Raw genomic sequence first — 288,358 nt, forward strand, 5'->3', positions numbered from 1 at the left:
GGTAGGAATGTAAAGTGGTACAGCCCCTGTGGAAAACACTTGATATTTCCTCAAAAAGTTGATAAAGTTACCATATAATCCAGCATTTCCACTTGTTGTAATTGCTACCAAGTACACCAAGACAATTGAAGACATATGTCCATACAAAACCCAGCATCATAAACTTTCACAGCCAGTGACAAACTGTGTCTGCTTCAAGTCTCCCTCCTCAACATTTTTCATGCTTCAATTTTCTTTCTCATTTGGGAGTAAAAGTTCTTTTTGTGGAATCACTTAGCTTTTTTATTGAATATATTTCATGTATTTTGGTCTAACAAAAATTCATTTATTTGTGTTTTGGTTTTGCCTTGCTGTATTGTAAATGATAACATTTATGGCCTGACATACAAACAATATGTGTTATTGCATAAAAGTCAACAGCTTGTTAACAAATATATTGATTTTTAGCAATAAAATGGAGATATTTTAAGCATTGTGCATCCTAACACTATCAACTGTTATATGTTTTATTACACTTTTCAGAAATTGGTTAGGGATTTTAGCTTGATAACCAAATGTTGATTAATTTTTTCATTGGGAAATGGGGCCCTGATTGGCATTTTCATACATTGCCTAATTTTAGGGAAAGGATTACTGATGTTACATGAAAAAGCAATGCCTTTATTTCACTGTGCCCAGAAAACAGAGCTTCAAGGTGCTGGCCTGTTGAAAAAAGATGTAGACAGGTTTTAGATCATAATGAATTGTATCTACCATGATAAAAAAAAAAAAAAATATATATATATATATATATATATATATATAGAAAGATGGCTTTCGAAAGTCTTTGAATGATCTTAGTGATATGGATTTGTTTGAACTTGGAAAGTTTGTTCTACTGTCAGTGTTGAGACAGGATGAAAGGGGTAATACTGGAGGTACTGGGAGTAGCTAAAAGACTATAGTGGTAATCTGTGCAAAAAATTCTGAGAAATTTTACAGAAGCAAAGAAAAGGAGGATAGGAAGTAGGTGACATATTTTAGAAGTGTTAAGGAAGTAGACTCAAGTGTACAGGAGGCCAAACAAAGGGTGAGCATAAAATATAAGTGTCCAAACTGGGATAATTTTCAAAGTTAAAGTGACCACTATTGTTAATTGCACTGTGTAAACATACATAGTCTGTGTGTTCTGAGGAAAACAGAGACCTATAGCTATCCTAATGATGTATCATGGAAAATAATAATAAGAGAAAACATTTCACAAGAGCATGTATGTGTCAGGCATCATGGTAAGTATATTCCATAGGTCCTATTACGTAATCCAAATACCTATCCCCTACTTATGCCCACTTTACAGATGATAAACACATCAGATAAGTTAAAAACTTTCCAAAAGTGACATCTGAACATCTGCTTTTCTGATTAGGAAGCATATTCCCTTAATTTTTGCATTATTGCCCTATTATTCTGAATTACTGATAAAGGAGTAACTCTTCCTCAAAATAACATGCCCAGACAAAATGAGCAATAATATCTTGACAGATGTAATTGGTCCTCATCATGAGGAGGAGGTAGGCTCTTGTTACATTTTGGGGTAAGGGAGAAATTCATTTGGCACCATATGATCCATATGAGCTCTTCTTGGCTTCCACTTGCTCAGTTTTGATGGGAAATGGACAAGTGTAGCAACCCCAATCGGAAAAGAGCATGGTGACAATGTGCTCAGATCCCTCATATCAGGCCACCAGGAAAATAACTGGAAGGCCCCTTCCCTAACACAGTCAATAGGAGAGACAAGTGAAGTGGACTTTCTCCATCTTACTCCAAAAGAAAACCCCTGGAGGAAACTTGGAAAAGTCAGTGGGACAAACAGCAGTGCCCACCACTGTAGCTGGTCTCTATTGAAGCCACAAATAACATTAATCATCTTCCTCCTGTATACCCAGTCCAGACTTCCCTCACCCTCAGCATCTCTTCTGGTCTTGAAACTGAGTGGGATCCTGTGGGGCTCCTGGGTACAAATCCTTTCCGTGTCCCCCATTTTTTGTTTTTGGCTGCACCATGCTGCACGAGGGATCTTAGTTCCCAAACCAGGGATCGAACCCGTGCCCCCTGCAGTGGGAGTGCGGAGGCTTAACCACTGGACCACCAAGGAAGTCTCTGGTGTCCCCCATTTCTTGTTTGTAGGAAATAGGCTTTATTCACCCTCTTTGACCTTTCCTAAGTTCCAAAGGGCAGATTCAAATAGTAGCTAATCAGGGAAGGGAGGGGATGCAGAAACTAGGGGGGAGCAATCAAGAAACAATAGTGCAGCCTTGGGGCAGTGTCCTGGTTCCTCCTCAAGGAATATACATAACAATATCTTTGAGTTCTTCAGCAGGAACTAAGGCCCTCACCCAGGTGGAGGATGGTAACTTCAGACTGAGCACAAGATTCCTGGAACACCACCATGTTACATCACCACCAACCGGTCAGAAGAAAGTCACACACCCTGCAGCCCTCACCCCAGATTTTGCGTTCCTTTTCTGGGCCCGGTGGTGACCATCCTGTTGGACCTCCTCTTTGGCTCTTGTCTGTTTCAACTGCTCACAAAGTTTATCTCGGACAGGCTCCAACATTTTCAGACTAAGTTGTTGTTACTACAAGGGTGGAAGCCGACTTCGGACATGAAATACCTCAGTTTAGATAAGGTAGAGAGAGACTTCTACTCTACTAGCCAGGATGGCACCCACTTCCAGGAGGAAGTAGTTACAGAAGAAAGAGACCTCCGCCCCAATTCCCAAGAAGTATCTTGAGTATGAAGTCTCTCGGTGGGGGGGAGTTGTTAGGGAACCATTGACTGAAAACACCTGCCCTGGCCAGCTTGCATGGATTATTTCACAACAGGAAGTCCCGATAAGGAACATGGAACTGACCAGCTGCAGCCAACCAGAAGAATTCGGGAGGGGCCAAAAGCAGGGAGGAGAAGCCAGCCCATATATGTCTGGCCAACCTCCCAGAAACCCTCTCGCTGAAAACCACCTTGACTGAGAGATGCGTGCGCTGCCTGGAAGGGCCTTGAATTGGACCACATATAGGCACAGGCAAGATGATTGGCCAGAGACAACACAAAAAGACTAACCCCACCTCCATAAAACCCTGAGACTGTGAGGCACTTGGCAGAGCAGTCGTCCTGGGTTCCGTTACCCTGCTACTCTCTGCTCCAGAGTTCTCTGCTTTGTCAGTATGTGTGTCTCCTCGGACAATTCATTTCCTAGTGTTAGATGAGAATCCACTCTCGGCCCTAGAAGTAGTCGCCCTTCCCGTAACAACTGCAGATATAAAACCTAGACAGAATGCCCAGAGCAACTGTTCGAGGATTTGAAAAGTAAAAAGTAGCAGGGGAAGAAAAACCAGAACTCAGAACCTGAGGTGAGTATACCTTTGTTTTTGTTTTACTTTGGTATGATCTAACCTGAGCTCAATGTAGCCTGAAGCAGAGACATGGCCACCAGAGCACAGACAGGAAGAGAGCCAAAAAAAAGCAAGCTAGTTTTGGCTCGAAGAGCATAGAAAACCCTCATTTTTCCATTCTTTCCTTTTCTCAATTCCCTCTCACCCTAGGCCCACAGCCATCCTGTGGTGGCAGTGGCAGCCCTGTCAGCAGGATTCCCGAGGAACCAAAATTCTTAAAGAGGGAATCTTCCTCTGATCAGTGGAACTGTAGCCCCAAGGGGTGGGGCAGGGGACGTGAAACCCTGTTAGTGTTTTTCTTCTCTGCTCTCCTGCTGCTTGATCCCAAATGCAAATGCAGCAATGGAAAAGCATGTCAGTGGGGTAGTAAGCTGCAGGTTTCTGACTAGAATAATGAAAAAGGGACCACTAGAAAACCAGAAAGTACTGGAGAGACTGTGGAGAGGGGGTGGTTCTGGGCAAGCAGACCCCATGAGCTGTGTATGAAGTCCTGCACTTACTCCTGTGCTGCACAGGCAGAGACCTGATCCTCATTAGAATATCAAAGACTGCAGAACTGGACTAAGAGACCATCTGCTGGCCAGTGGTAGAGCTCATGTGGGAGAGACCCAAATAGTCCATCAAAGCTTTTGAACACTGAGGTGACATCGGAACTACAGTCTACAGAAGGTGGTTGGAATTGTGACCAGAAGAGGCTTTGTATTTTAGAGGAAAGAGAAATTCTAGTTAGAAGATGAAATGGATACTCAAATCCGCAAAGCACTAGATTAGACACAAGCCTGCGATAAGTATACAATTTGTTCAAATGGCCAACTGGATTAGGTGCCTGTTGATACCAAGCAGGGCCCTGGGGGGCTCCTGGGCACAAAGCCTTTCTGTGTCTCCCATTTATTTGATTACAGGAAACAGCCTTCATTCAGCCTCCATGACCTTCCCGGAGTTCCAATGGTCAGATTCAAGTGGTTGCTAATTAGGGAACGGAAGGTATGCAAGACCAGGGAGAAACAAACAGTCAAGAGAAACAACAGTGTAGCCTTGGGGCAAGGTCCTATTTTCCCATACACAAAACAATATCTTTGAGCTGTTTTGCAGATACTGAAACCTCCTCCAGGTGGGAGAAGTTAACAATTAATGATGGTATGCTGCACACAAGCATGTAGACCCCAGACCAGTCGGAACCTGAAAGTTGATGATGCTGACTCCTGCTTATGTCACCACCAACCCATCAGAAGAATGACCATGAGCTGATCACGCCCTCTTTGAACCATTACTCTAAAACTTCTCACTATCCTCTGCAAGTGGGGACAAAGTTTTTTGAGACAGAAATCTTCTGTGTCCCCCTTTGCCTGGCAAAGTAATAAAGCTATCCTTTTCTATTTCACCTAAAACTCTGTCTCCAAGATTCGATTTGGCACTGGTGTACAGAGAAGCTGAGCTTTTGGCATCACTGTCTTTAAACAGAAAAAGAGATTTATACTTGCATCCACTGTCAAAAATAAGCCAGCAATTGTAGTGCTGTCAGAAAAGTGTTTAAAGGGAGTCCCCTGGTGGTCTAGTGGTTAGGACTTGGCACTTTCACTGCTGTGGGCCGGGTTCGATTCCTGGTTGGGAACTAACATCCTGAAATGAAAGCCTAGTGGCACAGCAAAAAAACAAAAAAAAAAGTGTTTTAAGCAGTAACATAAGAAACATAAAAACAAAAAACAAAACATCACATCTGATCTGTTAAGTTTTTCCAGATGTTTATAATACAATTTTATGAAATACATTTAATAATTGAAATCCTAGAACATCAATGCATTTTAAAATTACAGGTCAGATTAACTGTACTAAACTCTTAATCTTAGAGGTTTGTGTTGCCTACTTGCAAAGATTTAAAATGTTTTTAAAACATAAATATATATTTTTAAAACAAATCTTTCCTTGTGAGTTATATTTTGCTTTTTAAGTGCAAGTAAATAGTTACTAATTAATGGTGCTCAATTTTCTTTTTTTAATTTTTTCTAAGAAAATATTAGAGGAAACACTAGATATTAATTGCAGAACTGAATGATTTCCCAAGGAGAATAGTTATTTATTCATGAATGATAAAACACAAATTATTTCTGGCACACTAAAATAGGGCTTACATTTGAACTTTAGCTAAGAGACAAAGAATTTTCCCTTATGAATCTAATTATAAGTGTCATTTCAAAAACTACTTTTACTTCTGCTTTTGCTTAGTGATAATTTTAATTTCTAATAATTGGACTATATTTAAAGTTTCAAAAGGTAAACAAGATATAGGTTTATCTTTCTCATTTTATAAGTTAAGGATGCATTCTACTGATCCCTTTTCTCACACTCACCAAAGAGGAAAAGAGAACACAATATAATTGATACTTGGTGAGGAATTAAATAAAATTATCTTGTTCAGGTGCCTTATTTGTTGGGATATGTTTTAATACAGTTTCAGTTTCTTTAATGGCTTTAACCTATCCAGATTTACTATTTCTTCTTGTTTATATTATGATATTGTTTATTTTTGAAGAAAAACATCTCTTTATATATTTTAAGATGCTTAAATTTATACAATTGTTATATTTTAAATGTAACTATATCTGTACATAACATCTTTTTTATTACCAAAATTATTTCATAAACAAGTCTGTCCTCTTAGTCTGTCCTCTTTAGTTTTAAGTAGTTTGCCAATTTTAATTCATCTTTTCAAAATCTATGTTTATTCTTTGTTCAATTTAATGTGCAATTTTACCTTATTATTTGGTTCCTCACTATGTTTTAATGAATTATTTTCTCACTGTTACTTCTTGAATCCCACTTCTTCCTCCTGACTTCATTTTTCTTTTTGTTGAAGGGATAATTTGTGAGTCTAAATGTCTTAAAATGTCTTTATTTTGCATGTACTCTTAACAATAATTTTACAGTACGTATTGTGTCTACAGTTCTATTCTCTCAGTACCTTTCTCATGGCATCTACATTTATTTTCTGGTAATTTGGGGTATTTTCTTTAATTCTTCATGTTCACCAGTTTTTCAATGATATGTCTAGATACTAGCTGAAAAAAAACTATATTTTGTGGATTTTTCAACTCATGAAATTTTTCAACATATGGAATTTTTCTCTCATAGATTCTGGGAAAGGCACACCCACAACACACACACTGTCATTATCTCATCAAATATCACTTGTCTCTGCTTCTTTACTAGAATATGTTGAGACTTCTTGCTCATCTTCCATATTTCTTAGTGTCTCTTAATTATCATTCATTATTTAACTTTTCTATGCTGCATTCTTAGAGAGTTTCACCATTATAATGTAATCAATAAATTCTCTTTAACTATGTGCAGTTGTTAAATTATTTTAGTTATCAAGTTTTCTTATATATATATACACACACACACACATATATATGTATATATACATATATTTATGTTGGCATTTTTACTATATTTTTAATTTCCAAAGTTCCTATAAAAATCTACCTTGTTTTCAATTTCATAACTGCCCTTTAACATTTAATAAATTGTAGTTGTTTATAAACATTATTTCATTATTTATCTATGTAAGAATTATAGAGTTGCTCTATTATCTTCATTTTTTGACATTTTGTTCAGTCTATTGAAAGTCTTTCATGGAAGCAGATATTCTTTTGTGTTTGGCATTTCATGTTTAAGAGCTAATCTGCTGAGCAAGCCCCTTCCTGTTTTGTGATCGGGTTTTAGGCAAACCCTGGTCCTGTGGAATGTGTAGTTCTTTAGTTAGAAGCTTTGCTTGTGACTATGGGTGGTAGACTTTTAGGTTTTGGTCCCATATGTTCACAACTTGTACAGTCCATCAGAGCTCTTGAGTCATCTTTTATGTATGAAAAACACAATTCCAGCTTTAGACTTCATGAGTGGATGCCAATTATAATTTCCTGCCAAATGCAAGGTGTTTGTCTTCTGTCCTCAGCTGGCCTTAGAATTCTTATGCCATATGTCTCACTCACCATAGTGAGTTTCATTTTTATTTTTAATCAAGATATTTCCTTCTTATTTTTAAACATGGCAATGTGTTTTTTAACCTGACAATGCTTTTTGTACAAGTATAATTTGTGTACCATGAATGTACTCATTTTTTTTTTTGGCCATGCCATGAAGCTTGTGGCATCTTAGTTCCCTGACCAGGGATCAAGCCCGTGCCCCCTGCAGTGGGAGCATGGAGTCTTAACTACTGAACCACCAGGGAAGTCCCTGAATGTACTCATTTTAAATGTACAGTTCATTGAATTTTGACAAATGTATACACAATCAAGATATATAATAGTTCCATGACCACATAAATTTACCTCAAGTCTATTTTTATTTTTAATACAAGTTTAAAAATAATTTCAAACTGTATAGAAAAGTTGCAGGTATAATATAAATAACTTTCTTTCCTAAACCATTTGAAAATAAATTGCCAAACAATGCCCCATCACCCTGAATATATTGTGGGTAATTTCTTATGGAACCACAATACAACTATCAAAATCAGAAAGTTAACACAGAACCACAATACAGCTATCAAAATCAGAAAATTAACACTAATCAGTAATTACATTACTAAATCTAATCTTCAGACCCCACTCAAACTTTGCCAGTTATTACAATAATGTCCTTTACAGCAAGAGGATACAGTTGAGAATTATGCTATTTAGTTATCAGGTCTTTACAGACTCCTTCAGTCAGAAATTGTTCTTCAGTCTTACTTTGCCTTCTATGGCTTCAAAATTTGAAGGTACAGATCAGTTATTCTGTAGAATGTCCTTTGATTTGGTTTTGTCTCATATTTTCTCATAACTTGATTTAGATAAAGCTTCATTGACAAGAATACTAGATGAGTGATGTGTACTCTTCTCATTGCATTTTATCATTTATACACAGTTTCGGGTTATCTTAGTACTGTGCTGTTCACTTTGATCTTTTCATTAACAGTCATGTCTTATGGTTTCCTCCATTTGCAAACATTTTCTTTTGCCCTTTGTGATTTTTATGTATTTTGTGGAGAGATACTTTGGAATAACTCATTACTCATCCAACTCTCAATTTATTCATTTATTTGTTTCAGTGTGGACGTACGTACCCTCATTTATTCAATACATAATGATTTACTTTTAATTTTGATACTGATATTGTCTCAGAGTTGGCCAGTTAGAGAAAGCTCCTTTAAGCTGGCTGTTTTGTCCTCTTGGCATGTCTCCGTTTTATTTTAAGCAGTTGTTTGTTTTCTGGCACAATGAATGTTCCAGGCTCATCTTGTAATCTCCCTGTTGTACCCCTGGATTCAGCCATTTCTCCAAGGAGCCCTCATTTCATTTACTGGATAATGATATTTATAATCCAGCATGTGAGTACTCTGTGTGCTCATTGCTATGGGGGTTTCAGCTACACAAGCTCCTGTCCTTTAACCTAAAATACCTGTCTCCACACTGCCTCCAACTCGTGTCACTCCTTTATTTTTTTTAACATTTTATTGGAGTATAATTGCTTTACAATATTGTGTTAGTTTCTGCTGTATAACAAAGTGAATCAGCTATATGTATACTTATTCGTGTCACTCCATCTTTCTCCTTCATTTCACTTTTAGACATTTTTAAAGTCTATATTTTCTCTCTTCCTGCTTTAATCTCATCTTGCTTTTAATCTCATTATTCTACTTCACAGTTTAAATCAGCCTCCTACTTCGGTTTTCATGTTGTAGTCCTTAACACTACCATATTGTTCTTGAACAACGTATAAAAATGCAAAAATTATCACTGAGAAAATTACTATGGCTGCTAAAATTATGAGTTATTCTAGTCTACTTATAATATATGACATCCCAATATAGCAAAAGAAAATATTCCTAAAAATGCAAAAATATTGAGATATCAGAACTTTCAAATTAATTTATTTACTTCTGGGCTTAATAATACCTTTTAAAATTTAAATAATATAAATGGAAAAAAATGATAATTATTTTATATCACACATCATATAATGCTAATAAGATTGTGATACTAGTTGCTTCCAATCTACTCAACTTTTACAAATTTATGTTAGGAAAGAATTTTAACTTTGGTTAGGTAGAGTGCAAAATTTAACTTAAATTTTGATATCAATAACATTTTTTTACTTTCATACTACATTGTCAATGAAAAAATGGGTACTTTCTATTCATGGTAAAGGAAACCTCTTGTAGTGCCTTGAAAACCTTCAGGAAAAAGTCATTCATGGGATAGCTCAAGAAAAATATACAAAAGGTACAATGTACTACAAATTTACAAAAATATGAGTGCCAGAACAGATGATTTTAATAAGACTGACTTTATCTAGATGAATTTTGAAGCACCCAAATTTATAAATATTTGGTGAGAATACTCAAGCACATTTATATTTCCCTTGTTTAAAAGACCGATCACATCCTGGAAAGGGCTAATATTGTCTGGTTCACAGATTTAACATCCATATATTTGCCTGGAAGCAAGCTGTGTAAGCGTGCTTCATTATAACTGGTAATTGGATAGCTGGCAAAGGATAGATAACCTTGCAAGAAAAGGAAACACAAGAGAGATTTGAGGCTTGTTATCAACACACCCCAATCCCAAGATTCACATTCACGGTAAAATTTGGTGCTTTATAACTACACTAGCAAGTTAAAGATTAGTTATTTTACAAATACTTGTTGAGCACCTACTATGTCACTGTGCTAGTTGCTGGAAGGGCAAAATTGAATAAGATTGAATAACATACAGTTGCCCTCAAGGACTGATCTTATAATTTAGTAGGTTTAGTGCTTATAAATACACAAACAGCACATTTCATTATCAGTTTAGAAGCACTGTGATAAGGACATGTTTAGGATGTCTTCCCACTGATGAAGACAATACCCATCTTGAGGGGACCACACTTTCATACACAAGTCATTTTGTGTGAAGATGTCATCTTTTTGCCATAGATGCTCCTCATAGAGTGATTTATGCCTCTACATCTTAGATATAAATCTGCTCATGTGACCTGTCTATAAAATAGGTGGTTGAATTTAGACATCAGTACTCTGTATAAGATGTGGATATATGGTAGACTTTTAGTTGTAGCTATTTGTTTTAAAACGTTTTCTCACTCTTGAAACGTTGCAGTAGATCAATCATGAAAGCACCTGGTCAGTTTTGATGTGGCAGTTTACATAGCCATGCCTGCTTGACTGTTGCATTAAATCACAGCCTCACTCAACTGTCTGAGGTGGGGAATCCAAGAATCACTCTCCCTAGTATTCTGAGACAATTAGACATTGCAGCCTTCAGGTAGAACTGCTATCCATCTGGCCAAGAGAAGACAGTTTGGCTCCTTCTCAACCATCTGGATGCCATATATCTTGCTTGGAATAATGAACACCAGTGATTCTTTCCTCTCCTCTTTGACTAGGGACATTTCCCTTTCCTAATAAGGTCTCTGAAGGATTGGGAAGCAATCTTCTGTAAGCAAATTTAATATACATTTTGTTATTATTAATAGATTGGAAAAACGTTTTCAAAAGTATCTGTATTTTCTCTTTATTGCTTTATATGTCTGTTTCTCATTTTTATTGTTTGGAACTTCAGTAATTTTCTTATTATTTGTATAAAATTGAACATTTTTAAAACTTTATTGAAACATATTTTACCTGTCATATTATGCATACACATCAATGGCTTTTGAAATAAATTTACCAAATTGTACAAATATCACCAGAAATCAGTATTAGAATAGTTTCATCACCCCATTAAGATCCCTAATGCCTGTTAATTGTTCGTCCTCACCCTGCTGCTCATCACGCCCTACCCTAGACAACCACTAATCTATTTTCTGTCTATAGATTTGCCTTTTCTGGATATTTCATATAAATTGGAACCAAGAAATATGTGATGTCTTTTATCTGGCTTATTTCACTTAGCATGTATCAATAATTTATTCTTTTTTATTCACGTACTTATTATTTTTATTCTAAATTTTTGGTTGTTGATCTTTTTCTTTTTTTTTATTGAAGTATAGTTGATTTACAATATTGTGTTAGTTTCAGGTATACAGCATAGTGATTCAGTTTTATATATATATAAATAAAAATATATTTTCAGAATCATTTCCTTTATAGGTTATTACAAAATATTGAGTATAGTTCCCTGTGCTATACAGTAGGTCCTTGTTGGTTATCTATTTTATATACAGTAGTATGTATATGTTAATCCCAACCTCCTAATTTATCCTTCCCCCACTCTACTACTGAACAATATTCCATTGTAAGGGTATTCCATTGATTTGTCTATCATTTTACCAGTTGATGAACATTTAGGTTGCTTACAATATTTTACTTATAAACAATGCTGTTAAGAGCACTCATGTGCAGGGCTTCCTTGGTGGCACAGTGGTTGAGAATCCGCCTGCCAATTCAGGGGACACAGATTCAAGCCCTGGTCCAGGAGGATCTCACATGCTGCGGAGCAACTAGACCCATGCGCCACAACTACTGATCCTGCACTCTAGAGCTCGTGAGCCACAACTACTGAGCCTGCATGCACAACTACTGAAGCCTGCACACCTAGAGCCCACGCTCCACAACAAGAGAAGCCACCGCAATGAGAAGCCTGCGCACTGCAACGAAGAGTAGGCCCTGCTTGATTCAACTAGAGAAAGCCCGAGCACAGCAATGAAGACCCGACGCAGCCAAAAATAAATAAATTAAATAAATACATTTAAAAAAAAAGAACACTCATGTGCAAGTCTTTGTGTGGATATGTAAAATTTAACATTTTTTTGAAATGGTGTTGATGTCATCAATTTGATAACATTTGAATTCAAAATGCAATTCTTTTTTTAGGCCGTGCTGTGTGGAATGCTGGATCTTAGTTTCCTGACTGGGGATTGAACCCATGCCCCCTGCATTGGGAGGACAGAGTCTTAAGCACTGGACCACCAGGGAAGTCCCAACAAGTATGTTTGTTTATTGTTCATATGGTTATTGTGAGAATCAATGCAATATATAAAATGGAATTACTGTTTATTTTTGTTTTTGTTTTTTTACTTTTCAGTACTTGCCTCTGGGTTTAATTATAAATTGGAATTTACAATTTTTTAAAAATGTTTTCCTCATTTCTCATAATTTTGTGTTATTGTACACTTTCACTGCCTTCATGGAAAGTTTCTGTTTTCTATCACTGTTTATGCTTTTCATACCAAAAATCCTGTTGCTTACTGTTTTCAATGTCTCCAAGGTGAATTTTATAATTATTTATAATAATTTTGATATATTTAAAAAAATAATTCCACTTTCAGCTCATCCTGCCATCTCCTCATGAATCTGTTTCTATCATTTTCTACCTTATTTAGTCTACCAAATAGATACTGTCTCAGATTTTTATCTTTTTATATTATTTGAGCTTTCTGAGTTAAGAATCCAGGCCATCACTTATTCGACTACTCAGTGTCTCAACTTTTCTACCTGTAAAATGAGAAAATAATAATAATAATTACAGTAATAATGCCTACCACATTGATTCATAGTCAAGAATAATGACAAATTACTTTCCAGATAGAACAGGACATGGTACAAAATAAATGCTCAAAGGAGAATAATCTAGGCAAAATACTACAGTTTTGCCTTTGGGAATCATTCTTTACCTAAAGCTGGATGTACAATACCAAATAATAAAAGAATGATTTAACTTCAGCCAGAATTTCAGCTCTTGCTAGGAAAGAAATTAAGTTTTTTGAGTACCTGAGGTATCCCTGAGCTATATTAGGCTCTTTGGATATTTTAAATAATTGAATCTCATTTCACTGTAATGTAACTTACACAGCCTTTTCTCCCTCACTGAGGAAACTAATGTTCAGAAAGATCAAGAAACTTTCTGAAAGTCACACAGCTATGAGAATATATGTGTGAAACTGGATTTATAACTTAGATCTGTTAAAACATAAAACCCATGTTCTTTTCACTATATCACACTAACATTTATTATAATAGTTTAGATAAAGCTTATCTTTAGTCAATCACTTGACATAATCTTGTGGTTTTATTTTACAATTTTTTACATTTACTCTGGTTGAAAACAAACAGATATTGTGGATTTCATTATGCCCTAAAAATATATGGAAACATGGGGTGCCCACCTTATCCTGTCTCATGGATGCCAAGCCAAAGCCTTCCTATTGCCTCCTCCAGTGACCCATTCATTTCCCGAGAACTTTCTCTGGTGGATGTTCTTTTACAGGGGAGTTCTAAGGAGTTAGTTTCCCTGAGAGCAGTTTTTGAGCACTGAATTTCTTCCCCTTCTGATGTGAAAATGGTGAAGGGTACTCTATATAATCTCTTGAGCTCCCCAAGGCGCTTGAAACTAAAGTACAAAGTGAGAGTTTACTTATTAGTATTAATTAACATACTCTTTTATTACCTTTTTTCCTATCCTTGTTGCCCCACCGGTGCTTCCTGAAATCAGATCCTCTCCCAAATAAACTCTGTGTGCTCAAATCCATATCTCAGGGAATTCAAACTAAGACAAGTGGGTCCATCGTAAAAATATAAATTGTTTCAAAATTTATATAAATTCTTGGCTGATGCATAATGAATTAGTCAGACAATTGAATTATCTTTGATATTCAATCTTCTTTTTTTTTTTGGCCGCGCCACACTGCTTACGGGATCTTAGTTCCCTGACCACGCCCTCAGCAGTGAAAGAGTCCTAACCACTGGACCGCCAGGGAATTCCCTCAGTCTTTAATATTTGAATTAAGATAATTGATTTACTAGACAAAAAAATGAATCAATATTTCCTTGTCAGTCTTTTATGTTTTTTTTAACGGACCACATAAAGCCATATAAAACTAAAAATTCTGTGAACTAATTGGGCATTTAATTTCTAGTTATTAAACATATAAATAATTGGTACCATAGTTTTCAATATACTGAATATTTCATATTATATCAAAATATCTGTTATTATAAATACCTTGTGTATTAATATTAATTCCTTTTAACAAATACTGCTAGCAAACATTTGCAACAGACCATTATATTTAAGTATATTAATTTAATAGCTATTTTAGTATTGTTATTGTAACTTTATTGCTAGCTATTAAAAGTGTATATATATCTTTACACTAAGTATAGATTTTTCTGTAGTAAACATTCTGAATTTTTTCCTAATAATAAAAATCCCTTAGGTATTAGATACTATACATTCAGATATGTAAAAGATGTAATTTGACTCCAGGATTTGGAGTTAAACATCTGTCTAATTGTGTTTTTACATATTTTGGGAGGAAATCACTCTGATCATCCTAAAACTGTTAGAAATACAGAAATGATTAGTACACACCAGCCAAAAACTGAATAAACTAGGACTGCACTCTTTACTGTTTGTTCTTAGAAGTGTTTCATTTCTAGAGAAACATCCTGCTGCTGTGGTTGTCTTTTTCAGAGCTTCCTCAAATTCCCCAAGGACTTTTTTTGGATCACTTGCCACAAAGATTACATTCTCTTTGGAGTTCAGATACCATACGTCCAAACACTGGAGCTTTTGCAAGTTTTCTTTCAACAGGGGAAATATATCCCCTACAGACTAAAAGCAAAGCCAAAAGAGCAGTAAACAACTTCCTAACTCTCTTCTCCTAGTTTCCTTCATTAAAGAATATGACTATCCTGTTCCTTTCTTATAGTATGTTTCGTCATTAATACTAAATCAGTGAGATGAATATTGCAAATGTGGAATTACAGTAGACCAATTCTTACTGCTTGTTTGTTTGCTTTTTCTTGGTACATGGCTTGATTAAATATAAGCAAGAAATATAAACAGGAAACAATCTCAAGATTGTTTCTGAAACAAATATTTTCTAAATTTAATTATCGCATGTTTCCAAGTAGACTAAAAATGAACCTTTCTGGAATAATATAATGCAAGAGTACAAACAGAAGCAAATCACATCAATTTTTTTTTTTTTTATTTAGTTAATTGTGCTTGAGCTCCTTATGTTTTATTTTATCTGCTCCTGAAAATAGGAAACATCTGAGTTCTAAAATTGATTTATTACCATCCATATCATTATTACATCTATGCAATTTGGGAAAAGTTATGGTGATGATTCCCAATATAACTGTACTTTTAACAAGTTCATTCATTTCTAATTATGATTTTTTTGTTTTTTTAGCTGCTTTTTACTTTCTGTATATAGATTTATGACTCATATCTCCATCATAAGCCTGCCTTTTTATTACCCAATGTCATCTTTATCCTGTTTATTGTTTTTAATCTTTTAAGATTTTCCACCTTGTCTAATATTAGACAAAAGGCAACAGTTCTTACTTGCCTTTTGTTTGCATATCTATTTGTTCATCTCTTAATTTTAACTTTTATTTTTCACCATGCTTAGAGTATGTTTATTATAAATATCACCTAAGCTATTTTCTTTTAACTTCAATCTGATAATTTTTGTATTTTAATGGAAAGATTTAGTCTGTTAACACTGTATGTAATGATATTATTTATTTTATTTTCCTTCATGTGTATTACTTGTTTTATTTTATTGTTTCCTCATTTTCATTTCATCTGCTTTTTTGTTCAAGGTGTTCATTTCACTTTCTTTTCCTTGCTACTAAAGAATTTCTATTGTCTTTTTCCATCTATTAATTGTTACATTTCCTTTCCCTGATCTTGTAATCAAGCACTCTGAATCAAATATTTCTCAGTGTAAGATGCTCAAATTCCCTTCTATTTCCTTGAACACAAATAAGATAGATCTTTCCAATATTCTTATTTCCAGTCCTTTCATCTTTTCTCTTTTGATTTTACCACTCCTTTTCTGTTCTGTAGACATCACTGTAATTATTTTATTTCTCTCCCTCTCTTCACTTACCCTCAATATTTTGTTGTTATGGTGATTTTTTTTATTCACTAATTACTTTATTAACACTAAACTAAAAGTTTAAAACAACTAAGAATCTTAGAGGTTATATTCCAGTGGACTCACTATAAAACAGAGTTATAACTTCAACTGATTAACAAATAACTTTACAGTTTTCCAAAGTTTTATGTAAAAAAAATTGTTTTAAACATCTTTATTGGAGTACAATTGCTTTACAATGTTGCGTTAGTTTCTGCTGTATAACAAAGTGAATCAGCTGTATGTATACATATATCCCCATATCCCCTCCCTCTTGCAACTCCCTCCCACCCTCCCTATCCCACCCTTCTAGGTGGTCACAAAGCACCGAGCTGATCTCCCTGTGCTATGTGGCTGCTTCCCACCAGTTGTCTATTTTACACTGGGTAGTGTATATATGTCAATGCTACTCTCTCACTTCGTCCCAGCTTACCCTTCGCCCTCCCTGTGTCCTCAAGTCCATTCACTATGTCTGCATCTTTATTCCTGTCCTGCCCCTAGATTCATCAGAACCTTTTTTTTTTTAGATTCCATGTATATGTGTTAGCATACAGTATTTGTTTTTCTCTTTCTGACTTACTTCACTCTGTGTGACAGACTCTAAGTCCATCCACCTCACAACAAATAACTCAATTTCATTTCTTTTTATGGCTGAGTAACATTCCATTGTATATATATGCCACATCTTTATCCATTCATTTGTCAATAGACACTTAGGTTGCTTCCATGTGCTGGCTATTGTAAATAGTGCTGCAGTGAACATTGTGGTGCATGTCTCTTTTTGAATTATGGTTTTCTCAGGGTATATGCCCAGTAGTGGGATTGCTGGGTTATATAGTAGTTCTATTTTTAGTTTTTTAAGGAACCTCCATACTGTTCTCCATAGTGGCTGTTATTCTAATACTAACCAGAATTTTCCTTATAGTAACTTCCTTTTATTTCAAAAGTTCTTTTTTTAGCTTTTACATTCCCCATTTCTATGCTGTCTATCCTTATAAATAAGTATACCTCAAAATGTTCTTTGCTTACTTCTTTCCTTTCTTCTTCTTTTCTTAGCTTGAAATCTTTTCAATTTTTCGTCTTATGTTTGATTAGAATCTTTTTTCAAGTATTTTTCTCAACTTTGGAGTATGATTGTGAATTGCTTAGAATTTTCTCATGCCCTCAGATATCTCTCTATATTTTCTTTCTAGGTAAGCTTTTTTTTTCTTCTATCTAGAAGATTGTGATATTTCTCTTCAATCTAACACCTTTAATTAGGATTTGAGTTGTTGTGCATTTGAGTTGTGGAATTTAGGGAGCTCTTCCAGTCTATAAACTAATGTTTATTTGGTTGATAGTTTTACTTCTATCATTTGTTTAATTATTGCCTCACCTTTATTAATCTTTTTTTTTTTTTTCCACTTGTTCTTCTTCTGAAGCTCCTAAGTATTAGGTCTTCTGAATCTACCCTCATGTCTTTTTATTTTTGTCTTATGATTTTTGTACTGTGCTTTGAGATATTTGTTGCACTGCATCTTCTGAGCTACTAATCCATGTCTCACCAGTGACTATACTCTGTAAATTTATCTACTAAGATTTTAAGTGGAAAAATCATGGGTTCCTTAGTCATCAAATCTCTTGGTGTGTGTGTGTGTGTGTGTGTGTGTGTGTGTGTGTGTGTGTATTTCACGTGAATATCCTTAAACTCTCTTCTTTTCTTTTTTTTTTGAATTTTATTTTATTTATTTTTTATACAGCAGGTTCTTATCTGTTATCTATTTTGTACATATTAGTATATATATGTCAATCCCAATCTCCCAATTCATCCCACCACCACCAACCCCACTGCCACTTTCCCCCATTGGTGTCCATACATTTGTTCTCTACATATGTGTCTCTATTTCTGCCCTGCAAACCGGTTCATCTGTACCATTTTTCTAGGTTCCACATATATGTGTTAATACAAGATGTTTGCTTTTCTCTTTCTGGCTTATTTCACTGTGTATGACAGTCTCTAGATCCATTCACATCTCTACAAATGACCCAATTTCATTCCTTTTTATGGCTGAGTAATATTCCATTTTATATATGTACCACATCTTCTTTATCCATTTGTCTGTCAATGGGCATTTAGGTAAACTCTCTTATTTTCATAGCCAGGTTTTCAGCAGTTCTGTTTTGCTACTGTGTATTATAACAATAATAATGTGTGTTATTATTGTTGTTCTGCCAACTCTTCCTTGACCTGGCTGCTTGGGTCCCTTGAAAGAGCTGTTATTTTTGTTGTTGTTTTGACTTATTTGACTTGGGTCTAGTTATTGAAGTATTAAGACAAAAACAAAAAAAATTGAAGAAGGGTAAGGGGCTTCTATCCCAGGGAATCTATGTTGTATTATATAAACATGTAGGCTGTCAGTTACTGGATAAAGTACCTGAGCAAAATCTTCTTATGCCTTGACCCCCTGAACTCACCAAGCCTGACCTTTTGGTGAGAACAAGGCCATTCAAGTGAAGCTGATACTAAATTTTTTTTGGCAAGTCCTCTAATCTCTGCAAAGATCATCTGTAGTTCAAATATTTCAGGTTCTTACACCTTATTTTTGGACACTGTTTTCTGGGTCTTTTCCTCCAATACTTGGCCATTTTCTGAAGGAGGAAGTCCAATGCCAATTCTTTTGTTTTCTATGTTGGAACCTCAACAGAGTTCCTGGCCTTATTCAAAGAATATGTGTCTGAAGTCTCCAGAAGTTGGTTCCCTTCATCTGCAGCACAAGGCATTCTAAAGCTGTAAAATTTTTGCCTCAGAGCAGGTATACAAGAACTCTTGTATTTCATCAATAAAGTGACTTTTCATGTGAAATTTTAGCAATCATGTAGTTTCATATTTGTAGAAAAGGAGTTTCAAAGCCACTAATAGAAGATGAACAGAAAGTAGCCATTGTCAGGGCTGTCGCTGCATGTTGTCCTCTCTGTCACATGTTTTAGGAGCTGTTGCAGTCATAGATCTAGGAAGAACTGCTAAGTAAAGTCAATCAACAACAAAATAGGGATCTATAAAACTTCCAGTTTTCCATGAGTCTGTCTAAAATCTTGGTCCAAAGAGAACAAAATACACACTCATAAAGTTATGGTGAGCCCAGAGTACCTAGATGACCAATTTTAGAGCTTTTTTATCTATTTCCTTGTGGTTCCAAGATTATCACTGTCCTGTTTTTATTTATAATGTGGAAATAAAATATTTTATTTTAGAGTATATGATTTTCCAGGTTCTAGGGGCTTTATATGCATTATCTTATATAATGTAAGCTTTACGGTAAGCTAACTATGTAGCTCTATTTTATAGACGTGAAATGAAAGCTTGCAGAAGTTAAATGCTAGACCAGAGGTTACAAATAGCTAGTGGTAGGGCTAAGCATATCCACCGCAGAGAAAGAAAATTGACAATGGTAAAGGAGAGGCCTTATCAGAATGCTATTTGATTTCTGAAGGAAAGATGTTATGTAAGTCAAGAGTTACTAAAATTACATGTGCCTTTTCAACCTTACACAGATAAAAGCAACTTATATTACTTCAAATGTCAATCTGCTTCTGGAGACACGCTTTCTGGAAACAAAATTGTTTAATAAAGTACTTGGCTACTCCATTTGTGACAAGTGCATTTAAAAATGTCGTGAAATAGCCATAGATTATGAACCTCATCACACACATGGCTATTAATGCAATGAGACATGACAGAGCATGAAATGCGCAATATTCATTCACATTGAAGGCTAAGTGTCATCAGTGCATCTATCTGTGAATTAATATAGTATAACACACTCCTGGCTATGGAATGTCACACAGTGATGGTGATTGGGATTGTAAAATGCCTTAATCAAATATTATTTGGAAAGAACAAGTATATGCTGTCACATCAATGACAAGGTTTAAACGTGTTCAGCTAAATAAATTATGCTGCACTATAGTCACAGCCCATTAATCCCATCAATTGTGTAATTATTTTGGATTACCTTATTTGAACTACATTTCAATTCTGAAGTCTTATATGAATCACAGGACATTGAAAAGGTAAATTAAAGTCAGCAGTATAGCTTTTTAATTCCATGCTCAGAAATTTAAGCATATGTAAAATATAAATTGGATCATATTCACTGTTATATATCTGAGGACAGAGCCACGCTCCACTGTAATTTTGCTTTTCTCTCTCTCATATTTGAGATTTCTCTTTTTTTATTAGCTACTTCCCCACAGTCTATGTATAAGTGCTTCAGTAATTTTCATATTTAAAATTTACCTCCTTAGGTCAGACAGGGCCCATTTTTCTACTGTTAACAGGAAACCTTCTCAAGTATAATTCCCATTGACTATCATCACCACCTCACCTCCCACTCCATTGTCAACTGAAAACAGTCATCTGTCTACCTAATACCTCTCCTCCCATCTCAAACCCCAATCATTAAACTGAAATTGCTTTAACTAAAGTCAACAATAATTTCTCAATTAATTATTTATGAGGAATTACCTTCAATTCTGTGAGTCTTGTTTGACCCCTTTTGTGTTTGACAATATCCATCACTCCCTTCCTGAAAAATTTCTCCTCCTTGGTTTCCATTACACTACTTCTAGTAGGTCCCCTTTGGTATCCTTCTCGGCCTTCTCCTCTTCCTCTTCACATTCTTTAAATATTCCTGTTTTCTACAATTCTGTTCTCACCCTTCTTTGTTATCTCACTGCACTCACGCTGGGAAAGTTTCTTCATACACTGAGTTTTCAGTGGTCGTTATTCAAACATGAACACTAGCCTACAGCTCTCTGAGCTGTAGTCTCATATATTTGCTGCCTATTAGACACCTCCATCTATGGGATCTTTAAATTCAACATGGCCTAAATAATTATCCTTCCATTTATCACTTCATTTATTTTCCTGTAATCCCCATCTTGATGAATTGTTTCACCATTAACCCATTTATCTAAGCCTAATATTGAAGACTCATCTTGTTTCCCACTTTCTCTACCTCCTTCACCATAAAGGAGTCTCTATTGGCTACTTTCTCTAAGCAATGGAACATTAGTGGATTTGTGCTTGTACTCGTTAATCGATGATTTTTACTAGCTCTGGATGTCATGACTTGGCCTTTTACACAAGTAGAAATATTTTTGTGGTAGGTAATTTTTCTTTCAATGTTTTAGTGTATTTTTAAATTTTGGTTAGATTCAGTGCATTAGATAAATCTATTACTCAAAATTAGGTTTTACATACAGCATTCCTAAATTCCTTATAGTGTTTTTTTTATTGATTGGTTATACTTTATTAAGGATATATTTTCAAAGCTAACTCAATGTTTCTCAATATTTTGTATTCTACCCAGTTTGAAAATGTCATTTTGTTGTGTGTGTGTTTGTGTGCGTTTGGGTTTTATACAATTTTATTATATGTGTAGGTTCATACATCTACCAACACAGTCAAAATACAGAACAGTTACATCACCAAAAGGATCCTTCATATCACTCTTTTATTGTCACACTCATGTACCTTCTTCCCTTCTCTGTCTTCTTATTCCTAAGCCCTAGCAACTATTGATCAAATTTCCATTTCTATAATTTTATCATTTCAAGAATGTTGTATAAATTGAATCATACGGTATGTAAATTTTTTAACTCAGAATAATTCCCTTGAGATTCATCCAAGTTGTTTTATATACCAATAGTTTATTACCTTTTATTGTTGAGTAATCTTCCATGGTATAGATATATGCTATGTATTTTAATAATCAGGAGCTATAAGATATTATAATATTTGCTAAGTTTGTTGTTATTATCATGATGGCAAGTTGCATTATGGAAGAAAATCACCAAAACATAAAATAGAAAGAAATGTCAATCATATAAAATTAATTTTCACATTAAAAATAGTGCATTAATAAAGAAAAATGGAACTATTACAGTTAAAATACTAGTTTTCAATATAAAATTAACAATTCCCCCCCAAATCAGTATGAGTCAAATATAAACACAAAATAAGAAATCTCATTTAATTTTTTTCATAACAATTGTGAAATTTAGGTAAGAATACTGTATTGTTTTTCTAATGATGTGTAACAAATTACCAAAACTTAGCGATTTAAAACAACCCTCATTTATTATCACAGTTCTGTTGGTCAGAAGGTCAAGTGAGCTCACCTGGATTTTTTGTTGTAGGTGTTACAAGACCAAAATCAAAGTGTCCACTGGGCTGGGTTTTATCTGGAGATCCAGGTGGAGAATCCACTTCTAAGCTCACACAGGTTGTTGGCAGGATTCATTTCCTTGTGGTTGTAGATGTGATATCCCATTCTCTTGACAGCTATCAGCCAGGCTCCACCATCTCTCCTAAAGGTACCTCCATTTCATCTCATGTGGCCCCTTCCATCTTCAAAATAGCAATGGCTCATTAAGTCTTTCTCACTCTTCAAATCCCTCTGACTTCTGCTACCAGAGTGAGAAAACTTTGCTTTTAAAGGGACTTAAATTTAAGTTCCATTTAATGCCACTAACTGACAATGGGATTAACAGACACCTTATATTGGGTGGAGCTTCTAATAAATTTTGCTTTGCTCAGCCTTAGCCCTGAGAACATCTTCTGGTCCGGAAGGAGGGACTCACTTTTCTGAACTTGTAAAATAGATCTTAGATTCAGGACAATAAGCTACATCTGATATGAAAGGCAAGACAATCTTTAAAACTCCTCAGGAATTTGCTAGGGAAGGATGGAAGTAGATGGGATATCAGAAGAGAGTCTTAGAGTTCTGTGACAGATAGGGCTGCACAGGAGGGAGAATTGTGAGAGGCAGTCATATTGGCCATCACCCTCATGCTTTACCCTTCAGAATGTGTCCAGGTGTGTGTCAAGCACAAAATAGGTAAATCTACTGGGAAGGGAAGACAGGTCCTGGAAATGGAACAGTTAAACAGTAAAACTCCCAAGTGACTATAGCAAAGGTACATGTTTAATTATTTTACTTAAGAAATGGAATGTTAACCATGTTTTTTTGAATTGTGGGGAAAGAGTTTGAATTTCTGGACCAGTCCAAGATAGTCTTCTAATCAAAAATTAAGCAGGTAAGAGATCTGTTGTCACCACTGTGGGGAGAAAAATCAGACGCAGCTGCATGAGGAACATAGACATATGAATCTTCAGGGTCAAGCACATAGGGAGAAAAGTCATGTCTGGATAAAAAGAAATGGACAGTACATCTTCTAGAGGGTGAATGAATCTCTCTGAAAATACAAGTAATAAATAGTATGACTTTATTTTGAGCAAATGTTTAAATGGATCTAAGAATTTTTAGCTGAATGTAAGAACCATAAGGCAGCAGTCCTCGACCTTTTTGGCACCAGGGACCGGTTTCGTGGAAGACAATTTTTCCACGGTTGGGGCGGGAGTGGGAGGGGGATGGTTCAGGCAGTAATGTGAGCAATGGGGAGCATCTGACGAAGCTTCACTCACTCACCTGCCACTCACCTCCTGCTGTGCGGCCCAGTTCCTAACAGGCCTCTGACCAGTATCGGTCCGAGAACCAGTATCGGTCTGAGGACCAGTATCGGTCCGAGACCCAGGGATTGGGGACCCCTGCCATAATGTATAACATGCTTACCTCACTTTCCTAGTAGAGAACAATATTAAGCTGAAAAAAAAAGATCCAGAATATCTAGACAATATAAATGAGAAATTAAGACAGTAAATAGAGATATTGTTTAAGTTCACCTTGCTAAAAGTTTTAAGCAATTCCTAGGAGGAAAACATTGAAGATAGGAAAACACAATAATTCTAGGCTTTAAAAAAATTTTTTATTGGAGTATAGTTGATTTGCAATATTTTGTTAGTTTCTGCTGTACAGAAAAGAGAATCAGTTATACATATACAAATATCCACTCCTTTTTAGATTCTTTTCCCATATAGGACATTACAGAGTATTGAGAAGAGTTTCCTATGCTATACAGGAGGTCCTTATTAGTTACCTATTTTATATATAGTAGTGTGTATATGTCAATCCCAATCTCCCAATTTATCCCTCCTCCCTTTTAACCATAAGTTTGTTTTCTGCATCTGTGACTCTATTTCTGTTTGGTAAATACGTTCATTTGTACCATTGTTTTAGATTCCACATATAAGTGATATCATATGACATTTGTCTTGCTCTGACTTACTTCACTCAATATGACAATCTCTAGGTCCATCCATGTTGCTGCAAATGGCATTGTTTCATTCTTTTTATGGCTGAGTAATATTCTATTGTATATATATACCACATCTTCTTTATCCATTCCTATGTTGATGGACATTTAGGTTGCTTCCATGTCCTTGCTATTGTAAATAGTGCTGCGGTGAACATTGGCGTGCATGTATCATTTTGAATTATGGTTTAATCTACTGTTTTTGAAAACCTATTTGTTTAAAATATACAAATAATGACTATAGCATGAGTTAGTCATTCTCAACTACACTAAAGCACCCATGTACGTCTTAATATAAAACAAAGCTAATTGAGAGAGCCAAAGCTATCCTGGAATGGTCCCTGTGCCACATATATCCTATTCATTATCCAGTGTGGAAGGAAGCATTTGGGACCACTGAAATATGTACCCACACTTCCTAGATAGTTTCAGAAAAGACAATCAGGATAAGTCACAATTTGCTCCATATCCTTGTTTACTTCATTCACCAGAAGAGGAAGAACACCTGTGTCCACACCAGGGTCCAGAAAGGGGAAAGAAACTATACCAGTTATTTGAACAATGGGGATTCAATATAAATAATAGTTAACTAGATACAAAGTTGTTAATGAGATAACTGCAAGAGTAAAAAGAGAAAAGAAATGTAGCAACTACAGAAGCAGCTATCAACTTGAGAGCTGAGGGAACAAAGAGAAAGGTTTGGAATTACTCTTGGTAATTTAGAACAATTTCCTCTTTAAAACGAGGCTAATATTCTCTAAAATATGTGCTTTAGAATTCTGTGATTCCATAAATTATGCTCAATTAATCATTGTATGATAAAAAAAGCTAGGTTTATTAAAACCTGAAAAAATAGTTTAAAAAATATAAAGGCTTGTGTATTAGTATAATGCTATCTAATGCATGAAATAAACCCAAAATTATAATGGCCCAACCATTATTGAAGCATATTTCTTGCTCACTTGAAAGCTGTAAAAAGACATCTCTGGTTATTGAAGAGATACTCCTCTACTTACTGACTTAGGGACCCAGGTCCTCTCATCTATGGCTCCCCTATTCCACCAGTCAGTATGCTCATCTGCATCAAACTGGGAGGAGAAAGAATACCTAGGATTTATACATGGTTAATTTTTATGATCATGCTTTCAAGTGGTGCTCATTATTTCCACTCACATTCTATTAGTGAAAACTCAGTCACTGTCTAGCCTAACTGAAAGGAATGTAGGATAATTTAGTCTAGCTCTGTCCCCAGTAGGAAAAGAAACATGTTTGGTTATCCCCTAACAATCTCTGCTACAGCTAGCTTTATGAAAATGTCTAAAGAAATGATATTTTGAAGTCTAAAATGTCTTAGTTAAAAATGTATTGTGTTTTTTTTCCCAAAACATATCCAAATTATTTTATTTTTTAAAAATGTGATTATCCCTTTTAAAACTTTTCTTTAGAATTCAATGTTTTACTTAAAAATTAATCACTATACATCAACTAATTTTGTCTTACTTGTATTCAAAATGAAATGATTTTTAGTACCAAGTTATCACATTATATTGAAATATTCTATTTATATATTAATCTCTCCTACTGAAATTTAAGCCATTCTGTTCAGGGACTATATCTTTCTCATCTTATGTATCCTTAGCATCAACTAATGCCAAATAAAACCACTTAAACTGTAATAAATGACCTTAAGTGAAGTAAATGCTTTAAATCTTCTAATTTATACATTTATCAAACATATTCAAGACTATTAGTGCTATAAAATGTATTTTAAAAAAATGAGCACCATGAAATTAGGTACAGACTTGGAAACAATCATGGAATACAAACAGGATTGTCAATACATCCGCAGGAAATGTGTTCTTTCTTTCCCTAACCAAAATCTGGACCCAGAGCCAAAATTAATGATACCTTCCCTCAGTCTCATACTCCATTGTGACGGTTAATTTTATGTGTCAACTTGAAAATATCACTGGATGTCCTGGTTCTCCAGTTTGTAGATGCAAGATTATGGGACTTCTTGGCTTTCATGATCACATGAGCCAATTCCTACAATAAAATTTCTCTCTCTATATATATACATATATGTACATCAACATACTGAGGAATCAACATACCCAATAGGTTTGTTTCTCCCCAGATAAGGATCAAGAATAAACCTATTCACTATTCTTGAAACTTAACCTTTACCCTCATTGTCTAGGGTTAAAAAGGGAAATGGAGTTCCACTTCAGTGAAGGTGAATGAGTGAGCTGCCAGAAATGAGCAGCCAGTAGGCTCTGACTCTTGAAAGGAAAATGTAAAGTCTAGAGGCTTGAAGGATGGGTTTTATCTAAAAGCTTTGTGGATTTTGGCAAAAAAACTATCTTTGCCTCAGTTTCTTCGATTTGGACTAAATAATTTCTAAGGTACCTTTATTTCTAAATTCTAATAAATGTAGTAGTTAAGAACTTTTGTTCTAGAGAGAAAGGACCTGGATTTGAATATTGACTCTCACTCTGTAAGCATGGGTGAGTGATTTCATCTCTCTAAATCTTAATGTCCTCATTAACAAAATGGGGATTATAAGAGCACATTCCTTATAGGTTAGCATACTGAGCATACTGACTCACCTATAAAAATAGCTGAATAAAATTTAGTTATTAAAATTTCTATTACTGGATGTCGATCTCTCCACCTTCTCATAAAGTAACACTTTTTCAAATACCTCATTTATGTAAAATCTGAAAATCAATAAGATTGTTATGAGGGTTACAGGGGAGAAAACATATGAAATAATTCTATATAAAATAAAGTATATGCATTGCTATTAACTGCAGAGTATTTATCCTTCAAGAATATGGCTTTACTTGTAATTATAAATTTAGTCATCACTTTCTGCTCACCCCACATATATGTTATACATGATGGGGAGAGTTTTGTAAAGATCCAACCTAACAGTTTGACTCAAAATGATTAATTTTTTTCTTCACTAGGCTCAGAGACAAGAATTAATTGGGAGATACAAATGAATTATAGTCTTTCATTCACATAGGTGAATGTTTAGATGCTAAAATATATAGTCTTGAGAATAACACGAAACACTGCAAAATAGGTGGAAAATCTGAGTGGGCCTTTTGGGATAAGTAACACTTCCATAGCTATAAATGTTAACAATACTATAATAGAGTGGGGAGAGAGAAGGGAGTGGTGGCCGTGGAGAACATGCCGTGGCCACGAGAAAGCAAAGAATAAAAGGGCAAGACACACTGAAGAGAACTTCTGAAAGTAATTACAGTAATTTTCAGGCTGGAAATTTGTATTAAATGAAATCAAATCCCAACTTATGATTATGAAAAATAAGTGGAGTTTTAGGAAAAGCCTTTGTGGGGAAGATAAAAATGAGATTAGCAAACCAGTGCTGCTCAAATGAACAAGCAGGAAAAAAACAAGTATATACCAATGCTGTTTCTTACCTAGAAATTAATAGGTGTTTCAGTGAAGCTTTATCTCCACAATGCTAAATTCCTAACTTTTAGTTTTGCTATTGTCACATCACAATAAATATTCACCAAACAGGAAATTTAAAAGAAATGTTGTGTGAATTAAACTGTACTTTCAAATCCCGGTTTTTGATACCCAGATGTATCTAATTTTGTTGAAGGTACCAGGTACTCTGAAGTTAGATTTCACAGGAAGTTTGAGATTCTCCTTTCTTTCTTGAACTCAGTGAAATTCTTCAGCACTGTAAATCCCTTTGAAGTCAGGTCGATATGCCAATGTTGAATCAAATTTTGTGAACTTCAAAGCTTACTCTGTTGTAGAGGATATCTTGGTGAGGCTAGATATTGCAAAAAGAAATGAGAATACGACCTGAACATTTTAACTAACTCGGTTTCTAAAGTAGTCTGTTAGTTTCTTACTTGTTGAATATTCATCTTTTTTTATATACTTAAAATATCTAATACTGAAGTATTATTACTATCATATTCCAAAATCTTACTTTGTACTTATTTTATGCCATACAAGTCTGATGAACTTACTTTATATGGGAATTTTACCTTTTTCTTACATGAAAGGGTTTTGGAAGGAACATAGAATTTAGAATCTTAGAAGCTTCATGAAGACTTCAGCTATGCATTCTTGGGTAAATTCATTCAAAAATTAATAAAAACATATAATTACAAAAATTTTTATAAGAAAGAAATAACGTGTGTGTAAGTGTTTAGCATTCAATTATAATACATTTAAAGCATTTGACTAAAGTTAATTTCTTTCCTTTGTTTCCTCTCCAGGAAACACTGAAAATTTTCAGGGCCATGAATGTTCAGATTAGGTTACTTTGATTAACCACCCAAAGTGACAGATATTTGGGCAACATACTTCTCCCTTTTGTATTAGAATGAGATGCTATTATATTAAAATGCTATTGTAGGGCCATCATCAAACAAATCGAAAGCTATTATAAAAAATGACATTAAGCCTTATTATACCACTTGAGAGCAAACACTTGTTATTTAATTAAATGACCAGATCCATTCTTTATCATAGAAGTATTGAGAGTCAATTCTGTACTAGGCACTATTTTTGTCAAAAATAAGTGAAACAAACACCCCTGTTGTTGTGGAGCTTATATTTTAACTGTGATAAGAGGCAATAAAGAAAAGAAGAAGAAATAAATTCTATAAAGTAGGAAATACTATAGGAAAAAAATGCCCAGCAGAGTTAGGTGGATCAGCAGTGGAGGGTTTCCCTTGAATGTGGGTTGAATTTTGTATAAATTAGTAAGGTAAACATTACTAAGCCCGTAATGTTTGAGCCAAGACTTGAAGCTGAGAGAGCAGGGGCAAGCACTGTGAATACCTGGTGGGGGAGTCCATTTGAAGCAGAGGCAGTGACAGTGTGAAGGCCCTAAAGCAGGAAGGAGTATACTTCTAACGTTTGATGAGCATGGTTTGCTGGAAGCAAGAAGGAGAATAGTAGGAGGTGGGAAGGGGGGCTAATTATGTAGGATTAATAAATCTATTTTAAGAACTTTTAATTATACTGTAAGTGAATTAGCAAGAGCCGTGGGTGGGATTTGTGGAGAAAACAGAAATGCTTTGGTTTGTATTTTAAAAGGACAGCTCTGACTGCTGTGTTGAAATAAATAGTAGAAGGACAAGGATGGAAGCAGGGAGAGCTGTGAGGTGCTACTGCAGTCCTCAGAGGGAGGGATGAAAGTGGCTCCCAGGAGAGTGCTAGCAGCGCGGGAGGTGGGGAAGTAGTCGTAGTAGTCAGGTTCAGTACTACATTTCTGGGATCATAGAGTATTAATAAACCTACAAGGAAAGGCTTATATCTTCAGATAAAACTTGGCACAAAGTATGGTTTCTCATAGCTCATATTGAATGTAATTCTGTCAGGCAAATTCAAAATATTATCTCAGATTTTTTTTCTTTATTAATGTTAATAGTTGGTATTTAATTAGATGGATAGGTGTTAGAGAAAGAATTAAACGTGTTGAGAAAAAATGAATTACTTGCCATGAAAGTGAAGTTTTAGGTTATTTTAATATAATGTAAAGTGTCTTTTGGATGGTATTGTATAGAATAAGTGAAATAAAATATCAAAAACAATTACTAATTTTTAAAGTCAGTTAACGCTAAAGCCAGAATCTTACAGATTATCAAAAGCAATTCAGTTCATAGTGGGTGAAGTAGTGGTTAAAAACTGTTTTTTGAGCTAGAAATATTTTGGATAAAACTCAAATGTTGGATTATTTAGCTATTTTTAGCTTCCTTCTCTTAACAAATGAGATGATAATGATCACCTTTATAGGATTTGGTAAAATTATTTGGTATGCAAATAATTTTAATAAAATTGCTTGTAATTATGTGTAAGATACATATAAATTACTTGGCACAGTACATAATATCTAGAAAGTGGATACCCCACAACCAGCCTTCCTTTTCCTTATAAAATTAAATTCTGATTTTCTTTTGGAAGGAGAATCTGTTAGCTATTGAATAGAATCTGTTGAAACTATAGTCAGGAACTGTTTCAGTTAGGGCTGACTCAACTTCTATAAAAAAAATAAAACAAACACAAAAACATTAATAGCTCCAAATATAGTAGAAGTGTATTTGTCACTCACATATGAGTCAAGGGTAGGTGTTTCAGGATGTGAGAAGTTCTCCTCAAAATAGTGATTTGGAAATTCACAGTATTTCCCATTTTGCAATTCTACTACACCTTGAAGGTTGTTGGAAATCTGTATTCAGCCAGCAGAAGGGTAAATAGAACAGAAGGAATTATGTCTACTTCCTAAGAGACCAGAGCTTCCTGCTTATAGTCCATTGATAAAAGCTAGTCATATGGCCACACCCAAGAGTAAAGGGAAGCTGAAAAATAGAGCCCTCAGCTACTTTAGCTATTTCTCAGCTATAATTTTATATACTGTGGAAATGGTAAAAGAATTTTGGTGGATAGTTTGTCATTGCCAAAGTCATTGAACCATAGGTCAAATGTCAGCACTCGCACTAATGTTGGACAAGTGGATGCTATTCTCTTTCTAGCATATGTTTTTTTGGAGTTATTTTCTTACTGGTTGATCTGTGGATTACAGCATACATCTCAATTTATCCAAATCTACTTGAGATTTACACAAACAATTGCAGTGAGATATAGACAATTTGCTCACTACAGTTTTCTTCACTTCCCTGCCTTTGTGCTAGCATTGTCAAATATCTTATATCTATACATGTTATTAATCCAACAATACAGTGTTATAATCATTGCTTTATAAAATTTTAAGTTTCTTGAAGAAATTAAGAGAAGAGAGGAGAAAAATATATTTATGTTTCTTTTAAATTTACCTTTTTATTTACCATTTCTTGTACTCTTCACTTGTTCCTGTTGAATAGTGTTACTATCTGATGTCACTTCCTTACTTCACTGTAGCTTATACCCACCCCCCTCCTTTGTCCTGTTATTGTCAAAGAGGATATATCTCTATATGCTATAGGACCAAAAATTTCATTTTATAGATATTTCTTATCATATTATTTTTAAGATCAATTAAGACAAGAAAGGAGAAAAAATATGTAATTATACTGTCTTTTATAGCTACTATGTAATTCTATGTAATTATCTTTATTGGTAGTCTTTATATCAACTAGAATTACTATCTGGTGACACTTCCTTTTAGCACGAATAACTTCTTTTAGTATTTTTTTAAGGCACATCTACTAGCAACAAATTCTCTCAGTCTGTTTCATTGTACCTTCATTTTGAGATAGTGTTGCTGCATATAGGATTCTTGCTCTTTTCTTTAAGCACCTTGAATATGTCATCCTACTGCCTTTTGGCTTCTATAGTTTCTGATAAGAAAGCAATGATCAATCTTATTGGCATTCCCTTGTACATTGTATGTTGTTTTTCTCTTGCCGCTTTTAAGATTTTCTCTATTTCATTAGCTGTCAATATTTTGACTATGACATGTCTAGATACGGATCTTTTAAAATTTATCCTACTTGAGATTTGCTCAACTTCATAAATGTGAAGATTAATATTTTTATCATATTTGGGAAGTTTTCAGCCATTATTTCTTTTAATAATTTTTATGCCTCTTTCTCTTTCTCCTTTTCTTCTGGTACTTCCATTAGGCATATTTTGTTATTCTCAGTGGTGTCCTAAAGGTCTCTGAGGTTCTATTTATTTTCCTGCAACTTTTTTCTTTCAGTTCTTCACTGTATGTTCCGATAATCTGTCTTCAAATTTGCTTGTTCTTTGTCCTGCCAGCTCAAATCTGTCCTTTTAGTGAATTTTTCATTTCCGTTATTGTAATTTCAACTCCAGAATATCCATGTAGTTCATTTTAAAAAATAATTTTCACCTCTTTATTTATAATCTCTATTTGATAATTCACTGCCATAATATTTTCCTTTAATTCTTTAGATACAATTTCCTTTCGTTCTTTGAACGTATTTATAATATCTGCTTTGTAGTCTTTGTCTGCTTAGTCTAAAATCTGGCTCCCCCAAAGCAGTTTCTATTGCTTGCTTTTTCTTCCGTGTATAAGGTACACATAATCCTGTTTCTTTGTTTCATAATTTTTTTCTTGAAAACTGGACATTTTAGGTAGCATATTGTAGCAATGCTTCCCCTCCTTCCCCCAGGAGTTGTTAATGTGACTGTTTTATGTTAGTTTATTTGTTTAATGACTTAGACTAACTCTATAAAGTCTATTTTCTTTGTAATGTGAAGCTTTAGATGCCACTGCTTTCCCCCCCCCCCCCTAATTTTTATTTTTACGCTTGGCTGCCTAAGAGCCACCCTAGGTCAACATAGCTTAATGTTCACCCAGTGATTGATTGGTCAAAGGTTGTGATTATGTGTTACTTTTTGTTATGATTGATTTCATTGTGCTATTAGCCTTCTCTTAATTTCTCACAACTCAGATCTCTACTGTTTTTTTTTTTTTGACCATGCCTTAAGGTATGTATTCCTCCACACTCTGTTCCAAATAAAGTAATCCACCTCAGCAAAGTTGTAGAGCTGCCAGTTCTTCTGTCTAACCTCTTACCAAGGCAGAACCTCTGCACTATTGCACTGGAAGTGGGGGTCATGGCCGGTTCCTCCCTCTACCCTATGACCAGGAACCAAGAAGGGATGGTAGCCCCTGACTTCTCAGCTTGCCTCTCCCAGCATACAACCTATGCTCTACAAGTAGGTACTGGGGAATGTGGGCAATCAGGAACCCAGTATTCTTGGTCACCCTGCTTGGGGTAGAGACTCTGCCCTGTGAGTGGAAACTGGGTGGGGAAGGGCCTTAAACAATGGATATTTTCTATCACAAATCTGAATCCTTATAAAACTTGAAATTTCAGAATACTCCTTTGTTTACATTTATTCACCCAATTTTATTTGCAAAACATCATCTTCTTTTCTCTCCTTTTTTTTTCTTTAAAGAAAAAAAGTCTGAAAATATGCCAACATTTTAATGCCAAAGGAAAGAATTTTAAAAGATGGAAGTTATATCAACTGTTTAGGTGAACACTATATACAATTGCTACTTTTTTTTTTCTCCAGATGTCTCATTTCCTTTAAATGAAAAATACATAATTTGCATACATTTGTCTCTACATGTTGCATCTTTATAAACAAGTTCAATAAAATATAAACCTTTCTTTATTTTACTAGATTTTAAATCTGTGAAAGAATAACAAAGCTTTTCAATTCCATGGGATATCAATTAAGTGCCTGCTGAGATTCTGCCCTAGTAGCCAGCTGAAGCATCACTGCTCTGAAAATTAAATGGGGCCGTTCGCTCTGGTTGTAAATTATAACCCTATGCCAGATAAACCACAAGTGATTGGCTCTTAAGTTATACAAGGAAGGTTTTGCATATCTTTTGTGGGATTGATTTTCACAACTAGCTATTGAGAATAATATTATAAAGTGCCATTTACAATCTTTCTTAATATAATGTGGTAATTTACATTTCTATCCTCAGGGACCTGAAATTTGAAATTTATTGAGAAGTTTTTGTAATTAACAAAGGATTGTATTATTTGAGAAGAAAGAAGCCAGTCATGGTTTTCAGATTGCTGTGTGACTATGTAAAACATATTTTGGGAAGTGATAGGATGTATTTATTAACTAAAGAATGACAGCCTGCTTTTTAAATCCACAATTTTAGCTCTCATGTTAGTTAAAGCAGTATGCACAATTCAACCAACTGAATCATCTGTGGAAGCAGACAGCTACTGTCAGACACACAGTATGGAGCCCCAGGCCCTTTTCCTTGCCAGCAGACCTGTAACTCCTTAGGCATTAAGTGTGACGGGAACACCTGCTTCTTTCTTCATAATTGTCCTTTCCTTAATAATGACATTCATTTGCAATATCATACTATATAAAACTTTGCACCCAGTAAAACACAGAGTTGATTAAAAGAAATGGAGATGAAGTTTTGTGCTACTATAAACTGTTTAATAGAGTATGAAAGTGAGATGAATCTCCGTTCTGATTTTTATTATAAAGATTACATATCTCATGACATGATTTCAAAGGTTTAGAGCCAATAAACCTGACCTTGTCTTCAACGTGTCAAATAGAGAAGCAGCACATATTCATACTTACAGCCAAGGGCATAGGAGGCAAAGTCCCTACAACTCATTTCCATTTTCTGCTTACATAATTTTCTGTTGGCCAATTTAGATCATGCGTCAATAAAAGTGAACACAAAGACAATCCTTCAGTGTGTGTGAGGTTATTAGAGATGGGAAATTGAGAGTCAATAAAATTAGTACCTTTAGTTCTTTTGTATTCAAACAGAAACCTGAAGAACACAGGTATACGTGGAGTCCTTTCCATTTCACAAAGTCAGCCACAGTTGCGTCCTCACCATGCATTAGGCATTGTAAAAAGTGAAGAGATAGAGTTCATTCAATGAGCTATCCAGTTACCTATTTTTTAATTAATTAATTCAAGCCAGATACTGTTTGTTCTTTTTTTTTTTTGACAGACCATTTTTATTTTTAATTTTTATTTTTATTGGAGTATAGTTGCTTTACAATGTTGTGTTACTTTCTGCTATACAGCAAAGTGAGTCAGCTATACATAGACATATATCCCCTCTTTTTTGGACTTCCTTCCCATTTAGGTCACCACAGAGCACTGAGTAGAGTTCCCTGTGCTAGACAGTAGGTTCTCATTAGTTATCTATTTTATACATAGTAGTGTATATATGTCAATCCCAGTCTCCCAGTTCATCCCACATCCCCCCCCACACCCCCTTGGTGTCCATATGTTTGTTTTCTATGTCTGTGTATCTATTTCTGCTTTGCAAAATGGTTCATCTGTATCATTTTTCTAGATTCCACATATAAGGGATATTATATGATATTTATTTTTCTCTTTCTGACTTACTTCACTCTATATGACAGTCTCTAGTTCCATCCACGTCTCTGCAAATGGCACAATTCCATTCCTTTTCAGGGCTGGGTAATATTCCATTGCATATATGTACCACTTCTTCTTTATCCATTCCTCTGTTGATGGACATTTAGGTTGCTTCCATGTCCTGGCTATTGTAAATAGTGCTACAGTGAACATTGGGATGCATGTATCTTTTTGAATTATGGTTTTCTCTGGGTATATGCCCAGGAGTGCTAGATGATATGGTAGTTCCATTTTTAGTTTTTTAAGGAACCTCCATACTGTTCTTCATAGAGGCTGTATCAATTTACATTCCCACCAACAGTACAGAAGGGTTCCCTTTTCTCCACACCCACTCCAGCATTTATTGTTTGTAGATTTTTTGATGATGAAAATTCTGACCAGTGTGAGGTGATACCTCATTGTAGTTTTGATTTGCATTTCCCTAATAATTAGTGATGTTGAGAAGCTTTTCATGTGTTTGTTGGTCATCTGTATGTCTTCTTTGGAGAAATGTCTATTTAGGTCTTCTGCCCAAGTTTTGATTGGGCTGTTTTGTTTGATATTGAACTGCATGAGCTGTTTGTATATTTTGGAGATTAATCCCTTGTCAGTTGTTTCGTTTGCAAATATTTTCTCCTATTCTGAGGGTTGTCTTTTCATCTTGGTTTATGGTTTCCTTTGATGTGTAAAAGATTTTAAGTTTCATTAGGTCCTATTTGTTTATTTTTGTTTTTATTTTCATTACTCTAGGAGATGGGTCAAAAAAGATCTTGCTACGATTTATGTCAAAGGGTGTTCTGCCTGTGTTTTCCTCTAAGAGTTTTATAGTGTCTGACCTTACATTTAGATCTTTAATCCATTATGAGTTTACTTTTGTGTATGGTGTTAGGGAGTGTTCTAATTTCATTCTTTTACATGTAGTTGTCCAGTTTTACCAACACCACTTATTGAAAAGATTGTTTTTTTTCTCCATTGTATGTTCTTGCCTCCTTTGTCATAGATTAGGTGATCTTGGTGAGTGGGTTTATCTCTGGGCTTTCTATCCTGTTCCACTAATCTATATTTCTGTTTTTGTGCAAGTACCATACTGTCTTGATTACTGTAGCTTGGTATCATAGTCTGAAGTTAGGGACCCTGATTCCTCCAGCTCCGTTTTTCTTTCTCAAGATTGCTTTGGCTATTGGGGGTCTTTTGTGTTTCCATACAAATTGTAAAATTTTTGTTCTAGTTCTGTGAAAAATGCCATTGGTAATTTGATAAGGATTGCATTGAATCTGTAGGTTGCTTTGGGTAGTATAGTTATTTTCACAGTATTGATTCTTCCCATCTAAGAACATGGTATATCTCTCCATCTGCTTGTATCGTATTTGAATTCTTTCATCAGTATCTTTATAGTTTTCTGAATACAGGTTTTTGCCTCCTTAGGTAGGTTTATTCCTAGGTATTTTATTCTGTTTGTTGCAGTAGCAAATGGGATTGTTTTCTTAATTTCTCTTTCTGATTATCGTTTCTAGTGTATAGGAATGCAAGAGATTTCTGTGTATTAATTTTGTATCCTGCAACTTTACGAAATTCATTGATTAGCAATAGTAGTTTTGTGGTGGCATTTTTAGGATTCTCTATGCATAGTATCATGTCATCTGCAAACAGTAACAGTTTTATTTCTTGTTTTCCAATTTGTATTCTTTTTTTTTTTTTTCGTCTCTGATTGCCATGGCTAGGACTTCCAAAACTATTTTGAATAATAGTGGCGAGAGTGGACATCCTTGTCTTATCTTGTTCCTGATTTTAGAGGAAATGCTTTCAGTTTTTCACCACTGAGAATGATGTTTGCTGTGGGTTTGTAGTATATTGCCTTTATTATGTTGAGGTAGGTTCCCTCTGTGACCACTTTCTGGAGAGTTTTTTTTTATCATAAATGGTATTGAATTTTGTCCAAAGCTTTTTCTGCATCCACTGAGATGATCATATCGTTTTTATTCTTCAATTTGTCAATGTGGTGTATCACATTGATTGATTTGTGTATATTGAAGAATCCTTGCATCCCTGGGATAAATCCCACTTGATCATGGTGTATGATCCTTTTAATGTGTTGTTGGATTCTGTTTGCTAGTATTTTGTTGAGGATTTTTGCATCTATGTTCATCAGTGATATTGGCCTCTAATTTTCTTTTTTTGTGACATCTTTGTCTGGTTTTGGTGTCAGGGTGATGGTGGCCTTGTAGAATGAGGTTGGGAGTGTTCCTTGCTCTGCAATTCTTTGGAAGAATTTGAGAAGGATAGGTGTTAGCTCTTCTCTAAACGTTTGATAGAATTCGCCTATGAAGGCATCTGGCCCTTGACTTTTGTTTGCTGGAAGATTTTTAATCACTTTCAATTTCATTATGTGTGACTGATCTGTTCATATTTTACATTTCTTCCTGGTTCAGTCTTGGAAGGTTGTACCTTTCTATGAATTTGTCCATTTCTTCCAGGTTGTCCATTTTATTGGCATATAGTTTCTTATGATCCTTTGTATTTCTGTGGTGTCCATGGTAACTTCTCCTTTTTCATTTCTAATTTTATTGATTTGAGCCCTCTCCCTTTTTTTCTTGATGAGTCTGGCTAAAGGTTTATCAATTTTGTTTATCTTTTCAAAGAACCAGCTTTTAGTTTCATTGATCTTTGCTATTGTTTTCTTTGTTTCTATTTATTTCTGCTCTGATCTTTATGATTTCTTTCCTTCTAACTCTGGGTTTTGTTTGTTCTTCTTTCTCTGGTTGCTTTAGGTGTAAGCTTAGGTTGTTTATTTGAGATTTTTCTCGTTTTTTAAAGTAGGATTGTATTGCTATAAAATTCCCTCTTAGAACTGCTTTTGCTGCATCTTGTAGGTTTTAGGTCATCGTGTTTTCATTGTCATTTGTTTTTAGGTATTTTTTGATTTCCTCTTTGATTTTTTCAGTGATCCATTGGTTATTTAGTAGCATATTGTTTAGCCTCAATGTGTTTGTGTTTTTTACAGTTTTTTTTCCTGTAATTGATTTCTAATGTCATAGTGTTGTGCTCAGAAAAGATGCTTGATATAATATCAATTTTCTTAAATTTACTGAGACTTGATTTGTGACACAAGATGTGATCTATCCTGGAGAATGTTCTGTGTGCACTTCAGAAGAAAGTGTATTCTGCTGCTTTCAAGTGGAATGTCCTATAAATATCACTTAAGTCTATCTCATCTAATGTGTCATTTAAGGCTTGTATTTCCTTATTAATTATCCGTCTGGATGATCTGTCCATTGGTGTAAGTGGGATGTTAAAGTCCCCCACTATTATTGTGATACTGTCGATTTCCCCTTTTATGGCTGTTAACATTTGCCTTATGTATTTAGGTGCGCCTATGTTGGGTGCATAAATATTTACAATTGTTATATCTTCTTCTTGGATTGATCCCTTGATTATTATGTAGTGTCCTACCTTGTCTCTTGTAATAGTCTTTATTTTAAAGTCTCTTTTGTCTGGTATGAGTATTGCTACTCCAGCTTTCTTTTGATTTCCATTTGCATGGAATATCTTTTTCAATCCCCTCACTTTCAGTCTGTATGTGTCCCTAGGTCTGAAGTGGGTCTCTTGTAGACAGCATATATACAGGTCCTGTTTTTGTGTCCATTCAGCCAGTCTGGGTTTTTTGGTTGGAGCATTTAATCCATTCACATTTAAAGTAATTATTGATCTATATGTTCTTATTACCATTTTCTTAATTGTTTGGGGTTTGTTTTTGTGGGTGTTTTTCTTCTCTTGTGTTTCCTGCCTAGAGAATTTCCTTTAGCATTTGTTGTAAAGCTGGTTTGGTAGTGCTGAATTCTCTTAGCTGTTGCTTGTCTGTAAAGCTTCTGATTTCTCTGTCAAATCTGAATGGAATCCTCGCTGGACAGAGTAATCTTGGTTGTAGGTTTTTCCCTTTCATCGCTTTAAATATATCATGCCACTCCCTTCTGGTCTACAGAGTTTCTGGCTGAAAAAAATCAGCTGATAACCTTATGGAGATTCCCTTGTACATTATTTGTTGCTTTTCCCTTGCTGCTTTTAATATTTTTCTTTGTATTTAATTTTTGTTAGTTTGATTAATATGTGTCTCCACATGTTTCTCCTTGGGTTTATCCTGTATGGGACTCTTTGTGCTTCTTGGACTTGGGTGACTATTTCCTTTCCCATGTTAAGGAAGTTTTTATCTATAAACTCTTAAAATATTTTCTCACACCCTTTCTCTTTCTCTTCTTCTGGGACCCCTATAATTTGACTGTTGATGTGTTTAATGTTGTCCCGGAGGTCTTTGAAACTGTCCTCATTTCTTTTCATTCTTTTTTCTTTATTCTGTTCTGTGGCAGTGATTTCCACCATTCTGTCTTCCAGCTCACTTATTCATTTTTCTGCCTCAGTTATTCTGCTCTTGATTCCTTCTAGTGTATTTATCATTTCAGTTATTGTATTTTCATCACTGTTTGTTCTTTAGTTCTTCTAGGTCCTTGGTAAACATTTCTTGTATCTTCTCAGTCTGTGCCTCCATTCTATTTCCAATATCTTGGGTCATCTTTACTATCATTACTCTGAATTCTTTTTCAGGTAGATTGCCTATTTTGTCTTCATTTATTTGGTCTTTTGGGTTTTTACCTTGCTCCTTTGTCTGCAACATATTTCTTTGTCATTTCATTTTGTCTGGCTTACTGTGTGTGTGTGTGTGTATGTGTGTGTGTGTGTGTGTGATCTCCTTTCTGCCTGCTGCAGGGTTGTAGTTCCTCTTGCTTCTGGTGTCTGCCTCCTCGTGTGTAAGGTTTGTCCAGGGGCTTGTGTGTGCTTCCTGGTGGGAGTGACTGGTGCTTGTGCTCTGGTAGGTGGAGCTGAGTCTTGTCCCTTTGATGGGCAGGGCCGCTTTAGGAGGTGTGTTTTTTAGGGTGTCTGTGAGCTTAGTATGACTTTAGGCAGACTTTCTGCTGATAGGTGGGGCTGTGTTCCTGTCTTGCTGGTTGTTTGGCATGAGGTGTCCAGTACTGGAGCCTGCAGGCAGCTGGGTGGAGCCAGGTCTTGGTGATGAGATGGAGACCTTTGGGAGAGCTCCCGCCAATTAATATTCCCTGGGGCTGGGAATTCTCTGGTGGTCCAGCATCTTGGATTCAGCGCTCCCACCCTGGAGGCTCAGTCCCAACCCCTGGCTGGGGAACCAAAACTCTGAAAACTGAGCAGCAGGGCCAGAAAAAAAAAAAAAAAAAGGTAAAGAAAACAAACAGACAAACAAAACCCAAGACCAATAGCAAAAGCAAAAACAAACAGTAACAATAAAAGAAAACAAACAAACAAAACCTAGGACAAATGATAAAAGCAAAACCAAATTAAAAAAATAACAAAGAAAACAAAAAACAAGAGAATAACCAAACAAACAAAAGACCCCCAAAATGAAAACAAACAATAAAAACAAAACTAAGAAAAACGAAAAACAAAAACAGACAGCAAACTTAAAAAAAAAGCAAAGAAAACATGAAACAAACACACAAAAATGATCAAAAAAAGATTAAAAAAAACAAAACAAATAACAAAAACAAGAAAAAACACAAAACAACAGAGAAGTAAAATAAAAACAGAAAAATTAAAAATATATTAAAAATTTTTTATAAAAGAAAATAAAAAATAAATAAAACAACAACAGAACAAAATGGAACAAATAACAATAATATTTTCCTGCCTCCACTGTCAGTGTCCTTGCCCCCACAGTGAGCCACAGCTAACCCATGACTCCCCAGGAGGCCCTCCATACCTCTAGATAGGTCTCTGGATCCGCTGTTGGCACTGTGGCGACAGCTCAGACTCTAACCTGGCCCAGCTCCTGAGTGTACTTGCCCCCAAAGTCCACAGCTGCTAAAGGTAGACTGATCTCAGTTGTAGGAGCACTAGTCCATTCAGATATTCCACAGACACAGGGTTTACCAAGCCAATCATGGGGATTTAATACATGGATTTTGCAGCTGCACAGAGAGATTTCTGTTGTTCTTCCTTAGTCATACAGCACTTGGGGCTCAGCTTTGGTTTTGGCTCCACCCCTATGTGTGGGCCACAGTCAGCAGTCTATTCCCAGGCAAGAGGGGGTGAAAGCAGTAGCTGATTGGGGTACACTTACTCACTCAGGCCATGGAGGGATAAGGCAGCCACAGGTGGGCATGTGTGAAGTGCCTGTGGTGGCAGAGACCAGCAGGAAGTTGCAACAGACTGGGGCACCCTCACTCTGGTGGGAGTCCCTCCCAGAGCCCCTGGAGGCAGGGACTGGCATGTGGGGAGATAGTCTGCAGTGGCAGCTCCATGGCTTGTACACCACTCAGCAATGGTGTCTCATTTCCAAAGCAGACCACTCTTCCTCTAGGAGCATTCCCAGCTGTGGAGTCCCTCACTCATGTCCCCTCAGGTTGTCTCTATGCAGCCAACAGTGGTCCTCTCCCCGGATCTGCTCTCCTAACCCCATGCTTTAGCATTCAGCCCCTGCCAGCATTGGCGGATTCCCATCTCTGGCTGTGGCACCCAGGGCTGATTCCCGAGGAGGCTTTGGCATGGGCAGTGCATGCAAGCCCACCGGGGTCTATACAGCCAAAGGAGGCTTTGGCAGTGGCAGTACTCAGGACCCCAGGGCCAGCGTGGGTGGAGGAGGCCTTGGCTTCAGGGATGGACGAGCCTGCTCAGATGGGTGCCCCCTCAGTGCCCACAAAGGCAGGGGCCGGTGGGTGGGGAGGGGGGGTTGCAATGTCGGCCCCACCCCTTGTGCACCACTCAACAATGGCACCTTGCTTCTGTGGTGGCCTGGGCTTCTTCCACAAACTTTCCCAGTTGTGGAGCTCCTTAATCCTGTCCCTTCAGGCTGTCTCTTCACAGCCAACAGCTGTCCCCTCCCTGGGTCTGCTCTCCAAACCCTGCTTTCCAGCACCCAGCCTCTCTCTGCACCAAGAGACACATGACTCAGGCTCAGGTGTGCAGGCCTGTGGCAAGGACCGTGCACGCAGTTCTTACTTTGTCCTGTCTTCCACAGACTAGTTGCTGCATTCCCCTCTGATCTCCCAAAGGTCCTTTTCTGACCCAGTTGATTTCCCTGCTTTTCTGAGTGCAGGAACCTCTCCTCACCTTCAGCTCCCCACCAGGGCTGCTGGTCCCTCCCTTATCATTTCCTCTTTTCTTTTTTCCTTTCTTTCATCCTACCTGGTTGTGTGGAGATTTTTCTTGCCCTTTTAGGTGTCCGAGGTCTTCTGCTAGTGTTCAGCAGGTGCTCTGGGAGAAGTGTTCCATCTGTATATGTATTCTTGACGTACTTGAGAGGAGAGGAGAATTCCATGTCCTTCTAATCCACCATCTTGACTCCTCCCTGTACACAGAATTTTTTTTTTTCCTTTTCCTTTGTGTTCAGTCTTTCACTTGCTCATAGGATGCTGCATCCAGAAGCCTTGCACCCAGCACTTCAGACAGAGTTCCTGGTGAGAAATGGCTGTGCTGACACTTTCACTCGGAGGACACATGTGCAGAAGCACTGTGCAGGACACCTCGGTTCAATATGGCGGCCATGTGCGGGGACACTGGGCCTGGCACTGGGATCTGGAGCCTGAGCAGCACAGCTGCACCCAACCTGCAAGAACCTGTTTGATGGTCTTAAAATACCATCCTGAACAAGCAGAAAAATCCCTGCTCTCAAGCTGCTTGTAAGATTAAGTAGAGGGTGAACTGAAGGATAACAAGGAGCCAGATTTTTTAAAAGACATGACATGCTGAATTAAAGAGATTAGATTTTATCAAGTAGATGATGAATAGTCATTGTCTTGCTTTTAAGCAAGAAGTAACATAATTAGATTTTCCTTAGAGAAAGATAAAATCTGATACCTATCTTGTAGATGATGAACAGTCATCAGAGTATTTAAAACAAGAGAATAACATAATCAGATTTGTATTGCAATAAAATAATTTACTCAGGAGTGATTTGGAGATTGAATGGAAGGAAGGCAAAACTGGAAGATGTAGGGGGAAGGATTATATTCATAGTGTTAGAGTAATCCTGGAGGTGGGGGACTTCGTTGACTATGGGGGTTTGAGAGAAATTACTTTATTTGCATTATATTAAAGAGATAGAAACAACAGGGTTTAGTAACTGATAGGATCTATAAAGTGGTGAGAAGATAGGTGAGGACAAAATAATGGGGGTGGGAGAATCTTGGGAATTAATACGACAAGATTGTTTTATGCATGTTTTCTCTCTTACATTGCAAACAAACAAAATTCTAAACACCAATTCTTTAAACAGCTACCACTTTTTCACTGTTCCCTTTTGCAGCAAAATTCCTGAAAAGAATTATCTATGCCTTCTGTCTCCAATTCTTCTTTCCCATTGTACCTTAAGCAATCTAATCAAACTTTCATGACAACACTGTGGAAACTATGCTCAGTGATGTAATTGTTATGCAAGTTTCTACATTAAATGGTCAAGTCTCAATCTTCATTTTGCTTGGCCAATCAGCAGCATTTGACATAGCTGATTATTTCTTCAGTTTCAATAATATTTCTTCATTTGGATTCCAGGAACTCATGTTTTCTTCATTTTCTCCTACCTCACTGATTACTGTTTCTTTCTTTATTGGTTTCTTTCTCCTTTATTGGTTTCTTCTCTTTTCTACTTCCTAATGCTAGTGTTACCCAAGTTTCTCCTATTTGTTCTTTTCTCAATTTATATTCACATTCCTGATTACTTCCTCCAGGCTCATAGCTTTAAGTCTCATTTATATGCTGTTTATTACCAATTAGTATCTCCAATCCAAACTTCTTCTCTGAACTCTAGACACATATTCAACTGCCTCCTCAATATCTCCACATGGATTTTTAATAGCTGTTTTTAATTCAAAATGGAATTTCTAATCTATCCCTTCCCCTAGCCACCCACTACCACATAAATCTACTTTATTTACAGTCCTCTGCATCTCAGTTGATGTCAATTTCTCAGTGGCTCAGATCAAAAAAGCTGAGGTCATTATTAAGTCTCTATGGCTCCTATACCTCACATTCAAGTCCTCAGGAAATCTTGTGAGTTCTACATTCAAAATATTTCTATAATCCTGTTATTTCTCATTTTTATCCACTGCTACATTTGTGGTAGAAAGATCTTCATCTCTCATCTGCATTGTTGCATTGCATCCCAAATAGAATCCTTGTTTTACTTTGCCCTTGTAAAATCTCTTCTTAAAAAAAAAGCCAAAATGAACCTTAAAAAAAGTAAGTCAGTCATGTAACTCTCCTGATTAAAACTCTTCAATGGTTTCCTATTTCACTGAGAGTAAATCACCTTACATAGCAAACAAGACTCTATGTAATATGGTGACCCTAGAATCTCTCTGCCTGCATCTTCTACAATCCTTCCCTGCTTTCACTCAATTTCAGCAATACTTACATCTTTGCTCTCCTTTGAAAATACAGATATACTCCTATATTAGAGACTTTGCTCTAATTGTTTCTAATTCCTGGATTGTTTTCCCTATAAATACCTTTTTAGCTAACATCCTTACCTTGTTGATGGCTTTGCTCAAATTTTAACTCCTCAGTGAGGCCCATCTTGACAACCATATAGCAACCTGCCTAAGATGAAGCAGTTAGGGGAAAAGAAATAAAACCAAGAGTGTGAGATGCCAGAAAACCTTTACCAAGAGATCAATTTTTTAAATTGAAGTATAGCTGATTTACAATGTTGTTTGTTTCAGGTGTGATTCAGCTATATATATATATATTCTTTTTCAGATTTTTTTCCATTATAGGTTATTGCAAGATATTAAATAGAGTTTCCTGTGATATACAGTAGGTTCTTGTTGGTTATCTATTTTACATATAGTAGTGTATATCTGTTAATCCCAAACTCCTAATTTATCCCTCCCCACCTCCTTTCCCTTTTGGTAAGCATAAGTTTGTTTTCCATGTCTGTGAATCCGTTTCTATTTTATAAATAAGTTCATTTCAGTCATTTTTCTTAGATTCCACATGTAAGTGATATGATATTTGTCTTTCTTTGTCTGACTTGCTTCACATAGCATGATAATCCCTAGATCCATCCATGTTGCTGCAAATAGCATTATTTCATTCTTTTTTTAAGCCTCAGTAATATTCCATTGAATATATGTACCTCATCTTCTTTATTCATTCTAAAGAGATCATTTTAAAAATTCGTAAGGAATTGAAAGTGAAGAAAATACCAGACTATGTAAGATGAGGATTAAATGGATCAGTCTGGTTTAGTAGTAGAAGAGCTTATCTGTGATCTTGGCAAGAATAGTTGATTTGAATTGGTAGGTGAGAAATCCAGAGTGCATAGAATCCTTGTTTCTATGCTATGGTATATATACAATCAGTAAATATAAGACAATCTGAAATATCCAGAAATTCAAAGGCCATCTTGTCACCACCTGCCTCACTCTCATTCTTTTTTGTTCAGGAAAGGACACTGAAATCCTTTTCCCTCATTCATAAAATGGGAATTTTATGAATACCTGGTTGATAATTGTAGAATCTTGTCTGGAATCTTAATTTGAAGGCCACTGCTCTTCCTCCACACTGTTGTATTATTACTTATCTTTTGTAAGGGAAAAGCTGAGACTCTGGAACAAATAAAATAATTAAAAATAAAATAAACCTGCTATCCTTTGGAAAGTATTTACTTAAATTTATATTCCTTTGTGACAATAAAATAGTCTCTTTGAGGCCAAATTTCTAATAAACTCCATATGGATCACTTTATAGATTGATACACCAACAGAATATATTCAAAAGTGCCATTGTTTGTGGCATTACTTCACATGTTCAAAATATGGATGATCTTACCCTGTGTGAGTGACAGTTATTTCAAAAAGGTACAAAAAGTCAATAGCTGTAGCCAGCAGCCCTGCCTTCCCTTTTAGCCTTGGGTTCAGCCTGTTGTTTCTTCAAAATGAGAGACCATCTCCATTTGCTATAACTTTGTGGCTTTCTATTGCTTCTTCTCTACTGATAATGTTATGTTTATTTGTTGAAATAGTGCTTCAGAGTGCTCTTGAAGGATTACTCTATGTATATTATGGGAAAGACACATAGGGAAAATAAAACACACATTGGGAAAGTAACCTTCGAGGGTTTACATTGCAGCATCCATACTTCATATCACAATAACCTCCCTTTTTATGTAATAACCTTGAAATTTTCATTCCTAGATTTACCTATCCATTTCACATTTAAATTTTTTTCCTAATTCCTGTACCAGAGAATGTATCAAATAAAAATGTTTTGCTGAGATATTTAGTAATCAATATTTACTATTTCTTAATAAATTTGGGTTTTGAAAGGTCAGCGATATGGCTTAAGATTTGAGGGCTTGGACTAAGCTGCTTTAATTATACCGAAGTATCAGAAATCCAACCATTTAAATACTTACTTTTCATTAAAGTACACCCTTAATTAAAATAATAGCATGAAGTACTTAACTGCCCACTCAATACTGAGTAAAACAAAAAAGGGACTGACTATAGAACACTTTTAAAGAAATATGACCATCTGAGTACAATTAACAACCTCCAACATATCAGCCATCTGACTGCAACATCTGTTGCCTGTTGATTGCCAGGGTTCATTTTCAAGGTCTGGATTACTAGGTGGGGTAAAGAATTTTTCTCAATTGAAGAGAAACTTGTTCTTTGAACAAGAGTATACATTAACAGTGTCTCTCTTTATTTGAAGCTCATAATTTATTGCTACATTTAATTATTTTCTGTTTGGAGTAATAATCTGATCTGTCTTGCTCTTTTTGTCCCATCTTGGTGATGACAGATTAAAATTATAATGGAGTAATCATAGTTCAGGCATACAAAATGGAGTTAGGCGGCCTTTGAGGATCTGGTTTCAGGCATGTTTCTGCACCACTGAGAACCTGAACTTTCTGAACTGTATCTAACCACAACCTCCTCAGAACACCAACAGTCATTTTTTTAGAACAACATCTTCTAGCTGCAGCCTTGTGGCCTCAAGTTTTCCCCCTTGCAACCATGTAACAATTTCGAACCCCAACCAATTCTTGCTTAACAAGCACCCTTAATTCTTACCAGCTCCAATCATAATTCTTGATAAACAACTTACATAACTTACTTGTAGTTTTTGACTTTATAAGTTTTCTCCATTTTGTAGTCTAGAGAAACAATTCAAGCGCTTCTCGAATCTGTGTTTCCTGGGCTACAGTCTTAACAACCCCAAATAAACACCTCTTTATCTCAATCATATCTTCATTTCTGAAAATTTTGGTTAACATTGGATTAGAGACCTGCTTAAGCCTGCCCACAGGTGAATTGATATACAATTACTGAATTGCTTATCAATAAATAGCTTTTAAGCACTGCCCTTGTATCCACTGCTGTGAAAGAAGACACGAATATGTAGAAATGAACAAGACAGAGTCACTTCCTTCTGTTAAGGGTATAGACAATAATCTACAGTGCAAGGTGGATTGTGGAAGTGAGCTGGGCCAGATCATTGTTGTGATTTGAAGACTAAACTGTCTATAACTATAAAACATGTGATATGTTTTAGTTATAGACAGTAAAGTTTACTAAAAGCATTTTAATAGAAGAGTGATATGAAATGATGCAGTTATAGAGTTTAAAATATTAATGGAGAGTCAAGATGTAGGGAAAGAAGCAAAAACCTACTGTAACCATCCAAGATAAATCAGTTCCTGTCATCCTGGAATTTGGATGTTGGATTCTTAGTCTCTATCTTTGCCCTTTCTCAGCAGTTTCTCAGTCAAATAATGACTTCTTTATCTCAGCATGGTTACCTAATGCTCCAGGTTTGCACATTGTCCCACTTTATTCTGCTTCAGGTCGGGGAAACTACTTTCTAGGGCTTCTACTAGGTTTCGTTTTATTTTATTTTTTAAACACTGGTTGTCAATGTTAGATTCAGTTCTTCACTCTCCCCCATCACTAAAATCTTCTTTGTTAGAACCACTGATGTTCCTTACCTAAATACTCAGTCCTAAATAAATTCCCTGCACTTGACCTAGTTTCATTCAGCCCTATTTACAGTGGTTGGTGTCTATTCCTCCTACCCTCTGTCCCAGAAAAATTCTTCCTGCCACAGCCTACTTGGCTTTCAATTTGAACTGTTGCCTAGAATATTCAAGTGCTTATCTTTTCTCTGCTTATCAAGTGGATCCCTGGATGCACAGATTTTAGAATAAAATACTTAGAGATTTTAGAATCATATCTGACATGTGGCATGAGACTGTCTGATCCCCATGTCTGGTTCCTTCTTTATATGCTGGTGAACTGTCCCAGATTTTACTCCACACTAAGAAATGTGTTATTGCCCATGTCCCTACCATGAAAATGCTTTGTATATGATCCTATAAAAGCAATTTTTCATTAAGAAAAAAACCTTTAAATTATAACTTAGCCATTGTAGTGAACAGCTTTCCTTAGGCATGCTTTTATTTTCCTCTTACCCCCAAGATTAGGTCCTGTATAGCTGTTCCATAAAGCTCCATTTAAGTGCCAAACATATTTAATTGAATGATTTTGCTCTTTCAAGGATAATAGATTCACATGACTTGAGAAAGGTTATATACTTACGTGAAGCCCCAATACATAAAGTAGGTGAATAAAGGTATATCTCTTCTATATATTCAAATACAACAACTGCAACAAAACAGCTTCCAGCAATGGCAGAGTAATTTCTGTCAACCAGATCTTCCACTGAGAACAACCAGGAAAAATATTTTTCAAAATCTGTTTGAAAGCCTTGTCAAACTCAGAGAGAGCAAGAAGCCATGGGTCTAAAACTCTGAGAGTAGAAAAGCACAGGATCTGAGCCTGATATTTGACACCATTTTTCACCTGTGGAATTCACCATTTGATATTGCAGATAAAAAGCTGAAAAGTGGAAAAGGACTTTAACAGTTTCACTGGGCTCAGTGTACAAAAGTTGGAATTTAGGAGCTGACAAGGAGGAAAGGCCCTGATTAAAATTCCAGGCCTTTGGATAGGACTCTGAAAGCAACATCCTAAGAGTAAGCAGGCAACACTTTGAATCTGATCAGTCCCTGATTGAATTAATGTTTCCAGTCCCAGACTATTTGTCTTACCAGAAGAAAAGATAAACACTTTTGGAGGAAGTAACATTATCTAGAGAAACAAATTTTCTCTATGTTATTTTAACTATAATGTTGATCATTTAATTAAAAAAATAGTAATGAGGCACACAAGAGAGTGAGGACTGACCATGTATTAAGAGAAAGAAAAAGAAAACAATGAAAACAGACCTACAATAGATTTAGATATTAGAATAATCAGATAACGACCTCTAAAATGTGATTAATGAAAAGAAGAAAAAAATTCAGACAACTAGAAAATATGAAAAGAGAATTATATATGCAAATAATAAGGTTAAGAAATACAATAACTGAAACTAAGAATTAAAGGGTTTAACAGAAGATGAGAGATACCTAAAGGAAAAATTGTTCAACTGTAATATGTCAGAAGAAAACTTCATGATTGAAGCAGATAGATAAAATGATGGAAAATTACAAAAGAATAAGATGTATTAGGAACATACCATAAAGAAAAAAAAATCCATAATTGGAGTTGAAGAGAAAAGATTAAGTAGAGATGAACCAATATTTGAAGTGATAATGGCTGAGATATTTTTAAAACTAATAATATTCAGCCACAGGTTTAAGAAACTCTATGAGCCTCAAGCAGAACAAATACAAAACAAACAAGCAATAAAAAACAAAAACAAACAAATTTATTCATACAATACTAAAAGTCTGAAAACAAAAGACAAAGAGAAAATCTTAAATGTGTGTATAAATTAAGGCATATTGGATTCAAAGATTGACAACTGACTTCTTAACACAGTCAATAGAAGACAAAGGTAGTGATTACTTACATGTGTTTATCTTAAAATATTAAAACTACATTTATGAAACCTGAGATAATCTGGCTCTAAAGAACATGTTCTTTTTACCATGATATTATTGCATTAAAATTCATTCATCTATAGTCTTTCTCTGGCAAAAATTTTCTTTAAACCTGAAATTGAAATCTCGTTTTTGACGCTATAGGTCTTAAAGAAATATTTTTAAGTTCCTGTGTTAACTTCCTTACTAGACAATAAAAAGGAATAGTCACATTGGGAGAATGCACTTACATTTATTGTATGTCTGTGGTGAAACTTATAATGTATTAAGATTTTTTAATATCAATATGAACTAATAGAACTTAAGTTTTAGAGCTGAGTAAGTAGAAAATTGACACCCTCTAGGTCTTTGTCTAATTGGGTAACTCTGGGTATTCCAATTATTTTTTTATTTAGGAGTTTTTGTTTCCTTATTTTAAAAAGGAAATTTCTTAGAAGATAAAATATATGTATAATTTAAATGTGTTTTATTTTCTCTATGAAATGTTAAGAAAAATTCCATCATATAAACAGTACTTTGTTTATAAAATTTTATTTCTTACTTACCTAAATTTGAGAACTGAAATTGTTTTATGTTTATTATTTTTTCCTTTTGTTTATAAAGCAATGCATTTTATTGTAAAATGTGCACAATACATAAAGAAGAAAATAAAGAAAATTCATAATTCTACCACAAACACACACATGCACACTGTTTTTATTTTAAATATGTTCGTATATACTAATATACATGTATAGACATATATGTGTACACCTGTATATATATATTTATGTATGTATTTAACCCTTGTCTGATCTAATAAAATGTATCTTTTTGTTAAATTTTCCATCTCTTGATTTCTGCTACAATTATTTTATATTAGGTGAATACTGGGAGGACTGATTTTAAATCTGTACACACAGGTCTATTCTCAGTGCCAATATCTGAACTGTGCCAGTACTAAAATATTTATTATTTTCAGATTTATGCAACCATAAAATACTGAATTTTAATAGTCTATGCAAAACTAGCCTATAATCCATACAAAATTTACTAACCATTCTCAACCTTAATTTCTTCATCTATAAAATTGGGATCAGTAATACCTTATCTTTCTGTTGTTGGGTGGATTAGAAATATCTTATGTAAATCACTAAAGTCTTGTTGGGGGACGTCATAGAGGATGTGACTGCTGGTTGACCGGCAAGCTGATCCTGGGCAATCAGAGGCTCCTTACCCCCTCCCCTCCCCTTACACCCCCATACAATCTGTGTATGTTCTGCCCACTGTTCCACACTAGAAGCCATTGCAAGGATGCAGCCTTGAGAAAGTAAAGTGTAAGCAAAAAATAAAAAAGATGCAATTATTAAAATCTAGAATAAAAGACAGGGTTATTAGCAACCGTACAGAAATATTTTTAAAATTAAGGGAATACTATGATGGATTGTATGTCAACATATCAAATAATCTAGGTGAAATGGATAAATTCCTAGGAAGGCAAAGGCTAAAATTAACCCAGGAAGAAAAATAGGAAAATATGAGTAGACTTAAAAGAAGTGAAATTTTTGAGTTAAAGTAATCAAAACATTATACTTACACACACACACACACACACACACAACAGCCAGAAGCAGATGAATTCACCCGTGAGTTCTATCAAACATTTAAAGAAGAATTAGCATAGATCCTTGACAAAATTTTTCATTAAATAGAAAAGGGGAGAACACATTTCCTAACTCATTTTATGAGCTCTGATGTCAAAGACATCCCAAGAAAAGAAAACTTCAAACCAATATCCCTTATGATTATAGATGCAAAAATCTTCAACTAAATACTACCACACCAAAACCAGCTGCATATTTTAAAAGATTATATACCTATCCAAATGGTATTTTTTCCAGGAATGTTAGGCTGGTTCAACTTATAAAAATCAATCAGTGTAATATACCATATTAATAGAATAAAGGAGAGAAAAAACACACATCTATCTCAATAGATCCAGAAAAATCATTTGACAAAACCCAGTATCCTTTTATGATAAAAGCACTCTACAAATTAGGAAACTAGGAATAAAAAGAAACTCTCTCAACCTGTTAGAAGGCATGTTGGAAAACCCCACAGCTAACCTCATACTTAATGATGAAATACTGTGAGTTTTCCCCATAAGATAAAGACAAGACAAGGATGTTTGTTCTTATCACTTTTATGCAACATTTTATTTAATGTTCTAGTCAGAGGCATTAGTGAAGAAAATGAAAAAAAAAAGATACAGAGATTGGAGAGAAAGAAGTAAACTGTTTCTATTTGCAGATGACATGATCTTATATAGAGAAAATACTGAGAATACACACACACATACACACACATACACAGATTATTAGAGCTAGTAAAGTAGTTCAACCCAGCTGTAGGATACAAGATCCATACATAAATATCAGTTGCATTTCTATACACTAGAAACATATAATCCAAAAATGAAATGAAGAAAATAATTTCTATTATAGTAGGATCAAAAAACATTTAGAAATAAATTTAACCAAAGAAGTACTAGACATATATACTACTGAAACTATAAAATAGTATTCTAAAATTTTATATTAGAAAAGAAAGACATCCATGTTAATGGATGGGAAGACTTAGTCTTGTTAGGATGACAGTAATCTCCTTCTTGGTCTATAGATTCAGTGTAATCCCTACCAAAATCCCACCTTCCTTGCTTGCAGAGATGGACAAACTGATCCTAAAATTTACATGGAAATTCAAATGAATCAGAATAACCAAAACAATCTTGAAAAAAATAAAATGAAGTTGGAAGAATCACACTTACCAATTCCAAAACTTACTACAAATCTACGAGAGTGTGATACTGGCACAAAGAGATATATAAATCACTGGAGTACAACTGAGAGTCCATAAATAAACCCAATCCATGGTTAATTAATTTTTGGCAAGAGTTCCAAGACCATTCAATGGGGAAAAATAGTCTTTTCAATAAATAACGCTGGTGCAAGTGGATATCCCAGTTATACTCTCAAAACAATGAATTTGCAAACTTACCTCATGCCGTTACACAAAAATTAACTCAAAGTGGACCAAAGACCTAAATGTAGAGCTAAGACTATAAAACTCATAGAAGAAAATGTAGGTGTAAGTGAAGATAAATTGAAATTCATTAAATTAAAACATTTTTGTGTCAACAGACACTGTAAAAATTGTGAAAAGATACCAGATAAAATGTTTATAAAATTTTCTCTGATTCTGTGTGTTATGTTCTCACATTTTTATAGTGTACATGGTTTTTATGGCATGTGAATTATGTAGCATTTAAAAAATAAGAGAGGGAGGGAAAGATAAGGCTGAAAAATAGGAGATTGTCAAATCATGAAATCTTTTGGGCCATACTAAGGAGTGAGAATTTATTCTGTTGGTTGAGGTATTTATTTTTAAATTTATTTTAAATTAAGTATAGTTTATTTACAATGTTGTGTTAATTTCTGCTGCACAGCACAGTGATTCAGTTTTGTATATATATATATATATATATATACACATATATACATTCTTTTTTTATATTCTTTTCCATTATGATTGATCACAGAATACTGAATATAGTTCCCTGTGCTATACAGTAGGACTGTGTTGTTTATCGTTTCTATATATAATAGTTTGCGTCTGCTAACCCCAGATTCCCAATCCATCCCTCCTCCAGCCCCCTCCCCCCTTGGCAACAAGTTGTTCTCTATGTCTGCGAGTCTGCTTCTGTTTCATAGATAGGCTCATTTGTGTCATAGTTTAGATTCCACATATAAGTGATATCATATGGTATTTATCTTTCTCTGTCTGACTTCCTTCACTTAGTATGATAATCTCTAAGTCCATCCATGTTGCTGCAAATGTCATTATTTAAATTTTTTTTATGGCTGAATAGTATTCCATTGTATATATGTACATCTTCTTTATCCATTCATCTGTTGATGGACATTTAGGTTGTTTCCATGTTTTGGCTATTGTGAATAGTGCTGCTATGAACATAGTGGTGCATGTATCTTTTTCAACTTTAGTTTTGTCTGGACATATGTCCAGGAGTGAGATTGCTGTATCATATGGCAACTCTATTTTTAGTTTTTTGAGGAACATGCATACTGTTTTCCATAGTAGCTGCACAAACTTACATTTCCACCAACAGTGTAGGAGGGTTCCCTTTTCTACACACCTTCTCCAGCATTTGTTATTTGTAGACTTTTTAATGATGGCCACCGTGACCAGCATGAGGTGGTACCTCACTGTAGTTTTGATTTGCATTTCTCTAATAATTAGCAATGTTGAACATCTTTTCATGTGCTTGTTGCCCATCTGTATGTCTTCTTTGGAGAAATGTCTATTTAGGTCTTCTACTCATTTTTTGATTGGGTTGTTTGTATTTTGATATTGAGCTGCATGAGCTGTTTGTGTATTTTGGAAACTAAGCCCTTGTTGATTGCATCATTTGCAAATATTTTCTCCCAGTCCATAGGTTTTCTTTTTGTTTTGGTTTCCTTTGCTGTGCAAAAGCTTGTAAGTTTGATTAGGTCCCATTTGTTTATTTTTGTTTTTATTTCTTTTGCCTTGGGAGACTGACCTAAGAAAACATTGCTACGATTTATGTCAGAGAATGTTTTGCCTATGTTCTCTTCTAGGAATTTTATGGTGTCATGTCTTATATGTAAGTCTTTAAGCCATTTTGAGTTTATTTTTGTATATGGTGTGAGGGTGTGTTCTAACTTCATTGATTTATATTCAGCTGTCCAACTTTCCCAATACCACTCACTGAAGAGACTTTTCCCATTGCATATTCTTGCCTCCCTTGTCGAAGATCAATTGACTGTAGGTGTGTGGGTTTATTTCTGGGCTCTCTATCTTGTTCCATTGATCCATATGTCTGTTTTTGTGACAACACCATGCTGTTGTGCTTACTGTAGCTTTTTAGTATTGTCTGAAATCTGGGAGGGTTATGCCTCCTGCTTTGTCCTTTTTCCTCAGGATTGCTTGGGCAATTCTGGGTCTTTTATGGTTCCATATAGATTTTAGGATTATTTGTTCTAGTTCTGTGAAAAATGTCATGGGTAATTTAATAGAGATCACATTAAATCTGAAGATTGCTTTGGGTAGTATTTTAACAATATTAGTTCTCCCAATCCAAGAGCACTGGCTATCTTTCCATTTCTTTAAATCATCTTCAATTTCCTTTATTGTTGCTTTATAGTTCTCAGCATATAAAGTCTTTCACCTCCTTGGTCAGGTTTATATTCCTAAGTATTTTATTTTTTGGATGCAATTTTAAAATGGATTGTTGTTTTACATTCCATTTCTTATACTTCATTGTTAGTGTAAAGAAATGCAAATGATTTATGTATGTTAATATTATATTCTGCTACGTTGCTGAATTTGTTTAACAGTTCTAGTAGTTTTTGTGTGTAGTCTTTAGGGTTTTCTGTATATAGTGTCATGTCATCTGTATATAACAACAATTTTATGCTGGTATTAGATATTCATTAAAGCATTTAAAGCAGGAAAGTAACAAAGTTTCATATTTAGTTAGAGGGCAGTACCTAGGAGATCTGGAACAAGATGTACAGGTAATCAGGATAAAGAACAAATCAGGAAACAGCAGGGACACATATAGAAAACAGAGCTAGATGGATTAGGAAATAAGAAGATTGATCTGAGAAAAAAATGGGTAAGTCAAGGTTTATAAACCAAATATGTTAGTAGATGATATAAGTCATTAATTCATAAAATGATTAAAATTATCCAGTATTTTGAATTATGTGGAGTAATTAATTCATATTTGAAAAAATTAACAGATGCCAAATTGTCAAATTAAAAAAAATATATGTTTTAACAGGTAGTGATCAAGTGAAACACAATAAATGATCAATTTGTATCTATCATAGATCATTATTAGAACATATTTTCTTCAATATTAACAAACAAACATCACACTTTGAAGAATTACAGAGGAGTCATTATATGTTTTAAATTAATTTTCATAAATATTTAAGTGATACCTAACTATGAATCCTTTGAGGGAAGGAACAACGTATGTTTGGTTTAGACTGTAGTTCTAGTGCTCAGTCATGAGCCTGGTGTCTCAAAGGTGTTTTATTTAATGTATTGTTCATTTTAAGAAATGTATAATAAATGCTAAGTTTGAGTTAATAATTCAATAACTCTCTGTGTCCTGGGTATTGTGATAAGGACACTGAGAGCATTGTCTTATTTATTTCCTTCAAAATTACCATGAAGTTTGAGGAAAATATTACTAATATTTACTTTACAATGACATAACTGAAACCTCAAGAAATTTAGTGACTTGCTCAATGTCACACTTACTAGTGGGTGGGGAATCCTAGAAAAAGACTCAGGGCCAGGGCTGGGATAAGGGGTAACATGTGAGGCAGGGTTTTTCAATTCCAGGGCAAGTTCCTGCCCTTATTTAAGTTTGATATTTTGTTCATTGTGGGCATGTGGCATTCATTTCTATTTTTTGAAATATTATAGTAAACGGTATTATTTTGATTATGAGGTTTTTGGGCACCTCCTTAAATTTTGTGCCTGAGTTAAGTGCTTCACTCCCCTTACCCTTGTCCCAGCTCTGCCCAGGTCTGTAATATTTAGACATTCTCAATGAGTAACTATTACAAAAATGCAGCAATTAGCTAGCATCTTAGAGAGATCCTGGAGATCTTTTAGAAAACCAGGAGAGTTCAGCTGATTGGAAAATTGAGGTTCTTAGGAGGATTTGTATGGGGAGAGAGGCAGGAGCAAAGCACTCAGATAAAGTAATCACATCTCGCCCCCACCTCTATCACCAAACCTGCACTCAATGAAAGCACACTTTAGTTTGTAAGATATTTTCTCTTAGCATAAGTGTGTTTGCTAGATTATGATATTTTTCTTTAAGGTAAAACATTTATAAATACAAATAACTGCCACCGTTATATTCCAAAACTTGTTTTCTATTTTGCTTCTTGTAATGTAAAAATCAATTTTCCATAACCGTTTACATTGATTTTGTTTAGCCTTAGGTTTATAGAAGATTTATTTTCACTAATAGACCTTCCCAAATGACTTAAAAGTAAATATATTATTTTGTAATTTAAAATAAAATTTGCAAATTTTCAAAGATGTGAACATGCCCCTGTATGCCAGCTGTTCTACTGTACTTTTCAAGGTACTGTACTGTAAGATTGAAAATATTTTCTTTACTTTTTGTTTGTTTTTTATGTATTATTTGTGTGAAAAGTATTATAAACCTATTACAGTACAGTACTATATAGCCGATTGTGTTAGTTGGGTACCTAGGCTAACTTTGTTGCACTTAACGAATGCGCTCTTGGAACAGAACTCGTTTGTATATAGGGGACTTACTGTAGTATAAATATATATTTTCTTATAATAGCAGATTCCTAAAATGCTCAGAATGTGGTAGGAAGACTTGATCTCCAGTTTAGCTGGCATGCATCTTTCCTTCTTAGACTGCAAGGTGGGTGATTATCTGCCCTTTGATTAGGAGAGCTTTTGTTTAATAATAAAGATAAGAGCAGAAAAATTGTGTACATGTAAGCAAATTGTATTAAAATTGTGTTTGTAGTGACCTAATTACTACTTTGGATGAATGTAGCAATTGATAAATTATTACAATCACAACTCTCATTTATCTTTAACAAAATGGTAACATTGCCAAGCTCAGTTTCACTTAGTATATTTATTTGATCCATTATTTTGGCTTCTAGAAAGTAAATCATATGAGAATCAATGCTTATTTTGGGCTGTATCCACATAAATAAATCAGGCTGATAAAGTCATTTGAAATTAAGGTTTGAAATCAAGAGACCAAATACAAATGTGTGTGTGTGTCTGTGTGTCTCTGTGTGTGTGGGTGTGTGACACAATGAAGTACTCTGACATCTTTGTCCCTTTTGTTCCTGCTCACCCTCACTGCTGGTAGGAAGGAGGTCTTTCATAATAACTTATTATGGTCTTCCATTAAAAGGTATGTATCATAAATATTCTACTCTAAATATAAGAAACTACCACATTCCTTTAAAGACAGAGCCAAGAACAGCTGTTTCTCACCTAAGTTGTAAAGGGTGATGGGTCTTCTTAATCAGAAGGTCTGATGCTATGAGAGAGGTATAGGGTTAGAAAAAATATGAGGGAGGGATACAGACTATTCAATCACAGTGCGCCACTTTTTTGCCACAGTAATTGTCTCCAGGATAGGGACATAATCCACATTACCTCATTATAAGCTTCACAAAATGCTAATGTGAGGATGGTAGGACACAGCGTTTCTTTTCCTTTAGGATAATGGTTATATATGGGGTATACATACGTTCCAGATTTCCAAGGAATGTCTCACCTGGTTTATACCTCCTTTCTTAGCCTAATTTTAATATGACTCTTTTCACTCTGAAAGGTGTCTTGGTTTGGATAATAATTAATGTAGCTATTCTGGCTCAAAGGATCAGGTAATCTTGGTGCTGCTAATGTCCATTTCTCCTGATAAAGTAAACTCAACTATGTACAGATTAAAATCAGTCTCTGAAGTGTTACCAGGCAGTGAGATATGGAGATACAGACCCCTGAGATGACCAGAGCTTCTAAATGGATTTATGTTTCAGGCCATAGCAACCTGTTTTGAGCCAATTATTTGAATCAATAAATTTCCTTTTTTTTTTCTTAAACTTGCCACTTACAACCAGAAAGGTAATATATCAATTCTCCCATTTTTGACCTGGGTCAAGCTACCTTTATCTAGTCTTCCATATTGTGTAACTCCTGTGTTAAATTTAATATTATACTTTATTGCCATCATCTGTTTACTTATCTGATTCCCCTACTAGTCTGTGAGCTCCTTTAAACAGACCATGTCATATTTGTCTCTTTATTTTCAGCTCCTAAAAAAGAATAGTTAGTATTGAGTAGGTGCCCAGTAAATATTATTGAATAAATATAAGAATCAATGAATAAGTGAGTGAATGAACGCATGGTTGATGTGTTCAAAAGGTGATGAACAAAATACAACACCCAACTGCTTTCCTGTAATATTAGTCCAATGATGAAAAATAAACATATGCATAAGATCCTTGTTTGTCTAGATCCTAAAAGTTTTAAGACTAAATTTGAGCAGTAATAATCTCTCTTTGTTACTGAGTCCAAGCTCATACTACTCACCATAGAACAGGCCAATAAATCAAGGAATGAGCTGTTGGGGCAAGGAATACTGACCTAGGAGATGGTGGACTAGTGTCCCAAAGAACCATCTAACCTGAGTTAGAATTCAGGCTTTTTTTAATATTTAAAGGGGAGGGAGTGTGGCCAGCTGTTGCTAAATACACCCTCAGTTCTACATTGTTCCTGCTTTTCTCTTACTATGTCATATGCTTCCTACATCCCTTCCCTTCTGCATCTATTGTATGCTGTTTCTAAAGTAGTTTTAACCTGCCCTATGATCTTTTTCTCAAAGATCCTCTCTGACTCCCATTCTTCCCTCTATTCATATAATCCTATTATCTCTACTACATATCCCATACTCTCTTTCTTTTCTGTATATTGTAATCTGCCTGCTTCTTCTATTTCCTATAAGTGTCAACCCACTAGTATTTACTTCTTGAAACTTCCTCTTGAAACTACTCATTCTTGTACTTGCTTTGCCTTTAATTTTTACAACTCATTATCCATGTTTAATAATTAGCTATTATCAAAATAAGTGCTGTGTAACCAACCAGCCCCAAACTCAGCAGCTTACAACAACCAGTATTTATTTTTCTCACTTATGATCTGCATATTCGTTGGAGTACCTCTGCTTCAGCTTGTAGGTTGAGCTCAGGTCTGCTCCCCTTGTTTCTACATTGTTCATGGATCAGTGGAATAAATAGAGGAAAATCTTCTCATCATGGATCTAAGGAACAAAAGAGGACAAGTCAAAATCTGTGGTTACAATGTATCTACTCACATTCCATTGACCAAAGTGATCTATAGTTTACCCCCAAGGGAGGGGAGTATCATTAAACAATAATCCAAACCATTACACTATCCTTCCTCTTTACTGTATTGCTCATTATAGTCTATCTTGTCCAGTTGATTCTTTAGCATCAGTGTAAATCCAGTGCTATTTTTTCAGCTCTCAGATGCATCCAGGGTCCTCCAGTCCCACTACATTTTGCTTTGTGAAAAAGCTCTTTGTTGTGAGTAACTGGCCTCTATGTAACTAATTTGACAAAGGGAAACTTATAAGCTCATGTAATCCATAGAATAGTTTACAACCAAACCATGTGAAGGAAAAGGCACAGCTGATCCTCGGGAACAATGGGATTCAGCAACTCAGTTGCTGAGAGAAGTTTACCTGTTTCTCATCTTTGCTTCTCTTTGTCTGTGGGTTTCATTCTTTCCTATAGCTTACTGGCTTAGTTAACATGGTTGGAAACACAGGGAATTATCAAATTTCACATCTTGTGTTTTTCAGCCCCAAAGAGGATCTGCATATTTTCCTCTCCAATGAGTTTAAGCAAATCAGAAGGCCTGTTTGGGACAGGTGGGCATCCCTAAACCTAGCAACCATGTCCTATATGTAAGGATAAGACAGTGTCAATGTGGGTAAATGGAGAATTTCACAGAAGAAAAGGAGGGTGTGTGAGTGTGGATCTCTTAATGTCTTTCAAATCCTTCTTAGTATTTTTCTCCCCATTTTATCTCATTTGTAAGTATAGCACCAGATCTTATTCTAGCACAGCTGTTCTTGGCTTGGTAATGAACGTTGCTTATCATGGTGGATGCTGCTATAGATAGCATACTTGGGTTAACAGTAATCCATCATCAGTACATAGTTTCTGTATATAAATAAGCTTATCTATATGATATAAAACAAATCATTACTAATTCACTTTGTTTTAGGATGATACTATAGAATAGTACATCAAAACATAATACTATTTCTTAAGAGAATATAAAATTTTATATGAGGTCTGAGATGTCATCCAAGTCTCCTTGACAAGAGAACTGCTCTATTCAATAAAAGCTGAATAATGTTTCTTCTGTAAATATAGATATCACACTTCAGGGAGAATATATAAATCACACCATCAACTTTAAAACAGCATGACCCTCAAACTGTGAGTCCATCTCATTTGTTGTATTACACACGTGAGAATTATATATTAATCTGACTGCTATTACCAGTGATAACCTCAATAATAGGTGCCTGAAAAGGGGGAATGCCAAGTACTTTGAGTGAGCTACAGAAAGCCTGTTAAGTGGTGAAGTATGCCTGAAATACACCAAGGGAAAAATATAACCCTCAAAAAAAAAAACAGAGGTGTTCCTTACAGGCAGTAAAATAAAATCCTCTGTGGCCATTTCTGCTTTATGTTATAACCTGAATGTTATGAATAAATGTTTAACACCGAGTTGAAATAATTTCCCATCTGGTAGCTGACCATACTGTCTTTTCCTTTTGTTGTTAGCATAGCTGATGACTATTTTGAAACACAAATGAAGGATTTGTCAGGTGGGCTGCAAAGGAGAGTCCTACTTATCAAACTTGGAAGAGCTATTCTAAATATACCCACAGTTCTACATTGTCCCAACAACTCAAAAACTCAAATACAAATGAAAATTAGACATCGTTAGAGCTATTATCTGTATGTGTTTGTGTTTCTACTCAGAATTATATTTCCTAGCTTACATATTTGATTATATTGGGAAAATGTTAATGGTCACGCAGTAATAGTGCCTTAAAGAATCCGCAAATGATAAACATACCACACCCACATATACGCACACAAAAATAAATTAATTTCCACGGTTAAATATATCATTGATTGATGTCCAGGTGCTGTTATGTATATTTACTTAACGCAATTCAACATTTATTTAATAAACACTATTATTTACACAGTGCTGCACAATGACTTAAAAGCAGTTCAATTCCTAGCTCAAAAGTCTGCATTTTTCATTTGAAGATTAGATAACCATCAGGTATTTGTAATAAAAGGCAGAGTTTACGCTATGTTAAAATAAAGCTTTATCCAAAGACCATAAGAATTATGAGCAACTAAAGATCACAACTAACTGGGAACATCACCTTCTTGGAGGTGGTATTTAAAATGAAAATTCAAGAATTTCTAGTACTTTGATAAGTAGATATGATAACAAAATAATTACTGTACAAGAAATTCATCTGACATATAATCAGTACTTAATAACTGCTAATTAAGTCTGAATTCACGGTTCCAGACAGCATAAGTTAAAAAATGGAGTTAGTAAAGAAAAAACATATTTGAGGAGTGTACAAATTTCTCGAACCACAGGCTTCATGTAAGATAAGTCTTAGGCAGTAGATTGGAGATGATAGGTGAGAAGCCACAGTGTGGGAGGCCTCAAATACGCTCTGAGAATCTTGTATTTTATTAAAAATAAAGGAGGGAAACTTGGAGTTTTCTGCGAATGAACAAAATAGCCATAGTCATACTTTAAGTAGATTAATCTGATCATAGATTAGAATGGATTCTGGAGGAGAAATCTGGAGTCACAAAGATCAATTAGGAGGCTTTTGCAATGGTCCTTTTGACAGACAGGTTGTTCACAAATATGCTTGCTCTCTTTCCTTTTGAGTAAATGGTAAGATTCCATTTCCTTGTCCAGTTGAAGTTAGAGTAGGCATGTGACTTGCTCCCCAGCTGCCCCCCTCACCTCTTACAGTATATATATATATATATATAAAATTTTAGAATTAGGACATGTTTTGTGGCTTCTCATTACCACTGCCATTTTACAAAGTGGCTTCCCCATTAGTATTGATTGATGGAGTAAGGATGACATTCATGCAAAGCAGTGCCCTCATCTAGTTGGCACTTCACCTTTAGCATGGGTGAGAAAAAGTCTTAAAAAAAAATAAGCCACTGAGATTTGAGGGTTGTTTTTTTATTGCTTCATAACCAGGCCTATACTGACTGAACCTAGTGAAAGGTATTGGATTGGCCAGAAAGTTCCTTTGGGTTTTTCCATAACATCTTACAGGAAAACTCGAACAAATTTTTGGCCAACCCAATAATTAGAACTTGGACTAGCATCAAGTTAGGGAAATAGAAATGTAAAAATAGATATGAAGTTGTTATTTTATGGACAGAATATTGTTTTGATGCCATCCTCTGGGGTTCTGGTTATCCTCTAGTATTACAACTTCTGGCTCTTAGCTCCTTCTAGGTTTCCCTGAGATATCTAATATCATTTTGGATGAAACCACATGACAGTGGGAAGCTTAAAATCATGAAACATTTAGAGAAGACATAAGCAAACAGGAAATTACAGCCCATAATAATCAAAGAAAACTTAGAAAAAATTGAGAAGCATGATTGTTAAGTTACATTCTTCTTAAAATTTTTCTGACCCTCTGTTGTTTTCTAACAGGTGAAGTTAGGGTACCAACTTCCTCAGAGTCAGCTGGAGTCTTGATAGAAATGCAAATTTATGAGCCTTAATGCAGCTGCAAGTATTATGATCTCTGACGGTGGAGGCCAGGAATCTGTACTCTACATTAAAATTTCAGAAACCTTCAATGCCACACTAAATTTTAAGAACCGCCACTAGTGTTAATATGCCCTCCCTTCTCTAAATTCCTAAGACATTTTTTTCTTTCTGCAGTTATTACAACCTTGAACATGATCTACCTAATTGCTAGGAATTTATATGTCTTACAGTTTTAGCTGTGTGTGTGCTCCCAGGAGCCCTCAACATGTTTACATCTTTATTCTCCATAGTGTGTGGCACAGTTGTCTCAAAGTAGAAATTAAAACAACCTATATTCCACGTACAGTTCGTTGACCTTAGTCACAAAAAAAGAGAAGAGAGAAGAGCTGTTAAATGACATTGAACATCTCATGGAAACTTTGTGAGAAACCCTACAGAAATCCTAGAGGTGGAAAGCTAGCAACAATATCCAATCATGACCTCAAAGTCCCTCTAAGGAAATACTATCATCTTTGGCACTGCAATAGCTCTTGACATTTTATAGCTGGGGTTCTACAACCTCGACCCCTGAAAAACTGGTACTTTGAACAGTATATTTGACAGACAGTAAATTCTGGGAAACATGACTAACTCCTTGCCTTGCTCACTTTAACATTCAAGTCTTTCATGAATATCTATGGATAGAAGAACCTAAGTCATATGCCTGTATCCATGCAAAGGAGACATATGCTTTGGTCATGCAGAACTCATAATGTGAGAAATTTCCAAAATAAAGAGAGTTCTCAAATAACTGTAGCACAAATGGAAAATGTCAACTCTGTGGTTGAATATAACATTCTTTTCTACCTAAGACGGTGATTTTATAGGTGCTCTAGTTTATGAGAACATACAGGGACAGCCTTTTTAGCTCTCTACTAGGAGGTAACTGCCAGACAATAAACACCACTGAACTGAGATCTAGGTTATGAATGTTCTCTATCCAGTACAAATTCCTTAAATTCTTTTCAGACTCTGGTGTTTTTCCCTGTAAACTGAAGATCTTAAACTATACTGTCTGGAAGATCTCTTTTTGCTTCACAAATTCTGCCATTATTTAATAAATATTTATACAATAGAGAAGTGAATGTGGTTTCAATGACAAAAAGATTCTTGTACACATACATGTTTGGGACCACTAGGCATTAATTAATATTCACTCCAGTTCAGCCCATGTATTCTATTATAAATGTAATACATAAAAATATACAGGTCATATATAGGCAATGAAAATGGGACAAGAAACAAGTCACTGAGGATTTTTCCCTAGGAAAATGAATTTTGGTTATTTAATCTGATCACGGACTCCCAGAAGTATCACAAGCCTGGAGTGTGATTGTTATTTTTAATGCAACGTTTCTCTTTTACTCCTTGTGATATCCCATCTATTCAAATTTCTGTCTCCTTCTCTACCTTTTCCACAGCAGTGGGAAGCCCTTTGTCTAGGTCATCTATAAATGTGTTATGTAGCACAAGATTTGTGACCATAGAGTTCAATAGTTTTTTCCTGTTGCTTATTGGTTGTAGGTTTACCTTTTGACCTTATGTAATATTCCATGTGATGCCAAATCAGCCATTTGCGGAGAGGGTTAGTGACCTCACTGACAATATAAAATGGCCAAACATGTTCCCTGTAACCTCCAATAAGTAAGATAAAGAGGGGGCAAATACTTAAAATGGAAATATGAGCAACTATTCTTTTCAAGAAAAAGAAAAGCTGTGGACATTAATAAAAACATTTTGTAGCATTATGGTTCATGTATTTCTATTTTAATATATATTTTTGTATAGCATTAGTTGCTAGAATAATTGTGTGCTTTGTAGTCACCAAAATGGGGGGGGGAGTATAGATCCTAGATGACGTTTTCTGTGATAAGATATATTAATAAGATATATTAAATAATTGATAATTCAATATTGGTGGAATGAAATATCAGAGAAGGAGATGACAGTCTCTAATGAAATAATGATACCTAATGAGACTTCTGACTACTCATCTTCACTTTCTAGATGAAATACATTTTTTAAAATCATTACTACCACAATTTTACAGCTGCTGGTTCTTCATTATATCTATGGCTATTTTCTCCCACTTAACCTGAGTAAGTGACTATTAGAGTTCAGATCAATTTCACAATAACTTCCATCCAGCACCTGCACGTCTTGTACACCTCCCTCCCCCTCAACATCATATCATACACCAACTAACTTTACCTTGTATGGACCCAGCTCCCATGAACTTATGACCCCTCTTTTATCCCAGTTTGTTCTTCATATAACTATATAATATAAAGATGTTTAGGTTTATTTTATGTCCCCATCTCATCTCTTTCTCAACATTTAAATTCTTGAAGAGAAACTTCAAGCTTATTTTTTATTATTTCTCTTCAATTCTTGTTCCGTAGGTAAAATATGGTGTAAATATGTGACTGAATAGGCAAGTATTCAGCCCTTTCCCCTCAGCCTTTTACTGATATCTGAAATTTTATTCTCAACAAAATTTTAGTTATATTTTAAACATTAACTTCTCTGGCTGGACTTCTCTCAAAATAGTTTCCTATATTGGAGTGAAAAACACATGAATTCAAAATTACCTTATTAAGAATGAGTATCATCAGCACCTTTATCGAGTTCAAAAGCCTGACTGCTGAGCACAGGACACTGCACTGAGGGCAAGTAGCTCAGAATGTGAGGGCGACTAAAGCTCCCACGTGGAGACAGGGGACACCTTTCTATATAAGAGGTGTTTAGAGATTAGGTTCAAAGGAGACATATAGGACTTGTCTTGAAGCTGCATTTATTTTTAATTGGATTTGTTGTTTATATAAGATGGTTTGGGGAGAGATCTGTTGAGACTTTAAGGTGCTATAGTTCCTTCCAAGCCACACTTTGGTACAGCTGCTGTAAATGCAAGTGCTGAGGGGTTAGGGAATAGCTCTGGTCCCTCCAGCTTATTCATTTAGTCAACAAATATGTTATTGGTGTCAAGAATTGGTTTAGGCATTAACAGAACCATCGAAAACAAAATAGTTTATTTCTAAGCAATCCATGGAACTGAATTCCAGCTCTTTTGTCTTGGTTATCATATCCCCTTCAAAGCCCTGTGGAATGTTTCTTTCCTCACAATGTTTCTGAAAATTAAAATAACCATTCCAACCCCTTTTCCATGAGAGGTTTATCAGATAATAGCACAATATTGAAACAATAAATCTGCTCAGTAAAAATCAAGCACAGGAGCTACTCCATCACAATGAGTTGCTCTTCTTCTCATCAGAATTACTGCCCTTAGGAGAGAGAAGGAAATAAGCCTATATTTCCTGGGGTCCTAGATGTGTCTTTCTGGGGATGAGGTTCACAGGTAAATGGTGAGAAGTGGATTTAAAGCACACGAACAGAATTAGTAAGGGAATGTCATAAGCAGGAAGAAATACCAAAAATACAGAAAAGGCTGATTATGGGTTATCTTCATATAAAGAAGTGTCATGAAATACTTTTAACACATCTTAGACTCATCTCTATCTTGTGGGCAGCCCAGACTTCCATGCCCAAAGGAGTACAAAGAATTTTTTTCTAAGAAGCACATGAGTCTTTTTCTTTTTTTTAAACAAAGTACTGATTTAAAAACAAACAAACAAACAAAAACCCCCAAGAACACAAAAACCAAATACTCCTCAAAGACAAATCTGTGTCTTTATTAGACCAAATCTTTACCAAGAGGATAAACTCTGCATGACCGGTAAAGAAATACTCTGATTTTACTTCAGAGAAAAGAAGTCTATTATATTGTGAACATTAAAAAAAAACAAAAAACTTTTTAAAATTTCAAAATATAGTATCATACAAACAGTTTTTGTGTAATATTTTAAATAGCAAATAATTATAAAAGAAAAATGAAATGCTTACCACTAGTGTCATAGTTCACAACAACTCATACTGTCTTACAGTTTCTGTGAAACAGTAGTCTGGGCACAACTTACCTGAGTCCTCTGCATCAGGACCTTTGCTTCAGGTCTCACAAGCCTGCAAACTAAGTGTCAGCCAGGGCTGCAGTCTCATCTCAAGGCTCAGCTGAGGAAGTATCCACTTCCAAGCACATGTGATTGTTGGTAGAATTCAGTTCCTGTGGTTTAAATGACTGAGTGTTTCACTTTTCTGCTGGGTGTTAGGTAGAGGCTTCCCTTATTTCCATGCCATGTGGGTCTCTCCATATGACAGCTTAAAACACAGCAGCTTGTTTCATCAAATCCAGCAAGAGAGAAAGAGTCTACTAGCAAGGTTGATTATAATTTTATGCAATGTAATCACAGAAGTGTTATCCCATTACCTTTGCGGTATTCAATCTATTAGAAGCAAGTCATAAGTTCTGCCCACACTCCAGGAGAGGGGATTACACAGGTGTGATAGAGAAAGTATAAGTGAGGATCATCCTAGAGCCTGGCCACTATAGTCCACCCTCTTATCCCTTCCATCTGAACAATACATTCACCTCCTTCCAACGTCTCCAAGTGTCTCATCCCATGACAGCATCTGCCCAAATGCCATCATCTAAATCAGGTATAAATGTGGATGAGGCTTTTTGGGTGTACTTTCTCTTGATCCATGGACATGTAAAACTAGAGAGACAAGTTATCTTCCCTCCACATTCAAAATACAATGGTGGGACAGGCATAAGGAAACATTTATAGAGGTTCCTGTTCAAAAATGGGGACATGAGCGATACAAAGGAGTCATCAGTCCATAGCAATTCTGAAATACAGCTGGGCAAAACTGGATCTTCTTAGATTAGGTTTTAAAGGCCTGGGGATAGTTCACTGTGACTCCTGGTTCCATCCTGAGTCATCCTTCTGTTTTTATGAATAGTAGCATGCATAGTCAGCCAAGTGGCTTTATCAGTCTGCTTGCTGATGGTAGAATTTTAAGGATCCAACAACTCCTTTTCATTCTGCACTCTCACTATCCCTCTCAGTTCAAGTTTTCAGTGTTGTGTTTTATGTGTTTCTTTTTCTTTTTTGGCTAAAATAACTTTCTCAAAAACTTGTGGATCTTCTGTGAATTCCACTTGCGTTCCCTCCATTAGACAACAGCCGCACCCACTGAGCTCTTTGAGACCAGCACTTTCCTACCTTGAGCTCCTGCTGAGAAGGCTGAGACACAACATGATTATTTTTCCTAGAGGCCCCATTGTTAGAGAGGCTCTAGAAGGCACACCTTTATCTCTTTAATGGGTCCTCTGATTGAATACTCTGACCTTTTGATCTTTGTAAGATTGTCACAAGACATATAGTCACTTCCTCAGCTTTTTCCCTAGACTATGGCTTATCTCAATTCCACTTTCTCCTAATAATGTTTAGAAGCTATTTCTCAACTTCAGCATCTTATGCTATGTGGAAAAGCTGAGAATTTTCAAAATAGTTGAGTTCTGGTTCCTTCATGTTTAACAGTTCTTCCCTCAGTTTATACCTCTCCTCTCATATTTTCCTATAAGGAGGAAGAAACCAGGTAACATTTTACTTGGAAATCTCCTTAGCTGGATAACCAAGTTTATCACTTCCATGTTCTGATTTCCACATAATTGAAGGATAGAATTTCGTTATGCTTTCTGCTACTGTATAACAAGGATCTCTCCTTCCTCTAGTTTCAATAACAAGTTCCTCACTTTTCAGCCCTCACTAACAACATCCTTGAAGTGCAGATCTTTACTAACAGCTTATTGAAGGCACGTTAGGCTTTCTCTATGATTGGTGCAATTGTAATTGGAAACATGGAGGTCTGGGAGTCCTGCTAATGCAGCTTACGTGTGCTCTCTGTTCCTACTTAGGTTTTCTCCCAGATGTGCCATTTCTGTCTTATAATGGATTGTTTCTGAACCCATCCTGCCTTATGTCTTGGTGTATCCAACAGAGGCAGTTCATTGAAGACAGTTCTACACACATTCTCACATGGTGCTCCATGATCAAGCATTCTGTACCTACAAGAGCCACATAACACAAAATATATGTTTATTAAAAAGTCCATAATTCTTTTTTTAAAAATTTTTAAATATTTATTTATTTATTTTGGCTGCACCAGGTCTTAGTTGCGGCATGTGGACTCTTAGTTGTAGCGTGGGAAGTCCCAAAAAGTACATCATTCTTTAATGAGGAAACCTAGGAGTCTGTATTGTGATTTTCCCACTGGAGCATGTTTTCATTTTTCACCTGCATCTTTTGCTACCACTGACACATCTAATGTCATGGAGTCTGGCTGATTGTATGGCCCATGTGGCAGGAATACTTGCACTGAATGTGGACCTGCCGCAGAAACCTTTCCTGATCTAGGCCCCACTTAGTGTCAGCATTCTTCCATCAGCCATCTAATATATCAGTCAGATTCATTCTTCCTAAACATAACCCAAAGATGCCTAGCAGGTGCTGTGCTTCCTTCTTTGTAGTAGGGAATGAAATCTGCAGCAATTTGTCTTTGACTTCGAAGGAAATGTGCTGGCATACCCTTTATTACTAGATACCTAAAAACTGAAGTGATGTCATAGGTCCCTGAATTTTCATAGAATTTGCCTCCTACACTCGGGAGCACATGTGTCTTCCCAAGGCTTCTAGCATAGTAGTCACCTCTAGTTTGTCCCGTCTAATTGATGGTGTCACCTATTAGTATGTAATGGATTAGTATAATATTTAGTGAGATGCCCAGGACATTAAGATCTGTTCAGACTGCATCAAGGCAAAGGGTGGTAGACTTAACATGTCCCTGAAGCAAAACTATAAATGAATGTTTTCCATAGCATGTAAATGCAAACTTTCTGATTCTCTTTTCTAACTGGAATCTAAAAGAACATATTTGCCAACTCAAGTATTGTGTGACATCTTTGTACAATTTATTAATTTGCTTTAGCAATGATAACACATCTGTCAGTCTAGCTGCAACTGAGGGAGTCTGTGATATCCTACAGTCATTCTTCAAGTCACTGTACTTTCTGCAGGGACTAAACTGGAGATGTAAATGCTAGAGATATGAATGGAACCACCACCCCTACACCCTTTAGGTCTTTAATGGTAGTACTAATCTCCACCATCCCTTTGGGAGTGCAATATTGTTTTTAGCTTGCTATCTTATCTAGGGCTTGAAGCAGTTTTAGAGGTTTCTACTTGGCCTTCCTCATCCATGGTAGTCCTTACCTGATACATCAAGGACTCAATATGGACATTCTTCCAACTGCCATGTATATCAAATCCAATTATACTTTGGGACTGGAGACACTACCAATGGGTGTGTCTATGGACCTAATGAGCCCTTTGTGAATTAAGTTTTAGCAAGAAGTCCATTTAATACTTTTTCTCCTAAGCCTTAAGCCTGCACTGGGGAGGGCGATTTGTGAAGAGACTTTGGATCTGTGGGTAACAATACCAACTCAAGCCCTTAAAAATTCTGAATAGTCTCCTTTACCCAATGTTCATTCACTTCAGTAATGTTTATCTGTCTTTAAGGAAAGAACTTGGGGAATCATTAAATATATACCTGCTGCAGTGTTGCAGGGTCTTTTCTCCTAGGAAACTGACCGCCTTTTCAGTCAATGGGTTCTGGACCTAAAAATTGACTAATATCTAGAAACTGATCTGGAAATCATGATTTTGGGGGCAACAATCACCCTAAGTATCCTGATTCCTTATTCTTACTCTTTTTTTCTGGTTATAGATGTTCTCTAGAACCTTTGTAGGCTGTACCATTTGGCTCCATGTTACACTAAGAGTCTCTGTAATTTCTTGCAAGTCAGAGCCCACTGGCTGCTCTTCCAACCTTTCAGGTTGTTTCAGTAATTGTGGTCTCTGACTTCTAGAGGTTGTGTAGCAAAACCTGGCCTTTATTACTTTGAGATCCCATTAACTCCATTGATATTAATACAATCAGTGACCACTTCTATTATTATCTCTAGCCTGAAGAAAACAGCCATCACTGAACTTTTTCAGAGTTGCTGGTGTGCCTTTCATTAGCACATTTCTGATGGCCTTGGAGGATGGCATATCCTCCGGGTCCTCCTTTGGAACATAATCCTCTGATAGATCTGCTTACCTAGCATAATATATGCAATATAACCATTCCCGATCTTAGGTTTTCCCAATCAGAACACTGATGTTAGCATAATAGATGGCCTTGGTGAGAGTCTCTGGAGATCTGTAACTCTATCAGATTCTGAGTCTGCTGCACGGCTGCAACAGCTCTTCCACTGCAGGAGACAACTGCCTCTTTGTAAACTGCCAAAAAAGCCCTCTGTCTTCCTACTGTCTCTCATCTTATGTCTACTGTCTTATTATCCTTCAGTGAGTCATCAATGCTACTTACTGAGCTAGGCCACAGTTATTGTAGGTGTTATCCTTTTCCATAGTTTTTGAATTCCTGAATATTGCAAACTAGCACAGATGTTTATTTCCACTGGGATATTTTCAGAGGTCTTCATTTCAGTAAAATATTTACAGTTGGACCCAACCTTAGGCTAGGCACTGAGCACTGAGACAAGAATGGGCTTTTGTCCCCAGGACAGCTGCCGGCTTCAAAATTTGCTTACCTCCAAGGAATCTGGCCTTCAAAATTTTCCTGACTTTGCATCCAGCTCAGTCATTCAAAGTTTCCTCAGTGAATGGGTTTCTCTGATCCTCTTGTCCACCATGTATTTGGGAACCAAGTCTCATGGGCATTGTTATGTTTATGGGAATATAAGGATATATTTCTCCCTTATTCTTACCTTCTTTATTTTTCTCACCCTTAGTGTGAGAAAGAATGACAAGTTGAATGTCTTGTTAAGTTAATAATTTGATATTATGCTAAAAAAGAGGGTCCTTATTGGCAAGAAAAAATTTTTCATGTTTCTTGAATGCTCCAAGACGTATGCCTCTTCATACCTGCCCTTCCAGACTTTGTGACTCTTACTTAGGAGGTACATATAACTGATAACCCTCTGACATCTGTAGATATCATAGCATCCTTTTCGATAACTTTAAAAATACAAATAGATATATTTCCTTGATAATTTCATAGTAGTAATTAATATATTTTACACTTTATAAGTACTCATACATTTAAGAAGTTTATATGGAATCAAATTAATGTCCTGTATTAGTTTTCTGTTGATGTTTAATTAATTATCCCAAAACTGAGTAGCTTAAAGCAACAAATATTATCTCCATATTTCTATAGGTAAGGAATGTCGGTATGGCTTGGCAGAGTGCTCTGGCTCAGGGTCTCTCATCAGTGTTCAGTTGAGCTGTCAGTTGGCCTATTCTGAAGCTTGACTAGGGGAGGATTTGTTTCCAAGCTCTTTCATGTAGATATTGGCAGAATTCAGTGCCTCACGAGCACCAAATCCTGTAGTGAGAACCTCAGGCTGTAGAACTGAGAACTTTGGTTTCTCACTGACTGTTGGCCAGAGTCTCTCTCAGCAACCAGCCACGTTAGCCTCTACAGAGGAGCTTACAACATAGCAGCTGGCTTTCCTAAGAGGCGATGAGCCAGAGAGCAAGCAGGAAACCAGCACCCAAGATGGAAGCCACTATCTTTGTATGACCTAGTCTCTGAAGTGCCATCCTGTTACTTCTGCTGTATTCTAGTCATTGTGAGAGAGTCAATACATCTATCCCACATTATAATCATTTAAGACATTCTGGGTTTTTCTATATTTATGCCACTTGCTAGCAGTGTGATCTTTGACAGATTATTTAATTTGGGGAAGCCCCATTTCCTTCTGGAAAATTCGGGATAGTAATATAAGTCCTGCCCATACTTATGGTCATAACTACAATTTTTTTCTCAGAGTGGTCCTCAGTATGGATTCAATTTTCATTTGCTAAAATTCAAAAGATGGCTATTAGTAATTACTTTCTTTTTATGAAGTAATTAATTATTCACTAGCACATATATCAGTTCTACAAATTTGTAAATAACAGTTTTTTTCTTCAAACTGAAATATAACTGAAACTTTATTAGTAAATATACACAATGGATGTTTTTTTAAAAATATTATTTTCCATTTTTAAATATTATTTGTCATTTCAGTGAGAAGTCACATCATGCTCAGATGAAGTGAGAAATCAGTTCCATCTGATTTCCACTCCCTTGGCCCTATTGAATTATAAAACTACAGGGATAGTGGGTCAGGAAGTGCTGGCTGCATTACTGCTCTCTCACACCCATCCATCCCCTCTGCAGCTTGAGAGACCACTGACCGGAGACCCCATAACCTCTCAAGGTCTCCCACTTTCATTTGCAACATGATGGGGGTGGACAAGAGGGTTGGAGACATCCCTCTGAGGTCTTGTCAGTTTCCTGGAAAACGATTATAGGCTGCACCTATTTTCACAAATAACATTTCCTAAAGCCAATTCCTATACAGAGAAATTCTTAACAATTAATTCTTATAATATTGACTGCACATAAGGGTTTGCCTTAGTTTATTTCAGGAATTATCATATTATATTGATATGTTGTTAGATATTTCAGCAATGATAAGAAATTTAGTTCAGTATCCAATGTGTATTATCAAATTTATTTATTTAAACGTTAAGAATATTTTAAGCCATCTGGATAATCTGAAGGAAAAGTGCTAAGACTTGTAAACATATTTTTATTAGATTTTATTATGTTTTCCTATTGTTGTATATGTTATCTTTTATACTGGTGACTACATAATGGTATGATAAAACAATATTACATATTAGAAGGTCAAAACACATTAGTTGTCTCTGTATTTTTTAACAAGTTAAACAAAAATATATATTCACTTAGAAATCTGACTTTAGCAGTCATCTTGTTTTGTAGTAGAAATGGTTTTGTGGTAGAAAAAGTAGAAATGAGATTTTTGTAATGTGTTTTCCACTTGTATTTCTTCCACTTTGGTAAATGCTGCTGCCATTCTTTTAGAAATGAGATCCTGAGGTATCTTTGACAATGTCCTATGGGGCAAATATGGAGAATAATATAATCTGACACTTAAATAACCATAAATGACTAAGTAAATGTCCAAGTCACTAGGGGAAAGAGAAGGTCATAGAGTCTGTATTTCAGCTGGCAGAGCAGGAATAAATTACGCCCTAGAGAATTCAGCTGTGTTCAAGGAAGCAGAGCATTACCTATGCTAACATATTGACAGAGGACAAAGAAAGGTTCAATTAACTCAATAGCTAACCTTAAAAGTTTAAAAGAACCTACCACTGAAGAAGCAGTATCAAATTCATTATCCTTTTGGAGGAGGGGGTCATTCATTTGTGTAACAAAGATGGAGCACCAACCATGTGACACATTTTCATGGAGTTTACAGTCTAACTGGAGAAACTGAGCTTAACAAAACTATTAAGGAAATAATTGCACAATTACACACCTAAATATGTGCAGTGTGTTATGAGTGTATTGAAGAGTGGAATTAGTCTTTGGAGGTCAGGCAAAGGTGACCTAAGGAAGTGACTCAAGCCAAGAGCTGCCTATTGAGGTCATTTACTAGCTAATAGACAAAGAAGGAGGGAGGAGAAAGGATTTGGGCAGAGAGAAAAATCGGGTCTATGCCTTATGGTCGGTGCTGTTCCAGCAGGAGCTGGTACCGCTTGTCCTGAAGATCTTCCCTTCAAAATTCCCTGAAGTTGCACCAGCTGCCTCAGTGCTTGGCAGTTGGAGCAAGGAATTGAAATCTGGGAGGCAACGGGCTCCATACAGTAGGGTAAGTCGCTCTGGTTTGTACAGCCAGAAACTTTATTCCTTTCCACTTGGGGCTTTTTTTCCTCTGGAATAAACCAATTTGTTTTGTATTTGAGTGGGGTACCCTGTTGGAGAGCAGAAATAGTTGCTGGACTTTCATCCAATTTGTGAAACAGTTCGTTTGTTTCTGTGGATGCTAGAATTTGTGGGCACTTTTTGTGTTTTGTTTTTCTTGTATTTCTGTCTTTAAAGGATGGGGAAGGTTTCATCTATCCTTAAAGAAAGTCCTCTGGTGTGCATTTTGGGTAAGTGGTCTGATTACAGCTATGAACCCATGACTAAAAGGAAGATGATACTTTATGGCCAAGACAATGAATGGCCACAGTACCTGTTAGGCTCTCCTCAAGGGATTTATGCAGGGTTATTTTGGGACCCTGTGCACCATGTACTGTCGCCCTTGCTGTGGTAATTACGTCATTTTGGTCTCCTGTGTCATTGTTCTGGATCAAACATCTCTCCAAGGAGACACATTGCATGAGGATTGAGTTGATTGTTCTTGTGATATGTAAAACCCCAAGACAAAACTTGAGGTTTTATGTAGGGTTTTCTGTTTACCTTTGGGTTTTTCATTTCATTTTGTTTTGGAACCATTTCTCCATTTACAACGAAATCAGCTTTGTGATGTTTAAAACTTTTACTGATGTCAAGTGGAGGAAAGAAACAGAGGGAAAAAAAAAAAAATTGTCTGTTCTTGTCCAAAAGTGGAACATTCTGTGGGAGAAGAGAAAGGTTCCACTCGGTTCCAAAAATCTCCAAAAAGCCCCAACCCAGAATTCAGCCTAGTTGGTTGACACCAAGGCAAAAAGACATCCTTTTAATGGTTATAGAGAATCAGTTGCTATTTATGATTTCACAGTAAAATGCTGAGGAATGGTGGCCTTTGAATGGCTCTATATAATCCTGCCATTAGAGCTTCTCTGGGAAGAAGCAGGGAAGAATGATGAAATCCCCTATGTGTAAGCATTTGTGCTATTACATCAGGGAAAATAAGAAAAAGAAGGGAATGAGCTTGAGGATACGTTGCTTCACTGGCTGAGCTGTCTGTCCCTGCCACTCTGGCCACTATGTCAATATAACCACCTCTTCCACCACTCCCCATTCCTATACCACCAACACTGGGGCTTAGAAAGTGGTCGGGCTGGCTCCCCATCCTTTTAGGGATCAGTTAGAAAATCGTGTGTTAGTTCTCAGGGGTCTGGTCTGGTATCACCATCTAATATCTAACACCCAATTTGGCACCCAGTTTGGTCCAGGAGCCAGTCTCAACACAGGGCAATTCCCCTTACACTGTTAACCTGTAGGGACCTAAATGCAAACAGCCAGTAAGCTGGGTTTCTACGGGTGATCCACCACCCTTCACGGGCAGCAAAAATATTTGAGCAAAATTCAAGAAATTCAGCTAGATAAATAAATAAAAATGAAGAACCCACCGATTTTTTGGAAAGGATTTATCAGGCCTACAGATGTTATACTGATGCAGATCCTGAGGCTCCTGAAAATGCCAGAATGGTAAATATGACCTTTGCTGGGCAAAACACCTCAGATATCAGGAGAAAATTGCAAAAATTAGATGGTGAATTTGGAATGAATCCATTTCAGTTGGTAGACATTGCTTTTAAAGTATTCAATAGCAGAGAACAGAAACAGAAAAAGGAAGATGCAAGGCAAAATGCCACTTTTCTGGCTGCTGCACTGGATTTTTGAAAGGCAGGAGGCCCTAGGAAAGTTAAGCCATCATTAGGTAAGGACGTTGGAAAAGGGACTGCCCCAAATTAAAGAAAAAGAGGGCTGAAGAAGAGGAAAGGAGTGGGGCCTCTCAGGTGGTAGAGAGGGAAGAACATTCAGGTGAAGAGTGAAGAAGCCCAGGGGATCCTCTTGATTTTTCATTAGACTGTGGCCTAATTTCAACATCCCCACAGGAGGGGATTTGGCTTGTCTAAAAAACTGCAAATGAGGCCAATGAGCCTAGGAAGGAGTAGACATGGAGATAACTTGGTGGCCAAAACACGTATGGTCTTTTAAGTCATAAAAAGGATGATGGTTGGGTTTATTTTGAGTGAGATGAAAGAACTTTAGAAACTTCCTAGCAGAGACATTACATGACTTGACTTCTGTTTTTAAGGGATTATCAGGGTCACTTCAGCTGCCATGAAAGAAACAGACTGTAGGGAAGCAGATTTTGAAATGGGAAGAAAAGTTAAGAGACTATTAGTGTAATGTAGAATATCAAAAATGGCTGTTAGACTAAGGTATTAATAGTGAAGATTGTGAAAGGAATTGTAGGCAATAAATGTAGACAAATTTGTTAATTTTATTGAATAGAGTAGGGGACTGGGGAGATAGATGTAGAAGGATGTAAGCTTAGAAGTGTGTGTGTTTTATTTGGAAGTGTACTAATTTAATATGTGAGTAGCTTCTGTTTTATATGGTTAGGAAGTGGGTTGGAGACAACCAGGGAAAGGGCAGGACATTGAAGAGGGGAGTCCTGAGAAAGCGACTGTGGCAAAGGCAAGGAGGACAGGGGCAGGTCTGTCATCTTGCGACAAGCAAGTTCCAAACTTCGTGATAGTAATTTCTATCCTCAGTAAGGTTAAAGCTGAGCTGATAAATCCTTTTAATACTGAGCAAATTCTTGCTTCTCCACTGAAAGGAAGACTAAAAATAATCACATCATTTTGCATGGGAAGACTTTTTGGACAAATCAGAAATTTGTCTTTCTATTTTCAAAAGACTTTGGACAATGAAAGCTTAATATTCTCTATGAATACATAAAAATCAGCACACACACACATAACTCCCACTTTTCAAAATCTGAGGGTGTAAAATACCATGTATATTTGTGCAACACTTCGAAGGAGAGAAAACATAGAGAAACTTTGTCCTCTATGTTACTGACATTATGTTATTGACCTCCTCCCTAGTGTCTACATACATTAAAATATTTTTTCTTTTATAGTTCCTTTAGAAAACTCTAAATTTGAATCTATCTCCATGTCATGTGCCCTAAATTACATCCTTTCAGTAGTTATGTCATAGTTAATGAACTCTATCTATGGAAAGGTGTACTGTTGGTACCCATTCATGCTGAGATGAGATAGTTGCTATAAAGTTACCTATTTAGTAGTTTTAGTAACATACCTCTTTGGATCTTGATGGTACACAAGATTTTGCTAATATACAATACATTCAGCACTATGTCAGTTCAATTTTATCAATGTGGTAATATGATGCCATTTTTATAACACAAAATTTTTAACTTTCTAAATTAATTAGCTGAAATAATATGTTTACCTAGTAAACAGCCAAGCATATTGAGGTGCTTAACAAGTGATAGTTATATTAATAATATTACCTTAGCATATCATAACAGAATATTAGTCAAATATAATAGAGTCATATAATAAACACATCAAAATCCCTAAATTTCTAAATGAACTTAGTGCGATGAAAAATGGATTTCTAATGTTTGGAACTATAAAATTTACTCTCAATCATATAAAATTTGATTGTTGTATAGCTAAAAAGAAATTCCAAATATAAAAGCAGAAAATAAGGGAAACATTGAAATAATGCAAAGTCAATTTATATTTTATTTATCTTAAAATAAGCCATCTTTCCTTTATTATATTTAGGGTAAGTATGCTTAATTTTGTACCATATTTGAGCTGTGGCATAGAACCACCACCGAAGTATTCACTTATTTTTCATTGGCTTACCACCCCGTGATAATGCGGTGTTGCACATACAGAAAAGAGTATCATTCTTCAGAGGAGTTCTGAAACTACAATTAAATTCATAGTGTTTTTAAATGGAAACTTTTGACTTTTAAATTTTGCTTAAGATTTATTTAATGTCAGTCATTTTAACTTTAGATTGATGTAGTGTGTGGTGTCTACATAACTTGTTGTTGGCCTGTGCAAATTTTGCAACACCAGAATGAACTCTTTGAGATAGAGAAAGTGATGTGGTGAAGCGAGCCTTGGGTGGGTGCTCTGCACTTCTGTAGGACCTATTGTAATACAGAGTGGAATGTTCTGCCTCTGACCAAGGGTAAGTTGTCCACAAAAATGTAATCGAGTTCAAAGTCACTTTGATATTCTCTTATTCATCTTGAATTTTAAAACCAAAAGGCCTTATAGCTGGTGTGTTTAAATGGACAGCATGGATATGTGTGCAAGGAGCTTAAGTCTTACACACAAATCCTAGGAAACTTTCAAAATGAAATTTGAAATTTTTATGCCTCACTATTATGCATTTCTCATTAACATCCATACTATTTTTTCTCTTGTCCATCAATAATAAACTTTCATAGAAGACATATTTTCCTCTATTTATGGCTTTTTCCTGATGAATAATAGTATTTAATACATATACATATGCCATTTAAACTATCACTTGTAAATGAAGGTTTTGCTTTCTTTGGGAAAACAGCCTGTGCTATGCTTGTGCAATTTAAACAAAATCCCTAAGTGGGACCAGGACACAGAACATCAATGGTCACACTGCCATCAGCGAGAAGGTTTCAGGTATTCAACAGACCCAAAACAACAAAGGGACAACATCTGCCCTGTAGGCATAGCAATTATGTTATCGATAGATAGAAATAATGTTATTTGAGAATATTGAAGTGCATTTGACTAAACATCCAGTGTAAAGATGGAGAATGTGAGGTATAATATGGTATATACGTTCACTGAATGTGCAGAATATTGCATGACTAGGAGTGTGCTGTTCTTCCCCGGAATCTAAACAGGTTAAAAAAATGTGTGGGTAATAAATATTAATTCCTACCCTGCTTCTAGACTCCCAACAAAATTTACCTTTTAGGGTTTATTATATTCAATACTTTCTCTAACTCTGTTACTAAATTTACCATCATTATAATGCCAGCCTGCCTAGGGAAGTACAGAAAAATCCCTCAATCCAAGATTAAAGTAAATTCTACAAATACTGCTCAGCTTCTATTTGTACTTACTCTGTCTTCACACAGACTACTACCTATGCTTGTCACATAAATATGTTCTAGAAAAAACAAAAACAAAAAACAAGCATCTGTTATGTTGAAATTAAATTCGGTTTATTGTATTTCACAGAATTACTTTATATTTTCTTTGATTTTGTGGCCTTGTGGAGTCATTCTTAATTATTGCCTTTCTCTGACCTCACTTCTGATATGACAGGAAATCCTTTTGACTCTACATTGAGAATATAACTGATCATTTCCATTAGTTCTGCTGGTTCCACGCTAGTCCAAACCACCATCATCTCTGACCTAGACAACTGGAATTGCCTCTTAAAATGTCTGTCTTCCTGATTGGATCTTTTCAACAAAGCTAACAAAATGATGCTGTTTAAACAGAAATTAAATCATGTCATTCTGCTCAATGCCCTCCAAGGGCTCTTTTTCTTACATCAAATCCAATCCAAAGTTCTTATAAAGGCTCTACCCAACAAACCCCATTATCATTCATTGCATCTCTGACTTTATCACTTACTCATTTCCTACCTGGTTATTCTCTTTCAGTCACCTGGTCTCATTGCACTTCTGTGCATTGTAAGACGCTTAGCTGCATCCTTTACTCAGTAGAGGCCCTAGTTGAGAAAATGAAAAATGTCTCCAGACATTGTCAGATGTCTCCGGTGGGGCAAAAACACCACTCCCCCAATGGAGAACCACTGATTTAGAGGAACCTAGAACTCATTGTAGTGTCTAGTTACCATGTCCTTGAATTCACGTTCATTTCCAGGTACTTTCTATAATTCATAATTGACTGGCTTCTAACTTTCCTAACAAGGTCCATTTTCTTTTGGAGGGGAGATCTAAAAGTAAAATTTTGCTATACTATATATCATGAAATAGACAAACTGTGTTGTCATTAAAATACTATAGAACCTAACCATGTATAATCAAAGATTATTATTGAACTGATAAAGATTAACACAATGGAACTATTTTATGAACATTGAAAATGTGCTTCCAAAGAGAAATCACAATTATAAGAAAAATAAAATAAAAATTAGGCTCTACTTAATAATCTTTTAAACATAAAACATTTTATATAAAGTACTTGTATCAGGGCATTGTTGTGTAACAAATCACTCGAATAAAGCAATAAGCATTTATTTAAATGCCTAAAGCAATGAACATTTATTTAGTTCCCAAGTCTACAACTTGGTTGGATCATTCTGCTGAACAGAGAGAGATGGGCTCAGCTAATATCAGGGGGCAAACTTTTGCTTCTGTGGTCAGCCGCAGGTCAGCTAGGCAGTTTTGCCAATCTTGGCTAGACTATCACACAAGTCTAGGGCCATGGCTAGGAAAAATGAACCAAGTTGCCCCTGCTGAACAAAGTCTCTGATTTTCAAAAAGTTTAGCTTGGGCTCTTTCTCATGGCAGAGGCTGAGTTCCAAGAGAGAGTGAAATCAAACAAAGCCTTTTTCAACTCAGGTACAGAAATGTCACACCATCACTTCTGCTGTGTTCTATTGGCCAAGGGCAGTCCAGATTTGGGGATTAGCAAGGAGGACTCCACCTAGTGGTGGGAGGAGCCAAAAGTCCCTTTGCAAAAGGATACAGGGAAACCACCAATGTTATCATTACCATGTACCACATGAATATATTGTTTAAATGTTTGAAAATTCCCACCTACATTCCCCTTTCTTCTAGTCTTTAGGGTTCCATGTAATACATTTAAGAGCAATATCAGTCCAGTGTTGCTCAATCAGGTGGACACTGGACATCCTGCTTACTTTGGTGTTTGGTAGCATACAGAGCATAGCAGAGCCCAATGGCCAAAAGAAATAGAAAGAACTTCAGTTTTGCTTGGAAGTCACCAGTGATCTTCTCAGATATTTATACTCCTATAAAAGGCATATTTTACAAAGTAAGTTTGAGCATTAATGTCTACTTTGAATAACGAACGTTTATGCAAAAACAATTATCAATGTAATACAAAAGGAGAAAATCTAAAATCACTCCCAAGAAAATAACTTTAATGACTTTTCATGACTAAATGTTTGCTTTTTAAAGGATTATCAGCCTCTTCAAACATCTGGCATTTGTGTTTATGTAAAGAATTCTTATTTGGGTGTTATTTATTTAGAATCAAACATTTGAATATCTTTCACTAGCACTTGGAAAATAATCCATGCCAATTGAGAACACAGCCAAAATACTTTAAAGTTAATTTGTGAATATTTGAAACCATAGTAATTCTTTCCTTAAAGACACAAGATTTTCAAATCATATAGTCACACAAAAATTAGTAATTTAATTTTTCTCCATTTAAATTTTATACAAAATTTGAGAGGTGAATGCCATGAATTAGGATAGTTCATGATCTTGTCCTTAATTCATGTATTTCGTACAATACATAGCATAATTGGTTCCTCTCTTTACTAGCGACATATTCTGAAAATATGACTAAACTTTGATAAAATTGAGTTCACTTCATTATAAGTGTATAATATATATAATATATAAATGAAATAATTTTATAAGGAAAACCAATACAAATGTATTAAAAATATATTTAAGATTTTAATAAATTTGGAAGAAAATGCTAAAATAGATCACTAATTTTCTTTTTTGTATTTTTCTCTCTATTTTATTTTTTCCACACTACAGTTGTATTCATTTCATAATCAGAAAGAAATAACAAATTGATCATTTAGCAAACTAAACAAAACCAACAGATGATCTTTTCAGTTGACATACAATTGCTCATTTTGTCACATGAGATCTGTTTAAAAAGGTTTTTATATTTATACACATTAGCAAATGTTTCCTATTTCTTTCTTAATAATAGCAATAATAATCATAATAACACAAAGAACTATAGCAGCTAATGTGTGCTGACTACATTCTATTTACCTAGCACTGTTCTAAACAGTTTACATGTATCTGCTCATTTAATTTTCACAATATAAGTTGTGATTATTATCCCCATTTTACAGATGAGAAAACTGAGGTAAGAGAGGTAATTTAACTTAACTTAATCAAGCTTATAGTCAGTAGGGATGGAAGAAAAAAAGCACTTTTGAACTAATGAATGTTTCTTCTAATGCCTCCTTAATTGTTATATGCATGTTTTAGAAAACATCTCTAAAGAAAACACGTTATTGCACACGTATAATGTATGATTTTCTTGGACTTGTTCATAAAAGTTTGACAGAAACACTAATAGAAATGTTTTGATTTGAAGTCAGAGTACCTGCAATATGAATCTCAAAAAAACTTTAGGTAGGATTTTAGTGTATGTTAAACGTTTGTACCTAATTAATACATTATATTTGGGACTATATATGTTATAACAACAAATAATAAAGAACATATATATGTTATAATACTGTCTATATAGCCTTTTTAGGGATAACAGATTATGCAAACAAAATTGTTTTTATGCCCCATATAATACTTGGAATTTTTAAAAATCTGTGTTAAATTAATAAAAACAAAGAGAGGTATATTGTATGATATAATTTACTCATTTAAACATTTCAACAATTTATTTGATAGACATTGTTTTAGTTATCCATTGCTTCTTAATGAATTACCCTAAAATTCAGCAGCTTGAAACAATATTTATTATGTCATAGTTTCTATGGATCAGGAATCTGGGAACAGTTCAGCTACATGCCTCTGAATGAGAATCTCTCTCAGAGTTGCAATAAAAGAGTTGACTACAGTCATCTCAAGGCTCAGCTAGGGGAGAATTTGCCTCCAGAATCACTTGCATGGCTGTTGGCAAGTCTCAGGACTTTACTGGCTATTGGCCAGAGACATCAGCTCCTTGCCACGCGGCAGAGCACAATGCAACATCTGGCTTCCCTGAGAGCAAGTGAGGAGGGAATAAAAGAGGGCAAGCAAGATGGAAGCCCCAGTCGCTTTGTAAACTAATCCCATCACTTTTTTTATATTCTATTCCTTCGAAGCAAGCCCCTAGATCCAACCAGGGGGTTGCACAAGAGTGTGAAGAGTAGCAGGCAGGTTCATTAGGGGCCATTTTAGAAGCTGCTTATTAGAGAGTATTTTTTACAGGTGAAGAAAGTGATTCAAACTGAAATGCTAAGAAAAGGGTGGAGCTGAGATTTGTGCACAAGTTCTACTCCAAAATTTATCACTTCATCATATTTCTCAAAATTATTGATCGTGTTTAGAGAAGATGAGAGATATAAAACTAACTATAAAAGAGAATAAAATCAATATATTAAGAGCAGTGGAAGGATTCCTTTTAGAATTTTATGACAATATACAGGGTCTGGCGTAGTCAGCTGGAAGAGGAAGAAAAAGCCCAAGCCTCGTATATGGATAGATCAACTTCAAATGTGACTTTAAGTAGAAGTGGAAAAAGTCTGCATAGAGATACTCAGTGAAAGCCTTGAAAGAGAGTAGAGAGAGAAAATCTTCCTAATGGGTGCAGCTGCAGGCAGGGCATCTGGACACCTGCTTTGTACGGAAGGAGCATTGGACCATTGTGAGAATATATGCATTTTCTTGGGCAATGACCAATGGCCTGGCTAGCTAGTTGATCAGGGACCTGTGAATAGAAGGACTAGAAGACCAGAGACAAAAACATCTAGGTATGCATGTGTGTGGGTGTATGGGAGTGGATGCAGATGTAAGAATTTTTGTATCAAATGTTAATACTAGGAGGCATTCACCATGGAAGGGCTACTGAACAAGACCATCCCAGAAATGGCATGGCGTGTGCATGATGGAGTGATCACAGTGGTGGGGAAAAAGGCCACTTACTTATAGTACTGACAGCATGGATTTATACTTACCAAGTATAATGTAGTTACTATTGCTGTCAAATATAAAACCCGACAGCCACAGAGACCAATTCTGAGGCCCCTAGGTTCTAGTTTTAGGAGACTAACCTGCTACTTGGTGGTAAGTTGACCATGTTGGGATTCTTTAATCCTGGAGGGCTAGCAGTTTGTCCTTTCAAAGATAGAAATATATTCCAGATACGGGATTTTCTTTTTCACCCATAGAGTCTCAGCCAGCATCACTATCCTGGAGCTTACAAATTGCCTGACCCACAGGCATTAAATCACACACAACCTAGCATCTGACAAGAGGACTCATTTCACAGTGAAAAAGTGTGGGGATGGGCTAATTATCAGGGAACCCACTGATCATATCACATACTGCACCATCTATAAGCACTAAGCCTATGAGAATGCTGGATTGTCCTATCAAAGGCACAGCTGAAGTGCCTGCTCAGGGACAAAATGCTCCACAACTATTTGGTGTCATCCTTCAGGACCCAGTATATGCACTAAGCCAGGACCTCTGTATGGCTCTGTGTCCCCTAAAAGAAGGATATGCACGTTAAGGAACAAGAAATAGAAGCAGGGATGGCCCCACTTATCATTGTCCCTCAGGTTCCAGTGGGACACTTTGTATTTCCTGCTTTGCAATTCTGAGCTCCATCAGGTTGGGAGTCATGGTCGCCACAGGGGCACTTTCTTGCCAGGGGAAACACATAGGGTTCCAGTGAAATACAAGCTCTGGCTGCTGCCAGTGTAGTTTGGATTCCTTGTGTCCTAGGACTAGCAGGAGAGAAGATTCACCAGGTCAGCAAAAGTAATTTACCCTGGTGCAGAGGTGATACAGCTATTTTTACCTTCACACAGGACTCCTCTAATGGGCTGCTTTTTGTTTTGGGGCTCCCCATCATCTGGTCAATACTTTCTCGTAGCTACACTGCAGCCTGAATCTCTCTAGGGCTTATCTGTCCTTCACTCTCATCCCAGGCATCAGACCTGCATCATGATCTGAGTCACCTCTTGCTCATTGCTACTTCCTTCCCCCTTTATCCTTTAAGGCAATTTCTTCAATAACCATGCAAGTCTAATTCTGTTTTGTAATCTTCTTTTAGGAGGGCCAGATTGACATGATATACAAAGTTAGACAGGTAATTTGAGGTAGAACTGGGATAAAAACCTAGCTTTAAGTTAGTTAAATCCCATGCTTTGATCATCAAATCATAGTGTTTATTGTTAACTTAATTTCACTGAAAAAAAATGGCTCATTATGTTCATTCATATACCTCTAAATATAACAGGTAGTGAAGATCAAGATCAGATTTATGCAACACACACACACTCACGCAAGTACACACACAGAATTGAAGGAACAACATAAATATTATAACTGAAGTTTTCAAATTATTTGACCATTTTAAAGGCCCTAAATAAAAAGGGTCATGAACAACAACAACAACAAAAATAACAATTTATGTGTGGTACAAAGCTCCTCTCCAAACTTAATTTTGAAAGAAATCATTCAAATGGACTTTGTGATAAAAACTACTTAGTGCAAGTGTATGCACTGATCCAAGAATACTTCTAATCTCTTCTTCACACCATTCACAAAAATAAATTACAAATTGTTTAAATAAAACATACAAAAACAAAAGTATAAAATATTAAGGGGAAATGTAAGAAAATATTTTGTGAGTTTAAAACTCTGTCCAGCCACCTAACAGCTCCTAGGTGATGGGCAAGCTATTTCACCCTTTTGGGCCTCAGTTCCTTATCTGTAAAATAAGATCACAAATTGATCCTTTAATATGTGGTGTATCAAGGAGTGTAAGACAATGCATATAAAGTTATAGAAGGGTTTCTGAAACATAATAAGCAATGAATAAATTTTAACTCATTATTTTTAAACAAGACACAATAACCATGGTTAATTATACTTCATCCAAGTAAAAGCTTCTGTGCCACAGACATCATAAAAAAATGTGAAAAGACAATTGACAGAGTTTCCAAATGTTATAAAAGCCCTGACAAAATACACAATTGATAATAATGGTTATTTTTAGGAAAGTGAGAAGAGGTCCATGGTTAGTGGATTTTTCAAGACAACATCAATACTATTTCTATGTATTTTTCGTTCCTTTAAATTTAATTCATTTTGAAAAAGTAATATCTGCACAAGATAATAAATGGAAAGGATATATAATTTTAAAAATTAACAATGTACAAGACATATCCAACATACCCAGTACTGAAAATATCCGAAATATGTGTGTGTGTGTGTGTGTGTGTGTGTGTATAAATACGTCTTGAAAATCTTTTCCTATCCGAAATTGCTGGGTTAAAAGATGTATACATTTTTAGTTTTAAAGGTTATATATAGCCCAAATGATCTCACAGATATTATACATATTTACATTCTTGTTACTTTTCCTTTTTATGAGTGAGATAGAGTACCATGTCATAATCCATGTTTATGACATGGATTCCTGATTCTTGCCTCTAAAGGCTGCACATTCTTTAGGTAAAATACTGCAATCCATTAAAAGGGTTATGCTATTGAACACAATACTATCACAGGTGTTAGACAAATATATCAGGCTTGAATGAACTGTTTAGATAATTTAAGAGGATTGCAATGCATATCATGAAAACTAACTCCCTATGCTGTTATGATATGTATTTTTCATGAAATTTAACTTCTTATACTAAACCATGATATGTATCTTTCCCACTTAAAGCCCAGGAGAATATCCCTAAAGTGTGCACTCCAGGTCCTGACCTTGCTGTCTTGTCTCAAGTCCTTAAGTTCGTCCCAAAAGTACCTACTTCTTTCATTTTTGCTGTTGCACCCACTTTTGGAAAACCATATTCAATATTCACAAATTTATTCTAGACACAATTCAATTTTCTTCTAATAATAAGTATATTTTTCCAAGTAGGTGTTGGTTCACAAACTGGCCTCTATATACAGAGGGCAAGGAGAACCTGAAGAAAGAGGTAGACCACTCCAGACTGGTAGGTGGTAGGCTTAATAAGCAAGGACACTTACATATGAGGCTTGCCTTGGGTGGCCACAAGACAGAGCAGATCTCCACACTTGCCCTCCAGAATCTTAAAAGTTTGTGTAGAGGCCTTAAAGGGATTTAGTTTCGTACACAGTCCAGATGGTCTCAACAACACCTTACTCTTAAGTCATGTCCTTGAAATGACTCTGGCTATGGAAAGAGTGGGCAGAACATATATTCCAAGGACAAGGGGGGTGGTAAAAAGCCTCTAATTGCCTGGATTCAGATCCAGGGTCAACTGGTAGTCACATCTCTAGGACCTTTTCTAATATTCCATCCCTTTTAACCAGCTCTTATAATCTCTCACGCCCCCCTCTTCCGCAATGTGCCCTGAGTGGCCAGCAATGGGTTTCACTAGCGGGGAGGTGGCTCATTTAACAGCTATCTGGCTGCACTGGAGGCAGATACCACAGCAGCAATATAGGCACATATAAGAGAAAACACAGATTAAGATAAAGAGTCTAAACCAGGCCCCCAGTTATAACCCTCCCACAGGGCCCTTCCAACACCTCACTAGACTGAACAGATTTCAAACTCCTGAGAAGGAGAAACCCTTTTATTCCTGATCAGGAGAAGAATGGATGTTTAATGTCATGCATTAAAGGACATTTTCCTGTGAGGGTAAGATGTATATAAACGTAGAGGTATTTTAAAGTTTTTGTCCAACTAGGCTATTAAATCAGTATCATTTAGGATCAAAAACAAACAAACAAGAAGATAAAGAGTCTCAAAATAGGTAACAGTTTTTTCCACAAAGAGCCTCATGCTCTGAACCACTGATTTATTAAGTCCCTTAGGTTAGGGGTCAGATCACTCAGGCGTTCACTTTTATCCTCATGCAGTATAACAAAGATGATGCCTTATCAGACTCGTAGGGTATGAACACAACACATGTGGATAATGACACAGGTGCCTCCTTTTGAGGCAGTAATAATGTCCAAACCCATCTTATTTTGGAGGACAGCTTTTCTCATTAAAGACATTTCAGTGTTCAGTGAAGACATGCTTTGTTGGCTATCATTTACAGCTTGCTGGGTGAATTCAGTAAGGGCTTCTATATGTGCTATAGCATCCTCCAGGCCAATGGAGGGGACAGAGATGGCAGACAAATGATTGTACCAGTGGAAAACAGAACGTGCTGTCTGACCTTGAAGAGAGGGAGTTTGGCAGCTTTAGGAATTTGACCTGGCTGCACATACCATACACATTGGCCAGGGAGGCAACTCTGTCAGACCTGAGGAGATGGACTGGGGCGGGATATACCAGACCCGGACTCCCACCTTCTCCTTTCTTTCAATGGTGCATGTTCTATTCCAGGTACAGTGTGTTTCAGTGGGTCCAGCTTGCAGCAGGACAAAGGGATCCCAGTGGAGACTGAGTACCTCCCCCTCACCTGGAGGTATAAAGTAACTCACCCATCCTGGTGGGAAGTCCCACAGCAAATTCCAGTAGATAACACCTTTCCCAGGTGTGATGGGATTTGGTGTTCTCAACAGCATAGTACATTGATCCACAGTGAAAGTCAAGGCAGTGGCTGTTTCCCAAGATTTCCATACTTTTATGGTATTAGGTATCTAGGCAGGGTTCCCCAGTCTGACATAAGGGGAAATAGGCTCTACTGGGAGGTCATTCAGATGTATTAAAGCCTAAGATAGTACTTTAGTCCACCTGACAAAGGTGTTTTTACTTGCTAGTAATTTAATCTGCTGCTTTAACATTCCATTCTTCTTTTCTACCAAATCTTTGCTTACAGGTTATAGGAGAGGTGGAATCTCCATTCAATGTCAGGATTCCACGTCTTAGCAGCCCAGTCAGGCTTTGTCACAAGCACTTGGACCTTAATCCACAGTAGGTTGCAGCCTGCTAGCTTTGCAAATGGCACGTTAAGGTCTCCAGCTTGTTTTTTTTCAAACTCATTCATTCATTCATTCATTCATTTATTTTTGGCTGCATTGGGTCTTCATTGCTGCATGCGGGCTTTCCCTAGTTGTGATGAGCAGGGGCTACTCTTGGTTGCAGTGTGCAGGCTTCTCATTGTGGTGGCTTCTCTTGTTGCAGAGCACAGGCTCTAGGCGTGTGGGCTTCAGAAGTTGTGGCACACAGGCTCAGTAGTTGTGTCTCATGGGCTTAGTTGCTCCGCTGCATGTGGGATCTCCACAGACCAGGGCTCAAATCCGTATCCCCTGCATTGGCAGGTGGATTCTTAACCACTGTGCCACAGGGAAGTCTCAGTCTCCAACTTCTTATCCTGCTCTCCCACCTTGTCTGCCAGCCCTGAGGCTAGCAGAATAATGGACATCCACACGTCCTTCCTTAGCTTCAGCTCCTCTTCCTGCTTTAACTTGAACTCTAGCATCCAGTAGGGCATTGATGGCCAGTGACCTGCCCACAGTAGGGGCCAGCTCCCTGCATAGCCATTTGCTTCCCTTCTTTGCTTCAGTGGCTGCACAGTTTCTTAAACAAGTGCATTAGACCAGCCAGTGTTTTCAGGGTGTCCCTGTAAACACACGCAATCCACCAGCATCTAATATGTGGACCACCCCTCCCCACACAGAGGTCAATTATTCAACTTGAGATTTTCCCCATGGTTGCCTCTTTTCCAAGGCCCATTTCTTCAGTCTTCTGGTTGGCTCGCCAATTGTTAGTTCACAAACTGGCCCCCATACACAGAGGGCAAGAAGAGACCGAAGACAGAGGCAAACCATTTCAGATTGGTAGGTGGCAGGCTTAATAAGCAAGGGAACTTACATAGGAAGCTTGTCTTGGGTGGTCACAAGATGAGTAGCTCTCTGCACTCATGATCCAGAATTTAGAAGTTTATGTAGAAACCTTAACTGGGTTCAGTCATGTATACCGTCCAGATGGTCTCAACAGCACATTGTTCTTTCAAGTGTGCATCTTTGAAAATGGCTCCCAAGGTAAGAACAGTGGGCAGACGTATATTCCAAGGACAGGGGAGGGGATGAGGAGCCTCCAATTGCCTGGGTGCAGCTAGAGGATCAACCGACAGTCACATCCTCTTGATGGCATGCTCCAACAGTAGGAGATATCCAGTGTAGAATAATGCTCTGGGTAAGATAGTCCATGACTGTGGCACATCAAATTCTACAGAGCAGTCTGGGGTTCCAGGTCTTGCAGCGCACATTAAGGCAGCTCTAGGCATCCTGAGTCCATTGCCCTTCTAGACTTCCCTATCTATGTCAGTTGCAGGAATGCTTTGTTATTTCCCTAGTTTTCCAGTATGAAAATTTAAATTAAGGATATGCCCACATCATACATTTCCCAAGGGCAATCTTCACTCAGAGACAGTATCAATTAAATTCCTACTGGCATAGTAAATAGCTCCCCAATATTTGTAAGCCCACCTTTTTCACAGTGGGAAAAGTACTAAACATTTATTTATGTAGTTTACTTAATTTTTAAAATTTCCCATTAATTAGAACTTTGTAAATGATAGATACCTTATGGAAACATGTGGGTTTTATATCTATCTATCTATCTACTGATATCTATCTGTCATCTATCAATCAATCATCTACTTCTCTATTGAATTTAATATATGTCTATAGAATTGGGAAATTTAAATGACAGATGTGACTGATATGGAAAGATACAATTCTAGGTAAATGCCATTGAGATTGTTCACTCAATTTTTTTCCTTTTTTTCCTGTTCAGCTTAATTCTTAGGCTCCTTTCTTTATCATGGCTATATGATCATTGGAAATCCCAAACCCATATCATCTTTGAGGACAGAATCTTAAACAAAATATAATAAAATAAAACAAAAAAAAAAAACCTTCAGGAATAATGAGGGAAAGAAAGTCAGTATTAGAGCATTCTGGAAAATGGATTCAGGTTACACCCTTTTTATAAATTTTCTCTGTAACTTAATGACAAGGCCATTGGTTAGTTTAAAATAATGTAGAGATACTTGCAAAAGTGCCTGAATTCTCCAGGTTTATTTTTTACTTCCAAAGTAAAGCATATTTTCAAATGTCTAATAAAGCTTTTTAAATGTGTAGTCACAGATGTTATTTCTAAAGCCTGAATTTAATTTCTGCCTGATTTGAAAAATTGTATTTTTTATGCAAAGTCACATCAAGAGAACAAACTGCAAATATAAGACAGATTACTATAGATGCAAGTGATATCACAGAAAATATGATTTTTGGTAATTGTAAAAGCAAAATGACACACGCTAGAAAAAGAAAGCATCATATAACAATTCATAACAGGTACAAATATAGTGACCTTGATATAATCCTCACCTTGTAATCAGTTTTGATTCTGGTTTCCTTACACTGAAGGATGTGCATAATTTGAATTATAATATGGATCTACATAAATACAATTGGTGTAAAAACACAGCATAACTATAAAAATGAATTTAAATTGTGTTGGAAGATGTTCCAAATATACCTAAAATATCTAAAAGAGAAAAAGTTAAAACATATATAAGAGGAATGATGGAGAATGCTGGGAACACTTACCTGTATATCAAAGTGATTTTAAATTATGAAATGCAAATAAATTCCACATTAGTAAGACATATCAAAAGACCTGTTGGCTAACACGAATTACAAATAAAAGACATCCTTACTGTGAGTAAAACCTAATGTTATTTTTAAAAATTTATTAATTCAACAAGATAGTTCATTTAAAACATAATTGTGAATACACATAGTAGGTGCTAAGTAGATAGTACCTTCTTTTTTTTATAGAAAAATAAAATCCCCAGAAAGTTATTGTTTCAAAGACTGTTAATTATCTAGAAAACTGGAATTAGTATTGCTGGCTACACTAAAGGCGAAAAGTTAGAATAATCCAGTTGTGAAGTTGGGTCCAGGTTTGGTAGACTTATAACAAAATATATATATATTTTTTTATGGCATGCAGGATTATCACTGTGACCCTCAAATTTTGTGATACTTTGAAAACTTTTAAAATACAGGAAAGACACCAATGTATCTATTAATTTCATTAATTTTTGCTTTTAACTATATTTCAAGTGTGTTATTATAAGTAAAAGAGTACATTTAGCCTTTGATATTTTTGGAAAATATACAATTTTTTTAACATGAACATTTGGCTTTATAAATATTCCTGGAACTCTGTATTTCTGGATTTTTATTGAATTGACTGTTTCTTGATCATGGTGAAGCAATAAAGCAGAGTGATTTGAAAGCATGTAGTTTGAAGTCAGGAAGGCAAAGTTTAAACCAGCTTGGTATACTTGGACGAATTATATAATCTCTCATCTTGGTATATTTGGACAAATTCATAATCTGTTTATTGTTCAGTTTCTCATCAGGAAATGAAAATAATAACATTATATACCACATGGGAATATTATCACAAGATTAAATGAGATAGTTCTTAGCACAGTATTTGTCACATAGTAAGTTCCCCAGCATTGTTAGCTATTATTAGACTAGCAAAAATAAATAGCAAGTATATCAATTTTTAATGATTCAGGGTAGGTAAGATTCACAAATTTCCAAGTTTCTAATTCCTACCTGGAATGTCCTCATATTGATTTATTTTAAAATCAGAACATACTGCTTCATTTTGAGCATATTTGCCATAAATTTTTTCAAGAAAAATACTACTCTACTTGTGGCAGCACGTACTGGTCACACAGAGGCAGACGGACCCCTATCCAAAATTTGGTCCAGATGTTGAAACTGATGGTGCAACACACACACCAAGAGGGTATGAAAGTTTTATTATTTACATAATTGACGTCTCTGGAGAGCAGGTCAGGCCACTTAAGCAAGCCCTGAATGGCTTGAGCAAGCAAGGAAAGGAAACTGGTCTGGGTTTTTATTATGGTTAGAGGGTGGGTCAGTGAGGGCTTGAGCACAGTGTGGGGCTTGCATGGTTTAAATACCCATCCCCCTCCACACCTAAGGAGGGGTCACCTAGACTTCTTATCAGCTTATCAGTTATATGGGGCGCAAGGAAACAGAGAGAGGTGAGGCATAAAAGCTGTCAGCAGTCATATATCAAAAAAAAAAAAAGAGTCAGAATTCTCATTATACAGTAAAAAAAGGCATGTGAATTCCTTCAATACTTCCTTGTATTCACCTTAAGAAATTACCCTCAGATAGCACTGATGTATGTCATGGAAAGCACTGATCAAGTTAAATAATATTCCTGGCAGTCCCAGGGAAATTATAGCTCTGCTCAACCCTCTGCAATAGTCTTTCTTCTCTTCTTCCTTTTCCTTCCTTCCTTCCTTCGTTCGTTCGTTCCTTCCTTCCTTCCTTCCTTCCCCTCTTTCCTTCCTTCCCTTGATTATTCTCCCTTTTCTTTCTCTTCATACACAAATTTATTTTTTTTCCACAGTGATACGGTAGAAATGGTAAGAAAACACTGTAATGTTTGTTTCATAATTTAGTGGTTTCATATTAAACATGCATGATGATTTGTGAAGTAAGCACTAGGGAAATTTGTTGCCTTATGCCTTGTCATCTTATTTACCTTGTTCTCTGGTGGGATCATAGAATATAGTTTATTGATAACACTCAGATATTGTACTTATTTTTATTGAAGTAAAACTTAAAATGGCATCTAACATTCTAAGAAATTTTATCCAGAGTATAAAAAATATTCATCTTTGGTGATAGTCATCTTGTTTCATATTTTGCAAACTTTATCAAAATAGGTTTTGATTGTTGTTATATTGGTCTGGTTCTCATTTTTAGCTCTATGTCATAAAGGAGCCTTTAGGCATGTTCTTCACAGTTATTTTTAATTTTAATTTTTTAATACATGAAAAATTCTTCAGGGCAATTCTATAGGATTATTTCCCTCTTCCCTAATAAAACATACATATATTATCCAAACTAATTTATATTCTGTCAGTTCAATTCAACAAGCAATTTTTGAATGCATTTTTTTGGATCACTGTAATTTCATCAGAGTGAAGAAAGTAAGGCAAAGAGAGATTGAGAGAAGGAGATCATATTCCTTACTGTACCTAAGGTAATGATTAATACATTGGGAGGTTTAGGATTTACACAGATAAAAAAAATTTTTTTAAAGTGACAGTACAAACCATAAGCTAATTAAAACTGTTAATGACAAAATTATGCTATTTTTAAGAGTTTTCATATTCCTTGCCTGAGCTATTTTCATGTTTTACATTGCATCTAATAAAACAATTGTGTACAAGATGTTCAGTTCTTTTTTCTCATTGTGAATTAATGAATAATAAAGATGATGATCATGAATTGTAAGATGAGGAATGACTATTAGCTGATAAGAATCAGAGAGGGTTAATAAAAGATTTGAAGGTTAATAAAAGATGGACAGGATCTGGAAAAGTATAGGTTTGAGTGTATTCCAAATATAATCATCATAAACAAGTAATAAGTGCATGGGAGGGATAATATTGATATATGAGAATAGATAGTGAAAATTAAAGTAGAAAGTAAAAGTAGAAGGCATTGTCATAAAACAGTGGATTCTGAAGTTGGCTTTCAAAACTGGCACCAGACTCTGATTAAAACTTCATTTTTAGCCAAGGAATTTGAACATAATCTTATAAACAATGGAGAATCAGTATAGATAATTAAGCAGAGGAAAGCCATAATTAAAACAGTACTCTGATGAATATTCTTATGTACTAGGTGGCAAATACTGGAAGAGTTAGAATTGTGAAAAATCAATGAAAATCTAGCAGTGTTGCAAGCTGAGGTCTGTGGAATATGGACTCTGAGATGACAATTAGCATGTGAGAAATTTATTGGAGTGTATTCTCAGGATTATCACTCATGTGGCGAGGAAAAAAAGCAGGATAGAGCAGAAGGAGAAATTGGAGACTGTAATGGAGTCACAAGAAGACTTCATGCTCTGTGAGTACTGAAGTTAGGACCAACCTTTTGAATTGTCCCAGGTTGATGTGTGGGGCTTGGAATGTGTCACAAATTGATGTATGAAGGCTGGGACTTTATGCTCCTCTGTAGATTAGTCATTGGATGAAGGCTAGCCTTGGATAGAGAGGCTGGCCTTGTGCAAAGTGGATCTCTTGAGCTGAGGACATTTTACAAGACAAGCTGAGAACTGAGAGCTGTCATTCAGCAGCACTCCCAGCAGCTGATGGAACAGGGCATTCAGCTCTGAAAGGAGATCCAGGTAACCCAGGATGAGGTCCATTACAGTTCACCTCTTGTGCTGCTTAGATCCATTTCTTCTTTAAACTTTTTAAAGCAGTTTCTCAAAAAGCTGTGGTGGCCTCTTTTCCTGGAATCTTATAACAGAAATATTAGTGTGACAAAATACAGCTCCTGTTCTGTCACTTTTCTTGAAGCTGCAACAGATACTAATTATTAGCCTCCTCTTTATCCATTCTAGATTTCTCTCTTGCTGGCACCTCTGCTGTTCTATATAACTTACCTGGTATCATAACTCAGAGCTTTATGCCTAAAGTATCTGAGATCCTTCAACTGTGCTTTTACTACAGAAATTGGGCAAGGGATTGTCAAAATATGCTCAATAGATCACCAAGGTACAAAATTATTCCTCCTCATGTCTACTGTGTAATAGTAACTGACCAAAATGGCCTCAACATTCCCCTCTGCTTGACTAACCTTTTGTTGCTTTCTGACAGAAACTCCTGGTATCCCTTTTTGTAGAGTATTTAATTTAGAAAAATTGCAATTATATTTTCTTTATCTGCCCCTTTGAAATATATATAAATCTTCTCCCAACCTCTTGCCAATATTACAACCTAGGAATTTTCTTTGTCAAGAACCTGGAAACTATCTCTTTGAAATGTAAAAATTAAAGGATATAGATTCTTTATCTCCTAGTGTCTGTGGGAGGGTAGGAGCCTGACTTCAGTGGGTGTCAATTAGCAAACACAGATGGTCTAATCACAGAGAAAAACATTTTCAAAATCAGGAATGACTCAATGTACTAGGCATATTACATTGATCCATCTTACCCACTCAAAATCCTCCAGTACTTTTCCACTAGCTCATCCCAGTGCTTAAAAGTCCTTCTGTCTTTCTTTTAGTGAAGTGAAGTTGAGTTCAAGGTTTCTCTTCTGTTGCAATAGTGTTGAATAAAGTCTTCCTTGTCTCTGTCCTATGAGCAATGAATACTAAGTATTGGATTTAGCAGTGGGCATCATTGTGACCTTTACAAATGCAAGGTCAGTGAAGTGGAAGGTGAAAGCCAGACTGGAGTGGTTCAAAAGAGAAGAGAATGAAATAAATTGGAGCTACAGATTAGAGAAATTCTTTCTAGATGTGTGTGTGTGTGTGTGTGTGTGTGTGAAAAAAAATAAAACAATGGACTGGTAACTGGAGGGAGGTAGGGTCAAGACAGAAATATTTTAGAGATAAGACAATAATTGCATGGTTAAATTCTGAAGATAATATTCAGAGGAAGGGAATAAAAATGATTTAGGATATCGTGGGAGGAACTGCAGGAACAAAACCCTTGAGAGCATGATATAGGATGGGTCCAGAGCACAAGTGAGTATATGGTCTTAGATAAGATGAAAGACAGTCAATGCATGGTAACAGAATGGAGGTAGTACATTCATACAAATAGGTAGCTGTGTTAGATTTAGATTCCATGTGTTCTCCTCTAAATTTTTTTGGTTTCATAGTGAACTAGGAACTAAAATGAGGATGGTAGGAGGTATTTGAAAAGAGATAAGACATTTGAAATAATCCTCTAAGAGAGTGAGAGTGTGAATAACATGAGGAAACATAGTAGGACTGCCAGACAGTCCTGAGGAACAATCTGAGATTAGACCACCATGTATTTAAAGTAAGAGCAGCCAGCATGCTTGTATTTTCCCCCATTAGCAAGTTTAACTGCATAGGCATAAATGTAGGGAAATGGTATTTAATCAATATTGTTTTTTTTCTGTCAAGTGAGTACAAAGGGTGGGGGTGGTGGCATAGAAGTTGCAATAGATGCTTCAGTATAAGTAAAAAAAGAGGATGAAGAACATAAAAATTGGTAGAATATAAAACTGGTAGATCAATGGAAGATAGATAGATAGATAGATAGATAGATTAACTGGAAAGTGTGAGATGAAAAAATAGAAGATGGTGCCTTAAATGTCAGATACTTAAAACCTATACATTGAAGGGTTATAGTTAATGGTAATGATTAGTCTAGTATATGGCCATACGAGTGAGCGGGTAAGGAAAGGTGAAAAAAAGTTCACTGGAAGAGTTTAAGTATCTGAGTGGCCAGCTTATTAAAGGATTATCTACACAGTTATTGAAATAACTTCTTTACTGAAAGAAGGGCTTTGATGGAGTAGTGCTGGAGAGAGACCACTTGTGACTGAAAAAAGAGATGGTGGGTCAAATGACATCAAATGACATTACAGTCAAATGACATCAGTAGTTTTGATAGGGATATATTTGTCAAAATGCTTTTATAAATCCTTAAGAAGTAGTTCTATAAAAAGAGTCTTTAGGAACTTTATCACCTCATTAAAAGTACTGTAATAATTTATACTAAACTTGTAAAAATACTTCTCTCTAAATTTTGGGATTTTGGTGATTTTGTGTAGGTGTGCTACTCTGCTTTCCATGTTCTTTTGTAAAAAAATCAACCATTATATTTATCATAAAGAAGAAATTATGAAGAGTTTTTGAAGTTATTATAAAAGTATTTAACCTAAAAATTAAACTTTTAACATTTTTAACTATATTATTTAATAGAGAATTAGGAACTTTTAATTATTAATACATCACAGGAAAAAGAATCTATCTATGATGCACATTTTAGTTCAAGTTTATAATTAAATTTATCATGAATTTCAAAAAAAAGTACCCTTAGCAGATTTACTTAAAAAAATTAAGTATCACCATCACCAGGAAGTAAATTACCATTTTTATACAACTATCATTATTTTTACTTCCAGAAATAATATGGGAGTATATGAAAGCAGGAAGATCAGTTTGCAAAATTAAAGATTCAGTGACTTGTGTGACACAAGAATGCAATTTAGGAACATCACAATTTAGGCAAAAATATGCAATATATTTATAGAAAATAAATTTTAAAATAATTTTGTGAATTGAGATGGCTAGCTTAAGAACTAGAGAATTTGAAGGGTTTTAAGTGAATCAATGATGTCTAACATTAAAATATCCAGGGTAGCTATTAAAAATACTGATGCCTAATTCCATTTCCAGAGGGGATTTTTTTTTTTTTTTTTTGGTGGGAGTTGGGGGAGAAGGTGGTTGTTTTTGTTTGTTTGTTTTTGTTTTGGGTTTTCTTTGCTATCCACTTTTTTCTAATGTGCAGTCCTGGTTGAGAACCACTCTGGTAAACAGTCAAGGCCTCAGGAGGAAAATTTTACATCCAAAGATGTCTACAGTAACGTGCCTAGATTTATATCATTGTATAAGTCCTAGAAATCCCTCAGTTAGTGGATAATGTTAACTAAAATTAGTAAATAGATAAGAGTGAATACTTCAGGGAAGGCAGTACTGATTTTTTTACCATTTAAGAAAATACAGAATACCTTAAAGATTTTATATTTTTTTCCTAAAAACCTCTTCTGAAGAATCTAAAATGTTATAAATCATAAATGTTATAAATGTAATAGTATGAAGCTGTTAGGAATAAATGTATAGATTGAGATCTAAAATGTTCTGGTGCTGAGTTACTTAGAAATTAACTGCAGGAAAGAAAGAAGAGCACTAAACTTGTAACAAGAAAGGGATAAACTGGGCTCTCATCCCTATTTCTGGGATTTTTTAAAGAACCACGTTTGCAGACTTAGTGACAAAAATGTCTGGTACAGTTATGCAGAAAGACCTCTTGGAATAGGCACAAAGCATGAGGTTATTCGGTCCAATGTGAACGCACATTAAAGGGCATCTAAAGCAAATGCAGCTACCATTGATCAGGTAGCTATTTTATAGCTGTCAATCAGGATCTTTCTTTAATCAACATGGTGCTTGATCTAAAAACTCATGTACAGAATGGCATGGCAACAGGGATTGTAGAGGCTGAGTACATGCTCAAAAGCTTCAACTTCCTCTTACCAAGGCTAATCTGACTATTAGTTCTGCCAGGTGCTCAGCATACTAATATCAGAGGCCAGTGATGCAGCATCGTTCCTGGCGAGGGCCAGCAAAACATAGTAGAGCACAGTGGAAAGGACTCTGAATCAGAACTTGGAAGTTTCAGGCTTTTCCTTATCTTCTCAAAGCTTCAGTTTCATCACTACTTAAGCGAAAATAAGAAGTTCTACATGAAACACTTAATAAGATGGTTGCAACCATTAAATAGAATACTGTGTGAAAATGTTTTTAAAATTAAAAACATTGTGCAGTATAAGTTATTATTCACTCTCCATTAGGTTTCATGTCTAGTAGTACTAGACCAGTGTGGTGGCAATAAAAATATATAAGAAGTTATGGATTGGAAAGTTTCCAGGTAGGAATAATTAATAAAACATAGTGATATTGAATAAGGAGATAACAAAGAAGTAATCAATGTTATAACATGTTTAGAACTTCATACCTAAGACAAACGTGCTGCTACTAAGAGAAATGTAAATTGAGAAAGGAGCCAAGCTTTGATGAAAATGTTCCTTGTACTTCAAAATAGAGCAGGGAAATGATTTCTAAATCTTCTCTTCCCCACGCTTTTCTCCATATTTAGTATTTAGTGCATTTCTCATACTACTCACAGTTACCTACCAAAAAAAATGACCTTGTCAAAGAATTGTTACATATAAAATCATTTCTCAAACCCTTAGAGTTTGGATTCCCCCAAGACAAAAACCAAACTTCTTAATTTGTTGTTCACGATCTTGCACAATCCATCCCCAACCTAGTCTCACTGCAGTTTTGTCTCTCCCATGTCCTATGCATGAGATTTATTACTTTTTTCATGATTCCCACTCATATCCAGCTCTGTCAGGCCTTCATGCCATCAATTGTGCTATCTCAATTCTATCTAGAATCCATTGCCCATCTTTATTTCTCCAACTCCTATTCATCCTTTGAGTTTTATATTCAGGGTGGTATTTATAATTTCCCCAAGGCACTGAGATAGGAATCTGAACACAAATGACACCAAAGAACATTGTATTACACTTTATCGGTGTCCATGTTTGTCTCTTACATTAAACTACTCACATGTTCTTGCTTGCCTGGTGTATTTCTCAGTTCCCATAATAGATTAGAACTAACTAAAGTTTTAATAATTAATGAATTAATGCAAAAAAAGTAGAAATACAGCAGGGAGTTGGAGCTGCAAAATTTTAGTAAAAGAAGTTCCACCTAGGTATGTATATAATTTAGAGGCATTTCAACCAGCACTTACTGAGAATCTACAATATGCAAGATATAGTGGTATGTGGTTATATGAGTTATCTCTTATCAAAACATTTCTATAAAACAAACCACCCCAAAACTCACTGGCTTAGAACAGTGGCCATTCATTTAGCTCATGAATCTGTAAATTGACTGCATGGTTCTTTTAGTGTTGGTGGGGCTCATTCTGTATCTGCAGTTGGCTAAAGATCAGGCTCTGTTGACCTTGACTGGCCTCTCATATGTCTGGCAATCAGATGGTTGTTGCCTGGTCTAGGATGACCTCAGCTGGGACAACTGGGAAGACACATCTCTTTTCCATGTGATTTAACCTTCAGCAGTCTAGCCTGGGCATGTCCTTATGGCAAAACTAGATGGACAAAAGCAAGCAAGTAAAAATTCAAGTGACCTCTTGAGACATAGGTTTAGAACTGGCACATTCACTTATTCCATATTTTATTGGCCAAATCAGGTTAAATATCAGGGAGGGAAATCGACCCTGTCTCATTAATAAAAATAATTAAAAATTCATATGGAAAGGATGCAGGTAGAGAGAAGGTTGAAGAAATTAGACTATTAATGAAATCAACCTGCCATATTAATAGCCTGTGAGGCTATTAATTCATTAATTAGTTAATTAATTTACAGAAAATATTATTTGAGTGTCTGTCCTGGGCACTGGGATAAAGCAATAAACAGAAGAGGAAAGATCTCTGCTTAATAGAGTTTATATGTTAGTGATTAAGATCAGTGAAAAATAAACAACAAAATATCAGTTTGTGATAAACGCTGTAAGAAATAACAACAGAGTGATAGGATAGAAATGTCTAGGTGAGAAGTATGTTAGATTGGGTGGTTTTCTGGGTAGTTGATATTTGAACTAAAGCAAGAATTAAGAGAAGGAACCCTTTGAAGTTAAGGAGAAAGAACACTGAAGATAGCAGGAAGAACCACTGCAAAGGTCATAAGGTGTGAAAGATACTGGTGTATTTGAAGCTTGGAAAGGAAGCTAGTGTTGTGAGAATCTAGAGACCAAAGTGGTGGATGATAAGATATGAGATTATCGAATCAAGTGAGAGACACAATTTAAGCCTTACGCCTTGAAGCTGATCATAAGGGTCTCAGATTTTATTTCGGTGAGATGAGAAGCCATGAAGAGTTTGATGCACAGAAGTATCCTCCAATTATTGTGTATTAAAACATACAATTTTGAACTTCTGGTTTCCAGTCTGGCATGTAAGGAGCTTGGAAGTATACAGCTGAGCAAACAGGTGAAAGTAAGCAAGCAAACAAACAAAAGCTCTTCTTAGATTTTCCAGAGAACTGAGGTCACAGGGAAAACTGCTGTATCCAAAATTGTAGACATAGGTGTGTATAGAAATTCACTAATTGCTGAAGAGGACAGCCACAGGCAGAAACCTCTGGAAACCAGGAATTTGGACTGGATGGTAAAATTGTTCTGTATATACGTTTAGGTTATAGAACACATCTTATTTGTTACTAGGGAAAGCTACGTTTTCTTTCATCCAGAAGAAGTCCAGTTTTCAGCCTTATTCCTTCCTTTTGGCAAATCAGCAACTATTCAGCAGTTTTAATTTAGGGCGTTTAGCAAAAGTCCACCATGGGTAACAAACATGGAGGTCCTCAGATCACATCTCAGTCATTCCTGACATACTTATTTTCACACATCAAATGCTAATATTATCTTTAAAAAGATCTAAAAACAATAATATAAGCTACTACTTTAGGACTCTAAGAAAAGAAGAGAACATTAAATCCAAATAAAGAAGAAAAGAAATAATAAAAATTATGGCAAGAACCAATGAAATTGAAAATAGGAAATCAATAGAGAAAAACCAAAGCTGGTTCTTTGAAAAGACCAATAAAATCAGTAAGACTCTAGACAGGCTAACTAATACAGAGAACATAATTTACTAGTATCAGAGATGAAAGAGTGGACATCACTACTGAGTCCATTGATATTAAAAGGATACTAAGGGATACTATGAGCAAATGTATGCCCACAAATTTGGGCACAGATTAATTTCTTGAAAGACACAGTCTCTCAAAACTCACACAAGAAGAAATAGAGAATCTGATTGGGCCTATGTCTACTAAAGAAATTGAATCTAAATAATATGTTAAAAAACAGAAAACATCAGGCCCAAAGTAATTCACAGGTGAATTCTACCAAACACTTAAGGAAAACATTTTTACTATTATCTGAAATCTTTTCCAGAAGACAAAAGCAGAGGACATACTTCCTAACTCATGCTATGAAGTTAACATTATCCTGTTACCAAAACCAGAAAAAAAACATGACAAGAAAAGAAAACAACAGACCAATATCTCTCATAAACATAGATGCAAAAATCATCAGCAAAATATTAGCAAATTGAATCCGACAATATGTTAAAAAATTATACACCACCATCAAGTGGGATTTATTCCAGTTATGCAAGGATGGCTCAACATTTAAAAACTCACTTAATCCATTACATCAACAGTCTAAAGAAGAAAAATCACATGATTATATCAATAGGTGCAGAAAATGAATTTAACAGAATACATCTATTCATGAAAAAATCTCTCAGAAAACTAGGGGAACTTTCTCAATTTGATAAAGAATATCTACAAAAAACCTACAGCCAACATCATGCTTAATAATGAGAAATTAGAAGCTATCCCACTAAGATAAAAAAAAGACAAGATGTCCCCTCTTACCACTCCTGTTCAAAATGTACTGAAAATTCTAGCTAATAAGAAAGAAAAGGAAATAAAAGCTACACATGTAGGGAAGGGAGACATAAAACTGTCTTCAAAGATGAAATGTTTGTCTCTAGAAAATCTACATGAATCAACAACAACAACAAAATCCTGGAACTAATAAGTGATCATATTATGTTGTGGGATACAAGGTCAATACACGACAGTCAATTACTTTCCTATATACCAGCAATGGACAATTGGAATCTGAAATCTAAAACACAGTACAACTTACATTAGCATTCCCGAAAATGAAATACTTGGGTATAAATCTAACAAAACATGTATAAGATATATATGAAGAAAACTAAAAACCCCTGATGAACTAAATCAAAGAAGAACTAAATAAATGGAGAGATATTCTGTGTTCATGGGTATGAAGTTTTAATATTGCCAAAATATCAGTTCTTCTCAACCTCATTGATAGATTCAATGTAAACCCAATCAAAATCCCAGCAAGTTAATTTGTAGGTGTCAACAAACTTATACTAAAGTTTATATGGAGAAGCAAAAGACCCAGAATAGCTAACACAATACTTGAGTGAAAAACAAAGTTGAAGAACTGACACCATCCAACTTCTAGACTTACTATAAAGCTACAGTATCAAAAGAGTGTGATATTGGTGAAAGAACAGACAAGTAGATCAATGGGATAGAATAGAGAGCCCAAGCATAGACCCACACAAATATAGTCAACTGACCTTTGACAAAGAAGAAAAGACAATAAAATATAAAAAAGACAGGCTCTTTAATAAAAGATGTCGGATCAAGTGAACATCTATATGCAGGGGGAAAAAAAATATTGACACAGAGCTTACACTCTTTGAAAAAATTAACCCCAAATTGATTATACACCTAAATGTAAAATGAAAAATTACAAAACTCCTAGAAGATAACATAGGAAAAAATCTAGATAACTTTGATTTTGGCAACAACTTTTTAGATACAACACCAAAGGCTAAATCCACGAAAGAAAGAATGAATAAGCTAGACTTCATAAAAAGTAAAATTTTCTGCGCTAGTGAAAACAATGTCAAGAGAATGAGAATACAAGCCATGGACTGGGAGAAAATATTTGCAAAAGAAACATCTGATAAAAGACTGTAATCCAAATTATTTAAATAACTCTTAAAACTCAACAATAAGAAAATGAACAACCCAGTTTAAAATACACAAATTATCTGAACAGACACCTCATCAAAGACATACAGATGATAAATGTGAAAAGATTTATCTTTTCACATACAGATGATCAATGTGAAAAGATACAGACATACAGATGATCAATGTGAAAAGATACAGATGATAAATGTGAAAAGATGCTTGACATCATATGTCATGAGGGAACTGCAAATTAAAACAACATACCTATTACTATGGCTGAAATCCAAAAAGCTGACAACCCCAAATATTTGCAAGTATGTGGAGCAACAGGAATGCTCATTCATTGATTGTGAGAATGAAAAATGATAGTCATTTTGGAAAACTCTGGCACTTTCTAACAAAACTAAACATACTCTAGGGACTTCCCTGGTGGGCCAGAGGTTAAGACTCCATGCTCCCAATGCAGGCGGCCCGGGTTTGATCCCTGGTCAGGGAACTAGATCCTGCAATCCGCAACAAAGAGCCTGCATGCCTCAACTAAAGATCCCACATGCTGCAATGAGGATCTCGCATGCAGCAACGAAGATCCCGTGTGCCGCAGCTAAAACCCAGTGCAGCCATGTAAATAAATAAATAAATAAATAAATAAATAAACTGACAATAAGTGAATGAAATAAAGAACTCATAACAAATAAATAAACATACTCTAGCTATATGATCTAGCAATCATACACCTCCATATTTACCCAAATGGGGAGAAAATGTATGTCCACACAAATACCTGCACATGGATGTTTGTAGCAACTTTATTCACAGTTGCAAAAACTCAGAAACAACCAGATGTCCTTCACTAGAGGAATGGATAAATAGACTTTGGAACATCCAGACAATGGAATATTATCCATCAGTGAAATAAATGAGCTATGAAGCCATGAAAAGACATAGAGGAAACTTAGATACATATTAATAAGTGTAATAAACCATTCAGAAAGGGCTACAAACTATATGATTCCACATATGTAACATTCTGGAAAAGGCAAAACTATGGAGGCAGTAAAAAATCAGTGGTGGCCAAGGGTTTAGGGAAAAGAAGGTAGGGATGATAAGCTGAGTACAGAGGATTATTAGGGCAGTGAAACTATTTTTATATCGTACTATAATGGTGAATATATGTCATCCCACATTCGTCAAGACCCATAGACTGTACAATGCCAGGAGTGAACCCTAATGTAAACTCTGGCCTTTGGGTGATAATGATGTGTCAGTGTAGTTTCATACATTGTAACAAATATACCACTCTGTGTGCTGTGTGGATAGTGGGGGGAAGCCGTGTATGATGGAGGTACAGGGGATGTGTGAACACCCCATATTTTCTGCTCAATTTTGCTGTGAATCTAAAAGTATTCTAAAACATAAAGTCTATTTGAAAAACATATTCTGGATGCTGTGTGAGTAATGGATTAACATGGTCATAGATGATTGGTCCTACTGTCTTTGAAAATATTAGCCAAGGCAGATACAGAGATATAAATGAATAAAATAATGAAAGTCAAATTAATATAAATACTGAGCCAGGACACATGTAGGATGCTGAGTGAAGCAAGAGGAAAGAGTAATTCTTTCTGACAGGGGGAATCTATGAAGTCTTCTTAGAGATCATAGCACTTGAACTAAACATTGCATAATGAATAGAAATTTAATACGATGAAAAGGATGTGAAAGGTATTCAAGGCCTGAGACAGTAACAACTAAAGGACTGAAGTTTAAAAATGCATTTTGTGCCCAGGTGTTATTTAGGCAAACTAGGAAATTTTGAATACACATACGCGTGCAAGTAATGTTTTATTTGTGGCAGAAATGGTTGATTGTCAAGCACAATCTTAACATTTCATTTTTAGAATTTTGTTGACAAAACTTGTGATTTATTTAAGAAGTGCTATGATTTTTTTCATCCTAACTACAGTGTTAAAATTGTTCATTCATAAGATTTCAAGGAAACATCCAGTTAGTTACAATTACCAAACTATAAGTAACTGTAATATATATCAAAGAATAAATACTAAAATGACAAAAGCATACCTGTGCATGAGGATGAAAGGATCACGTTTAATACTTTGAGAGAAAGAAATATCATTATATTAAGTATTTGGTATACTCTATATGAAGGTGGGAGATCCAAAGTATCTCAAAGGAATTTGTAATATGTATTTTCTAATCAGAGGAACATACTGTTAAGTCAGGATTGCTTTATATATTTAGGCGCTTTGAGTTTTCTCTTTTCTTTCTTCCTTGCCTCCTTTCCTTCTCTATCTCTCTACTGTCCCCTCTTCCATCTTCGCCTCCATCTCCTTACGCTCCTTCTCTTTCTCCTTCTTCTGTTATTCAGGATTCTCCTACTTAGCAGTAAATTTCCCTATACATTTAAGTATACTTGCTTAAACGACATTCTCTTTTCATTGGTATTTAACAATGATCAGAGGTCAAATTTTATGATTACCTTTATTGTCTTCATAAGGTCCTGTTCTAGTAGAATAATTCTTCCAAATTTTATTTAATAACTAGTGAAATTTAAGAGTCAGCAAATTTAATACTAAGTTTAAAACTCAAAGAATATACATCTTGATATTCATGTAAATGGAATCACAACGTACACTTTTCTATTTATCTGTGAGAATATTCCATGTTATTATTGCATGTAGCTGCAGCTCAGTTTTTATATTTGCATATTACTCCATTTCATGATTATACCTGATTTTTGTTAGGCATTTCAGAGTTGTTGGAAATTTGGATTGTTTCCAGTTTAGTACTTTTAAAATCAAAGATGCTACACACATTTGTATATGTATCTTTTGTTAAATTAATCAACAATATTAGAAATCAGACTGCTGGGTCTTAAGGCAGGCATATGTTGAATGTAAGCTGATACTGCCCAACTTTTTTTTTTTTTTTTTTAAGTTACTGTACCGACTAATAACATGAGTTCTGCTATCTGCACATTCTGGTCAACACTTGGTATTTTCAGTCATTCTGATTTTAGACATTCTGTTGGGTTTTTAGTATTTTATCATTATGATTCTGATTTGCATTACTCTGATGACAATTGATTTTAAGAAGTTTTCTACATGTTTGTTGACTATTTGATTATTCTTTTTTGTAAAGTGCCTGTTCAAATATTTTACCTACTTTTAAATTGACTTGTCTGAGACTTTCCTATTGATTCATAGAGTTTTTTGTATATTCTGTGTACGAGTCTTTTGTTAGGTATATGTATTGCAAATACCTTTTCCAAGTCTGTGGCTTAATTTTAATAAAATCCATTTTGTCAAAGTTTTGGTTGTTGGTAGTTGTACTACTTTCCCCAGACTTGAGTAGTGTTCTTACTTGTTTGAACTGATCCGTACTGTGCTAAATACAGGAGGAGGGTTCTCTGTAGATCTCTGGAATTTTCTTTCTTTGCAGCTCTCTTCTCTCTCTTAGTCTGTCCTGCTAACTTTGGTCTACTCTATTCAGCTGCTTTGGACTCCTCACTCAGCTCCATCTTAATTCAGGAAGTTCACTGGGCTATGAATGGATTCCTCCCCTTTGTGCCGTGGACTGGAAACAGTCTCAAGGTAGTGAGCTGGGACAATTACAGGCTTCACCAAGATTGTTACTCTCAGAGATCATGGCTCTGATGCTTGATGTTGAAAATCAGTGTTCTATATATTTTGCCCCTGTTATTAGTTGATTTAGGTGGGAAAATAAATTCAGCCCCTGTTTTTCTATGTTGGCCCAATGCGGAAGCAGAAGAAATAGAAATCTCCCTCTCAGTCTCTCTCTCTGTCTTTCTCCTTTTTATTTTTGTATTGTTTTATCATATGTATATATACACACACAAATATATAAAATGTATATGTATACAATGTACATCAGATATATTTCTAGACGTACACATACAAAGGTACCAACGTAGACACTAAAGATATTTATTCTTGTTCTAAGAATAAGAGAATAGAGAAAAACTATCTCAAATTGGGGTCCTTGTATATTTACTAATTCTAATACATAAGACTCTTTCAACATTGGTGCTACGAGTACTCAGAGGGAACTCATCAGATGTGTGTGGAAGGATTTCAGCCGTCTTCCTTGTCCAGAGTCCTTCACCTGTCTCAGAAAGGCCTTCTGGAACAGTTCTTATTTAGTATTTTTGCATTTTTCCAATTAACAAATCTTACACACAAACAGCAGATAATTACTTTTCATGGAGGTATACTATCTACATATTTTCTGATTATTTTCTTAAGTCTTTATAGGCTTGCATATAAAATTTGTCTTCAAATTCTGGCATTCTATTCAGTCATATTTCCTAGGATCCTTCTACATAAATTCTCTGCCAGATGGACTTGAGCCTGTTGGCTACTGCTTCTCTAGTTCTTGAAATCGTACTTATTTTTTAATCCTTAACCTAAGTGCAGCTTGCTCCATGTAGTCTGTCTTGATTACATTTTTATGTGATCCTCATAACACCTTGGAGATATTTGTTATATAAGTAAAAATGAACATATAAAATTTTAATAGAACTAAGGACAAAGAAAAATATTTTTTATCAGGCAGTATATGGGCTCATTGTAGGAAAAGATACATCTTTTCAAAATTGGTTTTACCAAGCTTATCTTCACACGAAATTTCACATGGGGTGACTAAGCTGATGTCCATGCTTTGATGAAAATGCTGAAGTTGCTTTTTTTCTTGGGATTAGAAAAAATTGATTTGTTCTAGAAAATGAGGATTAAGTTTTCAGCGTGATAAGCGTGAGAAGAAAAGAGGACACCCAGAGGAACAGTGGCCTTCTTTCAAATTCTCCATTTGTAGGAGAGTAACTGCGGCTAGGAAGGGTTTTAAAGTTCCTTTGGAACATGTCATCATAAACTATACTTTGCATATTCTGATGACATGATAAGTTTCCTCTTATTATCTACATTCACCAATATAGGAAATGTGTAAGATGTGCTGAGGTTCTCCTGGACAACTACGGTTGTTGAGATAAAGTTTTTGAGAAAAAGCCTGATTTCTGCTTAAGGAGACATGGGTTCCAGTTTTCATTTTGGCAATATGTATCTATACTGTGATATAAAAATATTGGTTCTGTCTGTCTATTGATGACAGAGCCTATATCCATTATTGAAGGAAATTCCAAATTGAAAGAAATGTTTCTCTTTAAGACCTAATTAATGCTACAATGTCCTTACATACCTAGCTACTGGAAGGAGAGTCAAGTCGAAATAGAGGACAGAGGTTAGGAAGGTGACTCTCCTTGGTTTAGGGAAGTACCAGAGTCTCTGCATGTGTGTGTGTGTGTGTGTGTGTGTGTGTGTGTGTGTGTGGTAGTGGTGGTGGTGATGCTGCTCAAATTTTATTAGAAATTACCTTTGTCCTTTTTGAATTTAACTAGTAACTACTGTTTCTATTATTTTCAAAGCATTAGGAATTGAGACATTTAAACTTTAAATAGATGTGGATGATAGGTAGGTAGATGGATAGGTAGGTAGGTAGATAGATAGATAGATAGATAGATAGATAGATAGATAGATAGATAGACAGACAGACACATTCAGGAAGAAAGTAATTTGGCTATAAACTACACTAAATCAAATGCTTTCGAGTGGCCCTCCCAGATAAAATGGACATAATCACATTGTGGATAACTGCAGAAATTGTAGGGACTTGTGTGTTCTTTGAGTCTCCAGTCTCATTGAAAAAATAAAATATTTTGTCTTTCACTTCTTTTATCTTGACTAAATTTATGCATTCACAGCTGCAACCCTAGATCTAAACACTAGATATTGCTATGTTTGTTAGTTTAATTTTTTTAACTTTTAACTTTTTTATTATTACTTTTTTTTTCTTACTGTTTGAACATACTTGCTTTGAGCGGAGATTTTTTTTTTTTTATTCTGAAGCAGCAGTTCTTCTGTGATGCATTCAAGGTCATAGTCTCTCTACCCTTGCCTGCTGTACATAGGCAGAGCAATAAAACAGGTAATACTATTGAGGTGCAGATCTCATTTCTGCCAAACATCTGTGCAGTATGAATCTCCATATTATACCCTAAACACCAATTTTTTGGTAATATTATAGACTTTTCCTCTTTGCATTTTTATTTACATTGCTATGACTCAACTGGGATATGCCATTGTTGAGGCATGCATAATTTTTAATGATATAAAATGTAGGAAACCATACTACTATTAGGAAAATGTCAGCTTTAAGAAATACAATTTCTAATAAGAAACAACTTAGAGAGGCACTAAATATTAGAGAATAAGCTGCTTCACTATTTAGAGAATGATACTTAGGGAAGGAAAAGATTGGATCATCATATCATCAATGAAAATAGATCCTTTGCTGTGATAATATTAGAACTGTGCCTTCTTTCCAGCTTTTATTCTTTCCTACCCAAAGATTTCATTTTACAGCAACGTCAATTTCTAAAATAAATGAATTACAATTATGTAAATCGAAGGCAATGAACATCAATGATTACAAAAAGTAGCAAGCTTAGCAATATGCATATTATTATTTTCAGACTGATAGATATTTAAATTTTTTGGATTAGAACTTCCCTATATTTAAGCATAGAACATTCAGAACACCTCAAATTCATTCGTGTTTTCTTTTTTTCTTTTTTTAAAAATTTTATTTATTCATTTATTTATTTTTGGCTGTGTTGGGTCTTCATTGCTGCGCATGGGCTTTCTCTAGTTGCGGCAAGTGGGGCCTACTCTTCATTGCAGTGTGCGGGCTTCTCACTGCGGTGGCTTCTCATATGTAGGCTCTAGGCGCGTGGGCTTCAGTAGTTGCAGTACATGAGCTCAGTAGTTGCAGCTAGCAGGCTCTAGAGCGCAGGCTCAGTAGTTGTGGTGCATGGGTTTAGCTGCTCCATGGCATGTGGGATCTTCCCAGACCAGGGATCGAACCCGTGTCCCCGACACTGGCAGGTGGATTCTTAACCACTGCACCACCAGGGAAGTCCCCGTGTTTTCTTTCTTGATGATGGGTATGAGTAAGGATTTATAGTAAGTTCAGGGACACAGATGAGTTGCTAGCTGTATTAAATTCGCTGAACATTTGGTGCATTAAATTCCACTGCCCGTTGACTAGATAGGCAACTGATTCCTCGATTGTTTATCTAGGAGTACTAAGGGTGTGCCAAAGCCTCAGTATAAAGACATTGTTCTTAAAATATTATTTATATAATCTGTAGTTTATGGTCCAAAAATAAAAAAATAATTTTCCTTGATCTCTTGTCCAATAATATTTTCTGTCTACATACACCCACATATACACACCATCAAAAAAAAGAGTTTCCTTTTAAAAGAATTGCACTCAAACAAAGATAAAATGCCTTTTTAAATTCACTGATATTTTTCCTTTAAGGTAGCACTTTGTATAAATCTTTGCAAAGCCCTTCAGAATGAATTGGTCTCCTTCTGTGCTCCTATTAATTCCTAGTGGTAGTTTGATATAAACCTTATTAAAATTAGACATTTTATGTCCTCCTTCATTCACAAAGTTTGAGTTCCTTACAGAATGGACAGAATTCTTAATTCCTAGCAGAAACTAAACACTCGATAAATTCTTTCTAAATAAATCACCTGGATCCATGTTATGTAATGGAGAGAGAGATGAAAACTTCATAGTAGACAATAAACTAATGATATCACTGTGTTGTTTTTAATTTAGATTATGCTGCTTACCTGAGGTATGGAAGACTTTGCCAGATGAACAGCACTAAAGATAATTATAAAATTGAAAACAAAATTCTTATGAGAAAAGCCTAATGTAATTAGTAACTGTGTTTTAGTGGGGATAACTACAAACGTGTGTGAGGGCAAGGTACTGAAGAATAATCAAATCTGTGAATATGAAGTAAGCCCCTTGGAGAAAGCACCACATGTTTGCAGTGTATATTTTCTTGGGCCCTCATGAGAAATAAACCAGTATTAAATAACAATTATCCAGTATAGTTATTTCCATTGATCAAATTAAGTGTTGTTTGTTAGATTTCTGTTTACTATGGGCTATAAAGCCATAAATTATATTATACCTTATGCTATTAAAATTATGTGTTAATTTAAAAAGACTATCTTTTACCTCTGAAGCAAAGCATATAGGATACAAAATGATCTCTTTTTCACCATAGGATATTCTGATTATCATTCTTCCATGAAGTGCTTCTTATGTTTATGCCTTCAAAGGCTATTTAAAATTTATCTAAATAAGAAAAAAAGACCCTGAATTGTTTCCTGAAAAGACATTGAGTAAGATAGTGAGATATACTACTTATTTATCAGTTGGAATCCTTCTGAAAGTGTGGTGGCCAAAATAAACAAAAAATGACAGCAAAAATAATAAAAAGAACAGATAGACCCTACAGTTTACCAACACAGCACATTAAAAATGAGAATTAAAGGAATAGTTTCTATAGACTTTGTCTCCACCAAAATAAACAGTCAAATCCAGCTGTGGTCAGTGACAATTTTCAATGTCACAGGCTATTTTCCCATTCCTAGAGAAAAGGTTGGGATTTTTTGAGTAGAGATTTTGCAGATTTTATGGAGTAATAAAATTTTCAATGACTAGATTACAAATCCCTTAATAAAATTTTAGAGGCATATAAATACCAAGAGATGTAGTCTGTTGGGAAAAGGAAACACACAAGCACACCCTTGACTTCTAGCAGCTTCACTGGTCTTCTTCTGGGAGAAGGAGGGAGGGGCCGAGGAGGTAGAAAGGACAAAATAGGAAGGGAAAATGCAGATGTGATCCTTGGAAGCAGTTTGCACACTTTCTGAAGAACAGAAGTAATTACTGCTGGTTTTTTTTTCAAGTAACTGAAGTACCATGACTTCCTCTGACAACTCCTCTGTATCATAAATATTAAATAATAACTGAAACTACTAGTTAACATTTTCTTTAAAGAAGAACACTATTTTAAAGTTACAGCCCATTGGTGTAAAATTCTCATTCACTCCATTTTGATCAGTCCCACTGACATTAGTTTTATCTGAGACACATTGTCTATCATCTTTGCCCATGGCTTTTATGCAATTTACTGGAAATGACTAATGCCAATTAAGTGAAAATCTATGGCTTGTACTTGTATTTGTGTAACTAACATTAAAACATAAACATTACTGAAGTCTATATGTGATGCCAAGAATACATATTTAAGATGCAGAGAAGACGGCCCAGGGAGCAGGAGATTGGAAGGTACTTTGCAGAGCAGACTGTCAGAAGGGTGGCAGACAGGTCCTTTGAAGCTAATGTACTCAAATTTCCTGCGGCTGCTGCCATCTTCCACAGGAGCAGCCTCTGAATGAGAAACATTTCTGTCTAATCCTGCCGAAGCCAGATAAGTCTGGCAATTGAAACTGTGAAGTCCTGACAGGTGACGACATTTGTTTTGTAATAGCAAAAGACTGATGCCGAAATATCAGAAATGGAATAGCATTCTCTGACAGCCAGAAACTAACGTGTTTGACAAGAAATTGGAACCATGATTATTTCTAGTCAAACAAGGTGTCTGTTCATTCAAAGCATCACATTTACCTTCATTGCCCAGGTTCAAGATTCATTTCATTACTGACATATTCTTTTTCTTCCCCCTTATCAAGTTTAAAAACTTACAGAGGCACATGTGTTTGATATATTTTACCAAGTAACAACCTTTGCTATTTTCTTTTTAATAAGGACCACAATAAAAATAAAAACACAATGTTCCCCCATTGTCTTCAATCATATCTCCACACTCATTTGTAAAATCTGCTCCATTTAACCATCAAGTCTCTACACATTTCAGGTTTTAAAGAAGTTTTTATTACAACATCTATCGAACTTGAGCCCCTTTTAGATCCCTTTTCCCCATTCTATCTCATAGCCTATCTAGTTGTTACCCATTAGCCTTAAACGCCTCTATGATAGATTAGACTATCTGGATTGGCCTGATATAAACCAGAAAAGAAATGTCACCATTTTAAAATATGATATCAGAAAATTAACCAAACGATAGTGAGTAAAAAAATGGAACTTATCTACTATTCCCTTAGATATTAAATGTAGGTAATAATTAATTTCCCGACTTTGGGTAATCCCCTTGGATATTTTTCTCCAAATTTTAGAAGGCTGCATAATAATTTATCAGAACAAAAGTAGCACTATTTGGGGCAGAATTCTGTTACATGGAATGGTTTAAAGATTCTTCCAAAGAATTTTAAGAATAATTATAAAACAAGAGCCAAATGAATAGCAAACTTCATTTTAGAAATTTTTATATTTAAAAAATAAAATAAACTTCAATACAATTTCCTCTAATAAAAATATACTTTTGAAGTATATAAAAATGTAAAACATATTATTTATTTTCTATCATTAAGGGTGAAGATTTCAAGAGATAGAAAACATTCTTTCATTTTAAAGATAGTTGTCTGAAATATAAGCATGTTTGATGTAAATGGTATTAAAATATTTGAGCGGAAACACAAAAAAATTAAAATTTTAATATATAGTACATGGTTATTTTAATATTGTTATAGTGAATGACATTTTTCTGTTTTTAGCTTGTCAAATATCTCTAAGTCAAAAACAGTTTAAAACATGTCCCAAGGAGGACCTTCAAGATGGCAGAGGACTAAGACGTGGAGAGATCACCTTCCTCCCCACATATACCTCAAAAATACATATACATATGGAACAACTCCTACAGAACACCTACTGAACGCTGGCAGCAGACCTCAGACTTCCCAAAAGGCAAGAAAATCCCCATGTACCTGGGTAGGGCAAAAGAAAAACGAAAAAACAGAGACAAAAGAATAAGGATGGGACCTGCACCTCTAGGAGGGAGCTGTGAAGGAGGAAAGGTTTCCACACACTAGGAAGCTCTTTCACTGGCAGAGATGGGGGTGGGCAGGAGGAAGCTTCGGAGTCATGGAGGAGAGCGCAGCCACAGGGGTACAGAGGGCAAAGTGGAGAGGTTCCCGCACAGAGGATTGGTGCCGACCAGCACTCACCAGCCCAAGAGGCTTGTCTGCTCACCCGCCAGGGCGGGCGGGGGCTGGGAGCTGAGGCTCGGGCTTCGGAGGTCAGACCCCAGGGAGAGGACTGGAGTTGGCTGCCTGAATAGAGCCTAAAGGGGGCTAGTGCACCACAGCTAGCCTGGAGGGAGTCTGGGAAAATCTCTGGACCTGCCTAAGAGGCAAGAGACCATTGTTTTGGGATGTGTGAGGAGAAGAGATTCAAAGCACTGCCTAAACGAGGTTCAGAGACGGGAGCAAGCCGCAGCTATCAGCGCAGACACAAGAGATGGGAATGAAATGCTAACACTGCTGCTACAGCCACCAAGAATCCTGTGTGCAAGCAGAGGTCACTATCCACACCTGCCCTCCTGGTCACCTGTGCAGCCCGCCACTGCCAGGGTCCATGATCCAGGGACAACTTCCCTGGGAGAACGTACGGCGTGCCCCAGGCTGTTGTAATGTCACTCCAGCCTCTGCTACTGCAGGCTTGTCCCGCATTCCATACCCCTCCCTCCCCCTGGCCTGAGTGAGCCAGAGCCCCCTAGTCAGCAGCTCCGTTAACCCCCTCCTGTATGGGTGAAGAACAGATGCCAGAGGGTGACCTACATGCATAGGCGGGGCCAAATCCAAAGCTGAACCCCAGTAGCTGTGCAAAAAAAGAAGAGAAAGGGAAATTTCTCCCAGCAGCCTCAGAAGCAGTGGATTAAATCTCCACAATCAACTTGATGTACCCTGAATCTGTGGAATACCTGAATAGACAAGGAATCATCCCAAAATTGAGGCAGTGGACTTTGGGAACAACTTATAGACTTGGGGTTTGCTGTATGTGACTGACTAGTTTCTGATCTTTATGTTTATCTTAGTTTAATTTTTAGTGCATGTTATCTTTGGTGGATTTGTTTATTGGTTTGGGTGCTCTCTTCTCTTTTTTTTAAATACCATTTTTATTTTAATAATATTTAAAAATATTTTTTATTTTAATAACTTTACATATTTTATTTTACTTTATTTTATTTTATTTTTCTTTTTTTCTGAGGTGGGAGAGAGAAGTTCAGGATATTGGACCACCAGAGACCTCCCGACCCCACGTACTATCAATCAGTGAGAGATCTCACAGAGATCTCCATCTCAACAGTAAGACCCAGATCCACTCAACAACCAGCAAGCTCCAGTGCTGGACACCCCATGCCAAACAACTAGCAAGACAGGAACACAACTCCACCCATTAGCAGAGAGGTTGCCTAAAATCACAATAAATTCACAGACACCCCAAAACACAGCACTGGACGTGGTCCTGCCCACCAGAAAGACAAGATTCACCCTCATCCACCAGAACACAGGCACCAGTTCCCTCCAACAGGAAGTCTACACAACCCACTGAACTAATCTTAGCCACTGGGAGCAGACACCAAAAATAATGGGAACTATGAACCTGCAGCCTGTGAAAAGGAGACCCCAAACACAGTAAGTTAAGCAAAATGAGAAGACAGAGAAACACACAGCAGATGAAGGAGCAAGGTAAAAACCCACCAGACCAAACAAATGAAGAGGAAATAAGCAGTCTACCTGAAAATGAATTCAGAGTAATGATAGTAAAGATGACCCAAAATCCTGGAAATAGAATGGAGAAAATACAAGAAACATGTAACAAGGACCTAGAAGAACTAAAGAGCAAACAAACAATGATGAACAACACAATAAATGAAATTAAAAACTCTCTCGAAGGAATCAATAGCAGAATAAATGAGGCAGAAGAACGGATAAGTGACCTGGAAGATAAACTAGTGGAAACAACTACCACAGAGCAGAATAAAGAAAAAAGAATGAAAAGAATTGAGGACAGTATCAGAGACCTCTGCGACAATATTAAACTTATCAACATTTGAATTATAGGAGTCTCAGAAGAGGAAGAGAAAAAGAAAGGGACTGAGAAAATATTTGAAGAGATTCTAGTTGAAGACTTCCCTAATATGGGAAAGGAAATAATCAATCAAGGCCAGGAAGCACAGAGAGTCCCTTACAGGATAAATCCAAGGAGAAACATGCCAAGACACATATTAATCAAACTATGAAAAATTAAATACAAAGAAAAAATGTTAAAATCAGCAAGGGAAAAGCAACAAATAAATACAAGCGAATCCCCATAAGGTAAATAGCTGATCTTTCAGTAGAAACTCTGCAAGCCAGAAGGCAGTGGCAGGACATATTTAAAGTAATGAAAGGGAAAAACTTACAACCAAGATTACTCTACCCAGCAAGGTTCTCATTCAGATTCAAGAGAGAAATTAAAACCTTTACAGACAAGCAAAAGCTAAGAGAATTCAGCACCACTAAACCAGCTTTACAACAAATGCTAAAGGAATTTCTCTAGGCAGGAGACACAAGAGAAGGAAAAGACCTACAATAAGAAACCCAAAACAATTAAGAAAATGGAAATAGGAACATACATATCAATAATTAACTTATAAATGGATTAAATGCTCCAACCAAAAGACATAGACTGTTTCAATGGATACAAAAACAAGACCCGTATATATGCTGTCTACAAGAGAACCATTTCAGACCTAGGGACACATACAGACTGAAAGTGAGGGGATGGAAAAACATATTCCATGCAAATGAGAGTAGCAATTCTCATATCAGACAAAATAGTCTTTAAAATAAAGACTATTATAAGAGACAAAGAAGGACACTACATAATGATCAAGGGATCAATCCAAGAAGAAGATATAACAATTGTAAATATTTATGCACCCAACATAGGAGCACCTCAATACATAAGGCAAATGCTAACACTCATAAAAGGGGAAATCAACAGTAAGACAATATTAGTAGGGGACTTTAACATCTCATTTTCACCAATAGACAGATCAACCAAAATGAAAATAAATAAGGAAACACAAGCTTTAAAAGACACATTAAACAAGATGGACTTAATTGATATTTATAACACATTCTATCCAAAAACAACAGAATACACTTTCTTCTGAAGTGCTCATGGAACATTCTCCAGGATAGATCATACCTTGGGTCACAAAATAAGCCTTGGTAAATTTAAGGAAATTGAAATCGTATCAAATATATTTTACGAACACAATGCTATGATACTAGATATCAGTTACAGGAAAAACATTGTAAAAAATACAAACACATTGAGACTAAACAATATGCTACCAAATAACCAAGAGATCACTGAAGAAATCAAAGAGGAATTCAAAAAACACCTAGAAACTAAGGACAATGAAAACACGATGATGATAACCTATGGGATGCAGCAAAAGCAGTACTAAGAGGGAAGTTTATAGCAATATTCCTCCTCAAGTAAACGAACTAACCTTACACCTAAAGCAATCAGAGAAAGAAGAACAAAAAACCCCCAAAGTTAGCAGAAGGAAAGAAATCATAAAGATCAGATCAGAAATAAATGAAAAAGAAATGAAGGAAACAATAGCAAAGATCAATAAAACTAAAAGTTGGTTCTTTGAGAAGATAAACAAAAGTGATAAACCATTAGCCAGACTCATCAAGAAAAAAAGGGAGAAGGCTCAAATCAACAGAATTAGAAATGAAAAAGGAGAAGTAACAACTGACACTGCAGAAATACAAAGTATCATGAGAGACACTACAAGCAACTATATGCTAATAAAATGGACAACCTAGAAGAAATGGACAAATTCTTAGAAAATCACAACCTACCGGGACTGAACCAGGAAGAAATAGAAAATATAAACAGACCAATCACAAGCACTGAAATTGAAACTGTGATTTAATATCTTCCAACAAACAAAAGCCCAGGACCAGATAGCTTCACAGGCGAATTCTATCAATCATTTAGAGAAGAGCTAACACCTATCTTTCTCAAACTCTTCCAAAATATAGCAGAGGGAGGAACACTCCCAAACTCACTCTACGAGGCTACCATCACCCTGATAGCAAAACTAAACAAAGACGTCACCAAGAAAGAAAACTAGAAGCCAATATCACTGATGAAAGTAGGTGCAAAAATTCTCAACAAAATACTAGCAAACAGAATCCAACAGCACATTAAAAGGATCATACACCATGATCAAGTGGGGTTTATCCCAGAAATGCAAGGATTCTTCAATATACACAAATCAATCAATGTGATACACCACATTAACAAACTGAAGGAGAAAAACCATATGATCATCCCAATAGATGCAGAAAAACTTTTGACAAAATTCAACACCCATTTATGAAAAAACCTTCCAGAAAGTAGGTATAGAGGGAACTTACCTCAATATAATAAAGGCCATATATGACAAACCCACAGCCAACATGGTTCTCAATGGTGATAAACTGAAACCATTTCCACTAAGATCAGGAACAAGACAAGGTTGTCCACTCTCACTGCTATTTTTCAACATAAGTTTGGAAGTTTTAGCCACAGCAATCAGAGAAGAAAAACAAATAAAAGAAATCCAATTTGGAAAAGAGGAAGTAAAACTGTCACTGTTTGCAGATGACATGATACTATACATAGAGAATCCTAAAGATGCTACCAGAAAGCTACTAGAGCTAATCAATGAATTTGGAAAGTAGCAGGATATAAAATTAATGCACAGAAATCTCTTGCATTCCTATACATTAATGATGAAAAATCTGAAAGAGAAATTAAGGAAACACTCTCATTTACCATTGCAGCAAAAAGAATAAAATACCTATGAATAAACCTACCTAAGGAGACAAAAGACCTGTATGCAGAAAACTATAAGACACAGTTGAAAGCAATTAAAGATGATACAAACAGATGTAGAGATATACCATGTTCTTGGATTGGAAGAATCAACATTGTGAAAAAGACTGTACTACCTAAAGCAATCTACAGATTCAATGCAATCCTTTTCAAACTACCACCGGCATTTTTCACAGAACTAGAACAAAAAATTTCATAATTTGTATGGAAACACAAAAGACCAAGAATAGCCAAAGCAATCTTGAGAAAGAAAAACAGAGCTGGAGTAATCAGGCTCCCTGACTTCAGACTATACTACAAAGCTACAGTAATCAAGACAGTATGGTACTGGCACACAAACAGAAATATAGATCAATGGAACAGGATAGAAAGCCTAGAGATAAACCCATGCACATATGGTCACCTTACCTTTGATAAAGGAGGTAAGAATATACAATGGAGAAAAGACAGCCTCTTCAAAAAGTGGTGCTGGGAAAACTGGACAGCTACATGTAAAAGAATGAAATTAGAACACTCCCTAATACCATACACAGAAATAAACTCAAAACGGATTAAAGACCTAAATGTAAGGCCAGACACTATCAAACTCTTAGAGGAAAACATAGGCAGAACACTCTATGACATAAATCACAGCAAGATCCTTTTTGACCCACCTCCTAGAGAAATGGAAGTAAAAACGAAAATAAACAAATGGGACCTAATGAAACTTAAAAGCTTTTGCACAGCAAAGGAAACCATAAACAAGATGAAAAGATAACCCTCAGAATGGGAGAAAATATTTGCAAATGAAGCAACTGACAACGGATTAATCTCCAAAATATACAAGCCGCTCATGCAGCTCAATATCAAAAAAACAAACAACCCAGTCCAATAATGGGCATAAGACCTAAATAGACATTTCTCCAAAGAAGATATACAGATTGCCAACAAACACATGAAACGATGCTCCACATCACTAATCATTAGAGAAATGCAAATCAAAACTACATGAGGTATCACCTCACACTGGTCAGATGGCCATCATCAAAAAATCTACAAACAATAAATACTGGATAAAGGTGTGGAGAAAAGGGAACCCTGTTGCACTTTTGGTGGGAATGTAAACTGATACAGGCACTATGGAGAACAGTATGGAGGTTCCTTAAAAAACTAAAAAGAGAACTACCATATGACCCAGCAATCCCACTACTGGGCATATACCCTGAACAAACCATAGTTCAAAAAGAGTCATGTACCACAATGTTCATTGAAGCACTATTTACAATAACCAGGACATGGAAGCAACCTAAGTGTCCATCAACAGATGAATGGATAAAGAAGATGTGGCACATATATACAATGGAATATTACTCAGCCATAAAAGGAAACAAAATTGAGTATCTTGTAGTGAGGTGAATGAAACTAGAGTCTGTCATACAGAGTGAAGTAAGTCAGAAAGATTAAAACAAATACCATATGCTAACACATATATATGGAATCTAAAAAAAGAAAAAAAAAAATGGTCCTGAAGAAGTAAATAAAAATGCAGACGTAGAGAATGGACTTGAGGATACTGGGAGGGGGACGGGTAAGCTGGGACGAAGTGAGATAGTGGAACTGATATATATATGCTACCAAATGTAAAATAGCTAGCTAGTGGGAAGCAGCCACATAACATAGGGAGACCAGCTCTGTTCTTTGTGACCACCTAGAGGGGTGGGATAGGGAGGGTGGGAGGAAGACGCAAGAGGAGGGGTATGGGGATATATGTATACGTATAGCTGGTTCACTTTGTTATACAGCAGAAACTAACACAACAATGTAAAGCAATTATACTCCAATAAAGATGTTAAAAAGAAACAAACATGTCCCAGTTAACTATGCTTAGTTTCTTAAAAATGAATTAAACTCTGATAAATACTGTATATTATAAATAGTAACGAAAGTTATCACCACACACACACATACCCATACATATTGGCAGTGTGCAAATTCATAGTATAATTTAAATAAGACTTTAACATAATTCACATATTGTTCTGAATTATGGCAACATTATATAAATAATGGAAACATGAACCACTGACTCAAAGTCTTTCTTTCCGTAATTAATGATGTCAGCTCATTACACTGTATTATGGGCATAATTTGTATGACAAATCCCATTGCACAAATGCAGCATTTCTAAAATGATTTGCTATCATCGAGCCTATATAATTTGCATTTGGCTTATACCCTTTAAGACTAAATGCCATTTTTTGCCAACAGAGTTGTTATGTATATGGTCTGAGAAGAAATCAGGAAAATTCTAAATCACTATAAATTGGGTATATTTTAAGAATATTGTTTCATTCTATATGACATATATTCTATGGATAAGACTCGACCTTTTACTTCAACAAGTATAACAAAAAATCAAGGCTCTACAATTTATTACTTACCTAGCTTTTTACAAGTAACAACTTATCTAAATTTCATTTCCGCATCAGTAAAATCCATGTGTTGATAGTTCAGCTTGAGCCTAAACTATATTCACCACTGGGATTTACAGAGGTATGGAGTTGTGTCATGAGGAAGAAGACCAGGACAGATCCTAGAAAAACACTAGGTACTAGGCTTAGTTACCCACATTACAAACAGATAATGGTGGGTTTGACCCCTTTGTTGTCTATATGCTGATCTTCTTGTCCAGCTTCCCTGACATGATTCTGATCACCCTAGTGATTAGATTTAAGAAAATAGGAAAGATCTGAGTTTTACACAAATCACTAAACTACTCTAAGCATAAAATGGTAAAACTTTGGGACCAAGGGTGAGGTAAAAGATTCTTGAACTTTATTCAAGCTGTTTCAGTTTTGCACACCTTTGGTCAACTCTCAGAGAGAATATTCAGATTTTTTTTTCACTCAACACTCTCTTTTTGCATGCCTATTTGAAGTCAGGCAATGTGCTTGATGTTAAGATGAACACAACTGAATAAAATATAGGACATGCTTTTTAGTAAACCTGTGGGACAATAGCTCTTGATTTAACTCTTCCTTATAATTAGTATTTTATTTTTATCATTGTACTCGTACATCACTACCACCACTACTGCTAATGATACTACTTTAATAATATGAATTATTTCAACAAAGTTTTTAATTGAACCATTCTTCTCTTCTACGGTCTCAAAGCCCATGATTCACTTAAGGATTTTCCATGAGTTTCTATGGTTTGCCATCACCACTGATTCCCAATGTTTTATCACCTACTTGAGCTCCAGATACATATTTCAGGCTATGTACTGGTTACCATATAGACTTACTATAGGCATCTCCAGCTCAGCATGTCCCAAATTGAATAGATGATGATTCATCATCCTTTATTCAACCTACCCATTCTGTCACCTAATTTTGTCAAGTATATTTTAAATATATGTTTTTATTATCTCCTTTTCATGCTCACTTTTATTTATGGAACTCCTGACTTTATCATCTTTACCTCGGCTGTTGCAGTATGTTTCTCATTTACTTCAGTTATTGTAAAAAGCTCAGTTGTCTAATTCCCATATGATTAATTGGCTAATTCTCTTTTGTGAACCTGTCTCCCAGAGTGGGATATGAAGTCACTTCACTTTGAATCTTTTATCATCAAACTATATACCTACTAGCTCTTCAATAGCATTTATCTACTCATTACCTTCCCAGGCCTCCCTCATTCCTTGAAGATTTTGGTAACTGATTCCATGTTGATCACTAACATCTCTCCTGCCATAACCCTTGATGTCAATATCCAGATACATCGTTTTTTCTTAGGCCTTGTCCTAGTTATATAACCTTATCGAGCTACTCAATCCTATCTATAAGAATGTCCTAAATTCGTCATTAACAATAATCACACTCTTCCATAGTCTCAATTTCTAGCACACAGACTCACATCCGCTATTTTACCAGGTGACTTCTTCTCACACCCTGACTCCAAAAATTGTTTGACCCCATCCGGACAAGTAATTTATCCTCTCTTTATTCTTTATTCCCCTCAAGTCTTTATTTTTGCTCCTTTGCCATTTAAATTATTATACTCTCAAACTCATTGCCATTCTCTCCATTTCTATAACTTCCCTGGAAAAGCCCCAACTATAGAAAAAAAAGAAATCAATTTTACCTGCTTTGAGCCTGCACCATCACAGATGAATGTAACTAGGGAAAACACACATGTATCCAGCCATTCTAACTGTTCTTTCTTAATATTAAGGCCACTAACTTCAAATGGGCCTTTGTCCTTTGACTCTTCCATCCTCCTGGATGACTACCTGATAGTTTCATATCCTGCTCAATCCTTCAATGCCTTCTCCCCCATTGTTGCTTTCAACTGATTATCTAGATCCTATTTGAGAATTACAGTAGAAGCAATTTTAAAAAGACCTTCACAAGCTACCACCATCACATCTACTTACCTGTGTCAACATCTAAATGCTCTCCTTTCATTCCTGTTACTGACCTCAAACTGGCTATCCTCCTACCTAAGGCCAATAGCTCCATTTGTGTACCACATCATCTTGTCTACTCAGGGACATCTCATCATCTCTGTTACCTTGCTTGCATCACTGTTATTCCTCTATATATACTGGATAATTTACAACAGCATTCAAACATGTTTAAATCTCTTCTTTGGTAAAGAAAATTATCTCTTTATTCCACATCTTCTATAGGTAACACCTCAATTATCTGCTTTCTTTTATAAGAGCAATCCTCAGAATTGTTCAAGGTGTAATTTTCTCCCTCTCAGTCTTTCTCAAAACCACTTTAATTGGGTTTTTGCTCCCATTGCTACATATAAACTGTTCTTGAAAAGCTCACCAATCTCCATGGTATTCAATCCTAGGGTCACTTTTAAGTCCTCATTTATTTGATCTCTCAGCAGCATTGATCACCCCCTATCTTGAAGCACTTCAAACACTCTGCTTTCTAGAGTCCATATTCCCTTTTGTGGTTCTGGCCTAATATCTCTTTTCCAGGTTTTTTTTTTTTTTTTCCTCATTTCCTTGCTACGGTTAGCAAACTTTTCTGTTTGAAGACTTTAGCAGGGAAATTGTGTTTTGCATTCTCTCCTGGTGATCTTATCCAGTTTCATAGCTACTTATAACATCAACATACTGAGAACTCCCAAATTATATCTAGAGAGCAGATCTTTCTCTTGAACTCCACATTGTGATTTTTGCTGCCTATTTGACACCTATACTTGAATGTTCAATAGGCATTTCAAGCATAACATGCCCCTGTTATGTGTTACTGAATTTTTCTCCCAGTACCACCTGTTCCTACTGAAATTTTCTTCAACTTGGTTTATGGAAACTCCATTTTTCCCTATTTCTTTTACCCAAAATCCTAGTCAGCCAATTTATCTCCTTCTTGCCCACCCCATATACAATTCATCCATAAATCATGTCTGCTGGACTATTTCATACTCTTCAATTGCTATCAGCTGGTCCAAGGCACAATCATCCCTCACCTTGATTTTTGTGATAGCTTATCTGCTCTCCCTATTTCTACCTTGCCTCCAACTTCAGTTTGTTTTCAATGCAGCAACCCATATGATTCATTTGAAATACATATAAAACCAAGCTGTAACCAAGCAGGACCCTATGGGCCTTCCCTGGACAGACCCCTCCCTCACATCTTCTGCTGTAGCTCCTCTGTGAAGTACCCAGATAATAGTATCTGATGCAGATTTCCTGAGTTGTTTTACAGATGCTAAAACCACCACCAAATGAAAGAAATTAACTACTTTGTGATGAGCACGTAGCCCCCAGACTTACTGGAGCCTGAGGATTGATCTTGTTAACTCCTGTGACACCACCCTGTTACCTCACCATCAACCAATCAGAGAATCCTGCAGGAGCTGATCACACACCCACGACTCCCCGCCCTCACCTTGCCTTTAAAACTGCCTCTCTGAAGCTCATCTAGGAGTTTGGGTTTTTTGAGCCTTAGCTGCTGTGGACTACTTGCTTGGTGCCCTGCAATAAATGCTGTACTTTCCTTCACCACAACCCAGCGTCAGTAGATTGACTTTATTATGCGTGGGCAAGTGGACCCAAGTTTGACTCGGTATCAAAGCCATTCCTTGCCCCAAACCACCCATTGACTTCTTATCTAGGTGAGTACCAAAATTTTTGCAATGATCTACACGGTCTGGGTTTTGCTTACTTCTGTGATCTTACCTTTCATCTCTCTGAGTTTCAATCACTATATTCCTAACTCTTTGATCTTCACATACTCTTTAAAATGTTACTATCTCAATAAGGCTTTTCCTGACCACTATATTTCAAATTTCAGCCTTACCCGCAACAGCACTTCTCTGCCATATTTTTAGTAAGATTTTTACCATCTGATGAACTGTATATTTCACATATGGGTTTGTTATGCATTTCATCCCCACTTCTGCTGCCTACCATCCATTTAGAATTTAAATTCCATGAGGGCAGGGATTTTTATTTTGTTTGCTTGTGTCTGCAGCAGTGCTTATAGATAATCACGTACTATTTATTGAATAAACAAATTAATGAAGAAATAAATTAACAGATGAGCAGAGTTGAAGGAAAAAATGAAGCATTCTCCTAATTTGTGAAAAGATCACATGTTTACCTAGCATTAAGAGTGCTTTCCTTGACCTACCTGGGGAATGAAATAGAGGACCATCACGATTCCAAGGTTTGGAGGTAGGAAGAAGCACGCAGCAGCACTGCTAAATCGGCTTGAAGAAATCGAGAATTGAGTCTTAAGAAGCCACTAACAGGGCAATTTAACCATTGCCACTTTTGCTTTGGAAGTCATCTTAAATATTGGCGATAGTCGATGGTGAGGATTGGTGGATTTTCCTACTTTGTTTTGGATATTAAAAACTAAGTCACTGCAGAAACTGGAGAGTGGGTATTAGGTATTTTTAGGGGACACTTTTATCTGTTTTAGAATGATCTTTCCTACCTTCTGTTCATTAATAGAAAACTTAGAACCCAATATGTAGCTCATCTTCATGTATATAACACTTCAGACATCTGTTTTGTGTATATGTAATTCACATGAGATTCATTTAAGAAATAAGGCAATGAAAATAGTAACACTTCTTAAATATACCTAAACAGTTCTCAGAATAACACTGTTTAATTATTTAGCAACATTTTGGGGATTTCATGGTGGCAGCACAGTTCAGCCATCCTCCCTGGTGATAAGCAAATGGGACTACAAGATGATACAAAGAGATTAAATGGACAGCATTCATTTCTCACTTGTTACATAAATGCTCCTAGTGTTCAATATAATGAAGAAGGAAATCAGCAACACTGGCAGACTACAGGGGTAACAGCAGGGGCAGATTAAGCTACTGAGAGGTTCTGGGGAAATATAGTAAGGAGTTCTGATTTTGAATATGAGGGAAAGCTCATACAGACCGCAGACTCTTTCCAAATTCTAAAATTTGAGATTCTGAGAAGAGCATCAAAAGTTTGGTGACTCAGAGAACTATGTGTAGCAATTAACACAAACTCTGAGAAATGTTTGGAGAATGGCGACGGTCCACAGTATAGGGCATAAAGCTGGGGAGAGTCCTGGGGAATGTGGCTTCCTGGTGCAGGAGAGCTCTGGGGCCAACAGATGAGGAAGAGCCAAGTACACAAAATAAACATGGGCCCACTCGATTTATATTACGTTCAAGAGAACTTGGGTTCCTCACTTCTCTTTAAGCCTGGATTTATTAATTTCCTATTTGCCAGAAGTCAGTTTATGAATTCATGAATTTAGGGAACACTGGCAGAATCCCAACACTTTTTTCCAGCCGTATAGCTGTATCTAGCCTGTAGTTACAGACATAACCTATACGTTTTAATGAGGATAAACAACATTTGAATAAATGTTTTCAACATAAGAGAAGACATTTCAAAACCAAATGTTCGTAGCAAAATTATACCTCCACACAGAGCAGAATTTCAATCACCTGTAGAAAGGATCTCAGTTCACCCCTCTCCTCACTCAGTCTTTCCCTCTCCCATGAACGTCTCTGCACGTTGAACTTTTAAAAACATATTTTAATTTGGTGATAGATTATTAGTAACTTGTGAAAAAAATCACAGATAACAAATTTAAATCATTAAAATTACAAAATATGTTTTTATTTTAAAAAGCAGATTTTCTTCAGAAGCAGAGTGAAAAAAGACTGTCACATTCAGCGTAGCATTTTCAGTCAATATGATGTCTGAGCTTTTGCTGCTGATTCGAAGACACTTTTGGTAGATTCTGGACATCCACCTCACTGTTTCCCAGTTTCTGTTTTCATTGTTTTCCCAATGAGATGGGCAATATCATCACTTCGGTATTTACAACCTGGACTGTGACCCTCCAGTTACAGACAATCAGAATTCAGATCTGTGTTTGCAGAGCCCAGGGAAAGAGTGCCAATAAAGGCTCACATCCTGTATTTCTAAATATTGAAAAATTCAAATCTTCTGACTTTGGCAAGTAGCTCTTCATAACATCTAGAAGAAGGCCAGGTTAAAATGCATAATTTCAGACTCTTGAGTTTTTTCACCAGGATGAGATGGCACAAGGGGAGCCAGTTCCTTGGCCCAAATATGCTGCTCTTGTTTTCCAACTCCTTACTGTGTCTTGACCACAATGTGCATATCCATACTCATGTGCATGGTTGTGGCTACCTTGTTTCTGCAGTCCAAGTTCTGTCAAATACTCATGCGAGTACCTACACCTTATCTGGCCTCGTGCTTAGTGATTTGAATATTAGAAGTGAGTAGGCTCTGGAAGTAGGCTTAGAGTCATTTTGATAAGGACTTTTGGGATCCCAGATACCTAAGACATGACCTAAAGGGGGAGGCATGGGATACAGGTGGAAACATCTTTTAGACCTTGAGACTCTTTGCTGCATGGGGAGTCAAAATCCCAGCGGAGAGCCAGAGTGGGTTCCTTAGGCCTTTGCCCAGGTATAAGGATGTTACTGGTTAGGCCTATAGTTTAGAGATTCTTTCTAAATAAAATATATATAGTTTTTAGTCTTACTGGTAGGAGTAAACAGAGTTGATTAGATTAATTCACATGTACTGAATTCTAAATTTTTATCATTATAGTACTAATATTATTATTATTACTATGTTATTCCTACTGAAATTTACATGATTTTTTAAAATTTTTTAACAACTTTATTGAGGTATAATTGAAATTTTAAAAATCCCTACCTGTTTAATGTACATAATTTGAGTTTGAGCATATGCATACATCCATGTTATATAAAAATCTTTAAGAAAACAAATTTTATATATAATATATGGATAGATAAATATCATATGAGATAGATACCAACTTTGTAGCTCTTGACTATTACTTATTTTCCCCTTTATCCTAGTTTCTAAAATTCTTCTCCTCATGCAAAGCTGTCACTGAGTGAGGGATATTGATAGAACACTCATGAAATGTGACTGGTAGAGTAATTGAATCCACACAATTCATTTAACTTGTAAGGAAACTATAATAGTTTCTGGAGGGATTTATTTATGTCTTTTTCTTGTACAAGTGCTGGATTTGGTTACTTTGTAGAATGAGTAGGGTCATTATACAATTTAGCATTAAGGAAAAAAATTCTTTTTGATCTCATTGGTTGAGTTACTTCTCTAAAGTAACAGCTTAAGAGATGTTTTGATGATACCAGAAAACTTAAAAATCTCACTAAAACTATGAAATCTAAAAATTACATTCATAGAATCTAAATTTAGTCTTCATGTCATTTAGATTCACTTGTTAAATTCCCCATGACAGTAGAATATTGGCTTTCATTTAGCAAGATTACATGAAGTTATCAAAATGTTCTAAACAATTGACTTTCTTTTCAGAAGTGATATGTCTTTTGCTTTGTTCAAAGTTGGATCAGTGTGGTTTGACTCAACATGCATACATTGTCATTAAGTCCAGGTTTTGTTCATTATTTAAATAATTATTTTAAAAGTTAATTATAATTGTAATGTATATATAATTTTTCAGTTTTATTGATATATAATTGACATATAGCACTATATAAGTTTAAATGTACAGCATAATCACTTGAATTACACATATTGCAAAGTGATTACCACAATAAGCTTAGTCAACATCCATCATCTCATAGATATAAAAAACAACAAAAAATATTATTTATATATATAAAAGGTAAGATGTCCCACTGCATCAATATTACAAGGAAAACACTGGATGAAATTCGTGTATGTCACATAATGGAGGAGGACTCAAACAAAGTAGTGAGATTGCAATCATTTGCTTTAAACAATTTAATTAACTTACACTTCTATGGCCAGGCAGAGATACTTTTGGCCACCTTCATAATGGGAAACAGTTTACAAAAGTCTTCCTGTGTACAAAGCATACCTCGGATGCTATCAAGAGAAAATATTGTATGTTCACCAAACTGTGTAAGTTAATTGACAATGTCAATATACAAGTATTGACCACATAGAAATTGCAGGTAGTAAATGAGGAGAAGATGAAAATCAATTGTTCTAAGAAGAAAATGCATATTACACCTGGCGGCTCTGTTTAATGGAAACTGTGAAGTAGGGTGTTAGAAAGTCATATGCGAAAGGAGAAGAGAAGTTCATGCTCAGGGAGAGGGATTTGCATCCAGATTTCTCCCCTAATTAGCTTCTCCTGTTGAGATTATCTGAGCAAGCTGTAATGGATATAAGGAGTTAAGTGCTGTAAGGTTATAAAATTGTGGTCAGGGGGCTTCCCTGGTGGCGCAGTGGTTGAGAATCTGCCTGCCAATGCAGGGGACACCGGTTCGAGCCCTGGTCTGGGAGGATCCCACATGCCGCGGAGCAGCTGGGCCCGTGTGTCACAACTACTGAGCCTGCGCGTCTGGAGCCTGTGCTCCGCAACAAGAGAGGCCGCGATAATGAGAGGCCCGCGCACCGCGATGAAGAGTGGCCCCCGCTTGCCACAACTAGGGAAAGCCCTCGCACAGAAATGAAGACCCAATACAACCATAAACAAATTAATTAATTAATTTAAAAAAAAAATTGTGGTCAGGATTATGGAGTTGATATGAGGTGTTAATAACCAGGTGTGGGTAGAAGGGAGGCAAGGAAGCCAGGGCATGGGCTATTCACTCAATAACACAGAGATTCTCAATTCTGCCTGTATACAGAAGTACTTCAAGAACTAAAAATGCTTTAGTTCTACCCAGATCAATTTACTCAGACTCTCTGGTAGTGGTTTCTGTGTAGTTTTATTTGTGTTTTAAAACTCCGTGTAGCCAGTGTTGAGCAACATAGATTTAGAATTATGATAGAAACAGGAACAGGAGAGTTGTCACCGAGAAAGGTACCTAAGTCTTCAAAAAAAAAAAAAAAAAAGTGCAGCTGTTACTAGGATACAATTAGTCAATGGATTATTATTATATACCCATTAACTGATCATGAAGTGGAATCATAAAAGCAGTATACAAAATGTTTTATAATCTATGATTACAACCATAAATATGAATACTATATACTAATTCTATTTTAAATATAAAAATGTAAACATTTATTTAATTAACATGATAGGATTATGGGATAAAATATTTCATTTTCTTTAATGTTACCACAATGGTGCTTTAAAAATGTTTTTAAAAATAAAATTTAAGATATTACTTAAGAAAAAATTGGTTTATCAACATGCGACATCTGAATTTAGCTTTTTTTTTTAAACATCTTTATTGAAGTATAATTGCTTTACAATGGTGTGTTAGTTTCTGCTTTATAACAAAGTGAATCAGTTATACATATACATATGTTCCCATATCTCTTCCCTCTTGCATCTCCCTCCCTCCCACCCTCCCCATCCCACCCCTCTAGGTGGTCACAAAGCACCGAGCTGGTCTCCCTGTGCTATGCGGCTGCTTCCTACTAGCTATTTTACATTTGGTAGTGTATATATGTCCATGACACTCTCTCACCCTGTCACATCTCACCCCTCCCCCTCCCCATATCCTCAAGTCCATTCTCTAGTAGGTCTGTGTCTTTATTCCCGTCTTGCCACTAGGTTCTTCATGGCCTTTTTTTTTTTTTTTTTTCCCTTAGATTCCGTATATATGTGTTAGCATACTGTATTTGTTTTTCTCTTTCTGACTTACTTCACTCTGTATGACAGACTCTAGGGCCATCCACCTCACTACAAATAACTCAATTTCATTTCTTTTTATGGTTGAGTAGTATTCCATTGTATATATGTGCCACATCTTCTTTACCCATTCATCTGTCAATGGACACTTAGGTTGCTTCCATGTCCTGGCTATTGTAAATAGAGCTGCAATGAACATTTTGGTACATGACTCTTTTTGAATTATGGTTTTCTCAGGGTATATGCCCAGTAGTGGGATTGCTGGGTCATATGGTAGTTCTATTTGTAGTTTTTTAAGGAACCTCCATACTGTTCTCCATAGTGGCTGTATCAATTTACATTCCCACCAACAGTGCAAGAGTGTTCCCTTTTCTCCACACCCTCTCCAGCATTTATTGTTTGTAGATTTTTTGATGATGGCCATTCTGACCGGTGTGAGATAATACCTCATTGTAGTTTTGATTTGCATTTCTCTAATGATTAATGATGTTGAGCATTCTTTCATGTGTCTGTTGGCAATCTGTATATCTTCTTTGGAGAAATGTCTATTTAGGTCTTCTGCCCATTTTTGGATTGGGTTGTTCGTTTTTTTGTTATTGAGCTGCATGAGCTGCTTGTAAATCTTGGAGATTAATCCTTTGTCAGTTGCTTCATTTGCAAATATTTTCTCCCATTCTAACGGTTGTCTTTTGGTCTTGTTTATGGTTTCCTTCCTGAATTTAGCTTTTGATCAAGATTCCTTGGTAACCAAACTCAGGGAAAGGAAACAAAAATCATTTCTGTAGGGAATAACCTCGTTTTTTCATGAAAGAAAGCCTGATCAGATTTCCTTTACTTCTCTCTGGGAAATGCCAATGTCATTGCTACACCTGCTCACCAAGCAAAGTCAGCTCTCCAACTTCCTTCTTCTTCCATCTTGAACCCTTCCCGTATTTGTATTAATCATTGCAATCATGGCAGAGTGCAACTTTATTTAATGAGCAAGTTTTTGACCAACTACTGTCCTACTGAGTTTTGGATATTCTTGAAGATGTGAGGGATACCGAGAGTAAGGTCAATATCACAAGGTTATGGAGAATATGGAATTTGGACTCATGTAAGCCTGGGTTCAACTGTTACTCCCATCTTAAAGTGCCAACACCACAACAAACACCACTCACACTGTTCAGCCCTCCCTATCCTGCATTACTCAGTTAACATGTTTAATGTCTCTCTCCCCATCACTATAGCACATGCCACATGGTGACAAAACTTTTATGTCTTCATTTACTGACTTATCCCTATTGTCTAGAATATTTGGCTTATAACAGGCTCATGGAAGGTGCTCAATAATATTTATTAAATAAGGGAATTCAGAAACGGCATCCCAGTGTCATTTTGACTCCCTATCACTTGCTACTTCTATAGTTTTGCCTAAGGTCCCAGAGTCGGTAAGTTACAAAGACAGAATTTAAACACTAGGTTTACATGAGTCCTAATTCCATGGTCTTGTTGATTTTTTAAGCAGCAAGGCATGGTTTTATCTCAAGGCCTTTGCATTTGCCATTTCTTCAACTTGGACTGCTTTTCTGGCAGATAACATGATGGTTTTTTCCCTCACTCCCCTCTGCTCTTCACTCAAATGCCAGAATATCAAGACCAGTATGACTAAGACAGAGTGACTAGACATGTCTTTTCTCTAAGCGAGATGGGGAGTCACTGTAACAAAGAATACAATTACTTGGTTTATGCTTAACAGGATCACTCTGACTGAACTGTTGGGACTAGGCCAAAACAGGAAATGTCAGAGCCTTGTCATAAATTACTGAATTAATCGAGAAGACATGATTGGACAAGAGTCATAACATAGGTGTGAAGTGATGGAGCTTGGTTATATGTTGATTATAGAGTTAATGGGTTTTACTGTTAGAATAGATAAGATATAAGATAAAAAGTGACTGATGGTTAATTCTTAGGCTTTTGGTTTGAGGAACTGGAAAAATAGGGCTGTAATTGATCCAGAAAAGTACAGAGAAACTGATTTGGGGTGGAGGAGAGATCCAGGAGACTAGTACTGTTCATGTTAAGTTTAATATGATTTTTAAGTGGTTGTGGTGAGTAAACAGTATGATACACAAGTGTAGAGTTCAGATATTTAAATTAGGAAGTCATCAACATAGAATATTTGAAGTGACTCAAGGAGATTACCAAAGGAGTGAATACAGATGGAGAGGAAAAGATGTATTAGGACTGAATCCTGGGACATCAGTGTTTAAGACATTGAAGATATAAGGAGGAACCAGCAGGCAGACTCAGAAAAGATCAGCTGGGGTCGGAGGATGAATATGTGAAGTCTTAAAGCCAAGTTCCCAGGAGGAGGGAGTGATGAATTGCATCATGACTTTTATAAATCAAGAAAAAGGAGAAATTAAGAACAGAGTATTGGATTACATTCTACTTCTTTCTACACGTTGGCTGAATTTTCTCATACAGACATCCTCCATATGACTGGAAACATAGTCATTAGAATGTCCTATATTTCATAATTTTTCTACCATAGAGACCAAAAAGGTTCTCATGCTTCAGTTCAAAAGTTCTGAGTAAGATGTCCACTTCCAGGTGTATAAACTTTGGCCCATGAGAATGGTGCCAAATAAAATGCCAGTTTGGCTTTTTCTCCATGGCCACCATCATTCCACAGTTATAAAAAGTAAAGGAACTTTTTTAGGACAAAATTACAGATTTCTACTATAATCATTAATTAATAAGATTTACCATGTACATAGACTTATATATATTTATTTTCTTATTCTCTCAGAAGAAATAAGAGTAAATCAGGCAGTTTTATGTTAGTGCTTTTGTTGGGCATGTAAGTAGTCCTCAGTACACAGGTCTTTGGGACAGTACTGCACTTTAGCTGCCTAAGTAATCCTTGATGTCTCTCCGATTTAAAAAAAAAAAATTATCAAGAGACCTCCTAATTTCTCTACTTCTACCTAATTTAAACTTGCATTTTTAGTTCACAAAAATTCTGTAAGGTAGATGATGTTTTCACTAAATTATAAATGAATCAACAAACGTAACAAAAATGTAAAAAAAAAAAACCCACCTTTTTCAAAGTTAAGCAACTTAACCAAAGACATATAGCTAATAAGTGTTAGGATTTGGATGTAAGTCTGTTTAAATTAAAAAATATATGCTTTTCTCAACCTTGACACATTTTATTTTTTTATCTTGTTTGACTTGCTAAACTCTGTGTGCTATTGTTATATTAACATCTGGTGTTGTCTCTCTTCAGTAAAGCTCACATTACTCATGTTCTGGTTAATATGGGATCGAGATCTAATATCAGCTGTAAGGTACAAGAATTATAAGAGGTCTCATGACATAGGAGAAAAACAAGTTTTGGAACGAGACAGACTGGGTTCAAATGTTGACAACTATTTCATAGCTGGGTGTAATTAGACATAATATTTAACTTCTATGACCCCAATGCCCTCATCTGACACATGAGTATACTGTTGTACCAGCCTCATGAAGCTGTTTGAGCATTAACTAAAATAACATATAAAGTATCTAGTGCAGTTCCTAACATACAATGTGTGCAAAAAAGCACCAATCCCAAGAGCTACCAAAAGGAAGAGGGAGAGGCTAATGCCTTACAGGGTCCTGACAATTGACTGGAACTGAACGGCTTATTACAAGAGAAGAGGATCTTAGAAGTCTGCAAGTTTGATTTGTAGAGAACTAGCTTTATAATTCAGGTGGTCTAAGTAAACTCCATGGGATGGAGATAGAAGCGAGGATGAGTTGTCACAAGTATCAAGATCTTTGATGCAGTATTGGTTCTTGGTAAAAGGCAGATTGTGTGCTCACATTAACACTGGAAACAGGACTTAGTGCCTTTGTGCATTGAGAACTACTAGGAACTAGGCATAGGAATATAGTTATGAGCAAATCTCTCTGGTATATTTTGCAGGACTCCAGTCTTAGTATGTATATATAGTGAAAATTGGTGCTTTATATTAAGAGGCAGTTATCTGGATTGGCCTTTTACTGTGGGAGGTTTGGAAAATCAGCTTTATCTCCAAGATTATATAAGGTCCATAGGATTATATTCACCCTTGGTCAAAAGGCAGAAAATTATTTCTGGCTTTCACTAATCTGTACTCTACACTGGAATTTCTTGGCTCTGGATTTGTGATAGGCTGAGCCTAAAATTACCAGATTAATTTTCTTCATAATTGGGCAGGTTAGAGGAAAAGTAGGAATGGCTAATAGACTTTCATCTGAGATTCTTTCATTCATGTGTGTAGACATATCAGAATTTTTAGATGCATTGTGGAATAAGTCACATAATATGGGGGAAATTACATTTCAGGGGAATGAAGTGAAATAAATTGCTATAAACCAAATTATTTTATATAGATGATTGACTACATTAAAACTGAATAGCTTTTGGATTATTGTCTGGAAATTACAAGTCTTGGGTTTATGTATACTTTAATAGCAGAGAGTATGAGAATCCTGGTTTTCTGCTGAGCATGGAAAATTCAAAACAGTGAAAAGCAGACATTTTACTCATTTCATTTCTGCTGCCATGCACTAGAATCAAACTCAGTGAACTAATTTCCCCCTACCCATGATTCCGTCAAATGAAAAGAAAGTTAAATATCTTATATCATCAACTAAAGATCATGTATTCAGTTAAGGATTATTAATAAGATTTTTCTCTGTGAAAAATCCAACTGCTTGTGATTTTGATTATTTTGTTTCTAGAACATGGAAGGTGTCTATTGTTCATATTCCTGAGAATTAAATATATCAGGAGTTTTAATTAAACACAATGACTGTGAATCTGATTTCTAAAATCAGATAAATTGTACTTTTAGTTAATAGTTTTTTTAATGCCATAGAATTATTTTCAATCAGACATTCCTAATGTGAAACTGGTATAATCCCTAATTTATTAAAATTCATAACACAGTATAAAAGGTATCATCAGATATTTTAATTCCAAACAGATTAATATTATATCTTTAGTTACTAGAAATAACTGAAGATAACTGATTAAATGTTAAATGTTATTAAATAACATTTAATAACTGATTCTGAAGATCAGTGAAAATGTATTAAAGTAGGAATCAGCAAGTGAAATTAATTCAGTATATCATGTCATTTCAAAGATAAGTTCAACTATGCTGAACATCTGAATAATGAAAAAAAACCATACAAAATAAACTAACATAATTGAGAACAGAGTTAAATACAAGTGGAATAGATACTGAGTTGTTGAAATATACAATCAAAAGTAAATCCTATGGAGATCCACTTCTGGTAATAGAGACAGCTTGTTTCATATAGATTTTTTCCATGAAGTAAAAATAAAAACTATAGGGAAAATATTTTGTTTGAAGGCAATAGAGAGTAGAGAAACACAGGTAGAAACCGAAAAGAATACAATCCATAAAAAAAGATAACCACACTGGGTGATATTCACATTTATGTAGCTTTCTTCCTGAGAGCATTGTCTTGTCTGCAAGCAGTTGGGTAGCTAGAACTCAAGCAGTAATGCATAATCCTTTTGGCTTGAAGTGTCAGAAGATAAATTTTGAGATTGTCTGGGTGACTAGAAATTGAAGGGTGGGGAATAATGCAGGAGGAAACCACAGAAGTGTAGCACCTGATATCTGCAGATAATGCATCTCAAATCCTTAAGTGACCTCTGAACTACATACCTACATATGAGTGGGAGAAACTCTAAAGAACCTGGTAGAAATAAACATTTGTGAGGTAAAAACAAAACAAAACAAAACAAAACAGAAATTTCCATTTTTGCCATCAAAGGAAGCAGAATTTGGAATTTGAGCTCCTCAGAAGAGCTTGATAAACATCTTGGGCTTTCTAATAACTGACACAATCAAATTAAAAGTGAACATTAATTAACTGCCTACTAGCATAAAACTATTCTTCAAAAGAAGATATAATTGAGAATCTCTAAAACATTTTATTCAGTGTCTGTCACACAAAAATTATTTGAAATGGAAAGAAATAGGAAATTCTTTCTCATATTTAAGAGAAATGAAATCAAAAGAAACATACCTAAAGATGGCTTAGATATTGGATTCGCAGACAAGAACTTTAAATCAGCTACATTATGTTCAAGGCTTAAAGAAAAAGATGAACCAATAGGGAATCTCAGAAGAGAATTGGATTGCATGGGGAAAAAAATAAAAATTTGAAAACTGAAAAGTGCAGTCTTAAATGAAAATTTCACCTGATGGGCTTTATAGCAGATTGGAGGTGGCAGAAGACAAATAGTGAGCCTGAAGAGATCAAATAATGTCTGGGTCAATACCAAGTGATATAACATCTATGCAGTTTGAGTCCTAGAAACAGAAGGGAGAGAGAATAAGTGAGAAAAAATATGTGGAGAATAAAAACCCTGAAAATATCCCCAATTTGGTGAAAAGCATGGGTTACAGAGCCAAGAAGATTGGCAAACCCCAAGAAGGATAAATACAAAGCAAATCACACATAAGCACATTTAGTCTAGGTGCTTAAAACTAAAGATGAAGAGAAAAACCTTGAAAGAAGCCAGAGATAAAGAGCATATTCAAACACAGGAACAATGACACTAATGAAATGTGTCAGTAAATATATACTTTCACTTTTTAATAGGGAAACTGACAACTTAGAACAAGTTATAACATATTTTGGGGTTTACAGCATTAGTAGATATGAAATATATGACAGAAATGGGATAAAATGGTAGGTTGCTAAGTGGAACTGTATGTTAAATCTCATATTTTAATTGAAGTGATAAAATATTAACTGCTATAAGAAGACTGTGAAAGATAAGGATGGCTATTTTAATCCTTTGAATAACCATCTAAAATTATTAAAAATTTTACTTGAAAGTTAGTAGAGCAATTAGAAGGAATGATTAAAAATATGTAATTTACTGGAAAATTCTGTGTATACAAGTCACTATTAATGCAATAAAAAGAGAGAAAACTACAATATAAATTGACAAAAGACTTGTAACTAAAACATATAAAGCATTCCTAGAAATCAATAATAAACATATTCTTTGGCACTTTCTTAAACTTTTGCGTATGCTTATCCCATGAGCTAGTAATTCCATTCCTAAATATTAGGTTGGCCAAAAAGTTCGTTCGGATTTTTCCATACAAAAACCCAACCCAATATTTACCCAAGAGAAATGAAAACATATTTCCACAAAATGTCTGGCATAAGTATGTTTATAGCTTTACTCTCAGTAGTCACACATTTCAAAATAACCCAGATTCCATCATAAGGGGATGGATAAACAAATTGTGGTATATTTACTCAATGGAATACTATTCCATATTAATAATAATGTACCACTGTTCTAACAATATTAATAAATTGAAAAAATATGTCTAGCAAAATAAGACAATCACAGAAGAGTTCATACTATTTGGTTTCATTTTAGCGAAGTTCAAAAAAAAGGCAAGATAAATATTTAGCAATAGAATTTGGAAAGTGAATGCTTATTGGGGTTGGGGATTGGCTGGATGGGGAAATATGAATTTTATGAGGTGATGTAAAACTTCTGTTTCAATAAGGGTTTTGGTTAGACAGGTATATATAATAAGACTAATCGAATTGTAAAGTTAAGATCATCATTTCACTCTATGCAAATTTTGCCTCAATGAAAAAAAATCTTGCAATATTATTAGACTCCTTGAAGTTTTCTATGCAGGTTTTTTTTTTTTTCCTGCTAATATTCCTGTTCGGTCAAATAATTTTTAAAGTTATTTTTCATCAGCTTAGAAGTAGTTTCATACATTTTTATTTCATTATTATTACTTTCATTTATTATTTATAAAGCATCAATAATTAATGTGATAGTCTACAAATAAAGTTCACATATCAAAGACCTTGCCATTCAAAAATGAGAGATAGTTTGAAACCAAGAAGTGCCATGTTGTAAATGTAAGCAAACATAAGATTAGGTTACATCTGTTTTCTTGCTTCTTTATCTTTTGTTATTCTCCCTGTATTTTTTTGCTATTAGAAAAAGAAATTGTTATTTAAAAAGTTTTAAGATGAAAGTTCACAGATGACTTAAGAGATGCACGTAGGCCTGCAGCCTAGGGGATTTCAAAGTGGATAGCTATTCAAAGTCTTTTTCAACAGATAAATGAAAGACAATGGATCCAAGTGGAAAAAGTCTTTGCATCAAATTCACTAAAAGATGGTAATGGGAAATGCATGTTAACATTTGTCTTATACCTGCTCTGAATGGCTCTCTCAGAGCACGCTCTCTCTCTCTCTCCCTGTGTATGTATATATGTCTGTGTGTGTGTATAATACATATTTTATATTATGTATATATACATATAATATGTGTATGTATACGATGAGTTTATATGTACATATATACAGATACATATACAGAGAACATACATATACTCATAGTTTCTATTCAATATTTTTTCAATTAGTATTTTATTAGGCATGTTTCATCTCTAACTTTCACTGAGTTAATTTGAATTTATAAATTCATTTAATATTTGTGAAGTTAAAATTAAAATCTCTTCTCATGTTTTCTATGTACGTAATGGGGATAATAATAGAAAATATCATATAATGTTGCTATTTATACATTGCTAGAAGAGGGACTGACACATTACTACCCTACACAAGTCTTCTATTATTATTCAAATTATTAAATTTATCTTAAATTTTCAACAATATTGCTGTTTTTCAGTTGTTTGTTGTTTATGTGAATAATTTCTACTTTTTTCTTACTGCTTATGGCCTAGAAGCTTAAGAAGGCTTTTAAATCAAATTCATGTTTATATCTACAGGAATGATTCAATCTATGTAACAGTAAACTTAAAAAAAAAAAGTAGGGGAAAAAAAAGAATTTCTTTGGTATTTTCCTTTTAATCTAAGAAGCAATATTTTCTCTTTTGTTGTGAGTTCAAGAGAAAGAATCAGTTGAGAAAACATAATAAGTCACAGCTTCAGTAATGTATTTATTGTGTAAGTTCTTAAAAAGAAACAGATAACTTAGACAACATATATTTACAGTGTATTAAAACTAGGTGAGGCATTGATAGAGGGGACATACATAAGTATGAGAGCTCTGTTCTCTTTTTTTGTTTATTTAATTATCTTGATCTCACTTCTACAAAGAGATGAAACAGCCTTTAGAAAATTTAGGCTGAAAGATATATTCTATAAATCATGAAACACCCTCTGCAAGACCAGGCCCTTTTATTACCCGCATCTTTAAGCCAGTTCTAGTATCAAAGCAAGTTTATACTATCTTTGAACACCTTGAGGCCAGATAATTCTCTTCGTGGTCTACATAATTGTAAGCATGGTCTTCATGGCCATTAGCTCTGATGGGGAGAACTTTTTTTTTGTCTCCCAGTGACCATATCATGTTCTGCAAGTTGCATTTACTCTATCTGAAAATATTTTTTGAGCGTCTACCATCAGGCACTGAGCTGGACATTAAGGACACATCAGTGAAAAACATGGCCTCTTCCTTCAAGAACTTCACATTTTGGGGATAGCAGAGAGCAAAGAGGAAGACAGATATGTGCCAGATAGTTTACTATGTGCTAATATAAACTTATGCACCAAGTGCTATTGAGTACATGGCAAGTTCACAAGAAATGGCCTGGGAAATTAAAGTAACATTCAAGGAATGTTTATTGAGGTTTGTGTGTTTGTTTGTTTTCCCCTCCAAGAGGGTAAGTGGCTGATTAATGGAAAACACATAATTTTGTCAGGTGAAGAGGGAGGATTGGCATTGGATACACAGGAGCAGCATGTACTAGAGTCAAGAGTGTAATTTATGCTTTGGAAACAGCATGCAAATCATTGAGTGTGTCTGGAACAATATCAGCAGTTTGAGACAGCGAGATAGCCAGAGATCATAAAGTAAAATATCTAGAATATCATTCTAAAGAGTTTAGAAAGACAAATGGGATACTAAGTTTAATAAAAAAAAGTGACAAGACCAGTAGAAAGACAGCTCTAGCAGATGATTTGTGGATGTATCTTAGGTATGTGACACTAGAAGCAGAAAGATTGCTGATATTACAGATAATAAGTTTTTAGTTTGTAAGCTAGTATCTATGATCTTAGAAAGAATGAGGTATTCAGAACATAAAATTGAAAAAGCTGTGTGATCAATAGAATGTGTGAGACCAGGTAGCGGGACCAAGTTTCTGACTTTGATGATTACCATGTGAAATCTCCATTTACCAATGTAAGAAATGAAGAAAGAGGAGATGGACTATATGGGGACTAAGATGGTGATTCCAGTTAATTCATTTATTCAGCAGAAATTTATTGAGAATTTACTATGTGACAGAAGCTTAACCCTTTAAGAGGATACTTCCTAGTGGGAAAAATAGGCAATATAGAAATACAGAAATTATATATATATATAATATATATATGTTATATATATATATTATATATATATATATATAATATATATATATATATATATAAAGTATTTTTGATGGTGGTAATATAATGGCTAAAAGTGGGCTAGGGAGAAGAGGAATGTACCATAGGTTGTAGTATCATGTGATATTGTCAGGAGACCTCACTAAGAAGAAAATATTAGAGGAAAAGCCCAGGGCAAGAAAAGGAATAAGTTAGAAGCTATCCAACCTGGGAATGAAAGGGAAATCGCTATGCTGCGGGGACAACCATTCTAAGTCCCTGTTGTGAGAATATGCGCAGCAAATTGGTGTATGCTCAAAGAGGCCAGAATGGTTGCAGCCAACAGAACAAGGCATAAAGTATCAGGAAAACAGAATGTTTGAGAGGGTGAAGTTAAAGAATTATTTAGAGCTTTGTGGGCCAACATAGGACTTTAAGTTTTTGCATGAGATGGGATGCCATCAGAGTATTTTGAGCAGGAGAGTGATATGATCCAACTTTTCTTTAAAAAAAAGAAGAAGAAGAAGAAGTTGTTTTAGGGCTGTCATGTTGAGACCAGAAGGGGCAAATGGTGGAAACAAAGAGATTCATTTTTAGACATTCACAAATATCATCAAGAAATTATTGTAGTTTAGGCCATAGTAATAGAAGTAGGGGTAAAAAGAAATTGCCAGAGTCTGTGGGAGTTCCCTGGTGTCCAGTGATTAGGACTCAGCACTTTCACTGCTGTGGCCCCAGGTTCAATCCTGGTCAAGGAACTAAGATCCCACAAGCTGCGTGGCATGGCCAAGAAAAAAAAAAAAAAAAGAAAAAGAAATTGCCAGAGTCTGAAAATATTTTAAAATCACAGGCAAAATAATTTGGAATGTGAAAGAAAGAAATACTAGATAACTGTAAGATTTTACTCGAAGAGATAGAAGAATGAAACTGCTATCAACGAAATTGGGGAAAACTAATGAAGAAATACTTTAGTGTGAGAGTTCAATTTTGGAGAGACAGTTTTGAACATGCTAGGTTTTAGATACCCTCCAGACATCTAAGTGATGGTATATAGAGGAGGAAACTAGATATACCATTCAACAGTTTACTGGATGTCCCAGAGTTGGGCTATAAATTGTGGAGACATCAATATATACATAGTGTGATGGTTGATTTTATGTGTGAACCCGACTGGATCACAGGGTACCCAGATATTTGGCTACACATTATTCATGGGTGCATCTGTAAGGATGTTTCGGGAAGAGATTAGCATTTGAATTGGTAGACTGAGTAAAGCAGATTGCCCTCTCCAATGTGGGTGGACATTATCTAATCCATGAGGGCCTGAATAGAACAAAAAAATGTAGGAAGAGAGATTTTGCTTTCTTTTTGCCTGATTGCACGAGCTGAGACCTTGGTTTTCTCCTGTTCTAGAAATAGGACTTAGATTATTAGTGCTCTTGGTTCTCTGACCTTAGGACTCAGATTGGAACTTAGACCATTGGTTTTCCTGGGTCTCCAGGTTGTAGATAGCAGATCTTAGAACTTCTCAGTCTCCATAATCACATGACCTAATTCCTTATAACAAATCAATCTCTCTTTCTCTCTCAATCTCTCTCATATATATATATATATATATATATATATATATATATATATGGGATATATATATGGGATATATCCCATATATATATGGGAAACAGAATAAGTAGGAGATAATATAGATGATATAGATAAATAGAGATAATCTCCTTTTGGTTCTTTTTCCCTAGAAAATCCTGACTAGTACAGATAGAATTTAAATCAATGAGACTTGATGAGTTTGCTCAAGGAATAAATAAAAAAGAGGTCCAAGGACTAAGCCCAGAGTAATTACAATGTTTTGAAGTCTGGAAAATGAGGAAGAACCTGCAAAGGAACCTAAAAGTTGTATTCAGGTAGAAGAACAAAGAGAAGTGTGTGGTATTATGAAAGTCAAGTAAAGAAAGTTATTCAGAGGAGCGAGTATACTCTCATGCTGTCAGTAACTCAAGCAAGATGAAGATTGAGCATTAACATTTTAGACGTTTGATTTGCCTCACATTTTAGTTGAACGTGAGTTTGTATTATAGAGAAAATTCTATATGTATACAAATTTAAGAATCATTTGTGGTATTTGAAGCCAAAGGTATGGATTAAATTTCCTGAGAAAGTAGCTAATCATGATGTGAAACCAAGAAAATGAATAACCAAATCAAGCTGATGTATTAACACTGAGAGATCAAAGTAGGAAAGTGAAGCATGAAAAAAAAATTCTCAGCTATATTCATGTGTTCATTATAATTCTTTATGTTTATCTTCAAGTATGGCTTTTCTGATTTGATTGCCTTTTATTTCCTTTTATGCCTAATTGTTCTGGCTAGGACTTTGAGTACTATGTTGATAGAAGTAGAGAAGGTGGACATGCTTGTCTTGTTCCTGATCTTAGAATAAAAGCTTTCAGTTTTTCACTGTTGAGTATAATCTCAGCTGTGGATGTGTCATTTATGGACTTTATTATGCTGTGGTACATCCCTCTATATCTAATTTGTTGAACACTTTTATTATGAGAGAGTGTTCAATTACTTTATTACTTTAACAAAATAAGCTTAGGTTGAAACTGGATGTTGTAGATAATAAATTGCAGGAAATATAAAGTCTGTTGTGCTCCTCTGCAGAATTTCTTTCTAGAAGACAGTTAAATTGCTTAGATTCAAACTGAAGTTTTCTCACCCACAATATTAATTTGCTCTATTTTTTGTAGTTTCACACTTAATTTTTTTTAACTCGACTTCCAGAAGTCTCTCTTATATCTTTATAATTCGGTATATAGAAAAAAAATTGGATAAAGATGGTATTTACCCTCTCCATAGTTCTTACTCCTAGGGATTCCTCTAATTTTCAGATGTTGTGCCATCTTTGAGATCTGTTTTCTGATGCTTCAAATCTGTAAATCTATAGCTTTTTGCTACCCAAGCTGAATGCAGTTGGAGGATGCACTCATTTTAGAAGCAACAGGTTCCCACGCACTTTTGTTTATTAAAAGTGGATTTTTCTTTGTTTTCTGCCTGTTGTCTTAGGCTCTTTGGATTCTATCCCAATTGTCAGTCAGGAATTTGGATAAAGTTAATATTCATATTTTTGGGACTCACTTCTCCAGTTTCCCCATAGTCTTACAAACAAGGTCACAGTCAGGATTTTTAATTTTGAACATTGCAATATGTGTGAGGTAGCTTATTATAGTTTTGGTTTGCATCTTACTAGTGACTGATGTTGAACATTTATTGATGTGCTTATTAGCCATTTATATATATTATTTTGTTAAATGTCTACTCAAATGTTTTGCCAAATATATAATAAATTTTAATGTATACATTTTTTGTTTAATATCTGGTCACCTTGTTAAAAGTAAAGTTGTTTTTTACCTTAAATTCCTTAAACTGAAATTGATTTTTCTATATGTCATCTAGTAGAAATCTTATATTGATTATTTTTGATATGACTAACCAATTGCCCTAGCATCATATTGGATTTGTCCATATTTTTCTCAGTAACTTGTGATGCCAGTCAGATATAGATCAAGTTTCTATACATATAGGCTTGTTTCTGAGCATCTAAGCTCCCTATTCTCCCAATAACTTTGTATGTAGAAAACTACTATATACTTTCTTAATATCCATTTAAATACACATTATATATGTATATACATATACATTTGAAACCTTGATATATGATAAAGCAAATCTCCCATATATACATTTTCAAAATTGTCATTCTGGGCTCTTGCTCTTCTACATCAATTAAAGCACAAGCTTCTTAAGTTCCATGAAAAGACTTTGATATTTTAATTAGAGTTACAGAGAATGAATAAATTAAATGCATAACGAATTGGGAGAGCGTTGTCATCTTTATAATATTTTGGTTTCCATGCTTGAATATGACTTTCTTAATGAATTTGAAAAATGTTTTATTATATCCATGTTTTGCATATTTTATTAAATTTAAACCTAAATCCCTTATCATTTTGTTGTTATTGTAAATGGTATCCCTTGTTTTCCTTACAGTTATATTATTTTGAGAGTTAGATGTCAGTATATTAGAAAGAAATTAGTTTTTATATATAATAGATTGACTTTACCATTGCCAACATCACTTATTTCTGTATTTTCAATGTAGACAAGTATATCTTCTGAAAATGATTGAGCTTTTTTATGTTCAAATACATTTATTATGTTTTTCAGTTTTCACTTATCTTAATGCATTGCTTAGAACTTCCAGAGCAGTTTTTACTAAAAACAATAACTGCTAGTATTCTTGTTCCTTGTTTCTAACTTACAAGAAATTACTTCCTAGTGGGAAGTGATTTATAGTTATTTCATTTCCTCCTTCTACTTCTTCCTCCATCACTTCTCTGCCTCCCCCTCTCCTCTTTCTTCTTCTCTGCCCGGTTCACTACTTCCTCCTTTTTCTCCTTGTTCTCTTTTTTCTTTTTCCACTTCCTCCTTCTTTACCCTCTTGCTCTTCCATTTCAGAGTCTTTATTTAGCTCAATTTAAAACCTTTCCTTGAAGTATAAATATAGAAAAATGTGCGCATAAGTGCAAAAGCTCTGTAAATTCACATCTCCCTAGGCCATTTGGTGGCAATTTCATTAAGTATGTCTTTTCAGTGGACTTGTTCATTTAATTTAGTTTTTAAAGTTGTTAGTCACGAAATTTTACATAGTAACCCCTTAAAATTAAAAAAATAACTTCTACACCTCTCTTTTTTTATTGTTCCAAATCTCGTCTGATATGTGTTTCCTTTTTTGGTTGTTTTTGTTTGGAGTTTCTTTCCATTTTTCTCAATTAGATTTGCAATGTTTGGTATTTTTATTTTTCTTTTCAAAGAACTGGCTTTTTATTTTATAAGTCAAACCCATTTAAACATTTTTCTATTTCATTAACTTCTACTTTTTAGTTACATAGTAACTAAAAAGTAGAAGTTACTTCTACTTCTACTACTTTAAGCTTATATTTCATCATATTTGATTTTTTTGCCATTTTTATTTATTTGCTTTGGTGATTTCTGATTACAATACACAGTTATTAGCTAGTGCTTCTAGGATCTAGTCCCTGAGTGCTAACTGAATGTGCAATTCTCACATCTTAGCAAGTCCCCCTAAGTGATAATAAAGCCATTGTGGTTAAGTAATGTTTCTACACATTGGAAAAATTGTAATACCTACAGCTTAAGTAGAGAAAATATAACAGGATTTATATGTTGAAGCCTTTTTTGATAGACAAGGCTGCTTCTAAAATCTAAACCTGTCAGTGATTACCTGGGATTTTCTTCTTCCCTGAAACAACTCAGTGACTCAGATTTCTCCCTTTCTCTCTGTCTCTCACTCTGCCTGTCAAGCTCCCTCTCTGGATTTCACTGTCAGGGCCCCAATATTTGTGGTCTGGGATTTCATTTTGAATTCTTTTCTATTTCTTTATTGTGGTAGCAAGACTTTTGGTAATTAAATGATAATTTTTCCCCTAAGGTGTAGATATCTCTGCACTGGATAATTCCGGATTCTCTTTTTTTCCTTATATTATGGGCAAAAGTTAAACCACGGTATCCATTACCTTCTCAGACAATTGAAAATTAATTTCTGATATATTAAGAAAGTCAGTAGGAAGATCTTAAATTCCATTATTAAAATCAGCAAATTGCTCTCGGCTTTTCATTGATTTCATGTTACACTAATCACTATATTCCCACTCAATCATGGAAGCAAGGGCTTCAGTTGTAAATATTCTTAAAATACAAAGAAATTTACATACAATTGAGATAAATATTTAAAAAAAGAATATGTGTATTTTCATTAAAATCACAAAACTTACATAAAGATACTTTCCCCCCAGACTTAAAGATAGGTCTTTAACTATTATAATTCATAATCCCATTATCATAGGTCTTTGTTGTTAAGATGAAAACTCTTGGGGATGCTTATTTTGCTTATGTTTATATTTACTGAGTGCCACTTTGTGCTGAAAAAGTTGGCTGACTTTGTTTAGAACAATTAATTGTATTGTCCATAAAGAAGAAATGTCTTACAGAGAGAAATATGTCGTTATTTTAAAACTTGAATAGAGTGAATGAAGTTAATCAATAGACATAATCATAAAATACAGATGTATAAAATGAGTGGAGGCTCATTCTGTACTAGACACTATTATGGGCATTCTACATTAAATGGATGTATTTCCTGAAGACATGCTCTATACAGCTGTGTGTACATGAAAATGGGTTATAGAGGAATGAGTCACTAAGAGTATGGTGGGAGACATCAGTAGAGATTCCAGAAAGGGCTTGACATTTAAATTTTATAAAAGATGAGTGAGAGTTTCTTTTTCCTAACAATGTTACTCATACTGAATAGTGCTACTCGTGTTACTTTAGTTTATTTAAAACAGTATGTCTGGAGACTTGGATTCCAAGAAACACCCAGATCCTTAATTTGGATACACTTAAATGAGTCACTTGACCTTGATGAGCTTCATGTTTTAATTTGAAAATTAAAGATCTAAACAAGGAAACAGCTAAATTCTTTTTCGTCTTTACAGTTAAATTAGATTCTTTGAAATTTTTTGTGTTACATACTGCCATGTCACCCTAATTCTCTATTTGAGCATTTACTTCCATTGACATCTGCTTATTCACTTTGGCTCTGAATATAAATTGACCATAGCCCCAATCTCTCGCTCTTCCTTTCTCTCTCTCTCTCTCACTCTCATCAACCAAATTTTAATTCAGTGTTGTAGAAGGAAGTTTAACTAATAATAAAAGTAATCTCCCGATAATCCCATAATATTCATTTGTTATTTTTTAGTTGGTCAGGAAATGCTTCTGCAGCCATTCCATACTGCAGTGCTGCCAAAGGCTCTCAGTAGATACAATTTTATTTCTCTACAAGTTCACCAACTCTCACCAAACATCCCCATCAATGATTTATTTCTTTTCTGTACCATTACTCACTTATTTATTGCCATCTTTATTATCACTTGCTTTCCAGAAGTACCTAGAACCTCCTCTAAAAGCGGAGCAACCTAAAGCCCATAATATAGCAAGAACTAGGCTAAATGGTTAGGTAATAAATTTCCTGTTATAATCTATAGCAGGGTGTTTTAAACTCAGCAAACTTGACACTTGGGGGCTGGATTATTCTTTGTTATGAGAGACTATTTTGTGCACTGTAGGATGTTTAGAAATATCCCTGGCCTCTACCCACAAGACGGCAGCAACACCTCCCTCCCCAGTTGTGACAAAAATGTCTCTGGACATTGTCAAATGTCCTCTGTGACCCATAGGGTTACCAGATAAAATGCAGGATACACACTTAAATTTTAGTTTTAGATAACCAAAAAAATGTTTTTTTTTAAATTTAAGCATATTCCAAATATTGCATAAATCAGTTATAAAAAATATTTATCTGAAATTCAGATATAACTAAGCATCATATACTTTTGTTTTAAAGTGGCAGTTATACTTGAGTTGGGGGGAAGGTGGGCATTCACACCCCCAGTTGAGAACCACTAATCCAGAATTCTATTAAAATGTAAAATAAAAATGAAGTGTTTCAGGCATAATTTTGACATTGCCACGTATTAAAACATTTAGCTAAATGGGTTATTATTACTATTAATATAATTATTTTGGTATGCTCAAACATGCACAATAGTGGAAAATAAAGCAAAATGTACCACTTAGTTTCATTATGGGGTCTCAGTTCTTGAGGTACTTAGTACTTTGACTGATGGCTGTAAAGACAAGTGGCTCCATTGACTTCAGTTTCTGTAGCATTCATTAGGCTGGAGGCAGGCTTTCTTCAGATATAAAAATGATGGATGGAACTCAGAACCTGATAGTTATTTTCATGGTACAGTAGACATCAGGAATATGTGTTTGCCCTCTGAGTGAAGCCCACACACTCTGCCACGTAAACCCCCAAGTGCACAGACGCTGAACCATTTAATCTGCTCAGGGCCTGTGTCGCCTTATCCTGCAGTTGATATAATCATCTTCAGACATTTTACAGGTCTCTAGACGACACGGCTAAGGAAGATAAAAAGACAAGGTGAACTTGTGTTTGCCCTCTCATTAAATTTTGCAAGTTGCTATGTTTAAGTTTCTATTTTATGGACCACTTAGGCAACTATTAACCTTTAAAAATACATTAGCATTTTTATTTCAGACTTTCAAGAAGACACGAAAACAGAAATAAATGATGATGGGGAATTCTGACTTACAAATTGATATTGAAATGTTCAAAACATGTTTTTCCTCCTACCATATTAAGGCAATATTCCAAATAATCCACCTATTCTAGTTCTCTTTTAAAATTGGCTATACCTTGTTGGTACAAATTAATCTGATGGCAGTAAGCACCTGAGGTTTATTGAAATACAATGTTAGGGAAGGACTACTGATGTTATATTACTTCTAAATTGAAAGATGATGAAGACTTAAATGAGCAGAGGGGGACTCATTTATGCACAATAAAATTGAATCTATTTGCCTTATAAGATGATAATTAAAATTATTAGACCTTTTAAAATTTCATTTTAAAATTTGCATTGGCTAGAAACTGTCTTCTATAACATGGGTACTTTAGGCAGATAATGATTTTAAAATATACAATTTTGTTTTAACATCATTATACTAGTTATCAAAATGTTCTTTTGGCTGGCAGAACTGAGAAGATATGGTACTTTTAGTATCAGTCTTTGAACACTTAAAATGTTTTTTAAAATACATGTACATCATTTTTAAGGACATTTCTGGCCTCATGATTTTTTACTTTATTTTTGCAAATTTGGTGCCAATCTTAGACTTTGGACACTAAAATGGTAACTTGCAGTTTGAATAGTTCCTTACAGATTTTAGTATTAAGAATCTATAATATACCAGGCTAACTGCACATGGAACAGGAATGAAATCAGTTGTACTGTGTGTCCTTCTTACCCAGCACTTTCATGCAGGTTATAACGAGCATCAAATGCACTTCAAATTTAAATATAAAATTTCTAACCACGTCTGCCTGCAATGAACATGATTTGTTCTATGTGTTTGTGATACAAAGATGACTAAAACAGGGCCCTATAGGCTTAAAGGTTTGGAAAAGAGAGAAGGAAATTGAAAATCTTTTCTTTCTATTAATGATTGTTTGGAACTGGGAAGTGAAGAATTGAAGAACAGGTGCCAGAGAGAGGAAAGAAGACTAAATAAAGTACAGGGTGATTCACTGCACACTTATGGTTATATATTCTATTTCTTACAGCACGACGTAAGAGAGCCAGAGCCTTTTACTGTGCAAGCTATATCTCCATTAGGAAATTTGATAGTAAAATGTGAGACATTACCCAACCTTATGGCTGAAGCAAGAGGAGATTAAAAAAATAAGGAGTAGTTGCCAAGTAGTATATAGGGTGAGAAAGCACTAATTCTGAAATAAGAAACAGCCAAGGTATTTAAGCTAGTTGTAGAGGTAATGGTTTGGGGTGAGAGGAGTCCCCAACACTGTTTCATAGCTTCACTGCAGAAACAGTCCATATTAAGGAAAAAGTCAACTGAAAGAAATGTTTCCCTAGATGCACTGGTAAGAAGCTAAGAGTCCAAGATAGCTGCTGATTATGACTAGAGGCTAGCTCAGGTGAGGTGTGTAACTCTGCTTCTCACCCTTGTCTGCCCTCAGCTTCAGCTAAATTGTTGTAGGAGATGAATTGAAACATGGCTTTGGCCACTCCGGTGCTAAATGACAGATGACTGCCAGGTAAAAATAATAAAATTTGGAGATTCATAGGATAAATGGTTGAATAACTATCATAAAGTGGAAAAGTGTGGTCATGACAACAGGTGAGAAATTTTATTTACTCCCTGGAATCAGAAGACTGTCAGTGTGATTTAATTTAGGGGACCAGTAGCAATTTATGGCTGTGATATTTTTAGTTTTACTATATTATACCCTTAGACACTAATGATTTGTTTGATCATTTTACTTAATTGAGAGGAAATTTAGAGAACTATTGTGGTACAACTGAGATGTATAAAACTTAATCTGTTTTCCTAAAAAATTTGATAAAATATCAACTTCTTAAATGAGTTTAAAAGGCAAATAAAATCACCACTGTCTTAAATTTAACAAAAGTCCAAGTTTATTTTGACTTAGAAAATATTTCAGAAAAATCATAAATGTTATGTCCTTATGTTTACATTTCTGAGTTTGAATCCTCAGAGTTTTATTTAGTGTGCTGGGTGCTGCCACATTAGAAATGAAGGCCACGTAGAAGTGGTGAGGTGATGCATTTTCTCCTTGGAAACTTTTAAACCTTGAACACAAAAACATTCTGAAAATTTATCATTGTTTAGTTTTGGGCCAAAACATTCAATATGGCTTTAATTAGCTTTCAAAATCTCCAGCACAAAATAGAGTGGTGGCAGAAATAAATTGTTTAAAGGAAAAATACAGACTGTGCTGAAATGCACAGTCTAACCTTCAAGAAATATTGTATTCCAAGCACAACATAGTGTTGTCTTCATATTACCTTTGCTTCATTTTGATTTAAAAATGCATTTCTTCCATTTTCCATAGAATATAAATAGCTTCAGAAATTTGAAGTTAACTGAAAATTGTAACCAACAGTACTTTTTCTGCAAGAGTTCAAATTTGTCATTTAAAGGAACAATGAACTCTTAAAAGTTTATCCCTCATCAAGTTCTTTGAGATAGTGTTTATTCACAAGTTATTGAAAATGGTACAAGGATATGAGTCTCTAATGCAAAAACACTTCTATTGAGAAGACTGTTGGTCACCTCCACGTTGGCTCTAAGGTTATGTCCAGCCCTAAACATCTATGCTGGAAAGGACAAATGACACCTGGATAGGAGGAAGTTTAATGAAATTTAAAGTGAAACAGTTGCTTAGAGGGTAGATTTGAAATATTCTTTGAAAAATTACAGGTTTTGAATGCTTTCTCCCTTGAAGTTTATCTTACAGTAATACTCCCAAGTTACGTTTGAGATTATAAACTTATACAAATTCCTTCCCAACTGATTAATAAAAATGGTATCTTATATGAATATATTAATTTTTATTCTCAGAACTTTTTTATACTGTTATCTCATTTAATCTAATGAAACTCCTCACAAATGCTGGGCAGTTGTTTTTGCCACTTGAAACATGAGAAAACTTATGAAAATATATTGACTGACTTAAGTCTTCATTGATAGAAACAGATATTTTTCTATATATATTCTGTCTATTTTGCCCTGTGCATGCAAAAACTTTGGTTTTTTGTTTTTTTTTTTATAAATTTATTTATTTATTTATTTTTGGCTGTGTTGGGTCTTCGTTTCTGTGCGAGGGCTTTCTCCAGTTGTGGCAAGCGGGGGCCACTCTTCATCGCGGTGCGCGGGCCTCTCACTGTCGCGGCTTCTCCCGCTGCGGAGCACAGGCTCCAGACGCGCAGGCTCAGTAGTTGTGGCTCACGGGCTTAGTTGCTCCGCGGCATGTGGGATCTTCCCAGACTAGGGCACGAACCCGTGTCCCCCTCATTGACAGGCAGATTCTTAACCACTGCACCACCAGGGAAGCCCAAAAAAAAACTTAGTTTTATAAGATGTCAAAAACAGAACAATTTTCTAGATATGGTAATATAGTAGTGCTGTCTTCCTCTGTTAGGTATGAAGGGTGCTTTTTCCTGAAATTACATCGATTTCATTACCCATGCAGTAGTTGCTCCCTCCAGCCTCTGCAGCTTAAAGATTTCAGCTTCCAAGAACAGGACAGAGCAGCCATTTTGTCTTCCTATGATGCCACGTTGTATTGCTCAGTCATATGATATTCTAGCCTAGACCCCTTCAACCCAACAATGCTATTTATGTGACCTTGGGCTAATTATTTTATTTCTCTGTGCTTCCCTTTCTTCATCTGTAAAATAATACTTACCCCATGGAGAGTTGTGAGAATTAAAAAACTTAGTATATGCAAGATTTCTAGAACCTAGTAAGTAATCAATAAATGAGTTATTATTAGTAGTAGTAGTATTTAATTTAGAAACATTATCATCTTAAGAACAATCAGAATAGTAATTGTCATTTTTCTTTCATACATTTACATGAATTTTCTTATGGAACCCTCATAATAACCATATTTGTAATTACTAATCCTAATTCCATTTTACAAATGGGCAACAGAGGTCAAAGAGTGGTTCATTAAAATTGTTCTGGGTCACACAGACTAGTAAATAGTGAAGTCTGTATTATAAACTCATGGAGTCTGACTCCAGAGCCATAATCCTTGAACTGTGTAATAGATGACTCCTTATATATTTCACATCGGGTTCTCTCTCCTCTTGACTTTCAGACACACACTGAAATTATTTTCTCATGTAAATTGTTAAAGGTGTTCTTTTCTGCATTCATTGATTGAGAGAAAATTCTAGCTCGTAATTTTATATTTCATTGTTCCAAGGTTTCTGAAGAGACAAGCATGCCAACAAACCCAAGTTAGACTGCATCATTTTGTGACCATATAAATATTAGACAGCCAGGTGAATGTCAGAACACATCAACTAGGGCCTCCACTACTTGGAAACTCAATTATTTTTTAATAATTTTTAAATTAATTAATTTTTTATTGGCTGCATCATGCAGTTTGTGGGATCTTATTTCCCTGACGGGGGATTGAACCCGTGCCCCCTGCAGTGGAAGCGCAGAGTCCTAACCACTGGACTCCTAGGGAACTCCCAGAAACTCAATTCTTTAATTCACCCAGAAGAAAAGTTCTGTTTTATGACAGTTTTGTCCTCAAGCTATACATTTTTCTACTTAGACATAGAAAGGTTATACGACTTTTTCCCATACTCCCTATTTCCTTAAATATCCTGTCTGACAGTCATACAGTAGTATCATAAATTATATATTTTCATAATTCAGTAAAAAATCAGTATGCTGTGTAATTTGAAATCTACTACACTAACATTATTCAGTCCTGATTTTTTAGTTGCAACTAGAATTAGCATATATTAGTGAAATTATAATGTGGTGTGCTTACTCTTTTTTTTTTTCAGTTGAAATATAATTGATGTACAATATTATGTTAGTTTCAGGTGTACTACATAAGGATTTGATGTTTGCATACATTATGATATGATCACCACAATAAGTCTAGTAACCCTCTGTCCCCTTACAAAATTATCACTGTATCATTAACCATATACCTTATGCTATATAATACATCCTCATGAATTATAATAAATATTTATTTATTATATAAATAATGACTTATTTATAAATAATTCCTTTCACATATTTCAGTCACCCCACCATGCCCCTCCCTTCTGAAAACCACTGGTTTATTCTCTGTATCTATAAGTCTGTTCTCATTTTGTTTTGCTTTGTTTTTTAGATTCCACATATAAGTGAGATCATGCAGAATTTGTCTTTTTCTGTCTGATTTATTTCACTTAGCATAATGCTCTCTAGATCCACACATGTTGTGGCAAGAGGCAAGATTTCATTTTTTATGGCTGAGTAATATTTCACTGTGTGTGTGTGTATATATATATATATATATATATATATATATATATATATATACACACACACACACACACACACACACACACACACACCACATCTTCTTTATCCATTCATCTGTTGATGAACACTTACAATGCTTCCATATCTTGGCTACTATAAATAGTGCTGCAATGAAAATGGAGTGCATATATCTTTTTGATTTAGTGTTTTTGTTTTCTTTGAGTAAATAACCAGAAGTGGAATTGCTGGATCATATGGCAATTCTACTTTTATTTATTTATTTTTTTTTTGAGGAATCCCCATTCTGTTTTTCATAGTGGCTACACCAATTTACAATCCCATCATTAATGCACAAAGGTTACTTTTTCTCCACATCATCACCAACACTTATTGTTTCTTGTCTTTTTGATGATAGCCATTCTTACAGGTGTGAGGTGCTATGTCATTGTGATTTTGATTTGCATTTCCCAGATGATCAGGATGTTGAGCATCTTTTCATGTGCCTGTTGGCCATCTGTGTGTCTTCTCTGGAAACACGTCTATTCAGGTCCTCTTCCCATTTCTTAATCAGTTTTTTTTTGTTATTGAGTTGTATGAGTTCTTTGTGTATTTTAGATATTAATTCCTTATCGGATATGTCATTTGAAAATATCTTCTCCCATTCAGTATGCTGCCTTTTCATTTTGTTAGTGGTTTCCTTCACTGTGCAAAGGTTTTTAGTTTGATGTAGTCCCATTTGTTTTTCTTTTTGTTTCCCTTGCCTGAGGAGACAAATCCAAATTATTATTTCTAAGACTGATGTCAAAAAGCATGTTGCCTACACTTTCTTCTAGGAGTTTTAGGTCTTACATTTAAGTTTTTAATCAATTCTGAGTTTTTTCTTTTTTTTTCTTTGTATATGGTGTGAGAAAGTAGACAATTTTGATTCTTTTGAATGTAGCTGTCTAGTTTTCACAACACTATTGAAGAGGCTTTTTTTCCCCATTTTATATTCTTGCCTCTTTTATGATACATTGATTAATCATGTAGGTGTGGGTTTACTCCTGAGGTCTCTATTCTGTTTCATTGATCTGTGTCTTTGTAGTATAGTTTGAAATCAGGATGTGTGAGCTTCCAGTTTTTGTTCTTCTTTCTCAAGATTGTTTGGCTATTTTGAGTCTTTTGTGTTTTCATACGAATTTTAGAATTATTTGTTCTAGTTGTATGAAAAAATGCCACTGGTATTTTGATAGGGATTGCATTGAATCCAAGGATTACCTTCTGTAATATGGTCATTATAGCAATGTTAATTCTTCCAATCCATGAGCACACTATACCTTTTCATTGGCTTGTGTTGTGTCCAATTTGTTTCATCAATGTCTTATATTTTTTTGAGTATAGGTCTCTTACCTCCTTGGTTAGATTTATTCCTAGGTATTTTATTCTTTTTTATGAAATTGTAAATGGGATTGTTTTCTTAATTTCTCTTTCTGGTAATTCATTGTTAGTGCATGGAAACACAACAGATTTCTCTATATTAATTTTGTATTGACACTTTAATGAATTCATTGAGTTCTTATAATATTTTGGTGGTATATTTAGGATTTTCTATCTATAGTATATCATCTGCAGTGACAGTTTTACTCTTTCCTTTCCAATTTGGATTCCTTTTATTTCTTTTTTGTTTGTTTGTTTGATTGTTATTGCTAGAACTCCCAGTACTATGTTGAGTAAAAATGGTTAAGAGTGGGCATCTTGTCTTGTTCCTGATATTAGAGGAAATGCTTTCAGCTTTTCATTGCTGAGTATGATATTGGCTGTGAGTTTGATATATATGGCTTTTATTATGTTGAGGTATGTTCCCTCTATACCCACTTTGTTCAGAGTTTTTATGATATGTTGAATTTTGTCAAAAGCTTTTTTCTGCATCTATTGAGATGATCACGTAATTGTTATTTAATTTGTTAACATGGTGTGTCACATTGGTTGATTTGTGGATATTGAACCAACCTTGTATCCCTGTGACAAAGTCCACTTGATCATGGTGTATGATCCTTTGAGTGTACTGTAGAATTTGCTTTGCTGGCATTTTGTTGAGAATTTTTGCATCTATGTTCATTGGTGATATTGGCATGTAATTTTCTCTTATTATGGTGCTTTTGTTGGATTATGGTATCAGGGTGATTCTGGCCTCATAGAATAAGTTTAGAAATGTTCTTTTCCATTCAATATTTTTGGAATAGTTTCAGAAGGATGGGTCTTAATTCTTCTTTTAATGTTTGGTAGAATGCACCTGTGAAATTATCTGGCCCGAGATTTTTGTGTGTTGGGAATTTTTGATTAGTGGTTCATTTTCAATTCTGGTAATCGATTTGATCATAATTTATATTTCTCCCTGATTCAGTCTTGGGAGATTTTATGCTTCTAGGAACATATCCATTTCTTTAGGTTGTCCATTTCATTGGTATGTAATTGTTCATAGTAATCTCTTATGATCCTTTGTGTTTCTGTGGGATCAGTTGTAACTTCTCTTTCATTTATGATTTTATTGATTTGGGCCCTCTGTCTTTTCTTCTTAATAAATCTGGCTAAAGGTTTGTCAATTTTGCTTATCTTTTCAAAGAACCAGCTCTTAGATTCATACATCTTTTCTAGTGATCTTTTGGTCTCTATTTCATTTATTTCTGCTTGGATCTTTATTATTCCTTTCCTTTCAATAACATGGTTTGTGATTATTCTTCTTTTTCCAATTATTTTAAGTGTAAGGTTAGATTGTTTGAGATTTTTTTCTTTTTCCTGAGGTAGGGTTGCATTGCTATAAACTACCCTCTTAGAACTGCTATTGCTGCATCCCATAGATTTTAGATGATGGATTGTGTTTCAATTTTTCACTTGTCTCCCAGTATTTTTTAATTTCCTGTTTGATTTCTTCAGTGACCCATTTGTAGTTAGTAGCATATTTAGCCTCCATGTGTTTGTGTTTTTTGCAGTTTTTTCTTGTAGTTATTTCTATTCTCATACCTTTGTGGTCAGAAAAGATGCATGATATGATTTCAATCTTCTTAAATGTATTGAGACTTGTTTTGTGGCCTAGCATGGGTTCTATCTTGGAGAATGTTCCATGTACACTTGAAAACAATGTGTATTCTGCTGTTTTTGGATGGAACATCATATATATATATATATATATATATATATATATATATATATATATATATATATATATATCTGGTCTAATGTGCCATTTAAGGCCAGTATTTCCTTATTGATTTTCTGTCTGGATGATCTGTCCATTGATGTAAGTGGGGTGTTAAAGTCCCCTACTACTATTGTGTTACTGTCAATTTCTCCCTTTATGTTTGTGAATATTTGCTTTATATATTTAAGTGCTCCTATCTTGGGTGCATAGATATTTACAACTGTTATATCTTCTTCTTAGATTGATCCCTTTATCATTATGTAATGTCCTTCTTTGTCTCTTGTTACAGTCTTTGTTTTAAAGTCTATTTTTGTCTGATGTAAGTATTGCTACCACAGCTTTCTTTTTGTTTCCATTTTCGGAAAATAACTTCTTTCATCCCCTCGCTTTCAGTCTGTGTGTGACTTTAGATCTGAAGTAAGTCTCTTGTAGGCAATATATATACACGTCTCAATTTTTTAATTCATTCAGCCACCCTGTCTTTTGATTGGAGCATTTTGTCTACTTAAATTTAAAGTAATTATTGATAAGTATGTACTTATTACCATTTTGTTAATTCTTTTCTGGTTGTTTTTGAGTTCTTTGTTCTTTTAGTCTTTTGTTCACTTTCCTTGTGATTTGATGACTATCTTTAGTGTTATGACTGGATCCCTTTCTTTTTCTGTTATATGTGTGATTATTTTAAGTTGATGAGCTAAGTTCAAACACAGTCTAACAAACCTGCATTTTTACTGCAGGTTATGGGAGTTCCCTTGTACATAACTAGTTGCTTTTCTTTGCTTTTAGATTATCTCTTTATCTTTATTTTTTGCCATTTTAATTATTATATGTTTTGGTGTGGGCCTCTTTGGGTTCATTTTGTTTGGGACATTCTGTGCTTTCTGGACCTGAATGTCTGTTTCCTTTCCTAGATTAGTGAAGTTTTCAGCTATTACTTATACAAATAAGTTCTTTGCCCCTTTCCCTCTTTTCTCCTCTGAGATTCCTATATTGTGAATATTAGTACACTTGATATTGTCACAGAGGTCTTGTAAACTATCCTCATATTTAAAAATTTTTTCTTTTGCCTGTTCATCTTGGGTGATTTCCACTAATGTCTTGCAGTTTGTTCATCTGTTCCTCTCTATCATCTAATCTGTTGATTTTTTTCTAGTGTATTTTTTATTTCAGTTATAGTATTCATCTCTGGTTCTTTATATTTTCTAACTCTGTTAAAATTCTCACTGTGTTCATTCATTCTTCTCTTGCGCTCATTGAGCATCTTTATGATCATTATCTTGAACTTTTTATTGGGTTGACTGCTTATCTGCACTTCATTTAATTCTTTTTCTGAGGTTTTATCTTCTTCCTTCATTTAGAACATATTCCTCTGTCTCCTCATTTTGCCCAATTGTTTGTGTTTATTTCCATGTATTAAGTAGGTTGGTTACATTTCCTGATCTTGGAGAAACAGTCTTATGTAGGAGACATTCTATGGAGCATAGCAGCACATTCCCCTGTGGTCACCAAAGCTACATTCTATAGTGGTGCCCCCTATGTGGGCTGTGTGGGACCTTATGTTGTGGCAGGGCCAACAACTGAGGGCACACTGGTAGGTGGGACTGGTCCCCAGCCCCGTTGGCTGCCAGGCCTTTCCTTGTGTTGTGGCTGCTGGCCCATTGTTGAGTGGGGCAGGGTCCTGGTATGACTGGTTGTGGGACCTGGGGCTGGTGGTTGAGGCTGGTGCTGGTCTTCTCATGGGTGGGTAAGCCCCTACTGCTAATAAACTAGATGAGACCTCCCAAATGGCACTTGCCAGTACCATTGTTCTCCTGGTAAGATGAGCTCCCAAAAATGGCTGCCATCATGTCTATATACACAGGGGGAATTGCAGTTGCCTCCTGCCTCTCTGGGATGTTCTAGCAAGTGAGTCTAACCCAGGCTGGGACTGGGACTTGGAGTGTGTGAGATTTTGCACACACCTTTTAAGAGGAGAGTCTCTGTTTCCTACAGTTCTCCAGCTCTCCTGTATCTAAGCCCCACTGGCCTTCCAAGCCAGATGTTCTGGGGGCTTGGCCTCCTGGTGTAGTACCCCCAGGCTGAGGAGCTTAATATGGGGCTTGGACACCTTGCTTCTCAGGGAGAACCTCTACAATAGTGATTATCCTCCCAATTGTAGGTCACCTCCCCCAGGGGTGTAAGTCTTGACTATTCTGCATCTCTACCTTTCCTAGCCATCTTGTTTTGTTTCCTTCTTTGTATCTTTAGTTGTGGAAGATCTTTCCTGCTATTCTTCAGGTCATTCTCATTGATAGCTTCTCTGTAAATAGTTGCAGTTTTGGTGTGCTCATGGGAGGAGGTGAGCCCAGGGTCTTCCTACTCTACCATCTTGGCCACACCTCTGTGCATACTCTTTTTAATATCAGCTTGTGATCATGACTAAGGGAAAAGTGATTATTACTTAGGAAACCATTAGTGTGCATTTCCTTTATTATTGCATGTACGTAAATCTAGGATAAATGCTTAATATGTCTCTGGAATAGTATCTGATCTCACCTAATACACAAAGGGCAAGACACACTCCCTTTTAATTGGGAAGCAGAAAGATAAATCTGCTTCAATATCATCTCTTGAATTAGAACAGAGAGATTGCTTCAATAATTTAACATTTCTTCTAACTTTAAAGCAAAATGGTGTCATGATGCCAGAAAATTGTATTTAAAAGCCTATTTACATAGCATATGCTAAGCATACATTTTGAGTTTTATGAATTTACTTCATTTAGAAAAGCTTTTGGAATTCTTATTAGACTATCAAAGTGTTCAATTCCTTTTGCCCTTTTTGCTAACTGATGGGTCCCATAAATATTGAACCCCATGAATTGTACTGATTATAGTCTCTGTGCTCAGAATTCTTACTCTTAATTAAGTGGTGAAGCTCATAAATTTCTGACCATGAATTTTCCAGGAAGCCACAGTTAGAATGTTTATCAGCCAATCAGATCTCTTAATTTTCTCTCTTGTTTTATAAAATAAAATGTTGCTGCTATATAACATTGAATGTGATGGATACAGAGTTGTTTGTTTGGCCTCCTTTGTTTTTGTAAGCACTAATATTTTGGAAGATAAATAGTACTTGATGCTTCATTTACTTTGATTGTTTATAATCTCAAGGTACTTTGGAAAGTTTATTATGCTATAAAGCTTGAGTTAGCTACAGCTTTTCTGTTCTGATCCAAATAAGCAACAATCGTCAAAACATCAGTAATTCAGAAACATTGTGTCATGGATATAGCAACAGAACCATTTCAGAATGAAACTAATTATTGATTATCCCCAGGGCTTCTAAGATCAAGTATGCCTCAGTAGAGTTAATTATGCCCTCAGTTCTGCAGAGTTTTTGCAATGGCAGGTTCAATTTACTTAGCAAAACTATTGCTTTGTAAGATTTGCAGATGAGTCAATTAGACGGTCATTAATTGGGTGGCCATTGAAAATGTGGTGGGTCCCAGTTGGGAAATGGTCTACTCCAACGACTAATGTATATTAATGCCAGCATTAACGACCTTTGAGCTTTTCCCCATGTATCCATGGGAAAACAAATCAAAGAACCATTCAAGGAAAAATAGATTTTGCTGAATTGGTATGTTTTTCTGTTCAGAGATTAACATTGCTTATTGAATGTACCAAAACCACAAAATTTCAGGGTAACATTAATAGTTATCCTTAACTGAGTAAAACTAAGTGCTGGAAAGGTCATAATTAATTTTAAGAGTGTTGTATTTTCAATGTTTTTATTAGGTAGGTGATTTTAGTCTCCTTAAGGAAGTATATTTTATTGCCAATATATAAGAATTTTCAAAATATAAGAATTATATTCAAAATAAAAGAATTAAAACATTTTCCATTTTAAATAAATTAGATGGATGGATGGATAGATAGATAGATAGATAGATAGGTTTGAGTCCTTTATTATCTTTATACCTGGTAGTTTATCACCAAATATTTTTTACTTTCCAAGGTCAAATTTGAAATATAAAAACAAATGAAGACTTTGTAGTGGGTTTAGTCTTAAATGTAGTTGACTCTGTCCCAGAGTGTTTCACAGTATATGACTAGGGCATAGTAGCATGCAGTAGCTTTTTCACCTACTCAGATATCTTTGGCCTAAGTCTATTGGTATAAGATGGTTTTCTGTGTATTACTTCTATCTTGATGATTTTCTGAAGCTTGCATATTTGTTTTGCAAATATTTTCTGAATTGACTACAAAGATGATACTATTATTGACGGTTAACTTTGGTCTTCTTTCTGGCCTCAGAATTTCAAAGGGAGAGATCCTTATTTTCTCTACTGTCAAAGCAAATGTTGAAAAAAAAAAATGAGGTTGACCTTTATTCTAGATCACTCATTACTTCACTTAAAACTGGATTAGCTCTTGCAAACCTAGCCGTAAAGACCAAGTCATTGTTTATGTTTTACTTTTTTATTTTACCTTTTGACTCCCTTCATCTATTTCTCCTACCCTCTCACCCTCCACCTCTGGCAACCAACAATCTATTCTCTGTATTTATGTGCTTGTTTTTTGTTTGCTTGTTTTGTTTATCGTATTCCAAATATAAAAGAGATTGTATGGTATTTGTCATTTATCTTTCTCTGACTTGTTTCACTTAGCATGATGCCCTTGAGGTCCATTCACGTTGTTCCAAATGACAAGATTTTATTTTTTTTTATGACTGAATAATACTCCATTGTATGTATACACCACATCTTCTTTATCCATCCATCCATACACGGATGGACACAGGTTGTTTCCATATCTTGGTTATTGTAAATAATGCTGCAATGAATATGAGAACAAAAATATCTTTTTGAGTTAGGGTTTTCATTTTCTTTGGATAAATACCCAGAGGTAGAATTGTTGGATCATATGGTAGTTCTATTTTTAATTTTTTTTGAGGACTCTTCACACTGTTTTTCCTAGTGGCTGCACCAAGTTATATTTCCACCAACAGTGCACAAGGGGTTCCCTTTCTCCACATCCTGGCCAATACTTGTTATTCCTTGTCTTTTTGATAATAGCCATTCTAACAGTTGTGAGTTGACATCTCATTGTGGTTTTGATTCGCATTTCCCTGATGATTAATGATTTTAAACATTCTTTTCATGTACTTGTTTGCCATCTGTATGTCTTCTATGGAAAAATGTATATTCAGGTCCTCTGCCCATTTTTAATCAGATTGTTTTTTTGCTACTGAGTTGTACAAGTTCTTTATAATTTTTGGATATTAACTCCTTATCAGATATGTGATTTGAAAATAGTTTCTCCCACTTACTAGGTTGCCTTTTTATTTTGTTGATAGTTTCCTTTGCTGTGCAGAAGTTAATTTGCTGTAGTCCCATTTGTTTAGTTTTGCTTTTGTATAAATAGTATTAAGGAGCTTATTGAATTAAATTGTCTAATTTCTCAAGGGTTAACTAAAAAATTAAGAATTTTCCCTTTTCCTCTTTAAGCACATGGTAATTAAAATAATAGAATTATGCTATATCCTTATTTATGAAACTTATTCTGAATTGCTAATATACTTTGCTGAGTAAATTTTTATCCCTATATTACTGCTATTAATTTGAGGCAGTGTGGAAGTAGCACAATCTGATTTTCAAGAAGAATCTCTGTAATTAGTATAATTATAGTCTAAAAGAACCATATAATCAAAAATTGAATTAGGTGAAGAGGAGAAAATATCTAGTTAAAAAGTTGGCCTTGTAATGTGTGTAAGAATGGGCCTAAAATTTTTCAAAATATCTTATGTTATATTTTGAAAGCTTTATTTAAATTTCTTTGTGGAATTCAAAAGAAACAAACTAGATATATGTGATCTAGCAATCTAATACAAAACTAATATTAGGTTTGCACCTATGGGTAAAACAATTTAAGAAAGCATAGACATCAATATATGATTAGGTCAATATTTATATCACACAAAAATATACCTATGCTGAAGGAATACAGAATAGAAATTCAACCTCCCTACACAAAATCAGGCCTGCAGAATTGGTCTGAGAGATTTTCCCTAATATCATCTTTCAGAATTTTTCAGAGATTTATTTTTTTCCTCCCATGAATGCAATTGGTGGCTATAGATTTACAACAATCCTGGTAAGTGTAGCATCAATATTTCCTAAAGTATGTTCCACTCAACAGTATTTCCAGTTATGATAAATGATGGAAGAAATGTGATCACACTTTGAGAAACAATGAATTTTAAAAATCAAATATATTTATTTACTAAAGGTCTTCTCTAGGCCTATACTTTTACCACTGCCCAAACTTAGAATAAGAACTTAGAACTCTTTAATTCCATACATTCCTTCCCATATGTTATCTTACTGTATTCCTGTATTTTAATTTTGCATATATTTTAAACCTCTCAAAACATTGAGATTGTTTTAATCAATGTTACTTCTTATTTACCTATACATCTCTCTTGTAGTCTCCCTGCCTGCACTGCCATATTTTCTTGGGATAATTTAGCTTTTGTTCTAGGAATTCCCTTTTATATTTCTTTTGTTTAAGTTTGTAGGCAAAACAGTCTTTCAATTTGTTTATCTATAAACATCTTTACATAGCTATCATTTTGAAGGATATTTTCAAGAAACTTAGAATCTAGGTTGGCTGGTATGTTCTTTCAGGTCTTTAAAAAAATTCATTCTGTTTTCTTTTGGTTTCTGTTGTTCTGATTGAAAAGTTAGCCTTCAGTTTTACTCTTCCTATTTAACAGTGTTATGCCTTTATTTTTCTCTGGCTGCTTTTAGACTTTTTGTTTGTTGCTGGTTTTCAGCAGTTTTTTGTTTTTTTTTTTAATGATGTAACTAGGTGCAGAGGTCCTTTTATATCTCCTTCTTACCTTTGTAGAGCTTCCTTAATTTGTAGTTTAATTTTTTTCTGCCAGTTGTGAAAATTCCCAGTTACTTTTTTCATATTGCTTCTGCCCCTTCTCTCACTCATCCCATTCAAAGATCGCATTACAGCTATATTACAAATTTTACCCATGTCTCATACATTAGGTGTTTCTTATAATTCCTTTTTTCTCTCTGTGTTTTACATTGGACATTTTTACTCACCTAAAGGCCAGTTCACTAGTTTTATACTTGTTCAATGTGTGGTTAAATCTATCTGTGAAGTCATTTATTGTAAATATTGTAATTTTCAATTCCAAAATATGCATTTTCTATTTTAGTACAGATTTTATTTTCTGGTGATATTCTCCATCTTGTCATATATTTTAGCCAACATACTTATCACAGTAACTTTAAAGTCTGTGTATGATAACTCCAGTTATTTTCTCTTGGATTTGACCATTTGCTTCTGTTTTTTAGTTTGTTTCTTTTGCTTTTTTGTGGATTATTTTGCATACCTGTTACATTTTGACTAAATTCTGGAGATTGTATTTGAAATTTCAGAGCTTCAGGATGATACTATCTTCCTCAAAAAGAAGATGTAATTTTTAAAGAATTCCTGTCAGGTAGTTAGAGAAAAGTAAATGACCTTGATCCAACAAGGTTTGATATAATCTGAGACTGAATTTCAGTCATCCTGAAGAACTTGTCTATTTCCAATTTTCCTTTACTCCTAGAATTCCTCCAGAACTTTCAAATAACAACCTGATATTTCCAAAATATGCCCTAATTGGTGAGCCCCGAACATGTTTTTGTTTCTCCTCCCTGGCCATGCAATTGTCAGCAACTCTGAACTGCTATTTTCTGTTTGTTCCCTTAATTGGCAAATTCTTAAGTGAGAAAATGCAATATAATTTTTCCTTTTTCTTTGGGATCTTTGTTCCTCCTAGAGTCTAGCTGACTCAGTTGTTCTCTGATGCTTACAAAAGCAGTGTGTGTGTGTGTGTGTGTATGTGTGTGTGTTGTATTTGTACAATTTTTAGTTCTCACAATGAGGGTTGTTTTCTGATATAGGCTATTTCTTCATAGATGGGAGGAATCAATTTTGGGTGTATTAGATGAATCCAAGGACTCATATGGTTTGAATGCAAAGTGTGAGAAAAAAATGAAATTAAAGATGATCTCAAGATTTCTGTCTTGAGCCACTTAAAGAATGGACGTGTCATTAAATGAGATATGGGAAACTACAAGTGTTGCAAGTTTTGAGAAAAGTATTAGTTATAACAACTGAAGCTCAAGAATAGGAACTGGACAAGAGATATGAATATAGGAGTCATTAGCCTACTGAGAAAATTTAAAAACATGTGACTAGAAGAGATCACCAAGGATATGAATATAAATAGAAAAGAGAAACATGGACTGAACCCCAGGGCATTTCAATATTCAAAAGTTAAGGAGGGCTTCCCTGTGCTTGGCCAATGGTCTCTGGGAGCCAGCGGGCAGTGGCCCTCACCAGAGACTCTCCAACAGGCCCAGGGGGACAAAAGTGGCTGTAAATCCAGCACATGCATAAGCAAGTTAAAGGATTTAATATGAAGCACAGAAGCAGATAATGCCAAAAAGCAAGCAGTAGTTGGTACATATTTAGTGAGTGGGGCAGCATTTCCTTCTTCCACTGCTGCTGAGGTGGTAGAAATTAGTTGAATTCAGTATGAAATGGAATACACCAAAGGTATTGGTCAGGGTATTGAAGGTCCTGGAAAAATTATAGGTAGCACCACCAAATGCTGACCTTGAACAAGGATTCCGAGAAGGAGTTTCAAATGCTCATGTGATTATGCAGGTTCCAGGGAGAATTGTTGTATCAGGAAATAATGAAGACATTCCACTTTCAAGACCAGCAGATCTTGACCTTATGCAGTCAACTCCCTTTAAACCACTGGCACTAAAAACACCACCTCATGTGCTTATGCTAAGTGAAAGACCACTAGATTTTCTGGATTTAGAAAGACCTCCTCAAACCCCTCAAAATGAAGAAATCCATGCAATTGGCAGGCTAAAAAGAGAGTGCTCTATGAGTGAAAATGCTGTTTGCCAAAATGGACAGCTGGTCAGAACTGACTCCATGTATAGCATTTCAAATATAGGTACAATGATTGAAGGAACTTCAGATGACATGACTGTTGTAGATGCAGCTTCATTAGGACGACAGATAATCAAACTAAATAGATGTCTACAACTTCTGGAAGTGGAGAACAAAGAAGGTTCTAAAAGAGAAATGGTCATGTATTCCATTACCGTAGCATTCTGGCTGCTTAAGAGTTGGCTCTGGTTTTGCCGCTAGAGGTAACCTCAACTCTCAAAAGTGTTGTCTCAACAGCTGGAAATATAAAGAATTTGTGAACAAACAAAACGTTAGGGAGAGATGGAGGAATCAGCAAAGAGCCTGAGGATATGCAACCAAAATGAAAAGGGGAAGACAATGAGAATGTGGTGTCCAGGAAACCATAGAATACAATATTTTAAGAAGAGAATGAACAACTGTATTATATGCTGCTGCTAGGTCAACAATAATAGAAACTTGGCCATTAGATTTAGAAACATAAATATTATTGATGACTTTTAGAAAAAAACATTTTCAAGGAGGAAAAAACAATCCCTCTATTTGGAGTTGGTTTAAAAAAGAAATTGAGGGGACCATTTGGAAGCAATAAGTGTCGACAACTGTGCAAGGAATTTTGCTGCAAAAAGAAACAAAAATTATCTCAGTAAAGAGAAAGAAAAGAAATAAAGGTAGGCTTCTAAAATGTTAGGCAAGTTGTATATCAGCCAAAGGGGAAGAGGCAGTCAAGACTGTTGTTCAGTTGTTTTTATGTTTTTGTTTTTTAATAAACTTTATTTTTAGAGCAGTTTTAGTTTCACAGCAAAATTGAGTGGAAGGTAATGAGATTTCCTATATCCTCCCCTGCCTGCACATATGCACAGCCTCCTGCATTACCAACATCCCCAACAAGAGTGGTACATTTGCTACAATCGATGAACCTACATTGATATATCATTATCACCCAAGTCCACAGTTTACATTAGGATTCACTCTTGGTGCTGTACATTCTACCAGTTTGGACAAATGTATAATGACATGCCTCCACCATTATAGTATCATACAGAGTACTTCCACTGCCCTAACAAGCTTCTGTGCTCTGCCTATTCATCTCTCTCTCCCCACTAACCCTCGGCAACCACTGATATTTTTACTGTCTCCATAGTTTTGCCTTTTCTAGAAGGTCATATTTATAGTTGGAATCTGACAGAATGTAGTCTTTTCAGATTGAGTTTCTTTTGTTTTAATAGGAAAAATAAAAACGTGTCAGCTAATGGTAGAACAGGGAAATGATCATGTAAGGCAGAGGAGAGAAAGACTGATATAATATTTTTATGGAACCACTAACAGACACATTATTCATTCATTTAATTCTCACAAAACACTTTAAAGTAGATATTATTACTGTTATTATTACTGCAATTTTATATATGGAAAGAGGGAGGTTCTGTAATGTATTCAGTTCTACCAGTTTTGGAAACTGTATTTATCTTTTTATTTTTTTTAGGATCCAAGAATTTTTTATTGGAGTTTATTATTATTATTATTATTACAATTATTATTCAGTGTGAACTCCAAGTTCCAGTGCTTCCTTTCTATCTTATATGTAGAGGAGATTTTAACTCTCTTTCCCAAATGGATTTATTCTCCCTCACCCTTGTTCCTCAACTCTTCCTTATCTATTTCGCGAAAATGGTTGCTACAATTATTCAACATTGAATGGGATTTAGGAATCATTTAATCCAGTGCCTTTATATAATACAACACACTTTGCCGACTCAGAAATATTGCTATGGTTGTAGAACTGGGACTGAAATCCCAGCTTGAATCCCAATCCAGTTTGTTTTCCTTTATGACGTGTTTCCTTGCCTCATGTCTTAGAAACTGAATTTGACCTTGAAGAGCCCAGCCTGCTTCCAGAGTCCACTGTTTTAAGCCCTCTGCCTACATTGGGCTCATTGTCACTTGCAGACATTTATTCCTGTCATAACTCTCGGTGTATTCCAGGGTCACCTAAATATTCCCTCTATGGCCTTTTATTTTCTTGACCTCATCTTCTACAATGACCTTTTCCTGGACACTATTTTAGTTAATTACTCCATGATCATAATCTAGTCATTGATAGTCTAACTCACTTCTCACCCCACAATCTTATTCTCAAGTTTCCTAGTCTTTGAGCTGGAAAGATAGGAGGTTGTTGTCAGAATCCTCTCACAGTTCTTGACCACACTAGAACCTCCTGGTTATTGTTCTTTATATTTTTCACTCTCTCTCAACCCGTTGTGCCTTTCTTTCCCTCCTTACCCGACTTAGATTTCATGGTCCTGTCGGTGTCACAATCATTGCCTCACGTACAGTCTCTATCTCCTTACACCATCTACCATACTCAATAGGAAAAATCTCATCCCCAATTAAATCCAGCTTTATTACCTTTCACTCTACACCCTAGAAGCTGTGGAAGGTCTGGCTGCAGAAACATACAGCCATAGTGCTTGACCACCTTTGAAATTATTGACAGTTAAATACAGGTGTAACCTTAAGTTTGCCCGGCAATGCTCTTACACTTTCCCGTGCCATTTCACCCTCTCACTCTCCAAGACAACAATTTCATACTTTGTTTTCCAGTATGCCTTCCTTCCTCCTCACATTTAGTTTATGATCTTGTTTTCTATTTCACTGGGAAAAGTAGTAGAAATCAGAGCACTTCCACACTCTCCTACAAGCAAGCTCAATTTGCATCTCTACCCATCTATCTATCTGCCCTCATTTTCAACTGATGAATTTTCCTTGCTCCAAAATATTGAGAACCTCTCTATCTGTGTGCTTGATCATCACACTTCTTGTCTACTCAAGAATATTCCTAGAATTTTGCCCTCTTAATCTCTCTACATCATCAGTTTTTTCCTCACAACTTGTTTATTCTCACCATTACTCAAATAACATATTTCTTATCTTCAAGAAGAATTGTCCCTTGACCCAGACCCTCCTGCAACTACTGTACAAAGTATCTGCTCTTTACATAAAAACACCTTGAAAGAGTTCTCTATACTCATTGTCTACATTCCTCTTCGCATTCTCTCCTAAATGCCCGCTTGCCTCCAGCACCTCCCCAAAAGGTTTTTGCCAAGATCAGTGATAACTTAGATATGGCAACATTCAAGGATAAATTCTCAGTTTCTGTGTTATTTGACCTATCTGCAGCATAGGTTCCAACTTCTTGAAGTCCACCTTTACTTGACCTCCAGGATCTCACTCTTCATTATCTTCCCACTGCACTGGCTGATGATTACAGTTCCTTTTGATCTTCTCTTCATTTCTAACTAAATAACCTGGGCTTACTACTTCTTATTTTCTTTACTCCCTCCTAAATCAAGATTTAAAGAGCAGGGAGGCTGGATTTCAACTTCTTCCTGTGATGCCAATGACCATATTGTACTTGCTACCCATTATGGCCAGTTTATCACAGTGCCAGTGTATTCCTGCCAGGCCTTGGACTGACTGGATATGCTGCTTATCTCATTTTGGAAGCATTTGCATTTCCCACTGCTTCCAACACCTTTTCTGAAAATGAGTTTAATTGGGATAAAGTGTTGACTAAACAACTGAAAGGAGAAAATGAGTTAATTCCTTTGCTGTCTGTATTTTTATTTTGTTTTACAGAACTATAAAAATGGATATAGGGAAGAATGTAAAGTGGTAAGGTGAATTGAAAGCTCTACTTAAGGTTCTGAATGATGGCATTTTTCTTTGGGGACTTAGGAACATGAGCTTTCTGGCTGTATTTTTTGAAGGTAGGATGAAATGTGTGCATTCTACAGGTGACTGTGAAAGAGCTTTCAGTAAGTCTTCTAAGGGAATGATAATTTGTATACTTCAGTGCTCACAGTGGTTGATGCGGTGGTTAATTTTTTATGACATTATGCTCACTGTGGCTTAGCCTAAGATAGTCAAACTTATATTTTCTCTTAGTGGAATTTTTCTACATAGCTTAAAATTTTAAACACAATGCTTAATTTCACAGTGACTTTCTATGCTTTTTCTGACATATGGAACCTCTGGCATTACAAATAATTTTATTCAACAGAAATTTTCATTTATTAACATGGTCCTTATTTAACCATGTATAACATGACAGATATTTGGGTGGAATTTGTCTGTTTTTATTATTTAGCTGTTTTTCTAGCAATGCTTTTGCTTTTCTCTTTTACTGTGTCTACCTCGTTTATAATAGTAAGTGTAGCTGCACATGCACGCCCAAACAGACACACATACATATATGCCAATGAAGGAAAAAGTTTTTCACAGCACATATGCCCAAATTGTGCTGGTTTCAGTTAACTAGATATGGTTATTGATACGGAAGGTCACACTGCAATTTAGAAGCAGTTAAAAGGTAATGAATGTGCTGAACTGAAACCTCTGCCTAGAAGGTTTTTCTTTTCACACAGAGGAAGTAAATAGATTTGTGTGTCTCTATTGTCCCCTGCAGTAATGTCTTTAGGCCAAATGGCAACGTCAAGGACTACTGACACCTGCCTAAAATGCGTGAAGGATATTCTTGATTTTTAATTCCTGCAGCGTTTACATAGAGAGTTATGAATGCTTCATTGGTGCAGCAGCATGAATTATCCTATAGATAGTTATTAAGCATGGACTAATTTAAAAATCAAATTGCCATTGTGAATATCTATTTTTAAAGGCACTCTCATGATAATATGTTTCATAATATTGAATAATGACAGTCTTTGATGGTTTGTGAGGAGGTGCACTGGGAGTGTGGACTGGACACTTGAACATTTTCCACAGGCTCCTGCATGGCCATCTTATGATGAATACCCCACAGAATGAGGCAGAATAGCCTGTGTGCTTAGTTAATGGCAATATGCCCCAAACACCGACAAAATAAAAATTACGGGTGTGATTTTAGGCATGAAAACACCAGATAATTTTGTTCATATTGAAAAGATGTAGCTAAATTGTTATAAAAACTCAGGTCCGACTGCTTGCCACTCAAAAGCCAATACTCAAGTGGCAAGGTTGGTGGAAAGGAAAGTTTGCTTTATTCTGGAGGCCGGCAGCCAGGGGAGAGGGTGGACTCATGTCCAAAGGCCAACTCTCCACTGATAATCACTGGGCAAGAGCTTTTAAAGGGCAGTTTCAGGGGTGTATAGGTGGAGGGAGGGGGCTACATGCAGAAACAGCACAGTCAGCTCTGACAGTCATCTTGAAATTGGTTATGCAGTGGTCTGATCAGCATCATCTTGATTGTTTTTAAGTACAATTAATCTTCAGTTCCAGGGTTAATTTGTTCCCATTTCTTTGAGGCCAGTTCTCAGAATTGTGGCAGCTTATGTCATGGCTACAGTCTGGTCATCATGTAGTTAACTTCTTCGATCTGGTGGGGATTTCAGTATCTATAAAACAGCTCAGGGCTTCCCTGGTGGCGCAGTGGTTGAGAATCTGCCTGCCGATGCAGGGGACACGGGTTCGAGCCCTGGTCTGGGAAGATTCCACATGCCGCGGAGCAACTGGGCCCATGAGCCACAATTACTGAGCCTGCGCGTCTGGAGCCTGTGCTCCGCAACAAGAGAGGCCCGCGCACCACGACGAAGAGTGGCCCCCGCTTGCCACAACTAGAGAAAGCCCTCACACAGAAACGAAGACCCAACACAGCCATAAATAAATAAAAAATAAATAAATTAATTAAAAAAAAAAAAAAAAAAACAGCTCAAAGGCTATGGCTCAGAATATTATCTATAGCCCTTGAAGAAGAACTAAAAGTTATTTTCTTTGTTTAATGACTAAACTATTATCATTTGGTCCTGTTGGACTATTTTCCTTTGTGTCTGCATTTTCTCACTTCTGATTAATTTTTTTCTTTGACTAAAGTTTTTCTATAAGCAAATGCAGGCTGAGGACATGGGAGGGGGTGGGGTCTGTCCTGGGAAGGCCCCATAGCGTCCTGCTCCGTTTCAAAAGTGGTACATTACCATTACATTATTTTCATAGAATGAATAGATTTTTATTCTAAGAATACTTTTCTGATTAATCTTATCATTAACTGTGTATGCAGTCCCTATCCAGGGTGTGGTTTATTGTATCTGTTCTATGACCAAATAGAAATTTTGAATATAACTAAAATAATTTAGTAACTATGTTGTCTAATTCAGAACTCTCAGCATAACATCTAGCCCATGGTTCCCATATTTTTATTTTCATTATCTTGTTTTCCTTGTAGCCTTAAGATTAGTTGTCCTGAATAATGTTCTGGTCAAGAAAAGATAGATTCTTCTTGAAAAAAATTATGCCACTTTTAGGTGAATTGCTTAGAAAGGCAAACAAGAAAACAACATAAAAGAGCCATTTTAAAGGTCATGTTGCTGACAAATTGCCTATTTAAAATGGAGAGTCACCTAAACTGTGTAATAGTTCTCCAAGTTCTACTCTAAATTCTATTTATGACTTTGTACTGCCATTGGACTTGCCACTGGCAGGAATCAATAAATATAGATAAAAAATGTCAAATTATTGGTGTCTATTGATGCCACTTAAAATGTCCCCTAGAACACATGGTATTAACTGTTGCATTCTCTCCCATTTCAGGATCTGTATCCTTCACATTTTTGACCATTCATTTATATAAACCTCACAAATGTTCATTTTAACTACACAATACTTATTTTGGCAAGCAAGCATTTGTAGAGAATCTACTATGTGCTGGAGGTACAAATAGGAATTACACAAATCCATGTCTTTAGGAACAGGAAGTGTAGCAGGAAATATTTAAGTAACATTTTAACACTATCTGTGCTCTTTTAAATTGTGCATAAAAATCTAGTTAAAATATAACTGTTTAAGTCGAAAAATTCAGTTTTTTAGCAAATTAATAAATTTTTATTGAGTTTAATCTCATGAAAGTTTAGTATCAAGCAAATACAGTAAGTCCCCTACATACGAACCTTCAAGCTGGGAACTTTCAAAGATTCCAACGTGTGTTCCATCAATGTCAGGCATGAGTGAAATTGCAGCTTGCTCTCCGTCTCCTACTGATGACGATTCTTCAGCTCTACCATCTCCCACTTCCTCTCCCTCCTCCAGTCAGTAACTTCTTGCCTGTTCACTCAATGCTAGCCCCTGTATGCCAGCTGTTATACTATACTACTATACTTTTCAAGGTACTGTAAGAGTAAAAATGTTTTCTTTATTTTTTGTGTTTGTTTGTTTTTTATGTATTACTTGTGTGAAAAGTATTATACACATATTACAGTACAGTACTATATAGCCGATTGTGTTAGTTGGGTACCTAGGCTAACTTTGTTGGACTTAACAAACAAATTGGACTTACGGATGCACTCTCGGAAGGGAACTCATTTGTATGTAGGGGATTTACTGTATGTTGTTTTAGATTCCATATCAGGATTTACCTTTAATTACCTAGGTAATAGGAGTGGAGACCTGGATTTATAAATGTTAGAATATGTACACTGAACTGCATTATAGACCAGGCAAATAATTCCTGAAATTTGAGTCAGCTTTGAAGAATTATTTCTATGTGAAAGGTCTTTCTATGTTTAATTTTTAAACAATCAGTGGACATTAGTGGTCAAAAAGCAATCTTATAATGCCATTTCTGATAAATACAGCTAGGAGACATTTGCCTTTTTTCAACATTGCTAACAGGTTCTTCAGGAATAAGTCCATGGTTGACCTCACTTTGCTTTACCTAAAGCAGAGCCATTTTCTTTAGGTTCATACATTTGCCCACACTTAGTGTGTTTCATTGTTTTGAATACTTGCAAAATATCTTTCTCCCGAAGAATTTTGAAAAATGAAAAAATAGAATAAGTAACACATTTAGCAGTCCCAAAGAGTAGGTTAAATAGGGGCCAAGAGCAGAAAAACAAGAAAAGGTAATAGGAAAGTTATAATAGTCATCAAAAAGAAGTGATAATCAAAGCAAGATAAATAGATTATCTATCTGTCTATCAGAATTCACAGCATGGTTGAAGTAAAAAGGAATGTGTCAAGAGGAAGGACTGGGACTGGATAGGCAAAAAGAAATTGCTTGGGCTGAGAAACATTTGAATGCTCATTCATTAAGAAAATTTACCAACTTCCCCTCTTAGAATGTGTATCCTTCACTGGACACATGTATTTCCATATGGAGAAAAATGCAGAGTAATAATTTTTTTTTTGCTTTTGATAAGAATATGAGTAGAATACAGTGATGAAGAGCATTAACATTTCTGATCCTGACAGAAATTAGTTCATATACCAAGTATTTAAATTCCCCAAGTTGAATTTCTTCATATGAAAAATAGAGACAATAATACTTATAACCCATAAGAATGTTGTAGAATTAAATGAGAAAATATTAATAAATCACTTTGCTTGTGCCTCATAACTATTATTGTATCTTTGGTCTTATTGTTTTCCATCCAGAAATAAAGGGTACTACTATTTTATACCCCATGCTGCACACATCCTTCTATGAATTTATTATTCCTTCAGACAAGGTACTATCCAATTGTCAAGGGTAGCAACTTTAGATCCAATGATAGAGTCAATTTTCATATATCTCACCTGCTCACCTGTTTTTGATAGTGTATACCTTCAAAACCAAACTAGTTCATTTATAACATGGTCTGGAGAGAAAATGTCTTCAACAACTGACATCTCTCAAGCTCACCTGGAGGATACCTTTTGTAGTGGCAAAATGTTCATTAGGATATCTAACAATATTATATATGTATTAGAGTTTCCAGAGTTCAAATTACAAGACCAACAACTGGTTTTCATGGAGACCTGAAAGAAAACATATGGACCCAGTATCTAAACTTTTATACTTTGCTGGACTAATTCAATAAAATCATACTTATTCATACAATTTAAAAATAAGTAAGGTACTTAATTTTGAAATTAGTAATACAGAGAATGCTGATTCAATTAATAGAAAGAAGAGCCTACATCAATTTTTACCCAGAACACTGGCCCTTCAAGATACTCAAAAACAGAATCTTTTGCTAATTAATTTTGGAAAACACTGTGTAGTCTATTCATGCTTTAGTTTCACAAAGTAAATTAGTATATAAAATCTTCGAAACCTGAATAAATAAAGCGTTTAAACTTTACTAATATCCTTAATAACTAGAGATGGTTGGTTTGGGGATTACTGATCTGAGTTGAATCATTGAGGTCTGCCTAAATTCTCTTATCCTCAGCACCAAACATTCCTCAACTGATGTTGTGACTTTGTTAAATTAACATTTATTAAATAGAGCCTAGGAGTGACAGGATGTTGGAAGGTGAGCCATGGTTCAACAAAAGAGAGCAAATGGAAAGTGAAATTGAGGTTTATTACTCAAGTCCTGGAGGAGGTACACTGCACACTTGCAGAGACGAGTCAAAGCAGGGTCAGACAGAGAGTGGGACAGGACCTGGGACACATACCTGTATTAGGATCTGTGTGTAGAGTTCCTTGGGGCTCCCGGGTTAAGGGTAGATATGTCAATTCAAACTAAAAAGTGTGGGGTTTTGGTGAGCTTCCTAAGAAGTCTTATCTAAGGGATGCACAAAAGGAAGGCCCTGGGAGGTGGGGGAGAGTGCTTATCACAAGGGCATCTTGGAAGAATCACATCAGGAAATTACATTTGTGACTTGTGACTCTGTGTCCATTGTCTACTTGAGGGAGGGGCTACTGCCTGTTCAAGGCCCCTGCGAATCACTTGGCCACACAAAATGGATGCTAAGGCAGTTCAGCTTAACTCTCAATTAGGTGTACTTTACTGAAATTCATCACATTACTATTTATATACCTCTAAGTTAAGATACTGTTTCTTGAGGATGTCAGTTTGAATGCAAATGTTCACTGGAAAGATTTCTTTTAGCAAGCATTATCGTTGTTGTTCTTGTTGTTGTTGTTAGTTTTTAGAAGACAGCAAAGCCATCTGAGAATAAAATTCAAGCTATAAAATCGTGACACATTTACTTTCCCAAGCTGGAAATCTTGGATTTATATACAAATATTCTTCCATCATCTACTGCATTCCATCAACCTCCACCTTTTATTGATTGTACCTCAGACATCTCTAGCGTTGTTCTGTAGCCAGCTGCTATTAGCTCAGCCGAGCTGATCATGTACACCTCTTCCCAATCCTGCATTCAGTGATAATGCAGTTTGAAGTTAATAAGGTAGTTTGTAATTGGCCAAGGTGTGGCATTTATATACCACAGAAGTAGGCAAATGCTACAAATCACGTGTTGTTTTGAGCTAGTTACACATTTGCCAGCACATCTTTGCACTCTTCTCCTCCTCCTACTCTGCATTCTTATAGCTCAGTGGTAGTTCAGGCCTCCTCATTTCTTACATGGAATATTGCAACTTGGGCCTCATCATTTGAGTATATTCTCTACATAGCTGTCATATGCTCCTTCATAAAGATATAAATAAATTAATGAGTAAATAAAATATTTCTTCATTTTCTTTCCAGCTTGATTTTTCAGTCCCCCTGTTGTCTACAGATATTAACTCCTTAGCAGACCTTAAAAGGCGCTTTTTGATCTGGTAACTCCTCCATTTTCAGTTTTGTAATTTTTCTTAGTGACTTTGAACTCCTTTTCATAACTCAAATGGCCCTGCTTGTCCAGTCTAACTATTTTCTCACACATTTTTCTAACAGGTAGGATCCTCATCTTTCAAAACACCTGAAATATCATTTCTTCTGTCAAGTATTTCCTTAATAACTTGACTTAGGCTATTCCTGAATAGCCTTTCTGCTTCCACAATTTAATGTAGAATTTTAAATTCTCATATACAATTGATTACACTGAATTTTAATTATATATTAATATGGCTGCCTTCTCCACTGGATTCTGAGTTTACTGGCACTTGATAGGTGTATATTGCTGAATTCATGGTTCTAAAACCAAATATTCTCACTACTGATAGGAAGTTGGAGGAGCAGAGAAGGAATGTTGAGGACAAACTTGACAGACCTTCTCTACAACTTTTCCAGTACTAACTCTTTATACCATATGATGAAACACAGAGAATTTGTATGATCAAACATTCCTTCATAAAATAAGCAATCTCTTTTAAGACATAGGCATTTAAACTGAGTTTACAAGAGATTGTGAAGTGAGAGTTATTAATGCAGAACCAAATTACTTTAGAGCAGGCAAAACAGTGGATGCTTATAATGGATTCTTCTAGTCATGTTCATTTGAAAAGCTCATATTTTCAAGAAGAGAAGGGAAAGTGGGTTGGTAGGAAGATCAGAACAGGATTTCTCTTTTTAATCTAGGATTAATTCTATTATAGGGTGAGGGTATATATTATAGCACATGGTGAATATTGATTCATAACCCCATTTAATCTGATACAACACACATGTTTAAAAGCAGTTTATTTTAGCTGCTTCCAAAAGCTGCCTGAAATCCTATTAAGGAAAGGATCTCTGAAGAAATACATCTTACTTGCTGTAAAAGGTTTATAAATACAGGTATCTCAGAGTGATCCTGCCTCTACAACAAATGTTATCTCTAATGCAATGTTATGCTGAACAGTCATAAGCTGCTTTACCGCCAACTCTACAGAAAATATATTTGGAAGAACACAGTGTATCTGTGCCTGTGATACTTTTGACTAAATAGAAACTTGTGTATGGAAGAGAAGAAAGATCATTATCTAAAGTGATGCTCATTCATCCAGAAAATATTTACTCGACATCCCTGTTAGGCCAGATACTGTTTCAGGCCCTTAGGATAAAACGATGACTACAAAGAGGTAGAATTCTTACTCTCTCTGGAAGGCAGATATTAAATAATAACAATAACGATGTACTATTAAGGGAAACAATGATTCTTTAAATGCAGGAATCGATTGAGTGTCATAAGAACTGAAACTATTACAACATGGCGGGCTTTTTAGGAGAAAAATATAAAGTACCAATAAATTCTCAGGTGGAGTAAATCAGAAGGAATGCCAGAAACTAAGAAATTCTGACGTTTAAGTTTCATTGACATCACTATCCACCTCTATTTAAGTGTATATAACAAAGCAACCTGATTTAGAGAGTATCACTCTGGAGGACCAGGGACAGTATCAGGAAGAGCAGCTCTGATACCATAAGTGACTCTTGATGAAATAAAATACAAAAAGATGTGTAATAGTTAACTGAGGGGGTAAGCAGAGGGTAGAGGGAGAAAGGATAAACATTCCAGAACGCATAAGCTCAGTGGATGGCAGTGTGATATTGGAGAGCATGGTGCTTTCTGGGAAAAAAATGTTGGGCAATTTGACCAGACCACAGAGAGAATAGGCATTGTGGTGCCCAAGAGCTGGAATATTGATAGTGGCCAAAACATAGTCATGCTAACTTATGGCAACATTTCCACCTCTCCATCCTACCCTTAAGAAATTTGTTTAAAATATAAGTAGATTAGGTGTAGACTAATTAGGGTATCTCCCTTGGTGGGAGATGGTCTTGACTATCACTAGGATTTAAGTCTCATTTATTTCTACTTTTCTGCTTTTCCTTTCTTCAATCTACATGAATGTGGACTTGTTTGAATTGCATTATTCTGTTTTATTTCGATTTTTTATTTAAGAGAGTGTGTGTGTTCTATTTTAATTTGACTTGTTTTGCAGAACTCGCTCTAGATCAGTGATTCTGACGCTCCTATTTTCTTATTTTTACCTGAGTTAGCAAAGTGTCATTTATTTTTATCCTGCAAATTTCAGGAGAGTGGAGTGTCATCTTCATTGATAGAACACCAAGCATTGTGTTGTATCTATTTAAACCCTTCAGTACTAATGTTTGAAAAGAAATAGGCATAGTTTCAGTCTCTTCCTTTAGTATTGAATTTAGTCAGATGATTCAGTTTTCATATTTCCAGAGATATCCTCTAACTGTTATACTTATCAGGATTACTTAAACTATATAAATTTTCTTTACTCAGATCGCAAATATGGGAACTTACAGCTACCAAGCTTTAAACAAATTTTTGTGAGGTTTAATGGAATTAAACTATTTATTCATTCTTTTGTTGATTCTTTCAATATTTATTGTCAACTTACAATTTTCTTCCTACTTTATTATACAGAATCTAGTGCAAAACATATCATTATTTTATATGCCAACAAGAAGTAAAAAATAAATGCTTACAATTATATTTTAAGATTTCACCAAGAGCAAGAATAATCCAGATTTTAAATATATTAAAATATGAAAAAGGTAGAATAATATAGATAAAATATTATAGTATTGATTTTTATGGTATAAAGAATAATGTTCCCATTTCTGATAAGTACATAGGAACATCCTAGTTCCAGATTGAGTTACTTTATTTTTCTCAAAGCCAGAGAGCATAATGAAGAGATATAAAAGAAACAAACAAAACAATGCAAACCTGTTTCTAAAAACCCTCAATTTTCCTCCTTCTGTATATGTACTTTACTATTCACACAAATCAATTCACTTCTGGACACCAAATGTGTGGGAGGACTTCCCGAAGCCTTTTTCTTTAAAGCTAACAAATACATGTACATTATATGTATGTGGTCAAGAATACCTAAGTACAGCTGCTTACCCAGAGAAAACTGAAGAGACAAAGTAGATTGGGTGAGACTAGACAGGACAAACATAGGGCAGATCTTGAAATTATATCAAATATTCACACCTGGAAGGAAATGGCCCAGCCCTGATTGAGAGCTGGTATGAACAGGATTGACAACAAACAAGCAGAGGTATGGGTATGGGAGTGAGCAAAAGAGAGAGATAGAAATAGAGGCAGACAGAGACAAACTGAATGAGAGTGAGCATGTAACATGCCTAGGAAGCACAGACATGCATATTTAAGAAACTACCACTACAAAAGAGAGAATTCTTCTTTTGACAGCAAAGGTAGTATCCCTTGATGTCCATAGGTCAATGATGAAGAACTTATGGAAATTCAAGGACCTTTATAGGAGCTATCCTAAGTTGGGTTAGAAGCTGAGAATCGGAAATGGCCTGGCTTCACAGAAGCACCATTAGTAAAGAAACTATCTCTTATTTTAGCTACGTAGGAGGGAGCCCATTAGATCATAAAGAAACTGAACAACTTACACTGGTCCTTCACACACTTCTCAGAATTCTTTATTATTGCTGATTTAGGAAAATCCATCTTAGAGGTAAATGACCCAAGAAAGGATAAAGACTATTTCCAATCAGATATTGTTAACAAGAAAAATGACCCAAGAAAGGATAAAGACTATTTCCAATCAGATATTGTTAACAAGAAAAAAACTGCAAAGGAGAAGGTGGAAGGAAATTAATTAAATAAAACAAAAGCAGCAGAATGTCCCTGAAGATGAAAAGAAATTCTCCCACATAGAAAAAAAAATGTGACGCAAGAAATTTGTGACCCAAATATAGAACACTTTTTTATTATCCTAATGAAGCAATTATAACTATGAAGGAAGACTAGTTACACAAATAACAATTATAATGAGAAAGAAAGCAGGAAAGGATTCTATAACTACACAGAGAAAATATGACCAGATAACAGAAGACTGTAGCCAAATAACAGATGAGATGAACCAGGAACAACAAAATTAATTTAGATGCAAAAAACGTACAGTGATGTACATGAAGGCTTCAATGTAAGCTGTGCCCAAAGTATATCACAGATGTCAAAAGACTATAGAAAGATATAGAAAGAAAGCAATTGATAGAGAAGAGTAGCAAAGAAGATGCAACATACTCATTTGCAATTGCTGAAAAAAACCCAAAACACTGGAACAAATGAATTTTCAAAAATATGAATAAAAATATATTTCCTAAAATAATAGAGACCATCAGTGTCCATATTACACACACACACACAAACACACACACAGTATTCCTATAAAAATTGACCTAGAACTGCAACCTATCTTAGTAAACCAATTCAATCCCAGGTAGGCTATTTTATACTACTATCAGCCTGCTGAATCTGCTTCAATAATACATGTTTTATCTAGCCTTTGAATAATATATTTCAGCAGCAGTGTGTGAGTAATAATTTAACTTTCCAAAATAAATATCTTGAGCATATCTCAATGCTACATTTTCTTGTTATTTTTCTTTCATGTTCGTGATACAGCTACAGAAAACTAAGCTAGCACCTCCTGTTCAAAATCTAGTGTTCTTCCATATCTGATTGTAATACATAAAACATATAAGGTGTCAGTATCACACACTGGAACAACAAGCTTTAAGAAATCAGGCAAAAGATGTTAAGTAAAGAGAACCAAAGAGATTTCTACTCTAAGATAAATTTGGAATTTCCACAGAAAATAGGAATTTCTGGATAAAATCTAGGGAAGTTTCTTTCCCCAAATTTCTGTTTATATGAGCTTTGAACAGAAAGCTCATATGGTTGAGCTTTATGTTGGCCTCTGTAATTTTTAAAGAATAATTGGCTACTTGTGCTTTGGAATTATTATTCAACTTATTAAGGTTACATATAAAATAATTTTAAATAACTTTCCTTAAGTTTTCCCATCTATCTTACAAGCAAATTATATTATTTAGAAATTCGGTTACATTTAACTAATACCTTTGTTTATTTTTAAGTCAATCAATTCAATGTTTTTATATGTTTTAAACTATATTAAGTCTTTAAGTACTGATAACACTTGGTCCTTTTTGAAGTCATTATAAATGAGGCTGGTAGCAAAATCCTTGTTTCTTGATTTCAAGTTTAGTTTTACCTAATTCTTGGGTAACTTCTTTCAACTTCATGTTTTGTATAAACCTGTAAAACCTGCTTTTGTTAATTAGTAAAAAGACATAGTGCTGAGAAGCCATGATTTTTAAAATTACAGAAGGTTAGAAACTTGGTTGTTTAACATTCTATGTGTAAGAGTGGAATACTGTATCTGACTCTCGTCTGAAGGATCTGAGCTACTTTGAGAGATACACTCAGTTACTAAACCATGTTTAAAACTTCAGAAAGGGATTTCAGGACACAGTATTTCACAACTTCGTAATTCTGTACTGAATCTATTTCTCAGTTGAGGTCTGATGGTAACCTTTTTCACACAGCCCAGTCTTGATTTGAAATTATCAAAATGCGGCTTTGTAGAAATTTTACCTGGACTTGACTCTTCTGGCAAATCCCGTTAGATAACATCTTAATTTGTAAGGTGGAAGACGAAAAGCATGTCATGATTCCTCTGAAACGGATTTTTAGAGGAATTTCTGTGATATTTCTACTGCTTAATTCACCACTTGATAGAGCTCAACTATATTTAAATTTGATCATTTTCTGAACTGTTAAAATATTTTTCTGGAAACACCACAATACTTATTAATATTTAGATTACATCCAGTTGGGTTATGGTCATTCCAAGATGAGTTTTCTGTAACAAATTTAACAAATTCATTTAGCAAATACCATTTAATATATATTTGAACACACAGAAGGCACAATTTTATATGCTTCAGATACATGTAAAATAGTCACCAGGTTCATAAAATTTTACTGGTACAAAGAAATACACTAAAATTTGTGAATATAAATGTGATATATTATAAAATTATTAAGATAAAGTTCTATAAAGCAAATAATCTTAATTCTGTCCTTTAAAATAGCAATGTAATAATAGCTTAAGAATCAAAAAAGGAGAAATTACTATTAAATCATGGAACTTACTCCTGGGAGAAAAACTGGCACACAGATATACATTCTCATTAATTTATTCATTTTTTTTTTACTCTGAAAAAGGCATAACCAAGCCTAAACTCTTAGCATAATATTGTCAGAAAACTACATTTTTCAGTCATTGCATACTGCAAATAAATGAAAATTACTGTGATAAGAAATTAAAATCTATGTTCATTTTAATTTAGTACTACCATCAATTATTGAGTTTAAAATGATCTTTTGCTGGAAAAATAAGGTAACTGCCCCATAATAATGACTAGAGAGGGGCGACTTCAAGATGGCAGAGGAGTAAGATGTGGAGATCACCTTCCTCCCCACAAATACATCAAAACTACAACTACATCTGGAAAAAATCATACAGAACACCTACTGAATGCTGGCAGAAGACCTCAGACTTCCCAAAAGACAAGAAACTCCCCACGTACCTCAGTAGGGCAAAAAGAAAAAGGAAAACCAGAGACAAAAGAATAGGGATGGGAACTGCACCTAGGGGAGGGAGCTGTGAAGGAGGAAAATTTTCCACACACTAGGAAGCCCGACTGGTAGAGACTGGGGTTGGAAGGGGGGAAGCTTCAGAGCCATGAAGGAGAACGCAGCAACAGGGGTGGAGAGGGCAAAGTGGAGAGATTCCCGCACAGGGGATCGGTGCCGACCAGCACTTACCAGTTTAACAAGCTTGTCTGCTCACCCGTCGGGTCAGGTGGGGGCTGGGAGCAGAGGCTCCAGCTTCGGAGTTCAGATCCCAGGGAGAGGACTGGGGTTGGCAGCATGAACACAGCCTGAAGGGGGCTAGTGAGCCACAGCTAGCTGAGAGGGAGTCCAGATAAAAGTCTGGACCTGGCTAAGAGGCAAGAGACCACTGTTTCGGGGTGCATGAGGAGAGGGGATTCAGAGAACTGCCTAAATGAGCTCCAGAGATGGGAGTGAGCCACGGCTATCAGCGTGGACACCAGAGACGGACATGAAATGCTAAGGCTGCTGCTGCAGCCACCAAGAAGCCTGTGTGCAAGCACAGGTCACTATCCACACCTCCCCTCCCAGGAGCCTCTGCAGCCCACCACTGCCAGGGTCACATGATCCTGGAACCACTTCCCCAGGAGAATACACAGCGCTCCTCAGGCTGTTGCAACATCACGCCAGCCTCTGCCACCTGCAGGCTCACCCTGCATTCAGTACCCCTCTCTCCCCTAGGCCTGAGTGAGCCAGAGCCCCCTAATCAGCCACTCATTCAACCCCGTCTTGTCTGGATGGGAACAGATGTCTGAGGGTGACTTACGCGCAGAGGCAGGGCTAAATCCAAAGCTGAACCCCAGAAGATGTGTGAACAAAGAAGAGAAAGGGAAATTTCTCCCAGCAGCCTTAGGAGCAGTGTATTAAATCTCCACACTCGATGTACCCTGCATCTGTAGAATACCTGAATAGACAACAAATCATCCCAAAATAGAGGCAGTGGCTTTTGGGAGCAACTGTAGACTTGGGGTTTGCTTTCTGCATCTAATTTGTTTCTGGGTTTTGTTTATCTTAGTTTAGTATTTAGAGCTTATTATCATTGGTATATTTGTTTATTGATTAGGTTGCTCTCTTCCTTTTTTATTTTTTTATATATATACGTATACTTTTCTTTTTTTCCTCTTTCTCTTTTTGTGAGTGTGTATGTCTATGCTTCTTTGTGTGATTTTGTCTGTATAGCTTTGCTTTTGCCATTTTCCTAGGGTTCTGACTGTCTGTTTTTTGGGGTTTTTTTAGTATAGTTTTTAGCACTTATTATCATTGGAGGATTTGTTTTTTGGTTTGGTTGTTCTCTTCATTCTTTCCCTCTTTCATTCTTTTTATTTTTTTATTTCTAACTTTTTTTTCTATTTTAATAACTTTATTTTATTTATTTATTTATTTATTTTCTTTCTTTCTTTTTCTCCCTTTTCGTCTGAGCCATGTGGCTGGCAGGGTCTTGGTGTTCTGGCTGGGTGTCCGTCCTGAGCCTCTGAGGTGAGAGAGCCAAGTTCAGGACATTGGTCATCCAGAGACCTCCCCCCCCCAAGTAATATCAAATGGCAAAAGCTTTCCCAGAGATCTCCATCTTGATACTAAGACCAGCTCCACTCAACGACCAGCAAGCTACACTGCTGGACACACTATGCCAACCAACTATCAAGACAGGAACACAACCCCATTCATTAGCAGAGAGGCTGCTTAAAATCATAATAAATTCACAGACACCCCAAAACACACCACTGGAAGTGGTCCTGCCCACCAGAAAGACAAGATACATCTTCATCCACCAGAACACAGGCACCAGCCCTGTCCACCAGGAAGCCTACACAACCCACTGAACCAACTTTACCCACTGGGAGCAGATACCAGAAACAACTAGAACTATGAACTTGCAGCCTGCAAAATGGATACCCCAAACAGAGTAAGTTAAGAAAAATCAGAAGACAGAGAAATACACAGCAGATGAGGGAGCAAGGTAAAAACCCACCAGACCAAACAAATGAAGAGGAAATAGGCAGTCTACGTGAAAAAGAAAATAGAGTAATGATAGTAAAGATGATCCAAAATCTTGTAGATAGAATGGAGAAGATACAAGAAACGTTTAACAAGAAACTAGAAGAACTAAAGAGCAAAGAATGATGAACAACATAATAAATGAAATTAAAAATTCTCTTGAAGGAATCAATAGCAGAATAATGGAGGTAGAAGAATGGATAAGTGACCTGGAAGATAAAATAGTGGAAATAACTACTGCAGAGCAGAATAAAATAAAAGAATGGAAAGAATTGAGGACATCTCAGAGACCTCTGGGACAACATTAAATGCACCAACATTCGAATTATAGGGGTCGCAGAAGAAGAAGAGAAAAAAAAAGGGACAGCGAAAAATTTTGAAGAGATTATAGTTGAAAATTTCCCTAATATGGGAAAGGAAATAGTCAATCAAGTCCAGGAAGGACAGAGAGTCCCATACAGGATAAATCCAAGGAGAAACATGCCAATACACATATTAAGTAAACTATCAAAAATTAAATACAAAGAAAAAATGTTAAAAGCAGCAAGGGAAAAGCAACAAATAACATACAAGGGAATCCCCATAAAGTAAACAGCTGATCTTTCAGCAGAAACTCTGCAAACCAGAAAGTAGTGGCAGAAAATATTTAAAGTGATGAAAGGGGAAAACCTACAGCCAAGATTACTCTACTCAGCAAGCATCTCATTCAGATTTGATGGAGAAATTAAAACTTTTATAAATAAGCAAAAGGTAAGAGATTTCAGCACCACCAAACAAGCTCTACAACAAATGCTAAAGGAACTTCTCTAGGCAGGAAACACAAGAGAAGGAAAACACCTACAATAACAAACCCAAAACAATTTTAAAAATGTTAATAGGAACATACATATCAATAACTACCTTAAATGTAAATGGATTAAATGCTCCAACCAAAAGACATAGACTGGCTGAATGGATACAAAAACAAGACCCATACTTATGCTGTCTACAAGAGACCCACTTCAGACCTAGGGACACAGACAGACTGAAAGTGATGGGATGGAAAAAAATTTTCCATGCAAATGGAAATCAAAAGAAAGCCAGAGTGGCAATTCTCATATCAGAAAAAATAGACTTTAAAATAAAGACTATTATAAGAGACAAAGAAGGACACTACATAATGATAAAGGGATCAATCCAAGAAGAAGATATAACAATTGTAAATATTTATGCACCCAAAATAGGAGCACCTCACTACATAAGGCAAATGCTAACAGCCATAAAAGGGGAAATCAACAGTAACACAATCATAGTAGGGGACTTTAACACCCCACTTTCACCAATGGACAGATCATCCAAAATGAAAATACATAAGGAAACACAAGCTTTGAATGATACATTAAACAAGATGGACTTAATTGATATTTATAGGACATTCCATCCACAAACAGCAGATTACACGTTCTTCTCAGGTGCTCATGGAACATTCTCCAGGATCATATTTTGGGTCACAAATCAAGCCTTGGTAAATTTAAGAAAATTGAAATCGTATCAAGTATCTTTTCCGACCACAGTGCAATATGACTAGATATCAATTACAGGAAAAAATCTCTAAAAAATACAAAGACATTGAGGCTAAACAATACACTACTAAATAACCAAGAGATCACTGAAGAAATCAGAGAAAATTAAAGTATACCTAGAAACAAATGACAATGAAAACCTATGGGATGCAGCAAAAGCAGTTCTAAGAGGGAAGTTTACAGCAATACTATCCTACCTCAAGAAACAAAAAAATCTCAAATAAACAACCTATCCTTACACCTAAAGCAATTAGAAGAAGAACAAAAAAACCCTAAAGTTAGCAGAAGGAAAGAAATCTTAAAGATCAGATAAGAAATAAATGAAAAAGAAATAAAGGAAGTGATAGCAAAGATCAATAAAACTAAAAGTTGGTTCTTTGGAAAGATAAACAAAATTGACATACCATGAGCCAGACTCATTGAGAAAAAAGGGAGCAGACTCAAATCAATAGAATTAAAAATGAAAAAGGAGAAATAATAGCTGACACTGCAGAAATACAAAGGATCATGAGAGATAACTACAAGCAACTATATGCCAATAAAATGGACAACCTGGAAGAAATGGAAAAATTCTTAGAAAAGCACAACCTTCCAAGACTGAACCAGGAAGAAATAGAAAATATGAACAGACCAATCATAAGCTCTGAAATTGAAACTGTGATTAAAATTCTTCCAACAAACAAAAGCCCAGGACCAGATGGCTTCATAGGCGAATTCTATTAAACATTTAGAGAAGAGCTAACACCTATCCTTCTCAAACTCTTCCAAAATACAGCAGAGGGAAGAACACTCCCAAACTCATTCTACGAGGCCACCATTACCCTGATATCAAAACCAGACAAAGCAGCCGCAAAAAAAGAAAACTACAGGCCAATATCACTGATGAGCATCGATGCAAAAATCCTCAACAAAATACTAGCAAACAGAATCCAACAGCACATTGAAAGGATCATACACTGTGATCAAGTGGGCTTTATCCCAGGAATGCAAGGATTCTTCAATATATGCAAATCAATCAATTTGATACACCATATAAACAAATTGAAGGCTAAAAACCATATGATCATCTCAGTAGATGCAGAAAAACTTTTGACAAATTTCAACACCGATTTAAGATAAAAACCCTCCAGAAAGTAGGCATAGAGGGAACTTACCTCAACATAATAAAGGCCATATATGACAAACCACAGCCTACATCATTCTCAATGGTGAAAAACTGAAACCATTTCCACTAAGATCAGGAACAAGACAAGGTTGCCCTCTCTCAACACTATTATTCAACACAATTTTGGAAGTTTTAGGCACAGCAATCAGAAAAGAAAAAAAATAAATAAAAGGAATCCAAATCGGAAAAGAAGAATAAAATTGTCACTGTTTGCAGATGACATGATACTATACATAAAGAAACCCAAAGATGCCACCAGAAAACTACTAGAGGTAATCAATGAATTTGGTAAAGTTGCAGGATACAAAATTAATGCACAGAAATCTCCTTGCATTTCTCACACTAATGATGAGAAGTCTGAAAGAGAAATTAAGGACACATTGACATTTACCACTGTAACAAAAAGAATAAAATACCTAGGAATAAACCTACCTAAGGAGGAAAAAGACGTGTATGCAGAAAACTATAAGACACTGATGAAAGAAATTAAAGATTATACAAACAGATGGAGAGATACTCCATGTTCTTTTATTAGAAGAATCAACATTGTGAAAATAACTATACTACCCAAAGCAATGTACAGATTCAATGCAATCCCTATCTAACTACCAATGGCAGTTTTCACAGAACTAGAACAAAAAATTGCACAATTTGTATGGAAACACAAAAGACCCTGAATAGTCAAAACAATCTTGAGATAGAAAAACGGAGCTACAGGAATCAAGCTCCCTTACTTCAGACTATACTAAAAAGCTACAGTAATCAAGACAGTATGGTAGTGGCACAAAAACAGGAGTATAGATCAATGGACTAGGATAGAAAGCCCAGAGGAAAACCCACACACGTATGGTCAACTTGTCTTTGATAAATAAAGCAAGAATATACAATGGAGAGAAGATAGCCTCTTCAATAAGTTGTGCTGGGAAACCTGTACAGCTACAAGTAAAAGAATGAAGTTAGAACCCTCCCTAACACCATACACAAAAATAAGCTCAATATGGATTAAAGACCTAAATGTAAGGCCAGACACTGTAAATATCTTAGAGAAAAACATAGGCAGAACACTCCATGACATAAATCACAGCAAGATCCTTTTTGACCCACCTCCTAGAGTAATGGAAATAAAAACAAAAATAAACAAATGAGACCTAATGAAACTTAAAAGCTTTTGCACAAAAAAGGAAACCATAAACGAGTTGAATAGACAACCTTCAAAATGGGAGAAAATATTTTCAAACAAAGCAATTGACAAAGAATTAATCTCCAAAATCTACAAGCAGCTCATGCAACTCAATATCAAAAAAACAAACAACCCAATCCAGAAATGGGCAGAAGACCTAAATAGACATCTCTCCAAAGAAGATATACAGATTACCAACAAACACCTGAAAGGATATTCAACATCACTAATCATTAGAGAAATACAAATCAAAACTACAATGAGTTATCACCTCACAACCGTCAGAATGGCTATCATCAAAAAATCTACAAACAATAAATGCTGGAGACTGTGTGGAGAAAAGGGAACCCTCTTGCACTGTTGGTGGGAATGTGAATTGATACAGCCACTATTCACTATTCACTATGTTCACTATGGAGAACAGTATGGAGGTTCCTCAAAATCTGGAAATAGAACTAGCATATGACCCAGCAATCCCACTACTGGGCATATACCCTGAGAAAACCATAACTGAAAAAGAGTCATGTACCACAATGTTCACTGAAACCCTATTTACAACAGCCAGGACATGGAAGCAACCTAATTGTCCATCCACAGATGAATGGATAAAGAAGATGTGGCACATATATAAAATGGAATATTACTCAGCCTTAAAAAGAAATGAAACTGAGTTATTTGTAGTGAGGTGGATGGACATAGAGATTGTCATACAGAGTGAAGTAAGTCAGAAAGAGTAAAACAAATACACCTAAATATGCTAACACATATATATGGAATCTAAAAAAAAAAAAAAGTTCTGAAGAACCTAGGGGCAGGACAGGAATAAAGATGCAGACATAGAAAATGGACTTGTGGACATGGGGAAGGGGAAGGGTAAGCTGGGACAAAGTGAGAGTGGCATTGACATATATACACTACCAAATGTAAGATAGTGAGCTAGTGGGAAGCAGCCGCATAACACAGGGAGATCAGCTCAGTGCTTTGTGTCCACCTAGAGGGAGGGTGGGAGGGAGACGCAAGAGGGAGGAGATATGGGGATATATGTATATGCATAGCTGATTCACTTTGTTATAAAGCAGAAACTAACACACCATTGTAAAGCAATTATACTCCAATAAAGATGTTTTTTAAAAAAAGTGAACACAAGAAAAATGACTAGAAAACCATAAATAAGAATATTTAAATTTTTGCAATAGATATATAAATAAATCCATGAAAATTAGTAAAACACAATAACGAGATAAAATACCTACTTTATATACACATTTTATGCAAAATTGCCAGATAGTTGAGAGGCTGTTATTTAATGCTGTGTTAGAATATGCAGTGCTCCAAAGCCTTATCTTCTGTGTTATAGCCATGAAAGTTATTCTGATACTGGAGTTGTCTCAAATTGACTGCAGTTGAAGTGCCCAGGCTGCCAACCTGTTTTCTTGTTGGTATTGGAACATATTGTGACTCTCCACTCATAAAATGTCTCTCATCCCTTTGTATAAAACTGTAAGCATTTTTTTTAATGTACTCTCTACAGTGCCCTATAAAATGCAGACATCTTTCATGATATTTTGGAGCATGCAAAGGCACAGCTCTAACTGCTGAGGTGAGAATCTTGGATAAAAAATTATACTTTGTTCTCTGTGTTGCAGTTCCCACTAACTTTAGGGAAAGAAGTTAATTGTACTTAAGCCTCCTGAGTGGTTCAATATTAGTATTACAACAAGATCATCCTCCTAAGAGAGAAAGGAACACAGAGCAGATCAAACAAAAGATTCTGCCTTTGCCTCTCTTGGTTTTAAACTTTTGCTCAAGGCATTTTCATTAAAGCTACAAAAATATTAGTAGGCATCATTTTTCTAGGGGGCATATTAAAATTTTTTAAACTTTCATGCTATGCCAAATGCCTGATTTTTTTCAGATTATTTTATGGCATCATCATTTTTCATTTAATTTCTACTTGATTCTTGTTAAAAAACCATCTGTACATGATATAGTTCTTATTCAAACACTTAGCTTAATAAGGGTCATCATTTCCTATTTCAGCTGAATCCCAATACCATGCAGCTCTTCAGAGAAGATTATGTCTTGCACATTACATCCCTAGAGCAAGACAACCCTGTAATATCCCTTAACCATCAGTTAGATCTGAAAGAAGGTCTGATACAGTGTTAATGGCTTCAGGTTCTGAATACTCTGAGTGAACAAGAACACAAAACATTTTTCTAGTAGAAATTAAATTTGAAAAGCAAGAAGATAGATAGCCTCACCCACCAGAGGGCAGAGGGCAGAGATCAGAAGCAAGAAGAACTACAATCCTGCAGCCTGTGGAACAAAATCCACATTCACAGAAAGATAGACAAGATGAAAAGGCAGAGAGAGCTGTGTACCAGATGAAGGAACAAGATAAAACCCCAGAAAAACAATGAAATGAAGTGGACATAGGCAACCTTCCAGAAAAAGAATTCAGAATTATGATAGTGAAGGTGATCCAGGACCTCGGAAAAAGAATGGAGGCAAAGATCGAGAAGATGCAAGAAATGTTTAACAAAGATCTAGAAGAATTAAAGAATAAACAGAGATGAACAGCACAATAACTGAAATGAAAAAATACACTAGAAGGAATCAATAGCAGAATAACTGAGGCAGAAGAATGGATAAGTGACCTGGAAGACAGAATGGTGGAATTCACTGCTGTGGAACAGATAAAGAAAAAAGAATGAAAAGAAATGAAGACAGCCTAAGAGACCTCTGGGACAACATAAAACGTAACAACATTTGTATTATAGGGATCCCAAAAGGAGAAGAGAAAGAGAAAGGACCCGAGAAAATATTTGAAGAGATTATAGTTGAAAACTTCCCTAACATGGGAAAGGAAATAACCATCCAAGTCCAGGAAGTGCAGAGAGTCCCATACAGGATAAATCCAAGGAGAAACACGCCAAGACACATAGTAATCAAACTGGCAAAAATTAAAGACAAAGAAAAAATTTTGAAAGCAGCAAGGGAAAAATGACAAATAACATACAACGGAACTACCATAAGGTTAACAGCTGATTTCTCAGCAGAAACTCTACAAGCCAGAAGGGAGTGGCATGATATACTTAAAGTGATGAAAGGGAAGAAACTACAACCAAGATTACTCTGTCCGGCAAGGATCTCATTCAGATTCAATGGAGAAATCAAAAGCTTTACAGACTAGCAAAAGCTAAGAGAATTCAGCATCACTAAACCAGCTCTACAACAAATGATAAAGGAACTTCTCTAAGTGGGAAACACAAGAGAAGAAAAGGACCTACAAAAACAAACCCAAAACGATTAAGAAAATGGTAACAAGAACATACATATCAATAACTACCTTAAACGTGAATGGTTTAAATTCTCCAACCAAAAGACACAGGCTTGCTGAATGGATACAAAAACAAGACCCATATACATGCTGTCTACAAGATATCCACTTCAGACCTAGGGACACATTCAGACTGAAAGTGAGGGAATGGAAAAAGATATTCCATGCAAAGGGCAATCAAAAGAAAGCTGGAGTAGCAATACTCATATCAGATAAAATAGACTTTAAAATAAAGAATGTTACAAGAGACAAGGAAGGACACTACATAATGATCAAGGGATCAATCCAAGAATAAGATATAACAATTATAAATATATATGCACCCAACATAGGAGCACCTCCATACATAAGGCAACTGCTAACAGCTCTAAAATAGGAAATTGACAGTAACACCATAATAGTGAGGGACTTTACCACCTCACTTACACCAATGGACAGATCATCCAAACAGGAAATTAATAAGGAAACACAAGCTTTAAATGACACAAGAGACCAGATAGATTTAATTGATATTTATAGGATATTCCATCCAAAAACCACAGATTATACATTCTTCTCAAGTGCACACAGAACATTCTCCAGGATAGATCACATCTTGGGTCACAAATCAAGCCTCAGTAAATTTAAGAAAATTGAAATCATATCAAGCATCTTTTCTGACCACAATGCTATGAGATTAGAAATCAATTACAGGGAAAAAAACGTAAAAAGCACAAACACATGGAGGCTAAACAATATGTTACTAAGTAACCAAGAGATCACTGAAGAAATCAAAGAGGAAAGCAAAAAATACCTACAGACAAATGACAATGAATACATGACGATCCAAAACCTATGGGATGCAGCAAAAGCAGTTCTAAGAGGGACGTTTATAGCTATACAAGCCTGACTCAAGAAACAAGAAAAATCTCAAATAAACAATCTAACGTTACACCTAAAAGAACTAGAGAAAGAAGAACAAACAAAACCCAAAGTTAGCAGAAGGAAAGAAATCATAAAGATCAGAGCAGAAATAAATGAAATAGAAACAAAGAAAACAATACTAAAGATCAATTAAACTAAAAGCTGGTTCTTTGAGAAGATAAACAAAATTGATAAACCATTATCCAGACTCATCAAGAAAAAGAGGGAGAGAAGTCAAATCAATAAAATTAGAAATGAAAAAAGGAGAAATCACAACTGACACTGCAGAAATACAAAGGATTATAAGAGATTACTACAAACAACTCTTTGCCAATAAAATGGACAACCTGGAAGAAATAGAAAAATTCTTAGAAAGGTATAACTTTCCAAGACTGAACCAGGAAGAAATAGAAAATATGAACAGGCCAATCACAATGAATGAAATTGAAACTGATTAAAAATCTTCTAACAAGCAAAAGTCCAGGACCAAATGGCTTCACAGGTGAAATCTATCAAACATTTAGAGAAGAGCTAACACTCATCCTTCTCAAACTCTTCCAAAAAATTGCAGAGGAAGGAAAACTCTCAAACTCATTCTATGAGGCCACCATCACCCTGATACCAAAACCAGACAAAGATACTACAAAAAAAGAAAATTACAGACCAATATCACTGATGAATATAGATGCAAAAATCCTCAACAATATACTAGCAAACAGAATCCAACAACACATTAAAGGATTCTACACCATGATCAAGTGGGATTTATTCCAGAGGTGCAAGAGTTCTTCAGTATATGCAAATCAATCAGTGTGATACACCATATTAACAAATTGAAGAAGAAAAACCATATGATCATCTCAATACTTGCAGAGAAAGCTTTTGACAAAATCAACACCAATTTATGATAAAAACTCTCCAGATAGTGGGCATAGAGAGAACCTACCTCAAAATAATAAAGGCCTTATACGACAGACACACAGCAAACATCATTCTCAATGGTGAAAAACTGAAAGCATTTCCTCTAAGATTAGGAGCAAGACAAGGATGTCCACTCTCACCTCTATTATTCAACAGAGTTTTGGAAGGTTTAGCCATAGCAATCAGAGAAGAAAAAGAAAGAAAAGTAATACAAATTGGATAAAAAGAATTAAAACTGTCACTGTTTGCAGATGACATGATCCTATACATAGAGAATCCTAAAGATGCCACCAGAAAACTACTAGAGGTAATCAATGAATTTGATAAAGTTGCAGGATACAAAATTAATGCACAGAAATCTCCTGCATTTCTATACACTAATGATGAACAATCTGAAAGAGAAATTAAGGAAACACTCCCATTTACCATTGCAACAAAAAGAATAAAATACCTAGGAATAAACCTACCTAGGGAGACAAAAGACCTGTATGCAGAAAACTATAATATACTGTTGAAAGAAATTAAGATGATACCAACAGATGGAGAGATATACTATGGTCTTGGATTGGAAGAATCAATATTGTGAAAATGAGTATATTACCCAAAGCAATCTACAGATTCAATGCAATCCCTATCAAATTACCAATGGCATTCTTTACAGAACTAGAACAAAAAATCTTAAAATTTGTATGGAGACATAAAAGACCCCAAATAGCCAAAGCAGTCTTGAGGGAAAAAAATGGAGCTGGAGGAATCAGACTCCCTGACTTCAGACTATACTACAAAGCTACAGTAATCAAGACAATATGGTACTGGCACAAAAACAGAAACATAGATCAATGGAACAAGATAGAAAGCCCAGAGATAAACCCACACCCCTAAGGTCAACTAATCTATGACAAAGGAGGCAAGGATATAAAATGGAGAAAAGACAGTTTCTTCAGTAAGTGGTGTTGGGAAATCTGGACAGCTACATGTAAAAGAATGAAATGAGAACACTCCCTAACACCATAAACAAAAGTAAACTCAAAATGGATTACAGGCCTAAATGTAAGACCAGACACTCTAAAACTCTTAGAGGAAAACATAGGAAGAACACTCTTTGACATAAATCACAGCAAGATCTTTTTTGATCCACCTCCTAGAGTAATGGAAATAAAAACAAAAATAAACAAATGGGACCTAATTAAACTTCAAAGCTTTTGCACAGCAAAGGAAACTACAAACAAGACGAAAAAAGATCTCTCAGAATGGGAAAAAATATTTGCAAATGAATCAACAGACAAAGGATTAATCTCCAAAATATATAAACCGTTCATGCAGCTCAATATTAAAAAAACAAACTAACCAATCAAAACATGGGCAGAAGACCTAAATAGACATTTCTCCAAAGAAGACATACAGATGGCCAAGAAGTACATGAAAAGCTGCTCAACATCACTACTTATTAGAGAAATGCAAATCAAAACTACCATGAGGTATCACCTCACACCAGTTAGAATGGGCATCATCAGAAAATCTACAAACAACAAATGCTAGAGAGAATGTGGAGAAAAGGGAACCCTCTTGCACTGTTGGTGGGAATGTAAATTGATACAGCCACTATGGTGAACTGTATGGAGGTTCCTTAAAAAACTAAAAACAGAATTACCATATGACCCAGTAATCCCACTACTGGGCATATACCCAGAGAAAACCATAATTCAAAAAGACACATGCACCCCAATGTTCATTGCAGCACTATTTACAATAGCCAGGTCATGGAAGCAACCTAAATGCCCATCGACAGACGAATGGATAAAGAAGATGTGGTACATGTATACAATGGAATATTACTCAGCCATAAAAAGGAACGAAATTGGGTCATTTGTTGAGACGTGGATGAATCTAGAGACTGTCATACAGAGTAAAGTAAGTCATAAAGAGAGAAACAAATATCGTATAGTAACACATACATGTGGAACCTAGAAAAATGGTACAGATGAACCGGTTTGCAGGGCAGAAATAGAGACACAGATGTAGAGAACAAACGTATGGACACCAAGGCGGGAAAGCAGCGGGGGATGGGTGTGGTGGTGTAATGAATTGGGAGATTGGAATTGACACGTATACACTGATGTGTATAAAATGGATGACTAATAAGAACCTGCTGTATAAAAAAATAAATAAAATTTAAAAAAAAAAGGAAGATGTGATGAACTTCAGAATTGGCAAACATATCCACGTGCTTGGAGGGTGGCACACCCAACTCTATGAGGACAGAAGCTCCTGGATTGGGACTTTTCCAGATCTCACCCTATGTACCTCTTCATCACATGTTCATTTGTATCGTTTATAATAAACCAGTAAGCTAAAAAAAAAAAAAAAATCAAGATTCTTATATCTAAATACATTTTAAAAGGATAGACTTATGCTAAGAAAAGAATACGACTAGAATTTATATTTTAGACACTTTTATATATTAGACATGTTTACATATTTAGTTCAAAATTATAAAAATAATTTTAAAACTTCTGTCCTCATGTAGTGTGCTTAGAATAATGCATTTAGTGAATTTAGTAGGAACTCTGAAAAATGAGGTTGATTAAAAATTTTTAAAGGAATAATGGATAAAAAAAAAGAAAACAGAACATGAGTGAACCCAAAGTACATTAAATTTCCCAAAAGAGGAAATGTATTTAGATATCTTACCTTTGTTCCTCATTTTCTACCACTGTCTTCTATCAAATTTTCCTGTCCCATGCTGATTATTGATTTAGTTTCCAAATTATTACCCAGAAAACCTTGACTGTACCATACTGATATTATGGAAAAGAACAAAAATAATATTTAATGAGTATCTTCTGATGGCATTCAGTATGTTGGGTGCTTTATATACATTACTCTACAGAAACTTCAGCAGCTCACAACCATCCTATGAGGCAGAGAAACAGCATATGCTGTGGTTGTGAGGTGGGGAGAAACTTTGCATAGTCGTGGAATATAGAAAACGCCTAAGTGGCTTGGGCACAGAAAAGAAATGCATGTGTATCAGAGGATGAGGTTAAGAGGCAGACAGGGCCAAATAATATAGAACCCTATAATATATGTAAATAATTTAGAACTTTATCCAAAAACAGTGAGAAACAATTTGGAGAGTTTTATAGTTGCATGAAATTTTCAGATTTGCCTGTTTAAAACAGAACTCAAGCTAAAATGTGCAGAAAAAAATTGATGGGGACAGAGAAATTGCTAAAATCCAATTTAATATTTCAGGTAATTCATAGTTTGCATGGAGAAATAATGGTATTAGTAAGCAGAGAAAAGAGTTGATGGGTCTACGATATATTTGGGGAGCATATAAATTCTTCAGGATACTCCATAACATCATTACCTATTTACTTGTCTTTTTCCCTACAAAATTAGATTTTACTCATCTTTCAATACCTAATTCCTAGCATGTAGCTTCCCATGAATAATTTAACCCAAGTCATGGAGCAATAGCCAGAGAGCCACAGTAGAGCCAACACAATGCCATTGACAAAACCAACTGGATCATGTAGGCCTTAGGTAGTGCCTACAATGGAACCTGGTCGTTTATATAAGTCCTCAAGGTTACAGGAATTAGTATTTTCACTAAATGTGTTTTTTCTAACTTAAACTTTGAATTTTAGGAACTGAAAAAATCTACTATCCCCAAATCTATTGAGGTTGAGTTTGGACTAGAGCAAAAAGAGTGTTGAGTCTGAAATATAACTTGTATTCTGAACTCTGCACAACCTATCTATAAACAATGAGATAAAAAGTCAATTATTTTAACATAAAAACCTGAATATTAAGAAAAAACTTAGGATGGTAAATGGATTTAAAAGCATTCATTATTCTTCAGATATATTATTCAACTAATTTAGCACATTGCAAATTATTCTAATCATTTTTTCATATCACCATGAAGAAATTTCATTAGAAATGGCATTACTGAAAAAAGACAATTAGTAAAAACATAAGCACAAATTTCATCAACAAAACATCCCATGATTAATATTTTTAAACAATTTTCTCCAGTTCTATAACATTGGTTAAAGTCATAACATAACTAAAAGGCATTTGAGCAACTGCAGAGAAACAGGCCTTCCAATTTGTTCTACCAGGATATGAATTCCACCTCTACAACTGAGAAGTGAAATAAGAGTCTATTCTGAAAGCTAAAATTAATTCATTAACTTTTCAGATTCATGCCTAGATAATTGTGAAAAATAATTTTAATAAGACAAAAGCAGAAGTTCATTTTGTTGAATTTATTTAAGTGCTAAATATACCATTAAGAATCACTGTTGTATTTGGTTTCTGTATGCCCTGTAGTTTTTTGTTGCTTATTTCCTGCATTACTGTCTTCTGTGTTTAGTTGGCTTTTTGTGGTGAAATGTTTAAGTTCCTTTCTCATTTCCTTTTGTGTATATTCTATAGATATTTTCTTTGTGGTTACCATAGGGATTACATTTAACATCCCATAGTTATAACACTATAATTTGAATTTATACCAGCTTAACTTCAATAGCATACAAAAATTCTTCTCCTTTACAGCTCCACCACACCCATTACATCTTTATACATTGTGTGCCCCTAGTTCTTTTAAACGAGTTCATGAACTAGTTCTTTTAAATGCATTAGTTTCCTAAATTATGCAAAAAAAGAGATTCGGAGTTACAAACCAAAGTTACAGTAATAGTGGCTTTTACACTTTCCCTTTAAATGTATTGCTGTCTTAAATCATGTGGAAACAACCAGAAGGTACAGTTACAAACCATTGTTACAGTAGTACTAGCTTTTATAATTGTCCATGTACTTACCCTTATTAAAGTCATTATTTCTCCATAAAAAAAAAAATCACTGTTGATTTTCCTTTTTTAAAAAAAATTGAGCTACCTCTAAAAATCATATCAATATTCTTAATCTTTTGAAGGCTCTTATTTTCACTAGTAACTGATTGAATATAATTCAACATTCACTTTTTTTGGAATGTTTGCTATTGGTCAGTAACTATGTTCATGTTAGTCAATGGAAGATTCCTGTCCTTTTGGAGTTCACAGTTCAGTGGAAGGCAATATGTAAACTAATAATTACAACAAGATATATCTATATCAAAGCAATAATAGAAATGCCTACAACCTGGCATGCCTCCACTCTTACTGGCCCCAGAAATCATATAAAATCTGTTACAGAAACCTAGCTATTTGATTATTGTAATAGAGAATCCATCCGAAACAGAAGCTACATCCTATAAACATTTTAGTCTTTTCCATTTTATCACATATTAACAAAACCCCTCAAAATCCATCATGACCAAGTCACACTTTTTCTATCCCTCATCAGGCTTTTTCTTCCGCACTTATGAAACAACAGTGGCACAGTTTCAATCTCCCTCTGGTGCAGCAGAATGTAGCAAATACATAGAAGAAAGGAACAATACAACAGTAGTTTTGTGTGTTGCCAGTAAATCTGGCAAAACTGATACATCCACTGGTATCAAATCTGACTGAAGCATCAATGAATTTTATTGTATTAAGCTGAGATGGATGTGTATTATGTGGGACATGATGAAATCATGTTTATAGTATCATAACAATGCTAGGGACTTAGTAGGCACTAACTACATTCTCCTCCAAATAAATTCATTTCTTCTTGCTTTGAAAGAACTGGATCATGTCCTGATATCATGCCTTCTAAAATGGTTAATTTGCTATTTACAAGATTGTTTAAAGGCTTAAAATATGCACACAGATATTTCTATATCTGTGTGCACATGTGCATATATATATATATATGAGAGAATAGAGAATTTTCATATGGAATCTATGAACAAACACTATATTATTGGAGAAAATAAACCCCTACCTCATAATTTGCTTTCTGATTTTTGCTCATATTTTTTTAACCTATGGCAAAATAAAATCTCTAGAGGAAATTTGTATATAATAAGGGAGTATGTTTTATTCAAAAAGTTGTATTGTAAAATAGTCTACTAATATCTGTTATTTTTTGTTTTGTGCCCTGAATTTAAATACTTTTAAAAATACTCAAGTCCAATAGCTCTTCCTTTGATTCTTTCATGAAAATAAGGTGTTTCTTATGGGACTGTACAGTGAGCAGACAACTCAAAAATATATATATATATATATATATATGAGCCTATGGAATTGAGTGAAGTACCAGTTATTGTGCTGTGGATAAAACTGCATAATAAAAGTAAAATGCCAGGGAGGCTTTGGAGAGCAACTTTATTATTGAATGTGGAAGAGAAAATCAAGCTTAGTAGCTGAAAATTATTTTCAGAGCTTTAGATGGCCATCATAACAGCAAATGTCAGTCATTTTTGTTTATACATGCCTTCAAAATTTTATTTAAAACTTCCTTAATTATCTTTATGCACATTATTTGATTCATTTTTTGATTCATTTTTAAACTTAAGAATATTTTTTATTTGTTATTTTGACTTTGTTCTGACAAATTATTTGTATATTTGTATATATTTATGCAATAGCATATAATATAATATAAAACATGTGCATATATTTACATACACATATATTTCAGATTTCTGGCTTTTATTCTATTTTGTTGGTCTTATTTTCCTCCTTGGAAGGAAGGAAACTTGATCAAGTTTAGCAGCAGTGTTGGTATTTCATCAAAGAATGTTGATGGGCATTTTCTTATTTGACAGATTGCAAGTCTTTTCTTCCTTATCCAGAATTCCATGAACACTCTACAAAAGCAATGAAAGGCTGAAACTTGTCATTGTTATTGTACCTCTGCCTTTGTGTGCCTTTGTGCTTTGACGCTTTTGCTCTCAAATGTTATCAAATCAATACAATCTAATCAAAATACATTTCTAGTGTGATCAGGGTTATAGATAACTTGGCACTATACACTGCCAGATAACAGGTGTTTATTTATTTTGGAATACTGAAGAGTATGGCATGTGTATGTACAATGCTGTTTCTATATCTGCAGAGTTGATTTGTGTCCATATAATAGAATTATCCAAGAAGGCTGCATTCTCCAAAATTAAAAAAAATTTATACTTTCACTGATTGAAGGCTTATTTCTTGGCTTCCTGTGGTTCAGAATATAACCTCATTACACTTACTAGAATGAATAAAAAGTAATTTATTTTCTTAAAGTAACTAATTATGTAAACACTAAGAACAGCCTAAATATATTATGATTCATTGCCATATTTTGAAACCAAATATATTATTGTTTAAACATATTATTATAATAATATTATGTTTTCAAATTTTAGGTAAGTAGCTTAAAAAACACAATCACATATATAATTATAGCTGTCTCTATTATTTAAAAATTTTGATATTTATCATTCCATATGTTATCTCATACATAATTTTTCTCTCTAAATAGTATCAAACTATACAAATTTTTGTAATTTTTTTAAAAATTCATCAATAGAATGTGTACATTCTTCTATGTCAATAAATATGCTTTTAAACTATCTTAAAGCCCATAAAATATTCTCCCTGGAGAAGTGAAGTAATAGCCATGATTGGAAAAAAATATTTTAACCATAATACAGAAATGGACTCTACTACTTCCTTCCTTCCTTGCTGTTTCTTCCTTTCTTCCATACACTTTTCCTTTTTTTTTCTATTTTATTGATTTATAAAAACCTAAGCGTAGCATGAAATTCAAAAGGAAATAAAGTGTAAACAATGAAAACTCTGCCTCATATACCTTTCCTTAGCCCTTCTGTTCCCTTTCCCAGTGGTCACTTTTCCAACTTTCTGCCTGTCCTTTCTGAAATACTATAAGCATTCACAAGCATCTGTGTATAAAGAAGAGTTCTCTTATTTGGGTAGAATTGCATAAAAATTAAGAGCATGGATTATAGAACAAGATTTCCTGAGTTTAAAACCAAGATCTGCCACTTTTTAACTCTTTAAACTTTGGATTATTTACATAACATTATGGGCAATGCTTTTTAAATCTATAATTGTATATTATAGATGCAAATATATAGGGGAAGAAATATAGAAGTTTGTCAGACAATATATGAATATATTATTTTCTAAATTTTGTGATCCCTTAGTATTTACCAGCATTTTAGGATGTTTAAGTTGCATGTTTTTTACTTACCCTAATAAAATATTGTGCTGAATCTATTTTCTACTCACAATTTTATATTATTTTTAAAGGCCCCTCAAATTGCATGAATTTCTGATCCCACAGTTCTTGATTTGTCCCGGCCTATAAGGTGTTCAAGCTCTTAACTGTACCCACTGGCACCTAACCCATAGATGCACATTTTTAACTTCTCCAAATAGTCCACATTAAGGTTTCTGTAGGGAAGTTTCAATCTCCCATAGGCAGAGAATAAAGAAAGCAATCTGGATATCTACATGCTTCTCAAAGAGTTTTGCCTCACATTTTTCTTTTATCCAGATTCTGAAAAATTTTTTTTCTGATTAAAGTCTAGTTATCTGTCACTATTTCTCCCGGACTTTAGCTACAAAATTATTTACCTTGTTTTAGCTTGATACTATATCCTTCCATAGAAAGAAGGCATGAAATCTGAGAAGCTAAACAGTATGCAAATCTTGACAAGAAATCTAGGAAGAATTCGGAGAAGTAATTTGTTAAAGTAACAAATTAACTAACACTGAAAATGCTTCACCTAAAATACATAAGATTCACTAACATATGGTTGTTTGGCAACCAGATTACTTTAGCTGTTCTCAAACCTAGCTGGGTATCAGGAACAATGAAAATTTTTAAAAACATTAACTCTTTCAAATAGTTCTTTCACCTAAATCTATTGGGGCAGAGTGGCTGGAGGTCTAAGATCTCATTTTTTAAAAATTTCCCAGAGTGAGTCAGATGCAAATTGCTCCAATGCGTGTTCAATAAATGCTGACCTAGGAGTTCCCTACCTATACCATAGAGCATTGAATCTCTGGGATTAACCCCTTACTTGGCCAACTATTTTCTATGATCTGACTTTGTCATTATTGGGACGAATGAGGCACTTACTTGACCCAGGGTTTAGATAATTTTATTTGTTTTAAACTTGCTCTTCTCAACTCTTTTTCTAACATTTTTTGAGAAACTACTTTACTGGATACTGCGCAAGGAAATTTTTATCATATTTTCCTTAAGTCCTTATGCCAACACTGTTATGGCTTGAATTGTGCCCCCAAAGGCAATGTTGAAGTTCTAAACCCCAGTATCTTACAATGCAGCCTTATTTGGAAGTAAGATTGCTGCAAATATAGCTAGTTAAGATGAAGTCATACTGGAGTAGGACAGTGGGCCCTTAATTCAACGTGACTAGTGTCTTTATTGGAAACACAGAGGAGACACAGAGAGAGATACACAGGGAAAATGGATGTCACAACAGAAGCAGAGATTGGAGTGACACAGCCACAAGCCAAGGAACACCAAGGATTGCTGGCAAACCACCAGAAACTAGGAGAGAGACAAGGAAGAATTCTCCCCAACTTGTTTCAGAGGAAGAATGACACTGACGACACCTTGATTTCATACTTCTAGCCTGAGGAACTGTGAGACAATAAATGTCTGTTGTTTCAAGCCATCTATTTTGTGGTACTTTGCTATGGCAACCCTAGGAAACTAATACAAGCTTGGTGAGATAGACTGTCATTTTCATTTTACCAATGAAAAATTGGGGCTTGGAAAGTTTAAGGAAGTTATCCAAGTTTACTATATAAATGGTAAGTAGTATTTTCTGGTGCTAAGTCCAGTGTTCTTGCCACTGTTTTTCTTATTATTTAATTTTTTTTTAAAAAAACGTTTATTAAACTCATGTATTCTACTGTGATCAAATATGCTAAAAGAGGTATTCTATAAAAGTGTTTGAGTGGAATCTTAGGTGTAGTCTTCTCTCAAGAATAAATAGCATTAGAGTTCCTTTTTTTTTCTTTAATAAGAGAAATAAAGTACTGACATTCTCTGGTGTCTCTAATTGGATGCTATATGTTGAACTCTGTCAACCCAGTTCATCCCTCTGTCGTCTCTGACACCCCTTGAAATCAATGAGAATGCAAAAATTAAATCAGGCTATATGTGCTGGGAGAATTGTAAAAGCTGTATAATCCAAATACTGTAGTTAATGACTGAACACATGAAAAGCACAGTAGAACTCTATTTATAAAAATCAATACCAGTCCTCATTTGTAGAGTCAACCTTTACTGTCTTTTCAGTAAACGTCAGTTTTGAGGAAATGTTTTATATGCATCATTTTTAGAAATGCTCTTCAGCTGCAGGTTTGGAATAAAAATCAAAACATTCATGGGATTGTTTTGCTGTGTATGAATGCAGATACGAAATGATATTTAGAAAAAAATGAAAGTATATAGTTTAACAAAAGGAGTTTCAGAGAACATTTTATTTCTTTAGGTTCATGCAGTGAAACTCATGAGATAGACACCCTTAAAATGGGACTACTTTCAGGTTTCAATGATTATATGCTGTTTGCAGTAATGTTATAATAAAGCGTCCATATGTGAAAAATACTTAACATAATTAACAATGGCAATATTAGAATATTCCGGATTTTATTTTATTTAATCTTCAGTATATTTGACAGAGTAAATTGGACACATAATTTAGCAGTATTAGTTATCTGTATTCTGGACAGTCCATTGAATATGGAAAGTTTCCTAAAATAACATGAATACATTTAGTGCCTTGATCACATATCATCTCCTGAAAGAAAATGAAGTCCCATGGATAATATAATCGTCAAAGAAAATTTGTAATACAATTGCATCATTTTAATTTTATTTTCTGCTCTATCTCTGAGACTTTTTTTGTAAAAACTTTGCATCTTCTAAAAATGAATCACCAATTTTCATTTAATAATTCTAAAATGAAAAATGCCAAGTGATTAGAAACAACACAAACTAAGTCTGCAAGTTCATATAGGAAGATCAGTTGGACTGAGGAAGCCTCTAGAGGCCAATTGGCTTTGCCATATGCAAGATGCTCAAGTTAAATTTTCAGCCTGCATTTCCTACCTTATTGTTCACTAGAAGAATTATAACACATTTAAACTAATGCTAACCCATTTAATGTTAAAACAAATTTAATGAATTGTATTCTTTTAACTAAGAGGAAAAAATAATGTAACATAATTAAATGTTATAACCTCATGGAATTCTTCTGTACAGGAGATTTGTCTCTACTCATTATTCATTTATTTACTCATGTATTTATTTATATCAGTTTGGACTCGTGAATATTGTTTCAGCTTTGGCTATTGAGATTTCTTACAGTGGCTGCTGTGTCCCTTTAACATACTTCCATCATTGTTTCTTTCTTGTTTGTTTGCTTTTTGTCTGGTTTTTAGCTTGTCCTTACTTTCTGGCGCTAAAAGATGTTCCAGGCTCATATTGTGTATTTCCTGCCCTCATCCCAGAATCAGCCATTTCTCCAATGAACTCAAATTCCTTTTATTGGAGAATGGCATTGGAAACTAAGTTTTGGGTACTGGTATATTACTGAGGCCTCATTTCTTCTAGACCTTCTCAGCTGACAAATTAACACAGATATACACAAACATACATGCACTTGTGTGCATGTGTGTGTGTATGTACTAGCCTGTACATATATACATATCTGTAACTATTTCTGTGTGTTACTAATTTATTTATATTAAGCTAAACATGAATTCATACTGATATCCGTGACTCTAATCAATCATTATGTGGATTGTTCTGCCCTCTTTCATTAGCTTATTTGTAACTTCCAACTCCAACTGTAAGAAACGTGACTTCTTCCACCTCACATCCATTTACTTAGTTGTTCAATTCCAGTATACATGTAGAGCAGTATTAGAATTATTAATCCAACTCCCAAGAGAAACAACTTTATTAACTAGAGTATGGTATTCTTGTATAGTGTCTTTTGCCTTTAAGCTTACAAACTATTCATTTCCAAAGTTACTTTTCCTTCATTCTTCATTCTTCTTCAATGTAACTTCTACTACATTTGTAGTACAGTTACATTGTTTTGTCACATTCTATATTCCATGCTAGAATCATCAGATCTCCTAAATGATATTTTTTAAAATTTGCATTCATTAAGGTTCATTTTTGTGCTATAAAGTTCAATAGATTTTGACAAATGTGTAGTGTCATGTATCCCTAATAACAGTATTATACAGATACTAAAAAAAAAAAATCCCTTTTGCTTCATGTAGTCAACCCTGCTCCCCAACCCAAACCTTTGGCAACCACTGATTTTTTTTATGATCCCTACAGTTTTGTTTTCCTGAATTTTATAAAATTGGAGTCATACAGTGTGTATAACCTTTCACACTGGTTGCTTTCACTTAGCAATATGCATTTGACATAATTCATGTTGTTTCATTCTTAGTATCTCATTATATTTAATGCTGAATAATATTCCATTGTATGGTTGTAGCACAGTTTTTTTAATCCATTCACCTATTGAAGGACATCTTAGTTAATTCCACATTTTAATGATGTGAATAAGGCTGCAATAAACATTTGCATTCTTCTGTGGACATAAGTTTTCAAAATAGTTGAGAAAACACACAGAAACCCAATTGCTGGATCGTAGGGTAAACTGCGTTTTGCCTTGCAAGAAACTGTAAAACTGTTTGCCAAGGTGGCTGTACAATTTTGAAATCCCACCAGTAAAGAATGAAAGTTCCTGTAGCTCTACATTCTCACCAACATTGGGTATAGCCAGTTATTTTGTATATGAGACATTCCAATACGTATATACAATGTCTTGTTTTCATTTTCAATTCTTTAATGACAAATGATCTTGAGCATCTTTTCTTGTGCTTATTTGCTGTCTTTGTATCTTCTTTGCTGAAGTGTCCATTCTGAACTTCTCTCCATTTTAAAAATTATGTTATTTCCTTACTCTAGAGTTTTGAAAGCTCTTTGTATATTTTGGATCCAAGTACTTCATCAGATATGTCTTTGATAAATATTTTATCTTATTTTGCCTATTTATTTTTTGATCTATTTATTTTCTTAACTGTGTCCTTCACAAAGTGCAGAAGTTTTAATATTTTTTTTCTATTTTATTTCTTTTTATTGACATATAGTTGATCTACAATATTGTGTTAATTTCTGGTATACAACAAAGTGATTGTGTTATACAAATATATATATATATATTCTTTTTCATATTCTTTTCCATTATGGTTTACTATAAGGTACTGAATATAGTTCCTGTGCTATACACTAGAACCTTCTTGTTTATCTATTTTATATATGGTAGTTTGTACCTGCTAATCCCAAAGTCCTTATTTATCCCTCCTGCCCCTTTTCCCCTTTGGTAACCATAAGTTTGTTTTCTATGTCTATGAGTCTCTTTCTGTTCTGTAAGCAAATTCATTTGTATCAAATTTTAGATTCCACATATAAGTGATAGCATATGATATTTGCCTTTCTCCTATAGACTTAATTCACTTAGTATGAAAATCTCTAGGTCTATCCATGTTCATGCAAATGGCATTATTTCATTCTTTTTTATGGCTGAGCAGTAGTCCATTGTGTGTGTTTGTGTGTGTGTGTGTATACATATATATACTTGTATATATATGTGTGTGCAGATATATATATGTATACCACATTTTCTTTACACATTCATCTGCTGATGGATATTTATGTTGCTTCCATGTCTTGATTATTGTAAATAGCACTGCTATCAACATTGGGGTTCATGTATCTTTTCAAATTAGAGTTTTCATTTTTTCTGGATATATGCCCAAGAGTGGGATGGCTGGATCATATGGTAACTCTTTTTTTAGTTTTTTAAGGAACCTCCATACTGTTTTCCATAGTGACTGTACAAATTTACAGTTGCACCAATAATGAAGAAGTGTTCCCTTTTCTCAACACCCTCTTTAGCATTTATTATTTGTAGTCTTTAATGATGGCCATTCTGACTGGTGTAAGGTGATACCTCATTGTAGTTTTGGTTTGCATTTCTCTAATAATTAGCAATGTTAGCATCTTTTCATGTGCCTGTTGGCCATCTGTATGTCTTCTTTGGAGAAATGTCTATTTAGATATTCTGCCCATTTTTTGATTGGGTTGTTTGTTTGCTTCTTGTTGTTGTTGTTGTTATTGAGTTGTGTAAGCTATTTGCATATTTTAAAAATTAATCCCTTGATAGTCATATTGTTTGCAAATATTTTCTCCCACTCCACAGGTTGTCTTTTTGTTTATGGTTTCCTTTGCTGAGCAAAATCTTATAAGTTTGATTAGGTCTCATTTGTTTACTTTTGCTTTTATTTCTTTTTCCTTGGGAGACTGATCTAAGAAGACATTGGTATGATTTATGTCAGAGAACATTTTGCCTATGTTGCTTCTTGGAGTTGTATGTTAATCTTGTGTCCTGCTAACTTGCTGAATTTGTTTATCAGTTTTAGTAGTTTTTGTGTGGAGTCTTTTGGGTTTTCTATATATAGTATCATGTCATCTGCATATAATGATAATTTTACCTTTTTCCTTCCAATCTGGATAACTTTTACTTATTTTTCTTGTCTTATTTCTGTGGCTAGGAATCAATAATATGTTGAATAGCAGTGGTGAGAATGGGCATCTTTGTCTTGTTCCATATTTTAGAGGGAAGGGTTTCACCTTGTCACTATTGAGTATTATGTTGGCTGTGGGTTTGTCATAAATAACTTTTATTATGTTGAGATATGTTCTCTCTACCCAGTTTGATAAGAGGTTTTATGATGAATGGATGTTGAATTTTATCAAAAACTTTTTCTCCATCTATTGAGATGATCATGTGGTTTTTGTCTTTTCTTTTATTAATATAGTGTATCATAGTCACTGATTTGCATATGTTGAACCATCCTTGTGATCCTGGGATGAATCCAACTTGATCATGGTGTATGATACTTTTTATATGTTGTTGGATTCGATTTGCTAATATTTTGTTGAGGGTTTTTGCATCTATATTCATCAAATAAATTGGCCTATAATTTTCTTTTTTGGTAAATAAAAAAGTATTTTTTGGTATTTGTTTTATGTATTTAGGTGCTCCTACATTCTGTGCATATATGTTAATGAGTTTAATATCCTCTTTTTGTATTGATCCTTTTATCATTATATAGTGTCCTTATCTTTCTTTAGGGCTTTTGTTTTAAAGTCTATTTTGACTGATGAGTATTGCTACCCCCCTTTCTTGTCATTTCCATTTGCATGAAATATCATTTTCCATCACCTCGCTTTCGATCTATGTCTGTCCTTTACCCTAAAGTGGGTCTCTTGTAAGAAGCATATTGTGGGTTCTTATTTTATTATCCAATCTGCCACTCTATATCTTTTGGGGTTTTTTTCAAGATTCTAAGAAAATTATTCTATTTATTTTCTTTTTTAATTGAAATATTTTTGATTTATGATGATTCAGGTGTATAGCGATTCAGATTCTTTTGCATTATAGGTTATTAGTTCTCTGTGCTATACAGTAGGTCATTGTTGTTTATCTATTTTATATATAGTAGTGTATATCTGTTCATCAGAATTTCCCAATTTATTCCTCCCCTGCCTTTCCCCTCTGGTAATCATGTTAGTTTACTGTCTATGAGTCTATTTCTGTTTTGTAAATAAGTTCGTTTGTAGCATTTTTTTAGGTTCCACATATAAAGTATATCATATAATATTTGTCTTTATCTGACTTACTTCACTTGGTATGATAATCTCTAGGTTCAACCATGTTACTGCAAATGGCATTATTTCATTCTTTCTTTTAATGACTGAGTCAGTCATTAAAACAAAGCATGAAATCTTATCTGATGGACACTTAGGTTGCTTGCATATCTTGCCTATTGTAAATAGTGCTGCTATGAACATTGAAGTACATGTATCTTTGTGAACTAGAGGTTCTTTTTCTGGATATATGTCCAGGAATGGGATTGATGGATCATATGGTAACTCAATTTTTAGTTTTTAAAGGAACCTCCATGCTGTTATCCAAAGTGGCTGTACAAATTTACATTCCCACAAATAGTGTAGGGGGGGATCCCTTTTCTCCACTCCCTCTCAAGAATTTATTATTTGTAGACATTTTGATGATGACCAGATGTGAGGTGGTACCTCATTGTAGTTTTGATTTGCAGTTCTCTAATAATTGGTGATGTTGAGCATCTTTTCATGTGCCTATTGACTATCTGTATGTCTTCCTTGGAGAAATGTCTATGTAGGTCTTCTGCCAATTTTTTGATTGAGTTGTTTGGTTTCTTGATATTGAGCTGTATGAGTTGTTTGTATATTTTGGAAAATGAGGCCTTGACATTTGAATTCTTTACAAATATTTTCTCCCAGTCCGTAGGTTGTCTTTTTGTTTATGGTTTCCTTTGCTCTGCAAAAGCGTATAAGTTTGCTTAGGTCCCATTTGTTTATTTTTGCTTTTGTTTCCATTACCTTAGGAGATGGATCCAAAAAATATTGCTAAGATTTATGTCAAATAGTGTTCTGCCTATGTTCTCCTCTAGGGCATTTATAGTATCCAGTCTTACCCTTAGATCTTGAAACCATTTTGAGTTTATTTTTGTATATGGTGTTAGAGAATATTCTAATTTCATTCTTTTACATGTAGCTGTCCAGTTTTCCCAGCACCACTAGTTGAAGAGTCTGTGTTTTCTCCATTGTACGTTCTTGCCTTCTTTGTCATAGATTAATTGACCATAAGTGCATCAGTTTATTTCTGGGCTTTCTATCTGGATCCATTAACCTATGTGTCTGTTTTTGTGCAAGTACCATACTGTTTTGATGACTGTAACTTTGTAGTGTAGTCTGAAGTCAGGAAGCATGATTCCTCCAGCTCTGTTCTTCTTTCTCAAGATTGTTTTGGCTATGAGGGGTCTTTTTGTGTTTCAACATTTTTTTAACTTTTTTTTTTGTTCCAGTTCTGTGAAAAATGCCATTGGTAATTTGATAGGGATTGCACTGAATCTGTAGTTTGCCTTGGGTAGTATGGTCATTTTAACAATATTGATTCTTCCAATCCATAAACACAGTATATCTTTTCATCTGTTTGTGTCATCTTCAATTTATTTCAACATTGTCTTATAGTTTCCAGAGTACAGGTCTTTTGCCTCCTTAGGCTTATTCTTAGGTATTTTTTTCTTTGTGATGCAATGGTAAATGGGATTGTTTCCTTAATTTCTCTTTCTGATATTTCATTGTTAGTGTACAAAAATGCAACAAATTTCTGTATATTAATTTTGTATCCAGCAACATTACCAAATTTATTGATGAGCTCTAGTAGTTTTTTTCTACTGTCTTTAGGATTTTCTATTTATAGCATCATGTCATCTGCGAACAGTGACAGTTTTAATTCTTCCTTTCCAATTTGGATTTATTTTGTTTTTCTTCTCTGATTACTTGGCTATGGTTTCAAAACTATGTTGAATAAAAATGGTGAGAGTGGGCATCCTTGTCTTGTTCTTGATTTTGGACTGCTTTCAATATTTCACCACTTAGTATGATGTTAGCTGTGGGTTTGTAATATATGGCCTTTATTATGTTGAGGTACATTCCCTCTATGCACACTTTCTGGAGAGTTTTTATCATAAATGGATGTTGACTTTAATCAAAGCTTTTTCTGCATTTATTGAGATGATCATACTTTTTTTTTTTAAACATCTTTATTGAAGTATAATTGCCTTACAATGGTTTGTTAGCTTCTGCTTTATAACAAAGTGAATCAGTTATACATATACAATATGTTCCCATTTCTCTTCCCTCTTGCATCTCCCTCCCTCCCACCCTCCCCATCCCACCCCTCTAGGTGGTCACAAAGCACTGAGCTGATCTCCCTGTGCTATGTGGCTGCTTCCCACTAGCTATCTATTTTACATTTGGTAGTGTATATATGTCCATGACACTCTCTTATCCTGTCACATCTCACCCCACCCCCTCCCCATATCCTCAAGTCCATTCTCTAGTAGGTCTGTGTCTTTATTCCCATCTTGCCACTAGGTTCTTCATGGCCTTTTTTTTTTTTTTTTTCCTTAGATTCCGTATATATGTGTTAGCATAATGTATTTGTTTTTCTCTTTCTGACTTACTTCACTCTGTATGACCGACCCTAACTCCATCCACCTCATTACACATACCTCCATTTCATTTCTTTTTATGGCTGAGTAATACTCCATTGTATATATGTGCCACATCTTCTTTATCCATTCATCTGTCGAAGGACATTTAGGTTGCTTCCATGTCCTGGCTATTGTAAATAGAGCTGCAATGAACATTGTGGTACATGACTCTTTTTGACCTATGGTTTTCTCAGGGTATATGCCCAGTATTGGGATTGCTGGGTCGTATGGTAGTTCTATTTGTAGTTTTTTAAGGAACCTCCATACTGTTCTCCATAGTGGCTGTATCAATTTACATTCCCACCAACAGTGCAAGAGTGTTCCCTTTCCTCCACACCCTCTCCAGCATTTATTGTTTCTAGATTTTTTGATGATGGCCATTCTGACCGGTGTGAGATGATATCTCATTGTAGTTTTGATTTGCATTTCTCTAATGATTAATGATGTTGAGCATTCTTTCATGTGTCTGTAGGCCATCTGTATATCTTCTTTGGAGAAATGTCTATTTAGGTCTTCTGCCCATTTTTGGATTGGGTTGTTCGTTTTTTTGTTATTGAGCTGCCTGTAAATCTTGGAGATTAATCCTTTGTCAGTTGCTTCATTTGCAAATATTTTCTCCCATTCTGATGGTTGTCTTTTGGTCTTGTTTATGGTTTCCTTTGCTGTGCAAAAGCTTTTAAGTTTCATTAGGTCCCATTTGTTTATTTGTGTTCTTATTTCCATTTCTCTGGGAGCTGGGTCAAAAAGAATCTTGCTGTGATGTATGTCATAGAGTGTTCTGCCTATGTTTTCCTCTAAGAGTTTGATAGTGTCTGGCCTTACACTTAGGTCTTTAATCCATTTGGAGTTTATTTTTGTGTATGGTGTCAGGGAGTGTTCTAATTTCATACTTTTACATGTACCTGTCCAATTTTCCCAGCACCACTTATTGAAGAGGCTGTCTTTTCTCCACTGTATATGCTTGCCTCCTTTATCAAAGATAAGGTGACCATATGTGTGTGGGTTTATCTCTGGGCTTTCTATCCTGTTCCATTGATCTATATTTCTGTTTTTGTGCCAGTACCAAACTGTCTTGATTGCTGAAGCTTTGTAATATAGTCTGAAGTCAGGGAGCCTGATTCCCCCAGCTCCATTTTTCGTTCTCAAGATTGCTTTGGCTATTCGGGGTCTTTTGTGTTTCCATACAAATTGTGAAATTTTTTGTTCTAGTTCTGTGAAAAATGCCAGTGGTAGTTTGATAGGGATTGCATTGAATCTGTAGATTGCTTTGGGTAGTAGAGTCATTTTCACAATGTTGATTCTTCCAATCCAGGAACATGGTATATCTCTCCATCTATTTGTATCATCTTTAATTTCTTTCATCAGTGTCTTATAATTTTCTGCATACAGGTCTTTTGTCTCCTTAGGTAGGTTTATTCCTAGATATTTTATTCTTTTTGTTGCAATGGTAAACGGGAGTGTTTTCTTAATTTCACTTTCGGATTTTTCGTCATTAGTGTATAGAAATGCAAGAGATTTCTGTGCATTAATTTTGTATCCTGCTACTTTACCAAATTCATTGATTAGCTCTAGGAGTTTTCTGGTAGCATCTTTAGGATTCTCTATGTATAGTATCATGTCATCTGCAAATAGTAACAGCTTTGCTTCTTCTTTTCCGATTTGGATTCCTTTTATTTCTTTGTCTTCTCTGATTGCTGTGGCTAACACTTCCAAAACTATGTTGAATAATAGTGGTGAAAGTGGGCAACCTTCTCTTGTTCCTGATCTTAGTGGAAATGGTTTCAGTTTTTCTCCATTGAGGACAATGTTGGCTGTGGGTTTGTCATATATGGCCTTTATTATGTTGAGGAAAGTTCCCTCTATGCCTACTTTCTGCAGGGCTTTTATCATAAATGGGTGTTGAATTTTGTCGAAAGCTTTCTCTGCATCTATTGAGATGATCATATGGTTTTTCTCCTTCAATTTGTTAATATGCTGTATCACATTGATTGATTTGCGTATGTTGAAGAATCCTTGCATTCCTGGGATAAACCCCACTTGATCATGGTGTATGATCCTTTTAATGTGCTGTTGGATTCGGTTTGCTAGTATTTTGTTGAGGATTTTTGCACCTACTTTCATCAGTGATATTGGCCTGTAGTTTTCTTTCTTTGTGACATCTTTGTCTGGTTTTGGTATCAGGGTGATGGTGGCCTCGTAGAATGTGTTTGGGAGTGTTCCTCCCTCTGCAATATTTTGGAAGAGTTTGAGAAGGATAGGTGTTAGCTCTTCTCTAAATATTTGATAGAATTCGCCTGTGAAGCCATCTGATCCTGGGCTTTTGTTTGTTGGAAGGTTTTTAATCACAGTTTCAATTTCAGTGCTTGTGATTGGTCTGTTCATATTTTCTATTTCTTCCTGGTTCTGTCTCAGCAGTTTGTGCATTTCTAAGAATCTGTCCATTTCTTCCAGGTTGTCCATTTTATTGGTATAGAGTTGCTTGTAGTAATCTCTCATGATCTTTTGTATTTCTGCAGTGTCAGTGGTTACTTCTCCTTTTTCATTTCTAATTCTATTGATTTGAGTCTTCTCCCTTTTTCTCTTGATGAGTCTGGCTAATGGTTTATCAATTTTGTTTATCTTCTCAAAGAACCAGCTCTTAGTTTCATTGATTTTTGCTATTGTTTCCTTCATTTCTTTTTCATTTATTTCTGACCTAATCTTTATGATTTCTTTCCTTCTACTGGCTTTGGGGTTTTTTTGTTCTTCTTTCTCTAATTGCTTTAGGTGCAAAGTTAGGTTGTTTATTCGAGATGTTTCCTGTTTCTTGAGGTAGGCTTGTATTGCTATAAACTTCCCTTTTAGCACTGCTTTTGCTGCGCCCCATAGGTTTTGGGTCGTCGTATCTCCATTGTCATTTGTTTCTAGGTATTTTTTGATTTCCCCTTTGATTTCTTCAGTGATCACTTCGTTATTAAGTAGTGTATTGTGTAGCCTCCATGTGTTTGTATTTTTTACAAATCTTTTCCTGTAATTGATATCTAGTCTCATAGCGTTGTGGTCGGAAAAGATACTTGATACGATTTCAATTTTCTTAAATTTACCAAGGCTTGATTTGTGACCCAAGATATGATCTATCCTGGAGAATGTTCCATGAGCACTTGAGAAAAATGTGTATTCTGTTGTTTTTGGGTGGAATGTCCTATAAATATCAATTAAGTCCATCTTGTTTAATGTATCATTTAAAGCTTCTGTTTCCTTATTTATTTTCATTTTCGATGATCTGTCCATTGGTGAAAGTGGGGTGTTAAAGTCCCCTACTATGATTGTGTTGCTGTCGATTTCCCCTTTTATGGCTGTTAGTATTTGCCTTATGTATTGAGGTGCTCCTATGTTGGGTGCATAAATATTTACAATTGTTATACCTTCCTCTTGGATCGATCCCTTGATCATTATATAGTGTCCTTCTTTGTCTCTTGTAATAGTCTTTATTTTAAAGTCTATTGTGTCTGATATGAGAATTGCTACTCCAGCTTTCTTTTGATTTCCATTTGCATGGAATATCTTTTTCCATCCCCTCATTTCAGTCTGTATGTGTCTCTAGGTCTGAAGTGGGTCTTTTGTGGACAGCATATATATGGGTCTTGTTTTTGTATCCATTCAGCCAGCCTGTGTCTTTTGGTGGGAGCATTTAATCCATTTACATTCAAGGTAATTATCGATATGTATGTTCCTATTCCCATTTTCTTAAATGTTTTGGGTTTGTTATTGTAGGTCTTTTCCTTCTCTTGTGTTTCTTGCCTAGAGAAGTTCCTTTAGCATTTGTTGTAAAGCTGGTTTGGTGGTGCTGAACTCTCTCAGCTTTTGCTTGTCTGTAAAGGTTTTAATTTCTCCATCACATCTGAAGGAGATCCTTGCTGGGTAGAGTAATCTTGGTTGTAGGTTTTTCTCCTTCATCACTTTAAGTATATCCTGCCACTCCCTTCTGGCTTGCAGAGTTTCTGCTGAAAGATCAGCTGTTAACCTTATGGGGATTCCCTTGTGTGTTATTTGTTGTTTTTCCCTTGCTGCTTTTAATATGTTTTCTTTATATTTAATTTTTGACAGTTTGATTAATATGTGTCTTGGCGTGTTTCTCCTTGGGTTTATCCTGTATGGGACTCTCTGTGCTTCCAGGACTTGATTAACTATTTCCTTTCCCATATTAGGGAAGTTTTCAACTATAATCTCTTCAAATATTTTCTCAGTCCCTTTCTTTTTCTCTTCTTCTTCTGGGACCCCTATAATTCGAATGTTGGTGCGTTTAATGTTGTCCCAGAGGTCTCTGAGACTGTCCTCAGTTCTTTTCATTCTTTTTTCTTTATCCTGCTCTGCAGTAGTTATTTCCACTATTTTATCTTCCAGGTCACTTATCCTTTCTTCTGCCTCAGTTATTCTGCTATTGATCCCATCTAGAGTATTTTTAATTTCATTTATTGTGTTTTTCATCATTGCTTGGTTCCTCTTTAGTTCTTCTACGTCCTTGTTAAATGTTTCTTGCATTTTGTCTATTCTATTTCCCAGATTTTGGATCATCCTTATTATCATTATTCTGAATTCTTTTTCAGGTATACTACCTATTTCCTCTTCATTTGTTAAGTCTGGTGTGTTTTGACCCTGCTCCTTCATCTGCTGTGTGTTTTTCTGTCATCTCATTTTGCTTATCTTACTGTGTTTGGGGTCTCCTTTTCACAGGCTGCAGGTTCGTAGTTCCCGTTGTTTTTGGTATCTGTCCCCAGTGGCTAAGGTTGGTTCAGTGGGTTGTGTAGGCTTCCTGGTGGAGGGAACTAGTGCCTGAGTTCTGGTGGATGAGGCTGGATCTTGTCTTTCTGGTGGGCATGTCCACGTCTGGTGGTGTATTTTGGGGTGTCTGTGGCCTTATTATGATTTTAGGAAGCCTTTCTGCTAATGGATGAGGCTGTGTTCCTGTCTTGCTAGTTGTTTGGCATAGGGTGTCCAGCACTGTAGCTTGCTGGTCATTGAGTGATGCTGGGTCTTGATGTTGAGATGGAGATCTCTGAGAGATTTTTGCCGTTTGGTATTACGTGGAGCTGGGAGGTCTCTTGTGGACCAGTGTCCTGAAGTTGGCTCTCCCACCTCAGAGGTACGGCCCTGATGCCTGGCTGAAGCACCAAGAGCCTTTCGTCCACACGGCTCAGAGTAAAAGGGAGAAAAAATAGAAAGAAAGAAAGAAAGAAAGAGGCTATAATATAGTGAAGTAAAATAAAGCTATTATAAAGCAAAGCTATACAGACAAAATCTCACCCAGAAGCATATAATATACACTCACAAAAAAAGGAAAAGAGGAAAAATTAATATATCCTGCTCCCACAGTCCACCTCCTGAATTTGGGATGATTCGTTGTTTATTCAGGTATTCAACAGATGCAGGCACATCAAGTTGTTTGTGGAGTTTTAATCCACTGCTTCTGAGGCTGCTGGGAGCGATTTCCCCTTCTCTTCTCTGTTCGCACAGCTCCCGGGATTCAGCTTTGGATTTGGACCTGCCTCTGTGTGTAGGTCGCCTGAGGGTGTCTGTTCCCCGCCCAGACAGAACGGGGTTAAAGGAGCAGCTGCTTCGGGGGCTCTGGCTCACCCAGGCCACGGGGAGGGAGGGGTACAGAGGAGGCGGGGCGAGCCTGCGGTGTCAGAGGCCGGCGTGACGTTGCAGCAGCCTGAGGCGCGCCGTGCGTTCTCCCGGGGAAGTTGTGCCTGGATCACAGGACCCTGGCGGTGGCGGGCTGCACAGGCTCCCGGGAGGGGCGGTGTGGAGAGTGACCTGTGCTCGCACACAGGATTTTTGGAGGTGGCAGCAGCAGCCCCAGCGTCTCACGCCTGTCTCTGGTGTCCGCGCTGATAGCCGTGGCTCGTGCCAGTCTCTGGAGTTCGTTTAGGCGGCGCTCTGAATCCCCTTTCCTTGTGCGCCGTGAAACAAAGAGGCAAGAAAAAGTCTCTTGCCTCTTCGGCAGCTGCAGACTTTTTCCCGGTCTCCCTCCCAGCCAGCTGTGGTGCGCTAACCCCTTCAGGCTGTGTTCACGCCGCCAACCCCAGTCCTCTCCCTGCAATCCGACCGAAGCCCGAGCCTCAGCTCCCAGCCCCGCCCGCCCCGGCGGCTGAGCAGACAAGCCTCTCGGGCTGTTGAGTGCTGCTCGGCACCGAGCCTCTGTGCGGGAATCTCTCCGCTTTGCCCTCCACACCCCTGTGGCTGCGCTCTCCTCCATGGCTCCGAAGCTTCCCCCTCTGCCACCCGCAGGCTCTGCCCGCGAAGGGGCTCCTAGTGCGTGTAAATCTTTCCTCCTTCACAGCTCCCTCCCACTGGTGCAGGTGCCATCCCTATTCTTTTGTCTCTGTTATTTCTTTTTTCTTTTGCCCTACCCAAGTACAGGGGGAGTTTCTTGCCTTTTGGGAGGTCTGACGTTTTCTGCCAGCGTTCAGTGGGTGTTCTGTAGGAGCAGTTCCACGTGTAGATGTATTTCTACTGTATCTGTGGGAAGGAAGGTGATCTCCGCGTCTTACTCTTCTGCCATCTTCTCTCCTCCTCTATCTCCGATCATACATTTTTATTCTTTAATTTGTTAATGTGGTGTATCATGTTGATTTGTGGATACTGAAAATTCCTTGTATCCCTGGGATAAATCCCATTTGATCATGGTGTATGATCATTTTAATGTGTTGTTGGAGTGAGCCTGCTAGTACTTTGTTGAGAATTTTTGCATCTATGTTCAACAGTGACATCAGCCTCTAATTTTTTGGGTGATATCTTTGTCTCATTTTGGTATCAGGGTGATGATGGCCTCATAGAATGAGTTTGGAAGTTTTCCTTCCTCTGGAATTTCTTGGAATAATTTCAGAAAGATAAGTGTTAACTTCTCTAAATTTTTGGTAGAATTCACCAGTGAAACCACCTGGTCCTGGACTTTGTTTGTGGGGAATTTTTAAATTACTGATTGAGTTTCAGTACTGCTAATGGGTCTATTTATATTTCCTAGTTCTTCCTGGTTCAATCTTGGGAGATTGCACCTTTTAAAAATTTTTTCCATTTTTTCTAGGTTGTCCATTTTACTGGTGCATAATTACTCATAATGGGCTTTTATGATCCTTTATATTTCTGTGGTGTTGGTTGTAATTTCTCCTTTTTCACATCGATTTTATTGATTTGAGCTCTCTCCCTATTTTTCTTGATGAGTAGAGCTAAAGGTTTATCAGTAATATTTAGCTTTTCAAAGAATCAGCTTTTAGTTTCATTGCTCTTTTCTATTTTTTTTTTAGTCTCTATTTTATTTATTTATGCTCTGAAATCATGATTTCCTTCCTTCTACTACCTTTGGGTTTTGTTTTTTCTCCTTTCTCTACTTGCTTTAGGCATAAGGTGGTTTACTTGAGATTTTTCTTGTTTCCCGAGGTAAGCTTATATCACTATAAACTTCCCTCTTAGAACTGCTTTCACTTCATCCCATAGGTTTTGTATCATCGTGTTTTCCTTTTCATTTGTCTCTAGGTAATTTTTTAAATTTCTTTGATTTCTTCAGTGATCCATTTGTTGTTTAGTAGCATATTGTTTAGCCTCCACATGTTTGTGTTTTTTGCAGTGTTTTTGTTGTTGTTGTTGTTTTTGTTTCTTAGCTAATTTCTAACCTCGTAGCATTGTGGGCAGAAATGATGTTTGATATGATTTCATTTTTCTTAAATATACCAATGCTTGTTTTGTGGCTTAGCATGTGATGTATACTGGAGAATGTTCCATGTGTACTTGAAAAGAATGTGTACTCTGCTGCTTTCAGATGGAATTTTCTACAAATTTTAATTAAGTCCATTTGGTCTAATGTGTTATTTAAGGCCTGTATTTCCTTATTGATTTTCTGTCTGAATTACCTGTCCATTGATGTAAGTGTGGTGTTATATTCCCCTGTTATTGTGTTACTACTGATTTCTTCTTTTATGTCTGTTAATGTTTGTCTCACATATTGAGGTAATCATATGTTGGGTGTATGTATGTTTACAATTGTTACATCTTCTTCTTGGATTTATCCCTTGATCATTATGTAGTGTCTTTTTTTGTCTCTTGTAACAGTCTTTATTTTAAAGTCATTTTATCTGATAAAAGTATTGCTTCTCTGGCTTTCTACTGACTTGCATTTGTGAGGAATATCTTTTTCACTTTCAGTCTGTATGTGTCTCTAGATCTGAAATGAATCTCTTGTAGGCAAGATATATCCATGTTTTATTTTTGTGTCCGTTCAGCCAGTCTGTGTCTTTTGGTTGGTGCATTTAGTCCCTTTACATTTAAGGTAATTACCAATATGTATGTTCTTATTGCCATTTTGTTAATTATTTTGGATTTATTTCTGTAGGTCTTTTTTTCCCCTTTCTCCTTTTGTTCTCTTCTCTTGTGATTTGATGACTATCTTTAGTGTTATGTTTGGACCCTTTTTCTTTTTTGTGTGTATATCTATTATAGATTCTGGTTTGCAGTTACTAGGAGGCTTTTGTATAGCAGTCTATATGTATGCATGAGTGTTTTAAGTTCCTGGTCTTTTAAGGTCAAATCTATTTTAAATACCCTGCTTTTGTGTTCTCCTCCCCTCATGATTACTGTTTTTGATCTCATATTTTACATCTAATTGTTTTTGTATCCCTTAACTGCCTATTGTGGATACAGATCATTTTACTACTTTTGTCTTTTAACCTCCCTACTAGCTTTGTGTGGATGATTTCTTAACTTTACTGTATGTTTTCCTTCACCAGTGAGTTTTCTCATTCTTTAATTTTTTTTCCTAGGGGCGGCCCTTACTTTTTCACCTAGAAAAATTCCTTTAACATTTGTTGTAAAGGTGGTTTGGTGGTCCTGAATTCTTTTAACTTTTGCTTGTCTTAAAGTTGTTGATTTCTCCATCAAATCTGAATGCGAGACTTGCTGAGTAGAGTATTCTTAGTTGTAGGTTTTTCTCTTTCATCACTTTTAATATATTTTGCCACTCCCTTCTGTACTGCAGAGTTTCTGCTGAAAAGTCAGCTGATTGCCTTATGGGAATTCCCTTGTATGTTCTTTGTTGCTTTTCCCTTGCTGCTTTTAGTATTCTCTCTTTATCTTTAATTTTTGTCATTTTGATTACAATGTATCTCAGTGTGTTCCTCTTCGGGTTAATCCTGTATGGGACTCTGCACTTTATGGACTTGGGTAACTATTTCCTTTCCCAGGTTAGAAAGGATTTCAGTTATTATTTCTTCAAGTATTCCTCAGGCTCTTTCTCCTCTCTTCTCCTTTTGGGACCCTATAATGCAAATATTAACATGCTTGATGTTGTCCCAGAGGTCTCTTAAACTGTCCTCATTTCTTTTCAGTCTTTTCTCTTTTTTCTGTTCAGTGGCAGTGATTTCCACTATTCTGTCTTCCAGCTCACTGATTCGTTCTTCTGAATCCTTTAGTCTACTATTGATTGCTTTTTAGTGTATTTTTCATTTCAGATATTGTATTCTTCATTTCTGTTTATTTGTTCTTGATGTTTTCTAGCTCTGTTAAAAACTTCTAACTTCTCGCTCCTTGCATCCATTCTCCTCCTGAGTTCTTTGATCATCTTTACTGTCATTACTCTAAACTCTTTCTCCAGTAGATTGCCTATCTCCACTTCAGTTAGTTCTTCTTCTTGTTTTTATCTTAGTTCTTCAAGTTTTTATCTTGTTCCTTACTCTGGAACATATTCCTCTGCTGTCTCATTTTGTCTAAGTTGCTATTTGTGTTTTTATGTATGTGGTAGGTTAATCACATGTCTCGACCTTGGAGAAGTGACCCTCTTTAAGAGGTGTTCTATGTATCCCAGCAGTGTACTCCTCTTTCATTTCCCAAGCTATATGCTCTAGGGTTCCCCTTAAGAGGGCTGCATGGGTCCTTCTGTTATGGTGGGCTATGTGGGCAGTCTGGTAGGCTTGGTTGGCTGCTAATCTGGTTGACTGCCATGCCCTGCCTTCTGCTCATTCTGCTGGCTGCTCTTTAGCACAGCCCGGTCACAAGGTGGCTGGTTGTGGAATCCTAGGGGACCCTGGGGCTAGTGCTGGCTGACTGGTGAACAGAGTCAGGGTCCCAAAGACTCTGGGACTGTTGCCCATCCACTGGCAGGTGAAGCCAGATCCTGGGGTTAGTGCTGATCTACTGGAAGGCAGAGCTGGTTCCTGGAGTCTGGCTGTAGGCCCAGGGATCCCAGAGCTCATTTCAGGTTGTTGGTTGTGGGGAGAGTTCCTAATACAGTTGTGTATGGAGTTGGGGTGTTCAGAAGGTTGCATTGGCCTGCTAGTGGGCAGGGCCAGGGCCCAGCTGGTCCCAGGGTAGGGTATGGCCTGTATTGTGTGATCTTAGTTTTTTTGCTTCTGGTGTATGCCCCCTGGTGTTTACGCTGGTCCAGAGGTCTGTGCAGGCGTCCTGGCAAGAGGGACCTGTGCCTGTCCATGGGTGGGTGGAGCGGGGTCTTGGCCCTCTTGTGGGCTGGACTATGCCTAGGGGTATGTTCAGAAGTGGCTCTGGGCTCTTTAGTATTTAGGCAGCTATCCGCTCGTGGGTGGGACTGTGTCCCTGCCCAGTTAGTTTGGCCTGAGGCATCCCAGCACTGGAGTGTACAAGCTATTAGCAGGGCCAGGTCTTGGTGCTAATGATCCAAGATGTCAGCTACTAGGATTGTTCATGTGTCTGAATGTTCCCCTGTATGTCTGACGTCAGTATCTATATCCCCAGGGTGACCCACAGCCACCCCCTGCCTCTCCCAGAGACCCTCAAAGACCAACAGGTAGGTCTGGCCCAGGCTTCTATCAAATTACTGCTTTTGCCCTAGGACCCAGTGCAGTTGATATTTTGTGTGCGTCCTTTATGTGTGAAGTCTCTATTTCCCCCAGTACTGTGGGGTTCCTGCAGTTAACTCTGTTGGCCTTCAAAGCCAAATACTCTGCAGGCTCTGTTTCTCAGTGCCAGACCCCCAGGCTGGGGAGGCTGATGTGGGGCTCAGAACTCTCACTCTTGTGGGAGAACCTCTGCAACATCATTATTCTCCAGTTTGTGGGTTGCCCACCTGGGGGACATAGGATTTAATTATATTGTGAGTCCACCCCTACTACCCATCTTGTTGTGGTTCCTTTTTATGTCCTTAGTTGTAGAAGATATTTTCTGGTAGGTCCCAGTCTTTTTAATTGATGGTTGCTCTGCAGATACTTGTGATTTTGGTGTGTTTCTGAAAGGAGGCAAATTCAGGGTCTTTCTGTTCTGTCATCTTAGCTGCTCCTTCCACTCTATGTCTTTTGATCCATTGACACTTAAGATGATTATTGATAGACTTGTACTTATTGCCATTTTAAACCTTGTTTTCCAGTTGATTTTGTATTTCTTCTTTGTTTCTTTCTTTTTCTTTATCCTTTTGTGGTTTGATGGTTTTCTTCTGCATTATGCTTGAGTTCTCTTCTTTTTGGTTTTGTGAATTTATCATATATTTTTGATTTGTGGTTACCATATTTTTCAAGTATGTTAAACCATTACTATATCTACTTGCTTTAGAATGGTAATCATATAAAATCAAACACATTCTTTAAAAAATCTACTTTTTCTTACTCTTTTCCTCCACATTTTATGATTTTAATGTCCTATTGTACATCTTCATGTTTATCCTTTTGCTGATAATTGTAGTTATCATTGCTTTCACAAAAATTTTTTTTTTAATCTGTGTACTGGCTTATTTAAGGTGGTTACTTTCCAATTGCTATATTCTCTTTCATATAGGATCTACCTTCTTTTCTATTTAAAGAAGACATTTCAATAGTTCTTTTGGAATAGGTTTAGTATTGCTGTATTCTTTTCGTTTTTGCTTTTCTGAGAATTTCTTTATCTCTCCTATTCTATATGATAATCTTGCTTGGTAGAGTATCCTAGGTTGCAGGTTTTTCTCTTTCAGGACTTTGAATATATCTTACCATTTCCTTCTGGCCTGCAACATTTCTGTAAAGAAATCAGCTGATAGCCTTATGGGGGGTCTCTTGTGATTAACTCTTTGTTTTTCTCTTGCTGCCTTTAGAATCCTCTCTTTATCTTTAACTTTTGCCATTTTAATTATAATATGTCTTGGTGTAGGTCTATTTTGGTTCATATTGTTTGGGATCCTCTGTGCTTCCTGTTCCTGGATATCTGTTTCCTTCTTTAGGTTTGGGAAGTTTTCAGCCATAATTTCTTCAAAAACATTTTCGTTCTCTTTTTCTCTTTCTTCACCCTCTGGGTTCCATATCATGTATAGATTGGCACAATTTATATTATCCCATAGTTCTTGTATATTGCTTTCATTTTTTCCTATTTGTCTTTTTGTCTGCTATCATGATTGAGTGATTTCCATTATTCTATCTTCCAGATCACTTATTTGTTCTTCTGCATTATTTAGTTTCCTATTTATTGCTTTTAGCTCAGGTTGTATCTCAGAAAATGAGTTTTCTAATTTTGATTGGCTTCTCTTTGTAGCTTCTATTCTTTGGTACAGTGATCTGTATTTCTATCAATAGCCTTTCTTAATTCCTTCAGTATTTTTATTACCTTCATTTTAAACTCAAGGTCTGATAGATTGTAGATGTCTGTTTTATTCTTTTAATTGACAGTGGTTCCTCTGCTTCTTCATTCTACTTATGACTCTGAATTTAGGAGAAACAGTTATCTACTGTGGGGCCTCCTCCTTGCTCTGTGGTTGTCACAGCCCTACCAGGGCAGGGTCTGCTCCCTAGTTGTTGGAGTGGAAAGCCCTGGATCCGGTTCTAAGCTAAGGTCTGAGGTAGGCAAGACGAGCACTCCTGCTTGAAGAGGAGCCACTGAATATTTCTCCACAGGAGCTGTCCACCAGGTAGTGCGCTCTGTGGTGTCACCTGTCACCTGTTGTGCATCCTCACAAAGTACACTATTGTTGGCACTTCCTTCAGCCCCCATCTCAGCTGTGGGAACATTGGCAATAGGACCAGATGTCCTTCAGGATCTGTGCTCAGAAATCCACCACAGCAGATTCACTGAAGTCTGGCACCCAAACCTGCTTTAGCTGTGCACCTGGGCCCACTGTAGGAGCTATGGGAATCAGCTCAGAGCCCAGCCTTGCCTTCACATGTGCACACCCACAAAGCCCACCTCTGCTAAATCTGTACCCGCCGCAGCCACAGGAACACCAGTAACCTGCTTGAATCTCATTCAGGTGCTGTGCTCACAAACCCTCTGATGGTATAAATCTGAAGTCACACTGCCACTGGGAGTCAGCTCAGATTATAGCTCCGCATCTGTGTGTGGGCAACCCGCTGGCACTTGCATTCTCCCAGAGCTCACAGAGGCAGAGTCGTGTCCAGTGTGAGCACACTGAAAATGAAGTGCTTTGTCATGCATTAACAATGGGGCTTTTGTGGCAGATCTGGACCGAAGGTGCATATGCCTAGTTGGGGCTAGGACCACAGTCTAGCCCCTTCAGGCCATCTCCACGCAGACAACCCCAGTCCTCTCACTGGGTCTATCCACTGAAGCCTGAGTTTCAGCACCCAGTCCCTGTGCGCACCTGCATCCCAGGTTGGGGAGTGCAGCAAGGTGGCCAGGGCCATCCATGCTGGTCTCTGTTCTGCCTGCAAGCTTGTTGCTGCACTCTTCTCTGAGCCTCTGAAGATCCCTGTCACATCTGGCCTCCCAGCTGGTGAAGGGGTTTCCCAGGATGAGGGAACATTTCCTCTTTCACAGCTCCCTCCCAGGGGTGCAGGTTCCATCATGAATCCTTTTTTTGTCTTTTGTCCTACTCAGTTATATGGTGATCTTTCTTGCAGCTTTGGTTGTATGAGATCTTCTGCCAGGCTTCAGTAGTTATTTTGTAAGAACTGTTCCACATGTAGATCTATTTTTGATGTATTTGTGGGAGGAGGTGAGCTCCATGTCCTTGTATTCTGCCATCTTGATCTCCGCCCCTGTAAGTCTACTGTTTTATTCTTCTCCATATCCATTCTGATATTTGGTTCATGTATTTTAACTTTCTATGTGGCTTTTTGTTCTGTTTTATCTACAAATATTTTTGTGAATTATATAAAATTCTTTTTTAGAATTATGTAGGCTACATTTTTTTGAAGTGGCACAATGATTCATGTTTCTATTTTCACAATGAACTGTGTTGAACAGGGTAGCAAGATAGATGGTAACTAGAGTAGGAAACACTTCTTGCATTTTATACAAAATAGAATTTTTGTTTAACCTATTCATTAAAATAAGTAGGAAAAGATAGAAGTTATGTGTATAAATATGAGTGGAAAATTGGTAATTTTCAATAACAAGTGGAAATTGCTACAGATTAGAAAAAGTATGTTTTTGCATCATAAAAATAAATTGAGATATTATTGTATTTTCAGTCCTCTGAGATAAAGACTTTGGTCAGTGGATTGTGAAGGAGAAAGAATATGACCAATGCTATCTTTGCTTAAGGAATCAAAAGCAAATTTCTGTGATTGAGAATGGTAGGTAAAGGGCTGCAGCATTGTTAAAGGAGAAAGAAAGATGAAGGAAATGACAGAAGTCAATGCCACGGACATTTGTCATATATAATAAAAATCATTCACATAATTCCATATGCCAATGCTAACAAGTCACCAACACTCATTTTGTGATTTAATGCTTAGAGAATCAATCAGGAAAAACATCTACTTTGTTATCAAAAAGACATGCACATCACCATTAGAACAGTGGGGAAAGAAACTTTGAGATGTTAGAAGCCCACTCTGATTTTTATGACAATTACTGTATGATCATTCACATTATTTTATTATCATTTACACTGGCTGAAAATTAAAGGTGAGATCATATTCTTCAGGATATACTGTCACAAGCCTAATGGCTAAATTATACATGTTCCCATTAATATAAAAACATGTCATGTGCAAACATTTACATTAAGGAAGTCTAATTTTCTCATTTTATGGAACACTTTGGTTAGATATTCCTAGAACTTCCTGGAACTATTATTTCTAAGGGAAATTTATAAGAAGGAATCATAGTTGCTATGAAAATCAAATGCTAATTTCCTAGAAAAATGAAAATGTATCAAATAAAGTGAGATGAATTTTAAAGGTCATATCTAAGGCCTCTAAAAATATTTTTGTGCTGCTGCAAAATAGTGATGTCCCAGTTTTTACATAACTTCCACATTAACAACACAGGTTCTGTCCATGAAATTTGCAGACACTTTGACACTTTAGGCATTTGTAGACCTCAAGACCTGATGACAATTGAAACAATTTTTTTCTCAATTGGTATTTATATTATATAGATTTGTTTTCAAAATTCATTATTTTGGCTACATTTTATAATTTTACACAGGAACCATTTTCATATTATTTTATTTATGTATATTTTTTACTGCATAAAACTGTTAGACACAGTTTGCATAAATACTACAGAATTTCTGCTCCTGGCAATGGAAGAATATCTTATCTGAGAACAACTCTCCCACAGAAAATTACTAGAAAATCTGTATTTGAACAAACATATCAAAATCGTCTAATTGAAGCTCAGAAGACGGCAAAGATGTGAGGTACCAAGACTGAAGAATGAATAGAAGCCTAGACAAGTTCTGCCTTTTCCCTTGAGCTACTTGTTTCAATTCTAACATAGGTGCTGAAAGGCAAAAACTGTCAGAGCTTTTTACAGTCTTATGGGCTGGGCCAAAGAATTGGAGTTCCATATATAATGTAGAGGGCAAAGATGACTCTTAAGGCATTGGAAGAAATAGGCCTTGGTGGTAAAGAAGAACAGGCAATAATGCAATGATCAGCAAACCCGCCAATCTTCTCAATCCCTAATTGGTTAGTTTTCTGTGACTAATTTACCTCCAAAAAGTGAAAAGAGTAAACTCCTTATGAAGGAAAGTAACATAATTATAAGACTAAAATCATCATGATGTTTTAAAAACTAAACATCTGGTATTTAACAAAGATATGTAAAAGTAACAAAAATTGATAAGAAACAAATAGAAAAAGCAAATGATTGTGATGGGGGCAAAGACATTGTGATGGGATATCCAGATATTGGAGCTATCATATATAAACTTTCAAATAAATGTGATTGATATGGTTAAGGTTTCTAAGTGACAAGATGGAGGATTTCAGAAAAAAAAGATAAAAACAAGGAATCAATGTAAATATTATAACTGGAAAACCAAAGCTAACATTACAAAACAAGATGGATTTATATGACAGATTAGACAAATTAGAGGAATGTTTGAATTGCATTATATGTCAAAAAATTTCAGAATGAACCACAAAAACAATGAAATAATGTGTCAAAAAAGACTTCCTGGGGCTTCCTTGGTGGCACAGTGGTTGAGAATCTTCCTGCCAATGCAGGGGACACGGGTTCGAGCCCTGGTCTGGGAAGATCCCACATGCCGCGGAGCAACTAGGCCCATGAGCCACAATTACTGAGCCTGAGCGTCTGGAGCTTCTGCTCCGCAACGAGAGAGGCTGTGATGGTGAGAGGCCCGTGCACCACGATGAGGAGTGGCCCCCACTCGCAGCAACTGGAGAAGGCCCTCGCACAGAAACGAAGACACAACACAGCCAAAAATAAATAAATAATTAATTAAAAACTTAAAAAAAAAAAAGACTTCCTTTTTCAACTCTGACATTTTAAAGATCTCACTCCTGTCCTTACAGAAGTAAAGCACTGAACAAAGAAAAAGTCAATTACTTACTTTTAAACCGTCAAAAAACTGAGGTTGCAAAGGCAAATTGTCACCCCAAATCTGGAAGGAACAGGCAAATTCAGAGAGTCACAGCCAAGATTTGATTACATAGAGCAAAAACTACTGGATCTACAAACTGTAGAAACACTAACATGGTCATTTTGATGAATGCTGGACATTGGAACCCTATTAGGTTCTCAGCATAAAGATCCAGAATGATCTTGTGACACTGGCAAAGAAACCATAAAAATAAACGTTACAACATATACCCAGAATATTCTCTATTAAAAGGCTTTCTCACCTCTGGGACAACATTAAACACATGAACATTCGCATTATAGGGGTCCCAGGAGAAGAGCGAGAGAAAGGACCTGAGAAAATATTTGAAGAGATAATAGCTGAAAACTTCCCTAACATGGGAAATGAAACATTCACCCAAGTCCGGGAAGTGCAGAGAGTCCCAGGCAGGATAAACCAAAGAAGGAACACACTGAGACACATCTAGAAGTAAGAAAATTATGAATGGAAAAGCTCACCAGTAAAGGCAAACACACAGTAAAGGCAGGAAATCATCCACACACAAATATGTTATCTAAACCAGCATTTGTGAGAAGAGGAGAGTAAAAATGCAGGATATTGGAAATGCATTTAAAATTAAAAGTCTGTCAAGTTGAAACAATCTTGTTAATATATAGACTGCTATATCAAGACCTCATGGTAACCACAAACCGAAAATCTACAAGACATACAAGCACAAAAAGGATAAGGAATCCAAACACAACAGCAAAGTTAGCCATCAAATCACAAAAGAAGAAAACAAAAGAGGAAGGGAAGAAAAAAGACCTACAAAAACAAATCCAAAACAACAAAAAAATGCCAATAAGAGCATACACATTGATAATTACCTTGAACATAAATGAATTATATGCTCCAACCAAAAGACAAAGATTGGCTGAATGGATGCAAAAAACAAGACCCATATATATGCTGTCTATATGAGACCCACTTCAGAGCTAGGGACACCTACAGACTGTAAGTGAGGAGATGGAAAAAGGTATTCCATGCAAATAGAAATTAAAAGAAAACTAGAGTAGCAATATTCATATTAGACAAAATAGACTTTAATGATCAATGGATAAATCCAAGAAGATATAACAATTGTAAATATGTGTACCCAACATAGGAGCACCTCAGTATAAAAGGCAAATGCTAACAACCATAAAAGGAGAAATTGACAGTAACACAATAACAGTGGGGGACTTAATACCCCACTTTCATCAATGGACAGATCATCCAGATAGAAAATCAGTAAGGAAATACAGGCCTTAAATGACATATTAGACAAGATGGACTTAATTGATATTTATAGAGCATTCAATCCAAATGTAGCTAATACACCTTCTTTTCAAGTGCACATAGAACATTCTCCAGGATTGATCACATGCTATGCCACAAAGGGAACCTCAGTAAATTTAAGAAAATTGAAATCATATCAAGCATCTTTTCCAACCACAGGGCTATGAGATTAGAAATCAACTACAGGAAAATAAAAATTTAAAAACTGCATAAAACACAAACACGTGGAGGCTAAACAATATGCTACTAAACAACCAATGGATCACTTAAGAACTCAAAGAGGAAATCAAAAAATACCTAGAGACAAATGAAAACAAAAGCACAACAATCCAAAACCTATGGGATGCAGCAAAAGCCGTCCTAAAAGAGAAGTATATAGCAATACAGTCTTACCTCAGGAAGAAAGAAAAATCCCAAATAAACAACCTAAATTTACACCTAAAGCAACTAGATAAAGAAGAACAAACAAAACCCAAAGTTAGCAGAAGGATAGTAGAAGAAATCATAAAGATCAGAGCAGAAATAAATGAAACAGAGACATAGAAAACAATAACAAAGATCAATGAAACTAAAAGCTGGTTCTTTGAAAAGATAAACAAAATTGATAAATCTTTGGCCAGACTCATCAAGGAAAAAAGGAAGAGGGCTCAAACCAATACACTTAGAAATGAAAAAGGAGAAGTTACAATGGCCACCACAGAAATACAAGGATCATAAGAGACTACTACAAGCAACTATACGCCAACAAAATGGACAACCTAGATGAAATGGACAAATTCTTAGATGAAAGGTACAATTTTCCAAGATTGAACCAGGAAGAATTAGAAAATATAAACAGACCAATCACAAGCATGGAAAATGAAACTGTAAAAATCTTCCAACAAACAAAAGTCCAGGACCTGATGGCTTCACAGGAGAATTTTATCAAACATTTAGAGATCTTTTCTTCTGAAACTATTCCAAAAAATTGCAGAGAAAGAAACACTCCCAAACTCATTCTATGAGGCCACCATCACCCTGATACCAAACCAGAAATCACAAAAAAAGAAAAAAAGAAAATTACAGGCCAGTATCACTGATGAATGTAGACACAAAAATCCTCAACAAAATACTAGCAAACCAAAAATACATTAAAAGTATCACACACCATGAACAAGTGGGGTTTATCCCAGTAATGCAAGGATTTTTCAATATCTGCAAATCAATCAGTATGAGACACCACATTAACAAATTGAGGAATAAAAATCATATGATCATCTCAAGAGATGCAGAAAAAGATTTTGACAAAATCCACCACCAATTTATGATGAAAACTCTCCAGAAAGAGGGTCTAGAAGGAACATGCCTCAACATAATTAAGGCCATATATGACAAAGCTACAGCCACCATCATACTCAATGTTGAAAAGCTGAAAGCATTTCCTCTGAGATCAGGAACAAGAAAAGGATGTCCACTCTTGCCACTTTTATAAACATAGTTTTGGAAATCCTAGCCATGGCAATCAGAGAAGAAAAAGACATAAAAGGAACCCAAATTTGAAAAGAAGAAGTTAAACTGTCACTATTTTCAGATGACATGATACTATACATAGAAAATTCTAAAGATGCTACCAGAAAATTATAAGAGCTCATCAATGAATTAGGTAAAGTTGCAGGATATAAAATTAATACACAGAAATCTGTTGCATTTCTATACACTAAAAATGAAAGATTAGAAATAGATATTAAAGAAAGAATCCCATTGACCATCACATCAAAAAGAGTAAAATACCTAGGGATAAACCTACCTAAGGAGGCAAAAGACCTGTACTCTGAAAACTATAAGACAGCAATGAAAGAAATCGAAGATGATACAAACAGATGGTGAGATATACCATGTTCTTGGATTGGAAGAATCAATATTATTAAAATGACTATACTACCCAAGGCAATCTACAGATTCACTGCAATCCCTATCAAATTAGCAATGGCATTTTTCACAGAACTAGAACAAAAAATCTTAAAATTTGTATGAAGACACAAAAGACCCTGAATAGCCAAAGCAATCTTGAGAAAGAAATATACGGAGCTGTAGGAATCAGGCTCCCTGACTTCAGACTATACTACAAAGCTACAGTAATCAAAAGAGTATGGTACTGGCATGAAAATGAAAATATAGATCAATGGAACAGGATAGAAAGCCCAGAAATAAACCCACACACCATGGTCAATTAATCTACGACACAGGAGGCAAGAATATACAGTAGAGAAAAGAGTCTCTTCAATAAGTGGTGCTGGGAAAACTGGACAGCTACATGTAAAAGAATGAAATTAGAACATTCTCTAACACCATACACAAAAATAAACTCAAAATAGATTAAAGACCTAAATGTAAGACTGGATACTATAAAACTCTTAGAGGAAAACATAGTCAGAACACACTTTGACATAAATTACAGCAATAACTTTTTCGATCTTTCTCCCAAAGTAATGGAAATAAAAACAGAAATAAACAAATGAGACCTAATTAAACTCAACAGCTTTTGCACAGCAAAGGAAACCATAAACAACATGAAAAGACAACACACAGGGGCTTCCCTGGTGGCGCAGTGGTTGAGAATCTGCCTGCTAATGCAGGGGACACGGGTTCGAGCCCTGGTCTGGGAAGATCCCACATGCCACGGAGCAACTGGGCCCGTGAGCCACAACTACTGAGCCTGCGCGTCTGGAGCCTGTGCCCCGCAACGGGAGGGGCCGCGATAGTGAAAGGCCCGCGCACCGCGATGAAGAGCGGTCCCCGCACCGCGATGAAGAGCGGTCCCCGCACCGCGATGAAGAGTGGCCCCCACTTGCCGCAACTAGAGAAAGCCCTCGCACGAACCGAAGACCCAGCACAGCCAAAAATAAATAAATAAATAAAAATAAAAGTAGCTATAAAATTTAAAAAAAAAAAAAAAAAAAAAAAAAGACAACACACAGAATGGGAGAAAATATTTGCAAACAATGTGACTGACAAAGGATTAATCTCCAAATTTTACATACAGATCATGCAGCTCAATATCAAAAAACAAACAACCCAATCAAAAAAATGGGTGGGAGATCTAAATAGACATTTCTCCAAAGAAGACATACAGCTGGCCAACAGGCACATGAAAAGATGTTCAACATCACTAATTATTAGAGAAATGCAAATCAAAACTACAATGAGATATCACCTCACACCAGTCAGAATGGCTATCATCAAAAAGTCTACAAACAATAAATGCTGGAGAGGGTGTGGAGAAAAGGGAACCCTCCTACACTCTTGGTGGGAATGTAAATTGGTACAGACACTATGGAGAACAGTACAGATGTTCCTTTAAAAACTAAAAATAGAGCTACCATATGATCCATCAATCCCACTCCTGGGCATATATCTGGAGAAAACCATGGTTCTAAAAGATATGTGCACCCCAATGTTCATTGAAGCACTATTTACAATAGCTAAGATATGAAAGCAACCTAAATGTCCATCAAGAGATGAATGGATAAAGAAGATGCGGTATACATATGCAATGGAATATTACTTTGCCATTAAAAATGAAATAATGCAATTTGTAACAACATGGTTGGACCTGGAAATTATCATACTAAGTGAAGTCAGACGAAGAAATATCATATGATATCTCTTATATGTGGAATCTAAAAAAAATGATACAAATGAACTTATTTACAAAACAGACTCACAGATGTAGAAAACAAACTTATGGTTACCAAAGGGGAAAGGTGTGGGGGAGGGATAAATTGGGAGTTTGGGATTGACCTACACACTACTATATTTAAAATAGATAACCAACAAGGACCTACTTTATAGCATGGGGAACTCTGCTCAATAGTTTGTAATAACCTAAATGGGAAAAGAATTTGAAAAACAATATATATTAATATATAACTGAATCACTTTGCTGTACACCTGAAACACATTGTAAGTCAACTATAGTCCAATATAAAATGAAAAGTTAAAAAAAAAAAAGGGTCTCTCTTCAGAGGAAAAGACTTTATCAGAGCTTTACTCCAGTTGGGGAAAGGAATTTCCTCACTCTCTGGCCCTTTTCCAGCATTCTTTTCTCTAAGGGTCAGGGGGGTAGGAAGCTATAGCCCTGGAGAGACACATGTGAAATTCACAGCCCAGAAACACAGGTCCACTGAAAGACAGATTTAATCATAAGATTATAGACTGCTTCCCCAAGCCGATGTCTTAACACCACATCAACAGGGTCCAGTGTAATAGCAAAAGATTGCAGCTGAAAGAGATGCAAGAGTCAGACTTTTCTGAGGAGCCACACTTTGGGAAGAACAAAGTCAACAGAGGAGACAAAAACCAAGGCAGTAGAGGCAACTGAAGCCCCTGGCAGCTTTACTTCCAACAAATCTTCAACACAGCTCAACTCCTAGTGAGAATAACATAAATCCTCACACTAAAGGTATTTTCATGTCAGTTACTATTACTCAATATAACATTTCTGCTTAAAGAAAAAAAAAAAATCTACAAGGTGTGCTAAAAGGCAAAAAAAAAAGAGAAAAATTCAAACTGAAGGAACAAAGCAATCATCAGAACCAGACTCAAATATGACATAGCCTGGGGCCCAGTCTGAGAGGGGTCACCACACATTTGTTAGTTTTACCTCCAGGAACCCCACCACATCCTCATGGAAAAGATATGAGAAAAAAACCCTCATATTTCAGACAAGGGGAGGGAAATGTAATCATTTTGAAATATGCCCTGGATGGTCTCTGTAACAAAAACCTACTCTCCAAAGGAAAAGACTTTACTGGAGACATATCAGACCTGGAGGAAAGACTATTGCCCAATGCCAAACACTCTAGCCTTTCTTTCTCACCTAAGGGGAGGAAAAAGTTGAGAAACGCTTGTGAAGGTCACAGCTCAAGGACAGAGACCAACTAAAATACTAAGGTTTAATCATAAAATTATAGAATGCTTACCTTCTCCAACACTGTACCACCACACCAAATGGGCTCCAGTATAAGAACTGTGGATTACAGCTGCAAGACATAGATGCTACAGAAGGGTTCTTAGAGAAAACCAGAATTAACAGGGAACACATGAAGAAGGACACTAGAGGAAGGGGAGGTCTCTGCCACCTACAACTACAGCAAACATTAAACAGAGCTCAAGTCCTAGACAATTACTACTAAATTAGATACTAAAGGCCTATTTGCCTCAGTTCCTATCACCAGATGTGTCATCTCTAGCTTTTAATGACAACAACAAAAAATACAAACCATGTTGAAAAACAAGGAAATACACAATCTGAAGCGAAAACACAAGCATCAAAAACAGACTCAGGTATGACACTGGACTATCTGGCATGACAAATTGAATTATCAGGCTAAGAATTTAAAATATGTAGGATTAATATGTTAAGAGTTCTAACAGAAAATGTGGACAACATGTAAAAATAAATGAGCAATGTAAACAGAGAAACAGAAACTAAGGAAGAATCAAGAGGAAATAGAGGCATAAAAAAACAAAACTGTAACATGAATGAAGAATTTCTTTGATTGACTTATCAGTAGACTAGATGTACCTGATGATAGAATCAGAATCAATGAGCTTGTAGATAAGTCACAGAAAAGGCCAAGAGGAAAAAAAGAATAAAAGGAACACAACAGAATGTCCAAGAACTGTGGGACAATGTAAAAGTGAAATACTCTTTTAAATGAAACCAGAAGGATAAGAAACAATGGAGCTGAAGGAATATTTGAACCAATAATTACTGAGAAGTTTCCAGTATTAATAAAGGATAAGAAACTATATACCTAGAAACTCAGAAAATGCCAAGCAGAAAAGATAGCAAATATCAATAAATACAAAAAAAAATGTAAACCTAGTTATATCACATTCAAACTGTAAGAAACTAAAGATAACGAGAAAACAGAGGGGACAAAGAAAAGAAAGTTCTTACCTATAAAGAAATGAGAATAATAATTACATTGGATTTCTCCAATGTAATTGGAGAAATTACATAAGAAACTATGCAAGCAACAAGAGAGTGGAGTAACATGCAAAGATAAATTTTTTTAAAAGTCAATTGCTTTGCTGTATATCAGCAATAAAAACTTGGTATTTGAAATTAAACACACAAGATCATTTCCAATAGGACCAGAAAAAGGAAATGATTAGGTATAAATCTAAAACAATATGTATAAAACCTATACGGCAGAAAACTACAAAACTGATGAAAGAAATCAAAGATCTAATAAACAAAGAGCTATTTCTTGTTTATTCAATGGAAAACTCATTATTGCTAAGATGTCAAATTCTTTCCAATTTGATCTATAGATCAATACAGTCCATTTAAAATCACAGCAACCTATTTTGTGCATATTGACAATCTGATTCTAAACTTTGTATAGAAAGATGAATGACGTATAATAGCTAACAAAGTACTGACGAACGAAATCAGAACACAGGTACTCTCTGATGTCAAGACTTAAAATAAAACACAATAATTGAGACAGTGTGGTACTCGCCCAAGAATAGAAAAATATATCAGTGGAAAAAAGCCCAGATGTAGACCCATACACATATAATCAACCACTTTTAAGACCAAAAAGCAAAAGTGATTCAATGGAAAAAGGATAGTCTTTTCAATAAATGGTGCTGGAAATTAGATATCTAAATGTTAAAATATATATAATATAATTCATTATATATATAAATATATATATATAGTTATATATAATTCATATTATATAAAATATATGATTATATACAATTTATGTAAAGTTATATATAATGAATTATATGCAAAACATATCTATAATTGATTATATATAATTACATATAATTTATTATATATATAAAATGAATCTGGATACAGGCCTTACATCTGTCACTAAAATTAACTCAAAATGGATAATAGACTTAAATGTAAATTACAAAACTATAAACATTCTAGAAGAAAACAGGAGAAAATCTATGTGGCTATGTGCTTGGCAATGAATTTTTAGATCAACACAGAAAACATGATATGTGAAAAAACATTAATTTGGAGAAAAAAAATTAAGTTGGACATTATTAAAATTTAAAACTTCTGGAGGGAAAGACAAAGATACTGGAATAGAAGGACATGGAACTCACCTCCCTCCCACAAAAACATCAAAAAAAGATCTACATGTGGAACAATTCTCACAGAATACCTACTGAACACTGGCAGAAGATATCATACAACAAAAACTACAAGATCACCATGTAACTGGGTAGGATGAAAGAAAAAGAAAAAAGGAATTGGGATGGGACCTGCACCCCTGGGAGGGAGCTGTGAAAGAGGAATGGTTCCTCACCCTAGGAATGCCCTTCATCAGTTGCAAGATCAGCTGGGACAGATAGGGAGCTTCAGAGGCTCAGAGGAGACTGCAGCAGCTGTATTGAAGCAGGCAGAAGAGAGAGAGACCAGCACAGAAGGTTCTGGACACCTCGCTGCCCTCCTCAGCCCGAGGCAGGCATCTGCTGCTGTGAATGGGTGCTAGGTGCTAAAACTTTGGCCTCAGGAGACAGACTTGGGGTAGGACTGAGGTTGGCTACATGGAGGCAGCCCAAGGGGGCTACAGTGTGGTCCAGGTGACAACTGGGGGTGTGCGCAGTTTGGAGCCTGGGTCTGCCATAGAAACCCCATTGTTAACATGCTGATGAAAGGAGGGGCAGGGCCTGCCATAACAGATTCATTTTCTGCATGCCCACAGTGGCAACAGCTCCACCTCTATGAGATTTGGGAGCATGCAAGGGCCATCAGGTTGCCCACATGCAGAGACGGTGCTGAAATCTTAGCTGATCTCCAGGGGCCATGCAACATCTAAAGTGGGGCTGAAATCTGAGCCTTGTCCCACTGGCTTTGTGAATTCCAAGGATTTGCACTGCCACAATTGGCTTTGTAAGTTCAGTGCCTACAGGATATCCAAGTGGATTACTGGTGCTCCCATGACTATAATAGGGGCAAATAGACAAACAGGGGCAGTTCCAGCATTAGCAGCTGTGGGCTTTGTGGGCTCAAGCACATGGAGGCAGGGCTAGAGTCTGGACAGATTCCATAGCTCCCATGGCAGGTCCAGGTATACAACTACAGCAGTCCTGGTGGCTAACTTCTGCAGATCTGCACTAGTGGCTTTGTGAGCACAGTGCCTAAAGAAAACGCAGGCTGATTGCCTGAATTACCATGGTTGAGGCAGGGCCAACAACAATGTTCTTCATGAGCCCACAGAATGGGTGACAGGTGACACAACAGAGCGTACTTCCCAGTGGACACCTCCTGCAGAGGAATACTCAGTGACTCCTCTTCCAGCAGGAGTGTTCCAGTCCTGCCTACCTCACACTGCAGCTCAGAAATGGATCTGGGGGCTTCAACAATAAAAACTGGAAAGGGGAATATGCCCCAGACAGTGCTGTGACAATCACAGAGCAAAGAGGAGCCCCCTCCCAATATCCAGTGGAGGCTCTGGTCACCACAACAACAATCACATCCTCTATCAAGGGTATAATGGTCAGCATACACTGTGAAAAGATGTGATAGGCATCCATAGGCAATAGCCCTTGCACCAAAGATATTAGACTCACATGAGCTACACAAGAACATTCTTACCTAAAAACAGCCCTTCTAGACCAAAGTAGATAACTGTTTCTCCTAAATTCATAGAGTCAAAGAAATGTAAGTAGAATGAAGAAGCAGAGGAACAATTCCCAAGAAAATTCCCCTGAAAGAACAATGAAACAGACATCTCCAGTTTATTAGATCACAAGTTCAAAAAAGGTAATAAAAATACTGAAGGAATTAAGAAGGCTATTGATAGAAATGGAGATCATTGTAACAAAGAACTAGGAAGTACAAAGAGGAGCCAATCAAAATTAGAAAGCTTATTTGCCGAGATACAACCTGAGCTAAAGACAATAAATAGGAAACTAAATAATGCAGAAGAACAAATAAGTGATCTGGAAGATAGAATAATGGAAATCACTCAGTCAGGATAGCAAACAAAAAGACAAATAGGAAAAAGTGAAAGCTATATACAAGAACTACGGGATAATATAAAGTGTGCCAATCTACACATGATATGGAACCCAGAGGGTGAAGAAAGAGAAAAAGGGATCAAAAATTTATTTGGAGAAATTATGGCTGAAAACTTCCCAAACCTAAAGAAGGAAACAGATATCCAGGAACAGGAAGCACAAAGGGTCCCAAACAATATGAACCAAAATAGACCTACAGCAAGATATATTATAATTAAAATGGCAAAAGTTAAAGATAAAGAGAGGATTCTAAAGGCAGCAAGAGAAAAACAAAGAGTTAATCACAAGAGACCCCCCATAAGGCTATCAGCTGATTTCTTTACAAAAATGTTGCAGGCCAGAAGGGAAAGGCAAGACATATTCAAAGTCCTGAAAGGGAAAAACCTGCAACCTAGGATACTCTACCAAGCAAGATTATCATATAGAATAGAAGGAGAGATAAAGAATTTCTCAGAAAAGCAAAAACTAAAAGAATACAGAAATAATAAATCTATTCAAAAGAAATATTGAAATGTCTTCTCTAAATAGAAAAGAAGCTAGATCCTATAGGAAAGAGAATATAACAATTGGAAAGTAATCACTTTAATAAGCCAGTACACAGATTAAAAAATAAAAATAAAAAAGTTTGTGAAAACAATGATAATTACAATTATCAGCAAAAGGATAAACATGAAGATACAATAGGACATTAAAATCATAAAATGTTGGGGAGAGGAGTAAGAAAATGGAGATTTTTTTTTTTTAGAATGTGTTTGAGCCTATATGACTGCTGGTCTAACACAAGTAGATATAGTAATGGTTTAACATTCTTGAAAAAAAGGGTAACCACAAATCAAAATCATACAATAGGTTCACAAAGACCAAAAATAAGAGACTCAAGCATAACACAAAAGAATACCATCAAACCACAAAAGGAAAAAGAAAAAGAAAAAGAAAGGAACAAAGAAGAAATACAAAACCAACTGTAAAACAAGGTTTAAAATGGAAATAAAAACATCTATCATTAATTATCTTAAATGTCAATAGACTAAATGCTTTAATCAAAAGACACAGAGTGTCAGATTGTATAATAAATCAAGAGCCTACAATATGCTGCTTAAAAGACACCCATGTTAGGGTAAAAAACACATATAGATTGAAAGTGAGGTGATGGAAAAAGATGTTTAATGCAAATGGAAATGACGAGAAAGCGGGGGTGGCAATACTCATATCAGTAAAAATAGACTTTAAAAGAAAGGCCCTAAAGGAAGATAAAGAAGAACACTATATAATGATAAAAAGATCAATATAAGAAGAAGATATTACACTCCTTAACATACATGTACCCCAAATCAGAAAGCCTAAATACATAAAACAAATACTAAGAGACATATAGGGAGAAAATTACAAGAATATAATTATAGTAGAAGACTTTAACACTCCACTGACATCAATGGACAGATCTTCAAGACAGAAAATTAATAATGCAACAGAGATTCTAAATGACACAATAGAACAGTTAGACATAATTGATACTTTCAGGATATTCCATCAAAAAAACCCAGAGTGCACATGAAACATTCCCTAGGATAGACCATACACAGGGACACAAAATAAGCTGCAAAAAATTTAAGAGGATAGAAATTATTTTAAGTGTCTTTTCTGACCACAACAGCATGAAAGTAGAAATCAACCACAGGAAAAGAATCAAGTAAAAAACGATTACATGGAGACTAGGACTAAAAGCAGTCCTAATAGGAAAGTTCATAGTGACACAGGCCTTCCTCAAAAAACAAGAAAAATCTCAAATAAGCAACATAACCTAGCACCTAAAAGAATCTAAAAAAGAACAAACAAAACCTAAATTCAGCAGGAGGAAGAAAATAATAAAGATCAGAGAGGAAATAAAGTAGAGATTTAAAAAACAACAGAAAAATCAATAAAATCAAAAGCTAGTTTTTGAAAGAATAAACAAAACTGACAACCCTCTGGCTAGACTGCAGAAATACAAAAAACCGTAACAGAATAGTATGAACAATTATATGCCAATAAATTGGACAACCTAGAAAAAATGGACAAGTTTCTGGAAACATACAGCATACCAAAACTGAATCAAGGATGAATAGTTAATTTGAACAGACAGACAAGTAGTAGTGAAATAGAATCTGTAATTAAAATATTCCCTGCAAACAAAAGTCCAGGACCAGATGGCTTCACTTGGGAATTCTACCTACCATACAAAGAGGAACTCATATCAATCCTTCTCAAATTCTTCCAAAAGAGTGAAGAGGACGGAACATTCCCAAAGTCATTCTATGAAGCCACCATCACCCTGAAACCAAAACCAGACAAAGACACTACCAAAAAAGGATTACAGGCCAATATCTGTGATGAATAGAGATGCAAAAATCCTCAACAAAATATATGCAAACTAAATCCAATAACACATATAAAAGATCATACACCATGATCAAGTTGGATTCATCCCTGGATCACAAGGATGGTCTACTTATGCAAATCAATCACTATGATACACCACATCAACAAAAGACAAAAACCACACGATCATCTCAATAGATGCAGAAAAAGCATTTGATATTTTCCCACATCCATTCATGATAAAAACTCTTATCAGAGGGAACATAGCTCCACATAATAAAAGCTATTTCTGACAAAGGGTACATAATACTCAACAGTGAAAAGCTAAAAGCCTACCTGCTAAAATCTGGAACAATCAAAATTACCTACTCTCATCACTTCTATTCAACATAGTGTTGGAAATCCTCTTCACAGCAATCAGACAAGAAAAAGAAATAAAAGGTATCCAAATTGGAAGGAAGGAGGTAAACTTGTCATTATATGCAAATGACATGATACTATATAGAGAGAACCCTAAAGATTCCATATAAAAGCTACTAGAACTGATAAATGAATTCAGCAAGGTAGCAGGATACAAGATTAATGTACAGAAATCCGTTACATTTCTTTACACTAACAATGAAATATCAAAGGGAAAGTAAAAACAAAAAACAAACAAAAAAAGCAATTCCTTTTAAAATTGCTCCAAAAAATAAAATACTTAAGCATAAACCTGACCAAGGCAGTGAAAGACTTATATGCTAAGAACTATAAAATATTGATAAAGGAAATTGAAGATAATTCAAAGAAATGGAAAGATAGCCCATGCTCTTGGATTGGAAAAATTAATATTGTTAAAATGTGATACTACCCAAAGCAATATACAGATTTAATGCAATCCCTGTCAAATTACACATGACATTTTTCACTGAACTAGAACAAATAATCCTAAAATTTATATAGAACCACAAAAGACCCAGAATTGCCAAAGCAATCCTGAGGAAAAAGAACAAAGCTGGAGGCATAACCCTCCCAGACTTCTGACAATACTACAAAGCTACAGTAATCAAAATGGTGTGGTATTGTCTAATAAAAGACATATGGATCAATGGAACAGAATAGAGAGCCCAGAATAAACCCACACACTTACAGTCATTAATCTTTGACAAAGGAGGTAAGAATATATAATGGAGAAAAGACAGTCTCTTCAGCAAGTGGTGTTGGGAAAGCTGGACAACCACATGTAAATTAATGCATTCTCTCACAGCATACACAAAAGTAAACTCAAAATGGATTCAAGACTTACATATGACATGACACAATAAAACTCCTAGAAGAGAACGTAGGCAAAATATTCTGTGATATAAATCGTAGTCATGTTTTCTTAGGTCAGTCTCCCAAGGTAAATGAAATAAAAGCAAAAATAAACAAATGGGACCTAAGCAAACTTATACACTTTTGCACATGAAAGGAAGCCATAAACAAAAAGACAACCTATGGACTCTGAGAAAATACTTACAAATGGTGCGACTGTCAAGGGCTCATTTTCCAAAATATACAAACAGCTCATACAGCTCAATATCAAGAAACCAAACAGCTCAATCAAAAAATGGGCAAGAGAACTAAATAGATATTTTTCCAAGGAAGACATACATATAGACAACAAGCACATGAAAAGATGCTAACATTGTTAATTATTAAAGAAATGCAAAGCAAAACTACAATGAGGTATCACCTCACACCAGTAGAATAGCCATCATTAAAATGTTTACAAATAACAAATGCTGAAGAGGGTGTGGAGAAAAGTGAACCTTACTACAGTACTGGTGGGAATATAATTTGGTGCAGCCCCTGTGGAAAACAGTATAGGGGTTCCTTAAAATCTAAAAAATAAAATTGTCATATGATCCAGCAATCCCACTCCTGGGCATATGTCTGGATAAAACTATAATCTAAAAAGATACATACACTCCATGTTCATAGCAGCGCTATTCACAATAGAGGAGACATGGAAACAATCTAAATGTCTATGACAGATGAATTGACAAAGAAGATGTGGTACATATATACAGTGGAATACTACTCAGTCTTAAAAAAAAATGAAATAATGCCATTTGCAGCAACATGGATGGACCTAGAGATTATCATACTAATTCAAGTAAGTCAGACAGATAGAGGAATATTATATGATATATCTTATATGTGGAATCTAAAAAGAAATGATACAAATGAATTTGTTTACAAAACAGAAATAGACTCACAGACATAGAAAACAAATTTATGGTTACCAAAGGTGAAGGGGGAGGAGGGATTAATTAGGAGTGTAGGATTAGTAGATATACACTACTGTATATAAAATAGATAAATAACAAGTTCCTACAGCATAGCACAGGGAACTATATTCAATATCTTGTAATAAATTATAATGGAAAAGAATCTGAAAAAGAATATATATATATATATATATATATATTCACAAATATATATACATACACAAATATATATTCACATCTGTGAATCACTTTGCTGTACACCAGAAACTAATATTCAACATTGTAAATCACTCTACTTCAATAAAAATTAGATTTATTTGAACATCTATGCTAAGAAAAAAGTAAGAGAATTTAATTCTGGTTTTTTTGAAGCCAATCGAGAAAAAATACCATGTATCATATAATTTTAATTATCTAACAAAAAGTATACCTCCTAATCATGGTCTTGTTTTTCTTTCCAGTTCTGTATTATGAGAGGAATGTGATGATCTACTTTTGTACTCTGGAAATAAAACCGTATATAAAAATGAATCATATCAGTTATTCTCTTTACAAAAACACTTTGAAGTTACATGTACATTACATTTATTAAATAAATCTTCAATAAATGTTGATTGTGTAATGTTATCATAATATAGTATGGGTATTAATGGAAGTTAAAGGTTGATATATACTATCCAGAAGTGTAGTTTTGTAATGATTTAACACTGAAGTATGACAACACATATCTAAATACTGACATATATTATTTCTGCTGAGTTTGATAGTGGAAATGATGACAGACTATTCAAAACGGAGATGCCAAAGGAGACCTGATAGACAGATATGTTTTTTTAAACACAGGTGGATATATAATTGATACATTAGGAAAATAATTTTTAAATGTATCACTTTATGAATATTGAAACAGCTATCGTTTCATTAACGGAAGGTAGTACCCCTACACAGAGGTGAGTTGCAGTGATACATGTGGGAATGAACAAGTTTTTTCTAAAAAATCTACTCAGAATATATTCTTACAGTCATGACATTCCAAATCTTGCATTTAATTTAGTTTGTAATATTGTGGGTTCTGTTTGACTTTTGACATATGGGACAACACTAATTTTTATGGCATTTTTTCCCCCAGTTCCTGGCCCTGAAATAAAATGAGCAGAAAACCAAGAATCATGAGCTAATTTTAAAAGAAATGGAAACTTCCGAATGTTTTCCAATAATAGTTCTCTAAATTCTGAATGAAAGACTGGAGTGTTCTAATCTTTCAGCAATTTCCCTTCTGCCTCCTTCAATAGAAGATTTTTGGATTTGGGATGACAAGTCAGGGGAAATTCTTTTAGCACCCACAAAAAGAGAAGCAGGAAAGCTGTGGAAAGCCAGAAGAGAAATGTCTATAAATTCAGGAGTTGGTTAAATACTGGCAAGAAGTTCTGCCCCGTTTATCCTTAGCGGCTGTGTGTGACTTAGAAGACTAAAATCTAAGGGTAGAATTTGGGAGCTGTCCTCTGTACACAAGTGATGGTAAAGATAGTCAAATCCAGTTACAAGTGTAGAGCTGAGGTTAACTTGAAGAGGATAGGGATCTAAATACAGTAACCACAGGAGGGTTAAATTTTACCGTTAGGCATGAGAAGAGGCTTCTCATTAAAAGCAACAAACAAACAAGCAAAAAGGCCCAAGTGAGGTTAAGAGTAGACAATTAAATTGGACAGATTGTAGGGGCATTTTTCAAGCTGAAGTCAGAAACTAAGGTGGGGAAACAAATTAAGGGGATGATATTACATTTTCAGTCCATGCTTCAAATACTTGCAATCATTTATTTGGTACCAGCAAGGATACTCAAAACATCCCTAACTCTGATGTTGGCTTACTGGGGTTCTGTTTTTCTTCTCTGAATCCTTTTTGTTATTATTGGCTGGTATCCTTTTCTTCTAAGCTAAGTAAAGTTGAATAGGGTTGGTTAGAGACCTGAAGTTTTTGAAAACTATTAATCTTAGATCTTGCTTCAGGGCTATGATTATAGCAACTGGGTTGTGGGGGATAGATTTCTCTGGCATTTGTTTTTAATTCGAAGCCTAAGACTCCTCTGATTTACTTGATCTCTTTTCCCCTCAGTTATCAATAACAAACAAACCTCTTTCTATTTTAAGGTAATCTTAGCTAGGTTATTATATCGATATTAATGAATATAATCACTATTATGCTATTTAGGCCAACGCTCAAGCTTCTGGTGGGGAAGCATCTTTGGGTGTTATTTTCAGCGGGAAAATAACATAGGGTGTTATTTTCAGCACCTGCTCTGAGCTGAAAAATTTGTATGTCAAATAGTAAAACACTTGGATTGCACATTTCCTCTATGTTTTATCCTAGGACTTAGTAAAACCATGGAAATCTTTGCTCAGAATTCAAGGCAAGTTGATACAGTCAGACCACTAATTGATGGTTCTCAAATGGGAGGACTGCTTAAAAATGAGCACTTTAGCTCATTACCATTGAAGGCTTCTTCAAGGAAGAAATGCAGCCAACGCTATGGTTCTAATTACATTATCTTAGTTATATTCAACATGATTTTTAAAAATACTAATAAATATGGGGGCTTCCCTGGTGGTGCAGTGGTTGAGAATCTGCCTGCTAATGCAGGGGACACGGGTTCGAGCCCTGGTCTGGGAGGATCCCACATGCAGCTGAGCAACTAGGCCCATGAGCCACAACTACTGAGCCTGCACGTCTGGAGCCCATGCTCCGCAACAAGAGAGGCCGCGATAGTGAGAGGCCCGCGCACCGCGATGAAGAGTGGCCCCCACTTGCCACAACTAGAGAAAGCCCTCACACAGAAACGAAGACCCAACACAGCCAAAAATAAATAAATAAATAAATTAATTTTAAAAAAATACTAATAAATAATAGAGGAGATAAAGATTGTTTAAATGAACTATACTCCAACAAAAATTAATTTAAAATTTTAATTAAAAGTCTGGAAAATATAATAAAATAAAAATAAGCTGGCAATGAAAAACTTGCCTTTATTTCATTACTTAGGACTTTCAGTTAGGATTTGAGATTTTTTTGTATTATATGTTTAACTCAGGATTGCAACTTGTGGAGCTATATGTTGAATTCATAAATGATATGTTTTTAACTTTTTTATCTCCTCATGCATATATGATACTAAGTATTTCACTGTTTATGCATTATTTGTATGTGTCATTAAATCAAATGGATGTTATTCTAACTTTCTGCTCTTCCCCCTTGCTGCTTTTGAGTAACTTTTCTGTATGTTACCTATGCCTACAGGTGTACAGGATGTCACAATTCCAAGCAAAAGCAAGGAAACTCTCTTCCTTAGACACTAATACTTTTCAAAATAAAATAAAAGATTCATATCACCTTAATAACTAAAATACTCTAAGCAATCATCATTTTACAGATAACAGATTTCAACATTCTTTATCATTTACATCAGTGATAATGCATAGTCTTATTCATCAGTACTGAAAAAGATGTTGACAGTAGGGGCACAATTATTGTAATAGTAATGTTTTTGCATTCATAAATATATAAATATACTAACAAGATCTGTTAACCCTCATTTGTTCTATTGTGTTGATAATTTACAAGAAATTGATGTCATTCTAGCATACTGTCAATAGATAGAGGCCTACACAAATTTCTCATAGATATTTATATGAACACTGCCTGTTCTGTTTTACCAGCAAGAATTGTATAATTGATAAGTCCCTGCATTTTTAACTCATTGGAATACATTTAATGTGACGTGACTTTTGACATAGATTTCCAATTCCTCTGGAACTTGTTTTAAAAATAACTAAAAGGATTAATGATTTCTTATAGATTTACCAACCAGGGTGTTGCTTGTTGTAGAGAGAGGTCTTTAGAAGATGATTAAAATAAATTATGGTCCTATGGAGAAATAATGAAGCAAACAAAAATGAAATAAAAGACTGCCTTAAAGAAATAATAATTTCTCATTTTGATGGGCATACAGTGAGGGCTCCATATCTGTGAATGCAGGTCCTGCAGATACAGAGGGCCCACTGGACTAGCCATTTTATATAAGGGACTTGATCATCCACGGATTTTGGTATCCACTGTGGTCCTGGGAACCAATCCCTCATGGATACCTAAGGATGACTGTATTAGGTCATAGGAATAAGAAACAAGTATCATCTATTCTAATAATTTCCTAGATACTTATTTTCATTTCACTGATTTCTATGGAAAGAACTTTTTATATGATAAATTTTGAGTCATGTTGCTTATAGCTTGCAATTATATCACTTTTTATTTAAAACACGTTCACATATTTCTTCTCATTGTATCCTCTATTCTAGATTCCACTAACATCCTAACATAATAAATGAGACTATGGCACATGAGTTATATTATTTTAATTATTGAACTACTAAAAAGTACATTTTAAAAACTACTCAAAATAGTAGTGTAATGTAGAACTAAAATTACATCTATTATATTCACAATATTTTAAAATTACTTTTCTAATTATTTACTGTATTTTACATTATCCAACTCAATAATTCAATTATTCTTTATTCTAATATTTTGTTGCCCTTTTTTCAATAACATGCAAACTTTTCCAGTACTTTTCCTGTTTATACCGATTTTCTTTCTTCTTTCCTAAATTTTCTATAATTTTGTTCCACAACTAAAAGCCTTCCTTTTCTTTTGTTTACCATAGATATCTCCTTCTTGCTGTATTCTCTACTTTCTGTTTCTAGTTTAGTTTGGTTTCTTGAAAAACAGCATGGAGATCTAAACGTGAATTCTCTCTTAAATTACCTGCTTCTAGTATATGTCTTCTTATTACACTCCTTTTTAAATCAACTTATGCAATAGCAGATTATCATTTTTAAATGATTATATTCCTTTTTAAATAGCAGATTATTTCTTATAAAAATAGAATGCAGCAAATGTAGTATGTAGGTAGATGTTATTATAGGCAAAAACCAATACCTTGTATTATCTAATTCCTAAAACTGTTGTTTCATGTTTCCTAACTTTCTAAAATCATTTGAGAATAGCCTTGTGCTTTGATCTGGAGATTGACCCCATTCACATGCATGTGAAAGAACATTAAATCAGAAACTCCCAGAATTTCTACTAAATTAAATACAGTTATTGTAAACTAATAATAATGTAAAACTTATTTTTGAGTTAATTACTTTTTAACTCAAAGGGATATTGATAAACACTGGGGTGACTGACACTATTAAACTTGTTAATATTAATTTACTGTTAGAAGGTTAGAATGTTTACTTATTGATAACAAATATATTAAAGTATTATAAGTGACTTGAAAAATCAATAGAAGTTATAAATTCTCACTTTTATTGTAATCGAGTTCAATAGAGCACATCTCACAATAGATTAAAAAAAATTCTATAAGTTGAAGTATTTATGACCACAAATAAGAAAGCTTTATTTATTCACGCTCTGAGCAAATGGAATAGGCAGAAGTTACTACTGACTCTGCTGGAATAATTGCTATACCTAAATATAAATGCATTTTGTACATAGGACATGTACTACCCATAAAAGGAGTAGTTTCTGTAAAACCAAATGAAGTCTTCTTGTAATAAAGTTATTTTTGTCTATGAGCTTAAACTGTTCACAAACTCAGAAAATAATAGTTTATATAATAGTCTCTTTCAGTGTGGCCTTGTTCAGTATATGACAGTTGGCCATGATGTGGCAATAAAGTGAATGTCAGAGTTCACTTCACATTCTATTGACATAATAATATAGAGATTTACAAGGATAAATTGACTTGGTATAACCAAGACTTATCTGTTTAATATAAATGAGTATATGTGTTTTATAGAAGTGTTCTTAAATAACAACTGTCTTTCCTGACCATATGTACTTTGTAAGGCAACTAAAAAATACAACACTCATTGAAAGAAAAATGCTTGTGGATATTTGACTATTCTTTATTCTACTAAACTCATATATATTTCATTTCAATCATTTTAGTTTTATGCTTACCTAGTTGTTTGTTATTAAGATGTTTACATTAGTTGTTCTTTTTATATAATTATATAGATGTAATAAATGTTATGTAATAGATGTTATATATAGTATAGCTATATATTATATATTAATGCATACATTATGATATATGATATATCACTTTAATATAACAGATATCAATACATTATACAATTAAAGTTAATATATATTAAAATTTTTAAACAAAACATATAAGTGGAAAACCAAACATAAATATTACTACAGTGAAACTAGGTTAGAGCATTTCAGAAAATACAAACTGAGTAGGGTCACATTTTTACAAAGCAAGCTAAGGCGATATCCTGGATCTTTGTTTTTCTAATCCAAATTTTGTCACAGTCATATTAATGATATGATTTTGTCCTCATTGTCAAAATGTATAATTCTGGCCAAAGTGGTTAACACTTGAGCTCATAATATATTGCAGCAAATTCTGAATTAATAAGATAGCATCTTTCTTTGTATTACCTTTTAAACATATTGGATAAATCTCTCCTTTACTGTTCTTTGGCTTAGGGCATTTTCATTAACCATATTATATTATAATGTTTGATTTATTATTAGCTTAAACTTTTTCAAAAACATTTTGTTGAAAGGTGGAACATTCTGTTAAACTAAATAAAGCCTTTACTAAAAAAGCATTAGAAATTTACAGAGCAGTCCAACAAAATGGTTTTGACTATAGGCTTGCTTTTATAATGGAATGTTTATAAAGATGCCTTCTTCTTTTCATGTAAAGACATGTTTCAAGTATATCATTGTCATTTTCAATTACATACAATGATATAATATGCATTTTAATTTGCATGGCTAGTGTACTATTTCTGAAAAAGCTTCTGTACTCCATGCCCATACCTGAAATCAAGAATAATCTAGGAAGCTTTGAAATAACTGATTCATTGTTTATTCATTTTGTTATCTCTTTCAGAGCAAAATTTTTTTTTTTAAATTTTTATTTATTTATTTATTTATGGCTGTGTTGGGTCTTCGTTTCTGTGCGAGGGCTTTCTCTAGTTGCGGCAAGTGGGGGCCACTCTTCATCGCGGTGCGCGGGCCTCTCACTATCACGGCCTCTCTTGTTGCGGAGCACAGGCTCCAGACGCGCAGGCTCAGTAATTGTGGCCCACGGGCCCAGTTGCTCCGCGGCATGTGGGATCTTCCCAGACCAGGGCTCGAACCCGTGTCCCCTGCATTGGTAGGCAGATTCTCAACCACTGCGCCACCAGGGAAGCCCCAGAGCAAATTTTAAGGTCACTTTTTCTAGAAATAGACCGGCCCATAAAGTGTTTGGAATAGTAATGACATGAACATGAGAATCAGATGATGATCCATTTTGTAATTTATATTATTTTTTAATGACAGTGGGAATCATGCTATTTATTTGAGTTTGAATAAAATATTAAAATGTAACAAAATATAATGTTTCATATAATTTAACATGTACAAGTAATGATACACATAAATTCATATTTATTTTTCATTATATTTACCTTTTGAAAATGTACCTGAATATCCCATATCCTTTGTGTCTGCATGCATTTACTTTACTGTTATTTAATATTGTATTAATTTTCCCTCCTCTTTCCATTGAGATTCAACACATTCGTCAACATTCACCTCAGAATGAGTTTCCATTGACCTCCATCTGAAGTTTCCATTGACCTTCAATCAATGTTAATTTTTCCATTTGATTCAATTCCTCTTGAATTTTAGAAAATATCTCTATTACAGAATTTATATTGGTCTTGGTTCAGTAGCCCATTCTCCTTACCGTAGTTAATCTTGAAGTCAAAAGACCACAACAACATACAATAGACACTGAATAAATATTTGTTGGAATTAAGTCAAACTAATACCCTTCTCTTCTTTTACAGATAATAAAATCCCAAAGGCATGCAATTGATTTGTGGCTTACCTAGGAATAGAAATAGTACTTAGGACATTAGCCTGGTACTTATTATTTTTTGTTACACTGAAGAAGAGAAATATGTTTGCTTTGTTATGTTCACCCTGTGTTTGAAAATAAAATTTAATATAAGAAATACTTTCTTTCAAAAAGTGTTCAAAATTGAGATTCTTATTCGGAAACCTTGTACTTTATCAGAGGCACAGAGTCATAACAATGAAGTGGGTTAGCAATAAAATTAATAATTGATCAATGAAGAGAAAGCATAATTTGTTCTTGAATCAAGTTTACTTATTTCTCTAACAGGAAAGAGTGTTATAATTTGTTCTGGAGAATTTGAGAATACCTTTGCCCTTCTTTGCTTCTAGCCTTATATTATTATACTACCATTAACATCTCTGGCCAAGGCTCTTTGGAACAAGTAGGATGATTGTTCAAAGTTGATTAAATCAGCTTTTATTTCCTAGATACTTGGAAAGGAATGAGGTTGAGTTACTATCTTAGGTCAGGGTCTGAGACAGGGATTCAAGTGCACATAATTTATTGAGTATGTAATCCCAAGAAACAGGGAGTGAGGGAAGTAAGACAGGAGTTAAACAAATTTATAATTTCAGTTGGAGTGAGAATTCCTCATCAGAATTCCATGGTGAAATCTGGAGGAAAAATTGTACACTTGGACAAAGTGGTGTATTTTACCTCTTGGGTAAGGAAGCTACCATTTAGCTAATGGTAATCCTTCAGAAAAAGGAACAGCTATGGACTATTATAGACCAACACAAATAAAAGCTGAGCATGAGTGCAAAGGCTGGCTTAAGGGAATATAGGCAGGGGACTATCAGCATCCACTATTTTGTCTGGCTTTTGAGTATCTGAAAATAATATTAGATCTTTCATAATATTTCATTGTGTAATTGAGAAAATGTTCACGAATAGTAGTGTATTTCACGAATATATTTATACTTCTAAAAATTGTTTTTAGATGTGATAAAGAAATTTTTGCCAGTGTTTGCCAACTTGTAAAAATATATCACAGTAAGTTAAAGAAATGCTGAATCTCAGATCTTTTGGTGATGTTTTCACCTTTAAAATTTATTTATTTAGCCATTCATTCTATTAAAGGTTGTATTTATTTTATTAACTGACTTACCATTTACTTTCTTTTTTAAAATTATTTCTACTTTTTGTATCTTTAGATAAAAAAATTTTGGCCCTCAGTTATTACTGATGAATGTTCAGAGGATAGGAATCATATTTTATTGTTCATACCTATGAAGGGAAAGAGAGAATTAAGAACATGCATGAATTTACCAGTTAAACACCTAAGATTCTCAAACATTCTAAACCTAATATTACTGTATATGCTTTGGGCTTTTAGAGTTAAACTTAATCTCCATATGACAAATAGAGTCAGTTAGCAAAACTGATTGAGGCTGGTATCCTAGTTTCAGTATGAAGTTCTGATTTTGATTGTGATGCGTTATGTTATTTGGATCTGTTTCTGCTGATAGCGTATAAAATTCAGAATAAAATTTCAAAATTTAAATGTAATGAAGAACTGTCAGTGAGTAAGGAATTACTGGATGAAAACTGAAGGAAAAAGTGGAACCCAGAAATGTAAATGAGCAAAGGAAACATTTGAATTGAAAAACTTTTCCCATACTACCTCAGCTCTCCAAAGGGATCAAGGAAACTCATAAATTTGCAGCTTTTTCCCTTGGAATAATTGAAGTAGTACTCTTTCCAGCTCTTCATAACCTCAAGTGAAAATTTGAAACCAATAGTTATTATTTTAAACATTTGTTTTATATATCTGTTATTAAATTCAGGAATGAAAGAGGAAACATTGCTACCAAACATGTAGAAATAATAAAGATTAAAAAGGAACGCTATAAACAATTGTACACCAACAAATTAGATAATCTAGATGAAATAACTTTCTAGAAACAAAGTAATGAAAGTGACTTAAGAAAAGACAGAAAATCTAAATAGATCTATCCAAGGAATTTAGATTGAATTAGTGATAAAAAAAAAACTTCTCACAAATAAAAGCCCATACCAAAATAGCTTCATAGGAGAATTTTACCAAACATTTGAAAAAGAATTAAAAAAACTTCACAAAATAATCCTAAATTATAGAAGAGGAAGGAACTCATTCCAATCCATTCTATGAGGCCAATATTTCCTAACACCAAAACCAGACAATGCTATCAGAAGAAAACAAACTACTGACCAATACACTTTATAAGTATAGAAGCAAAATCACAACAAAATATTAGCAAACTGAATTCAGAATATTACCAAGTTTGATTCAACATAATGAAAATCAATCAATGTAACATATTATCTTAATAGAATAAAGTACAAAAACGAAATGATCTTCACGATAAATGGTGACTTAAAAAAAAAATCCTACACACTTTTATGATTAAAGCACTGAAAACAATTAGAAATAGAAATAACTTCCTCAACCTGATAAAGGGCATCTATGAAAATCCTACCACTAACATCATGCTTAACGACGAAAGATTAAACTTTCCCCCAAATCAGGAACAAGATAAGAAGGTTCACTCTCAGCACTCTATTCAAAACTGAAGTGAAAGTTTTAGCCAGGACAATTAGGCAAGGAAAAGAAATAAAGACATCCAAATTAAAAAGGAAGAAGTAAAACTGTCTCGATTTGAAGATGACATAATATTTTATATGGTACATCCTAGATACACACATGCACACGCACATACACACAGAATTAGATTTCATAGAGTAGTTCAGCTAGGTTGTAGAACACGAGATCACTACATAAAAGTCAATTTTATTTTTGTACCTTAATAATGAACAATCTGAAAATGTTTGAAAAAACACTAGCAATCAAAAAGGATAAAAGATAAATTTATCAAAGCAAGTGCACTGAAACCTACAACACATCACTGAAAGAAATTAAAGAAAATTTATGTAAATGAAAAGATATCCCACTTTTATGGATTGGAAGATTTAATATTGTTAAGATATCACTGCTGCCCAATTGTATATATGGATTCCACACAATCCATATAAAATTCCAGCTGACTTTTGCGGATCCTAAAATTCATATGAGAAGTCAAGTGACCTATTACAGCCCAAATAATCTTGAAAAATATCAAATAATACATGACCCACATCCCAATTTCAAACTGTACTACAAAGTTACACTAACCAAGACAGTGTGGCACTGGCTAAGTATTGACATATAAATCCATGGAATAAAATTGAAAGTCCAGAAATAAACCCTTATGTTTATGGTAAAAATTTTAAAAATTGACATAGGTGCCAAGAAAATTGAATGAGGAAAAGGATAGTCTTTTTAACAAATTGTGCTGGGACATCTGGATGCAAAAAGAATGAAAGTTTAATTCCCACCTTACTCTAAATACAAAAAAAATTTATAGATAAATTTAACAACTAAAACTATAGACATATTAAAAGAAAACACATATATAAATCTTCCCAATCTGGGGTTAAGCACTAATTCTCGGATAAGACAACAACACACAAGCAAGAAAAGAACAGTAAATAGTTGGAACTTATCAAAATTAAAATTGTTTTGCTAAATATGACACTACTAAGAAAGTGGTGGGGGAAGCCACATCATGGGAGAAATACAAATCAAATACTGTTAAGGAAGTAGTATGCAGAATATATAAAGAAATATAGATGGGTTGTAAACACAACTAAAAGAAGAATGCCCTTCAAGACCTTCCTCTGATATGAAGCTCCAAGTGTCGAATGAAGCGTTACTTGAAAGGAGGACCTTTATATGGCATCTGACAGTGCTTTCCACTAACCAAGATTGGTTTAATATGATCAAATTAATATTTGCTGAATAATATACTAAAAGTGCTTCATGAATAATGTCATCTATGGAGTTTAAAAAGTGAGAAAAAAAGAATATACATATCATGTCTGATAGGAAACAAGAACCACTATGCTATACAATTAATGTATGTCAAATATGGTCCCATATTCATTTTTTCCAAAGTCCATGTGAGAAGAAAACACTTCATGTTGTCAAGTTTGTACTTTGTGGGTTGATATTGCTAACAGAAGTGTTCATATGAACACTCTATCCCTCTCTTCATCTTTATCTTTCCACTTTCTACATCCTTTGTCTTTTTGCTCATATTCTGTTCTTCCTACACCTATAAATACATATGCAACAAAAAAGGGAAGGGAGTATTTATTTCCCCAAATTATATCAACTTAATAAGAACTAAAGAATCATGATGTAAAATAAATCTGGTAAAAATTAAAAAAAAAAAAACGAGTTCAAAATGAGCAAATTATTTGAATAGAGTTTTCTCTAAGGAAAACATACAAATGGCCAGTAAGCTTGTGAAATTTAAATAAAAGGAAAATTCAAGTAAAAAACACAGGCATGGAAGGGGAGAGGCAGTACATGGAAAGGAGGGCCTCTGGAATGTGGAGTTCCAGAGTATGGAGGCTTCTACTTCCTGTACTGAATCCTGATGGACATTCATAAAATCTCAGATATCTTAAGCAATACAACGAAAATAGATAGAGTATGAATACATGACCTTTTTCGCAACAAGTTTGCCTCTAAGTCTACCGTGTGGCTGACAGGGTCTTGGTTCTCTGGCCGGGTGTCAGGCCTGAGTCTCGAAGGTGGAAGAGCTGAGTTCAGGACATTGGTCCACCAGAGACCTTCTGGCCCCATGTAATATCAAATGGCAAAAGCTCTCGCAGAGATCTCCATCTCAATGCTAAGACTCAGCTCCACTCAACGAACAGCAAGCTACAGTGTTGGACACCCTTTGCCAAACAACTAGCAAGACAGGAACACAACCACACCTATTAGCAGAGAGGCTGCTAAAATCATAATAAGTTCACAGACACGCCAAAACACACCACCGGATGTCATCCTGCTCATCAGAAAGACAAGATCCAAACTCATCCACCAGAACACAGGCACCAGTCCCCTCCACCAGGAAGCCTACACAACCCACTGAACCAACCTTAGCCACTGAGGGCAGAAACCAAAAACAACAGGAACTATGAACCTGCACCCTGCGAAAAGGAGATGCCAAACATAATCAGTTAAGTAAATGAGAAGACAGAATAACACACAGAAGATGAAGGAGCAAGGTAAAAACACACCAGACCAAACAAATGAGGAGGAAATAGGCAGTCTACCTGAAAAAAAATTCGGAGTAATGATAGCAAAGATGATCCAAAATCTTGGAAATAGAAGGGAAAAAATAAAAGAAACATTTAACAAGGACCTAGAAGGACTAAAGAGCAAACAACCAATGATGAACAACATAATAAATGAAATTTAAAATTCTCTAGAAGGAATCAATAGCAGAATAACTGAGGCAGAAGAACAGGTAAGTGACCTGGAGGATAAAATAGCAGAAATAACTACCACGGAGCAGAATAAAGAATAAAGAATGAAAAGAATTGAGGACAGTCTCAGAGACATCTGGGACAACATTAAATGCACCAACATTTGAATTATAGGGGTCCCAGAAGAAACAGAGAAAAAAAAGGGACTGAGAAAATATTTGAAGAGATTATAGTTGAAAACTTCCCTAATATGAGAAAGGAAATAGTCAATCAAGTCCAGGAAGCACAGAGAGTCCCATATAGGATAAATCCAAGGAGAAACACGCCAAGACACATGTTAATCAGACTATCAAAAATTAAACTTAAAGAAAAATATTAAAAGCAGCAAGGGAAAAGCAACAAATAACATACAAGGGAATCCCCATGAGGTTAACGGTTGATCATTCAGCAGAAACTCTGCAAGCCAGAAGGGAATGGCAGGACACATTTAAAGTGATGAAAGGGAAAAACCTAAAACCAAGATTTCTCTACACAACACGGATCTCATTCAGATTCAATGGAGAAATTAAAACCTTTACAGATAAGCAGAATTTAAGAGTATTCAACACCACCAAACCAGCTTTAAAAACAAATGTTAAGGAACTCCTCTAGGTAGGAAACAGACCTAGGAAGGAAAAGACCTACAATAACAAACCCAAACAATTAATAAAATGGTAATAGGAACATACATATCGATAACTACCTTAAATGTAAATGGATTAAATGCTCCAACCAAAAGACATTGACTGGCTGAATGGATACAAAAACAAGACCCATATATATGCTGTCTATAAGAGACCCACTTCAGACCTAGGGACACATACAGACTGAAAGTGAGGGGATGGAAAAAGATATTCCATGCAAATGGAAATCAACAGAAAGCTGGAGTAGCAATTCTCATATCAGACAAAATAGACTTGAAAATAAAGACTATTACAAGAGACAAAGAAGGACACTACACAATGATCAAGGGATCAATCCAAGAAGAAGATATAACAATTGTAAATATTTATGCACCCAACATAGGAGCGCCTCAATACATAAGGCAACTGCTAACAGCTATAAAAGGGGAAATTGACAGTAACACAATCATAGTAGGGGACTTTAACACCCCACTTTCACCAATGGACAGATTATCCAAAATGAAAATAAATAAGGAAACACTAGCTTTAAAGATACATTAAAAAAGCTGGACTTAATTGATATTTATAGGACATTCCATCCAGAAACAAGAGAATAAACTTTCTTCTCAAGTGCTCATGGAAAATTCTACAGGATAGATCATGTCTTGGGTCACAAATCCAGCCTTGGTAAATTTAAGAAAATTGAAATCGTATCAAGTATCTTTTCGGATCACAATGCTATAACCAAAGGATCACTGAAGAAATCAAAGAATACCTAGAAACAAATGACAACGAAAACACGATGACCCAAAACCTATGGGATGCAGTAAAAGTATTTCTAAGAGGGAAGTTTATAGCAATACAGTCCTACCTCAAGAAAAAAGAAACATATCAAATAAACAACCTAACCTTACACCTAAAGCAATTAGAGAAAGAAGAACAAAAAAACTCCACAGTTAGCAGAAGGAAAGAAATCATAAAGATCAGATCAGAAATAAATGAAATAGAAATGAAGGAAATGATAGCAAAGATCAACAAAACTAAAAGCTTCTTCTTTGAGAAGATAAACAAAATTGATAAACCATTAGCCAGACTCATCAAGAGAAAAAGGGAGAAGACTCAGATCAATAGAATTAGAAAGGAAAAAGAAGTAACAATTGACACTGCAGAAATACAAAGGATCATGAGACACTAGTACAAGCAACTCTATGCCAATAAAATGGACAACCTGGAAGAAATGGAAAAATTCTTAGAAATGCACAACCTTCCAAAACTGAACCAGGAAGAAATAGAAAATATAAACAGACCAATCACAAGCACTGAAATTGAAACTGTGATTAAAATTTTCCAACAAACAAAATCCCAGGACCAGATGGCTTCATAGGCGAATTCTATCAAACATTTAGAGAAGAGCTAACACCTATCCTTCTCAAACTCTTCCAAAATATAGCAGAGGGAAGAACACTCTCAAACTCATTCTATGAGGCCACCATCACCCTGATACCAAAAACGGACAAAGGTGTCACAAAAGAAAGAAAACTACAGGCCAATATCACAGATGAACATAGATGCAAAAGTCCTCAATGAAATACTAGCAAACAGAATCCAAGAGTACATTAAAAGGATCATACACAATGATCAACTGGGGTTTATCTCAGGAATGCAAGGATTCTTCAATATATGCAAATCAATCAATGTGATAAACCATATTAAGAAACTGATGGAGAAAAACCATATGATCATTTAAATCAATGCAGAAAAACTTTTGACAAAATTCATCACCCATTTATAATAAACACCCTCAGAAAACAGGCATAGAGGGAACTTACCTCAACATAATAAAGGCCATATATGACAAACCCACAGCCAACATCATTCTCAGTGATGAAAAACTGAAACCATTTCCACTAAGATCAGGAACAAGACAAGGTTGCCCACTCTCACCACTACCATTCAACATAGTTTTGGAAGTTTTAGCCACAGCAATCAGAGAAGAAAAAGAAATAAAAGGAATCCATATCAGAAAAGAAGAAGTAAAACTGTCACTGTTTGCAGATGACATGATACTATACATAGAGAATCCTAAATATGCTACCAGAAAACTACTAGAGCTAATCAATGAATCTGGTAAAGTAGCAGGATACAAAATTAATGCACAGAAATCCCTTGCATTGTTATACACTAATGATGAAAAATCTGAAAGAGAAATTAAGGAAACTCTCTCATTTACCTTTGTAATGAAAAGAATAAAATACCTAGGAATAAACCTACCTAAGGAGACAAAAGACCTGTATACAGAAAATTATAAGACACTGATGAAAGAAATTAAAGATGATACAAACAGATGGAGAGCTATACCATGTTCTTAGATTGGAAGAATCAACATTGTGTAAATGACTATACTACCCAAAGCAATCTACAGATTCAATGCAATCCCTATCAAACTACCAATGGCATTTTTCACACAACTAGAACAAAAAATCTCTCAATTTGTATGGAAACACAAAAGACCCCAAAAAGCCAAAGCAATCTTGAGAAAGAAAAACGGAGCTGGAGGAATCAGGCTCCCTGACTTCAGACTACACTATAAAGTTACAGTAATCAATACAGTATGATACTGGCACAAAAGCAGAAATATAGATCAATGGAACAGGATAGAAAGCCCAGAGGTAAACCCATGCACATATGGTCACCTTATCTTTGATAAAGGAGGCAAGAATATATAATGGAGAAAAGACAGCCTCTTCAATAGATGGTGCTGGAAAACCTGGACTGCTACATGTAAAAGAATGAAATTAGAACACTTCTTAACATCATACACAAAAATAAACTCAAAATGGATTAAAGCCCTAAATGTAAGGCAGACACTAAAAAACTCTTAGAGGAAAACAGTCAGAACACTCTATGACATAAATCACAACAAGATTTTTTTTGACCCACCTCCTAGAGAAATGGAAATAAAAACAAAAATAAACAAATGGGACATAATGAAACTTAAAAGCTTTTGTTCAGCAAATGAAACCATAAACAAGACAAAAAGACAGCCCTCAGAATGGGAGAAAATATTTGCAAACAAAGCAACTGACAACGGATTAATCTCCAAAATATACAAGCAGCTCATGCAGCTCAATATCCAAAAACCAAACAACCCAATCCAAAAATGGGCAGAAAACCTAAATAGACATTTCTCCAAAGAAGATATACAGATTGCCAACAAACACATGAAAGAATGCTCAACATCACTAATCATTAGAGAAATGTAAATCAAAACTACAATGAGGCATCACCTCACAGTGGTCAGAATGGCCATCATCAAAAAATCTACAAACAATAAATGCTGGAGAGGGTGTAGAGAAAAGGGAACCCTCTTGCACTGTTGCTGGGAATGTAAATTGATACAGCCACTATGGAGAACAGTTTGGAAGTTCCTTAAAAAGCTAAAATTAAAACTACCTTATGACCCAGCAATCCCACTACTGGGCATATACCCTGAAAAAAACATAATTCAAAAGGAGTCATGTACCACAATGTTCATTGCAGCTCTACTTACAATAGCCAGGACATGGAAGCAACCTAAGTGTCCATCGACAAATGAATGGCTAAAGAAGATGTGGCACATATATACAGTGGAATATTAGCCATAAAAAGAAACGAAATGGAGTTATTTGTAGTGAGGTGGATGGATGTAGAGACTGTCATACAGAGTGAAGTCAGAAAGAGAAAAACAAATACTGTATGCTAACACACATATATGGGATCTAAAAAAAAAAACAAATGGTTCTGAAGAACCTAGGGGCAGGACAGGAATAAAGTCACAGATGTAGAGGATGGACTTGAGGACACAGTGGGAGGAGGGGTAATCTGTGATGAAGTGAGAGAGTGGCATGGACATATATACACTACCAAACGTAAAATAGATAGCTAATGGGAAGAAGCCAGATAGCACACGGAGATCAGCTCTATGCTTTGTGTCCACCTAGAGGGGTGGGATAGAGAGGGTGGGAGGGAGACTCAAGAGGGAGGAGATATGGGGATATATGTATATGTATATGTATAGCTGATTCACTTTGTTATACAGAAGAAACTAGCACAACGTTGTAAAGCAATTATACTCCAATAATGATGTTAAAAGAATAATAATAATAATAAAAATAAAACAAATTAAATAAATAAATTAATAAATAAAAACCACAATGAGGTACCAGTAATACCCATTTGGATGGCAAAATTAAAAAAGTCAAAGATGGACAATAAAAAGTGTTGGTGAGCATGTGGAGAACCATAATCTTCATACATTGATGGTGGGGATGTAAAATGACAGCTTATTTGAAAGACAGTTGGGCAGTTACTTTAAAAGTTAGACATGGAGTTCAGCACATCCCCTTCTAGGTGTATACTGATAAGAAATGAAAGCATATGTCCTTGAATAATTTATACATAAATGACCATAGAACATTATTCACAATAGCCAAAGACTGGAAACAATCCGAATGTCTATCATTCAATGAATGGATAAGCAAAAATATGTTATATCCAAATAATAGAATATTATTCAGTTATAAAATGAATAAAGTACTTTTACATGCTACAACATGGGTAGATATTGAAAAAATTAGATGAATGAAGCCAGATATAAAAGACCATATATTGTATGATTGCATTTATAATGATATCTCCAGAAAAGGCAAATTCATTAAGACATTAAGTAGGTTAGTTGTTACCAGTGGCTGGGGTAAGAGGAGAAGAGAGACTGATTACTAATGGTTATGGGGGTTCTTTCTGGTTAATAAAATGTCTTGAAATTAGATAGTGGTGATTATTACTCATCTCTATTAATATAAAAATTACTGAATTATGCCCTTTAAATGGGTGAATTGTATATTATTTGAATTGTATGATATTTGAATTACATCTCAACTAAATGTATATAAATCAATATTTATTAATACATATACATGTATATGTATATATATCAGCCCTCCTGGGTTGTAATGAGCAGAAAATTAACAGACAAATGTAAAATATCTGTTCTAGTACTTGGTTAACAGAAAGTGCTTAATAAACTGTAACTATGTTTAGTTGTCTTCTTTAAAAAATTAAATAATAAATATACAAGCAACTCAATAAAAAAATAAGCAAATAATTTAAAGTTACTTCACCAAAGAAGTTAACAATGTGGATGGCAAATAAGCACATGAAACTATAACCAACATTATTCTTTAATATATAAATGCAAGTTAAAAATGAAATATTTATTTGAATGACTATAATTAAAGAGTCTGACCATACCAAGTATTGATAAGAATGTGAAGCAACTGTAAATCTCATTTACTGTTAGTGGAAATATAAAATGGGATAACTACTTTGAAAAAAATGTTTTAGAATTGTTTATATAGTTAAGGATTCACCTATTATATGACATCTATTTTACTTGTATGTATTTATTCAGTAAAGTTAAAGCATATATAAATGATAAAGTTTGTACACAAATATTCATAGGAGCATTATTTTTAAGAGAAAAAACCTGGAAACTATCCAAATATGCATCAACAACTGAATACATTTTTGTATATTTATATGATAGAATGTTTTATAGTAATAAAATGGAAAGAACAGTGGATAAACACAATAATATGGATGAATGTCAATATGCTTAGGGAAAGAAGCCAAACAAAAAAGAGTATGTAGGGCTTCCCTGGTGGCGCAGTGGTTGAGAGTCTGCCTGCCAATGCAGGGGACACGGGTTCGAGCCCTGGTCTGGGAGGATCTCACATGCCACAGAGCAACTGGGCCCGTGAGCCACAACTACTGAGCCTGCGCGTCTGGAGCCGTGCTCCGCAATGAGAGGCCACGACAGTGAGAGGCCCACGCACCGCGATGAAGAGTGGCCCCCGCTCACCGCAACTGGAGAAAGCCCTCACACAGAAACGAAGACCCAACACAGCCAAAAATAAATAAATAAATAAATAAATTTATTTAAAAAAAAAAAGAGTATGTATTTGTGAGAAAAGGATTAACACAGCAGGTCTTGTTGCTTAGCCCTTCATGTCCTCAAGAGTACCTGGACCCAAGATTGACTTTGGTGAACCTCAGGGAATCTAGACCTCAGCACGTCTTTTATGTTAATGATTGATGAGTTTGTTGTGCACATATGAAGCAAAGGACCATGCTGTACCAGCTTGTCAGGACTGTTTACATTGTTGATATTTAATTGGTTTCACTGTTGTGGTTCTGAGCTTCAGTTTTATAAAAGCCTTGGACCCTGACTCTCAGGTGCACTTCTCTGGGGAAGGATACTGCACACATATCCCTTTAATTCACAGCCAAAGAGAAAAGCACACATTTTGAGATTCCAGAGGGAAAAGAATGTGGAAGCCTGTGTATGGCTTCCTTGCTCATCACCTAATTCATTCATTTTTCCTGTGGCTCTGGCTTTGTGTCCTTTTGCTATGTAAATTTTAACTCTGAGTTTAGTCAACTATTGAGATGTGTACTTCCTGATACAAATTGGCATATTTGAGGGTAGTCTTAAAATCTCCAAAGTTGTAGGATTATATTCTTGTAAAATTCTAGAAAACACAGAAAGCAGATCAGTCATGGGAATAGGAGAGGCTTGAGGGGGTAATTACAAAGGTAAGTAAAAAAAGTTTTGGGGATAATGGCTATGTTCATAATCTTGCTTTTGGTGATGACCTCACAGGTGTACAGGTATGTCAAAATATCAAAGTATATACTAAATAACTGTTATGTGTTGTATATAACAACCACCTTTAATAACTTCTGTATAGTCCATACATAATTTTCTCTGGAATTTCTGTGCAAACTTAATTGTATTTTAAATGCATGTGTATTGTGCATAATACAATGTAAACATTTATAAATGCAGACATAGTCATCTCCACTTAACTTTACTATTGTCATCGATACATTAAGACCCAAACACTCGACTTTCTATCAATCCTGCCACTTGTTCACAGAAAATTGAATTTGCTACAATAGTATTGTTCAAAACTTAAGATTTTTCTCACTTCTATGTTCCTGTAAGTGGTCATAATATTGTGAAGTACATAAAATAGTTAAAACTGATTTCTTAGATTTATTTATCTTTTGTTTTATAAAACATAATAAAAAATAAGCAAAAAAACTACAAAGTAGAAATAAGTGGATATACCTTAAAATGATCATAACATGGGACTTTTCCTTAATAACATTTTTTTTCTGTTGATGGCCTTATATGACATACTAACTGAGTCATAAGTAAATTGAGAGGGAGACTTAAGGAAGAAAATTGTGACTAAATTTAAATTTGCTCATAATTAATATCTATCCTCATTATTCCATTTCATGTAGTTTTTCTGATGAAAATCTTATTACCACACTAGGAATTAACATTTCAATCTATACATTCATAGTTTTCAAAATAGGTTTTTCTATATGAATTATCTTTTAATTTGACAAGTTGACTTTTTAATTTATTTTATTTATTTATTTTTGGCTGCATTGGGTTTTCGTTGCTGCATGTGGGCTTTCTCTAGTTGCAGCGAGGGGGGGAGGCCACTCTTCGTCACAGTGCACAGGCCTCTCACTGCAGCGGCCTCTCCTGTTGTGGAGCATGGGCTCTGGGCACGCAGGCTTCAGCAGTTGTGGCACGCGGGCTCCAGAGCACAGGCTCAGTAGTTGTGATGCATGGGCCCAATTGCTCCATGGCATGTGGGATCCTCCCGGACCCGGGCCCGAACCCATGTCCCCTGCATTGGCAGGCGGACTCTCAACCACTGAGCCACCAGGGAAGCCTGACAAGTTGACATTTTAAGAAGAAAAAAAAACCCAATGCTGTTTTTCAGTTTCCAACTAGTTCTTATTAAAAATGCATGTCAGATAGATCATCCACACAGAAAATCAATAAGGAAACATAGACCTTAAATGACACGTTAGAGCAGATAGACTTAATTGGTATTTACAGAGCATTCCATCGGAAAGCTGCAGCATACACATACTTTTCAAGTGCACCTGGAACATTCTCCAGGATAGATCACAGGCTAAGCCACAAAGCAAGCCTCGGAAAATTTAACAAAACTGAAATCACATCAAGCATCTTTTCAGATGACAACTCTATGAGGTTAGAAGTCAACTACAAGAAAAAAACTGCAAAAAACACAAAGATGTAGCCAAACTATATGCTACTAAACAACCAATGGATCACTGAATAAATCAAAGAGGAAATCAAAAAATACCTAGAGACAAATAAAAGTGAAAATACGATGACCCAAAACCAATGGGATGCTGCAAAAGCAGTTTTAAGAGGAAAGTTTATTGTGATACAAACTTACCTCAAGAAACAAAAAAAATCTCAAATACACCACCTTATGCCCAAAGCAACTAGAGAAAAAAGAACAAACAAAACCCAAAGTTAGTAGAAGGAATGAAATCATAAAGATCAGAGCAGAAATAAATGAAATAGAGACAACAAAAAATCAGTGAAACTATAATCTGGTTCTTTGAAAAGATAAAAAAAATTTGATAAACCTTTAGCCAGACTCATCAAGAAAAAAAGGGAGAAGGCCCAAATCAATAAAATCAGAAATGAGGGCTTCCTTGTTGGTGCAGTGGTTAAGAATCCACCTGTCAATGCAGGGGCACAGGTTGGATCCCTGGTCCGGGAATATTCCATGTGCTGCGGAGCAACTAAGTCCGTACACCACAACTACTGAGCCTTCACTCTAGAGCCCACGAGCCACAACTACTGAAGCCCACGCACCTAAAGCCCTAGCCCATGCTCTGCAACAAGAGAAGCCACCGCAATGAGAAGCCCGTGCACCACAATGAAGAGTAGTCCTGGCTTGCCGCAACTAGAGAAAGCCCACACACAGCAACAAAAACTCAATGCAGCCAAAAATAAATAAATAACATAAATAAATTTTTAAAAAAAGAAATGAAAAAGGAGGAGTTAGAACCAACACCACTGAAATACAAAGGATCATAAGAAACTACTACAAACAACTATATGCCAATAAAATGGACAACGTAAAAGAAATGCACAAATTCTTAGAAAAATACAATCTCCCAAGACTGAACCAGCAAGAAATAGAAAATATGAACAGGCAAATTACCAGTATTCTAATTGAAATAGTAATTTAAAAATTTCCAACAAACAAAAGTCAGTACCAGAAAGTTTCACAGACGAATTCTATCAAACATTTAGAGAAGAGTTAACACATATCCTTCTAAAACTATTTCAAAAAATTGCAGAGGAAGGAACACTTCTGAACTCATTCTATGAGGCCATCATTGATCTGATGCCAAAGCCAAAGACACCACAATAAAAAGAAAATTATAGGCCAAGATCACTGATAAACATAGACACAAAAATCCTCAACAAAATACTAGCAAACTGAATCCACCAATACATTAAGAGGATCATACACCACGATCAAGTGGGATTTATCCCAGGGATGCAAGGCTTTTTCAATATCAACAAATCAATCAATGTGATACACAACATTAACAAATTGAAGAACAAAAACCATATGATCATCTCAATAGATGTAGAAAAAGCTTTTGATGAAATTCAACATCCAATTATGATAAAAACTCTCCAGAAAGTGGGCATTGAGGGAACATACCTCAACATGATAAAGGTCACATATGACAAACCCACAGCTAACATCATACTTAACGGTGGAAAGCTGAAAGCATTTCCTCTAAGATAAGGATCAAGACAAGTGTGCCCACTCTCACCATTTTTATTCAACATAGTTTTGGAATTCCTAGCCACAGCTATCATTGAAGAAAAACAAATAAAAGGAATCCAAATTGGAAAGGAAGAGTTAAAACTGTCACTGTTCACAGACGACATGATGCTATACATAGGAAATCCTAAAGACACTACCAGAAAACTACTAGAGTACATCAATGATTTCGGTAAAATTGCTGGATACAAAATTAATATACAGAAATCTGTTGCATTTCTATATGCTAATAATGAAATATCAGAAAGAGAAATTAAGGAAACAATCCTATTTACCACTGCATCAAAAAGGATAAAATACCTAGGAATAAACCTACCTAAGGAGGCAAAAGACCCGCACTCTGAAAATTATGACACTGATGAAAGAAATTGAAGATGACACAAACAGATAGAAATATATACTGCATTCTTGGACTGAAAGAATGAATATTGTCAAAATGACCACAGTATCCAAGGCATTACAGAGTCAGTGCAATCTCTGTCAAATTACCAATGCAATTTTTCACAGAACTTGAATAAAAAATTTAAAAATTTGTATGGAAACACAAAAGACTCCTAAAAGAGAAAACAATTTTGAGAAAGAAGAACAGAGCTGGAGGAATCAGGCTCTCTGACTTTAGACTATACTACAAAGCTACAGTAATCAAAACAGTATGGTACTGGCACAAAGATAGACATATAGGTCAATGGAACAGGATAGAAAGCCTAGAAATAAACCCACACATGTATGATCAATTAATCTACAACAAAGGAGGCCATAATATGAATGGAGAAAAGGCAGTCTCTTCACTAAGAGAAAACTGTACAACTGCATGTAGAAGAATGAAATTAGGACATTCTCTAACACAAGACACAAAAATAAACTCAAAATGGATTAAAGACCTAAATGTAAGACTGACCAGATATTATAAAACTCCTAGAGGAAAACACAGGCAGAACAGTCTTTGACATAAATCACAGCAATATTTTTTTGGATCCATCTACTAAAGTAATGGAAATAAAAATAAAAATAAACAAATGGAACCTAATTAAACTTAAAAGCATTTGCACAGCAAAGAAAACCATAAAAAACCAAAAAGACAGCCTAAGGAAAAGGAGAAAATATTTGCAAATGAAACTGTCAAGGGATTAATTTCCAAAATATACAAACAACTCATACAGCTTAATATATAAAAAAAAAAAAAACCCAAACAACCTAATAAAAAATGGGCAGAAGACCTAAATAGACATTTCTCCAAAGAAGATACACACATGGCCAACAGGTACATGAAAAGATGCTCAACATCGCTAATTGTTAGAGAAATGCAAATCAAAATTACAATGAGGTATCACCTCACACCAGTTAGGATGGCCATCATAAAAAGTCTACAAATAATAAATGCTGGAGACAGTGTGGAGAAAAAGGAACCCTTGTACTCTATTGGTGGGAATGTAAATTGGTGCAGCTACTCTGGAAAATGGTATGGAGGTTCCTTAAGAACCAAAAATAGAATTACCATATGATCCTGCAATCCCACTCCTGGGCATACAACCAAAGAAAAACATAATTCAAAAAGATACCTCCACCAAAATGTTCATTGCAGCTCTATTTACAATAGCCAAGATACAGAAGCAACCTAAATGTCCAGGTGAATGGATAAAGAAGATATGATATATATACATAAAATGGAATATCACTCAGCCATAAAAAAGAATGAAATAATGCCATTTGTGGCAACAAGGATAGACCTAAAGATATCATATTAAGTCAAGTAAGTCAAAGAAAGAAAAATATCATATGATATCACTTATAGGTGGAATCTAAAAAAATAACTGATACAACTGAACTTATTTATAAAACAGAACTAGACTCAGAGACATATAAAACAAACTTATGGTTACCAAAAGGGACAGTAGGATGAGGGGAGAAATAAATTAGAATTTGGGATTAACATATAAACACTACTATATATAAAATAAACAACAAGGACCTACTGAATAGCATAGGAAACTATATTCAATATCTTGTAACAACCTACAATGGAAAAGAATCTGAATCACTATGCTGTACATCTGAAGCTAACACAACATTATAAATTAACTATACTTCAATTTAAAAAATGGTTTAAAAAGATCCATGTCTACATCTCAAATATCGTCTAAAAATTATTTTAAATTACTCTCATTTTGATACTTCATTATTTTGAAACCTATATTTATTGCTACACATAAAAGTATTCAATCATACCTGTAGGAAAATTTCACAATTCCAAGAAACTACAACAATGATAGACTCAGATGATCATTAATCTGTGACAATTCAAAATCCTAGTTGCTATCATCAATCAATAAAACAAAGTCAATGCCATCAAGGTAGAGCTGCAATTAGCTTACTTATTTTTAACTCCCTCTGGCCAGCATGATCTCAACTTGGGAGATCTAGTTGAAGGAATATTATGTTTTCATGAAGTTATATCTCTAGTTCGGCCATCCAAAAATATGACTTTTGTTGATAATTTAAATGTTTGAGCATGTTTACCTAAAACAAATAGACTGGCAATTATTTCTTCAGCAAAAAAATGTGTTTTCTTTTCTCAGAATCAGCAAAGAATTGCAATTTTGGGGGGTCATTAACTATGGTGAGCCAAGTGCAAGTGTCCAGCAGAAATAAAGAGAAGAACTCTTACAGAGCGGAGAGGGAATTTGGGAGGGCTACAGTAAACAAAGAGTCCATGGTTTTTCACTGGGTTGTGACAGTCTCTCATTGGCTGACTCTTGCCGGGAAATTGAAATTTCTGTTAGTTAATTTTTTACAAGCACTTGTAGGATTAACTAAACGTCTTCAGTAACTCAAGTACATTTAGGATGCTATTATCAAATTACTGTCCCAAGTCATTTACGTTTCACTGAAAATATAATTTAGAACATAGCTTTATTTCTAATTAATGCCATTCTTTCTCATAATAATGCATGCTTATAATTTTAAATTTAATTTTATACCTAACATGAAACAGTATTGAACAATATCAAGGGAATTTAAGGCAATATATATTTCATTATTGAAGATATTTAGAAATACTAATAATAGATAAAATAGACTGATTAACAGAAACATTAATGTTTCATGAATCCAAATTAATTTCCATCTGTTTTATAGATATTTGGGTTTAGATTCATTGGATGACATAACATTAGAAATTATTAACAACTATTTTTGAAAGTTTATTTTTGCTTTATCTTATAAACTTGTTTCTAGAATATTGTACTTGGATAAAATACAAAAAACTTGAGAAACTAATGAAAGATAACTTTATAATTGCTAAAATTAGCAACTTTATAATAGCGAATATATTATATATTCAGTATTATGTAATATATATTAAATATTATATGTATACATTTTAAAATTTATATATATATGATTGGTTTCTTTTTTAATGCCTTGGAATGTTACAAACTTATATCACTTAAAATTTTAAAAAGCAGTATAATGAATCTCCACATAACCATAAAACAGCTTAAGCAGCAAACGTTTCAAATATAGTTTAAGTCTTTTTGTACACATTCCCAATTTTATTCTCGTCTCTCATCTTCGGAGTGAAATAGTATCCTTAATTAGTGGTTTATAGTCCAGATTCACTTATCGGTACTTTTATTGATATATAGAGATGTTTGGCATATTTTAAGTCTTTATAACAATTGGTGACATAATGTATGTGTTTCCTGTCAGATTTTTTCCAAAATATGCTTGTGCAATTCATCCTTGTTACTTAAACTCTAGATTGAGATTACAAAAACACTGCTAAAAATTCTTAGGTATACATCCTGTGCAATATATAAATAATTTTTACCAATTCATTTGGTAGAAAAAATTAAACTATAAATTGATTCTAGATCTAGAAATAAAACTTGAGTCTATATAAATCCTGGAAGTAAAAAATATTGTGATCTTAGATTAGGCAAGGATTCTACAGATACAACTTCAAAAGTACAGTCCACAGAAGGAAAACAAGAAAAAGATAAATTAGACTCCTAATATAAAAGCATTTGCTATTTAAAAGACACTCTTCAGGGAATGAAACTACAAGTCTCATATTTGGAGAGAATACTTAGAAATGAAGTATCTGCTAAGTGATTATATCTAGGATATAAAAATAACTCTCTAACTCAATAACTGGAATATAAACATCCCAGTAAAAAGTGGGCAAAATATTTGGATAGATAAATCAACAAAGAAGATATACAGATAGCAAATAATCACATGAAGAAATTCTCAATATTATTGATTTTCAGAAAATTTTAAAATAAAACCACAATGAAATATTACTACATACCAATTAGAATAATTAAAATCAAATTTTTAAAAATCTGACAATACCAGCTGCTGGTGAGAATGCTGGAAGGGTGTAGAACAGTATTGCAACTCTGATACGGTATTGGTGGGAATGTGAAATACTTCATCCAATTTGGAAATCCTTTGATAGTGCCTCATATAGTAAAACATATTTATCACGACTCAGCAATCCTATTCACTTCTCTAAGTGAAATGAAAAATTATATTCACACAGGACCTGCATGATAACATTTATAGCATATTATTCATAATTGCTCTCCGGTGGATTGATAAACAAATTGTCTGTTATCCATAAAATGGAATACTACTCACCAATAAAATAAAATACAAACTCTTGAGACAAGCAACAACTTGGCTGAATAACAAATAATATACTATTAATGGAAAGAAGGCAGACTCAAAAGTTCACATACTGCATGATTCGATTTATATGAATTTTTGGAAAAGGCAAAACTATATGGCCTCTCCCATTTTTTGATTTGGTGAATAAAATGCATATTATCTCTTTCCAATTAGGCAACTGTGAAGAGGGTTTTTAATACAAAGAAATAATGCTCTAAAACAATAAAAATTTCTAAATAATAAAGCTTTTATTGAGAATCTAGAGAAGATTGTCTCTCTTCTCAAAAAATTTACATATATATTGTTATCAATATATAATTTGTAACCACTGACTCCCAGATTTAGCCCTCTTAAATTAGAAGCCTATGCTATCCTTCATACCAGTTCTAAAATGAAATATGAAGCATTCATTTGGCGATGCCATAGAGGCTAGACCACTTTATTAACCAATGTTTATGACGTTGTTACTTGGTACTTGTTACTATACTAGGAATAAAGCATTGATTTACATGGAGTTATAAACAAGTAAAAGTTTTGGCCAGCATTCCTAGAGACAGTTTGATTGTCTTTTCCAGAAATTATATTGGCATTTCTATTGCTAAAACACTAAGCACTGGTTTCCAGGTGTCACTCTAAATAGAAATGAATTCCTCCTGCCAGAAAGGGTTTTACAGCCTCCTTCTTCAGTGTGTTAGTTTATGAATTTGGAGCTGACTTACTTTCCAGAGACAATGCAGCCCATGTGGTAAGTTCAGAGGGAAAGAGAGCTGTAATATCTCAAAGTCATAGCTATCATCCTGAAGAAAATATTGGAGAAAGGAAAGCTTCTCATAGAAATCAATTTTTAGCTTTTTAATTCATGATAAAACTTCGTAAGAGTAGTAGAAGATCCCTATGGAAAGCCATTGGTACAGTGGCTAGTACTGGGTGATACAGATTCTGGTAAAAACACAAATGTATTATTCCATCTCCATGTAGTAAAGAGTATACTTGTACAATGTTTTGTACTTGTATTTCAAGATATTAAAACAGTGAAGTTAAAACTGTAAAAAAAAAAAATTAATCTTTGAGCACATGCATGTACAAAGACTAAGACTCATAATCAATGTCCCCAGGTAGGAAGCAGATACCACAACATAGAGCAGAACTAGTAGAAATAGAAAAAAAAAAAAATGGAAAGGATACATATGTGTGTGTGTGAATTTACCTAGAGCTATGTTTTTATTTTTCTATGGAGATTGTCACATTATTTCTCAAGGGGGAAACCAGAAACTTCTATTAGAGAACAAACTCTATACTCTAAAATGTACAAATGTCATGGACAGCAAATAATTTTATTTCCTTAACAAGTCTCAAGCTTAAAAATCTCACTCTAGATATTGCCACCTCTCTGAGCCCAGCAGATCCAAATTATTAAATTGATAGTGCCTTGAATAAGAAAAATCAGGTAAATAATTTCCATTTTCTATTTTAACAGGATTTTTTATTAGTGTAATAACTAGTGTTCTGAAAGCACACACACACAAAATGGAATATCTTGGCAACTGTCCCAGAGAAAGGGACTTTAAATTGCTCTTACATCTGTTTTATCATGATATATTTCAGCCAAATAAAAATGCTGTATGTCAAATGTTGATGCATTTCAAAGCATTTTACAAAAAGAAAAAAAAAGGGGAGAGCTAAATAGATGGTATATCCTGGCTCATTTTCAACACAAATGCAATAAACAAGATATGTGAGCAATAATATCACCATCACTCGTATGGCAAAGTTGGAGATTTTTTAAAGGGGGCTTGACTTTTGAACAATTTTAATAGGTTTCCTCGGAGCTTTAATTAGCTAGCGATCCAAGTAGTAGCTGACAGCTAGCAGAATCTCTTTTCTTGAGTTAAAGTCAAACTAATTAAATTCTAAAAGGAAAACATTTTCTTTCTAACATATTTAATCGGTCATCCTTGCCTTGCAAAAAAAGAGAAAAATAAAATACAAAGTCTTTTGACCTGACAATAGTATAGACAGGAAAATTTGTAGCTGTGAAACAATGATGAATCAATTTTTCAACAAAGAAATTTTGAATTTTCCAGCCAACCACCATAAAGCATATAAAATTTTGCTTAAAAAGAATCCATTTTAGGTCAAGAATAGCTCAAGGAGTTCAACAGGTTTTTGTTGTTGTTAAAATTCTAGCATAATATTGGTATTTTTGCTGGATATTTTCTGCACATATAAATGAAATATATATCATATATAATATAATTATCAATATGTTCTTAAGCATTAAACTTTACTACACATGTGAACATCAAATTTTCTGTAATTCTTTTAAAATACCATATCAAAGATGATGCATCACATTCATATTAGTTATAATATTCATGGAATATAACAAAGATTCAATAAAATTATATATAGCTGTCTCATGAGTCCAAGTAAAACTTCCTTAAACTATGAAATTCAAATTTTCTCAACTAATTGCTTTAAAGAATCACTTATTTATAAAAAGGAAATTCTATATTATTTAATACTTATAGTTATACAGATAAAGATCCACTATTAAAATTGAAAAATATTATCTTGCTATGAGGTATCTTTAGCAATCATTTTCTTCATATATATATGTTTGTTTGTTTGTTTTTAGAGAGAAATGCCAATGTTCTTGTGGAATTCTGCTGTTCTACACTGCTGAGTGGGAAGCAGGATATGGGACCACACTGCTATAGCCACAGTTACACCAAGAAAACTTGCTTTTTCATAAATTAAGATTTGTAGTTCAGACAGTCTAATTGTAAACTTGAACTAGAAATTGATATCAGTATAAAACTAGAGCTATGAAAGTCACATTGGGCTATTGCAAGGGAAAACAAAATCAATAACAGCAAAGTGATGTGCATAGGAATAGAAGAATTATACAGGCATATGAATCAAATAGAAATTAGAGAGTGGTGGTGAGGTGAGAGATTAAAGAGTAACATTTTAATCACTATTTTTTCCAATTCTTTAGGACTGTTACTACCTTCCCTTTCTTTTTCTCTTGTTTTTTGGGGGCTCTTATTCAGTACCCTATCTATCATCTATCTATCTATCATCTAATTATATATATCTCAGTTTTTATATCCTTCTAATTTCTGCTCTGTTCAGAAAAAAATTTAGGGACACATATAGACAATGTTTTTATTGTTTCCACTCTAGTCAGACTATTTGGTCTCTTAAATATGGTCAATAATCTTGAGTATTTGAAAATAAATAACCACTGGGTACTACCATATACCAGGAATTGATTTCTAAAAAACTGGAAATACAATGGCAAATAAGACATTCTCTGCCTTTCTCAGTTTGGAGTCCCCTGATAGTAGTGCCTAATACAATGAGTGGGATGTAGGTAGTTTATTTGCAAGATGATTTCAAAGATAGAGTAGGAAGTAGTCAGAGTGACACAGCTAATAAAGAAAAGCAAAATTAATGATACACTATTGAAATATTTGCTTTAAATAGTTGGGGCTAAATTTTTTGAGGATCTTAAATATATAGAATCATTTCCACACTGTCTTTCCAAAAGACAGAAGGCTAGGACATTCATCCACCAGCTCCTTTTACCCATTAATTGAGGGTTAACTCCAACAGTGTTATTTTCCCTCATCAATTTTGGGCTTCTCTTGGGTGAGCTTGTATCCTGTGGTTCTGGAGAAGGTGCTGAGGAAAAAATTGTAAAAGTCCACAGTATTCATTTTAGTTTGGAAGAAACTGACATTCCAGGACCAGCTGCCACTTACAGCTAAAATCATGGTAAGCTGAAAGGATGTGATAGGTACAGCAAAAATGCCTGCCACAATCTATGCTTCCATCAATAAATCTCTGCCATATGGGCTTTAAGTTGTAGGAATCTCTCAAAGACAAGCTTAACTATTGTGGTTATTGGAACAAACTACTACAATCCCTATTATTGCAATTTATTCAAAGCCCTAATTGATACTCATCATCCCTTTCTTGGATTTTGTTTAATTTTTTCAGTACCTCAACTGCACTAAGCTGTACAGTCCAAGCTCTTAGTTACCTTGTCCATGCCAGCTCATCGTTATCATCAGGCAAAGAATAACAGAGAAATCTTGATGAATTCACTGAATTTTTAACCTACTCATCCTGGTCCCCATTGTGTTGCAGCAACACTAGCTCCACACATTCAATTAACTCTTTCAGCAGAGTAATTCCTTTCTTGGTCTGCTGGTCCCTAAGTGCCAGGTAGTAGTTAATCAGTTAGGTAATAGCTTCAGGTTCACTGGAACTTCCTGTGTCCTTACAGGCTTCCCTGAAAAATACAGTCTCTCTCAGGATCTTTAATCCAATGAGACCCATGATTTGGCAAATGAGAAGCACAAATAATAAGTTTGTTCACTGGGAGAGAGTGATGATGCAAGGAGATAATCCTGTTTCTGCCCATTTTCCCCAAACCTGTGTATTATAGTATTAGAAACACATCATATATTTGTTGTTTATTCATGTATAAACTGCATTGTGAGGACTGCAGTCCAATCTCACAGAGTGTGTCATACCTAAACTGGAGCTTTACTTGGGTCTTTAATAGGTTATTTCACTATTTTATTAGAATGAGTGCTTCTGAATGAGGATGTACAAAATAATTGGATCCTGTGATCATGCACAGTTTTGCATCTCCTTCATCATGAGATGTCTCCCTTGTTGGTGATTTTATCATATGGTATCCCATGAATGTAAGTCAGGAATTCTCTAAGCCAGTGAATTTATAATTTGCAGAGAAATTATAGGCAGAGAACTATATCTAGAGCAAGTGTCAATTCCAATAAAGATGAATCACTGAATCCTCCAGGATTGAAGGAGACAGATGTAATTAACTTTCCACTAAACCACAGGCTGTTTTTTTGACAAGATGGTATCATATGAAGGAATTGGCATCATTCATTGCTACTGGCCAGATGAACACTCAACAGCAGCAGTAGTTAAATCAGTCTTGGTGTCAGAGAAGCCATTCTGTTGAACACTTACATGGCCTCTATCCTTGCTACCATGCTACTCCATTTGCAGCCCCTTGCAAAACATCAGCATATCTAAGAATAGAGGTTAACTGAAGGTCACTGAGAAATAAATCTCATCTACCTGGTTGTTGAGTGCTTCTTCTCCAGTGGATGCTCTCTGGTGGGATTTGATAGTGAGACAAAAAGATCCACAGAATTTTTATTCACTTCTACAGGTCAATTCACTTGTTTTTTGCCCAGAACTCTTTGTGTACGATCTGCTAGCTATGTGTCTTTTAGATGCCTGATCCATCAGCCAAACCATTTATTATTGCCCTTGAATTTGTCTATTTTCTTATCTCAGGCTAGTTCCTCCTCCATACAAAGTGGAAACACCACATACACTGCTTGTATGTATCTCTGTTCTTTTGAATGATTTCCACTCCTCACTGTCCCTTAGGAACACCACTGAGTGAGGCTCTAGCGTGACAATATTTCATTTTTAGCAAATACCTACATTTCGAGCAAATATATATCACTAAACCAGGACTGTTTTTTTTTTTTTTTTTTTTTTCCCCTTCCTGCCTACTGGTCACATGAAAACTTCCATCGAGCAAAAAGCATTGAGTTGAAGGACAGGCATTGGCACAACCGAGGTAAGTAAAATGGGTGTCTGGGTCCACCTCTTTGTGCAGTTTACTTATGCTATTTGGAATTGATTGGGACCAATGTCAAATATATTCTTACCATTGTAGAGTGATAATTTTGTATCCATTATACCTTATGATATATTGATCCTGCAAATATCCAACTTAAGAAAGCCAATTGACTTCATAGTCAGTGTCCTCTAGTCAGATGCTTAGTTTTTAATGGGTCCCAGAAGCATACCAGGAACTGCTATTTAAATAGCATTGCTTTGGATCAGGATATGTGTTCTGTTTCCAAAACCCTGGGAGTCAGATTTGTGACTTCTATCAAGGCTTGCTGAGGACTTTACAAAAACTTCTAGCTATTATGGATTCCTCCAGTAACATTGGATCTTCTAAGTCATATAACCTGAGCAGGAGCAGCAGGGAAGCTTACATCACAGTCTAGAACAGCTGTAAAACTATTTTATTCTGGGGCTCCCTCAATCTTGCAGCCTTCTAAGTCACCCAATAAAGGAGTTGGAGGAGTATTTTCCATGATTAATTGTAGACATTTTAATCTGACTAAAAACCAGTGTACTAATCCTCTCTTCCACTGAGCCATAATTTTATTTAATTATTTTTTTCTTTTTAGATCAGTTTGGTGACCCTAATAAGTAGAGGAATTCCAATATTCAGCTGATGAGAAATAAGAAAACATTTATTCTTCTACTTTATCTTAAAGTCTAATTTATGCTGGCAGCCCCAAGGAAATCTTTCTTCCTAACAGTTTAGCTTAAAGTGTATGTTGGATATAGGAATATGTTAAGGATGAATTCTCTCATATTCAGCAGACTGCTTTATAATGAGATTTATAGTCATATGCTATAATTTCTGGCCCCTTCTCTCAGCTAACTCATCCTTGAATTCTCTCATTCTTAAAGAATTTTCTTTTCACAAATTAACTCCTGCCCCAAATTAATATTCTTAGTATTCACCACTACTACCAACACCTCTAATTATGCATGTGAATATTTATTTATTTATTTATTTATTTATTTATTTATTTATTTATTTATTATCTCACCTTCTGGAATAAAAAAGTAATGAGGGCCAAAATAACACATTCTATAACTTTTACTTCCCCACTGTATTTAATGTAGTTCCTGCTCAAATTAATAAATGGTGAGTCAAATAGCCACAATTAAAGATTAGAAAAATTTCATCAATGTTTTGTCTAATAGTGTTATTTCATGTTTGTTCTAAACTACATGCATATACATTATTTTCCCTTTTTAGTAGGTCCCTTTTACTTTATATTTTTCCTCTTTTTTTTTTTTTGGTGCTTTTTTAGCCTAGCTTACCTTTTATCCACTGCCCCCACCACCTTTAATTTATTTTGCTCTTCCGTGTTCAATGACATCTCAATTAATGGGCCTTACATGTTTAAAGAAATTCTCCCAAAATGAATGATGAGATTCATTTAGGTTACCTAGCATTTCTAGTACCAGTTTTTTTCAAGCAATTACAGTTCCCCACATTTTCCCTTTAGGTCAGGTTATTACACAAACTTTCTAATCTAGATTTTAAAACTATGCATGTTATTTTTCCCCCTACATTCTCTACTCTATGCACTCTCTGTAATACAATAATTTATTTTTTTTAATATGAAGAATTCTTCACATCATTGTGTTTTCCCTCATGCAGTGAGGAAACATGACTTATTTTCTAGTATGTGCTTTCAACGCACATGTTAATTTTTACTAATTTCCAATCACTATTTTTCTCAGTTGCTCTGCCTCCATCAATAACATTGTTGTGGTCATTATTTTGACAATTGTTGAGCAGCAGTCTAGCATAGTGTTGTAGTTCTACACTACACTACAAGATATTTTACTGTGGTACAAGAAGAAAGTGTTAGAATATCTCATGATTATTTTTATCTGAAACTAAACAAATGATAATTTACTATCTGTGATGGTTCATTTTATGTGTTGACTTGACCATGTCACAGGGTGCCCAGACACTTGGTCAAACATTATTCTGGGTATGTCCGTGAAGGTGTTTCTGGGCAAGATTAACATTTGAATCAGAAGACTAAGTAAAGCAGGTTGCCTTCCCTAATGTGGGTGGGCCTCATCTAATCAATAGAAGACCTGAATAAAACAAAACCAAAAGGCTAAGTAAGAGAGAACTCCTCCTGCTGGGACTTGGGCTTTTATGAACTTCAGACTTAAACTGAAACATCTCTCTCCTTGGGTCACAGGCCTGTCAGATTTCAGACTGGAACTTACTTCATTGGCTCTTCTGGTTTTCAGGCCTGTGGACTCAGATATCAGCTTTCTTGGGTTTCCACCTTGCTGACTACAGGTAATGGAAATTCACAGCCTCCATAACTGCATTTGCCAATTCTATACATATACACAGACACACACACCCTATTGGTTCTGTTTCCCAGGAGAGTTATGACTAATACAGATTTTAGTATCTAAGATGGTTCTAGAAGAATACAGTTTCAAGGATGAGTTTTCTGAATTGGCTCTGGAGTTTCTGGAATTGGCTCTCTAATCTGATTAGATTTAAAGATGTTAATGATTCTATTTCTAGTAGTAAGGAGAAAACTGATAGTTTATGACATGATCTGGCAATAGAAATATATAAAGTATCACCACAGTGTTACCCAAAACTGGGTTCTTCTCTTGTAGGTGTCAAGCCAAAAGATACAACCAAGCTAAAGATCAGGAGAAGCAAGGATATAGTATTGTGCTTGCAACAAGTAAGGAGAACACCAGGGATCTTTCCCAAAGCACTGTATCCCGAACAGCAAAATTGGGGAAGTTTTAAGCTAAGGGTACATGCATACTCATGAAGGGGCTTGGGTGGTGTATGCATATTCATGAAAGGGCTGGAGCATAGGAGAATTCAGCTTAGAATTGGGGCAAAGGTTGACAGAGTCCAAGCTTTATTTGATTGACGTCACAAGGGTCAGAAAAGGTCAACATCGTCATCCCTTAGGTTGCTGAAAATCCAACTCAGAATCTCATTCTTGCCTGACCTAATTTCAATGAGAGTTGAACTCCCAGCCACACAGTGTGTCTACTGTTAAAGTGACCCACTGATTGGGGAGGAATGGGGTCCTGAAAGTTGGAATAGGGACATGTGGGAAGACCTTGATGAAGCTGGAGATATTGAGTCCCTAAGTTCTGATGAGTTTTCCTTGCCAATGGAAGAGGCCTTCCTACCCCCAGTGCCTCTCCACCCTCCTCTGAGAGAATTAACCCTATATTGCCTGGGGAAACAATAATGGCATTCCTTCAGGTAGATACTATACAAGACCATACTGATTGTCCTCGGGACCCACTCGCATCACTCCACTATGCTTTTAGTCTTATCATTAGACTCACATCCTAGCAGCCCTCCAAAGGTGAGGTACAAAGTACATGAGGAGGTGCACTATACTACAAAAGAACTACTTGAGTTTTCTAATTTATATAGACTGAAATCCAGAGGACATGTGTAGGAATGCCTACTGAGGGTGTGGGATAATGGTGGAAAGAACACAAAGTTGGATCAGGCAAAATTTATTGATATGGCAGAGACTCTGCATTTAATGTTGTAGCTCAGGAATTTAGAAAGGGCTCTAACAGATCTTTTGGTTGTTTGACTGAAATATGGACCAAAAGTTGGCCCACAGTGAGCAAGTTGGAACCTTTGTTGGTTTGGTGCAGAGAAAAGGATTCAGAGGTTTAGGGAAATTGGAACAGTAGAGTGGATTTGTCATTTAAGACCTACTCATCCACACTGGGTAGGTCCAGAGGACATATCTTTCACCACAACTACGAGAAATAAATTTGTGAGAGGAGCCCCATATCCTTAAAGAGTTCTGTGATTGTTCTTCACAGATCTCACAGTTGGAACTGCAGTCACTGAATTGAGAAACTTAAATGCAATGGTAGTAATTGGGTCCTAGGGTAGCAGGGGTCAAGTGCTGGCTTTTAACCGCCAAAGGCAAGATGTGACTGATTACTGCAATGGACAGCAGAGTCAAAGCAGCAATTAGAATAGTCTGACTAGTGCAGACCTATGGTGTTAGTTGATCATGATATTCCTAGAAGTAGAATAGACAGGAAGCCTATTCAACTGTTACTTGATCTGTAGAACCAGAAAAATTCTAAGTCAAGTGAACACAAGTCTAACCTGAATCATAAAAACAGAGAGTCATGGTCGCTTAATTCCCAGTTTTCAGCCAGGAACCCTTGAATGAAGGGAAGACTGGGTCTTCTTTAAGGAAAGACCCCAGTACACTGCCATAAGTGTATACTAAGATTTCTTCCAGCCTTTTCCAGAGGGACCTATGGACTTTTACCAGTGTAACTGTGCATTGGGGAAAAGGAAATACTTAGTTCTTTCAGGGACTACAGGACACTGGCTCTGAACTGACTTTGATTCCAGGAGACCCAAAACATCACTATAGCTCTAAAGTCAGAATAGGTTATAGTGGTCAGGTGAACAATGGAGTTTTAGCTCAAATCTGTCTCACAGTGGCTCTGTGGGCCCCTGAATCCATCCTGTGTTATTTTCCCAGTTCCAGAATGCATAATTGGAATAGACATACTTAGTCACTCACAGAATCTCCACATTGGCTCCCTGACATGTAGAGTGAGGGCTATTATGTTGGGAAAGGACAAGGAGAAGCCACTAGAACAGACTCTACCTAGAAAAATAGCAAACCCATAGCAATATGACTTTTCTGGAGGGATTTCAGAGAGATTACTGTCATACTCAAGGACTTGAAATATGCAGAGGTGGTGATTCTTATTACATCCTCATTCAGATTGCCTTTTGGCCTGTGCCAAAGACATATGGATCTTGGGAGAATAACAGTAGATTTTCATAAGCTTAACCAGGTGGTGACTCCAATTGCAGCTGCTATACGAGATATGATTTCATTGCTTGAGTGAATTAATACATCCCCTGGTACCTGGCATGCAACTATTATCTGGAAAATGCCTTATTTGTCATCCCTGTCAATAAAGTTTTTCAGAAGCTATTTGCTTTCAGCTGGCAAAGCCAGCAATACACGTTCAGTGTCTTACCTCTGGGATATATCAACTCTCCAGCCCAATGTCAAAACTTAGCTGGGCATGCACAGCAGCCTTCCATCATAAAATGGAAGAGGTGTATATGATATCACGCCCAAGCAGGACCTAAAGGCACAAGTAAGTTACATGAAGAAGTGGTCCAAATGTCCTTGGTCCCTCCTCCTGCTACATTTCTTTCTCTCTTTCAGTCTGTACCTATGGTCTCAAGGAGAGTTCACTATGATCAGTTGACAGGAGGAAAGAAGATACAGGCCTGGTTTACTGATGGTTTCGTACAGTATGCAGGTACCGCCCAAAAGTAGGCAGCCGTAGCATTATAGACCCTTTCTGGGATATCCCTAAGGACTATGATGAAGGGAAATCTCCTCAGTAGGCAGAACTTTGAGCAATAAGTCTGGTTTTTCATTTTGCTTGGAACGAGAAATGGCCAGATGCACAATTATATACCAATTCATAGGCTATGGCCAATGGTTTGGCTGGATGATCAGGGACTTGTAAGGAACGTGACTGGAAAACTAGTTGCAAGGAAATTTGGGGAAGAGATATGTGGATAGACTTCTCTAAGTGAGCAAAAAAATGTGAAGATATTTGTGTCTTATGTGAATGCTCATCAAATAGTAACTTCACAGAGGAGGGATAGGATACCAGGCAACCTCTTTCCCCAGTCATCCCATCACTGCCCAAATAATCACATGAACAAAGTGGTCATGGTGGCAAGGTCATGGGCCCAGCAACTTGAACTTTCCCACACCAAGGTCAACCTAACTAAGGATACTGCTGAGTGATCAATCTGTCAGCACCAAAGTTTCCATATGGCACCACTCCCCAGGGTAATCAGCCAGCTGCTTGGTGGCAGGTTGATTACATTGCACTGTTTCCATCATGAAAGAGACAATGTTTTGTTCTTACTGCAATAGATACTTTTCATATGGATTTGCTTTCCTTGCATTCAATGCTTCTGCCAAAACTGTCATGTGGGACTTACAAAATTCCTTATCCACCATCATGATACCCTACACAGTATTGCTATTGATTAAGGGACTCATTTCACAGCAAAAAAAATGCAGCAATGGGCCTATGCTCATGGAATTCACTGGTGTTACTATGTTCCCCACCATCCTGATGCAGCTGGCTTGATAGAACAGTGGAATGGGCTCTTGAAGACTCAATTATAGTACCAGCTATGTGGCAATACCTTGCAGAGCTGGGGCAAGGTTCTTCAGAAGGATGTATATGCTCTTAATCAGCTTCCAATATATGGTGCTCTTTCTCCCATAGCTGGGATTCATAGGTCGAGAAATCAGAAGTGGAAACGGGAGTAGCACCACTCACTATAACCCCTACTGCCCTGCTAGCAAGATTTTGCTTCCTATTCCTGCAACCTTAAGCTCTGCTAGCCTAGAGGTCTAGCTCC

General features: G+C 35.4%; 1 pseudogene; it reads left to right on the forward strand.

Moving 5' to 3' along the window:
* The first annotated feature begins 41,763 nt into the window (after positions 1-41,763).
* Positions 41,764-169,989, forward strand: LOC132362302 (mitochondrial fission factor-like; annotated as a pseudogene).
* Positions 169,990-288,358: the final 118,369 nt, after the last annotated feature.

Source organism: Balaenoptera ricei, chromosome 1 (genome assembly GCF_028023285.1).
Source record: "Balaenoptera ricei isolate mBalRic1 chromosome 1, mBalRic1.hap2, whole genome shotgun sequence".
Classification (NCBI taxonomy): domain Eukaryota; kingdom Metazoa; phylum Chordata; class Mammalia; order Artiodactyla; family Balaenopteridae; genus Balaenoptera; species Balaenoptera ricei.